At 38.3% G+C, this 240,994-nt stretch overlaps 29 protein-coding genes, 1 long non-coding RNA gene and 1 pseudogene across 48 annotated transcripts; 11 read left to right on the forward strand and 20 right to left on the reverse strand.

Annotated features, from left to right (window-relative positions):
• The first annotated feature begins 25,428 nt into the window (after window positions 1–25,428).
• Window positions 25,429–29,921, forward strand: LOC131663583 (putative mediator of RNA polymerase II transcription subunit 12). The gene is made up of 5 exons (XM_058934055.1): window positions 25,429–25,479; window positions 25,910–25,986; window positions 26,079–28,303; window positions 28,409–28,763; window positions 28,833–29,921. The coding sequence occupies exons 1-5, from the start codon at window positions 25,455–25,457 to the stop codon at window positions 29,919–29,921; spliced, it is 3,771 nt and encodes a 1,256-aa protein (XP_058790038.1). The 5' UTR covers window positions 25,429–25,454.
• A 1,815-nt stretch (window positions 29,922–31,736) lies between these two features.
• LOC131663487 (breast cancer type 1 susceptibility protein-like) lies at window positions 31,737–38,238 on the forward strand. Its single transcript, XM_058933934.1, has 7 exons — window positions 31,737–31,918; window positions 32,418–32,638; window positions 32,814–36,235; window positions 36,320–36,390; window positions 36,643–37,246; window positions 37,315–37,426; window positions 37,490–38,238. Exons 1-7 carry the CDS (start codon window positions 31,830–31,832, stop codon window positions 37,684–37,686), a joined length of 4,716 nt encoding a protein of 1,571 aa, XP_058789917.1. The 5' UTR covers window positions 31,737–31,829; the 3' UTR covers window positions 37,687–38,238.
• A 13,009-nt stretch (window positions 38,239–51,247) lies between these two features.
• LOC131663436 (uncharacterized) lies at window positions 51,248–60,704 on the forward strand. The gene is made up of 3 exons (XR_009301854.1): window positions 51,248–51,348; window positions 58,290–58,469; window positions 60,569–60,704. It is a non-coding gene; the product is annotated as an uncharacterized LOC131663436 (long non-coding RNA).
• Window positions 60,705–67,258: 6,554 nt separating this feature from the next.
• On the forward strand, window positions 67,259–71,721 carry LOC131663536 (uncharacterized). The gene is made up of 6 exons (XM_058933999.1): window positions 67,259–67,408; window positions 68,744–68,853; window positions 69,206–69,349; window positions 69,414–69,479; window positions 69,547–69,630; window positions 69,743–71,721. Exons 3-6 carry the CDS (start codon window positions 69,206–69,208, stop codon window positions 70,322–70,324), a joined length of 876 nt encoding a protein of 291 aa, XP_058789982.1. The 5' UTR covers window positions 67,259–67,408; window positions 68,744–68,853; the 3' UTR covers window positions 70,325–71,721.
• A 4,736-nt stretch (window positions 71,722–76,457) lies between these two features.
• LOC131663501 (ornithine decarboxylase 2-like) lies at window positions 76,458–82,489 on the forward strand. The gene is made up of 8 exons (XM_058933950.1): window positions 76,458–76,941; window positions 77,222–77,298; window positions 77,369–77,541; window positions 78,060–78,360; window positions 80,705–80,944; window positions 81,787–82,001; window positions 82,135–82,251; window positions 82,330–82,489. Exons 1-8 carry the CDS (start codon window positions 76,734–76,736, stop codon window positions 82,340–82,342), a joined length of 1,344 nt encoding a protein of 447 aa, XP_058789933.1. The 5' UTR covers window positions 76,458–76,733; the 3' UTR covers window positions 82,343–82,489.
• A 45-nt stretch (window positions 82,490–82,534) lies between these two features.
• LOC131663502 (lipase member H-B-like) lies at window positions 82,535–84,818 on the reverse strand. The gene is made up of 7 exons (XM_058933952.1): window positions 84,690–84,818; window positions 84,317–84,383; window positions 83,899–84,047; window positions 83,471–83,713; window positions 83,033–83,236; window positions 82,806–82,968; window positions 82,535–82,629 (listed from the first exon to the last, which is right to left on the reverse strand). The coding sequence occupies exons 1-7, from the start codon at window positions 84,799–84,801 to the stop codon at window positions 82,554–82,556; spliced, it is 1,014 nt and encodes a 337-aa protein (XP_058789935.1). The 5' UTR covers window positions 84,802–84,818; the 3' UTR covers window positions 82,535–82,553.
• Window positions 84,819–88,360: 3,542 nt separating this feature from the next.
• On the reverse strand, window positions 88,361–92,403 carry LOC131663483 (dipeptidase 1-like). 2 transcript variants are annotated; one of them, XM_058933921.1, is made up of 11 exons: window positions 92,005–92,127; window positions 91,606–91,726; window positions 91,367–91,529; window positions 90,845–91,128; window positions 90,273–90,330; window positions 89,859–90,035; window positions 89,697–89,787; window positions 89,438–89,513; window positions 88,938–89,088; window positions 88,617–88,732; window positions 88,361–88,554 (listed from the first exon to the last, which is right to left on the reverse strand). In XM_058933921.1, the coding sequence occupies exons 2-11, from the start codon at window positions 91,719–91,721 to the stop codon at window positions 88,533–88,535; spliced, it is 1,254 nt and encodes a 417-aa protein (XP_058789904.1). In that variant the 5' UTR covers window positions 91,722–91,726; window positions 92,005–92,127; the 3' UTR covers window positions 88,361–88,532. The 2 variants fall into 2 exon arrangements, with proteins under 2 accessions (XP_058789904.1, XP_058789903.1); XM_058933920.1 differs by lacking the exon at window positions 92,005–92,127 and adding an exon at window positions 92,282–92,403 and having other exon boundaries at window positions 88,362–88,554.
• Window positions 92,285–95,539, forward strand: LOC131663484 (homologous-pairing protein 2 homolog). 4 transcript variants are annotated; one of them, XM_058933925.1, is made up of 4 exons: window positions 92,328–92,458; window positions 92,922–93,050; window positions 94,410–94,571; window positions 94,646–95,538. In XM_058933925.1, exons 2-4 carry the CDS (start codon window positions 93,048–93,050, stop codon window positions 95,087–95,089), a joined length of 609 nt encoding a protein of 202 aa, XP_058789908.1. In that variant the 5' UTR covers window positions 92,328–92,458; window positions 92,922–93,047; the 3' UTR covers window positions 95,090–95,538. The 4 variants fall into 4 exon arrangements, with proteins under 4 accessions (XP_058789907.1, XP_058789909.1, XP_058789908.1 ...); XM_058933924.1 differs by lacking the exon at window positions 92,922–93,050 and having other exon boundaries at window positions 92,285–92,432; window positions 94,646–95,539; XM_058933926.1 differs by lacking the exon at window positions 92,922–93,050 and having other exon boundaries at window positions 92,325–92,458; window positions 94,646–95,537.
• A 4,192-nt stretch (window positions 95,540–99,731) lies between these two features.
• Window positions 99,732–102,715, forward strand: LOC131663584 (ATP synthase subunit delta, mitochondrial-like). Of its 4 annotated transcripts, XM_058934058.1 has the most exons (6): window positions 100,176–100,294; window positions 100,392–100,565; window positions 100,689–100,846; window positions 101,627–101,751; window positions 101,821–102,018; window positions 102,396–102,715. In XM_058934058.1, the coding sequence occupies exons 4-6, from the start codon at window positions 101,632–101,634 to the stop codon at window positions 102,561–102,563; spliced, it is 486 nt and encodes a 161-aa protein (XP_058790041.1). In that variant the 5' UTR covers window positions 100,176–100,294; window positions 100,392–100,565; window positions 100,689–100,846; window positions 101,627–101,631; the 3' UTR covers window positions 102,564–102,715. The 4 variants fall into 4 exon arrangements, with proteins under 4 accessions (XP_058790039.1, XP_058790041.1, XP_058790042.1 ...); XM_058934056.1 differs by lacking the exons at window positions 101,627–101,751; window positions 101,821–102,018; window positions 102,396–102,715 and adding an exon at window positions 99,732–100,112 and having other exon boundaries at window positions 100,241–100,294; window positions 100,684–101,344; XM_058934059.1 differs by lacking the exons at window positions 100,176–100,294; window positions 100,392–100,565 and having other exon boundaries at window positions 100,825–100,946.
• Window positions 102,716–102,755: 40 nt separating this feature from the next.
• LOC131663658 (zinc finger protein GLI1-like) lies at window positions 102,756–107,207 on the reverse strand. 3 transcript variants are annotated; one of them, XM_058934173.1, is made up of 6 exons: window positions 107,117–107,207; window positions 106,902–107,032; window positions 106,091–106,314; window positions 105,468–105,750; window positions 105,049–105,235; window positions 102,758–104,982 (listed from the first exon to the last, which is right to left on the reverse strand). In XM_058934173.1, the coding sequence occupies exons 1-6, from the start codon at window positions 107,126–107,128 to the stop codon at window positions 103,453–103,455; spliced, it is 2,367 nt and encodes a 788-aa protein (XP_058790156.1). In that variant the 5' UTR covers window positions 107,129–107,207; the 3' UTR covers window positions 102,758–103,452. The 3 variants fall into 3 exon arrangements, with proteins under 3 accessions (XP_058790157.1, XP_058790156.1, XP_058790155.1); XM_058934174.1 differs by lacking the exons at window positions 106,902–107,032; window positions 107,117–107,207 and adding an exon at window positions 106,403–106,414 and having other exon boundaries at window positions 102,756–104,982; XM_058934172.1 differs by having other exon boundaries at window positions 106,902–107,196.
• A 296-nt stretch (window positions 107,208–107,503) lies between these two features.
• Window positions 107,504–112,257, reverse strand: LOC131663479 (probable serine/threonine-protein kinase nek3). Of its 3 annotated transcripts, none has more exons than XM_058933915.1 (6): window positions 112,042–112,257; window positions 111,458–111,550; window positions 108,621–111,362; window positions 108,395–108,538; window positions 108,219–108,327; window positions 107,504–108,143 (listed from the first exon to the last, which is right to left on the reverse strand). In XM_058933915.1, exons 1-6 carry the CDS (start codon window positions 112,064–112,066, stop codon window positions 108,047–108,049), a joined length of 3,210 nt encoding a protein of 1,069 aa, XP_058789898.1. In that variant the 5' UTR covers window positions 112,067–112,257; the 3' UTR covers window positions 107,504–108,046. The 3 variants fall into 3 exon arrangements, with proteins under 3 accessions (XP_058789898.1, XP_058789897.1, XP_058789895.1); XM_058933914.1 differs by having other exon boundaries at window positions 108,219–108,324; window positions 108,621–111,374; XM_058933912.1 differs by having other exon boundaries at window positions 108,621–111,374.
• Window positions 112,258–118,696: 6,439 nt separating this feature from the next.
• On the reverse strand, window positions 118,697–120,700 carry LOC131663545 (glutamate receptor ionotropic, kainate 2-like; annotated as a pseudogene).
• A 35-nt stretch (window positions 120,701–120,735) lies between these two features.
• Window positions 120,736–128,617, reverse strand: LOC131663586 (glutamate receptor ionotropic, kainate 1-like). The gene is made up of 3 exons (XM_058934060.1): window positions 128,570–128,617; window positions 120,921–121,115; window positions 120,736–120,846 (listed from the first exon to the last, which is right to left on the reverse strand). The coding sequence occupies exons 1-3, from the start codon at window positions 128,615–128,617 to the stop codon at window positions 120,736–120,738; spliced, it is 354 nt and encodes a 117-aa protein (XP_058790043.1).
• A 164-nt stretch (window positions 128,618–128,781) lies between these two features.
• Window positions 128,782–132,716, reverse strand: LOC131663544 (glutamate receptor ionotropic, kainate 1-like). Its single transcript, XM_058934010.1, has 7 exons — window positions 132,503–132,716; window positions 131,736–131,954; window positions 131,395–131,519; window positions 131,119–131,322; window positions 129,880–130,333; window positions 129,658–129,799; window positions 128,782–129,255 (listed from the first exon to the last, which is right to left on the reverse strand). The coding sequence occupies exons 3-7, from the start codon at window positions 131,438–131,440 to the stop codon at window positions 128,911–128,913; spliced, it is 1,191 nt and encodes a 396-aa protein (XP_058789993.1). The 5' UTR covers window positions 131,441–131,519; window positions 131,736–131,954; window positions 132,503–132,716; the 3' UTR covers window positions 128,782–128,910.
• A 2,157-nt stretch (window positions 132,717–134,873) lies between these two features.
• On the reverse strand, window positions 134,874–138,545 carry LOC131663587 (glutamate receptor ionotropic, kainate 2-like). The gene is made up of 11 exons (XM_058934062.1): window positions 138,507–138,545; window positions 138,083–138,397; window positions 137,328–137,522; window positions 137,031–137,258; window positions 136,204–136,562; window positions 136,089–136,121; window positions 135,860–136,025; window positions 135,494–135,734; window positions 135,320–135,429; window positions 135,089–135,235; window positions 134,874–135,017 (listed from the first exon to the last, which is right to left on the reverse strand). Exons 1-11 carry the CDS (start codon window positions 138,543–138,545, stop codon window positions 134,874–134,876), a joined length of 1,977 nt encoding a protein of 658 aa, XP_058790045.1.
• Window positions 138,546–141,176: 2,631 nt separating this feature from the next.
• LOC131663531 (glutamate receptor ionotropic, kainate 3-like) lies at window positions 141,177–145,854 on the reverse strand. Its single transcript, XM_058933991.1, has 15 exons — window positions 145,786–145,854; window positions 145,520–145,723; window positions 144,966–145,189; window positions 144,737–144,897; window positions 144,525–144,666; window positions 144,138–144,452; window positions 143,873–144,067; window positions 143,585–143,803; window positions 143,165–143,526; window positions 143,060–143,092; window positions 142,831–142,996; window positions 142,305–142,533; window positions 142,018–142,130; window positions 141,790–141,942; window positions 141,177–141,707 (listed from the first exon to the last, which is right to left on the reverse strand). Exons 2-15 carry the CDS (start codon window positions 145,650–145,652, stop codon window positions 141,570–141,572), a joined length of 2,583 nt encoding a protein of 860 aa, XP_058789974.1. The 5' UTR covers window positions 145,653–145,723; window positions 145,786–145,854; the 3' UTR covers window positions 141,177–141,569.
• A 1,271-nt stretch (window positions 145,855–147,125) lies between these two features.
• LOC131663555 (uncharacterized) lies at window positions 147,126–155,167 on the reverse strand. 2 transcript variants are annotated; one of them, XM_058934022.1, is made up of 6 exons: window positions 154,989–155,167; window positions 150,086–150,118; window positions 149,829–149,994; window positions 149,571–149,682; window positions 149,384–149,493; window positions 147,126–149,316 (listed from the first exon to the last, which is right to left on the reverse strand). In XM_058934022.1, the coding sequence occupies exons 3-6, from the start codon at window positions 149,973–149,975 to the stop codon at window positions 149,206–149,208; spliced, it is 480 nt and encodes a 159-aa protein (XP_058790005.1). In that variant the 5' UTR covers window positions 149,976–149,994; window positions 150,086–150,118; window positions 154,989–155,167; the 3' UTR covers window positions 147,126–149,205. The 2 variants fall into 2 exon arrangements, with proteins under 2 accessions (XP_058790005.1, XP_058790004.1); XM_058934021.1 differs by having other exon boundaries at window positions 149,571–149,718.
• Window positions 155,168–155,865: 698 nt separating this feature from the next.
• Window positions 155,866–157,501, forward strand: LOC131663564 (uncharacterized). Its single transcript, XM_058934034.1, has 3 exons — window positions 155,866–155,966; window positions 156,341–156,508; window positions 156,599–157,501. Exons 2-3 carry the CDS (start codon window positions 156,346–156,348, stop codon window positions 156,664–156,666), a joined length of 231 nt encoding a protein of 76 aa, XP_058790017.1. The 5' UTR covers window positions 155,866–155,966; window positions 156,341–156,345; the 3' UTR covers window positions 156,667–157,501.
• A 130-nt stretch (window positions 157,502–157,631) lies between these two features.
• Window positions 157,632–164,758, reverse strand: LOC131663653 (bromodomain adjacent to zinc finger domain protein 1A). Of its 3 annotated transcripts, none has more exons than XM_058934167.1 (14): window positions 164,086–164,757; window positions 163,753–163,891; window positions 163,454–163,668; window positions 163,161–163,377; window positions 162,845–163,074; window positions 162,080–162,753; window positions 161,509–162,006; window positions 160,980–161,443; window positions 160,140–160,910; window positions 159,857–160,065; window positions 159,616–159,785; window positions 159,254–159,370; window positions 158,595–158,952; window positions 157,632–158,027 (listed from the first exon to the last, which is right to left on the reverse strand). In XM_058934167.1, exons 1-14 carry the CDS (start codon window positions 164,196–164,198, stop codon window positions 157,841–157,843), a joined length of 4,362 nt encoding a protein of 1,453 aa, XP_058790150.1. In that variant the 5' UTR covers window positions 164,199–164,757; the 3' UTR covers window positions 157,632–157,840. The 3 variants fall into 3 exon arrangements, with proteins under 3 accessions (XP_058790150.1, XP_058790147.1, XP_058790149.1); XM_058934164.1 differs by having other exon boundaries at window positions 157,632–158,015; window positions 164,086–164,755; XM_058934166.1 differs by lacking the exon at window positions 159,254–159,370 and having other exon boundaries at window positions 164,086–164,758.
• A 3,573-nt stretch (window positions 164,759–168,331) lies between these two features.
• LOC131663643 (probable DNA-directed RNA polymerase III subunit RPC6) lies at window positions 168,332–170,620 on the reverse strand. The gene is made up of 5 exons (XM_058934146.1): window positions 170,475–170,620; window positions 170,245–170,402; window positions 169,564–170,182; window positions 169,335–169,496; window positions 168,332–169,263 (listed from the first exon to the last, which is right to left on the reverse strand). Exons 2-5 carry the CDS (start codon window positions 170,301–170,303, stop codon window positions 169,186–169,188), a joined length of 918 nt encoding a protein of 305 aa, XP_058790129.1. The 5' UTR covers window positions 170,304–170,402; window positions 170,475–170,620; the 3' UTR covers window positions 168,332–169,185.
• Window positions 170,621–170,893: 273 nt separating this feature from the next.
• LOC131663644 (uncharacterized) lies at window positions 170,894–171,618 on the forward strand. The gene is made up of 2 exons (XM_058934147.1): window positions 170,894–171,152; window positions 171,245–171,618. Exons 1-2 carry the CDS (start codon window positions 171,069–171,071, stop codon window positions 171,608–171,610), a joined length of 450 nt encoding a protein of 149 aa, XP_058790130.1. The 5' UTR covers window positions 170,894–171,068; the 3' UTR covers window positions 171,611–171,618.
• Window positions 171,619–171,767: 149 nt separating this feature from the next.
• LOC131663642 (26S proteasome regulatory subunit 4) lies at window positions 171,768–173,604 on the reverse strand. The gene is made up of 4 exons (XM_058934145.1): window positions 173,524–173,604; window positions 172,374–173,322; window positions 172,065–172,300; window positions 171,768–171,986 (listed from the first exon to the last, which is right to left on the reverse strand). Exons 1-4 carry the CDS (start codon window positions 173,524–173,526, stop codon window positions 171,852–171,854), a joined length of 1,323 nt encoding a protein of 440 aa, XP_058790128.1. The 5' UTR covers window positions 173,527–173,604; the 3' UTR covers window positions 171,768–171,851.
• Window positions 173,605–174,176: 572 nt separating this feature from the next.
• On the reverse strand, window positions 174,177–177,756 carry LOC131663610 (dihydrolipoyllysine-residue succinyltransferase component of 2-oxoglutarate dehydrogenase complex, mitochondrial). Its single transcript, XM_058934093.1, has 9 exons — window positions 177,512–177,756; window positions 177,048–177,072; window positions 176,898–176,949; window positions 176,740–176,810; window positions 176,540–176,667; window positions 176,136–176,462; window positions 175,883–176,058; window positions 175,358–175,808; window positions 174,177–175,276 (listed from the first exon to the last, which is right to left on the reverse strand). Exons 1-9 carry the CDS (start codon window positions 177,584–177,586, stop codon window positions 175,142–175,144), a joined length of 1,440 nt encoding a protein of 479 aa, XP_058790076.1. The 5' UTR covers window positions 177,587–177,756; the 3' UTR covers window positions 174,177–175,141.
• A 217-nt stretch (window positions 177,757–177,973) lies between these two features.
• Window positions 177,974–189,519, reverse strand: LOC131663609 (protein patched). Its single transcript, XM_058934092.1, has 10 exons — window positions 188,643–189,519; window positions 185,760–185,952; window positions 184,043–184,232; window positions 183,868–183,937; window positions 183,672–183,769; window positions 182,525–183,146; window positions 180,663–182,453; window positions 180,063–180,569; window positions 179,829–179,952; window positions 177,974–179,730 (listed from the first exon to the last, which is right to left on the reverse strand). Exons 1-10 carry the CDS (start codon window positions 188,883–188,885, stop codon window positions 179,576–179,578), a joined length of 3,993 nt encoding a protein of 1,330 aa, XP_058790075.1. The 5' UTR covers window positions 188,886–189,519; the 3' UTR covers window positions 177,974–179,575.
• Window positions 189,520–190,906: 1,387 nt separating this feature from the next.
• Window positions 190,907–192,902, reverse strand: LOC131663612 (ejaculatory bulb-specific protein 3-like). Its single transcript, XM_058934095.1, has 2 exons — window positions 192,545–192,902; window positions 190,907–191,349 (listed from the first exon to the last, which is right to left on the reverse strand). Exons 1-2 carry the CDS (start codon window positions 192,750–192,752, stop codon window positions 191,096–191,098), a joined length of 462 nt encoding a protein of 153 aa, XP_058790078.1. The 5' UTR covers window positions 192,753–192,902; the 3' UTR covers window positions 190,907–191,095.
• Window positions 192,852–198,430, reverse strand: LOC131663588 (protein sneaky). Its single transcript, XM_058934063.1, has 6 exons — window positions 198,164–198,430; window positions 197,596–198,107; window positions 197,297–197,548; window positions 196,456–196,643; window positions 195,868–196,394; window positions 192,852–193,514 (listed from the first exon to the last, which is right to left on the reverse strand). Exons 1-6 carry the CDS (start codon window positions 198,428–198,430, stop codon window positions 192,852–192,854), a joined length of 2,409 nt encoding a protein of 802 aa, XP_058790046.1.
• On the forward strand, window positions 193,685–195,073 carry LOC131663611 (uncharacterized). Its single transcript, XM_058934094.1, has 4 exons — window positions 193,685–194,182; window positions 194,287–194,448; window positions 194,516–194,674; window positions 194,780–195,073. The coding sequence occupies exons 1-4, from the start codon at window positions 194,117–194,119 to the stop codon at window positions 194,924–194,926; spliced, it is 534 nt and encodes a 177-aa protein (XP_058790077.1). The 5' UTR covers window positions 193,685–194,116; the 3' UTR covers window positions 194,927–195,073.
• A 49-nt stretch (window positions 198,431–198,479) lies between the features above and the next one.
• On the reverse strand, window positions 198,480–207,576 carry LOC131663589 (transcriptional adapter 2B). The gene is made up of 10 exons (XM_058934064.1): window positions 207,375–207,576; window positions 207,144–207,241; window positions 206,789–206,848; window positions 206,558–206,699; window positions 206,030–206,480; window positions 205,725–205,950; window positions 205,225–205,274; window positions 204,561–204,955; window positions 199,487–199,672; window positions 198,480–198,881 (listed from the first exon to the last, which is right to left on the reverse strand). Exons 1-10 carry the CDS (start codon window positions 207,379–207,381, stop codon window positions 198,685–198,687), a joined length of 1,812 nt encoding a protein of 603 aa, XP_058790047.1. The 5' UTR covers window positions 207,382–207,576; the 3' UTR covers window positions 198,480–198,684.
• A 2,598-nt stretch (window positions 207,577–210,174) lies between these two features.
• Window positions 210,175–214,439, reverse strand: LOC131663511 (probable Dol-P-Man:Man(7)GlcNAc(2)-PP-Dol alpha-1,6-mannosyltransferase). 2 transcript variants are annotated; one of them, XM_058933961.1, is made up of 9 exons: window positions 214,147–214,439; window positions 213,876–213,932; window positions 213,637–213,769; window positions 213,401–213,574; window positions 213,181–213,334; window positions 212,964–213,108; window positions 212,646–212,872; window positions 212,315–212,563; window positions 210,175–212,245 (listed from the first exon to the last, which is right to left on the reverse strand). In XM_058933961.1, exons 1-9 carry the CDS (start codon window positions 214,270–214,272, stop codon window positions 210,529–210,531), a joined length of 2,982 nt encoding a protein of 993 aa, XP_058789944.1. In that variant the 5' UTR covers window positions 214,273–214,439; the 3' UTR covers window positions 210,175–210,528. The 2 variants fall into 2 exon arrangements, with proteins under 2 accessions (XP_058789944.1, XP_058789945.1); XM_058933962.1 differs by lacking the exon at window positions 213,876–213,932.
• A 1,951-nt stretch (window positions 214,440–216,390) lies between these two features.
• LOC131663432 (AF4/FMR2 family member lilli) lies at window positions 216,391–226,627 on the reverse strand. 4 transcript variants are annotated; one of them, XM_058933837.1, is made up of 10 exons: window positions 226,485–226,627; window positions 225,826–225,932; window positions 222,238–222,387; window positions 221,499–221,936; window positions 220,610–220,869; window positions 218,873–220,235; window positions 218,637–218,798; window positions 218,236–218,414; window positions 217,899–218,076; window positions 216,393–217,328 (listed from the first exon to the last, which is right to left on the reverse strand). In XM_058933837.1, the coding sequence occupies exons 2-10, from the start codon at window positions 225,868–225,870 to the stop codon at window positions 217,041–217,043; spliced, it is 3,063 nt and encodes a 1,020-aa protein (XP_058789820.1). In that variant the 5' UTR covers window positions 225,871–225,932; window positions 226,485–226,627; the 3' UTR covers window positions 216,393–217,040. The 4 variants fall into 4 exon arrangements, with proteins under 4 accessions (XP_058789818.1, XP_058789819.1, XP_058789820.1 ...); XM_058933835.1 differs by lacking the exons at window positions 225,826–225,932; window positions 226,485–226,627 and adding an exon at window positions 224,288–224,693 and having other exon boundaries at window positions 216,391–217,328; window positions 218,236–218,411; XM_058933836.1 differs by lacking the exons at window positions 225,826–225,932; window positions 226,485–226,627 and adding an exon at window positions 224,288–224,693 and having other exon boundaries at window positions 216,392–217,328; window positions 220,610–220,803.
• A 3,705-nt stretch (window positions 226,628–230,332) lies between these two features.
• Window positions 230,333–233,145, forward strand: LOC131663567 (neurexin-2-like). The gene is made up of 2 exons (XM_058934038.1): window positions 230,333–231,301; window positions 233,007–233,145. The coding sequence occupies exons 1-2, from the start codon at window positions 230,681–230,683 to the stop codon at window positions 233,136–233,138; spliced, it is 753 nt and encodes a 250-aa protein (XP_058790021.1). The 5' UTR covers window positions 230,333–230,680; the 3' UTR covers window positions 233,139–233,145.
• The last annotated feature ends 7,849 nt before the right edge of the window (window positions 233,146–240,994 follow it).

The raw sequence follows: 240,994 nt of genomic DNA on the forward strand, positions 1-240,994 counted from the left end.
ACGAAAAAAAAAAGAAATTTAGGATATAAGTAAATTATAAACGACAACCAAACCTAAAAAATGCAACTACGAATGTATTACTTTCATCACCGAGCAAACAGAGCAAGAAAAGGGACTTTTCCTAGACATTTGTCCTTTGTGAGATCTAGTTAATAAAAAATAAGAAAAATGAATCTTTTTGACTACAATTTATTCTTTTCTTTCCCCTATGCGAATGAAATGAAAACACTAAAGTCGCTGCTATTTGCAACATTAAAGTAGTAAAACATTAACTCCAAAGTAATATTGTTTGTTTGCATTCGCGGCAAAAATAATTATCGAGTATCTCATCTGCGATCGCGCACAGCAATAAAGTAATAAAGTATCATCACAACAATGTCAAGAGCCCGAGCCTTAGCGTCCACATTAAACAGAAGCTCTTCGAAGTAATAAAGAAGTCAGAGCGCGCTTTTTAATTAAAACTTACGAACCCCCTTTGCTTCTAACCCACTTTTTGTACTTGCGCAGTAGCCAACCTGTGCGCAAAAACTTTCATATCGCTATGATTTATCCACGTAGAGAGAAACTCGGTGACCCGTTGCGCTGCCTCTTGTGCTGCTGTTGCTGTGCTCGCGGAACTCAAAATGCCCGTTTGGTTACACACACACACACACACACACACACACACACACACACACACACACACACACACACACACACACACACAGAGGTCCTACACAATTCGCGTGGTCACTTTTTATTCCAGGAAGCTCTTTCAAATTACGCACAACCGAAAATTGGCCACGCGCACCTTTTTTTATTGATCAATTTACTAGAAAGCCATATCCGTTTTTTCACAGGTCACCAATCGTTATCAAACGTTTCGCGAAATAACGGATGAAAAAAAATTTGATGCTAAGCCCGATAGCATGCTGGAAAATTCAGTTGACTCGCGATAGCTTGCAGTTATGAAACACCCGTACAATAACGCGAAGAACAGATATTTTAAGCAACAACATCCGTTTTCTCACGTGGATCCCTTTCCGTTTAAAACTGGAGTGTTACTACTCGACACTTACGCGTGTTTTACCAAGGAAACGCGTGTTGACGCAATTGTGTCCTTTCATTCATTTTTTGCGCGCGCTGTATAAAATTCAAAACTTCCGAACATTTCCTTACGACGACTATATATCACCAAGTCTATCATGAAAATTACAGTTGATGAATACTGTCGCATTATATAATCTATAGAAAAGTAAAACAAAATGAGTATTAAGTAGATATGTTGGTGGTTGTGAAAGCCGTCGTGGACCTTCGGGAATTCATCTTCGACAATGCACACAACGGAAGCCATTCACGTGCAATTAAAAAGTAATCACATCGTAATTTACGGAGGAAGAAAAATCGAAATATTTCATAAGGAGGTTGGAGCGTTTGCTATTATTAATCACAAGAATAAAATGAGCGGTAATTCTATATTTCGGTTATGTCACTGCGACAGTGTAGTTCATTGCCCTGAATCGATCGTGATTCCGAGAAAAGGCAAACATTTTAGAAAACAAATAAAAACAAACAAAGCGCTTTCACTTGTCGCGAAATTGCACCATCTGTTGGCCGATCGCATATACGCATTAGTCATCAAAGTGGCTCTCTCTGAACATTGCAATAGAACGTGCGCGCCAAGTAAGTATCAATCGTACGTCATGAAAAATTTCCAACCTACTTGTGTACACTTACGCGTCTAGGTAATGTGTTCCCGAAAACAACTTGCAACATCGCCCGCGTAAGCTATACGCGTCACCTTACATTTCTCAACTGGCAAGTCTAATTGCCAACTTTTAATACCAGCGGCTGGGCAGCAAGCCTTAATACCAAGCTGTAAACATCCAATAAAAATCGGACATTCATTTGGGTTGATTGAATTTCTTTTTTCGCGCGCTCACATTTCGAAATAGCGCGCCGTGCATTCAATCTCTTCGACACTTTTTATTTTGCTGCCGCGTTAGTTTTTCAAAGCGCCGCGCGTTTGCTTTTCAAACTACGCGTCAAACTGATGTTTCTTTTTAGAGCACTTCTAAAAGTAGAGGACATAAATCTGCGTGGAGTTCGAACAGAAATACTTGTCTCCTCACATCTCAATACATTAAAATAACTTTCGCAGCGCACAATGTGCAATGTGACATTTGTTTGCCGCTAGTTGCGTCTCTTTGACCGAATTAATGTAGTAAACTGCACGCGCAAATCGAACGGCTGACTCCGCAAACGCCGCGTCCGTCAATTTCACTCGGCAATCAAAATAATTGATGAAAGCGAGTCGCGCGACGTGTATACGCATTATCACACATCTCCATATCGATGGAACAATACCGCGCGGCCGTCCAACAGAACTTGCATGACATTAAAGCGCTGCATCCCCCCCCCCCCCCACCCAGCAATCCATTTCTGCCACCGGTCATCGCACAACAGATAATTATCGAAAAGGTGTCACGAGCGAACATATAAAAAGTGACGGTCGTCGATAGCGCAAGTGTCCTCATTTCCCAACGGTCCCCTTTCGCCATCGCCGTCGTCGCGCTTCGCATATCCTAATAACGTTCGAATTGGTCCAATTCAAATGGCCGTGCTACTCCGCTGAACGCCGAGCAGGTAGCAGGCCTATATCTGACAGCCGGGCATAATGCACGTACAACATATAGCCTATCCTACTTTCTTTCGGTGCTCGCTCGCGCGCGCGAGACGTTTGGGTGGGGACAGCTAGGAGGCCCCGCACAGGAGCGCGAGAAGCAGGGAAAGAAAAGTCTCAGCGGCGACGGACATGCTAAACGCTCGGCCAGTAAGTCCCAGCCGATCGTCGCGATCGTGACGAAGAATAATATCTCTCTGCGAGCACGGGCCGTCCGGGCCCCTCAAACTTAATCTGGTCTTTTTTATCTTTCGTTCGCTATCTCTTCGACTATTTTGTTTTTGTTTATCTTTATCGGGATTCTTCGAGGGGACAGGAGAATACAGTTGGTTTTATTCTTTTCCTTTTTTTTAATTTGGTGCGAGGGATAAGTGTGTGAGGTTTGATCCTTCAAGTGCTGGAAACTACACGTCTTTGAAGGTGAGTACAAGCTATTCTATTATTATGCGGGCTGCGCGGCTATTTGAATTTTCGCGCCGCATATATCGATGCATCGAGCAGCGCGTGAATTTAAACCTCGATGAACGGCTGCAATTTTCTTTTTTCTTTTCGTGTTTTTAGAGATTATTTTAAGGAGTGAGATTGCATCATTCAATAAATTAAATGAATATCGATGTTTGAATTGGTGCTCGAGGGCAAAAAGTTTCTATCGCAATGAAATTACATAGGAGTAGATTACAAAAATGGTCATGTCCACTTTTTCGAGCACACGCTATGATCCAGGTATATCTAGTTTTACAAGTATTCACAGTACTTAAATCTAAATGACACCAAACCTGAAACAATACATCAATGATGTAACTTTAGAGATCGAATAAATCCTATGGGATACACATCGGTTTCTTCTTATCGGCGTCACACTTGCCTTTAATTTTCAAACGAGTATATCTTAATTTCAACTACAATAATATTTCGTTTAAAATGATTTCATGAATGCTTTTTATTAACGTTAAAAAAAATATCATCCGAACAGGTAGTGTACAGAAGGGCGGCGCTCTATAAAACAGATTTCATTTGAACGCCGGGAAGTATTAAACGGTCCAACTCGATCAAATTACGAAAGAGTCGTTTTCCATTAGACTACAGAAAACGAAAATGAAAGAAGTGAATCGAGAAGAGCTGTTAAATTTTAAAGAGCTACGTTCTGGACAACTATAAGTATTCATCGCGAGGAGGCCAACTAACCTCTTTTTCATTCGCTGCGCGCGTTCGGTTTCCATGTAACAGAAATGTTCCAATTTAAGAAAAAAAAATAACAGGTAGATCCGGCATTCAGCGAAAGTAAAATTGAAAAAGCGCAGTCCTGGTCTTGTTCATCGAAAGCGAGAATAACGTAACAAGCGTCAAAAGCGTCCGAGCTTGAAAATCGTAGGTGGATCTCTTACGCAGATCGTGGCTATTGTTCTTGAAAAGCAAAAGTGTTAACTACCGCGGCGTGTCGTGATTTTCGGCTCGAAACCGTAGCAGCAAAAAAACATTCAAATGCCTAGGCTGCCGCGGTATAGTGTTTCTCAGATCATCTCTCAGCTGAAGGTTCAGAAAGCGTGAAGCCACGTCGTGTCCGAGGATGTTTCCATTTCGTGAAAACCGACGAGTTTACAAAACTAGGATAACGATCGTGAAATCTCCCCCCCCCCCCCCCCCACCTCCCCTTGTGACTCGTGTAAGACCTTCTATTTCGAGGTCAATCAGTTTCGGCGACGAGTCGCGCGCGCGCGCGCGAATGCATTTATAATAATCGGGTATAGAGAGTTTTGTAAGACATTATCGTAAATTATACGAAGAGGACGAGACGAGGAAGGAAAAAGCCGGAAGCAGACGGCGTAACTTACACGCGCGCTGGAAGCGATCTAGGTTGCAGTAGACGGCGCGAATGAGCCCGTTACACTCTGCACTTGCGGCGTCCGCACTGCTCAGCAGCTGCTACCTACTAGCTTTTGCTATTCTTGTCTTCGCACGCGGTCACTTCACCGAGGTCACGCGAATTTCGATGTCCAAACTTTCGATCGTACATTTTCACGGCGACCTTACTGGACGCCGCGCTTCATCATTCGGAAAAATATTTTACTTGTATCCTCATCGGATATAGGGTTGCGACGTACCGCCAAGTTCGCCTTGCAAGAATCCCACGAGGTTACATTCAATCTACCGCCCTATACCTCCGGCAACAAGAGAGAGAAAGAGAGAGAAAGAGAGAGAGAGAGCAAGCATTCTTGATTTTACGACTGAAAATTCACCGTAAAACGTCGTATTCTTTTCAACTCGATGTAAAATCTTTTAAGACTTATTTGTATAATGAAATCAAAACTTGATTTTGCAAATGACAAGAAAGCGTACAAAAACGTCAAGAGTATGCTCTGATCACCCATAAATATTCATCCTTCTCTTAATACCATGCAACAATAACATTGCTGGTGCGCACTTTACGATTGCACGTGAAGTACCTCTATACCCCGTATTTCCATCATTCTTGAAAAAAAGAAAATCTAGGCGTACGTTGTACGCCAAATAATATAATCGACGGGTGGATATCGGGCAGACGGATAGTTACGAGAATTCTTTTTTTTTGTGCCCTGCGCGTCTTGGAGTGAGAGTTTCCTTTTTATATGCGAACGTGTTTTATTGCTAGCCTGGAATTCCGAATCGGATCTCGCGAAGATTCAGAGTTTTTAACGTCTTCCTTTTTATTTTCCCTGGTGTTCGTGACACCTTTAAACTGCGCGCATTTTCCGCTGAAATTCCGCTATTCAGCAAGAAGAACGTGCGGGCGATCTACGTAGATATATGGGAATAGAGTACAATATTCGTCGGCGCAACTGCATTTGAATCGTACGCTGCGGCTACGAACGAAAGTTACGAAAGGGAGAAAGAAGTTAGGAAGAGGAATATCGCTAGCTTTGCTTTTTTGTTTTTGGAATACCCGCGAGTAGCGCAACAATGGAACGCCGAAGCATGCATAGATATTTAAGATGAACGCGGGTGCGTGGAGGAACGTTGCAGAAACGTACAACACACAACGGGGAGAGAAAGTGGCGCGACCTACTTTTTTTATTAATTCAATTTTTTTCCTTCTTTTCACCGTCTTCTCGTTTATTTAAAAACACGCGATTAATTAAGTTCTCAAATTGAGAGAACGAATCGCTTTGCTTTTCCTTATTTATAAGAACGCAATGCCGCGCGACAATTAGCATAATTACAAGGCAGCGGTAATGTAATGCAACGTCTATTGTAACCCATCTATAACATCAAACTAAGAACTTCGGTCTAACTCTAAGACTCGGTTGTAATAGATTTTTTAATCCTAGAGTGAATCTAGATTATCAATCAGACCGTGGACAATTGTGAAAATTATGCTTGTTTGTACGCTGCATTCGATTTGACGGGCAATTTTGCGAAATCTGTGATCAAAAACGCAACTGTCACGTTGTGATTATGATCTTTTCAAAATTGAATTTTCATTTGCGACAAATGAAGCGAGATATAGACGATAAATTTCTAGAGATTTACAATTGAAATATGAGTGGTTCCGTTACCACAACATCCTGAGCAATTTTTTTATCGATAATCAATTGCGAAAGTAAAACGTGAAAGAGTCCAGGGAAATTACTCCTTAAAAAAAAAAAAAAGAAAACCACCCACCGCAAGATAAGAAAAAAAAAACACGACGACAACTAAGAAAAAAAAGAGGCGCACCAAATAAAGTATACAAAACAAGTTTTATGCGGATTTCTCTTTTACGCGAGCGAGCTGCTTCGTTTGTTCGATATACCGATAAAGAGTAGTTGTAGCACTTCTCGACTAATCACGTTATTTTCGAGGCTTCATTGTTTCGTATGGATCTTTGCAATTAATGCATACGCGCGCGAATTACATCATGTTAGCCGCGCGCAGAACAAAAGAAGTACCGCGGCAATGGTTTCTATAGGAAATATATGTACGAGCGAATTCGTTAAGCGCGAGTGGCGAGATTATTATGAAAGTGCATTAAATATTTATTAGCCGTGATGAACGTGAAACGGTAAAAACGAAGCTTTTCGTTGCAACTTCGTGCAGTGAGTAGTTTTTTAACCGACAAGCCGCCGATACATTCACATAAATGGCTTTTATTAAGGGAAAGAATAAAGCAAGATCCATTTCTCTCTCTCTCTCTCTCTTTCTCTTTCCGTTCCAAGCAATCATTCATTGTTCGACTGTCAGGCGCGAATCGTGTTTGCGCGCAATTATGAAAGCTCGTCACCCTTATGTTTCTTCAAAGTTTGAAAAATTTCAGCGTGATAAATTATTACCCTTTATTACTTAAGCACCCGTGCTAAGCAATGATTCATTGAACAACTATCGTACTTCTGATTCTTGATTGAATTCAAATTATCGGCAAGTATATTTTTTTCATAACGTTCGAACAAATAAATTTTATATCCGTAATGTATTAAAAATATCAGTAGTATTATACACACAATTGGACCACACTTACACGGTTGCAATAAAAGCGTATTTTCTCCCTGGGTCAGCAACTAGCAGAAAAATAATCGCATCCTCTGTAAGCCCGAACTAAATGAGTTTGGAAGTTCGAAAATTTTGCGCGCACGCCAATAAAATTCTGATGTTAATGAAACGAAAATGAAGTTCTTAATTGACACACACATGCATACACACACAGAAGCTAAGTTTTCACGGGCTCACACGAATTTGAACTGCAATAATTAGCGGTCGAATATTAGCATCGTAGTATTTGCTGAATGCGATATTGTGTTATAACCATCGTACAATCCCGTCTAGCGGTTGAGCTTGAATATCTTCGGGAAAATTAAATCCTGCTTGAGAAAGCGACATTTTGCATATATACTTTTCCCAAAGAAATTAGTTCCGTCGAAAACGTTTACTTCCACGGCATGTGCACTGGGCTGAAGATATTTTTCATTTATTTTTATTGAAAAAGCAAATGTAGCATACATAGATGTTCTCATGAAATCTCTGTATATTTATATTTTTCTTTTTCGTCAAATCCTAATCTTTCAAAAATTCCATGATTGAAAACATACTCAGTTAGGTGTATAAAATGAATATAAACTAATAAATGTGAAACATTTGAAACAACTTTGCTAGGAAATCCGTTCGTTGCTTTATGCTTTACCTCTTTTCATTATCATCCATTTATAATCTTCTATTCCGATATGAATATTTTAGGATTGAAAAAAGTCATATAACTGACGAAATGGTTATATAAATTCCGTAATATTCACGAGGTCGAATACAAATACAATGTGAAAAATAAATGCAACCATAGCAATACGTTATATGGAAAAAACCATTGCGTCGGTCGTATTGCAATATTTCAAAGTTAAAAAAAAAGAAAGTGCACTCACACGTGAGTATCTGTAAGCTATATAAATCGCAGTCGTGCTGTTCCAAATTTTGACGTATATTCCAGTATTTTAATCTTGATCATACGGCTTTCGTATATCGTTTTTCAACATATATTGTTTCCGAAGACTTTTAATTAACGTACGCCTCTGCACACTTCCAAACCGTTCATTAAAACAAATTCCAATAAACCAATTCCACTAGAGTAATTTGCGATTTCAACACGTACCTTCTCTTTGTCTCTTGGATATTTACTTTCGATACGACGTAGGCCCTTCATTTCCTACTTCTCCTTTTCAACTAACTGCATTTTAACAAGGCTTCTGTTCAGAAGCAAAATCCTATAGTTATAATAGAGTAGAGACAATATGTATATCCAACACTTGCCTTAATCTCACTCTGGATGCAGAGAAATATAATGAACAGTAAATAAGCTGTTTGCGTAAAAAGACTATTATTTCGCTCGCTTTTGGCGTTGAACGCCTTTTTCTGAATGCGCCAGGCAAATGGGAAGTTCCGCATGAATGTAAAATCCGTATCGGAACAAGCGAATTAATTGGCAAGCACGTCAATTACAAATAGTCTTCAAATATTGATCGGTACAAAGCAGCAGCCAGTAGTACTCGTGTATTGAGTAATTTATTTTCAAAGCTTAATTAGCTATTTCAATAGGAAAATCATTGTTTAATTAATTTAATTATCGTTGGATTTTGATCAGCTTGTAATGAACGTTATTATGATTAAAATTAAATGGTTATATCAATCTTTAATTAATTTTCACCATTAGATGTGTAGTATAAAAAATTGCATTAATTTTATTTACTAATTATAAAAAGCGCGAAACTTGCAATTATCACGTTTACTCAATGTCATGCTGTTTTCGTAAAAATAGCTAATTATTAAGCGGCGGTACAGTAAGCGACGAGCAATCAAACTGCCGATGAACTCTGAAGAAAAGAACGAAAATCCTTAATCGTTTCCATTCATCGAGAATTTTCTTGGCTACGTGTCCACAGGAATTACCACGGAACGAGTGGCTACCTACACGTGTTAAACGAAATGGAAAATGTTCACTACGCGTCTCAATTGCTGTCGAAAGAAAGAAAGAAAAAAAAACACGGCTACGCGGTGAAAAACTCACGGCATACTAGACTTTTTCTTTTCTTTCTCTCCCTCTTCTGCTCATTAAGAAATATACGTAAATAGTCTTGTTCTCCGCTGGTGCGTTACGCCTGTTGCAAAGAACTAGAGCAGCTTGCGGTTTGCAAACGAGTACTACAGCAGGCTCTGCGGCTTCCTCTCTTGCGGAGTGTATGTATACTCGCGCTTTCGAATTTTCATGCCCCGAGTGCACGCGCGCGATACAGAGAGAGAGAGAGGGAGAGAGAGAGAGAGAGAGAGAGAGAGAGAGAGAGGAGAAATACGTAGAACGAGCGTTCGATAATTAGTCCCAGTGCGAAGGAAAATAATCGCACGCGGAAAATCAATAAATGTTCTTGCGGTTGTGCAGCTTTCCTCTTTCTTTTGGCTGTTATGCGAGACGAGCATTATCGACGATAGGATTTTCGCTGTGCAAGAGATTTTTGAGAGCTTATGCTGACACTGTGATTATAACCAAGTTGATCCTTGCTTTATTTTGTTGGCATTCCCTGTCATGAATAATTCAAACTATTCGTAGCGATCTAATCGGAAATCAATAATCATCGGCACTCCGAAATCTTTTCACTTGAAGAATTTGTGCAAATTGTGTGCTGAATACATATTGGAATGAATAATCTTGGGAAAAAAACGCTTCCGCCAGTTTGATTGAAAAGCTCGAAAAACAGCAAACTTTTAACTATCAGAGTGAGGAGGGAGATTACAACTGTTACACGCGAAACTAATCACTCAGCTTTCATGGGCTGCTTAATAAAGTGAGAAGCTAGAACCGACGTGGGCGGCGTCAGCATCGAACGAGATGGAATTACAGCCTCTCACCGCGCCTCGTGTAATTTATTGACGAGGAAAAGCAGCTTATCTCGGGCAAGCGCGAATTATGCAAAAGACAAATAGAAAGCACAAGCGAGACACAATCATGCGCGAATATTAATCAGGCGGTATCGTACAGCCGTCGGCGTGATACAAATTAAATTTAACAACGACTTTAGACGTTTGAGTATTTATGCGCCTCCGTGGACACCGGATCTGGTAAACAGTAATTAACAGGACGAACTGTGTGGCGAAGCTAGCGTCTAGTGTACTTAACACGCGAGCGCCAATCGCCAAAGGCCAAACGTTAAAACAAGAGAACAACTGTGATGTCCTCGATTACAAAATTAATCCATCACTGCTGCCATTCTTGCCGCTAACTTGCCAATCGCTCTGCACGATAATGCCAAATTGGCTTTCACGGAATTCCAATGGCCGATGAAAAGTACTCTTATTTACTCGATGAATTTTAGGTATTTTCGAAACATTCGTGTTGACGTTGTGAAATTTAGTATGACTATACACTTTACTTCCTTTTGCGCGAAGTCGTCAAAGTCGAAGTATTTCTTTTCTTAATATCCTATATTTTTTTATTCTTTCAATTTCAAGCCCGTGAAATTACGATCGTGTATGAAACGAGCTTTTATTCGTCACAGCAACTGCAATCACGTGGTACTTCTTTTGCACGAAGTAGTAGTTGTTATAGATATTTGGTGCGTGGAAATGGATGCGAAACCCGGTGAACAATAGATGATTTCTCGAGCTGCGCAAAGCTCAACAATCTGAAGCTAATCGCAGTGCTTGCACACGCACGTGTATGTACATCCTCCCTCTCGCTCGAGGGTTTACCGAACCACTACTTTACAGTTCTCTCTCTCTCTCTCTCTCTCTCTCTCTCTCTCTCTCTCTCTCTCTCTCTCTCTCTCTCTCTCGTTGGTCGAAAATACGAAAGCTCACTCGCAAATGGGTTGAACAAGTCGAGTGTTTTTCAATGTATATTTAGTTTTAAAACTGCCTCCGAAATAAATTACTTTCCATTAACGAAGCTCTTGCTGCCAAGTTTTAATGCACGTTAGTATGTCTATTGCGATTAAATTGACGTTCGTCTTACATATTTTGACGTATTACTGTCGCACGAGAATGTACTTTCTGATAATCTGCAAGACTTTTTTTTCTCCTTGCGTTGATTATGTGAAATGACCGGTAGAGTGAAAGTACAATAAAGTCATTGAAAAAGAAAAGGAATAATCGAGCTCATTTTTTCTTCAAACGCAATCGCAGCTGTAATTTTGGTTCCAATAAATGGATATGCGTGTTCTTATTGCTTTCCAATAAATTAAAATTCCTGAAGCTCGTTACGTGTGCGACAGCAATTATTTCAGTCCGATTACATGATAACCGCACTTTATATAAGAGCGTATGAAAGAAAAGGAAGCAAATAATCACTAAATTATAGGCGAATAATAAAATCTCACCTCATCTCTCTCAGAGTGAAACGACACATGCCGCGAGCCGTTGAAATAATTGTAGCGTCGCGCGAGTGAAATACCTGTGCGCGTCAAAATCGGTCTAAGAACGCGGCGACCAGCTGTCGCGTAGCTTTCCCGCATCGCGCGACCAGAATGACGATACAACGAGCAGCATTATGCGGCCCCTTATTAATATTTGTCTCGCTTGAGTCACTAGGTCGACCGGATATATATATATATAAAGCTGCGTACGCAGTGGCAACAACCGACTGCAATTCTTTTTCACCGTCTTTTCGTTTGCACTTGCTCGTGGAATTCCACTTATTAGCGGTAGCTCGCGCGCTCCGCGCGTGCTCGAGAGAAAGAGAAAGGTTTTTGGCGTTGATGATGACAAATGGCGCGGCTTATTTTACTTCGCTTGTGCAATATAGAGCGATCCACTCTCGAGCGCGGCTCGCGCTGATTTTGAAGCACGAGTAAAAACTCGCAAATCAACTGGAAAGCAATTGATCCGAGTATAATTTTTCTTTGCCGCTCGACACAATGGTGCACAGTGAGAGGAGTAGCGCGCAAAGTTCACTGGTCTACATCAAGCTCAAGGTTATAATTATCCTTTAAAAACGTGCGATGCAGTGGCGTATCAAGATGTAAACCTTTCACGTCGAAAAAAATAGGCTCGCGATAGAAGATACCGCGGCGCGATAACAAAAGAAAGAAGTTAACGGATTTCCTATACCGTATGTTCAATTAATTGCGAATAATTAATTGCGAATTAAACGTGCGAGCTCGGTATGAGCTATCTGCGTATTAAAAGATCCCTGCAGATAAGTCAAACAATAACTAACGTGTTTGAATCGAATAATTGGCTTATTGGGAAATCAAAGATGAAGTTGGAATCGTTAGAACGATTTCGCGTCAGCGTGATCAATTGATCGGTATACGTGCATTCGCGTTCGCATCGTTGAAGATAATTTGAAAGGGAGCGATAACCAGCAGATGCTCGGGCAAATCGCAACGCATCTTCATTTGTAAACCAACGTAAATTACAATTAAAAGCTGATGGATGACCGTTCATGACACTCGCAACCTGCCGTTCACACTCGCGCGTGTAAAAGTCAGAGCTTTGCAAGAGACTATAATATTATGTGCCACCAACGACGCGCTCGCGTGAACACGTTAATGAAAATTGGCTCTTCGTGGGCGGGGAGTACGTATGAAAAATTTCGGCACGCAAGCGGTATCGTTGTCGTTGAGCTGTGTCGCTGCGCGATTGCATGACTATGCGCGCGAAGCGAGAGAGAATAATGTACAATACCTCCGCGCGTAAACAGAAATGAAAGGGCAGCCGCGATCTACGGGGATCACGCCTCGGAGAGAGAAAAAGAATGGGATATATTTTCGCAACAGCCTTTTGCCATGAAAAATACGTATGGGACTCTCCTAGTGCCGCGGCGCTGGAAAAGTAGGCCAAAGCAGGAAGGAAGAATAAGAAGCTGCTTACAGCCAACGATGGCGACAGTGGCGACGTTCCCCGGGAATACTAATGGCCCAGACGAAACTTATGAGCGCCGTGCGAACGCACGCGGGAAATTAGTGTTTCACCAGACTTAGCGTAATGTATTCCAGGCGTATCACTCGGCTCTTCTTTTTCTCCTCTCGCTGTTGTAGTAATAAAATTCCGCGACGTGTTTTACTTCCTTACCGTGCGTGCGCTGTTGGCTTACTAGGATGTAAGTGAAAATGAATTGTAATGAACTTATAATTAAAACCTGGTGAAAACTCGTAAATTAATCCCTCCCAACCTCTTTTCGCTATTTGTCGTTATCTTAAGCGAAACATTTATTATATGGACATCCGAGGAATCGTTGGTAATCAAGTCTTCGCGTGGCTCTTAGAAATCGTTTTTGTGTGAAAAAAAGTGTGCTGAAAAAAAGTGTGTCTGTTTTCCCAGAGTGATGCCGACAAACGTGACTTCGTGTTTACACGCGCACGCATGCAAATGACGAGAAACATGCGTACGTACACAGGCATATGCATATGTAATCGTGAGGTGCAAAAAATTCTTGATGAAAGTTGAAATAGTTCCGACGAACTAGAAATGACTCACTTGGCTGATCATTTAATCTTGTGGATATAGAAAACTAGTTCGATTACGGGCATGGGCTTTATTACTGTAAACGGCCGCAGTTATGCAGTTTCTCTTTTGCAGTTGAAAGTCCGCGAGAGGTCTAAATTTCAACCTGTTTTCGCGATGCGGAAGAACATAATTTGCCATTCAAAATGAAAAAAGTCAGAATTTTACGTTTTACCGTCGTATGCTCATAGTACATTGTCCAAGTTACTTTATGCCTGGACGATCTTTGAAGAATATAACGAATAGTAAGAGACTCATTTTCATGAACGCTCATCTAAAGATTGATGAAAATCAAGAAAGAAGTGCGAGCAAGCATCTCGGAAAGATATATTTTCTAGTTAAAATAACAATAATTCCATTATTGCATGTAAAAACAAAAAGAAAAACACAAAAAGAAGTCGTTTCCTCTCCGCCTATTTCCCAGACATCGCTACTATCTACTTGTTACATCTCGCCTGGCGACATGAATTATGACATGCAAAAAAATAAATAAAACAGAGAGAGGGAGCGAGTAGAGGGAAAAAAATAGCATAGCTGAAATTTGTCATCAACGAAAGTGAAACTGCCCGGAGTTCCTTTTTTTTCTTCTTTCTATCTCATGTACTTCCGCTGAAATGTCGTTAAAAATTTTATGCCTTATAACACAACTCTTTCTTTGTTTTTTTTTCAACTTTTTCAGGAAACATGTGAATTTTAATTCTGCGCGGCTTTGTCGAAAGTAGCCACGCGACCAGTTAGGAAAGTTCCAACAAGTTTTTTAGCAATTTTTGCAAACGATCACACGCCAGTCTGTAGTAATAAATATACAAAGTAAGAAGCAGGTTCGCTAGTATTTTCAAGAAACTGGCATCTAGCCATCCGCGTCATATTATCGTCCACGTTTGTTATAGCCCAAATTACGTAAACCTTGATTGTATCCAAAAGCACACGAACAGCGAAGGTTGCAACTCGCTCGTCAATCGGTCAAACACGCGCGTAAACACGCGTACATATCCGGGTGGTCAGTGCTACCGAAAAGCGTAGCCCACTTGGCAAAACTATAGTGACAGCCGGCGCGCGTGTCGAACGTGTAAGTCGATCGAAAACTTTCGTGTGGCCTAGCTCACGCGTCGCTCGCCGTTGGTGCACTTTCTCGGCACATAGACACCCGCACCGCCGAAGTAGGCTATCGTCCTAATTGTTCTCTTTCACGGTTCATCTAAAGAACGGCCGTGTCAAATGGCCAATGACGGCCTAGTTGTCGGATCAGCATCTGATGCGCCGGCGACGATTGGCCTTGTAGCGCGTCAATAAAAAATCGATTAGAAATCAGAGCGCCGCGAGGATACGAAAGCCAATTATCCATCCGATCGCTCGTGATACATACAAGATAAACAAACGTACGCGAATCTCACCGAGGCGGTAGATTACAACACGTGACAGGTACATCTTCGAAGTAGCAAAAAGTCTCCGCCTCGCTCTCCGTCATGGCACTTTGGCCCTGGCACTGGAAGAGAGATAACATCGCGCATTCACGAAAATCGTGGCAATTTCGGCTTGGTGCTCCTGTGTGGCAGTCGTTAGAGAGATTATTTGCCTGCCGGCTCAAGTGCGCGCGAGCGCGATGTCGTTCATAGTTATACGCTTGGCGCGCGGCATTTTCCAATGTAAATTTCCATCGTACTCTCTCTCTCTCTCTCTCTTGTCGCGGTGAGACTTTTTGATAATGCGCTTTGGCAACGTCACCTTGAAGGATTTGCCCCAGAGCGCGGTAAATCGCGGCATTTTGTGGATGCTCTTGATGGCGCATAAAATTTGATCTTTTTACGACACGTTGAAAACTTTGCAAAATCACGTTGCAAGCAAGTTCGGTTGAATATATACAGTTGAATTATCTCTGCGTATACTACCTCGATCGAATAATTCATCATAATCATTCACTGCTGCTGCCCCTGTATTAATGATACGAGTGTATATCTATACATCGCATCGCATCGAATCGACAGAGCTGCTGTCGAGATAGCGAATGAATCAGAGTGTGTACATCACCTTTCCATTCATGCGTATACCTCTGGAAAAAATTCTGTTCCATTGCATCATGATTTATAACTTCCCGGTTTTTATCCAATCTCTCTCTTTCTCTCTCTCTCTCTCTCGTACTCTCAGCTTCGTATAGAGAATAGACTTCAGCTCTAAGGGATTGCAAGAAAAGCCAACCAGTGATTTTGAACGAGGAGTCAGCTCGCAAATAGTAGCGTATGTTATTACATAAATAATGCTTTTCTGCCTAGACAGATATAATCAGAGATGGATATAATCGCGCTCGCGTAGATTCACCATGAATCAGAAAAAGGTACGACCTAATTTACGATCGCGCGTCTGTTGGTTTCTTGGCGAAGCTGAAAAGTGCAGGATTCCTTGTTTCTCATCGTGGACTCCGTGTGGAAATTACAAGTGAAATTTCGAAATTTTTGCTTAACCTATTCCCTCCCTCTTTTGTTTTTCATTAACACGCGCAACCGTTATTAAGTCCGTCATTATTAAAGCGTTTGTCTTCGCTGCTGTTCCCAGTTCACTACTTACATCAAAATTGAGAGCTACAACTGTACTGCTGCTAGGCGCGCATAAGAGAAACACGGCTCGTTTAAGTGAACGCCTCTTATAAATCATTCCCGGCTCTACTAGCGCCTTTATTTCACGAGCAGCTTTTATCTCCTCGTTCGTCTCGCAAACCCTCCGGCGAGCTGCTTTATGCAGTCGTCGACGATGCATTGTATAAGCGCTCTTTTTTCCGAAAAAACGAAGCGACTCGCTGGTTCGTAAGAGGAGTAACATGTACAGTAGGCGAAATTGCGCGCGATCGTTCCCCATCCGTTACGCACCGCGGTTACATCGGGCAGCTAGCAGCGCACGATATCAATAACTTAAGGAAATTCCATTTCAGGCAATGCGTTGCTTATGCAACATTTCGGTTTTCAATCTTAGGGAGTTTCACCCATGGACATCCACAGTTTCGAGTGCCCGCGCGGGAAATCGAAATGGTTGTTGCGGTTAACGTGCGAGCTTGCCAAAACGAGAAACCGTTCCTCGGCCCTCGCTTTAGCAAGATATGCAGGACGTGTGGTTTCCCGAGCGTATATACCGACGAATACCCCTTTCGGAACGTATGAGATCGAGATTGTTTATCGACACCTTAGTGGAAAATCGACACAACGAATGGTTCTTCGCTCTACTCCCGCCTAACAGAAAATCCAGACCGGATTCCACATGGCAAGTTGAAAGTGAAGAAAAAGCATTTCAACGTTTTTCAAAATAAAATAAAAAAAAGGTGTTTTCTTTTGTGCGCTGCGCGCCGCCGGTACGAGTTAATTTCGAATTCAAATTGTTCCCAATGCAAATTGCGAGCTCCACTTTGCGAAAAAGCGGGCGCGCAAGGTGGAAAAGTACGAGCTCTCAATTGTACGTACGTATCACTTTATGCCGGGTGCGAGTGTATACGAAATTCGTTTGGCGAAATGCGCATGCTATTTAAGTCGGCCGACGCGTCACGAAAATATTCTAAACACGCGCATGCATAGTCAATCAGGTGTACAGCTACTATACCGCGAAAATCAAGTTAACCGGTATTGCTACCCTTTGCAGTACGAGACAAAATGCATGTGTATCCTTTCTTTCCCTCTCCATTCAGAATGAAAAACACATCTCGCGTTGCTGGCAAGATGCGTGATTAGAAACTGCAACTTGCGTGTGCGCGCGCTTAGCGCAAATGAGCGGGAAATTTGTACTATCTCTCTCTCTCTCTCTCTCTCTCTCTCTCTCTCTCTCTCTCTCTCTCTCTCTCTCTCTCTCTCTCTCTCTCTCGTTGTGTGAAAGTCCATCGAGATTCCATCAAACTGGAGCACCCACAACAGAGATTTTCCGCAGACAGAGCAGCTCTCGGACTGTAAAAAAGCGCTTGTTCACTTTTTCCTCTACGCACAGGTGGGCGATACGTGCGTGCAAGGACACTGCACTCGCTCGAGTGAAATGTCTCGAAAAAGTGTGCGCCACCGTAGCGTTTTTATATGGTCGAGGATTTGTCGAGTGATCATGAAGAATATCTAGGATACTCTCTAGTGCTCAGCGCACTCAATGCTTTCAAAGTTTTAGAATCTTCGGAGAATGTAGTGTCGGTCGTCTCCTCGAGATATCGATTGATATCGTCCTTCTCTTTTTTATTATTCTTTACATCGGACAATTGTCGTTTTGCATCGACATCGAATGAAAGAGTCGCATGGAGGAGAAAAATTGACAGCGTTGAGCAGAATGTAAAAACGGTTAAATCTATACTGTCACACTTGCTATACGGTAGTGTCGGTTGGACGTTTCACCTTTCCATTATTGAAGATCGTTAAACATTCTTTCTTTTATACCACGTTTTTTTTATATTTGACAGTTCATTTGATAGATTAAACAATCACATCAATTATTTCATTACGATCGGCAATGTTCAATTTGTACTGATGTCAGTCATTAGTATTTGGAATCATAATTAAACAAAGAGTGCGAACGTAAATGATCGATTGGAAAGCCTCGTAAATTATTTAACTGCGATAAAAAAAAACTATGAACTAAATCGTACGCAAAGTGTCATATAAAGTACAACTATTCATCTAACAAAGATTTTGTATGGATTTCATAAAACCAATGAGAATAGTGTCGAATCGTAGGCTGTAATCAAAATTTAATCTCCAAGCAAAGCTTCATGCTAAGCATCAAATCACGCTCACGAGCGCGCAATAGATGTAATCAAGATCCTTTTCCTCGGCGCCATCATGATACACGCATGAAGAGGCGTTGGTATGGCACGAAACCTCTGCGTGTGCCGTACAGGCGCGGCTGATGAATTACGAAACGACGCGCGCCGGATTTCGCTTTATATGCCTACATCCTATTATATTTGCCACGTGTGCGCGTCGAATTGGCGGTCTCTCTCTCTCTCTCTCTCTCTCTCTCTCTCCTACAATAATAATCCCGCCTCGGCGGGATGGTGCCCCCGGAAAGGGATATCGCGGTGTCAGCTCCATCTGCACATCCGTGCGCGGGGGCGATTGCGAAAATGTTCATGCCGCCGCACAGTGTTAACGTTAGCAGACTAGCGCACGCGAAATGATAATGAGTCGCCGGCATATAGCGAGTTTGACTTCGCGTCAGCCGAAGCGCGAGGCTTTCACGAGCTATCGATCTGCATCCCTGATTAACGAGATTTCGCGCACGTACACGCTTACCGACAGGCTTGACTCTATAGGCAAAAAGACGACTGTTGTGCCTGCGTAGAATGATTCATTATCTAACCGAGAAGCGAGCGCGTCCTTGAACGCTGCTGCTCCGAAAGAGAAAATATTCAACAAGAATTGAGTATTCTCTTTGTACTTCGGTAGGCCATGACGTAGGATTGAAAATTAGATTGACGCACTATATGAGGTTTGTCCCAAAAGTATGGAGCCTACCTTCGCATTTAATAATAGGTTTTTAATAATAATAATCTTCATATTTCCAAGTCAAAACTTCTGAGCGACCTCTGTGGGGCATGGGCCTCACTGAACTCATGAGAATCTTGCACATAGTTGTATAAACGATATAGATGTGACACGACTTCGTGAAAATGAAATTTTTTGTAGCGTCATTGGATTCTCATCACTGGTGTGCACAGTTAGCGACTAGACGTATTAGTTCGTGAACGGTGTGCGTTTATTTATAGTGTGTTTTTTGCCTTTGTCGCATTTTGTTATTCGAAAAAATGACGCAAAAATCAGATCAATGAATTTGCATAAAAATTTGTATGTACTCAAGAAGATTATTACTGGTGATGAGTCATGGGGTTACGGCTATAGTTCAGAAACTAACCGACAGTCTTCACACTGGAGACATTCGGAATGGCCAAAATCAAAACAAGCACGTCAAAGTCGAAGCACGGCGAAGACAATGTTAACTGTTTTCTTTGATTATGAAGGTGTTGTGCACCGCTAATATGCTTAGAGAGGTCAAATGATCACTAAAGAATACTACATTGAAGTATTGAAAAGATTGCATGACACAGTCAGAAGAAAACGGCCACAGCTTTGGTCAAGCGGTGATTGGCTGCTTCACCACGACAATGCACCAGCAATATTTTACAAAGCACCAAGTCGTGCAGCTTCGCCAGCCTCCGTACAGCCCCAACGTAGCTCCCTGTGATTTTTGGCTCTTTCCCAGATTAAAAATGCTGCTTAAAGGACACCAGATTAATGACAAAGAGACGGTTGAAACGAATGCGACGAATGCACTAAAGGCAATTCCGAAAACTGACTTCGAGAACTGCTTCAGGAAGTGGAAACACCGTTGGGAACGTGTTATTCAATCAAATGGGGACTATTTTGAAGGATATCACTCACCGGATGATGAAGAATAACACCAATGGGGAGATATAAAAGTAAGCTCGATACTTTTGGGACAAACCTCGTATACGTGGGCGCACTGCTGTCTGATTATCATACGGAAGCGAAAGACGACATCGTCGCTGATCGTACGGCAGTCAAAGGAGTCGTCCAATACTTTTCGTCGATGGAAGAAAAAAGTATAAGTGAAATATGCAACGTCACCCTACCTTTGAAGGAATCCCAAAAGAAACAATAAAACAACATAAAAGAATTTATTTCTGCGCAGGCGTGAGCGACAAGGATTGAACTTGCAAATGGTATACGAAGGCGAGGCTGGCTGGCAGCTTAGCGCACACTAGTTTGCACATACTTTAGATTTTGAAAGCAGAGTTCAGCGAGAGTTGACAATGAAAATGAACTTTGCGAATGGGAGCGTCTGGCAGGTAACAGTGGCTTTGAATTTTAATGCTGTAAGATGCTTATCGCCGTGCCGCCGGAGTGTGAGACAAGTTCACGATTAAAGTCTTATAAAAGTTCTATGCAGCTTTACTTTCGCTACGTTGAATTTAATTAAGATGCCTTGCCACATGTGAAAACTGAAATTCGTTTTCTTCACTCCTTAATCAAACCGAAAGCGAGTTTCCCCTCTTTTCGACCAATCAGACAGGCTTCTCGATCTTTTACCAAATTGACCCCTCTTGCTTTTCGAGCGAAAGCGCCAGGTTCTTAAACTGGAAAACTTACAGGAATTGAGATTCTTTGCCGCGCGTGCATACGACTTTTATTTTTATATGCCGAGTAGCTCACATTTGAAAGTATAATTTTTTTATTTGAAACTAACGAGTAAAACTATTGCTAGCTAATGAACCCCCTGGAGAGCGAAAGAGGTACGCGCGCGAATAACATTACTTACGGAAGACAACGTGACGTGGTGAGTGATATACTTACATAAATTTATGATGACACTTATTTATAATTTGCGAGAGAGTGACATATCAGTTGCGGAAGATAGGTTTTGAATTATAATGAAATGGAAAAATGTTTCCCGATCCTAATGCATGAACAAGAAGTAAAGAGAGGAAAACCCGATTACATGAGAACGACGGATTTCGGATAATCGAACGCTGATTAAATAGCGCCACGACAATCTGGAGCACTCGCGCGTATCCGAGAGGAAGGGTACAACGCTACGAATTCTCTCTATTTCTCGCTCTCTTGGATATTTTCCAACAAGCACGGAGGAATTGCCAGAGATTCGAATGCCCTTTTTTTTTATCAAATTATCAAGGCAAACGTAGGATAAATTTTCTGCCTAACGTTTTGTGACATTCGTATCAAGATTCAAACGTTTAAGCCGTCTGGTCGAAGAAAAATATTTCAATTAACCTTTTATCTCTGTTAGTTTCACAAGAGCAAGTAAAATTATAATGAATTGATCAAACCATACACTTTCGTGTACTATTAACATTAGCAAGTAAACGTCCTCGGAACTAAGTATCACGTAAATGATACCCATCGAGCAATAATCGTGGGTTTTCGAGCTTCATCTATAAATAGACTCAATCATTCTCAATTTCACTTGTTTCCCACTAAAAGAAACCAACGGAATTGATAAGTTAAATAAATTTGCTTATCGCGACTTGTGCTTAATGTGAGCAATTAATTCGCGTGTGGAATGGAACCGCGCTTCAAGTATACATTCCGTGTAACACCTAATTACATAGAAAATCCCGTGGTTTCTCTGACGCGTATTATTCTAGGCGCGTCGGCGGTGACAGACAGAAAGATGCCAAGGGTCTATGTGTGCGTGCATCTATCATGCACGTGCTGTTACGCGCCGCATGCTCGAGCAATTAACGACCTTTATTTCCAGCTGGCTTCTCTTACTCTTAAGTGGAGCACTTTCACTGACGACGATGTGCGCGCTCGATTTACAACGAATTCATTAATCGACCGGAATACCTTTTTCTTTCTTTTTTTCGAGTGCGTACGCTTCTACCCATCCCATCGCATTAAGGGATTTTAACGACGAGCTCATATTGTTGGCAAATAAACGACGCATTCACGATGGTTGATTTGTACTTTATCGGATTTTTTTTTTCTTCTTTTTTAATGCCATCGACGCGATCGTTCCTCGTGCGTCAAAATCACAAAGTGTATCCATATTAAGGAAGTGAAAGTGTATGAAAAAAAAAACAAAATACGTATACATGTTATCTTATTATGCTCATACCAATCATCGTCCCTCATTAGCGCTACAAAATTTTTTCGCGTAAATATTGACGGTATCGTCGTTCAGGTCGGATAATTTTACGTTCTCGCGGAAAAAAAAAACATTTTCTCTTCGAAATTGAGTTTTCACTGCCATATTGAGTTGAGTCGATAATTTTCCAAGATGACTCGTTACTCGGTCATCGCTCAACTCACTCCACTTCCCTCGACATTAACTATCTCGTTAAATCTCGCTAAACGATCGAGCACTCGGAAGAGTGTGTGCAGCATGCATCGTGGCAACGGCGAGACGAGCGCAGCTATTGTTCGTGAAAGAAAAAATCCACATTCGCAATTATATGTATCTTGCATTATGGATCGCACTTCCGCGCAAAGTCACTCAGTCACGTGGCGGCGTTTTCTCTTTTTTATTCCAAGACCTTAATTTAATATTGCAAGCGCACGGCGAGTCGGCGATCATTAAAGCGAGAGCTGAAAATATGAATGATTACCGCAAGCTGCCCCTGAAGGCGGAACTATCGCTGCGAGAACATCGCGGCCGAGAAAGAAGATTTAGTAAGAAAGTATAGAGGATATATGAAACCCCCAAATACTTGAGATATATAGGCAAACTTTGAAAATCAGACGCAAAGAATTATGGCCTGCAATAAGATACCACGCACGCGTACTTGCCAGGGTACAACGCAGGTTGTAAACAAACTTGCGAAGGCGTCGAAATTATTTTTCAACATTATACGCGTATTTTTCATACCGTTGCGCTTCGAAGACGCTCGTTAAAAAAGCGAAAATTAATCGTGTTCGACGCAGCCGCAATCGAAAGAAAATTGAAAAAGCTCCGTCGAGCAAATGCAAAGAGGCATTCGGCGTGGTCGCGCATTGAGAAACGACGCCGCAGGTGGAATTGCGTCATGCGCGCCACGCGACATTCGCCGACTGTGTATACCGCACCGCGGCGCCGCTTCTACGCGTAAACCGCTAACGACTTTTTTTGCTTTTATCTGCAATGCGAGATGCAGCTCGCGCAAATGGCCCTATTTATTTACTCAGAAAATAACCCGATTTTCCTCGCAGCGGAAGGTCGAATCGATCCTTTCGAAGTCGGTAATGTTCCGAGCAAACAATCAACCGCCTGTTTACACCGAGCAAACGCAATTAAAACTATCACGAGCGCGGGCTCTAAAACTGCGGCCGAAGTCAGCGAGGAGAGGCAAGAAAGAGAACTCTCGTAGTATTAGAAAACTGAATCAGAAAATTTCATTGCGTCCCACGAGTAAAATCCACGATTAAAATGCACTATTACGAGAGTCCTTTGGGCGTTTTGTTTATCTTCCTCGGTCGAGCGTTAACCTTTCCTCGCGTATAATTGCAGTTATAACTTGTACTGTCGGCGACATTCTCCCGACTCGCGCGGTGAGTTTAATGGAATCTCAGCGTTCCCTGAAGCTCAAAAGCCTTTATACGCGCTGCCGCTGCATTGTTCATTGTTCATCGTCGATTCTTTTAGAAATCGCGCTTTTAATTTGCGCTCTCGTTACGGCGCCTTTTCACTCGACAGAGCCGCTCCATGTGAAGATTCGGAAATGAACGGCTTCGCTAAATGAAATTGCCGGCAATTAGAGAGAAAGAGAGAAAGATGATGCGCGCACGCAAGTTCGACGATGGAGCATTATGCAAGATGAGCCGATTGTTAGCTTACTCCCCTCGACGAGCATCGCGGAGCCGTCGCGGCGCGCGTGAAAGTTTCAAGCTGCTCTGAATAATTATCAGCGCTACTTGCTTCAATGATCGGCTTTTTAACTTGGTTTCACACGGATGTTGAGTTTGAATTCGTGTTATGGCCACGAAAACCAACTACGCGCAAGTCGGATCAGCGCAAGTGTTAAAGTCTTTGAATGTTATCGCATGCTCATTAATCAATTACACGTGCGAATGCCGATCGATTCCCGATAAATATGTGCGGCAAAATCGCAAAGAAAGCCAACCTGCGACCATAGATTTATCACGTGCCGTAATATGGAAAATGTGCGAAAATTCGAAAGTTGTGCCAATGCTCTCTCGCGCTACCTCGGTGCCACTAACATTCGAGACCAATAATTTTCTCACGCTTGTAAAAATCCTTTCCACGAGTTAGGTATACGCGTGCGCGCGCGGAAAAAAAACTCTCGATTGACCTCGCTGCCGTTGTCAAAGTTTTAGCGAAACAACTTGCCGACGGCGTTTAAACGTACTGTAAATCTCTCTCGTGCAGTTTGCCGCGTGCAATGTAATGTAAACGCAAGTTAAATTTACGCGCACATCTATTGGATTTTGAGCGAGGGAGAGGACATGGCTTATACACGCGTGCGTTGAAAGAATGAGAGAACTTGTCGTAGAGCTTGTAGAGCGTAACTTTGAAACTGATTAGTCGGCTCACTCCCAAAGGCATTCGCGCGGAGACAGAGAGAGAGAGAGAGAGAGAGAAAGAACTCGCTCACTGCTGCTATACGTCGAATGGGAAATTATACTCCTGTCGTAGTCGTAGTAGTCGACGAACGTTTCAACGGCATTCAGATGCCATTTTTACAATTTACATCTTAATGAAGTACATAGTTAAAGTTTGGTGAAAATAGCGAACTAACGAGGTTAAATTAATTTCGTTAATTAGGCGTGCCCCTCGTGTTCTTATAGACAAGTTATATGTGTAAACCCTCTTTAGTTTCACGTTAGTGCTACCAGCTTACGTAACGCAACGCAGTACATGCGCCAGATATTAATTTCGTAATTATCAAGTTTACGTTTACTTTAGATGTCAAAGCTACCTATGTGCATTTTTTTAAAATCAAGTTCGCGAATATTTCAAATATAGCGTAAATCTGGTTAACAATTTTTTTTTTTAATGAATGAGATAAATGCCAAGACTAATCATTCTTTTTCAATCGATATATCGGCATAAAGTGAATCCAAGCTCATTCGCACAAGCACGCGGAATTAGAAAGTATGCAGCAGAAGTAATACGAACAAGAATTGCTTTAGTATCCATATAAACGTATTGGAATTGCCATCGATACATGGCCATAGTAATCTACTAAAATGTTATTTTTTTTACAAGCAAGGAATGAGTGTACTCAAGGAGCATCTGTAAAATACGGTAGATGCGCGTGCCGACGAGTATACTATGCACGTAATCAGCTAATTCTTCTCTTATTATAACTTCGTCTCTTTTTATTTTCCAGGACACAACGTTAGCGCCCACAGTCCCATGAGCTGGCACGATGAACTTGGTAGCGACGTTATTTTGTAAGAACTTTCAACATTCCATCGAAGTATTCTCATTCTTTCCTTTTGAGATTGTACAGGAGGAGCCGTATTACGCGAGTGACTTTTTATGGCCATGTTGTGTAAAAAAGAAAAAAACTTTCGTGGTTTGCGATGTTAAGAATAAAGTAGTTTGGAGCGTGTAGGCTATAATTGGAGACATAATACCGCTTCGTTATTGTATTACACGTACAAGAAACACGACTTAAAAATTCGTTTGATTAAAACTTCTTTCTCGATCAGTCAATTGTCCTTAATCCTCATAATACCTCCACTAACCGCTATCACTTGTAATTAACCGCTCCAAGACCCCTACTAAGAAACAAAACAATTAGAGCGTGAAATATTGCTCTCCTAATAACATTATCGCAACCTGTCGCAACAACTCACATGAGACCCCAAAAACTTGCAGGTGCAGTGACGACATTGCTGTCGGTTCAGGCAATCACCGTATCGGTTGACCGTGCCGACGTACGCCCAGTCACACTCGTAAGTATTTATCGTTGCAAGTGCTATTAAACGCACATGCGAGGCATTATACGTGTGCCCAATTAATGATTTCATTTCGTTTCGGGTCGCAGCCTACAAATAATGGCGAATCGATGCTGATTAACGGTTGGCGTCCATTGACCAGCAGCTATGACAACATTGGCGTCAATGTGTCGCCCTCGAGTCAACTGGATCGCAGCTTTGCGCCACTCCACCCCGTACTTGGCAAACTTCAGGAGCATATGGCCGTATCCGAGAGATTGAAGCCACAAAAGTCACAGTTCGATTTTAATCCACCCAGTATCCTTGGAAGTTTTACCGTTTTCAGCGCTAAGCAGCGACTCGAGGGTACAGACCCAAAGACTCTATCTACCGAGAGAGAATATTCTTTCCTTGTACCACCACCGAGGGATGCCTTGAGATTTGAGTTGGAACCAACAAAGAAAACAGCAGCGCTGAGCGAGCCCTACGTGAGATCATCTCAGTTCATCCCGCAAGCTATCAAACCTGATCAGCGCACACCGACCTACTACATCAAACCAGCGAGTTTTTCAACCGCTGTTCACCCTTTCTCTCAAGCTCGTCCTTTCGTCAATCAATACAGCCTACAACAAGCTCTGCTGCCATCCAGACAGCCAGCCAAGCAATTCGAGAGCGTCAAAATTAACAACGAGAAGCCATTCTATCAGCAGCAACCTACCGCCGAAATCCCTAACAAAGCGGCCAACGAACAAAACTACGATCGATTTCAGCAGCACCAAGTATCGCCACAAGTAATCAATGGTAATTTCTACAATCAGATCAACCACCCAGCGCACTACAAGCAGTCGACTTTCGAGCGCGATCCTGGCTTCCTCGTGCACGAGAGCCACGAGGTCAGTTACGTCACCCCGTCGAGTGCTTTCAAGTTCCGACCGTCGTATCATTTTGACAATACCGTACCGCAAGAAGCCACGCCGCGCCCGGAATCCAACAAATTCACTGCGGCCCAGCAGCAGCAGAGCAGCGGTGCGAGTGCTCAACGTCCCGAGGGATTCAAGCAAGACAAGGGGCAGCGAGCGAATGCTTTCTACTTAACAGACTTCCAAAAGACGCGCTATACCTCGGACATCAACGAGGTCCTGCCGAAAACTAATCAGCCGGTCAAGTTTAATCAGGTGACTGCCACCTCAGCGCCGTATGTACCGAAGCTTGTCTATGTGAGACCGGAATTGCAACAGCAACAGCAATATCAGAGTTCAATCATACCGTTGAATATCAACCAACGTCCACCGGATGTTGAGTACGAGACTCCCGAAAGTGTTTCACTCAAACATTATAACGAGCAGCAATTCTTGTTGCAACAGCAACTTATACAGCAGGATAGGCAGAGATTAAGGGAGCAAGAGAAACGTAGGCAGCAGGAGCTGCAACGACAGCAGCAGGAAGAACTCTTGAAGAGGCAGCAAGAGATCAAGTTGTTGGAGCAGATGCAAAAGGAAAAGCAGCGTTTAGAGCACCAGCGTCTAGAGCAGCAGCGTCTAGAGCAGCAGCGTCTTGAGCAACAGCGTCTTGAACAGCAACAACAACAACGTCTCGAGCAGCAACAACAGCAGCGCCTGGAGCAACAGCGTCTTGAAAAACAACGCCTTGAACAGCAACGGTTGGAGCACCAACAGCAGCTGCACACAACCCAACCGGATATCGTGAAAGAACTTCCGCAAGTTCACTATGGTCAACCTTATTCTATGGAAAAGGACAGAGTTCCGATCGAACAGTACAAATATGTGCACCATCAACTACCACCGCAAGTGCCTTCGGAAGCACTATTCCACCCATCAAAAGAAATCACTCCGTTCAAACAAGTCACTGTTCAAAAGTTCGAGGAAGTGGTCACCCCAGGAGGTGCTCAGCCGACGACTCAAGAAGATTTCCAACCAGTGATACGCCCTTACCGCCCACAGAAGCCTATCAGGGATCAATACAGACGACGAAAACCAACGACAGTCGCATACGACACTGTGCCAACTGAAACGCCAGCAATCACTAGTCCTCAAACGCCACAGGATTTGACTGACGTACCCATACAGACAACCAGTCAATCCGAGATAACGACAGTACCGATGACCGAAAGAATTGTTCGTACACGACGACCTGGAGCTTCACTCAGACGACGAAGACCTTCGACCACCACCACTACTCCCGAGCCCAGCGTTTCTTCTCAGGAGTATGAGGAAGAATTAGTCAAGTATAATACTCCTGAGAATCAGGACTTTGAGAAAAAGAAACGCCCGAGACCAACGAGTCAAGAAAATACTTTCGATAAACGTCCTCTCAGGTAATTATAGAATTAATCAAATTTTCCGTTTTCTCGTTACTTCTTATCATGATGACGAACAGCATAGTACTAAATTTCGTTATTTAATTGAATTTCTATTTACAGAAAACGGCCCAATCAATCCGTCAAAGTGTACAACAAAGAACACGGCGAGTTCGATACGGTGCCAAAGAGAGTTGCAACAACGGAACAGCCATTTAGAGAAATTTCAGCGACAGATAATTACCCTGAACCGTTCTTGAAAGAATTATATTCATCCGAATACATTCCAACTTCGGAAAAAATAATAACCGTAGACAATCATCGGGAAGTCTCAACTGAAACCATTCCAATTGAATTTTACGAGACTACTATAGCATCGAACTTGGAGTACCAACCAACTCATGAAAATCGTCAAGAGCAGTTCACGCAGCAGAATGAGAATGAATCTTCTCTTGAACATTTGTTTACAAGAACGGAGGTAAAGGAATTTTCAAAATTATAAGTTAATATTTTTACGAACAATATAATAACTATTTACAAATTTCAGATGAACTATATTGAAACTACAACCGCTCCTCTGCAATCTACTTACCTGACGATACAAACCACAACCACAACGACTACGGAAGCTCCTACGACGACGACGACTAAAGCAACCATTGCCGTGCCAAAAGTAACTCAACGAACTCGAGCACGCTATGGCAATGCAACTCGGCCACGATTTAGCATAAAAGATTACAAGAGTAGAATGGAGTACAAAAACCGATTAGCTCAGTCTACATCGACGGAACCATCGACGGTAACCGTTGGAGCCAAAATTCGTGGCCACAAAAATCAACAAGCTCCTGCCGACCCGAATTTCAAAGAGCCCGCAGGACGGTACAAGTATATGTCGCGTTCGAGTTACCGAACGACCTTATCGACCACGCCAACGAGCCAACAAACCGACGATAATAGCTTCACGACCGAACGAGCGAATCGTTTCACCCCTAAGAAGAAGATAAATACCAGCCACTACTATAGAAGTCGAGTGACGACGTCAATGACCCCTAATAAATACGATCAAGAACATTCGGCTGCGCAAAGCACTGCCCGACCGGAGAACGTTTTTTCGTCGGCGATCCGTAAGAGGCCGACGCTGAAAAGTAGATTACCAGGAAAACCAGTGGCTACAGAAATGCAGTCAGCGGCGGAGACTGGCTCATTCGCCACTACGACGCTACCAGCCACCGATGCGGCCAACGAAATTGAAGCGCCCAAACAGGTTGAGCCGGAAAAGCCACAAGTCGACTTGAGCGATGTCACCATGGACGAGAGCGACGACAAAGCAAACGTTGAGCTACAACAACAGCAAACAGCTGCACCGATGACCACCGAAGCGTCTGCACCAAATCTCGCAGCCGATTCGACGACACCCTTTGATCTCAGACACGAGGAGGAACTATTTGCTAAAGCTTCGCAAAGCGTTGCCGACTTGACTAGCTCGGCTTCTGCGCTTTATAACAAACCTGGAATGTTCAAGGCTGTTTCGCCTTCTGGTGAGAATAGAGTTATATCGACTCATTTAAAAATTTCTACTGATGAGCCTACCCTTCCCATTGAAGCTTTCTTCCAGGAGCTTGCTAAGAAGAACTGAAACAGTCACTGTAAGTGACTTGCTCGGAATTATTCTCGATTTTTTCAACAGCTGTACGATATAGTATGAATTTGTCTTAATTTGACAAATTTTCAACTCTTTATATGGCATCGAACGTGTAACGTCGTATATATTTTATACTGTAACTATTATATGTATCAACCGAATTTTGTGATACTTTTACAAACAACTGGTTTTCATAGGGTTTGGAATTATTTATTACTAATAGCCATTAATGATTAATATTAGTTTGTGTCTTCCTTTGTAAAAGTATTATCAAAAAAATATATCAAACAACATTGTTCGTAAAATGTTCTTCACTACCAATGATAGAACAACTTATCCTACATCTAAAAAAATTTGACAACCATAATAGGCTAATAAAAGTTACCTATATGAGTTTTGTCAAATTCTACGTTGACAATGATGAAACTGATGGAAAAACCTTATATCTAAGGTACTATATGTAGATTAAAATAAGCAGAATTGAATGATATGATTAACGTAAAATTATGGTACAATGAGATCCCAATTGTAAATTCTCACATGGGCATGACTTTTTCATTACTTTAGAGTAGAATAACAACTATGTATCTTCTTGATTCTTACTAAGAAAAATAACAATAATAGTTACTTTTAACAATTCAAATCACTAATTTTGAAATTACTATTTATTTATTACGTCTAAAAAAAATTTTCGGAAATCATAATTAAAAAAGAATGTGATAACTCACCATGAATTATTTATTCAAAATATTTATTGTCGTTTTTAAATCAAGGAGAAGGGAAAAACTTATGTATATCAAACTTGTGCAATAACCGAATGTTTTTAATATCTGCATATAATTTGCATTGGATTTTGTAATAAAAAAAGGGATACAACTGATTATCGTGGAATGTAAATATATTATAGTCGATTTATTATATTAGCGTTACTCTACGATTCACCAAGTGTTTTCTTTAAAAATGTAGTTTATGTTTAAAGTCACACTGAACTATGCAAATCTGGTTATAATAAAATCCATGTGTTATATATTTATCATGGAAATGAGAAATGGCAATTTCATATGTACATTAAAATAAACTATTTTATGTTTAAATAGCGAATATAAATTGTAAGCTTTTATAATAGCTTTTGTATAAAACACAGTTTCTTTATGTAGTAATTTTAATGAAATACATTCAGTTTTATACTTCAATCATCATTATAGTTGAACTTATTTCTTTTTATTAGAATAGCCATCAAAATCATTGAAATTGGTTTTAAAAAATTTCAATAGACATAAAGGTTTTATTCATATTTTTCAAACACAAAAACTTTCTATTAACAATTTTTCCATTGTAACTGAAATTAACTACGCCAAATCAATTATACGCCGTCGAAAATTTCAAAAGATATACCTTAATATTTACTTATTGTACCAGAAATGTTTAGCAATTCGAACAGTTCTTTATCTCAACCCAACGCAATATTCATATATATATATATATATATATATATATATATACCTAGTATCCGGACAATTACTAATCGGCTCCAATTTTGGGAATTTAATATAGAAAGTACTTTTATTCAATCATAATGGATTGAAAGTTATGAAGTAATTCTCAATTTCATATTAAACTTTAATTTTCAGTATTTTTCTTTCAAAAATCAATATATATATATATAAATTATTTTTTGCTAAAATATTTGAATCAACCGCCCTTTATTTCAAACACCGGCATGATGTTATAGAAATTGAGGCTTGGGGGCTTGGCTCCGGAAGCCGAAATATTATTCATTGCGTGAAATCAACACAAAGAAATCTGCTTAGTATCGTGTAAACATGAGATTTTATCTCAAAATGTTTACAATTATTATTAGTGCTCTTGTGTTTATTTAAAGATTAACTTAACTATATAAATATGGACGAGTATGAAGTCTTAATATCGCGTATAGAAACAATATCAACAGCGATTCAAACAATAAAGGAAAGTTTGACATGTGGAATTTGGTGAGTTTAAGTATTTGTATTGTTTGTATCAGATCTTTTAATTACTATTCGTGATTCAGAACGTAGGTTAAGTTATGTTGAGATATTTGTTTTCAAAAAGATAATCTTTCTTATATGTACATATATACCACTAGCTATTGCTATTCAACAAGTTTCCTGGGCTGGTATAAACTTAAAAATTGAAAATGTATTTGTCATTAATGTTTCATTCAATTCTTGTGTATGATGTTTCATTCTTAATTCTATCCATAAAAATTAGATGTTAGCCTTTTGTTTTCATCAGCAACTCCCTCATTTTGACAAGCTTATGATTTTACAAGAATAATAAATTAGGTATTATACAAAAAACGATTTGTTGACTAATAGTATTTTATTCTATTTACATTGCTGAAACAGTTTTTATAATCACTTAGGTATTAATAAGCTAAATAAAATGTAAAAACATAACAGTGTACAATAATTAGTTTTGTGTTTTTTAAAATATAAAATATTTTTCCAGCTTAGAGTTGTTTAATATACCTGTAACTATAAAATGTGGACACAAATTTTGTCGTTTATGTATTTTAAAAGTCACAAACAATGAAAATTCTTCTTGTCCTTTTTGTAACACAAAGATTCACAAAAGGTCAATACCTAAACAAGGTAATCCTGTATTCCAAAGAAGTGTGGAAAAATTAGAAAATTTAATAAAAGCAATTGAGGTAGATTCTGGTATTGATGGTAAGTTAATAAAACTATTTTAAACGTGGTAAATTGATATTGAAATTAATTAATATCTTAACTTTTCATTTTAATCTATCAACTATTAATCTGTCATAAATGTGACATTTGTAATATAACTTATTAACTTGTTTTTTATATTTACTTCTTTAATTTTATGATTTTTTGGTTTCAGTATTATATTCATATAATAAAGCAAAGAATACAAAAGAAAGTCCAGTAGTATACAGTAAGATAAATACATCTAAACTTGAAGATATTGCATCAACTTCCAAAAGATCATCTTTAATATTTAATGAGACATCAACTGAAGCAAAAGTTGCCAATTTAGTTAAAAGTAGATTATCTTTAACAAAAGAGAAAGCTGACATTGAAAGTCCAAGTCAAAATTCTAAAGATGATTCTTTAGATAAAGATTATTTATCAAATAAATCAGATTTAAAACATGACAAAATTGTACAACCACAGAAAAAAGTAAAACGTTGGCTGGAAAATTATACATCTGAGGATATAATAAATGGATATAATAAATCTGACAGTATAATAAAAGATACTATTCGAGAACCAAATGAATCATTTGAAAAAAAATTAACTACTGATCAGGCTGGAACTCTTCCAGATCAAATTTACTGTAGTTCTCCAAATAATAAAATAAAAGAATATAATGCAAGCTCTGTACCTTTAAGCAAAGAAAGCTCAAAATTCAAAGAAACTGAGATAAGGATACAAGAAGCTGAAAAAATGATGAAGAAAAAGAAAATGAGTTTGAATGCTAAAGAAAATGATAATTTAAGGACACCTAGTTCTGTGCCTATCACATCGCAATTAGATACTTGTAATTGGCGTACCGTAAAACAAGTAGGACGAGAAATGCAAGTAAAAACTTTCAAAACTCTAAATGTTAGCGTTGAAAAGTATCCTCCTTCAGTGGCTGTAGATGATACAGTACTTTACAATTCTACAAATAATGATAGCAAAAGTATTTTACATGACTCTAAGACAAACAATACTTCTGCTGATAAAACTCCACCTCCAACAAATACATGCTATTCATTGAAATCTAAAAATGATAATCGATTAAAGAAAAGTTCTCAAATTATCATAGAAGAGTATAAACGGCGCTCTATGGACTCAACAGATTCTCCAAAACCAAACTGTATTACTGGTTTTGATGTGGATGAGAATCGACTTAATGAAATTATTGGGGTAGTGTCATCAACAAATGTTTCAAAGACATTAGAAAAATCTACGACTTTATCAACAGAATCTAACGAATCAGATTTGAATTTCTTAATAGAGCAATCAAGTCCATCAGAACACAAATTAAGTGAGCAGAAATTGTCAACTGATGCATCACCTAATTCTAATAACAACACTACAGCGATTTATTTACTAAACTCTTCCTCAAAGAAAAATCAGTTATCTCTAAAGAACTTGAAAAATAATATCAGTACAGAACAAGTTTCTGTGTCTGATAATTTAGGTAAAACAGATCATATAGATAAAGAATCTTCATTTGATAAGAGCAATAGTAATAAACAAGAAATATCATCAATCAAACCTTCTTTGTGTAATATCTTAGTTAAAAAAGGCTCATCTTCAATAGCAAGTGGTTGCCGCGTTATATTTCAAAAATTGGGTAAAATTTGTAAAAAGAGAAAAAATGTGCCTTTCCTTTATCTTGGTAGATTAGAAAATGAAAAATGTCTATTCGTTAATCGTAATTTATGCAAAAAATCCGGTATTGTAGTAAAAAGTAATATACCAGTTAGTATGAATTATAAAAGTTCACTCAATGATAAAAATATAACTAATTTAGAATTCTCTAATAAATCAGATATGAAATTAAGTTTATCACAGAACAATGTGCCATTAAAATCTCCAACCAAGCCTTCTACTATCAATAACTACAGTGAAGCAATGAACATAGATGAGAATTTAGATGTTCAGAAGACATGTCAATCAAATCAACAAATGGAAATTGATGAGATGTTGCCTACAGTCGAAATGGTTGTGAAAAATAAGAACAGTCTTAAAATAGAAAATTCTGCAAGTCCTATTGATTTAGAAAAAGTAGAAGATTTCTCACTAAAAATATCAAAAACAGAAAGAAACTTGGAAAATGAAGACTTTGAAAAAATATTACCACAAATTGATGAAACTATACCAAAGTCTCTTAGAAATATTGATGCAGGTGATATTTCAAAAAATTCTAAAACAGAGTTAGAAAAACCGGATTCCGTTTCCAAGTCTTCATCAAAAGTTGATAAAGTAGAGAATTTAATAAATTTTAACCAAAAGAAATTATCAAATAGTAAAGAAAGACTGGAAAATATTAATGTTAGTAAAGTACCAGAAGATTTAATTTCTATTAATGTAGATAGTACGGAAAAAAAATTTCATAGTACGAACAGAAGGCTAAAAATAGGCAAGGGAAAGCTCAATGAAACATGTCGAAAAAACACACAAAAAATAAATATATCTGATGTAGAAAGTTCTACCGAAAGTGAAGCTTCAGTTACATTTGGAACAGAAGGTGAAAAAATTGTTAAGGATAAGAAAGACAGATATTCTAGTGCCTTATATTTTTCTTTTAAAACTACTAGAAAAAAGAAAAGAACGCATTCAGAATCATCGGATGAAGATGTGAACCATATACTTAAAAAATGGGATCATAAACCAAAAATATCCTTTGATACTGAAAAAGAGCAAGCAATTAAAAGACAAAAAATATCCATAGATAGTGAAGAAATTATAAATAGAAATGCCTCTAAAGTAAAACGCAAATCAAGATACTCGTTTTCTTCTTCGTCTTCTGACTATGAAGGAGAAATATTTAAAGATAATGAACACGATCAAAATTCAACGGTTAATGGAATGGTATCGAAAATAAAACAAAATACAGAAGTTAACGGTAATAAATTAACAACTATACCTAGTTCATTGTTGTCATCAAATCTTTTTGAGTCTAATGGACGATCTATACTACCCATGCAATCGCTTAAAAAACAGTCTAATGAATTTACTGTTCAAAATACTTCGACTATGGATTCTAATAGCGAGAAAGAAAATATAAGTGAAGATTCGCTGGAAAATATCACAATAATTGATGCAAAGCAATCGAGTAAAAGAAAATCTGCTGCTTCGAAAAATGTAGATTATGATAATAGAGAAAATAACCAGTGTAATCAAACATCCCGCTTCAAGAAATTAATCAAACTCACAGAAGGAACTGCAGATGAAATTGAAAGCTCACAAAACGGAAAAACGTCCATTGTTCTTAAGAATATAGACAACGACGATAAAGAAAATAATAAACAAAAGCAAACAACTAACTTCAATAAATTAATGAAAAATCCAGAAGTTCATGTAGATGAAATTGAAAGTTCACAAAAAGACAATAATAAAACAGTTGATAATTTTGAATGTGAGTCAAATCCCTATTTCGTGCGTGAAAGTCTTTTAAATATTACACAAGAACAGATTGCCTGTAAGAATATTGAAAAAGATCTTTTTGGCATTGATTTGTCAAAAATACACGAAAATAGAAATGATGACCACTTGGACAATGCTAAGAGCTGTACTCCTTGTAGGAAGGTATTTTATATTAATCATTAACGCTTATCTTTCTTTACTTAAAATGTCATAGTTTTATTTTTTTTTTCCTATTGTAATTTTTAGTCGACAACTTTTGAAGAAAATGATGATTTTGACAGTGATAGCATTGCACCAACACCTGTTATAAAAAGACGGTACGTACAAACAATGACTATTTTTAATAATAATAATTTATATAGATCATTACGATATAAGTGTGAGAAAGAATTTTTTGATACAACGTGTGGAAAATTCGTTATTGAACGCATGTTTCAATAACATATTATTGAATAACATATAATAACATATTATATGGCCGAGTATGCGAAAAGTTCGTGCTTTCCGCAGGGAGTGTCGAAAAAAATATTTTTATTGATGTAAATGTAATATTAAGGTTGTGCTTTCAGACATACATTACGTTTTCCATCGCCAGAATCATCTCCTAAATCAGATATTCATGAATCTACTATGTTTTCACCTGTCAGAAAAATGTCTCTAATACCAGCAATTACGCCTATGAAAAATACGAACTCGTATCCCCTATGCCATAGCACACCAATGGTCAATATGGACAGTCCAGACAGTCCAGATAATATAACTCATCCTCAAATTGAAAATATAAGAATAGTTTACACTAGTTTGACTGTAGAAAATATACAATTATTGCAGACGTTTGCAAGCACATTTAATGTTCAATTAAAATCTAATTTTGACTTGGGGGTGACGCATGTAGTTGTAAAAGTCGATCCGTTGACTAAAATTGCTCCAAAAACTTTCAAATATATACAGGGTATTGCTTTCAAAAAATACGTCGTTAGCTTTGAATGGATAACTGATTGCCTTGCTAAGAATAAGTTGTTAGATGCCGATGATGAGAAATATGATGTGTTGGATCCGGATATTTTCAAATCTGGCTGCAGAAAATCTCGTCAAAGTACTCAAAAGTTATTCAAAAACTTTGTGTTCTGTTGTTTTGGGTTATTCATGAAAGTTCGTTTAGACGAATTTAAAGTTGGTATCATTTTTATCATTGTTCTTGTAATTTTCATCTTAAATAATTGTTTATTTAAATATTTTAGGAATTATTAACTTACACCGGTAGTATAGTTGTTTCATCAATCAAAGAATTTAATTTTCACAAAAATAAATTAAACATTATCATTATTGAAACCGAAGATTTTAATGATAAAGGTAAGTTAATAAATATTTAAATATCTCATGTAAATTTTATTAAAAATGAATTTAATTTCAAAGCTGTAGACATTTTGACTAAAGCCGATGCAGCAACAGTACATCTTGAATGGGTTGTTGATAGTTTGAGTCAATTTCAACTTTTATCGATCCATCCATATCTGTGTGGAAAATCACTTGAGAAAGCCAAAAGTTTAGGATTTCCTCCAGAACTTCTTGTAGAAGAAGATACTTCAGAGGAAGTCGAAGATGACAATTAATATGTTGATTATAAAATTCGACGGCATAAGGAGTTAATGATATTCTTACTAGTATGTAATTATTTGTATTTAATGTTTCTAAACTAATCCTTATTTACATGTTATTTATTACATAATGAAAGATATTGATAGATGCGATATTAATTCGTGTAAAATATTGTTCGTTTTTATTAGCTTGTCGAGAGATTCTATTGTTGAAAATATTTCCTAGTATTTCAAATTTATGTAAGTAGCAGGCAAACATTTTTTTCGTTTTTGACTTTGAACTGTATTCTTGAATATATAGTTTATAAGTCTTATATAGAAACCAACATCAACACTCGCTAATCCAATTTGTCATGTGACTTTAAAAAAAATCTAAGGCAAGATGCATTGCTACAGTTCAATCCTTCCAAATTGAAATTAATAAATTTTTGTCAAAATCTAGAATGTATATATGAAGCTCTACAACCTAATTAATTGCTTTTTATAGTTAGATTTAAAATGTCATGAAAATATGTTTAATCGTACGTTAATTTTCTATGAAATGATTCTATCAATAAAGACTTTGATAACCCAATTGTTGCATTTCTCGAGATTCGCACGTAAGTCAACTTTCAAAAACTGCTTATCCCGCATAAATTTACCGAATACAAGGCTTAGGAGAGAAGTTTCAGACGCGGCAACCTGCCAATTACATGAGTTTAACCTTTCCCAAATTAACCCAACGCTAGTTACATATAATTATCAACTCTGTCTATCGAACAGAACCGACGTAGTTGCCGAGTAAGTGAGCTTTCCGCAATGAGCTATCGAGCTGTTGGCACTAACATATGTAATCGGTCTTCTTAACTACTCTCAATAAAAGGCGCGCTATGCATTACTACTTTGAATTTTAGTATGAAATACGTAGCTTTTATTGGTTTCTTTCGTAAAAGCACTGACCTGTGACTTTACCAGTATGCGTATTTGACAATATAATTTGGAATATAAAGATATATTGTATGAGGTACTGTTGTATCTTGTCATTCATTAAAAGAACGGAAGCCATCGAGTCTTAAAAAGGCACGTCGTGTCTGTTGCAGTTAATTACTGCGTATAGGTATACCTAAAGCATTACTACCCTTTCACATTTAAGGGTTCATCTGTTGGTAAATATAGTTGTTGTTAAATGAGTATTATTACCTGTAATCCACTTAACGTATAGCCGTGAAAGCTCTAGTAGTCGTGTTCCACTGCTATCGGATATACACAATGGCTCGACCCACCTGAAAGCACTGTAAACCACTGAAACTCGTGAAAGTTAGATTACTAATCATTTTGAGTTCTAGCTCTCACTCTAACTATGGTAAATTTATTACATGTTATTTTAAGCCTCATTATTATATGAATAAGTTTTTGGATTTTTTGTTGAAACATTTGAATTTCCTCATGATAGTACGATAAAACTTTTATAACTGCATTTTCTACTTCTCGACTATGAAAGCTTGGAAAATATAATCATCGCTTTTAACGCGATAGAAGACAATTCCATTCGATTATGTTCGAAGAAAATGAAATTTCACGATCACATTAGCCGCAGTAACTTAATAGCTTTTTCCAAAAAGCAATTGTACTTTGAGTATTTCATTGTGCAGTTACGTTTATGTAACGGCCTTTTCATTGTGAAATCATGACACGGATGTAATAGCGTGCATTTTGCCCCAAGCTCGAAGTGGTTTCGCACGTTTTGTTACTTCGGCTTTAAGATCCCACTAAAGTTTCATAAAATTACGGAATCGGAAAAAAGGTGAGCGATAACTACTATCTCGGTAGACGCGGAATGGCGCAAAAAGAAAAGCCTTTCGCTATAAACGTAATGTTCGAGGAATATCACGCATACGCAAAGGACGAGGAAAAAAACGAGTGCCGCGTTAAATCCACACGGTGAAGTAGGGGTCACAAAAAAGGCGTGTCCGCGAAAGTGCCATAAAGCGCTCAATCCGGTTTTCCTTTTCATTTCTCTTCTTTTGCGAAGGACACAAAGAAGGGGAAAAATTCTCTATTGTATCCCTTTCCTCCGCTTAATTCTCTCTCACTTGAACACGCGGGCCGCGCGAACGTGACCAGCACAGGAACACCTGCATATACGTATAATTATGCTGGGCGACGGTGCAGCGGCCTCGGTGGCGCCGGGTTGCCGCGCGCGTCGTGAGAGGGCCACGCCTTTGAGCTTGTAGCCAGGCCTGCAGCCTGCGAAGCTAGAACCGATTGAAAGACATACAAGTGCGCGGGCCATCGAGCGACCAAGATGGATGGCTTGTCGTCCGCGGACTGAGATAAAACGCTCGCGGATAATGAAAAGCACAAAAGGAACCGCGTGGCATAATAACGGTTCATAGCTGAGGCAGAGACGTGAGAAAAAGCACGTGCCGCGGTGAGGATTCTACGGGATTTTAACCGCGCGCGTTATATCGATTCCAACGTGTCAGTTCCTTCTGCGTCCTGTACGCTTCTATTTCGTGGGTCTATTATTAACTCCGGGCATCGTTTTGTTGCGGATGTCATGGAAAAAGCTGCCACGTCGACAAAAGGATTGTACTATTTTTTCGTTTGGTACGAGGGAAACTGTCGAAGATCACGACAAAGAGGATTAACCGAACGTTGTTTTCGCGGAAAAAAGAGAATGAAATGGTATTAATGGTGCAACGCGCTTTCGTTTGTACTTGGAAATAGTGGAGCCAGAATGAATGGTAATGCGCTCGAATGAATGAGTGCTCATTTGGACGTTTTCACTTGTTGCGACTAATTTAATTTGCACTTTGATAAAGACAGGAGTCTCAACTACTGTGTCCTACTTTCGTTTTAAGAAAAATTAGAAACCCTCGCCTCGTTGCCGCTAGCTCGAATTGTTTACATTAATTTGAGAAAGAGAGAGAGAGAGAGAGAGAGAGAGAGAGAGAGAGAGAGAGAGAGAGGTAGGAAACAAAAGCACATTGCCGTTAAAGTAAGTCGCTAAGTTTCAGCAAATTTTCTTCCTTTTCTTTCACATTTTTTCTAAACTTTTCAATATATCTTTTTTTCCTCTCCCTTTTGTACACGCGCTAAATGTTTTAGTAAGACCAAGGTTTTATGGCGCGCGTGTACTTGATAAGAAAAGCAGAGCTATTTCATTGTGCAACTTTGACTCCCCCACCGACGCTATAGCATAATGTCGTTTCACGCGAAATTTGTTAAAATGCACAGTCGCTCACAGCGTAAAACTTATATATATATAAAGCATATGGGTCTTCCTTTTTTATTAAAAAAAAAAGAAAGCACGTGCGCTTCTCTTTTCACGGAGATTTTCATTTGTTCGAGCCTCCAGCTTTTGTAAGCATAATAACAAGAAACTAAATTTTCTCGATCCCTTTGAGCTTTTTTTTACTTGAAGACTAATATTATCAATATTCAGATAGTCCTCAAAGACTGGGCCTCTGTCTATGCGACGATCTTTTTTCGATTTTTCTTTTTATACTGAACTGTCCAGGAATAATAATGACTGTCAATTTGCATATCATTTATTCGCGCTCACGCGAGGAAGTTAATTAAGGCTCGATATTCCTCGATAAACGTGTACAGCCAATTTGCTATTGTATTATTTATTTACAAATTACTTTAAAAAGATTATACAGTATATCAGCGACACATAAATGTAATAATATTACATAATTACTATATACCTGTTCATAAATACGCTGTAAACACTGTGTGTGTGCTTGTGCGCGCACGCGTATGTGGTGAACAGACTTTACAGAAGAGTTTTGTGGTGCTGGTAATACAGACCGCAACTCGTAGCTCTCGTTTAACTGTCGAAATCCGACTTTTTCAACTTCTTTGAAAACTCGAATTTTTACCTGGAAAGTTCAGAAAGTAGAAATTCTTAAGAAAGTCCAAGGAACCATTCCGTTGAATAAGTATTGTCGCCTAGGCATAAATTCATTTTATTTTTTTAGATAAAGAAAGAAAAAGGTTGTTCATAACTGAATTGAGGTCGAAAACAATACTTTTACAGTTGTTTAAACAAGTAAAAAGGATATAAAATGCATAAAGTTAGATGTCCTCTAAATATACCTATAATGTCCTTTTCACTGATTCAATCTTGCAAGTAATTTAACAATTATGTCCCACAAACGGAAACTTTGAATTTCCATTTTCATAGCTTTAGTTTCCCGGAAATAAGCTTGCGCTACATTTCCACTGTCTGAAAGCACAACATAAGGACCGAGATTAAAATGTTCACTACCTACTGTATAAGTCCCTTTTTTTAACCGATTAAAATAACAGAAAATATTTCCAAGAAAAAGAATATTTTCACAGTTACTCGGCTATTAGATACGTTAATACATTAAATAAGTATTATACTTCGTTTTTCTGCTTCTTTTATGATCGTAAAGATTGTTCCAACATACAACTGGACCACAAAAAAAAACATTACACGTTTTGAGAAAAAATCACACGCTCACATGTACGTCGAAGAAGCAAAGGAAGCTGATTGCATTCTCAAACTTTCAAAAAATATTCTACAGGCAGTACGCCGTCAACGTCACCACAACAAATAGAGAAATGTTTATTTCTCTCTCTCTCTCTCTCTCTCTCTCTCTCTCTCTCTCTCTCTCTCTCTCTCTCTCTCTCTCTCTCTCTCTCTCTCTCTTCTCTCTCTAGCAAGCTGAACGTATGAGAAAAGAAAAGTTTACTGCCAGACAGAGCCTTTACAGTATCTCTTACTTCAAAGTACACAGAGCGTGCAGCAGCTAGTTGTCCGTGCGCCACTGCAAATAAAACTATATTTACACAGCAGTTGCTCTTTTTTTTTCTTCTCTTCATCCGTAAAACTATTACGCACCTGCGACGATAAAGTTTTTTTAGTTTGGTCTACATAGCGTCGATGCGTTTATTCATTTTATCTGCACTGAGCTTTCGCTTGAAAACAAATTCAATTATAACTTTGTAAATTTTGATCATGCGACGAGACAAATTAAGGATCAAAGATAATCTGCAGAAGCCCCTTTTCTCCGCGAATCGCATTATAATTTTGTTATATTAGCACCTACATTATCTTTAAATTTTTAGCTCATATTCGCATCACTTAAGCTTATTACCCTTTGCGCAAGTTTGATTTAACATGTTGTAAATTAAGAATTCCGTTAGAATCTCTGAAATAATCAGTTTGAGAGAGTGAAGCAGTTTGAACATTTGCGAAAGTTTCAAAATGTAGAAATCGACATTTCATTTCCGACTACATCAGCAGACCTCCAACACAAAAATAACTTTTTAGCGAGTCTGTCGAACTCCCTTTTTACCTTTTTCCAGGGGCCATTCTTTACATTCACTAATAAGAGTACAAAAATGGATATCCAATAAAAAGTATAATAGAAAAACTCATTGTTGTTCGGAGTATAGTTGTCTTTAATAACAATGCGTCTTTGCCCCCTTCCCCCACTTCTCTCTCTCCCACTCTCTTATCGAATCAATCTCCAGCGTCGAAACAATTACACGCAAGTGGATGTGCAACAAACAACAACAGCAATAAGCAAAAGATATAACATTCATGTACCTTGAAACTTTAGATTTACAGGTTTATGCGTGTATCGTATTATTTGTTAGGATAAAAAAGGAGAGGGATAAAAAAAGCCGCGGAGACAAGACGGTAGATCACGCGAGTTAATTTCTACGCCTGAGTTTCTATATGCGCAGACATCCCTCCCTCTCTGGCGCGCTTCAACCACCGTCGAGCGCTTGCCGCGTGCGCACACCCTTATTCAGCGAGTAACGGCGCCAAGGTATCAGTAGGCGGTTGGCTTCCAACCGAGTCACTGTACCCACTTGAAACGTTGCTTCGCGCGATCGAGGGCGTGTTTGAATTTTACTCTTCGCATTCTACATTGTTTTAGTGTGAAAAGAAGGGTAAGCTCGCGAGGGCCGAGCGTCGGCGACAAGTTGCAAAGAAGAACAAGCGAGTCAAGAAGCAGTTATCAAGCGCAGCACTGATTTCCAGAGCGATCGTCTTCCTTCAGTTTTAAATGCGGTAACCGACACTTGGTCGCAGTGCCTGTTTTTTTTTTGTTCCGCCTCCGTCTGCCACCGCCGGATAATCGATAGCAAATTAGTCTCGCGCATACCGCGTGTTTAATTAGTGCGCTCTCCCGTTCATCATGCATGTACAAGAGTGGCTAGGTACTGCGTGCCGGTGGCGCGCCACGGCCACTCCCTGGCCCCTCTACCAACTCTCTTGACAACGCTTTCGCGTACGAAGTCCTTTGCTTCGATTGAATTCTTTTTTTCTTTCGCGTAGACGACGAGTTACGAAAGCAATGGGAATTCAAGATATCGTGCCCCAACAGCAAAATAAAAGTGTCGAAGAGCCAAGTTACCGGGGATAACATTGCTAATGTAGCGAGCGGGAGATTTATATCGAATTCAAGGACTTTCTTGCTCAAGGCAAATCAAGTTATTTGTTTCACTCTCGCGACGAGGCGGCATTGCGTCGTTAACATAGGATTCATCCGACAATAAAAGATTTGAGAGCTTCTTTGAGCATTTATTTACCACGTCGAAGACGACAACAAGCATAAACAGTTTGTCACCAGAGTATCCGGTAGAATAATCAGACAGAGAAAGGATGGCGTCGTATACCGATTTGTGGACACATCTCAGTATTTCCCTTCTCATTACGTTATCAGTATGCTATAAGATGTTGTCACAGTGTCGCGAATTCTTTGATAATCTTTTCCTTCGTATGTGTATATTCGACATTATCTCTTTCGCTTATTTGATATGGCTACATAAAAAAACCAAGAGGAATACATTTATCTGATGGAACTTTCTTGGAATGCCATAACGTTCAAACTCAAACGTTATTACTTAATAAAAACTTTTCATTTTCAATTCTTTTCCGAACCTGCTGTCCTATGCTCTTATTCAATTTTACCCCCCAAAAAAAAGTAGTTCACGCGTTTGCGGCTATATTGAACTTGTGCTTGGTTAAACGTGAATTTAATCAAATTTTTATGATACAGAAAAAAACTTATTGGTTGGTGCATATATTCTTTGATGTAGCTTGCGTGAAAATTAAGCACTCTATACATATACACTCGATATTGATTCGTTAGCGTCGGGCCATGTCCCTTCTCTCTCTCTCTCTCTCTCTCTCTCTCTCTCTCTCTCTCTCTCTCTCTCTCTCTCTCTCTCTCTCTCTCTCTCTCTCTCTCTCTCTCTCTCTCTATCTCCGTCTTTCTTTCTCTTGGTCAACAAACTTCATATAAACTATATAAGCAAAGTATCGACAAATACTCGAACCCGCCGTTCTCTCTCTCTTTCTCTATCTGTCTATCTCTTTGTCTGAACCTCACGAGGTAGAATTCATTGGATTCTCTGTTTCTGTCAAGGTATTTTACAATTAGGGAATAAAAATATAAGAAATTATACAGCGCATGTGAAAATGAGGCAGTAAATCGTTATCTCATATTTATGAGCGCGAGCGTGCGATGGCAAACGACCCAGTGGAGGGATTAAAATTCATGAGAACTCTCTCTTAAATTTATTACTTTTAAAAGAAGATCATCTTTCTTTTACCTTGAGAAAGAAAAAGAAAAGACAATATCAATGTAGATGGTCGATTCCATTATTGACAATCCCATCAGTTAATTTTCCTCTGTTCTTACTATACCTACTACGACTATCACTCTGCCTGACTTGGACGGATATTTTCTGAACGGATTCCAGGACCCTAACGTTCTACTTACGAACAAGCTTCTATATACGTATACCCTCGACTGACTCGCTGAATTACCAGGTGAAATGACCGTTCTCTTATCTCAGCTTCAACCTGAGAAGTCTTTTTGGCATATAAATATACATCAAAAGAAAATTTTAGGCTCACGAAAAAGGTTTCCTGGTGCAATTTGCAAGCCACCTTTTTATTTATCTTAGAGTTTCCAGAAGTAGACGACAGCTCAGCTCGAAAAGGAGCACGTCTTTATTTCCTTTCGAAGCCCTTGTTCGAGATGCAGTTCGCACAGAGAAGTCACTGAAACTTTAAATGGGTATGAGTGCAGTGTTCACCGTCGGTGAAAACGTTCGGGAATAATTTATTCGCGGGAGCCGCGCGCTGTGAGAAACTGTCCATCTACGTATACGTAGACACATATATATACATACATATGCGCAATCGATTCCGCGGTCAGCCCGAAAAATGTCCCTGTCTCCCGTGTGGCTATCCTCCCGTGCTCTCGGTGATCCTATATACCTACGTATCGCGTGTGCGCACGAATGCGTATGGGACGTGTATCGAGACACGTAAACTCGCTCCAATTTACGAGAATTTTATGCTAATTCCGCGTGGAGATTCGCGCATTTAACGATACGCCAGGCTCTCCCGTCACCTTGCGCGAAAATCCCTCGACGGAAGTGCAAATTCAATGAACACGCGCAGAAATTATCGCAAGCGCGTCTAATGGTCCTTTCCTCTCGGATGCTAGGTGAGGAAGGGAGGAGAGAAGCCAAGGGAGCCAAGGAGAAAGTTTGCTCTCTCTCTCTTTCTCTCTCTCTCTCTCACGTCTGCGCCACCGACGCCGCCAGTATAACCAAAGTGCCACGCCTTTGTATCGCTCCTCGCTGCAGCAGACGTCCGCACGCGCGTGCATTCACTTAGACATATCCCAGTGAATAAAAGCTCCTGTTAATCCGAATCCGCGCGGCCGCAGTTTTCTAATGGGCGCTCCAGCTGTCGAGGACGGTTAGCAAGCTTGCTCGAGAAAAATTTTACGGCGATTTGGTCAATAAAACTCGGCGTGATAGGACGAAGTTCGTTATGGCTTGTCCGACGAGCGACGTGATAAATGCTCTAATCAAAAGCGCGCGACGCTGTGTAATAGCGATAGGGAGCCGCCGCTGACGCGCTAGTCCTGGTAGATGGCCGTTTGCATTGTTCAACCGAGCATCTTAATACTGCTAGTTTGAGACGGAAGCGATCGGGACTTGGTCATTATGCGCCTGTAGCCTCTGTGAATTCCGTGCATAACCAAGCAATCCGCAAGGATTACGGGAATCCTACTTGCGGCCACTACAACTGCAGATCGATTGATCATCCGGCAAACTTGCGGCGCGAGCGTTGTGAATCTATTAGGCGTATATACTTTGCGTTGGATTCGTCATTCGCGCGACGCGCTTTGATCAACAAGAAGTAAGGCTGGGAGGTAAAGATCTTTTAAGAGAGAGTTTTTTCACTTTTATTACGAAGACTCATCATTGCCAATTGAACTTGCCTACTGTTGAAAGCTTGTCTTTTTAAAGAGCCAGAGTTACGTTAAGATAAATGAAAAGATGGTGAAGTGTAATTTCGTTAATACGTGCAAGATATTTGATTATATTCAAAATGTAGAATGAAAAGTCTCTTCATGTTTTTTAGAGATAGTAGAGTGCTTTTAGTTTTAAGCATCTAATTAAACTTGGTTATTGGTCAAATGAGAGTTTTTGATAATTTATTAAATTTGATGAGCTTACGAAAAGCTTGCGATTCCTTTCATAGACGCCATCGTACTTTTTCAAATTGACTTTCAAAATTCATTTTTTTTTTAATCAATTAAATTTTCATTCCAGCTTACTGGAATATTTCTTCGGTGGTTCGGATTCCACCTTAAACTGTAGTTTCAGGCATATAACATTTTTTCCTGTACCATTTTAAAAAATCGAGACTGTGCGTAACTGCAACGTTCCACACGAACGTAGTTCTTGAAGTCACAATAACAATAACAATAACAATTACGTTTCAATAAATATCCAAATAGAATAAGCTACCTATGCTTCTTAAAATCTTTTGTCGAATTTTCTGTCTTTGCTGATGGAAAAAGAGAAAATCCAACTTTTTATTACAAGTTTTCTTCATTAGTTTTCACGTCAACAACTATCCTCTAATTTTTAGAAAGAGTATAGAAAAAACAGAATATCTATTTAGAATATTTTACGCGGCTTAAATAACACATGAGATCCAAATTATATGGCTGTGTACGTAGGTTTACAAATAGCTACATAAGATTCGCAATTCTCGAGCTGACGAGTTCGTGCCACAGAATTTATTATAACGCATTCATATATTAATGTACTTATTCATAATATTCTCAATAACATTATCAAGTTTTTCTTCTAATTATGAAAAAAATTTTTTCTTGTCATAATTTTAAGATATTCATTTATTTTTGCTACATTTTTACACAATGTATAAAAAGCAATTGCCGTCTTGGTAGTCAAAATTAATAAAAGTTATATAAGTTTTCTGTGCTTACATAACATTCAATGTTGACTTCGCAATAACAGAGTTGCTGATATACTTTTTTTATAGATAGTAGAGCAGTCGAAAATGTTTAATATTAGTCTTAGCCTTTCGAGTATAAAAACTTACTACTAAAAAATAATTTTATGAAAAACTCTTTTGTGTTTAATTTAATAATAAAAGCTTTATTAAAAGTTCTTATATTACATACACAATGTAGTGAGGACGACAAAAATAGAAGTGTGCTCAACTATTTTTATGAAACAATATTTTTTATGGAAAATCAATAAAATTCCTGAGTGTGTATGATAATAACAAAACTCAATCGCGAAATCAATATTGCGCACCTCGTGCTTCGAATGCTCTCAGCAGATGAAGCAGGACGAATTTTATTCACAGCAAGATATTTTTATTAAGTCTTCGCTCTCATGACGCGACTTTCCACGGTTCGAAATTCAATTTGGAATTGCGATTGAAAAAAATTTACATTAAAAATGCTATTCTCTATGAAAATGGAATCAATTTGAAAATAAAACTAAATTTTTGTACAGATAATTTGGCTCTCTTCTGGCCATTCATCACCCGACGTAATCGCAATTTCGTCTCTTCATAGTAATAGACTTAATTATGAAAAATAACAGAAGCCAATGACAATATCAGTCATTTATAAAGTTACATAAAAATGTCGTGGATAGACGTTCTTGCTAAGCAAACTTTCTCTTTCTCCTTCATGCTCAGGAGACGATAAAACGCCGAGGAACGAATTAATCCGTTGAAGCATCCCGAGTAAAAATATTAGTGTGGCGTGCAAGAGAGATGCTGCACTTATCTAGAGAAGACCTCGTGCGGCAAAATATAGCATCGAGGAAAGGTAGGTTTCGCGGTGCACATGAGGTTCTCGCAGCTCGCTGGGCAACCTCATTAGTGACTTTATTATACATTAATCTAACGACGAGCGCTATTTCTCAAGTTGTATAATATATAGAGCATATAATAAAAATTCGTTGCATTCAACTTTTGCTGTGATCAGTTCTTTATAGCAAAAAGAATGTCATTGTGTAAAACTATTTTGTGATTTTTTCTTCCTCGAGGAGAAAGTATTGTTTCGGAGGTTCTTAAAAATGTTCTCTTTTTTGCTCTATTTTTATAATTTTTCAATTTTTGGTTTTTTGGTTTTGCATCTAATTTTAATAATCGCAAGCGCGCAAAGCTTCAATTCTGAAGAAAATGAAGTCGAAAATGTATGCTTTAAATAAACATAACATTTTTAATTTCTCTTCGCGTCTTTCCTTTCGCTAAAGCATCTGCGATTCAGATATTAGTTACTGTCACTCATAGGTTTCGGACATAAACTTTACTGTTAGAGATGCGCCATTCAAAGAACCTTATAACAGAGAAATAAACGAGATTTACAGCATCTACGGAACCATAAATCACTTGTAAAATGAATACCTCAGATATGACCTAGCCAGTCGTCCTGAAATTGATCGTTAATTATATAGTGTCAGTTGCATCATCGAAAAGAATATTATCAAATTGAAAATGATAGAGGTTACGAAAAAGTGACCGAAACGTCATCTATGTCTCGTATGCCATTTTCTATTCACAAATAAAACATCAATTTTCTGCATAAAACTAAATCAAAAATCAAGTTATGAAATTTTCGATATGAATGACATACGTGATTTTTTTTACACTTTCTTAATTTTTTGAAATTAATAAATATTGGACATTTATATCAACTATTTATTATTATACTTGAATGATTTATAGAAACAATATGTAAAAACAAATCATTTAAATTATTTTAAAATTTACGAGTTTGTCATAACAATTTATTAATACGATAACACCGTATATTAAATATTTGTTGACTTTAACCTTTTCAGGACGAGAATTTTTACGTTGAAATTGGACTTCTTTTACACGATATTTGTACATAAAATCGAAGAATCTGTCACGTCAAGTGCCCGACAAATTTGGTAATCGAAATTTCGATCAGTCCCGTCTGGGACAGAAAGTCTCATGTTAAAAATTGTATTTGTGGAATTAACAGTGCATCCCTAAGTAATTGGATGCGCTGAATACGTGCGCGCAATAAAAGATAATAAAAAATGTTCAGAAGACATCTCTGGCCTCGAAAATTGCATTTCAAACTTAAATTCGCTGTTTTCTCTCCGAAATGATATCCGTACGTTTTTTTGTGCGTTGGTTACAGGAAAATAGTAACGTTTATTATGAATGTCATTTGTAAAAAGTATTTCAATTATCATTCTCAACATTACTCAGGGTCAACAGCGTGGATGTAGCGAAGATTTGATTCCTTTGGATAGCTTGATTTTTATTAATCCCCTTGCCTCTCACCTCAAAATATTTGACTTTAATGTTTCATTTGTTATGCACAATACTATTATTTTATTATTTCGTATTTAGCGCATCACATCACGGGCGTATACCAATTTACATGTCGAATGCCGAGTACAAATTTGACCTTGAAATCACTACTTCAAGGTCAAATATGCTACCTAATATTGTTACACTATATTTTCTATATTCAAAACATATTATCCGCAAAATCACTCAAAAATATTATGATACTTCAGTGGTTGAAATATCGATCAGTTCCGTCCTTAAAAGATTAAATTAATGAAAAGTTCAAATTCCAAGTATAAATTATGCAGTCGATTAATTGCCAATGAATTATTATAAAAATGGAAATAACTTTTGCCAAAAAAAACTTAATTTTTAATTGATTTACTTCTATTTAAACGAATAAATATATGGAGAAGAAACGCAAAGATGTGCATCATTGTAATCTCCGAGAAAGCTAATCAATTAGATTTATAACTGTATATACTGTATGTATGAATTATGCATGTTTAATCGTTAGACTACAGGGTTGAGCAATTCTGTCAAAAAGCTTCCAGTAGTTGACAGAATTGCCCAACCCTGTTAGGCTATAATATGGCGCGTCACCTGGACTTTATGTTTACCTCAAAGGCTCGAAACACCTTACCTCACTCGATATGACACACGAGAATTGAGTGTGGCGCCCTCGCGAGGACCTCTAAAATAGCTAGTTACAGCGTTATGCTATAACTTTAACCCAGAATTTGAAGTGGATGAAAAGTCAATTGAGCTTCGGGGGTGATTCCATATATATGCGTAGCGAAAACTACACCTCCATTTAAAAATTTTTTTGAATTTGATACGTATTGGGTTTGGGTATGATATATATCTTTTGCGTTTGTTTCGGTTAATTTGCAGGTGACACAACGTGATGCTGTGAAAGAGGCTGGACGACGAAAAGCACACGTCCGCATAGTACAGAACAATGCCCGTCGGCGGTCGCGTCGCCGGCAAAGGAGGTGGCGTTTACAGCTCTTCGCACAATGGTATAGAAAAACTCACTGTACATACTTTTTCTCTACATTTTCTCTCTCTCTCTCTCTCTCTCTCTCTCTTTCTCTTTCTCTCCCTACTATTCCACCATCTGTGCCCTACACTTATACCGCATACCTTTCGCGCTTTAGATGTTTCTCTTTCTCTTATTCTCTGCATATTCGTGTATATGTGTCTATGTATATGTATATTCAAATTATTTTTTATCGAACCTTTGATGTGTCACGTATGCACGGCAGTTTGAACACGTATCTCGAGTCAGTGAGCGAGCTTGCGACCTGTTTCGATGGCTATGAGCTTTTCGAAGGCCTGGCAAAACCCACCTTGTCATGTGCCAGACAAAAACAAACAAAAGAAAGAAAAAAACACGGATTCTTTATTCGATTTTTTTAACGCTATAGCTTGACGCGCTCGCTGAATTCGTTCTCACGCGTATATGATACTTTTGAATCGAATTTCTCGGGGAGTTTTGAAATACTCATTCAATGAACAAATGTAAACGCAAACTGCTTTACGAACTGCTATCTATTTTTGCCGACTTCAAAAAGGAAGAGACTGCATTTGACCTGAATTTTTTATTTTACTTTTTTTCATGATTGTTCCATAAACTGCTTCATATCCTCGGAGCGATTGATCCAATGGGTGTAGACTCATTCGAAAGAGTGTGATCCCTTCTACTATTGATTCGATCAAAGTATAACTTTGCAAGTAATTGCAAGAATGTTCGAAGTCGACTTTCTATTCAATGAATTAAATATTTTTCTACGAATCACCAGCGCTTTGCCTATTGGCACCAAAAATTTGAAAATTGAACGTGACGCTGCATCAGCTAACGAAATAAATGATAACGGCTTAACGCGCGAGGAGATTGTTAATCAGTAAACTGCCGAGCGTAAGCGTCATGACACTGTGTGCAGCGCAGCGAATGTTTTGGAAGAATCGATGTTATAGAATTGAATGGCATGAATTTATTAGCATCAAGCATATTAATTCTTGTTAACGAGAAAGTAAGGTATTGTATACCGATGTGTACGCTCGTACGTCGAACGTCGGATGGTCTGATGGAAACGAATGACGCAGCAAGTGTTTGGCGGTGAAAACCGGAGAGCGAGATAGTTCAACAGCACTTCACCGATACGATCAGGCATTTCCCGTGAGCGAATGTTCGTTTTTTTTCTTTTTCGTCCATTAGCGCGATCATTTAATTTACGCGCTGCGCCACGCGTGAGTGCAACTCGTTCGTACGCGAACCGTTTGTTATAGTTGCGCGCGCTAGTGTAAGAGAGCCTCGGAACAATATGCTTTCATAATAAGCTCAATTTATTTTCATTGCACGTGCGTTCGCGCGCACAGTGGACAGACGCGAGTACACTCGGTTAAAATTTAAATGGATTAACGTCAGAATGAAGCGCTTCCTCGGCGTAGCCAAGAGAATAAGGGAGTGTGAGAGAATTCAGTCTAGGGCGCGAAATAATATAGTTAAGCATAAATGTTGTCCTTGAAATGCTGCACTTTCGTTTAAATTCTCGATGACAATGAGAGCGCACCAAGACAAATTGCATGCTTTTGTTTGCTTTCAAATTACATCCTGTAAACCATTCGTGTTTCGTTGAGATTTATATGTGATCAACACGCCAAATGAATTGTTTGGAATTTATTATTATTGCTTCTTTTCTTTGTTTTTATTTTATTGAAATGGATTTCAGTGAATAAAGCTTCGGTTTATCGACGTGCAATCGAACAAAATTACATCGCTGTAGATCCTGGTAACTTAATCGAGCACTGTACCGTGTCACGGACATAGTGGAATGTCCGAAAAGTAAAATTAAATATAAAAACTGCCAATATTGGTGTTTACAATTAATACACATGTATTCGCAACAAATTTTTATTAGAATATAAGTGAAGCGTCATAAGATTTGACGAGTTCACAATTTAGCAACTGATCGAACTCAGAAAATTAAGTAGGTCGTCAAATCACCGAGTTTGACGTTACCTTGACTTGTTAGTCCAATAGAATTAGGCCAAGAAAAGTTGAATCAAGGATGTGAGGGCCAAGTTTGATTTTATTGTTGCAATTGGTCCAGAATATCATCTTAATTAATATTTTAATGGTGCACAAGCGACTACCCTTGAGCTATTTATACAATGTTTATAGTAAAAAAAATGCGAAAATTGGTCATTTTTTTCATTACTTTATGTCGTTTTACTCGTGAAATATCAATTAATGACAAATATTCACAGAAACTAAGTTGTAGAGCGGAAAATTTGTTATAGAATCCCATGGTTCAAAATTGCAAAATTTAAAATTCTGCGGCCGCAGTAGTTGCATAAAAAAAGTAACCGAAAAATTGATATTTTTGGAATGCGTAATTCGAATTGAAAATATAAACGGATCTTATTGGAAAAAACTGTTTAAAAATTTCCATATTTGACTAATCGATTGCAAGTCGACGTACGTAAAAACAGCACCCCTGAAGCAAAATCGGAGCGGAAGGAACGATTCACCCCAAAAGAAGAAAAATTAATTGGCGAGTTCAAATTCGTCGGGCACTCTTTATCTCTACTTATCTTCTTCTAACCAACCATTTGGCGTTTTTGTTTAATTAATATAACAAATCTTAAAGAACTGGAATATCGAATTATTTTTATGCTATTTTCATTAATTAACGAATCATGATTATTAACATAATTTTTTTATTCTTTTTAGTAATAATTTATACTGGTTTTAGAAATAAGTTAACTAATGAAGAATAGAAAACAATAAGCATTTAGTTAAGGTGAGAAAAATGTCGTGTCAGTTTACCAGGTGTAGACAGTTACCCGCAGAATTTTACATTGGTTTTTGCAAAATTTGTCTACGAGTGAGACTCCATTTGATCATTGGTGGCATCTTCCTTACAGTTTTTAATTTATTATCGAATTTTCCGTTGTAGTTTTGATATAGAACATTTTGATTCTGCATGAATGGTAAGTAAATCATTTTTCACTAACTTTAAAATGAGCATATAATTTATTACAACAAAGTATTATTTTGATTTTTATAAAAATACTCGAACAAATGATAAGAGTCGCTCACTGAACTGACGTTATATTTAATTTAATTATTTGTCACACAAAAAATCTAATTTCTTTTGTAGAGTCTTCAAGTTGTACATTATTTGTGTAATTCGTAAATTTTCATAAATTTTGTGTTTTTTTTACGGTGAAACTACGGTGTAACCATAACTGAAAAAGAACACTACCAAATAAGAAAAGTTAAATTTTTACATTATATAAATAATCTGCTAAGCGATTATAATACATTATATATTGCCCTTTGAATGGCTGATGATAAACGTTTGCTCCTAGGTCAAGAGATGATATTTGTCACTTTAAACGAACCACAGTTTCGTTAAGCCCGGCATGTTTTGCAAGCCTGCTGAGTGAAGGGTGAGCATTTACTCGTGCGTACCAGATGGGCGGACTACGTGCATTGTTTTCATTTTTTAAATCAATTGAATTTAATATGGATGGTAGTTGCTTAGAGATATTTGTTATCAAATATATCCTGAAAACTTTGCGGATAAGATATCTGGTGAAGCCTGCAGTTGTTCTATACGATTTCATACGTTAGTGCATTTAGCTTTAGGCCAAAAATTAGTTCTTTAGATTTTACGCTAAACGAAGATAAATTTTTTAACTGAAATCATAAACGACTTAAATAATATATTAATAATGACTGGTTATAAAGATTTTGTACAAATACATCAAAAATTTGTAAATCATCTGGAAACTGAAAAAAAAGAGTGCCAACAACGAAACTGTGGTTACTTTATTATAATTTGGTTACTTTAGTTGAACAATTTATTGAAGTTGAGCGATCTGGAAACTGGAAATTACACTTTGGTATCTTGTCATTATTCCACACAAAGGGACATTTTAGATACGCTGAATCAGTACAAATTTCCTTACGAGACATAAAGATTGACAGAAAATGAGTGAAATCGGGTATGAAAATTTTGTCACAGAAGGGTATTTCACAATTAGAAGATCAGACAAGCACTATTGCGGAATCTGGTAGAATATGGCGATTGAGCAAATCTTGATGAGCTGTATGAAGACAAAGGGCGGTTTAACTCGCGGATGGGGTGTGAGTGATGCCCTACTAGCAAGATGGGTTCTAAGTATGCCATCTCTAACTGCTCTTACTGAAGTTATCCAATCATTTTATAATGTTTCACTTGCCTCATTGAAGCAACGTATTGATGCTTGTCCGCGTAGTAACGAACGTGACTTTTGTGATTTGAATAAATTAATTCAATTTTTTTCAACATGTAATCCACATCTAATATCAGAAAATATTACATGTTTAAACAGAAAATAATACATGAAAAAGTTTACCTCTTAAAATCGAGTAAAGGCATGAAGTCGAAGAGAAGTTGGATGACTCCAATGGTTTTGAAAAAGAAAAATTAAAATATTTATTAAGATTCATCCATACGTTTATTAGGTGCGACACTACCTCCGCTTTTTATAATCAGAGGAAGAAAAAAATAATTAAATTGAAGCGTTATTCAATAAAGCTTCAGTATTTAATAAAAAGTAATCCAGCAAAGTAGATATAAAAAAAAGTAGGTTTTTCGATTATTTCAACAATGTACTCTAAACAACTAAAAAAATTGAATTTGAATAAATTACGATACCGGTTGTTTAGAAAGAAAAGGCTGTTTAATTATCTTCCTTGCGACTAACAGAAGTTGCAGCTATTCAGTATTTGTACCGTGTATTTTATCAAATCCAACAATAGTTTGAAAACAATCTCAACTCCGCACACTAGGGTTAGACCGTTAACGAAGAGAAGTTACAGCCAGTATATGGTTCAACTGAATTAGTACCGAAAAACTTTTTAAGACATCAGTTGTCGATGCAAAACAATATGTAATAAAAGATGTCCTTGCGTAAAATAAGGTTTGAAATGTTCCAATTATTGCGGGAGCTGTCACGGACAAAACTACAATAATATTTATACTGTTGAAGACGTAGAAGTACAAGACGGCGATAAAGACGTAAATGTTATCGATGAAAGTGACGAATTACCATTGAATAATAGTGAGAATGAAGTTAATAATGATGCTGGTAATGATGGTAGTGGCGATGAGAGTGAGGGTGGCAATGATACTGATAATGCTGCTTATGATTATGATAATTCAGCGTGAGCAAACGAAAATAGCGGAGATTCGGATACCGGATTATTAGTCTTTAGTGTGCGAGAATTGAATAATGTAATTGAATAATGTATTTTTAGTGCGAATTGATTCTGTTTTTAAGTAAATAACTTAAATTAAATAACTAAATAAATTGTAAGATAAAATGATTTGTAGCTTGATATTGTTAAGTAACTACATACTTTTCTTTTGTTTAAAACAGTAATATCAATGTTATGAACAATAGTCAAAAAATTAAGTTAATAATCGTGATTCATTAATTAATGAAAATAGAACAAAAGTAATAATTCGATTAGCCTTAGATTATTGCAAAAAAAGTTTATCACATTTTCATAGTCTTAATAAATATTAAGATTACTCAACAACTAGGATCCGTCTATATTATTGTTAATCCGAGTTACGCATTCCAAAAATATCAATTTTTCCGTTACTTTTTTTTTACTATTGCGGCCGCGCAATTTGAACCATGGGATTCTATAGCAAATTTCCCACTCTAAAACCTTGTTTCTATGAATATTTGTCATTTAATTGATATTACCAATTTTTGCATTTTTTTACTATAAACATTTACTATATAAATAGCTCAAGGGTAATTGCTTATATACCATTAAAATATTAATTAAGATGACATTTTGGACCGATTGCAACAATAAAATCAAACTTGGCTCTCACATTTACCTTTCATGCTAATTCTAATGTCGGCAGGCGAGTTGCGATGTGCGACGTGCGACGGCCAAACGACTGATTTGAGTTAATATAACGTCATAATATCTTAACTTTTGTGATTCAATTGTCACTTGTTAGCTATTATTATTGAATAAAGGAATTATGATTTGAACTACCGAAAATCGATAAGTTGATGCGTACTTCATGCTCGTCATCGATAAGGTAGCAATAAAACAACGAAACTACACAACAGCTAGGTAAGGCTTAACGCCATATCGAATAGAGGCGTAGAGGGTGTTCAGTTGAAGAATAAAATAATAAACAGTGAACGATGAGTCAAGACTCAACATGAAAATAAAAATTTATGTATAATTGCAATATGTGTAGTGTTAGTAGTTGTAATTCTATGTTAATTATGTAAATAAGGCAATGGTCGTATAAATATTGTATGGCTTGATGTTAGAACAGTAAAAATCCATGTTTCATCCGTGACAAGGGTATGCTTCGAATTGAAAGAAAGGAAAGGAAAGAAATCTATCCTCCCGGCGATAGTAATCGAAAGCAGTTTGTAATAAATGGCACTGATTTATTTCAGACAAAAGATCTGAAAAGAGACGAAGGCGGCGCGATTGTTGATGAAACGCAGGGGGTCGGGGAACGCAAAAAGCTTTGAAAGTTCTTTCCCTCCGTGAAAATTTCTTTGGCCGCAGCGGCATTGGATCGCTGAAAGTAACCGGTCAAATTAAAAGGAATGATAACGGATAACAATAAGTGTCACGCGGGTGCGAAAAATAAGAGGCCTTTGAGTGGAGAAAAGGATAAGGAATGTCGATAATTCGCGAATAAGCTGAAGCCGTTTGTTTGCTGCAATCTGATGTATACGCGCGCGCGCTTCCAGACACATACATACGAGTAAAGAGAAAGGAAACCGTTCGATCGATATAAGAAATATAAGAGTTTGACCGAGACATGGCGGTGCTTGTAATCCACATAACAGTTTTTTCTCGTTATGACACTTGGGTTCCAGTTTCTATATATTATTTATCGGTAATCCTCCCAAGGAACGATCGTCGGCGACCATTAAGTTCCCGACTGTTAACGCTCATTGAGAGCTCTGTAACTGCGCGCAACGGCGAGCAGTTCTGCAGCGTGAAATCCCTCCGCGACTCACACTCGCACGCAGCCTCTGTAACTTTAACCAACTACCATCGTGGACCGCAAGAGGTTTGAGAATTTAACAGGTGGGAAATTTATATTGTATGCTTTGCTTTGCTGCTTCTATTTCACAGCTGGATTATCATGACTATAGAGTATAGTTTCACTCTGCGTGCTTCGCTGCATGTATTCGGCGCGGGCAGCACGGTTGTTGGATGAAATTTTTGGACGCACAGTTGCGTGCTCGCCATTGTGCGCTGCAGATACGTAGCACTGATCCTTTCATCGTCAAAAATGCACGTAAATCTTGTTATTGCTTTGTAGCATTCAAAATATTGTTTGATCGATGGCAATTGGAGAACTACAGAGGAATTCGTTTGAAGTACCGAAAGTGCACTTTTCTGGCGGCGTGTGCTATTTGAACGGACGTATCCCAAGATTATTTGAAAAGTTGGTTTCGGATCAGAGGAGAACAACGGTTACAGTGAAAATATCCGGTTCCCATTTTTTGCGAAACAAAATGCTATCGGCAGCTTTCCGTGAACATTCCGTAACAATACTGCACACGCTGCAACGAGCAAGATGCATTACTATTTCGTTTCCATGAAGCAACCCACGCGATACCGAGACATGAAAACCGCGGTGGCATTCACTGAACATACGATTTGAACGCGCGCAAGCAAGTTTACATTGCTCGAGCTTTTGCCGCGACGCAACTAAACTTGATACACTGCAGCAGCGCAGCGTCTCGGGAGTGGGCAATTGTCGAGAGACGAGCGCTAGAAGATCGATAGAACCTGACGCCGGCTGGACTGGTCCTATCGCGCCGGCGACTTCCGCAACTCCCTTCGTCAAGCGCCTTTTTCTCCTTCTCGCGCGCAGTTTCGCGATTTATGGAAGACGACATTTCGCGAGCGAGCGAAAGCTGCGGGGGCCGCTAACGCAACCGCTGTAGCGCGCCAATGAAACGAGGCGAAACGATTGCTCGTCCAACTCGAGTCGTGCCTGGAACTTGTAATAACGACGGGTCACACTCGCGCCAGGCTGTTTTTCTCGTACCAATATGTTCGTTTTCGAAGCGCGCAGTTCGCGGGTTTTTGCATCGTTAACGCGGACGCGCGATTCCCCGCGCGAGTACGCGTGCCGGTCGTAAAAAGCGAATAATAGCTTTTCTCTAGGTCGAGTAAAGCTCTATTGGTCGCGCGTGGGGTTCGGAAACTCTCTCGCGTGCACGGCGCGCATTCGTTTGATTTTGCGACGCGGTAAAATGCCACGCGCCCGGGCGTTGGCTTTTTTTTACGGCAAGAGAGAGAGAGTAATCGGGAGAAATTTTAACGTCCGCGTTATCGGATATCTATGCGGATGGAATTTCACCCAAATCGTAAAAAGCTTTTGAGCGTTAAGTGCCGAGGATGGCGAAAGAAAGGGTGAAAGAAAACAAAATAAAAATAAAATCGCAGTCGAATATTTTGTCGAGTCAAACGATTTAAAAACGTAAAAAGTCACGCGTGCAGCGAGTTTTATACACGCGGCCGATGCGAGCGATAACGCAAATAAGAGTTCCTGTACAACGTTCTATTAGAGAGAAAAATATTGGTCGGAAAAGTAGCGTATAAGCTCTATAAACTCCGTAACTGCAGTTAGCGGGAGAATAGATTTAATACGTACCTGACCGTAAATAACCATTCCAAAGCTGGTGCAGCAGCTGCTCTCGGTTTTTCTTTTTTTTTTTATGCGCCAAGTAAAACCGTGCGATTACAAAAGCAGAGCTTGCGCTATCGAATACGCACACGCCTGATTCACGTAGACGTAGCGTACATTCAATAATAATGGAAATCTTTGAAAAAAGTTTACCATCTTTGCGAAACTCAAAGCTACGACATTTCTTTAACATGATACACGAGTAATAATTTAAACTGCTTTGTTCTTACACTTTATAATTTTAAGCGTCCAATAATGTAGGACTAGAGAGGACAGACAAATCAATTCACGTTTTTCAGATGCTCGTGAAAAATATTAGGCTCCCTGAAATGACATAGACCTCGAGTTTTCTTCACCACTCAGCACAAATGCACAGTGTATATATTTTTTCTGCTTATTACAGCAGCCATATTGTTCGAAGAATACTTGAATTCAAGTCCCGTTCCTAAAAATCTAATCCTGTTGAATAATTGTGTGTTCGTAGGACGCGGGTCAAGCGGGGTGAACGAGACGATAATCTGGACGAGCGTTGGCATGGGTATAACGATCACGCTGCTGATAACGATCGCCTTGTGTTATATCGCCCGTGAGAAGTGTAAGAAGCGCCACGAGCCGTTCAGATGACGAATGTACCCACCGCCGCGCTGGACGCTGCGTTACAATCCACCGACGGGTATCGTCGTCAGCCCAACGCTCTCCTCATCGGGCAGACCTCGTGCCTACTATCTCACCATTTGAGAATTCGTCGCCGATAATCTCCCCGTCTACCTGCTGCCGATCACTGTCATTCGGATTTTGTAGCGCGTCGATCGCGCGGAATTGTTAATTGGCAGGTGCGCGACGTTGCAACTTTGTGCCGCTTGTATCGGGGGTCATGGAACGCTTTGCACGTCGATTAAAAGGATCGCGCGTCGTCTCGAGGCTACGTTCTACCTACGTAGGCTCATTGACGCTGAGTTTCGACGCTGATTATATTGTAACTGGAATGGCCACTTGTCCGTTTTTATACTGCTGCAACATTTGCCAAATTCTACCTCTCATTATGATTTCATCGGTGACTCGTTAAATCAAGTACATTATTACAATATGGAGTCGTTCTAATTTCGTAGCAAGCGCTTTTTGAAAATTTATCTGAAAAAATATATGTATATCGCGATTTATATTCGGATAGGCTGAAAGCCGCAGCATTTTAAACCTAACTCGCGTTGTTTGCGCACGACCTTCGTACAAAAATCAAAGCGAAAGACCGTGCTCTCGAAGGAAAGAAAAAGGAAACGAAACGATGTCGCACCACTCGCGTTTGTTCCGTATGAAAGGACAACTCAAATTCATGTGCTGCGCATGAGTCTCGCATGGTAAGTGCACGCGTGTACGTACAGCGTGAAAGCCGAGAAGAATGGAAAAGAGCGTGTCGCGTTGGCGACGTCGAGTGACACGCGGCGGGACAACAGAAAAAGCAACAACACCGACACCGAAATGAGAGAAGGTGGGGATGGGGGGAGGGGTGAGCAAAAAGAAGAAGCCGAAGGAAGGTGCAAAGCTTTTCCTCCTGAAAGTAAGCGGCAAAAATTCTCGGGAAAGAGAGAGAGAGAGATAGAGAGAGGGAGAGAGAGAGAGCACGGGAGCGCGCCAACTGCAACCTCTCCAGCTTTATGTCGACCGTACACAAGATAAATTTTAACATGCATCGCACGAGCGTAACTCGCAGACGCCCGCAGGGCATCGGGGCAGCTCTTTACCGGAATGCCAACGTCGTGCACCTTCGCTCGCGAGCACCCGACAATGATTTTCTTTCCTTTTTCCCGAGCTGTACGCACCACGGCTGTCGGATTCATAACTAGCAGGATGCTGTCCAACGAGATGTCAAGAAACTTCGTACGCTAGCTGTCACCGAGAATTGCAGTTCGCGCGAGATCAAATTTATTTCCACTTTATCGATTTACAGCTGAGCCGTGCGAGCGAGAACATTGCATAGCGACGCTCTCAACAAGTTGGAATGTAGCTCAAAGACCGGGCGGCTAAAAGACAAGGTGAAAATATTGAAATAAAGAGCACGAGAGGAATGAAAATTAATGGAAGATACCAGGTCTTGGAAGAGAAGAGGTGTAGCTGTTTGGAAAGAGAAAAAGAACTCCAAAGTTTTTAAGTTCCTTCTTTTCATGCACTCTTACTCTCTCTCTCTATCTCTCTCTCTCTCTCGCTCTCTCTCGCTCTCTCTCTCTCTCTCTCTCTCTCTCTCTCTCTCTCTCTCTCTCTCTCTGTCTCTCTGCCTTTGCCTCTCCTAAAACGCTTGCTCCAATTAGCAGTTACCCCCCGTTAAGAATATTACTGGCAGAGTACTTTTTTCTCTTTATTGTAGAGGTATGTTTGATCACAGAAACGAAAAATCTACTGATTTTATAAGTTCAGGTGTAATACAACTAAAGTTTAATCAATCTTAATCAAATCATTACCAACGAGAAATTGTCTTTGTTGACTAGATTTTACTATTGGAAGATTTGCATTTTTATAAGATTGGTTGGTAATACTCGTAGTTAGTCAATACGTGAGGTGTAAATATACATATTCATGTGTTTATTTCTATGAACATAAAAATCAAACTTTATCAATTCTTTAATATCTGCTAGATAACAAAATAATAAATTAAGTGACATTACAAATATGCATACATAAGTATAAAAAACAAATATTAATAACGTAATAATAATAAATGCACGTGCATAAATACAATAAAATAAACTAGGCCTCATCGGCCCTTGGATGTGTAAATAATTAAAACTATGCTTTAAACTTTTTACAATCTTTTTAATAGATTTAATGAATATTTGATGAGTTTTTAAGGCGCTGTTACATGTTGAACATTTATATATGCAAAAGAAATAGGTAGATGATATAAAGAAATGGTCGATTTTGAATGTTAATTATATGAAGGTGGGTCACATTTATACGTTAATTTGGATACCAATGTTACTGGTAGTATATGAATAATAATTAACAAAATAATAACCGATGGGCTAAACTGTCATAAAAAAATGATATCCCACATTGCAAACTAGCCAGCCGTTATTACTAGTGCTTTTATCTCGCGCGAGACAGCGCGTCTGACACTTTTTGTACTCTTCACGGCAAATTTTTAACGAATGCCCTATATGAAAAAGAGTAGACGTTCGAATCTGAGAGCTTCCATCATTACATACGCCATCGTATTTCATGTATATCTACAGTTTGGTTACTTATAGCCCACCGAGGATAAAACAACGTGCTATACTCTATCTTTGATTCAAGCTATAAATCTGTGTACGCCAGTTTCCAAATAAATCAGCTTTGACACGAGCTAAGTAGTTTCTACTTGCAACACAGCTAACTTTGTATGTCGAATGTAATAGTGAGCGATCGATTGGCTTTCGACTGTATCGCGATTTTTACATTGCCCATCGAAAACTTTGGTTTCGTGAAAATATCGTCGTTCCCATCGAACACTATAACAAGTTCATGTTTATTTGATCTCTATCGATCACAGAGCAAACGCGAGCACAATCGTTGAAATTTTAAATACTCATTTGCGAAGATAAAATCCCCTCGATCGCAACGAGAGCTTCTAAAGGTACGCATTTGTATGCGGTATTTACTTAGAAAGCACCAGTCTGTTAATCAAACAGTCAGAAACGGATGAAGTACAGGCTCGGCTTGCCTCTCGAGAAAGCTCGTTTTTCGTTAAGCGTAAAAATATGGGGGCGATGTGAAATGAAAATCAGTATATAATTGGCTGAACGCTTGAAAAAGAAATTTGAAATAACGTGCAGTAGGCTGAGAGAAATATACGAGCAAATAGCGCACGAGCGAATAACGGTTGACACGACGAAAAAATGATGGTGAATTCATCTTCTTGTTTGCACTCGATGGAGCAGACACTTTGTATGTTGATTCGTCTGAAAAGAGAGGTAACACGAGGGAACTGCCATTGTCGAGAGAAATAGCCTGAGCTCGAACGACGAGTTGAAAAAGCGTACATCAATATAGGATGCAGCGCTATTCTGTCGTTTATGCATAAATTAAGATAAAGTATCGACAAGTAAAGCTCAACGAAATTTGTTGGCGAAAGGAAGTAAAAGGTGTGCGAGTAATAAGTAACTTACGGTCAAATATTATATTGGATGGATGTTCTCGAAGGCATGTCATATTTTTGTTTTACAGTACAGAATAATTAAAAGCTTCGTAACTTACGACATTCGCACCTTCACCTTCATCGTAAGTATTTATTATCAAATATTATATGTATCCAAGTTAATAATTGAAGGAACAGCAAATGTTTGCAGCGGTACGGAATATTACTCTCGTAATTTTAAAGTGAATTTCGATGAGTGCACCTGTCGCCAGTATTATACACGAATAACCAATATATTCTAAAACTTTGTGCCGACTTAGTAGTTTGAAATTTTTATTTTTATGAATAATACTTTATCGTAGATTAGTCGAGGAATATAATAAATAATTGAACGAAAATGATTTGGTAAAAGAGATGAAGATACATCAAGTTGCCTATTTGTACAATTATAAAAGGTTAGTGGTTGACGAAATGGCTTACGTCTACAGTATGGATTTAGTGTTATAGATCATTATTGTTTACAAAAAAATGGATGATTACGACACTTCAAAAATTTTTATTTGACAATATTGTCTCATTACTAATTACTAGATATCCAATCAAAATAAATTAAACTTTCAAATTCACACGTCAAATGTGCGAACAACGGACGAGATGTTTCCGTGATGAAAACGAAAATAGTTGATACGAAAGATCTTTCGATTGTTTTAGTTGAGTTTTGCTACTTTTACGAAAGTAAATTTATTACTTTGTGAAGTAAACATTATATACATTGATTTCCTTCACTATTAGCAAAGTATTTGCTTTTAGTGGACGTAAAACATCTTAAATATATCAAAATAAAACAAAATACACATGAAATAAAAATATAAATGTTAAATATTTAAATACTCTGCAAAAAGTATTAATGAGATGTCTAAACTTAAGAGATTACAAGAGGAAACAAGCGACGTATAAAACATAATTATTAATGTATTTGATTGTTACACGTTAGTTGGTGTTGAATTACGAATGACGATATAAAAAATATAAAAACTATGAACGATATTTGACTAAATTTAATTGATTCAAGTACGTTGAGTGAAAAATATCGGTTTTGTTATTCTACAGATAGTATATTTGGGTGCAGTAATTTTATTGATATTGAGTCATCCTTGCGAGGAAGTACATATTCCATTTATTTTATCTCAACTTTTGATTCCTGTCCTGCGACATGTAGCATTATTAAAAAAAATCAAGTATCTAAGAATCTATCGGTATTCCTACCAAGCTATCTTTATAAATCAATTTATAAACAATATGATTTTCAATGGAAAAATAAAATAATATCAAAATTAGTTTTGTCGTGTTTTCTATGTTTACAGCGAATCCCTGCTGCGTCTGTATATTGGTTTAACTGTAACTTATTCGATACTGATTTTGTCAAGCTAATAAAACAAGAAAACTATAAAGCTCGTTTCGAACTTATACAAAGATTAATCTTCTATTTGCAGTTTTCGACTATTTCCATGATGAATCTTAAGTAGATTGAATGTTCGTAATAACATTTTCTTTTGTTTTTGAGTCATCTTCGTTAAATCCGTATTTTATTATTAAAAGTTTTGAACGACAGTTCAAACTGCTCAAGTTGCTGCATGCTAAAACCGAGGAAGTTTTACTCTTAATCCACGCATTCAGTCAATGAAAGCCCCAATTATAAATGAATGCCATGGAAAACGAAGTGAGCTGAGTTTTATTTGGATTTTTACTTGCCAAGTGCATATTATAAAATGATGCGTTATAACTGTAGTGGCACATTGACTACAAAGAGCAGTAAGTTTTACGTTCTTCTTTTCTCCTGTCGGCCACATGATTGGTGTTTATTTGTAATGAAAAAATTAGAATAGTAGCTGGAAAAACAAAGAACGTCCTAGATCGAATTACCTACATACTTCGATTCGCAGTCACGTGTGGTGGTACGTGGTACAATCAATTTGACGTGACCAAGCTTCCACGGAAAGTGTCGATATTTCTCTTTGGCTGCATTGGCGGAAACGTACGTCATGTTTTCCAGTACGTAAAATTTTCGTTGCACGCGCCTTTTGAAGTGATAAGAAACTAATACGGTAGGTCGGAAAAGATGGCGATCATTTATCTAGAAGCTAGCTTGTCCACGTCACGCTTGAGAGGCGTCGTTATTTGCGAGAAGAGTTGCTATTGGAAAACGTCGATATTTGCGCCAGGGATTTTACGACGCTGTGTAGCACACTGTCATTCGTATTTGTCGTGCTGCATTTCAAAGAGTGAAAGGCGATGCATTCGAAGAAAATCTCGACAAAGTCGAAGTGGAAAACGTCTGTAGAGGTCCCTTTGGAACAGATGCCGCTCTACAGTATTGTCGATTCCGCACACTCGGGCATCGTTTAAATATTTTTCACGCGATAATGTAGCTTTATTCTCGAGAATCTTTCGTACTGCTCCTCTAAGGTGAATACTTTACATTGGCGTTCTGCTGTCCTCGATAAAACTCAACTAATTTTCATTGCTATCGTTGCCATAAACAGTACAAGACAAAACACCAATCACATTCGAATTTGAAATTCGACAAAATACAACGAATAACCACGGTCTCGGGCGCACCACTGCAGGTCCGCTTACACCACTTCACACGTGCTTACACCATTCGCGCTCGCAGCCTGCTGACGCAACTCGCGAGTGACTTTCGTTTCGCCTCCGCGATATCAATTTAATCAATTTATTAAATATATAATCTAGTATTTATAGTCACCCACGAAACCGTAACCTTAATTATAATTTGCTTGGCAATATCCCACTAAATATGTATATATTATTTACGACTGATTCTGTCCACCTATAGTTAATTTATAATACACTATTGTGACGCCCTTGCGGCTTTGCCTAATTACTCTCTTACCGCCTCAGCTGGTAGCACTTCCTAGCCTCGTCACCAGCCGCGGAAACAGTTGTTGAAGCTACTTAGGCCTGGCATAACAGTGACGAGCCTGGAGCCTGCAGCGAGCGCAATCCACGTGTACCCCCGTATCTGGTCGCCTGACCTTTTAGACTATCTTGGACGAACAGAATCAATTGGCGACGGTTACGTAGTAGCGCGTAGCGTATTTTCCATATTGAAATCAGCGCCAACAAAGCAACATAGCATACGATTTGACAACAATGTTCTACCGGCATAAATTTTGGCAACACAGATTATATATATGGGTAATTCTAGGCTATTTCGATTGACTTGTAACCCTTAGATTACGGATTTTTTTTTAATTTGGCACAATTGTTGTACACATAAAACTGAGATTTTTCCCAAATTTTGGAGACGATACATTAATTATATCAAAAGTTATTAACAATTAAAGAAAAATGATAAAAAATTTTCAAACAGCTATATTTTAAAAACTAATAAAGATATCGAAGTCGGATTTTTTTCAAAATACTTATAATGCCTTAAAATTTCGAAATAATTACAACAATAAACAATAAAAATTTTTTTTCGAAAGTTATTAACTTTTTGTTTAAACAATTGCTAATATCTCAAAAAGTATATTTTTTTTTTGAAAAATTCTTGCTCCTACGTATTCCTGAGGATTTTTGCTATCGAAATCAATCATAAAATTCAAGGGCCCGACATATCGGAAAGCGTAGCCCTAATCAAAAGAAGATGCCTCAGTGTACGTCGCAACGACAGCAGGACGTCTTCGTGGTCTTACGCTGAGGCGTCTTCTTTTGATTAGGGCTACGCTTTCCGATATGTCGGGCCCTTGAATTTTATGATTGATTTCGATAGCAAAAATCCTCAGGAATACGTAGGAGCAAGAATTTTTCAAAAAAAAAATATACTTTTTGAGATATTAGCAATTGTTTAAACAAAAAGTTAATAACTTTCGAAAAAAAATTTTTATTGTTTATTGTTGTAATTATTTCGAAAGTTCAAGGTATTATAAGTAATTTGGGAAAACTCCGATTCGGTATCTTTATTAGTTTTTTAGATTAAAGCTAAAGTACCTTTCGACCGTGAGTCCGCTGGAGCGCTACCGCAGCCTTACGCCGAGGCGTCTTCTTTTGATTAGGGCTACGCTTTCCGATATGTCGGGCCCTTGAATTTTATGATTGATTTCGATAGCAAAAATCCTCAGGAATACGTAGGAGCAAGAATTTTTCAAAAAAAAAATATACTTTTTGAGATATTAGCAATTGTTTAAACAAAAAGTTAATAACTTTCGAAAAAAAATTTTTATTGTTTATTGTTGTAATTATTTCGAAATTTTAAGGCATTATAAGTATTTTGAAAAAAATCCGACTTCGATATCTTTATTAGTTTTTAAAATATAGCTGTTTGAAAATTTTTTATCATTTTTCTTTAATTGTTAATAACTTTTGATATAATTAATGTATCGTCTCCAAAATTTGGGAAAAATCTCAGTTTTATGTGTACAACAATTGTGCCAAATTAAAAAAAAATCCGTAATCTAAGGGTTACAAGTCAATCGAAATAGCCTAGAATTACCCATATTGCTATAGTGAAGACATGTTTGCTTATATTAGTGCCTTGGGTGCCTTGTTGGCCTGTCAACGTCGCTCTAGTGAGAATTACGGAAGTTTAACGCAAAATCTAAAAAACTACGGAAGTTCGGAGATTTAGCTTTTTCTCTAAAGTAAATTTATAAATATTTTAAGATTTTTATTATATAATAAGTCTTTCATATACTTGAAAAACATTATAATTCTTTAAATATTAAATTGATTCAGTTGTTTGTCATTTAACCTCAAACTTAAAATAAAGTTTGCAAACTAAATATAACAATAAAAATTAATGAAATTAACTTAATTTTGTAATTACTTTTTGAATATACTTTCTTCACTATTTATATTTACTTATTCAGTAAAGAAAAACAATATTTAAAAATATGAAACATAACAGAAGTTTATCATTTGAAAAGTTTAGACCCATTATAACTTTGGTAAAAATTTCTTTAACTTATTTACATTTCTTATTATTTCTTACAGATGAGCATTACTGCTTATATAGAATCACTTACAAAAATTGATGAAACCAAAAGTGTAAACAATGTTGCTTGGTCCAGAGTGACAAAAGAAAAAGTAAAATCTAAACCACATTTACAGGGAAAAGGAGAGTTACCATTTCAATTTGTAAGCATTTCTTTTTCTATTTGGTTAATGAAAGTAGTCAGATAGTTAAATTAAATAACTTTAGGAATTGGAACAAACTGATCAAAGTAATTCTTGCCAAAAAGATAAAAAATATTCGGAAGAAAAGAAGGTAATACTTTATAATTATGATCAAATTTTTGAAAATATCTTTAAATATCTTGTTTTTTGTTTTCCAGGCACATTTTTATGAAAAACATCACAACACCAAAATCATACATAATGAATATAGATTTGCTGATATAATCCCCAGAGTAAGAGAGGTAATAAAAATATCAAGTTGTATCTATGTAATACGAATATATTTTCTACTTAACTATTATTATTTTATTGTGATTTTTCATTTCATCAAATTATTTGAACTTTTTATCCAAGGTTGGTGGAGGTTACAACACATTTAGTAACCAAGCTATTGAAAGACGCTTCAGAGAAAACCAATCAAAACACGCATCAGCAGAAGAAAGTGATTTGAGTTCAACATATGTAACAGCAACCTCAAAATCAATAGAGAGTTCATACGACACTACGGTAGAGACTCTTGGCTCATTACAACTATCCAGTAATGAATCCAAACATGAGGTTTCAAGTAATGAAAATGAACAATACAAAGTGGATGCTACAATGGCAAGATCATTACATACACAGAACAATAAGTCTTTAGATATTGATACGTGTACTGATATATCATTAAATAGACACAATGTATCACTAGAAAGAGAAAATGAGGAAGAAAATTGGGATGATGATGCAAGTGATGAGCGAATGTATAAAGGGCGTATCACTCGATTTTTTCAAAGTACAGAAGATGAAGATGTATTTGAACATCCATTAAAGGAACAAATCAAAAAAGATCTTGAATGGCAGAATTACCAGTTACAAAGAAAAGGGATTAAAATTATTCAAACTCCAAGACAATACTATCTAGATTTAGATGATGATGATTTCAAGTTTGAATGAAGAAAGTGCATGATATAAGTATATTTTAAATATTATCTTCTTTTATCAGAGTCAGATCCACAAAGATTTATTCTGAGAGATAGTCTATCTTTGTTGATCTAATATAAAAGAAAGTAAGCAGTTTACTGAAACATTTCGCTTTAAAACTAAATTTTATTTTGTTGGATTCTCTTTATTATTTCAAACGCAAAATATATTTCTAGATTTTAAAGCAAATTTGGAACATGTAGTTCAAAGTAGGTTTACATAAATAATGAATTTTATTAATAATACAATTTTCATTAGTCAAAACACGTAGAAAGTATGTGTGTTGCCTTCATTATTAATTTGAACTTGACTATATTAGATATTAAATTTTTACTGTGTTTTCCACAGTAGGAAGAAAAATAGTGTAATGTTTTAATCAATGCAAATTTTAATTCCTTATTGAAAGCTATTAAAGTACCAAATTTTATTGCTGAATTTTGTGCAATATCAATGAGAACAATTTCTCAAATTCAATTGTGAATTAAACAAAAATAGCAAAAGATATTTCAAAGTATTAGTAAATTAAAAGTTAAAAATATCAACAGAGTGAAAGTACAATACATATTTTGTCTACAAAATATTAGATTTTACAAAGGAATAAAGATATGCTGAATTAATATTTAGAAATATCCTAGTAGTTTAAAAATATCAAAATCGTGAAGAAACAAGACTTATTCAACTTGAAAATAATTTGTACTTTTTGAACAGAAATAGGTGAAATTATTAATAGCATCACATATTCAATAATCAAAAGTAGTGGTAATTATTTTAATAGATAATTGATTGTAATAACTTTTGTTAATGTTGAATAAATTAATCATTTTTTAATTTTATCGTAGTATAAGATAATGAAAAAATAATAAAAACAGAATAAAAGAAAATTGCAAAATCTAAACTATTTCTAAAGTTTTCACACAAAATCTTACTAATAACGTTTATAATCGCTGATTAATTTTACATTTAATGTAACACTATTAATTTTTACATTGAATGTTTTTTTACATGAACTATGTACTTTAAAAATGTTTTTATCCTAAGATGTGTCAAATTTTGATTATCCTACAATAGATTATCTTCATAGTCTGTCTATCGTAAGTGATATTTTTACCAATATTTTCGTTATTCATATAAAATAGTTCAACACTGACATTATTTCATTAAAATAGCTGTGATACAAAAATATATTGATCTCTTACATACCATTGAAAAATAGTACGAATATAAATAGGTATTAAAGCATGTATAATATTATTTTATCGATTGAAATGATATTTTATAACGTAATCAATGGCGATGAATTTGCAATAAAAATTGCAATTTTTTATACCTTGAAAAAACGATATTTGTAATTAATATTAATAAAAATGGTATTAAACAGTTATATTATTGCATTACTTTTATATAATAAACTTTCCTTCGAGACAAAATAAAAATAAAGTCTACGATTGATCTATTAGAAATCATATAACTAATTACCAATGGTATCCACGCAAAAACACAAAGGTATTTTGCTCGTAACAAAACCCGCACCGATCAGCTCGTTTTAGTTTACGATGTCGCGCGCCGTTTGTCGGTGCATCCGATTAAACTATTTTTTGCGTGCTCATCAAAAGAGGCACGGCTACTTCCTTGCCATTGTGCTTTTTTTTTTTTTGTTGTTTCGTCTCCTCAATCCGTAACGGATGAAATCGCGCGCGTGGGTGCATCTTTGACTCCACGTGCCGCGAGTTGTGTACCTCATTTAGATGCCTACAGCCCATGTGTAGCGAGACTTGATTGCGGCAGCAGAAGTATACGTAGGAAAATCTGCGAGTAGCTGATACATTATAATTGCTCGTATCTATATGATGAGATTGCGCAAGCCCATTGCGTAGCGTTCAGGAAGTATGTACAGATTTGGTTTTGTGGTATAGTTCACATAACCGTTTTGTACTGTAATTGTTGTCATTAAATATATTGTAGCCTATTTTTTCTTTACAGTCGTTATACGTTCTAACATGGCTTTTCCATGTAACTATTTAAAAGTCACATTAATTGGATAATTTTTTTATTGCTCTTCTAAGCTATTGAGATGCATTATTCACATCATTTCGCAATCCATAAATTGATAGATAAATAAAAGAAACTTTAAAATAATAACAGAATTGAATGTATTCGTCGCAAATTGCCAAGGGATTTCGGGAATAACCAAATATTTTCAGTCGACTGAACATTCAACATACTAAGATAATCAATATCATTTTTAAATCGATAAAAGGTCGAGCAAATGATAATTAAAGCTTGAAATTTGGAATGACTTTCAGATAGTTAAATATTTAATGAACTGGATGTGTACTTTGAGTTTCTTAAATTAACAAAAGTTGAATGTTATTTTAAAAAGAAGATTCACAGCGAATCATAATTAAAATTCGAAATTTTGATTGGCTTTTTGATATTGAAAAAAGCAGTGAAGTGTATAAGCATTTGCAGTATCACGGTTCGTCTGACACATTAAAAAAATAATTATTTCTGGAAAAAAAGAACGAGTGCGTCAATCGTTATCCGTCGCTTAGCAGTTTATCGCTCAACCGACTATCGTCGAACTAGTGCGTGATTTGCCAACGAAAAAGTTTACCTATATCTTGGTTAACAATACTCATTCAAATTACCCCTTTCATTTTTCCACCTGTACATCTTTGAAGTAGAAAGAAAGAAAAAGAAAGAAAGAAAGAAAAATAAAGAGAGTGAAAGAGACAAGGTCCCCCACAAAGATCGGAGCGTTTAGTTCCACATGTCATTACTTACGAGTGAAAAGATATCGCAAAGTGCTATCAGCATTTCCGCCGTGTGTGTGCGTACAAATGCACGCAGGTGATTTTCCTTGATTATTTACGGGAGGGGAGGGGGCAGACTATTATTACAAAGCACTGTCGAATCATATATTTGAGAGCGCAAATACTTTACCTTCTGCGAGCGAGCTTACGCGGACGATTTGAGTTTTCGCACATCCCTGCGTTTAAGACTGCGGTAGCCGGCTCAATCACTGCTCCATATATAAGGGCTGCGCGCCGGTAGATATGCTGCGACCGCTCAAAATTGATAAATGCTCTCGTTAATAATTCCCTTTGTAGGCTATACTCCTACGCAGGCTCCGTGTGGAGGCATACGCGTGTCTTCGGGTGCACGTCGGTGGTTTCCTCTGATGAATCTTAACTAGGAGACGTCCGCGCGAAGGATAATGCTCGCGATCGTGACAATTCGCTATCGACTCGCTCTCTCGAGCGTATATTTAAGAAAACTCTCGCATCACGGCTGGCGTGCTCTGTCGGAGAGGGAGGAAGAGCCGTTGCACTCGGCTTTATTAAGGCCGCCGTGATTGATTTTCTCGCAGCGATAAAGTTAAGCTTGCTACGGCGCCGCTTTGTATCTATACGAAAGCGCACGATACTCCCGCGGAATCGGCGTCAGCCCGTTCGTCATCGTGGGCTACAGGATTTCCATGATTTCCATTTATTCCGATGATTAACAGGCTTGAAGGTTTCAAAGAGAAAACTGGAAAATTTTCGAAATACTACTTGCTTGTTTGTTTCGTGTTTGTTGATGCATACGATGATAATTTGTATCAACAATTGACTGCAACGTTGCACGTTTCATTATCTCAATATCGCACTGGGCAATAACTGATTTTGAAACTGGATGAATTGTTGCTTTCTCTGTATCACGCGGCCATACATGTATGTACTTCAATCCAATGATAAAACATTATTGCGATTGGGATTTTCTGATCAGGTGCGGTTGGCTTTTCGAGAAATCATCTGTCACTGCTGACCAATATTGATAGTGCTGTGTATGCTTATACGTCATATAATAAATTAACTGATTGAATGAAATTATGCTTATAATATTGCGAATCCAATGTTATACTCCCATGTGGCCAATTACACTAGTAGCATTAGCTACTATTAGGATGATTTTATACATATTCACTGTTTGTACATATTGCACGTACTTGAGAGAAAATGCAATTCACCTTTGGTTCTCGAATATAATAAATAGCGGTTAAATAGAATTTTATGAAATATTTGCAACACCGGTAAGAATTTTGCCTAAAATCTTTTAGAAGTTTCTGTAATTCTTATTTTCAATTATTCAAACTATATAATTTTCGGCGCGAAAAATTCTCGTGTAAAGTTCGTGTAATGTATGAGGAAAAACCTTTCTATAAAAAATAAATTGACTTTTATGACGGCTCCTCATTAATTCAATTTTTGAACGATTGGTTTTTGATCGCTACTCAATAATAATGCAGACTCTCATCACCTATGATAAAGCAGTTATAAAACTTTCGACATGTGAAATATGCATGATTTTTTAAGTTTGCATAACTTTTTGTTAAAGATCTTTGAAGCGTACGTCGTTCGTTTCGAGAAGAATTTCAAAAACTAACTTGCCCGTATTTTTTGAGAAATGAAATATACTAATCTGTATAATTTTGACGTGTATTATTACTTTTATTTGGATTATTATCATAATAGTTGAATATATTAATAAATTATTATAAAATCCGACATGCTCAGCAACATGTATAAAATATAAAAGTTTTCCTATCACACGCAGAAATGGTATATTATGAAAATAGTTGAACATACATATAATTAATAATACAATGGCATTAATGTTAAGTCCTTACAATGCCAAAAAATCAAGAAGCATTCAAATGTCCTGTATTATTACATAATCCTTCATTCAACTAACATCCCAGATTTATTATTATTTTGATTCTGTTCGATACTATCTATAAATCGCACGTCATATCACGCGTTTGTTTAACGTGACAATAAAATGATCATGCGATTAATAGACGTTTCAAATTCGTTGGATTGATTTATTTATTATTCGTCGAACTATTTGAATCTTTCGTGATAATAAAATATTCTCTTGACTGAATTTATTTAAATTCAAGTTTAATATGACTGCGTTGAGGGCGCACCGAAAATGAGCATTAAAAGTAATTATAGGGTTGAAAGAACAAAGAAAAAAGAAAAAGAGATATAAAGTAGGCGAAGTATTCAAATTTGCGTTTATGATACTGATATGACAGGACAATGCATTGAAAATGTTATATGTTTCAGTTGTACATTAATTATGAGAGTTATTTTTCAACAACGGTTATCAATAATGATTAGAACCTAATACGTTATAAGATAAAACCTGGGAACCCCGCGTTTTGAAAAATTAGAAATAATACCTCACAATGCTCCAAAGCAGTTATACGCTTTATTTGCGGCCAAGAGTCTTCCTTTGTAAGTTTAGCATCTGAGATTTTCTGTAAAGTGGTGTCGATTACAATTAGTTAAAAGCTTTTTTATTTTATGCAAAATTAATCGAAAATATAAAAAGTCGATATCAGTTGAAAATATACGTTAAAATCATCAAACATACATTATAAATCATATTATATACGATTCATTGATACTTGCTATTTTACATAATCATATAAAATTATAATGGCTGCTCCAAATAAGCATTAAATAACCAGATGTTTCCAGAGTTGATGAATATGCAAAGAAATATGGCGTGCATGGTTTCAAAGGATATCACAATGTTGACGTAATATTAGGTATCACTGCCAATAAATGAAAAATCTATTCACCTCTAATAGATTCGCTTGTTGTAATTCTCAATGACAAATTTCTATGGCTGCAATAAATTTGGCCAGCAAAAAATTATTGATGAACGAGAAATTAATATTGAGCAGGGAATAGGGTGATTTATGTTTTCACTGTAAATGTACGGAACAGGGATGGAGAGCAAACATCCATTTGTCTTACAAAACAGAAATCTATAGAAATTTCGTCAATGTCATCGACGAATAATGATGAAACAATAAAGAACGCAAGAATTATAGCAGCGCGTAATTACATATCAATGGAAAAGCAATGGAGCGCTCGCACTGCCCATTTGATCCACGATACCCCACTCTGCTACGCTTCCGCCTTGCGGGGAGTCTCCTCGGAGCGGCGTAAAAATAAAAAATTACGCGCCTTATCATCGTGCCACGCGTCGTGGGTGAGACAGACGAAGATAACAATAGTCGAGGCGCAACAAGACTATAAAACCGTAGCGCAGCATTCGCGCACTCTGCAGAAGTTGAAGCCTGACCGTGTGTACCGGTCGACCGTACGAGCTCAGTTTTTCGTGACGTTATTTTAAAAATTTTTTTTCATTTTCCGACGCTTGCGAAGCACTCGTACGAAAATTCTACCCTACAAAGTTTTGATAATTAAACTGTTCGGTCGACGTCGACGACGGGTCGAACGGTAACGAATCGACGATATCTTTCGTTTTAACGAGGAGTCGAAAATATTGCAAGAGACACGACCACGACAAGCACCGAATCATCATGACACTCTCATTGTTCCCGTCGAGATTCCCGAGCGACTTCGATGAAGTTCGTATCTTCGACGACAAACTCGACGATCTCGAAATCATGAGGAAGATCATTGCACTGGAGAATCTCGAGGATCCTTTCCACTTGTTCGACGTTGCGGATCTTGTTAGCAAGCACAAAACTTGGATCGAGAGAATACCTCGGGTCGTCCCTCATTATGGTGCGCTCTTTCTCTCTATTATGGAATTTTATTATTGATTTAACGAAAAGAATTTCACGTGCGGTTTCGCTTTGTCGAGTCATTGTTCTCTATTGTGCTACCTGTGGCTGCGGAAGTTCTCAAGATGTTGATCTAAAAAAAAGTTCGATCTTTAACAGCGCGCAAAAGCAACTCGCCAATGAATTTAGCAATTGATTTTGTCAGAACGCGAGCGAAGCAAACTTCATCGTTTGAATGTTACAAATTAAACTTTACTCAATGACGTACGTTCGATTTTCAGCTGTGAAATGCAACCCCAATCCAACTGTCATTAAAACTCTGGCTGCTCTGGGCGCTAGCTTTGATTGCGCGTCGAAGGTGAACGATTATTTTTAAATATCGAAATATTTATTACTTTGTCGTAAAAAAGCAAACAATTTCGTTGCAGCAAGAGATCGTCAACGTGATGGCATATGGAGTGCCGGCCAACAAGATTATCTTTGCCAATCCAGTAAAAACTCCGTCTCAGATTCTGTACGCCAGAAAAATTGGAGTTGCTAGGATGACGGTCGACAGTATGTGGGAACTGAGAAAAATTAAAGAACTATATCCGGAAGCCAAGTGCGTATTTAATTATGTTTTAATATCTTTTGATTCGCGTGAAACTCTAAAAATGCTATTACCAATTGATTATTACAAAGTTTCAATAGAAGTTCGATCTTTTAATTCTGCATTCGAAGAAAAAGATGTTATTTTAATTATATAATCAATATATTATCTCGACTTTCCTGTTAGATATCATTGACGCTGCATTTTCAAAAACAGTGTCATGCATGTCTGTGGCGAATTATCATTTCGATGGCTTAGCCACGGAAAAAACGACTTGAAATAACTGTATTCATCGTGAGAATGGCCGTCTTGTAATAACAACGCGATAAGGAAAGTCGTTGCCGTCACCGACAACTGTTGCTTTCGGAAATTCTCTTAATTTTCCAATCTATATTATCTTCGCAATGAGGCTCTTTTACAAATAACACGACTGATCTTATGACACGCACGTTGGTTTTGAATGATTACGACGCCACTGGTCATCTTCGAATTGAAAGTTGTATCAAGATCCACGTTTCCCTTGATTCCAGAATAATCATCCGTTTCCGGAACGACGCAGCCGTGTCGGACGTCTACCTCGGCACCAAATTTGGTTGCGATCCGGGCGAGGAGGCAGTACGCCTGATCCGCGGCTGCCGCGACCTCGGCCTCGAGCTTCACGGTTTCAGCTTCCACGTGGGCAGCCCGTGCGGCGAGGTGACTGCACTTAGCCGCGGCATTGGCATCTGCAAATATCTCATCGACGTGGCCCACTCGTACGGCCTGTACGACGTGCAACTAATCGACATCGGCGGCGGGATACCCGGCGACAGCGAGTTTCTCATCGACGAGGTATGGTCGTACTTTTCTCGGCTTCGCAGAAGCTTCGTGTTCAAGGATTTGCTATTCGAGTACAAGCATCTGATATTCTGGCTTAACGACTATTACCGCACCAATTGGAATTACCGCAAGGTCAAGAAGATCACCACCACCACTTGGAAGCACACTTGGGCCCTGCCCTGGTGATCCATCGCGACTCGTTGTTTTGCTGCTATTGCATTGTGTGTTTGTGGTATGTCCGAGGTTGTACGCTTCGATTTTTAGTCCACCGTTTGTTTCGTTTGTTCTCTTTACAGTGTGCTTACCGGTCTCCAACCGCTCATAGAGATATATTAGTGTGCTTTTGTTTGTCGGCAGGAATGTTAAAGACCCTGGCGCTCCGCCAGCATTCGCACTGTATAAGGATAGGCCGCGAGCTCTTTTGTATAGCGAGAAAATATAGTCACTGTTTGTCAGTTCAACAATATATTGCATAATGTTAATGTTGCTTGATAGTGTAGCCGTATCGTAGAGTGACCATTTCCGCAGATTCGACGCAGAAATCATTTATGCGGTATTTCATCATTTATTCGAATTTTCGTAATTTTCGTACTGTGATTTCAAATTATACCATGACAAGCGAGCAATTAGACTTATAAAAATCATGACAACATACATTTGAAAATTATTCGAATTTACTGAATTATCGATATCTTGGATTAATGTAATAATAGAATTTACTTCGCTAATAAAAAAAGTAAACAAAATCTTCTTGAATATTTTCAACTTTTTACAATTCACATAGAAAAATTAAATTAAGAATATCGATACACGTACTTAAGAACATTAATATAGTTTTAAATAGTCATTGATCATTGATTAATTGCTAACAATTTTACCTTAAAAATATGACAATACCGTTTCTTCATAAAGAAACTCGTGGTGACAGATACATTAGTTGATATCAAATAAAGGTAAGATATTTTAACTTTATATAAATACAACTTTTTAATTCTTTCTAATTCGAAATAAGTAATACAATGTTATACTGAAAGTTGATATTTAATAGGGCCGGGTCAGAATCGTGAAGGTACCGAGTTTACACAATTTGATGCTACATGAATTTATAAATTTCATTTTCTTAACATAATGCTTTTTTAATTGCACAAGAAACAGAAAATAATATTTATTAGAGAAAAAAGGTTACAATTAAACATCTAAATTTTTTACAAAAAATTTGATTGACAAATAATATTTCATTTTTTAAGAAAATAATATTTTATTTTCCGTATTCAATAGGTAAGTATTATGTTTAATAAACAAAAGTTTTTAATCGATCTAGAATCAAATCGTGTAGAATCGATATGTACACGAAATAAGCCCGACCTTCACAATTAATAGCATGAATGAATTTTTAAATTTGCTGCTTCTTAATATAGTAATGCTTCTGACAATACAGTCGATTGTATAAATGTACAAATCGAAAATCTTTTTTCAAATCTTATACAAATAATATCTAACTCTATTAAATTTAAAATATTACGAAAAAAAATTGTAGTCTTTTCGCAGAAACCTTGAAATAAAAACCATTATTGCCAAATGCTGGAAATAATAATTAATTACTCTAGTTAACATTGAATAGTAGCGAATGGCTTTTTTGGTGCTTGGCTTTGAATGTATTTGTATTAATTATCTATTGGCAAATAACACATCGCGGCTATTGCTTACATCACAAAAACCAAAACTTGATCAAACATTTGAAAATTAACACATAGTTGCATATTAAAACGGCGATACATACATAATCAATTAAGTGGATTGCGATTATAACGCCATCGGGACTTGCTTAATCGTGACTAATGCGGAAATCATGCATTCAAATATAATACCTAGATATCCAATTTTGGACATACGCTCAATCATTTGATTCGCCTGCTATACAGATATGTGTAAGATCATTAATGAACGCGCGATCAGAGTAGCGGTAATTACGTATAACACAGCGTTTATAAATTAGATTACGTATCTCTTTCTGGTCGATTGATCCAACAATTAAGTAATAGCATATAATCTATGGGAATTGCGTATGGTACACGCAATGATCACAATTGAACTTTTGACAATAGCTGCGCGGCATCTCAACTGTGCAGTGACGTTATAGCACGCACCGTGCGTCGAGGTAGATATATATATATATATATATATATATATATATATATATATATATATATATATATATATAGCTCGATCGCGGCCTTGTTACCGATCCGTTATTTAATACATTGTGCCTGTCTGTTGCGCGCAACGTAACAGATTCGCGACACATTACACATGTCGCTACACGTGTCGATATACAATCTACATCGGTTGAAATTAGTTCGCAGACGTTATCAACGAAGCTCTGCGGGATATTGATCCGTCAATTCGTGTGATCAGTGAGCCTGGCCAGTATTACGTGTGCTCAGCATTCAAGGCTGTTGCCTTCTTGCACGGCAAGAGGATCGTCGTTGATAAAGGCTGCAAGAAGCGCATGTACTACGTGAACGACGGCGTGAACGGATCGTTCTGGGACGAACTCGTTATGATGAAGGCCAGATTGCCGAAAGTTCTGAACAAGGTGAGAGTCTGCATTATCGATCACGCACTTTTGCTTATTTTTCCTCGATGTCACGATGCTGCAACAATTCACAAGTGACCCTTTATCGGCCATTTACTTGCTGAATTGTTTTCTGGCTGTTTATTCGTGGAAGGTATGACTAGTGTAAAGATTTATAATTTTGAATATTCACGCGCACAAGCGCGACGTTAAAATTTCTCTGGCCAAAGGGAAATATGATATTGACGCGTCAGATAATTGGAGTTTGCGTATTGAATATACTGGATTACATAGATCCGATGGCAAGCTCAATTACTGGAATAAAGCGATGAGATTTGAACAATTACTGGGAGAGCATTGATCGTACAGTATAGCGCGCACGAATTGGACTAGAAGTAGAGCGCATTGGCAATCAGCGAACTCGATACGAACTTTGATCGCTTGTTTGAATGCAATTGGCAATCGCATATATCAATACATATGCGCCTCTACAATTTTGGAATCTTGCCATCGACATTCATTGAACCCATACATAGTTGATATTTGATTTTTTTTTTTTCAATGATTTATATACAATCTAATAGATTGGAACGCATTGGCAGTAAGTTCGACGTTCAATTTAGTGCAATGCGACGAATTTTTCTGGGAAGCGTTCGGAGTCTCTTAAATTCCGATTTATTGGATTTTCCGTTTGCAAAGTTCGAGCATCGAAGCTCAAAAGTAACTAATTGTAAGTGTACGCGAAAGAAAATAATTCGTCGTTGCGAAGAGCAATATAACGCGAAGAAAGTAGTGTCAATAAAGCGCAATCGAAGAGAGCGAGGAAGAAAACGTAGAAGCTCGGATTACGAATGGATTTGCAGCCACACGCGGAGAACGAGAAGAAGCACTTATCGACTCTTTGGGGACCAACGTGCGACTCGTACGACTGCATCGCCAAGGATGTTATGCTGCCGGAACTTGAAATCGGCGACTGGCTTTACTGGAAGGACATGGGCGCGTACACTACCTGCCTCTCTACCAACTTTAATGGCTTTACGCCTCCCGTAGTCTATCCGATAATGAGGAGGAGCGCATGGTAATCAGTTTTTAACGAGTACTCTCAGACTAGATAAATAAAAAACTCTTGTCGAGTGTCATTCGCTGGCTCCTTTTCCATTCAATCTTGTCGATTCAATACAATTCATTTCCTGTTGATTATTTAACACCAGGAACTCATTTCTTGCCGAGATTCACAAAGATGATGACAAACCAGTAGTATTAACGCAAATCGATGAAAATGGTAATCTCAACTATGGTAGCCGCGGTGACAAGTGTGATAGTAATTCGTAAGTCTCGTAATTTTCTTGCACTCCTGTTGCACATGCGCATGAGTAATGATGCCAATTTACGATTTCATTCAACAGAAATTACGTGTAGACACGCTTCCAAAAGTGTCTTTTACAAACTCTGATGGCCATTGTATTGCCATACTGCTGATGGAATAAATGGCTCGTTCAAATGCTACACATCGGATTTGCAAACATGGTATTATCAGAAATACTATTTATATTTTTGATCTTACTGTTATCTTACAATTTGATTAATAAATATTGATTTTTAATTATTTATCGTCGCATATTGCCTACTACTAATTTCTTCTAACTCCGTCCAGTCCTCTCCCGAAAGGATATTTATCATTTGTTAAAAAGTAGTAATTTCCTGACCTGGAATAAAATTAACGTTAGTTAATTATTAATATTTCATCGTTAAATTTGTTATATCGTTGTTGTTGTCTTCAATAACATCCTTTTTTTAATTGTTGTATAGCAGAAGGAAATGATTTTCATTCACACTCAAAGAAAAAGAATTTCACAATTTTTGAAAAATGTTATCAACTTACGAAACGTTTTTTGTCATAGCGTAGCCAAAATAAACTATTTCGTTATTGCTACAGCCACCTAGCCGGAATGATTTGTACGAGTTACATCGTACGGCCGGAAAAGCTGTATTGTTTACAACGGACTCCGCGTAAAAACGCCAGGATCTCCAATGGCTGCAGAGACCTGTTCGTGTTGAATTGATATTTAATCGAAATTAACATACGTATAGATATGATTTTGAATATACCTCTCGGTGAAAGTGGTACTCCAAAAAGCTGGCATCCCGGCTGCGGTCTACTTCCACCGTTTGCGAAAAAGTCAAGACTTCCGGTGGGAGGATATGCTCCGTAAAATCCACCATCCGTGTGAATTATATCCACGAGTTGACCACTTTTTTCGTTTATATGGTCGGTATTGAATTGATAGAACAAAGGATTCGCTGGGTCAAGGCCTACAACGACAATTTTCATTGAAATCTTTCCAAATGAGCACCCATTTTAACTGAATGTTGAATGAAGGCTTTGCTATCAAAAAGTGTTATTTAAATTTTCATCGTTATGCGGGTACTCTAACGATAAAATGAAGAATTAACAAAACAGTGAAGTTAAAATTAAATAAATCATACTTCAACAAAACGACCACAAATAACATATTTATATTTTAACTATTTTAATTTTAATCATACCTGTAACTCTGGATATTGTGAAATTAAGATATTGCCCCATGAAACCCGCTATGTGAGCTCCTAATGAATGGCCTACGACGTGTAAACTGTCATTCTTCATTCCAGCTTTCACCAAGTCAAGAATCGTATCTGAAGTATATCTTGCAATATCTTTGGTGCGTGTCGCTACAGAGATGTAATTTCCAAATGCAAAGGAACTCCAATCTAATACGATAATATTGTCTGATCCTCTTTGCAAATACGCTGATTGTTAACATACATGAGAATCACAAGGGATTCAAGTTTTAGTATAAGATAAATTAAATATTGCAAGAGTAGTCGTATAATTATTTTCATATTATGTTTGACGATGAGCTTTATAAAAAATAATTGCTGCAAGTTGAACGCGATAACTATTTCTTGAAGATTAATTAGATAAATAAATATACCTGATACTACAGTTTGAATACTTTCATTTAACGGATGTTCTTCATATCCATGAATGTAAAGGACTGATGGTTTGCTTATGTTCATGTATTTCATTAGTTCCCTTGACTGCTCAAATGTATAATTGTATGATGAAGTTGCATTTGAAGATCTATTGATTACAAATTTATAATTTGCAAATTCATGATCCACGAAAAAAATCAACCGAATATACGAATATTTATTATTTATAAAATGATTTAATTAAAAACAATGGATTTAATTTAAAAAATCTACTATAAAAATAGTGCTAAAACTATACTAGTCTAGCCTTCTTTTTTGATAAAATGATAGTGATCAAGTTGATTGTTTCGTCATTGGTAAGAAATTATCTCTATTATAATAAGTAATTAATTATTTCTTTATGTTTTCGATACCAACCCATTATAATACATCATTTTAAGCTCCTGCATTGCATTTGGAATCCTCTCGGCGCTTCCGGAAATACCTATGATTAAAATACAATGTATATAAAACTTTTAATTGGAATATATACGGCAAACTTAAGAAAAATGGATATGGATAAAGCTGAAAATATGAAATAATGCTGACAACTTTCAATTTTCATTCGTGATTGTTATATTAAAAAGAATCAAATAACAATATCTGCGTCAGTGTTTTTGCCGTTTTACAAATTAACTTGTTCAATCAATAGTTATTGCAACAAAAAATAAAAATATTTTGTAAAATGAATTCAAACAAAATTTCGTAAATAAGTAACGTAAAGTATATACGTAAAATAGCGATACAATACCAGCAGAAAAATTCATGCTTGAAAGGTTGAATAATAAACCTTTGACACATATTGAGTACAACACAACAAATGTATAAAAGTACAAGCAAATTGTCAACTTTCGCGTACACATAGTTCACAAACTTTTTCTTTTACAAACGCAAAACAAAAGGATCGACTACTATTCGATACGACGTAACCTATTTGATTGAGAGTATTATGTGACATTGACGACTATGTTTGTCGCTGAAAAAGAGACTTTTGCTCCCACCACAGAATAGTATTCGGCCATCTCTTACATTACGCTTCGGAAATTGGTCTTCTGTACAGGTAAAATCTTATTTATAGATTTCTATTCGGAATTCGCATTCATCGTGTATTATTATGAATTTCACACGAATGTATTACATTTTTCATTAAAATACTTTTCTGAATAGAAAAATTTAACAATAAATGCATACAAATATCCGTATAAAGTCAGTGTAAATTATCTCTTAAAACATGAAGCTAAACAGCAGCCGTTCAGTCAACTTTTTGATCACAATGTCCAGCAATTACAAATCCTTCAAATCTGATTCGATTTGAACAGAGTATATATCACAAAATTACCCTCTGTGCTCTTTATCTTATGTAGAATATATAAACAGATGTATACTCTATAGATTAGTGACTTCCGGCAGATTTTTACCGATAATTGACGAATTTAATCTAATTACGCGAAAGACGTTTTAATGAATCACTATAATGTCTACGAAAAAATATTATAACTCCATATCATTTGATTTTATGTTTTCGAGTTGAAGGAGTACACAGCCATTGATTTATTATTTGAAATAGCATTATAAAACGGCTACAGTTTTCTTGTTGGATAATATCAAATCGGACTCATATCGTGCATACAAACTTTTGACTATTGAAAAAAATTGATCAGACCTATTAACTATTAAAAATTGATTAAAAAACGTGATAGTAGGAAACTGGTATTACTAAACAATTGTAAATTAATTTTTTTATTTACAAAAGTTAGTTTTTAGATTTGATCACATTAAAATATAGATTGTTCTAATATTGTAGATATATAGTGCTCATCAAAATGATAAACTATGTTACTTTTTAATGAAATCAAACATTAAGCAATTATATTATAAAGTCAAGCAATTGAGGAAGTTCGAGAATGTAAGTTCGAATAGCGACCCCGAAAGCTTAAGTAGCTTTCTAAACTACACTTCTTCTTTCTTCTTCTTGAACTTTTGTAGAAGTTTGAATATTCAATTAAAGTAAACTAAAATATATCACATTAAAATGAAAATGCATGATAGGATGGTTGTTTCACTCCTATACTTTTATAAAAATGTTCAACTCATTAACAATAATTGTTTTCTAATTTATCGATTTTTGACAATAATTATAATCTTATAAAATCCATCTCGAATAGCACTTTGATACAATGAAAAATTGTTTATTTTTAATATTCATAAATACAATTTATGGCATTCATAAATAAGCATTTAAACAATAACGAGTTTCATTTTTTCATGGTTAAAGTTTTTATTAAACACGATATTATTACCAAGAACTGCTATTAATTTTCAATGTTATTGCTGTCGTACAAGTAGATTAATATATATTCATTTTTAATCTTCAATCTTTAAATATCTTTATCAATTTCTTCTGAATTCATTCAGCTTTGTCCCATAAGGATACCTGTTATTTGTTAAAAAATCGTAGTTTTATGATCGAAAATAAAATTAACGTGTATTTATTATAAATATGTACTTTAGAGCATCATTTTTTTTAATTTTTTGCTTAGCCTATGGAAATAATTTTCATTCAGACTGGAAAAAAACCTTCAAAATTTTTGAAAAATGTATCAACTTAAAACACGTTTCTCGTTATATCCAAAATAAACTATTTCGTTATTGTTATACCCACTTTACCGAAATGATTGGTATGTGTTTCACCGGCTGGAAAAACTGTATTGTTTACAACTGGTTCAGCATAAAAATGCTAGCCTCTCCTATGGATGCAAAAATGTATCATTTATGTGTCTGTGTAAAACCTTTGAAATTTTAAGTAAAAACTATTTCCAACGATGTAAGAAACACACTGAAAAGTTGACATCCCGACTGGTAGTAACAACCTTCGCGAAAAAAGCAACACTTCCAGTTAAAAAAGACATTTCATATAAAAGCCTCCATCTATATGAAGTACATTCACTAGTTGATTACTTTTCTCGTTTATGTTGTCGGCATTGAATTGATAAAAGAAGAATACGTTCGGTCAAGGCCTGTAACGACAATTATAATTGAAATCCTTCAAGCATGTCAGATAAGCTATAAAATAATCACGAATGAATCTTGAATGACAACTGTTGCAATAGTTTTATTATCAAAATGTGCGATATGCATTATGTTCTTGATACAGTTACTGTAATAATAAAATGAATAAAGAATTATAAAAATATAATATAGTAAAACTAACATGATTAGAATTTTAACATTTTATTTAAAAAAACAGATAATACAATTTAATTTTAATTATATCTGTAACTTTGGAAATTGTGAAATATAAGATATTTCGCCATGTAACCAGCTATATGAGCGCCGCAGGAACAGCTTACAACGTGCAGACTGTCATTCTTCATTTCTGCTTTTGTCCAGTAAAGAATCATATTTGCTGTAATATATCTTGAAATATCTGTGACACACGTGCTACAGAGATATAATTCCAAAAGCAAATGCATTCCTATTCAATACGATAATATTGATTGTTCCTATTTGTAGATAAGATAATTAATAAAAAATAAAGAAGATTAATAATTTAATTAGATTTTGCGAAACCCTATTAGCATTTAAAAATAAAATTGACAGTAGAACAGCCTACTTATGTCAATCACACCAACCTTTCGTAATCTATCATTTTCAACTTCTCCCTACAGCATTTGAAATACTTTTTAATGCTTCCAAAAGTATTTCTTTTTCCCGAAGACTACGCGATATATTTAGAAGATTTTATTTGAATATATAGGTTTTATTTATAAAAAAAAGAACTGAAAATTAAAAAATTATTGCAGTAAAAGCCTAAAATTTTAATTGTCCAATTTTTTCAGAATTCAGAATTTAATTTAAAAATTTTTTCAATCGTGAAACTTACATGTTAAAGAAACACAAAATTAACCTGTAAAAATTATTAGCGCCAAACTCATACAATTTAAAAAAACTATATATCAGTATGAAATATTTTCCTGAGTGGTAGAAATATTTTAAAAGTAAATTCAAAATTTTATAATAAGCGACATAAAATATTTACAAAGTAATGACACATTACCAACAAAAAAATTGTTGCTGGAAAGGTTGATAGATAAAGTTTGATTGACAAATAGTGTATACAAAACAAGAAACGTGTAAGAACACAACAAAATTATTCATTTTTGCGTATCTATATCTTAACTATCTACTATTCGATTCGACTATTTAATTCTGTATATGTGATATGAACCAGTTTGATAGTCACTGAAAAACTTTCGCTCTTGCAATAGAGGCTGATATTCGAACATTTTAGATGTGTACATACGTCGATAAAAAGGTTGTTTTTTATCCAAATAAAACAGTTTATGATACAGAAATTTTAGTCATCGTGATTTTAGGCATTGTGCTGTAATTTTATTATGGCACATTTGACATATTTAAATAATTTGGAACTGATTCTGCAATACTATAATTAATTTCTTTTTTATTGTAACATTTATTATACATAAGTCGATGAAAAAGCAACTAATAATTTGGTGTAATTTTATCATATCCCATACCTGTGTTTATATTTTATTTAATATTTTTTTAATTACATCAAATATTCTTAAAATTCTTATTTATTCAAATATGTCCACCTAAAAAGAAGTTTGTTTTTAAAATACCTGAAGGTAGAAATTTATAAAAAAGAAATACTGACTCTCTTGCCGTTTGACATATTCCAGGTGTGAGTTTTTCCCTTTCTTGGGCAATCTTCATTTCCTCAACATTTATAATGTCTTCGTAAGGCGATTCTAATTTCAAAGAATCACGAATCTGAAAACCATAATTATTTTACATTGGTTTCCTATAAATTAATTATACATTTATAAATATCCTCCTGTCTAATAATGAAGAAGAATGATTCAAAATATTTAATGTTCTTTTTTCATAAATAGTGAAAATCTTGCTTTTACAGACTGTATTATTTTTAAATTGTATATATTAACTAAAAATCTAATTGTAAGTACTCTACACTTACTTGTTCCACTTTTTTCAAGACTCTAATGAGATTTCTTCCTGCAAGTTTTTCCAAATCGTCTCTGTTCCAGTCTGGCTCACCTTTTTTACTATCATAAAGCCGATCGAACAGCGCAGGATATTTTGAGACATCCTCAAGACCTTCAGGAGTACTACAAAATAATTATAAATGTACAAAAAATATCAATTTATAAAATTAAGTTAAAGCTGAATCAATATTGTGAATACTTAAATGATGTAATCTATAAAGAAAAATATTTTTGAAATGATAATTAGCTTGTTATAAAATAAATGTTTAAAAAACTTATGAATTATTCGTTTGTATTAGATCTGAAGTCTACCTATTAATATCACAATATTCGTGAAAAATCAACACTTCCAGTTAAAAAAGACATTTCATAAAAACCTCTATCTATATGAAGTACATTCACAAGTTAAAAATTTACTAATTTATATTAATTAGATTAAATAGATTAAATTTTTCACGTTTAATTTTTTTACCTAGGCACTCCGTTATAGTCTGCACCAATTCCAACATGATCCACGCCAATCAATTTTGTAATATAATTTATATGATCTGAAAGTATATTAATTTATATGATTATCTTTTTTATTAACTATAAATTTATCATTCTATTGCATTAAAACTGTATTGAAAAATGAGAAAGTTTGAAACAGCCGACATAATAATCGTAATATCCAAGCGTAGTACAATATTGAACTGAAAGTAGAAATAACTATAATTAATATTGATTTTTACCAACGACATCGTCTAACGTGGAATTTCTCGATTTGTTACAATTCACAAATCCATTGTAAAAATTAACCATTACAATTCCGTTATTGGATTTCTGCAAGTAAAATAATTTATCCAAATACACCTGTAATAAAATAATTATTAAAATAATTGAGTTAAACTTACTACTTGTCGCAGAACGTCATCTGGAACATTTCTGTGATGATTACAGAGAGCAAACACCGATGAGTGAGAAAAAATAACTGGAGATTTGGTCACAGCAAGTACATCACACATCACATTGTGTGACACATGTGACAAATCAATTAACATACCCAGTCGATTCATCTCCCAAACAATTAACTGTGTAAAATGTTTAGTATCATTTTATAGTTATGGTACGAAATCATGTTAACACAATTTACTATTTAAATGTACCATGCATCGATTAATTATATAATATTTAAAAGTTATTTCAAATATAAAAAAAATCTTACGAAAACTATAGCAGTATATAGCAATAAGTATGAAAATTTTAATCTTTGATAAAGTAAACGATTACAATTAATTCTGTAAAATTATAAAAATGTTACTATTGACCTTTCCAAAGTCAGTCAAATTATTCACAGGCTTATTAATTGTAGGTGATCCATCTGCCCTGAAAAAATATGATGAGAAATTAGTGAATCTTAAATGAAATCAGAATAACAGTAAAAATACAATAATTCATTGTTAAGCTTAAAACATAGTAAAAATTATTTTCGGTTTTTCAATGTCGGCGAAAAACTTTCACATTTGCCTTAAATTTTAGCTATACAAATTTCTAAGTATATTATGCAACATAAATGTGCCACATACCTAATTTTGAAATACATATAGTAATCTTTAAACACTGATTTTACATGAACGCAAACGTAACGAGCTGTAAGAAGTTTTTTGTGCTATGTTTATAAGAATATAATCTTCAAAGTTTAGCATTTTACTTAACAAGTGTGCACACACGCGCGCATGTGTGCATGTCACGGATATTTGAATATTTATAAAAATTAAATAACTCAACTTAACAAAAATGCACTTGATAAAAAAGTTCAATGTACACGTTGATTACTTCATACTTATAATGAATGATCTTGTTAAATTTAGATTTTAATATTAGATTGTCAAATTATTACCATGGTGTGTTGCAAGTATGGGTCAACGTAATATAACGTACTCCAAGCTCATAGTAGAGCCGTAAAATAGCCAAGCTAGAATCTAATGAATGTCCACCTTCAACACCAATCATGGAACCAATTTTTCCTTTCCTCCAAACTTTTTCAATATTATCTGCTTCAGTCACAAATTCGAGCTCATCAGAATATTTCTGCACCAATCTTTTGATAACGTCGATCTGTCTTAATGTTAACTGCACTGCATCTTTGTACTGAGAATTACAGCTGACATATGCTGACCAAAACTGTAAATGTAATGATAAAGAAGTATAATGACACTTAACTCAATTAAGTTGAGGCTTTAATATTATAAATATACTAGCACAATGAAAAAATGATCAATAGTTCGATACTATAAGCTATTGGTTTTTGCTTTTTTTGTAAATGTTCTCAATGAAATGAATTAGTATTGTATAAATAATAAAAATTTTTAAATACTACCGTTATAAACTTTTGAATGAATGATTTTATTATTATATATACCTGCGCTCCTACTTTGCCAGCTCTCAATCGCGGTAGGTCGGTCATACATTCTTTACAGGCGTCTTTTCCCCAAATACGGTCATTAGTCAAATTTCTTTTAAAATCAAATTCTTTGAGGTCATTATTTGTTATTTCATAGATAGTAAATGGTAGATCGTTATGCCTATCAAGAAATATAAATATATCGGTCTAACAATGAAAGACTATTGCATAGATAATTGATAATTTCAATCACTTACCCATCTATCAAAGGAGCGAATTTGAGAGCATCGCTGCCTTTTGTGAAATCACTCACGGGAACTCCTAACGATATCCCAAGATATGTTGATACAATTGCGATAATAATAATATACATGATGTCTGTTGAGAGAAGAAAATAAGTTTATTTTTACTAAATTCTTAAAATATTGTTGATGTGATACTAGCCTGCGTAACGATTAACGCTTGATTACATACGATGAAATTAAAAATACTGGTGTTTATCAATTAAACTACAAAGTATTATCACCATAAATTTGTTTTTCAAATCCATTACAAAAGTGCTTTATTTTATAAAAATAAAACATTTAATTTATTTATAATTATTAATAAATTAATTTATATGTAAATGTTAGAAGCAAAAGCTTTATCAAACTTACATAGTCACAACTTAACAAGTGTCATGTTTGCCATTGTTAATAGTTTATATTTTGTTTGGAAATTAACAAAAATTTAATTTATATTATTTGTGGAAACGGCATTAATGAAAAATTTTAAATACATTTACAAATGTCTCGGAAAAAGACTGGAGAGGTGCGTAGGTAAGTTCTATATTAATGTAAACATAATAAATGTACTACGAGAATCTTAAGAAATGGATTATATGTACTATATTTATTGTTGGGCTTTACAGTTAAAGAAAAAAAAATAACATACCACGTTGCTCTCTCTTTCATCCGTTATAAAGGCAGTTCACTCTGGAAGTTACGATAGTATACTGACAGTAAAAGCCAAGACGAACGCAAATAAAGATAAAGAACTCTAAACTGAAGCAATATATATGTCCAGGAGAACTACACATGGGATTGTAATTTCCATCCACGTGTTTCATTGGTACAAAGGAATTAAGGCAAAATGAACGCGGTATTAGTCATAGATAAGAGCAGGTTTTAATAAATGTTGTCACATTTTAATATTATCAGTATGACAAATAGATAATATCATTACGTAATCTTTATGTACAATTTTATCCTAAAGCAGATTTATTATGCAGCTCTTATCTTAATAATTTGTCAATTCAAATGATCCTTTACATTCAATTATACCAAACATTTCATTCAAAAATTCACGCTTTTTAATTAAAAAATTTTTTCATCAAATAATGATTAAAATATATCATTGAATTCTTTTTTGAATTAAGCTCTACAGATGAATTTTTCAATGTATTTATAGTTTTAGGGCAATAATTATAATAATTATTCATACAGTTTGTTTAGTAAATAGTTGTATTAATTTTTTTAATAATATTACAGTCAAATTATCAAGCTTTTTTTAAGTTTCGCTATTTTATTTATAGAGACAATGACTATTTCTGATGGACACCAATAGATAGAAAAAATCAATCTATTTTGAAACATTAACGAAATATCATACTATCATATCACATCTGTAGAGGGCACTTTATCCAGCAAACAGGTTATATATGGTACGACGTGACGTATCTCTATGTATATATACGTATTATGCAAGCATATTTACAATCAAATTTACAATAAACATTAAACAAACATTAACAATAAAATTTACAATCATTCAAACAATCCTGTGTTTGAATGTTTTGGTATTGATAGTTTTGATTATTATTTATTGTTTGTAAATTTTACTAATTGAGAGATTTAGAGATTTGGAGTACAACATTTCAATATAATAAACGTTAAGATTATTATATGTTAAACATATATATGCTTGTGTGTCAGCGCTGACGATTTTTTTTATGGAAAAGATATTGTTTGTTCGTTTGGAATACCTTGACGTAAGTTACAATGATTTAAGGATGAGAACTTTGAGTATTTTAAATAATAAAAAAGTATCTGTATAATCTTTATTTAATTTATTTTAAAATAAGATTTCTCTTCAGAATATGCCGTTGAAAATCATTGTCGTTTTTGTTAAATAGGTTATAAGTTTCGAGACAAATCATGACAGTTTCAAATAAATAAGTACAAGTGGTTGTTTTCAAGACAATATTCGAATAACGATAATTGTACTTATTTTTTGATTTTCTAACACCAAACGTCGCTGATATTACTTCTCATTGTTTTGGTATAAAAGACTGAACATAACTTTACCATTGAAGCCCTTAACATTGTTTATTACTGATCAGACAACTATTATTCCAACTGCAAGATTTTGTCGTAGTTCTCCTATATATTTTAAAGAATTATTTCCAACATGAGGTGTACTAAATTGGTTTATTTAGTTATTTTATTGTGCAGTTGAATATGCATTTAAATTTATTTTGACTTCAGTTATATAAGTTCTATTACAAATAATAAGTCCAAAATATGCGATAATAATTTCATAAAATCTACTGGAATTCTTTAATAGAGTTTTTATAGATCATTTATATTAATATCATGATAACAAGATCCGTCTTCATATGCAAGTCCTTTGAATTCAATTGAAATTCATGTTAATGTGTGATTTCTAATTTTTAAAGTGTAAATCAAATCAATATTTTTTAAAGCTTTATCAATGTACCTCTAAAACCTGGATGTTGAAAATTTAATTATATGACATACATCTCTAAATCGACAAAATATTTTATCATTTATTAATCATAATTAGAGTTAACAATTTCTAACGAAATACTTGATTCTTTCATATGTCAATCACTCAATTATTGCAATTGTCAAACATATTTGATAAAAATCTTTTATCTGCATATAAATATTTTCTAAGAACCTCTAATATAATTCTATTTTCAATTAAATTACAAAAACTAATTTATTATTTTTAAATAAAGTATTTTGTTTTCAGATAAAAAAATTTATTTTGTTTTCAGAAAATCATGACATCAGAAGCTGTTTACAACTTTCTAAAAATTCAAAATAGGCCTTATAGTGCAAATGATGTATCAGCTGCTTTGGATAAAGAAAAACATTCTAAAAGTGCTGTGCAAAAGGCATTAGACAAACTTGTAGATAATGAAAAAATTTTTGTCAAGGTAAAAAAAAACTTGTTGAAATGGATTTATCTACTATGTAGCATAAAAACTAATCAATATTTTTAATTGTACAGGTAAATGGTAAACAGAAAGTGTACTGTATTGCTAGTGAAGGCAAGCAAAATTTGGATGAATTGAAAAAAATTGAAAGAGAGTTACAGGCACATTCAAATGAACAATTAAAAAAGTTACCAGAGTTACAGAAAGAAGTTGGATCTCAAGAAGCTCTTCTGAATTCTCTTAAATGTGGCATGAGCTTTGAAGAAGCAGAAAAAGAATTGCATCGATTACAAGAAAGCAACCAAAAATTATCACAAAAATTAGATGAATTAATGGAATCTTCAGGAACTGAAAATTTAGGTGAAGTTAAGAAAAAAGCTGAAAGTAATCTAAATCTTTACACTCGTGAGTACAACAAAAGAAAAAGAATTTGTAATGAAATACTTGATTGTATCTTAGAAAATTATCCAGGAAGTAAAAAACAATTGTATTCAGAAATCGGAATTACTGAAGTATGATAGTTTTTCAATTGTCGCAATTTAAATTGAATGCCATAATATATAACAAACAAGTTTTCAGTAACTAAACTGTTAACTAGAATGATTTAAATAATTTTATTTCATTTTTTTTATTCCTTCTCGATTATTTATAATCTGTCATACATAATCAGACAATAAGTAAATTTGGTTACAGTTTAGATATAGATTACATGAGTTAACACAGCGGTTCTATTGAGCACTCTATCCTAGTTTTAATTGATGCATTTAAATTATAATATATCGACTAAAAATAATTAAAAGTATGAAGAGGTATATTTTTATCATATTACATTTCACACCGCGATAATGAAGAGGTGTTACAATTTACAAAATATTATAGTATTTATTTTTTATAAAGAAATATATTTCAATTTATATGCTACTGTGTAGCAAACATTATTTAAAAAAATAAATATATTAAAGAAATAAGTACTGAATGCTTTGTGTTTTGATTTTTTCACATTCCTACTTATAGTGATATTGATGGTTCATTCTTGAAAAAGTTTTATGCAAAATGATGTATCATTATTGATTTAAAATAATAATTAAATTGCATAAGTATTCATTAAGTATATTAGTAAAAACAATTTATATTATTAAGTCATAAACGTCTTTATCAATGCAATAGATAATTTCAATAGATGACATGCTTCCATATGAATGTTACCTATGCAATTATGCAATATGCAATTATGCCAGCAAAATTGGATTTTACTTTTGGGGATTAAATAGCCCAATCAATAACTATCGATCAGTCGATTTAGTACTGTCGATCTATCGATTATATGTGTGTGTGTGTCCATCTGTCATTTGTCAATTAATATATTAGGGGATGATTCTAATACACGTACATAGACACACATACTGCCACATGATGGTAACTATGGAAACTACCTTTCTGCCAATGAGATCATAAATAAAATGCGTTCACTTGGCAGACCATCACTTTTTATATAGGGAAAAAAAAATATTATATTTAAATTAATATTTATTGTGATACGCACTTACATATTTCTTAATCAAAAGTCATCGAAAACAAAAATGTATTAAGTTTTACTTCATATCTCAACTAATGAATTATTTATTGGCTTGCATACATTGTGATGTGTGACTTCTGGTCTGCAAATGTGCCCAAATTCTATAGATTGATTTAAAAAACTAAATATTAACTTTGAAACATGATTCAATTTTTCCTGAATCACTGATGGCAGAATAATAAATATATTATTCTCAATTATTCATATTATTGTCAATTCTAAGTAAAATAATACTTCTTACTTTTTATTCATTGAACGGTTCGTAAAATTTCATATCACGGAGTTGACGTAAACTTTAATTGATATTCATAGATTTCAGACGAAAATAGGCGTTGATGTAGCCTTAGGGTGGACCTTTCAGTACCACAGGTGTCTGATAATTGCCGTCTTAATAAGTATGAACGTCATTTAATCATACCTGAAACATTACTTTTTTTTTAATTTCAACAATTATAGCATGTAAATAATCCTTATTCAATGTCAGTTCTAATCGCAAATAATATAAAATAAGCGCATAAATTCTCTAAGCGCGTGACACCAAAAGGTTGAAAATAATCTCTGGTAGCAGCATACACTGCAGTATCTTTGTCTAATTTAATTAATTACGTGCAAAATATGTCATATATTTTCCGAAGGTTTCGAGTTGTAATTTATAGAAGGCAAACGAGATTTTCTTATGCGATAATCATCTCTCTCGTGAACAATTTCCACAATTTCGTACTCTGAAACGAAAAGTGAAATATTATCTCTTTTTAAAAATATGTATGCTGAACAAAATAAGGATGGGCAGTTTAACAAACTTATTAGAAAAAGTAAATATTTCTTGTTTTGTTTTGTTTTGATAAATTGTAGTTATTTGGTTATTTTTAGTTATTATACACTGATTTATTAAGTTATCGCATTATATACGTTTAGTTGCACTTGGAGCATGAACGAACCTTGTCGTCTGACAAATACTCTTGAATCTGTAAAAGAACTCTTTATTAATGGACCGTTAATAACGTCTATTTTCACACAGTGAACGAAAAGAATTTGTTTGAGACTAATCATTAGAAGAATATTTTTCAAGCAGTTCAGAAGCATAGCCGAATATACAATGATATAGTGCATATTGAAGATATACATTTTATTGAAAGAAGTTCAATACGAATTACAATCGTTTAAAATTGTTATGAGGCGCCTGGTAATCACTGATATTAGAATTCGATTAACTTAAATTTTGGTTTACTTATCACGCCGTTCCTTCAACGTCATACTTTTTGGCATTATGGCTTTTTGAACAGTTAAACACTTGTGTATGTAGTAATTATCTCCAAGGCATACATGCGTGATTATAATTCGTGAAAATATATTGGATTTGTTCATCCAGAATTTCGGATCACATTGACATGCTACTTAATAATTGTTAAATGTAACAGTTTTGATAATGAAACAGATTTAATGATGATATAGTTTGAATTATATTTTTTTAAATATATTTGTTGAAATTTTTTTTTTGATCTTGTATTATAATACATCATAGTTGATTAAAATTTCTCTGATTATATATGTCTAATTATTTTATATACAACTTATAGTTGAATTATTTGAGTGTCACAAGCACATCGTAATTCGTATTGATCTTTCTAATGCTTTCATACTTTGTACTTCGTGCAAAGAAAGTGAGAAATAATAGATAATTTAGTATGCTTAGCTTGTCGCAACGAATCAATCTTTTACCAATATTGATTAAAAAAAAAACTATTTAATTTATTTTACTTTCCTGGAGCTAAATTGAGGCTACTCAAACAGAAACCCTATCGCAAAATAATCTTCAATAATATAACTCAATACATTTTCTTTGACTCGGAAAAAAATTATTTACCGACTCTCGGGGATATAGTCTTATTAAGCCAATTAAAATAGAATAAATATATGCCTTGGAGTAGTAAAATTAAAACAAATATGTATTTTAGAAAAGTTAAGCTTCATTTCATATTTTTCTTTCATTTTAATTTATTTTACTCAGAGTCGCATAATTATTGCTTGATGTTTTTACGATTTGGAATTTTGAAGTATTCTCACGAATTCAAATGTACTGTGTCATTTCTTCTTACTCATAGAAAATCGTATTTGGCACCGAATAATTTTTGATAAGGAAAAAATCAATCTAAAATCAGAAAGCTAGATATTTACGAGCTAAAATAGAATTAAAAGCGTAATGATTCATACCAGTAAATTAGGCCATCTATCAAAAGGTTCAGTAGCTTGGAATAACTTATGCAATAATATCAGTTTGATTTGTTCAGTTCGTTATATACAGGGTGTCCAAAAAGTAACGAATCAAGGAAATAACTTTCCAGGTAGCAAAGCTTTTGCGAAGGTCAAGGTCGTTTTAGGACTAACTTTCGACGAGGAGCTTAACCTCAAGGTCATTTAGCTTCATCAAGGTATGGCTCCACGCCGTTGTCCCTGGGTGACGCTAAATGTAATAATAAAATTGGTGTCAAAAGTAGTGGTTTCCATTTAAAAAAAAAGTTGACCTCCAAATGACCTTGACATTGAGGTTGAAGGTCAAATCCAAGGTCACCATCGAATTCCTCGTCGAAAGTTAGTCCTAAAACAACCTTGAGCTTCGCAAAAGCTTTGCTACCTGGAAAGTTATTTCCTTGATTCGTTACTTTTTGGACGCCCTGTATGTTATTTTACATAAAATTTAATTAAAATGCAGACAGTGATGTAGCAAACAAACAAACGAAAAAGTCAGGTAAATTTTCCGAAAGAAATCTGGTCGAAGGACTGAAATGTTTCGCTCTGCACACTGGTCTCCACGGCCTTAAATATACGCAGGATAAAACTTTATACAAAATTGAGCGTATCTTTTGGGCGTTACTTTGTCTTATAGGACTTTGTTTTTGCTCAAACATCATAATCCAATTGTATGCCCAGTTTCAAGTGAGTATTCCAATTGAAAACAATTTTTCTTGTATTTTGCTTGAGCACACCTGAAAGAGATTTTCCACGAAGGCAGAGTATACCGTTATTAACATAGCCAAAGTTAATCACGCTATCGACGAAGTTCCTTTTCCGAGTGTTACTTTCTGTTCTGACACTATCGTCGATTGGAATAAGGCAATTCAAGCTGTAGATAATTTAACGCATTCTAAAGTAATTCACAAAAATAACACTTCCGCGCTTATAAAGATCCTGAAAGAAATTTCGAAATTACGATTCTTACATCTAAATGAATTAAAGATTGACATTGATCAGTCAACTCTGCACTCTCTTAAAGGTAATAATATTGAAAATACGATGAATATCATTCAGTACTTATGATATTTGACAAATCGATAATTAATGTTTTGTAGATGTAGATTTGACTTATTTATTATACAAAGCAATGCCGAGCTGTGAGCAGCTTTTTTTCAATTGTTCATGGAGTTATCAGAAAATAAGTTGCTGTGATTTGTTCGAAACCCAAAAGACCGTCTTTGGATTTTGTTATTCTTTTAATTCTCTAACTTCTATAAGCCATAAATACAAGAGTGATGAAGATTTATTCAACTCTCATAATTATGGCATCCGCGGAGGCTTAGAATTTTCAGCGAGATATGATAATATTTCTTATTCACCAGACGCCAAAGGTATAAAAATGCTTTGATATTATACTTGTTATATATAGCTGGAGTGTATATATCAACTGTTCTTTCAAGAAAGAGACACTGCTCTTTTGATGATATCTCCTCCGAATATGCATCCATCAAAAGCTCGTAAAATTAGATTAAGAAGAAAATACAATGTGAATATACAGTTTATGTGTGTAACCGCTTCTTCTGAAGTAATTCAACAAGAGAATTCCAAAGACAAGTTCGTGTGTAAATACGAAAATAATACATATAATTATAAAGCATGTTTAGATTCGTGCGAAAAGACACAGCTTATTAATATGTGTGAGTGTAATCCAACTTTCTTGTATCCAATCAACGGTTTGTATTATTCGAGTATTAAGATGTTGTGGTTTAAATATCCCCTAATGGCTATTTAAACCCACTCTATTAACGATCTTTTAATACATCGATATCTTAATGTAAGTCATATTTGCACCAACATTTAGCTAGTCATCGCGAATGTAAAATTGAAGACCTTACGTGCCTGACAAAGAAAACTGGTAAGCGAACGTTTTGGAATCACGCGGATATATATTAACAATTGAATAATTAACAATTAAGGCGTAAAATTCTTTATTCTTTTTACTAAATACGAAGATAAACAGGTCAACTCGTGTGTTTGTTTAAAAGACTGCAAGTACTGCTATTACGATGACGAACCAACAAGACTTGACTTTGATGAAAATGTCATTTCCATAGATGTACATTACGATAGCCCAACAGGAATGCTTTATAGAAAAGAATTGGTTGCTTCAGATTTAGATTTACTAGGTAATTAGCGAAGAATAATTCATCAACTACAACGATTCTACTTGATGATACGCATTTCAATATTTTTTCTACAATTGAATTTGAATATATATTGTGTCAAATTATACTCTTTTTCCAGTGCAGTTCGGTGGTATCTTTGGCTTGTTTCTTGGTGGTTCATTGATAACCGTAATAGAATTCATATATTACTGTTTTGTTGGTACTATCGTCTCTATTTTTCAAATTTTCATTAAATTGAAAAATAAAAACAAAATGGCATTCAACAATACGACTTGATCAAGGTGATGCATGCGACATTCTTAGACTGGCAATTCTCATCTAATGATGATTAAATATATATTGTGTTTAAATATAAATGCTATTGAAAATGATCTACTACAGGTAACCAACCGAATGTCGTATCATGATACTACGAAATTGTCTATTAATGAAATCATTTGCTCTTGTTATCAATTAGGTTATAGTTATTTACAAATATTCGCTTACAACTTCTGTCAAATGTGACAATATAGCTTAGTGATTGTCTTATATTAAAATTAATGTAATTATATTTGTATAACTTTTCACTAGATTACTATTAACTAATAGTATACTCGAAGTGATGCATTTCTTAATTACATCACGTATATTTATGTATATACTACATACAATAAAAGTGAATTATAGACAAAAATTATTATAGCGTAAATTGAATTTTTGAATTAACCGGAAAGAGCTGAAGCTCATAAATCTCAATCGAGTTGAGCGCCAATCACTTACGCATGCGCAGTCGTGAGTTACACTTTTCTGCTGGCTCCCCTTGGTCTTTTGACACCCTTGTAAAATAGTTATAATTAAATTCGTAAGTGAATAATTAATATATTTACATTGAAGTACGACAAATTCATTCTTATTCGTCATATTTTTCTGTGTACATTTAGTAATTTATACTAATTTTATAGAGCTCGTTGATTGTATCCAATAGTAGGGTTATCAAATTCATACATACCACTTGTGATGTAACATTATTCGTATATCGTAAATATATAAAATTAATAACTTCAGTTTATTAATGTTTTTAGTAAACATGGCCACTATTACCCGTTCGTTACGCCCATTGTTGAGGTGCGCTCGCACACAAAAGAGATTTTATGCTGATGCTCCTGCAGCAGATCAAATGAAATTTACATTTGCTGGTGCTAACCAGGTATAATGATACTATATAATTATTTCATTTTTTAAGTTATTATTTTATTTATGAACCATGTTGTTTTAGGTATTTTATGACCAAGCTGTCATTAAACAAGTAGATGTACCATCATTTTCTGGTTCTTTTGGTATCTTACCCAAACATGTTCCTACTCTTGCTGTTCTGAAACCTGGTGTTGTTACAGTTTATGAACAAAGTGGAGATACGAAAAAAATCTTTGTATCCTCGGGTACTGTTACAATCAATGAAGATTCTAGTGTGCAGGTGAGAAAACTTACATTTCTAGTTTATTGTTGATAGTTTATTTTCATGATAGATTATTTCTTGGAAGCTTATCTGAATTTCATTGTAAAATTACCTTGGTTTTTGATATTTTAATTTTTAAAATGCAATTAGTTACAATAATAATATAGAAAAAATTTCGTTCTTGTTAAATATAAATGTATATATAATGGCTTTTATTCAACTATTTGCTATGTAATCTCAAAATTAATTTATCTTATGTAAAATTAAACATTTTTATTTATTATAATCTAGTATAATACTCAGTGAGAATAGTAGGGTCATTTTTACCATGTAGTTTTTAACATAAATATTACTAGTCAAAAGTTAAATGTTAAAGGTACAATAAATCTTTTTAGGTTCTAGCAGAAGAAGCTCATCCTGTAGAAGCATTAGACAATTCTGCGGCAAAAGATCTTCTCAGCAAAGCACAGCAACAGTTATCATCTGCTTCTTCTGATAAAGACAAAGCAGAAGCTGCAATTGCAGTTGAAGTTGCTGAAGCTTTAGTGCAAGCTTCATCATAAATTTAATTTATACTAAAAAATTATAATTATACAAAATGTAAAAATAATGTTTTGTTGTATTTCATTTTTAGAAACTTTTAATGTAAAATAGATGTCATACAAAATACGACATTAAAAGGAAAAATCATAATAAAAGCTTAAATTAAAGAAAATGGGAAAGGATTTATTTAAACATATGGAAAATATAAAAGCCAGTATTTATTAGACATGTTAAAGCAAGTTATATTATGTCTGAACACTTTTCATATGTAAATCTAACATTTAGATTTAATAACGTTTATTAAAAATAGAAAATCATTCAGGCTGTTATATTGTATCAACAAACACGATTATAAACATGTATATAAGATAACTTTTTTTACAAACATTAAGTTTTTTTATGAAATTAGAATTGCACATTTCATTCAATGAAAAACTTTAAGCACTATATAGTGCCATATAACAAGTGAAAAAAATATATTTGATTTCTGTAAAAATGAAATCAAATCCTTAGCCTTTGGCACTTCATCACCGTAGATAAACAATTTAAATTAAGAGTTTTTCCAGTCAACATTTTTAAGACTAAGAATATTTGGTAAAACATCATATAGTTTAACTATTTACTTGATATAACAAGTATCATTATAATATAAAACACATTAATGATTATTTTTTCGCAAACAACAAATACTTCTATTAGTTGATTTAAATGTAGTTATTGCATAAATAAAAGTTACATTAATATTGCTTTATATATTAATGCTTAATATAATTAAAAAAAATAAAATATCCTGTAAAGGATTCAAAGCTCTCAGTTCTCTATGAAAACGAAGTTTTATACTTTTTTGCACACAATGTGCACTTAATATTTAGTGCAAAGTAACAATTCTGTTACAGACTAGTTTGTTCTTCACTGATTGCCTGCTATCTGACTCATTAATGAAGGTGAAATTAACATACTTGGTTTGTTTATAGAACTACTCTTACAGCATCCTGTACTATTGGCGCTTGTTTTTTTGCAACATGTATTGAATACTTCTTGCAATTCCCGTAAAGTTTTTATACAAATGACAACACAGCACGATCCGCAACTATTCTGGCTATCACAACAACATTTGCTTTTAAAAGATGAAACTATGTCTGTTACCTTTAATTGCTTTGATTCATTTTTCTTAATTTCTTGTATTTTCTCTTGATCTCTACTGGAAGTACCAGGACAGCTCTGACAGTTATTTCCTTCACTATCACATTTGCAATTAGAGCATCTGCATATTCCAGCATCAGCTGTAATTTCATGCAATATATTTCTTGATGGTTCAATTCTATCTGGTTGACCTTGTGAACAGTAACTCTTCTGATATTCGGCATAATTCATTATAATCTCAGCATTTCCATCAGTAAGGTTTTCTGTATCTACCAAATTAACTGTTTCTAGCACAGGTGGATTTTGAAGCCCATTTTTCAGTTCTAATGGATATGGTTCTGGTCCAAGTAAATTTACTAATGAGTGAACAGCTGTTGGTAAAGCATTTGTTTCTGTCCATGTAGACTCTGTTCGAATAGCTGGTATCGTTGCAGGAGCTACTATTTTTTCTGTTAATTCACTTGTTAATGAATTGATATCAATCCATGGCGATTGTCTTTCTTCTTCGGATGCTAATGCTAATTCTAAAGCGTGCGATTCATTACTAATTACTGAATCAGTTGCTATTGTATGTGACACATTTTGAATAGATGTTCCATTTCCAAGAGCTGTATTATTCTCCAAAGATATTTTACTAATATTATCTGCAATATTTAAGACTGGCGGTATCTGACTAGATAATGGATCATACAAAATAGTATTCTCACAATTATTCAATGTTGTATTCATTAAATTTATCATTGGTTTATCTAAATAGTTATCGGCTTTGGTCATTGAAATTGTTTGATTTTTTAAGTTATCTGTAAGATTAGCTTGCTGTGTATTTGAAGTACAAACATTTAAATGATCCAAAACAACATTTTGGCTTTGTAAAATCGAATCATTATTTTCATTAAGTATCTGATTAGTCTCATGGCAATTGTTTTGAATATTATTAAATAATTTTATATGATTATAGTCTAAATCAGTATCAAAACTATTCATAGAAGTATCATTATTTTTGTTCTGTTTAGTATTCGAATCATTATAAATACTTAAGGGGTTAGATTCTTGTTGATGTAAAATGTTAATTACTGAATTATCATTATTGTTGATAATATTCTGTACTTGAATATTTGTAATATTATCATTGGTTTGCATTGTAGGTGAGGATTCATAAGGAGAATAAAGTACTATTGCAACAGGAACTTCATGTAACACCGGCTCTAAATTATCATTTCCATTGTTTTCAGAAATAGTTTCTACCTTCCCATGACTTTCTTTTCCCCCGCTGTTTGAATTATCCTCATTTTTATTCTAAAAAAAAGACATTAATTTAAATTCAGCCACATCGTCGAAAAAAAAAAACTAAAATTTAATTACATCATCTGATGTTGAAGACGTTTTTTTATGAGTTTTTAAGTGACTTTTCAAGCTGTGAGGTGTGGTAAATGATCTTTTACAATGACCATGTGTGCAAATATACGGACGTTCACCAGTATGTGTTCTTTTATGAGTTTTCAAATGGTGAGAAGCAGTAAATGCTTTTCCACAACCTTTTTCTCTGCACCTTAAATTATAAGAGTTGTTAGAAAAAGAATTAAATAATGTGAATTGAAATATTACATACATAATCTATTTTTCAGAAATTGAAATTTATGTATGTGTGAATTCTAATCACGATGTCTGTACTTATTGTAACACAGTATTGCATTATAGTGCTTATTTAATCAGAATATTTTTTGAAATGTATAAGTTGAAATATTAATGAATGGTCGTGCGAAATACAGGTAAAAACATACTTGTATGGTCTTTCTTGAGTGTGAGTGCGTATATGTTTCTTGAGATCACTAAGTGTTGTAAAGAATTTTACACATCCTGTTTCTTCGCAGTTGAAAGTATTACCACTGTGAAGTCTTTGATGAGCTCTTAGTCTGTATAAGGTATTAAATGCTTTCTCGCACCCATTGTGATTACATTCAAATGGTTTAACTTTTGTGTGTACTCTAATGTGAATTTTTAAACTGTATGAAGTTAAAAATGCTTTTCCACAGCTTGGTTCTGAACATTTAAATCGATACTCCCCTGAAAATTGAGAGATATTCATATTATGCTATTCACTTTATTGTTATTACTAATTAATAAACGGAGTATTTTGAAATATAACTAACTTTGAACAAAAGTGTTTCAATCAAAATGGTGCAATGTGAGTTTTTATTATTCTATTCAATAATAAAATGGTGTTAGGGAAAAAAACATTCATTATGAGCAACTTACCAATAATGTTAGCCTTTGATTATGCATAATGGGAAAGATATATAGAAGTTAGTAAAAAAAAATTAGAATCAATCAGAAATTATTATATGGTGGCATTTACTACCAATAATTGATAAAAAAAGAATAAAAATATTACATTTTCACCAACCTTTATGTGTTTTCATATGTGTTCTTAAATTACCAACTGTACTGTAAGTACGTGAGCACCCATCATATTCACAATTATATCGACTGATGTGTTTTTGATTAGTATCTGGATCTGTAGATTCAATTGTAATTACAGCATGAGATGGATCTTCAGGCATAGAGTTATTGTTTCCTGGATGTATCCGCATGTAGATTTCATCAGAACTGATTGTATGGTGAATATATCTAAGAAATAAAAGTTTAATTTTTAATTATAATAATGAAATTATTCAACATATTGGATCATAGACAAGATATTAATGATTCAACGTACGAATGAGAATCAATATTAAATTAACTAAGTTGCACAGATTTAACTTTATAATGTACTTAATTGACTTATGGGTCTCTTTCATCAATTGTGTATTAGGTTATTGTTAGAATAAAAATATTTTTTTTTGTGTAATAGGTTTTGTAATATTTTATAATTGATATGAATATCTTAATGTAGCAGATTGATATATTGAAAATTAATTTTAATAAACTAATCTGATGACTATAAAAGTATTTGTAAACAATCATCTATTATAAATTAACGAAAACGATCTGTAAATTTGGTAGGTCTAATTTCAAATCTGGTAATGCCCTTATATGGGAAGGCCAAAAAAAACGTAAAGTATATGTATAAAGCTTTAAAATACGCATTACGAATCTGTAAAATGAAAAAGCAGCTTGTTTCTAGCACATGATTGGAGATGGAAAAAGACAAGCAGCATATCAATCGTGGTATTTAGCATTGCCAGAAAAAACAACGAATGTCGTCTTGTGTGTACCCTGTGTTTTCATCGTGTAGAGTCTCATTGTAGAGGGGATCTTCGTCAGAGTACTTTTCGTAGTCAAATTCGGCGGACTGGCCGTAGATTTTAACGAAACTGGGTAAATCGAGACTGTCATCGAGGCAATCCTGCAGGTCGTGAGTCACAAGTATGTTGTTGAAATTCTCCTCAATATCGTCGGCATTTTTAGGCTCTTCAAATTTTTCGCTTACCCACGTCGCCATACTCGTTTTCTGTTGCTGCTAGCTCTATATAGCGCTAGTTGACACTCCGTCCGTCTAACTCCGTCTGCTTCTGGAAAAAGATAGTCTACCACTACGTAAACCTTAAAGTTTCGTAAAGTTAAGTTTTTATCCTGATCATCATGGCTGCAATGATTCGCATGCGCAGATCGATTGGAGTTCCATTGAGTTCCAACTTCCAAATCCAATTCTAAAACCGATCCAAATCCAGTTCCAAAACTTCCAAATCCAACACGTGTATTTTTTGTTTATATCAGTCTCTTACTTCCTCAACTTCTTTGTTGACAGGAGCGGCGTACAAGAAATTTGAATAGGAATGATGTTCAAAGTATTTACAAAAATAGACAGACTTCAGTAAATATCTTTTTATTGCTATCACTTAACTATGTTTTAGTACATTGATGATTGTTGATTAGGTGACAAACTCAGAATGAATTGTGTAAATAGCACGTGCTCTCCTATATGATACAATTAAAAGTAAACATATTTAAAATAAAAATAACATTCATTACACCTATAGGACTAGTGCGTAACTTTATTACAATTTTTTCGTAAGAAAATTTTCTGTTTAACCGTGCTACGTCATAATAATTATCAAATAATATCTTTAAATGTTAAAAAAAAAATTCAATTTCGTTTCATTACTCATTAAATTTCATAGTTACGCACAACTTTTGATTTGTCTTTCGAATAAAAAATTAAGATATTGTTGTTTATAAGGTTATCAGCACAATTAAATTGTTTTTGAAAAAAAAAAGGTTACCTCAAACCGGTAATATCCCCATACAAAAGTCATTATTTGAAATAGTTTTAGAAGTACAATGGTGATTGTAAATAGATATTTGTATTTACATGCTTATCTTATCATTCGATAAATTAAAAAAGAAACTTATATCTTAGTTACGAGGTCTTAATGCGAGCTTTCATTTGCAGTTCAAATCGCCTATTCATACGCACTCCTTGCAAAGTACTTCTCGCATTTTCTCGCTTCTGTTGCCTGAAATTAAAAAATTCCATTATAAATTCAAATTTTACATTTTTTAAATAAGTTGTAAATAATAACCAAATTTACCTAGAATCAGCACTTGCAGTTTGCTTTTTAGAAACCAAATTAACAGCTTCATTCTTCCTCACTTTGAATCCAAATCTGTTGTATGCACCATTAGTGGACTCTGTCGCTACTAAGGTGTATTCATTAGGTTTATTGTTAAATATCATTAAGTGTGCTTACTTTCAATAAATATTTACCTTTTTTGGCACTTCCTGCATTTAAAATTATGTGCCTTTTTTCAACCCGCTTTTTTAAATCCACCAAAGACTCCATTTTTGCAAAATTCTTTTGATGGATTTCAGCAAAATTAGGAATTTTTCTACTAACTGGAGTTTTAGTTACTAAAAAAAGTAATGTAATTTTAGTAATACGTATTACTATTAGGTATTAAAAATTAAAAACTTTAATGAGTAATTCAATCACCTATTTTCTTATGTGAATCTGTGACGTTTTTCGATCGACTGAGACGATTAACTGAAGCAAGTTGAGCAGCATAATTGCTCTTAGATTTGTTAGAATCGGTTATAGAGCTTCTTTTGTTCAAAGGGGTACTTGCAGGTGTTTTATTGGCCAGTACCAACGAACTAATTCTACTTCTAACGGAAGAGAAAAGTGAAGTCTTTGTTTTGCCAACTGTTATCGGAGTTTTTCTCGGATGAGCAGGCGTTCCTATTCTATTTATGCTGGATGCTCGTACACTTTCTCTAGCAGGACTGGTAAAGTTGACCTTACGACTCTTTTTAGCCGATGATTCGGCATTTAAATCTAATTCAGCATCTTTTATTGTTCTCTTAAGACCAGGTGTTTTTGGTTCATTTATTTCATAAGTGTCATTTATCTTGGATTTATTTTTACCAGAGGAAGAAGATTTACTTACTTCAAATGTACCACTCCTGTTGCTCCTTTGTGAGGTATTTTTAGGAGACTTGCCAGTTTCAAATGTATCGTTCTTATCCAATTTCTTTAAAGATTTTGGTGACTTAGTATTGCTGGAATTTTTGTCAAATGTATTATTTTTTCGAGGAGTGTCTATATCAAAAACGTCACTCATGCGGATTAGAGAACTGTTGTCTAGAGATGGCTCAGATTCATCCTCAAGAAATGGTTGATTTCCTTTAATTGTAGACTGGTTTAATCTTTTGATGATTTTCGATTTTCCAAGAGGAGACTTAGTTACCTTACTCCTCTCTCTTGGTGTTGATGTATTTTTTGGTTTCAAATTAAAAAATTTATTACCTAAAATACCAGTTGGTGTACCGGCCTTGGAATCAGTACTTGCAGCAATAGACCTAGTCATACTTTTGGTATATCTGGCAGATTTGACAGGACTTGATTTTTTATTTTCTTCTATTTTTGGCGATTTTGGGCTTCTACCTGAAGAAACTCTCAATTTATGAGTTTCATGATCTACTGGCACCAGGGTTACACTCGGCTGATTTTCTTTGGCCCTCAAGTTATTATTTTTTAATTCTGGTGAGGACAATTTACTCATGACTACCTTTGGACTCATAGTTGTATTTTTCGATGTATTTTTGGTAGGACTTGATGTTCTGGATTGCTGTTTTGATGGAACTTTGTTGACATTTGAAACTGGAATACTTTTAGAAGCAGAAGTTACTTTTAGAGTTTTTTTTGCACTTGCTGGTGTTGCTGATTTTAAGGATTTCTGTGGTGATTTCTTTTTTAGAACAATTTTAGGCATCTTAGAGTTTGACAAAGAAGTGTTCTGCATTTTTTTAGAACTCGTGTTTAGTGAGGATCGAACAGATTTGGTTGGTGATTTCTTAGATTTGGATATCAATAATGATTTTTCAAATTTTGTTGGTGATGCAAGTTTTGCTGGTGTACTTTTTAAACTAATTTCAATTGATGAAGGAACTTTAGATAATTCTTGAGATGCAGCAACTGAAGTATTTTCAGATTTTGATGGAAATTTTTCAACTTTTGAAGGAGAGCTACTTTTAGATTTCATAGGTGAAGTTTTCTTCGTTGACTTTACTGGGGATTTCTTCGTTAAAACAATTTTTGGTGTGCCTTTAGGGATACAGGCAAATTTAGTTTTTGGTTTTGTTTTCATAGATACCGATGACAAAATAATTTTAGGTACACTTGTTAGACTAGATGATAACAACTCAAGTTTAGATTTAGCTGGTGATGTCATTTTTGGAGATTTTCCTGGACTTACAGAAGTATTAGCAGATTTGTTTAAAGATTTTGATGGCGATACAGTGATAGTCTCGTTGAAATTAATTAACCCTGAGGTATTATCAGTTACTGATAGAGATTCGTCTATAGTTGATTTGAGCGATTTTGAGGCTTTATCTGACTTTACTGAAGACTTTTTCTGTTTTGAAAGAGCAGATTTTTTTGATTTAGCCTTTGGAGTTTTCAGAACAATTTTTGGAGATTTAGAAAATGTTGGTCTTGGTTTAAATGGTGAAATAGTTTTCTTCTTACTAGATATAACATTTAATTTAGATTTTGAATTCATACTACTCTTATTAGTATTTTGTATAGATTCATTCCCATCATTCAAAGAGTTATTTTGATGTAATGAATTTTCTGAAGAGGTAGGCGAATCTACTATGGACAATTTTCTTGGTTTTATCAAAAACTTGACTGGATTTGGTGAGCGTGTTTTAGGAGATCCTAAATTAACAGGAGATTTTCTTGGAGTTTTCTTAGAACGATGTGGGGTAAATGAAACATTCAATGCAGGACTAGTTTTTGGTGTGACATTTTTGTCAGAAGAAATATTTTTTAAAGATCCTCTTTCAGGTGACTCCTCTGGTGTATTGGCTCCCTTAGATGATTTTGCTATTTTTCTCAATGATACTCCAGAACTTTCTTCATTATCGCTTATTAAATTGTAAGACACTCGCTTTTCAAGCTTTACATTATCAGATTCTTTCTTACTCAAAAGTGTTTGAGATTCTTTAGTTTGTGATTTGCTTCTTGTAATTTGCCTTTTAGCCCTTGGAGTCTTAGCATTTTTTTTTGGTTCCTCAATGGTCACAGACAAAGAAATGTCTTGAGACTCAGATGCTTTTACACCTCTTCTTGTTTTCTTTACTTTTGATGAAGTTTGATTGAGGATGCTTGTAGATGCAACACTTTCCTGTGAGCTGTATACTTCCATAAGATTCTCACTTTCATCTTCTGAAACTTTAGCATGACCTTTCATTCAATTAACCAAAATTAAAAATTAATTATGTTCAATTGAATTATTTATTCAAACACTATGAAAAAAATTAACTCACTTTTGTTTGCACGGTGACTTTTCTTTGTGATCTTTGAGGTATTTTTCAAACTGCTATCTATGGATGTCTCCATGACACTCTGTCTTATAGTACCTAAAATATTTATTTGCAAATATTGAGCAACAGAGAATAGTATAGTGTTTGTTAAACAGCTATAGCATACCGCATATAATATATTAAAAATCTACGCTGTAATTCAACAGGTTATTGATTGGCTATCGCTATGGACAGTATGTAACAGTAACAACATCAAGGCACAACATATAAACACGAGAGGCGCTGTGCCTTGAAAAAAATAATATATTTCGCCGTCGAATGAGGGCGATAAAAAGCTTCGATCATAATATTATAGATGAATTCATCATAATAATCAACAGATTATGTCACAAACCAAACATGAGTCGCATATATTTATTGCTTATCGCGAGAAAAAAAATCAAAATAATCTCGGCTTACAATAGTAATGTTTACGGTATTTTCATTTAAGGCGCCAAAACGTACGCCATGTTCGCTTTTGCCAGTTCTGCCCGCCCAAAACTACGTCGTCGAAAAACTTTTTCGTTGTAAAAATCCTTAGGATTTACCTCGTCTCGTCCTCCTCGGCGACATCCTTGGCTAATTGTTCGGCTTCTCGTTGCAGCAGCAGAGTACAGCTTTTTCTCTTTCGCGTAGGTGAAGAAATGCGAACGTTCTTAAAACGAGAATCAGGCAGCCGACGAACAAGTGCGAGTTTATGTGGCCGTCAAGCGGTTATGGAAACACAAGCGCGACAACTCGCCGACTCGATATACCGGCGTGCATGAAACACCCGGACATCGCCGGCAGCCGGTTTGAAATTTCACTGAAGTGGCGCTCGCATCGTTTCGTTTCTATATGTATCATATATATACGTGCACATATATGTTTGTTTTGTTTGTGCAATGCAATATATTATAGTATAACGGACAAGCATAGATAGTTTAATTTACTATTAGCTTTCAAAGAGCGTTATATGGTGCGAGTGTACCCATTACCGGCCATGACAATCTTATTTAAATCTTAATTCAATAATTATCTTGTATAATTATATATAACAAAAGTTATTCAACCTTCTACAGCAGACTATACATTTTGTTATTTCCATAAAAGAATATAAATTTAGAGTTGTTTATTTCATTACGAGCGCCTAGTGATTTACTGTCGATTTTTTATAGTTTTTACTTATAAAAAAACCCCAGACACTAAGCTTTGTTTGAAAAATGTTGCTGCAATATTATCTGTGAAACGTTGCAACCTTTTCACCATCAACTATGAAGAAAGTTTCAAAAACATTACAGCAACGTATACAAAAATTCGCCTTTGTTTAAAGTAAAAAATTGCCAAAACATTGTCGAAACAATTTCTTAAATTCTGTTTTGTTAGAGTAACCTTTAAACAAATACTACTATAGCATTTCATTAATTACAATCGACTATTAAAAATGTTGTGCTAATGAACACTACTACCGTGATTTTTCCCTAATGCCAAGCTAATCTTTCAGCTTTTGATATAAACATAGAAAACATTTCTACAATAAAATATTGACATGTCATTAAGCCATTTATAATAAAAATTTCACGAACAAAAAGCTTGTCATAGCATTAACAAAACCCGTTTAACACAATGTTTTGATTATTGAAATATTGTAGTATAGTAATGGTGTACGAAGGTTAAGCTCGTTAAAAAAGGAATTCGAGAAATTGTTTTGCCTCAAACAAAGGCGGACATTTTGTACGATGCAACGTTCTTGAAACTTTTTGCGGTTGCCGAAAAGGTTGCAGTGTTTCACATTATAACGATGTAGCAACATTTTAAAAACAAAGTTTATCAGCTGCGGTTACATTCATCAATAATAATTTTTCAATAACAGAAAATTACTGAAGTTTAGTAGCTATTAATTAATGTGTACCACTTCAAATATACTTAATAAAAACAATATAGTCTTGTTTTTCTATCTATCTATACATTAAATAACTTGTTGAGATAAACAGGGTATGCCGGAAATAAAAATTAGGTCATCTTAATTGGTAAATATAAGAAAATTCTACGATTTTATTTATTAATTTTAATAAAATATTAAATATGTACAATAATTATCAAATATTACTATACTTATTATTTTATACTATTTAACGTAGAGAGGTTAGAAAGCAATCCATTTTAGATTAAAAAATGTGTTTACGTTAATTATGGCAACTTACAAAATAATAGATAACCTTTATACTGCCGCGGATTGCAACACTCTGCTCCTGAAATTCTCAGCGTATAACATGTTTATTGTAGACGCAACGTGAAGCGATCCACCGACATTAAAAATGCTGAACAGCTCTGTTATGGCAACAATTAGAGCAAAATCTGTCATCGCTGATCTTACTCTGCTTTAAAATTATGAACAAATGGCATACCAATTACCAAAATTATACGCAGTAAACTTTTCATAAATGTCTTCACTATGATTGTGCTAGAATTTTTCTGGATCTGTATCTCTAACAGAATCGTTTGTTAGTAACGAATGAAAGATGGAAAAGGATTGAAAAACTATGGTTTGAAAGAAATTAAATATAGGATACCAAAAAATAAGGTAGCTGAAGTTATTGAAGTTATTGCTAACATTTTTAAATGCCGCTTAGATTAAACCTCATTATTAACAAAATGACTGTAAATAATTAAAAAAATACTTTTTTGAGAACCGGTTCAGTTCATGAGAAATCAGAAAAAAATTGATTCATGAGAACTAGTTCCAAAAACCTGTTACTGAAATATCTAAAAAAAGTTATTTCTTATAAATTTTCATAAATTAAATTTAAATTTATGAGAAATTATGAGAATTTATAAATAATTTATATAATTAATATATAAATTATTTTTTAATATATTCATAATTAAATAATATATTGTAAATAATTGTATTATTTAACTTAATTATTATATTTAAGTATAATTATATATATAAATTTATTTTGATGTATAACTATATTATTATATTTTAATATTATATATTATAAATATATTATATATTTATAATATTATATTATAATATAACCCAAATAACCTAACTTTTTACTCATATTATATTCTTTGATTTTTAGAATTTCTCAATTGATCCTACTAAGCAAAGAATGTTTTTTCGTAGTATCAATTTTCTGATATAAGAAATTCCCAACTTTATTAACCCTTAACTGCTATGTGGGGTAAATTTACCCCAGACAATTTTTAACAATAAATAAATTTTTTTTTTTTTTTCAACAATTTTTTTCAGCGTGTGTAACATTAAAAATTGTTAACCTGAATATTTTTTTTTGTAGTAAAAGGTTTGAAATATACTAGAAAAAATTTTCATAGCAAAATATCTAAAATTCTCTGATTTATTCGATGTTTTTCGGGCTGGGGTAGATTTTACCCCACCAAGCAGTTACGTGGCCAAAATGAGGTGTGCAAGTTAAGGGTTAAATACGTAGATTTCGCGAACTACACAACAAACTTAAAACCTAACATTTTTAATATTATAAAAATACGTAGATTATTTTGAACAACACAAAAAACCTATAAACTAACTTTTTTCAAATTTTAAATTCTCTGATTTCTGAATTTTGCCATTGATCCTACTCAGCAACTAATATTTTTCGTAGCATCAACTTGCATACATGTGTTATTGCATTATAATGGTTATGGCAAACTTAAATTTTTTAAATGTTCAGTTTGTCAAATAAATTTAGTATAGGAAATAAGCTTTCGAAAATCTTAAATATTTCAATTTAAAAACTATAACTGATTTTTATTCACTGATTTTATCATATATTTTAAATAATACTTTTTTTCTATAGGAACTTATTTAACAAATTATCTTTTTATAATTTCTTTTTTTGTTTCAATGTAATGAAATTGATACAAAATTGATGTAAACCTTTTAAATGTTGATGTGGATATTTTCTGATTAAATAATTTAACAGTAAATAACTATTAGAACAATACGAAAACAAACACTTATTTATAGAAATAAATATTTACTAAAAAGCATGTGAATTTGTCTGTGAGATTGTAATTTTTCTATAGAATATTATAATACAATATAAAAATGTTTAAAATATTAAAGAAACAAGTAGTGTATTAATAAAAATGTTACTATTGATATCTATTAAAATAGAGTTTACAATGTAATTCTTATGATGTACTGGTAGTACATACTTAAAATCTAATTAATAATAATAATAAAATAGTGTCTAAACTTTAAAATCGTTACAGTTTTTCATTAAAATAAAACGTGTAGCAATCAGAAAATCTAGTTTGGTACTTTCACAGCAGATATTTACCTGTTGGCGAACAACCGTCTCTGGTTAATACCACCTTATTTATTGGCGATTTGGAGTCAGTTCACTTCGCGTACGCATATGGCACCTACAGAGCTTTCAACCTCACAAATAATGAAGACACTTGTTAATGGAATCGCAGGGTTGTTGTAAATGTATATAAGTATATTCTTGAGATAATTATCATCAGCAATCAGTTCGATGCTTCCGAGCACTTATTTTTTACATCAATTCTGGTTAATCAATATTTGGTATGGAAATGTCTGAAAAAAATTTAAATCACTTGACTACGCCTTACTTTTTTGCTTAAGGTTTGATTTATTGTACAACAATCTCATTTTGTCCGCTGTCGTTTAATAAAAATTATCGTTGTTCAAGGTCCCACCATACACATTTATAGAAATAGGAGAAAACGCGGTTGGGCCTAAGCATCTTTATTAAGTGTCATATTACAACACTAAAAATATCTTTTATTTTTGTTGTTGTAAATGAAAATTTTCCATTGAAACAGATACAGCGCTTGTTCCGAAATTGGCCAATGGTAATCTAGGTATGAGCATTTATCCACAGTACGTTTTCGTCCAATTCTCCATTGTCAAGTCAAATCAAGTCTACAAATGTAAATTCGCAACAAGTTAATTGATCCTGTAATATGTAAAAAATTTACCTGACGAATAAGACTAGTATAATGACCGCAGTGATGATCATTACGCCACTACATTACTACGCCAGCTGCATAGTAGGCTTGTCCGCCATAAGCGATATGATAGTATCTGTGCAAAAAAAATGACAATGAAAAAAGCAAAGGTGTTGGATGGTTGTCGCTTCAAGGCCCGAATCTCGTATTCTTTAGATTAAATCGATCGGAATGCGGGTAACAGTGAAGTAAAATCAACAGCACGCAACAAGTCATTTATCGAACAGCACAATGTATTCCTGAACAGAATCGAGTTTGTTGGCGGCTTTGTACACGTGTACCGCTCGTATACTGCTTCTTCTCGATAGTGATGACGCGCAGAGTGATGTCTGTATACTCGTCGGCGGTGGTCAAGTGCGTGACGTCATAGTGCTGGTTGTTGGATAACAAGTTTATGTCGTACTCGGCAGTGCCTGCCCGAGCCGCGGACGCGATACAGTGATCACCGAGGCGAACTTCTCCTCGCGGTTGACGTTGCGACGCGCACTTCGGTCCACTTCGTTCTCCGCCACGCAGTAGCATCTACTTGATCTGTGTGGCCCGGAGTTGATCCGTTAGCGACGAGCTTCAACGGGCGCGATGCGAAACTCGACGACACGCTGATTGATCGCCGATCTCCGAAAGCGCTATTGACTTCTATATTGGAACACTTGACTGGACTCGTCGATCGTAAAACCGCCGCGACTCGAACGCTTCAAATCGTATTAGATAAGCTTATAAGCTTTACTTGCAAGTTGGAACGGTGACTTCTAATCGTGCACCATTAGTTTAAATGAGACGATTAACTGATGACTTAAGGTTCCAAATACGATAGCAGAGCCCAACTTATAGGACCTAAATCGACCTATAAGACCTATAGTACAATAGTAGATACCTGCAGAGGGTAGGTAGAGGACGAGGCGTTGGATCTAAAAGCGAGCCGGCTGTCACGAATGACGAGTGATTTTGATCCAGAACACCGGGTAGTCCAGGCTATATTGCTCCACGCACACGAAATCCATCGTCGATCCGATGTCCTTGATTTGCTCCTGCGATATGTGGGATATTTTTGGCGTCCTCTGCGCGCCGCGTCATGGAAAGCAATTAGCGATATTATTCGTCAATCGCGTCGAGTCACGTCATTATGAAATGACCATCCCGCGGAATAAGGCGCGTAGCTTCTTTAGCGCGCGCAGTCTCTGGCGACGGGACCACTGATGTAAACAAACAGTTGTGTTGTGCTCGCGCTCGACTTACTGTCGAGGCGGTGCATCCATGGCTCGATTAAGCGCACAGAGAAAGAGAGAGACCGCGTCCGATTTCCTGACCGAGCGCGCGATCGATCATCGGCCAACGACGGATCGGGGCCGCCAAGAGAATTAGCGAGCCAGCTGATCAGCCCAAGCGGGCGCACCCGATGCATCGGCCGACCGCATTGACACGCGGCCCCCGCTGCTTGCGCGTGCGCAACGCTCCAGCGCATGCGTTAGGCCCCGGTCCTATAGGTATAGGTACGTAGAGATCATGGAGACTATATACAGAAGTGTAATTAAAGTGCTGTGCTATAAAAATGCACGGTCACATTTCACATAGAAACACGTATCAATGGCATTCTTTTCAAGTTCCCATTAGCTATAATTTAAGCAAATCGCAACTACATATCCTATTCGGTATATTTATTTACGCGTACAGCAGGATCTTGAATATATATAAACAAAGGTAATATATACATTCACAGATAATTGAATACTTCATTTTATCAACAAAATAACAATATTATAAATGGAAAAAATAAGTAAAAAGACAACGCTCGAATGTTCACTCGTGTTATTTTTAATACATTTACAAATCGAAATATTGATTCATATGCGATCTATAATGTATCTGTTTTGATACAAAAATATTTTATAGAAAATTTGGAATATAAAAACTTAACAAATAGCAAGAGAAAAATAACAAACCTATACGAATACACTATTCAAGTTTGCGTGGTAATCATCAAATCGCAAGAGTAATTGTTCACTGGAGATTTATGTATTTTCAATACTGGTTTGATGGATTTCATCCCTTTGATGAACTTTATCTCCTCCGAGAAAGTTTTCTTAAAAGTGACCTATGAAAACATTGAATAATAGATGAATTCTTCAAATTCCAATCTTCTTTATTAGCTACGCTCACCTTATTTGATTTCGAAACAGAATAAACATTGATAGCAAACTCAAAAAACAAAACGACAAAGGATACGACGAATCCACCTCCTAATACGTAAAAAACACCAACCAATTAAGTCAAAGTCATGGGTGTAGGTAGACTTGAGCTACCGTCCTGCAAAATAAAAGACACCATGGAAAACAGTGAAGATGAATTACTCGAAAATACAGCTTACAGTGCAAACAGCGCCTTTCTCAGTCCACCACTTTTTGTACAAGTTCTTTACCACCGAGTTCTCATTGAGTTTGGATAGAACTTCATCGACTTTCAAAGCATACTTGAAATCTGCGAACAAACATATATGAGTAAATTCCAAAATAAAATGCACTCTTTGTATATAGATTCACGGTCTTTTCTCAGTCCTATGGCTTTCGAATATTTTTTTTCTTGCTGTTCAAGATCACAAACGAATGAAAAAACTTTTTATTAGGTAATTTTGATCAACGATTATTTTTTTCTCCTTGAAGGTCTCCATACGTATTATCATAGTGCCTTATTAGATACTTATTCAGTATTATTAGAAAGCTGAGTAATAAGTATTTAAAAATTATTCTTTTTGTGTCTATTTCCTAGTATACGATTTTTTTATAACGATCAAAAAAATATGCTCGTAGTGAAATTTACCATTATTCACGAGCATCGTTTATTTGTTTGACGGAAACAATGAGATGAAAATTATTAGAAAGCCCACAAGCTGCAAACAACTTCACAATTCTAGAATCGCAAAAAGTACATTTTATTTTGGAATTTATTCATATGCCAGGATTAGCTAATGTTTTCGCACGACATAAGTTTGATCACAGATAGCATTGCTCTTACTCGAGGCGTAACCGATGGCGTAAGTCTTTTGATCAATCAAGCCACCTGCTTGTTCAAGATTACATATCCTATGTTGCACGTATTCGATGGTAGGTGATTCCGTGAAGAAAGCATAATTGTTTTCTTCGCTTGCAGCCAATGCAATTCCTTGTTCGTTCGTATCTACCATCCACTTTTTCGACCATTCTGGATCCACCATATTCTCAAACATCGCCCTCTTATTAGGATTGGTCGAGCTCTAAGAACAAAATTTCTGAATGTGAACGCGGGGAAACACAAATCAACGACTATATATGACTGACTTTGAAATATGTAAAGGTGGCGCCGCCTTTTTTAGCACCATATTTGATTGTCGTTTGATTGTAGAGATCTCGAATATCTCGAACGATGACTTCAGGTTTTTCAATTGTCAGAAAAGCAGCCAAGTTGGCCGTGTACGTATTCGTGATGATCAAACAGAAGAACCACCTGTTGCATTTTCGAATGACTACTTTCTGTTCAACTACTTTTATATTAACAAAAGAAGATCGTTAATAAAAATGAACTAACCACCATCCTGCAAGACATCTCGTCGACATCCCTCTGGAAAATAGGCTTACATTAATCAGTTATTGAAAATACATCTAAAAGTATTGTTAAAGAAGTAGTAAAATGTGAAGGTACATCGGCGCATACTCGGTACCCTGCTGCAAAAGGGTGCCAATGGTGAACCAAAAAGCATTATCAATTTGAAATTGATTCTCCAGCTCTTTAGGTTCATCGATGCAAGGATATGGGTTTGACTAATCTGGTGGACTGATACGACCAAAAGTATAGAAAAGCACGGAGACTATTATCCATGTCAAAGCTAAATACATCCAGACGCGACTGCTAAACGGCATGAAGAACGAGTACCACTTTGGTTTGGCTTTCTGTGGCTTTTTGTAGAGAATGCTCATGCCTAAATTCATGAATGTCGTTGAAAATTGTATGCATCTGGCGCGATTTTCCGTGATCGCCATGTCCATTTCCTTTTGATAAACAACATTTCCATCGATATCATCAATAATGCAATGTAAAACGATCAGAATCACGTTACCATTAGAACTTACGTTTCTTATAAGTTGACCCATCATTCCGCTGCAAGTACACTGCTGGGTCTTTTCATTTTTCGTACGATTGCCGTTATCCGAGTCCGTTTGCACGAAAAACGTGTAGTTGAAAAATTATAAATAATTTTAAGAAAGTGAAAAATCAACTATATCAATTTATATCAACTCCTTGTCGAGGGTCTTGATAAGGTCGATAACGAAGCCCTCGTAACGAGCGTTCCCCGTCAAGCTTTTCGAATGATTGACTTTGTGTGCATATGGCGGATTCTGGAAATTCGCCATAAATTAGTAGGTGTTCGCATGATAGAGAAGAGTATCGTCGTGGAATAAAAAAAGCTCACTATGGTGATGAGAACTTTGAAGTGCTCCATGGCGACTTCATTGGCGAGATTCAACTCGTCGAAGCCTCGAAAGGAATTCCAGGTGCTAACCTTCGCCAAGCCCGTTTCATGAAGATTCAACAAGTCGAGTTTGAAATACCTTCGGACTCCATCTGAATCGAACATTAGCGGTCCTGTCAAACCGTTCAACTTGTTCTGCCGCAATGAACAAATATTCAAACACCATTAATCGAACGTATGGAACGATTGAGAGCACGTCCGAATAACCCAACCCAACCCAATCCAATAACCCAACCCAACCCAATAACCCAATAACCCAATTTTTCAATCTTTCATGATTTTTCACTTTCTTCGTAAAGTTTTCGTAATTTCATGATTTTTCAACTTTCGTTCAATTTTTCGAAATTTCGTGACTTTTCAACTTTTGGTCAATTTTTCGAAATTTCAAGATTTTTCACTTTTTTCAAATTATCTATAACCCAATTTTTCAATCATTCATGATTTTTCCCATTCTTCGTAAAGTTTTCGTAATTTCGTGATTTTTCAAATTTTGGTCAATTTTCGAAATTTCAAGATTTTTCACTTTCTTCAAATTATTTATAACCCAATGACCCAATGACCCAATAACCCAAATTTTCAATCTTTCATAATTTTTCACTCTCTTCGTAAAGTTTTCGTAATTTCATAATTTTTCAACTTAGTCAATTTTTCGAAATTTCAAGATTTTTCACTTTCTTCAAATTATTTATAACCCAATAACCTAATTTTTCACTTTCTTCGTAATGTTTTCGAAATTTAGTGATTTTTTACTTTCTTCGTAAAGTTTTCGTAATTTCATGATTTTTCAACTTTTGGTCAATTTTTCGAAATTTCGTGACTTTTCAACTTTTGATCAATTTTTCGAAATTTCAAGATTTTTCACTTTTTTCAAATTATCTATAACCCAATTTTTCAATTATTCATGATTTTTCCCATTCATCGTAAAGTTTTCGTAATTTGACGATTTTTCAACTTTTGATCAATTTTTCGAAATTTCACGATTTTTCACTTTTTTCAAATTATCTATAACCCAATTTTTCAATCATTCATGATTTTTCCCATTCTTCGTAAAGTTTTCGTAATTTCGTGATTTTTCAAATTTTGGTCAATTTTCGAAATTTCAAGATTTTTCACTTTCTTCAAATTATTTATAACCCAAACCAACCCCAATATTCAATCATTCATGATTTTTCACTATCTTCGTAAAGTTTTCGTAATTTCGTGATTTTTCAACTTTGTCAATTTTCGAAATTTCAAGATTTTTCACTTTCTTCAAATTATTTATAACCCAATGACCCAATGACCCAATAACCCAAATTTTCAATCTTTCATAATTTTTCACTCTCTTCGTAAAGTTTTCGTAATTTCGTGACTTTTCAACTTTTGGTCAATTTTTCGAAATTTCAAGATTTTTCACTTTCTTCAAATTATTTATAACCCAACCCAAATTTTCAATCTTTCAAAATTTTTCACTCTCTTCGTAAAGTTTTCGTAATTTGACGATTTTTCACTTCGTAAAGTTTTCGTAATTTCATAATTTTTCAACTTCAGGTCAATTATTCGAAATTTCGTGACTTTTCAACTTAGTCAATTTTTCGAAATTTCAAGATTTTTCACTTTCTTCAAATTATTTATAACCCAACCCAAATTTTCAATCCTTCATAATTTTTCACTCTCTTCGTAAAGTTTTCGTAATTTCATGATTTTTCAACTTTTGGTCAATTTTTCGAAATTTCAAGATTTTTCACTTTCTTCAAATTATATATAACCCAATGACCCAATAACCCAATGACCCAATGACCCAATAACCCAAATTTTCAATCTTTCATAATTTTTCACTCTCTTCGTAAAGTTTTCGTAATTTCATGATTTTTCAACTTTTGGTCAATTTTTCGAAATTTCAAGATTTTTCACTTTCTACAAATTATTTATAACCCAACCCAAATTTTCAATCTTTCAAAATTTTTCACTCTCTTCGTAAAGTTTTCGTAATTTGACGATTTTTCAACTTTTGGTCAATTTTTTGAAATTTCAAGATTTTTCACTTTCTTCAAATTATTTATAACCCAACCCAAATTTTCAATCCTTCATAATTTTTCACTCTCTTCGTAAAGTTTTCGTAATTTGACGATTTTTCACTTCGTAAAGTTTTCGTAATTTCATAATTTTTCAACTTCAGGTCAATTATTCGAAATTTCGTGACTTTTCAACTTAGTCAATTTTTCGAAATTTCAAGATTTTTCACTTTCTTCAAATTATTTATAACCCAACCCAATGACCCAACCCGAACCCGAACCCAAATTTTCAATCTTTCATAATTTTTCACTTTCTTCGTAGTTTTCGTAATTTCATGATTTTTCAACTTTCGTTCAATTTTTCGAAATTTCGTGACTTTTCAACTTTTGGTCAATTTTTCGAAATTTCAAGATTTTTCACTTTTTTCAAATTATCTATAACCCAATTTTTCAATCATTCATGATTTTTCCCATTCTTCGTAAAGTTTTCGTAATTTCGTGATTTTTCAAATTTTGGTCAATTTTCGAAATTTCGAGATTTTTCACTTTCTTCAAATTATTTATAACCCAATGACCCAATGACCCAATAACCCAAATTTTCAATCTTTCATAATTTTTCACTCTCTTCGTAAAGTTTTCGTAATTTCATGATTTTTCAACTTAGTCAATTTTTCGAAATTTCAAGATTTTTCACTTTCTTCAAATTATTTATAACCCAATAACCTAATTTTTCACTTTCTTCGTAATGTTTTCGAAATTTAGTGATTTTTTACTTTCTTCGTAAAGTTTTCGTAATTTCATGATTTTTCAACTTTTGGTCAATTTTTCGAAATTTCAAGATTTTTCACTTTTTTCAAATTATCTATAACCCAATTTTTCATGATTTTTCCCATTCTTCGTAAAGTTTTCGTAATTTGACGATTTTTCAACTTTTGATCAATTTTTCGAAATTTCACGATTTTTCACTTTCTTCAAATTATTTATAACCAATGACCCAATAACCCAAATTTTCAATCTCATAATTTTTCACTCTCTTCGTAAAGTTTTCGTAATTTCATGATTTTTCAACTTTGTCAATTTTCGAAATTTCAAGATTTTTCACTTTCTTCAAATTATTTATAACCCAAACCAACCCCAATATTCAATCATTCATGATTTTTCACTATCTTCGTAAAGTTTTCGTAATTTCGTGATTTTTCAACTTTGTCAATTTTCGAAATTTCAAGATTTTTCACTTTCTTCAAATTATTTATAACCCAATGACCCAATGACCCAATAACCCAAATTTTCAATCTTTCATAATTTTTCACTCTCTTCGTAAAGTTTTCGTAATTTCGTGACTTTTCAACTTTTGGTCAATTTTTCGAAATTTCAAGATTTTTCACTTTCTTCAAATTATTTATAACCCAACCCAAATTTTCAATCTTTCAAAATTTTTCACTCTCTTCGTAAAGTTTTCGTAATTTGACGATTTTTCACTTCGTAAAGTTTTCGTAATTTCATAATTTTTCAACTTCAGGTCAATTATTCGAAATTTCGTGACTTTTCAACTTAGTCAATTTTTCGAAATTTCAAGATTTTTCACTTTCTTCAAATTATTTATAACCCAACCCAAATTTTCAATCCTTCATAATTTTTCACTCTCTTCGTAAAGTTTTCGTAATTTCATGATTTTTCAACTTTTGGTCAATTTTTCGAAATTTCAAGATTTTTCACTTTCTTCAAATTATTTATAACCCAATGACCCAATAACCCAATGACCCAATGACCCAATAACCCAAATTTTCAATCTTTCATAATTTTTCACTCTCTTCGTAAAGTTTTCGTAATTTCATGATTTTTCAACTTTTGGTCAATTTTTCGAAATTTCAAGATTTTTCACTTTCTACAAATTATTTATAACCCAACCCAAATTTTCAATCTTACAAAATTTTTCACTCTCTTCGTAAAGTTTTCGTAATTTGACGATTTTTCAACTTTTGGTCAATTTTTTGAAATTTCAAGATTTTTCACTTTCTTCAAATTATTTATAACCCAATGACCCAATGACCCAATAACCCAATGACCCAATAACCCAACCCAAATTTTCAATATTTCATAATTTTTCACTCTCTTCGTAAAGTTTTCGTAATTTCGTGACTTTTCAACTTTGTCAATTTTTCGAAATTTCGTGACTTTTCAACTTAGTCAATTTTTCGAAATTTCAAGATTTTTCACTTTCTTCAAATTATTTATAACCCAACCCAAATTTTCAATCCTTCATAATTTTTCACTCTCTTCGTAAAGTTTTCGTAATTTCATGATTTTTCAACTTTTGGTCAATTTTTCGAAATTTCAAGATTTTTCACTTTCTTCAAATTATTTATAACCCAATGACCCAATAACCCAATGACCCAATGACCCAATAACCCAAATTTTCAATCTTTCATAATTTTTCACTCTCTTCGTAAAGTTTTCGTAATTTCATGATTTTTCAACTTTTGGTCAATTTTTCGAAATTTCAAGATTTTTCACTTTCTACAAATTATTTATAACCCAACCCAAATTTTCAATCTTTCAAAATTTTTCACTCTCTTCGTAAAGTTTTCGTAATTTGACGATTTTTCAACTTTTGGTCAATTTTTTGAAATTTCAAGATTTTTCACTTTCTTCAAATTATTTATAACCCAACCCAAATTTTCAATCCTTCATAATTTTTCACTCTCTTCGTAAAGTTTTCGTAATTTGACGATTTTTCACTTCGTAAAGTTTTCGTAATTTCATAATTTTTCAACTTCAGGTCAATTATTCGAAATTTCGTGACTTTTCAACTTAGTCAATTTTTCGAAACTTCAAGATTTTTCACTTTCTTCAAATTATTTATAACCCAACCCAATGACCCAACCCGAACCCGAACCCAAATTTTCAATCTTTCATAATTTTTCACTTTCTTCGTAGTTTTCGTAATTTCATGATTTTTCAACTTTCGTTCAATTTTTCGAAATTTCGTGACTTTTCAACTTTTGATCAATTTTTCGAAATTTCAAGATTTTTCACTTTTTTCAAATTATCTATAACCCAATTTTTCAATTATTCATGATTTTTCCCATTCATCGTAAAGTTTTCGTAATTTGACGATTTTTCAACTTTTGATCAATTTTTCGAAATTTCACGATTTTTCACTTTTTTCAAATTATCTATAACCCAATTTTTCAATCATTCATGATTTTTCCCATTCTTCGTAAAGTTTTCGTAATTTCGTGATTTTTCAAATTTTGGTCAATTTTCGAAATTTCAAGATTTTTCACTTTCTTCAAATTATTTATAACCCAAACCAACCCCAATATTCAATCATTCATGATTTTTCACTATCTTCGTAAAGTTTTCGTAATTTCGTGATTTTTCAACTTTGTCAATTTTCGAAATTTCAAGATTTTTCACTTTCTTCAAATTATTTATAACCCAATGACCCAATGACCCAATAACCCAAATTTTCAATCTTTCATAATTTTTCACTCTCTTCGTAAAGTTTTCGTAATTTCGTGACTTTTCAACTTTTGGTCAATTTTTCGAAATTTCAAGATTTTTCACTTTCTTCAAATTATTTATAACCCAACCCAAATTTTCAATCTTTCAAAATTTTTCACTCTCTTCGTAAAGTTTTCGTAATTTGACGATTTTTCACTTCGTAAAGTTTTCGTAATTTCATAATTTTTCAACTTCAGGTCAATTATTCGAAATTTCGTGACTTTTCAACTTAGTCAATTTTTCGAAATTTCAAGATTTTTCACTTTCTTCAAATTATTTATAACCCAATTTTTCATGATTTTTCCCATTCTTCGTAAAGTTTTCGTAATTTGACGATTTTTCAACTTTTGATCAATTTTTCGAAATTTCACGATTTTTCACTTTCTTCAAATTATTTATAACCAATGACCCAATAACCCAAATTTTCAATCTCATAATTTTTCACTCTCTTCGTAAAGTTTTCGTAATTTCATGATTTTTCAACTTTGTCAATTTTCGAAATTTCAAGATTTTTCACTTTCTTCAAATTATTTATAACCCAAACCAACCCCAATATTCAATCATTCATGATTTTTCACTATCTTCGTAAAGTTTTCGTAATTTCGTGATTTTTCAACTTTGTCAATTTTCGAAATTTCAAGATTTTTCACTTTCTTCAAATTATTTATAACCCAATGACCCAATGACCCAATAACCCAAATTTTCAATCTTTCATAATTTTTCACTCTCTTCGTAAAGTTTTCGTAATTTCGTGACTTTTCAACTTTTGGTCAATTTTTCGAAATTTCAAGATTTTTCACTTTCTTCAAATTATTTATAACCCAACCCAAATTTTCAATCTTTCAAAATTTTTCACTCTCTTCGTAAAGTTTTCGTAATTTGACGATTTTTCACTTCGTAAAGTTTTCGTAATTTCATAATTTTTCAACTTCAGGTCAATTATTCGAAATTTCGTGACTTTTCAACTTAGTCAATTTTTCGAAATTTCAAGATTTTTCACTTTCTTCAAATTATTTATAACCCAACCCAAATTTTCAATCCTTCATAATTTTTCACTCTCTTCGTAAAGTTTTCGTAATTTCATGATTTTTCAACTTTTGGTCAATTTTTCGAAATTTCAAGATTTTTCACTTTCTTCAAATTATTTATAACCCAATGACCCAATAACCCAATGACCCAATGACCCAATAACCCAAATTTTCAATCTTTCATAATTTTTCACTCTCTTCGTAAAGTTTTCGTAATTTCATGATTTTTCAACTTTTGGTCAATTTTTCGAAATTTCAAGATTTTTCACTTTCTACAAATTATTTATAACCCAACCCAAATTTTCAATCTTTCAAAATTTTTCACTCTCTTCGTAAAGTTTTCGTAATTTGACGATTTTTCAACTTTTGGTCAATTTTTTGAAATTTCAAGATTTTTCACTTTCTTCAAATTATTTATAACCCAATGACCCAATGACCCAATGACCCAATAACCCAATGACCCAATAACCCAACCCAAATTTTCAATATTTCATAATTTTTCACTCTCTTCGTAAAGTTTTCGTAATTTCGTGACTTTTCAACTTTGTCAATTTTTCGAAATTTCGTGACTTTTCAACTTTTGGTCAATTTGGATATTGAAATTCCGTCAAATTTATCAAAATAATAAAAAATTTTTAAATTTCGACAATTTGATGAAGAAAGTGAAAAATTATGAAATTTCGACAAATTGGGTTATTGGGTTGGGTTATGACAAAATAAAATAAAATAACGTAAATAATAAAATAAAATAAAATCTTGACATTTCGACAAATTCACGAAAAACGTTAACAATCTTGAAATTTCGAAAAATATACGAAAAAAGTGAAAAATCTTGAAAGTTTAATAAAATGTACTAGTTTTGTAAGTGATCATTTTCTGAAGGTATAGGAATTTTAAAGAAATTAGATGTACAAGTCGATTTACCTCCAACATATTATTATTTCTAGAACTTGGACAAATGAAATCGATTCTTTTATAGTTTTAAAAGAAAAAAAAATAAATAAAATTATAAATTAGTTAATTTCGTGGAAAACTCGTATACATATATTGAATTATTTACTGAAGCAGCTGTATTTAATGGATTGTTCAAGGATGAATTGTAATTCATCGTTCTAACAAGAAAAAATATAATGTTCTAGGTAAACACGTTTAAAAAATATATGTTACATGCATAATTTTAATTATTGTAACAAAATTTACATATATTTTCTTTTAATCTAGGAGCCATAAAGAATTATAAAACACAAAAGACAATGATATTTTGTTTAAATAGTATAGAAAAAATAAACTTCTAAATAAGCTTCTGAACTAAATAAATTGCTCGTGGCAAATGGTGTGAAGATTTTATTGGTTTATGATCAAATGAAAATTCCTTGTATGGACCTTTTAATATTGTCGCTCTTAACGAAGTTTTTGTATATACTTACTTACCGATAACATGTAATTTCTTAAGCTAATTCCATGTACCCAAGGACGAGAGCGGTGGACATGCTTAGGTAATTTAGCATCACCACCGCGCACCGGCTTGGCGTAAATGAAGTCTTTGTAGCCTTGAGCGAACAATGCTACAGCGTCGAACATCAAAGCATCCTCGACTCGTAGTTTGTCCACCGACTCTATTCCGAAGTCATACAAATGAGTACCCACGAAGCTCGAGACGAATGGATTATCTGGATCGACTAATCGCAGACCGCTGATTTTTGCCCCAGTGTACCTGAATGGCCATGATTCTATTACCTGAAAATTCTGTAAAAATACTCGTATGAGCGATGGTTATGTTGATATTTCACAACCATCCAATCATTTAGCTTCACGTGTACTTGGAAAACTGACAAAAATTTAAAAGAAGTTGATATTGAATTATATTGTTATATGTGAGGTCGTCGTTACTAATAGAATGCGAAGAACAGAAGACAGAAGCGTTTCTGTGTATATTGTTCATTAAGTCCCTTGTCTTTCAGTAAAGTCATTATCTTTCGTTCATGTCGTTAGAGCAAGAGTTAATTAAAGTTCAATCTTTTCAAATAATATTGGTCTTTTTTTACGTATGGAGTTTGAAAGGTTCACACAATATTTTCTTTTTCTCGCTAACAAGTAACAATCAAAGAATCAGAAACAATAAATTGCATTTTCGCAAATGGAACGTACCAAAGATGTAACGATATATCTGTATGCATCGGACATCAAACCCACTTCTTGCGCTTGTCTCATGACATTGAAAAGGATATCATAGTCACAGTCCAGAAGGAAGCTTTTGTGCCCGGAAAATTTTGCAGCCAATAGTGGCTCACTGCATTCACACGGCATTATTTTACAGTAGCGAGCAGAAGCTTTTCGGCATTCCATCTTATTTCATTCTTTTTCATTCACCTAAAATTTGGTCCGCTGCCTAATTTGAAAGCTCGAATGTCGTGGGTGTACGGAGGACGCATCGGATAGACTTTCAGGACGTCCTGGAGAGCTATCAGGCCGTCCGTGTCCTCGTACAATATCGAGAAAGACTCCCACTTCATCCTCTTGATCATCTGCGCGTATACCTGGCCGACAAAAAGGATAGACGACTGATTTTCGGAGATGATTCTGAAACAGGAGAAGCGAGTGGTCACGGCGGCGAGCGCGTTCGTGTCCGGGTAGAGATTGATCGGTTTCACGGGACCGGGCGTCGACCTGCTCTCGCGCCTGATGACAATGTGCGGTACGTCGTGCAGCGCGCACAGCCCTTGCGTGTAGATTGATGCGATGCGCTCGTGGGGTCCTATCACGGAGGACAAGCCGAGCCCCTCGGCCCCCGACATAGAACCATTGGTGTCTGCCATTTGACCAACTGCGCAACAAATGCAAAATGTATTAATGATCCATTTGAGGATTAGTAATATAGTATAATTGGCTTGTGTTCGCTTAATTTTTTCAATATATATTGCCTTTATATTCAAATTCTATGTACAAATCTATATTATTTTTTTTATTGTGGGCAATCGTTGTAATATAAAACGGTTAGTTTCCCTTCCCTGCATAAATTGACAAATAAAGAAGTTTCACTAGGTTCAAGAACATCTCATTTTGTAACAACAGTAAAAATACTCTGTGCGAGAACATGAAATTTTCGTCTTTTATCTCAAATTTTTTATTCATCAAGATTATGAAATCTAATTGTTAGGGACATCGAGAAACCTAATATTCTCTGCCAACAGACAAGCGGAAGTGCAGAAAAGTTCACGAACAAATGTTCGCACAATCGGATGAGTGCCAAATTCCGTAGTGGTTCAAGGTTGTCTTATTGATCTGTCAGTTGAGGAAATTAATTAACAGGACTCATTAATTACTTATCACGAGAAGACCAGATAGTTTCTCGATTTTATAACCAGTTTATACGTGAAATTGAATTTTTTTTATCTAAATAAAGATATTCAATGCTATTTTCTAGTTCGATTTTATTATTTGTTGCTTTACGTATAGATGTGAGTAAACGTAGGGTCGTTTGAATTGCTCGTGTCCGTTGAATGACAATTAATTGATTATCGACTGATGACTTTTCAATTCAAAGCAGTTTCAGCTGCATCGAGTATCTTTTTTAAATATCCACATATTTTAAAAGTAGTTCGAACAAACACTTTTTGTAGATGTAAATCAAGTCGTCGCCAACTTGAACGGCCTTCGCCTCGATTGCAACCCGATGATAGAGGCTCAAGTCGACGCCGTCGTCAGTTTTGTGGATGACCTCGCAAATCTCATAGTCGTACGTGCACTCGTTGATCGGGTTCACTGCCAGCAAGAACGAGCGACGCATAAACGCATCCTCATTGAAGAAGCCACCTGCGCCCCATTTGTTCAAATAATTCGTTTCCTTTATTTAATATATATATAACGTCATGCAGTTTGGCTTACCTAGCACAGCTGTTGGCAAGGCCGCGCTACAGAGCGTGTACAACATTTACAAAATTGACGCGTGTAGGGCGTATCGCATCCACATCGTGATTCTGTATTCTGCGAATGGTGCCGCGATGTTTCACCTGCAATCATGCTGCTTTAGCGTTCGACGTATAGACGTATTCCGGACGCGCGCGAGGCATGCTATATTTGACGCAACGTAAGCGAGTGTGCGGAGAATCGTTTGCAGTTCGTTTCAGCGAAAGTTATTATCGGAAAATCCACATTAAACTAAATTGCAATTAAGCCAGTCAATTTTTAGTTGTGTTTTTATTGCTTTACTTTTCGGGAAGTCACACCTATTCGGATCTGCTACGGTGCGCCTCGTTTGACAATTAGCCGCTGAAATATTTACACATCCAAATCCAGCGCCCGTATTTTGAATATACGGATGCAATGCCAACAGCTGCTCTGTTCTCGCCTCGAGGGATATCGTTGCAGCTGAAGTTAAGGTCACTCTCGTATCATTTCACTTATTATATTTCACAACATTATTTAAATAGCTTATAGTCAGTTTTCTGTAAACAAAAAATGTTTTAAAAATGGTACGTTATTGTCTACTGTAGGTAGTGGAATTCTTTTAAGTATAAAGAGTCTAACAAAATTTACAATATAAATATTATACGTTGTACAACAATGCACACACTAGTGTAACCTGAATTATGCTGATTCATAAAAAATGACACTTTCCATTCACAAAAAGGGTAGTAAATCAACTGAATTTGTGAGTTGAATCAAACCTTCGATCAAAATAATAATTGTCTACGTATGGAGAGGCTCTGACAAAAGTATTATCAGTTTGACTGAAACTTTGGGAAAACGCATACTTATAAAATTATATAAAAAGCTGCAGTCAAGCTATATAATATTCGGTTTTCTCAAAGTTAGACTATTTTCGTCAGATTTATCTTATTATTAAGTTAAGTTTGTTGTTTGAATGGTTCCCCACCCTTTTCAGAAAAGTTATTTTTTGTTTGATAATACAAACATTCGATATTCCTTGGTCTACAAGTTAACTCCACTATAGGATAATCATAAACATCGACTAAAAAACACGAAGCCTTACGATGCACGCTCTCGGTTACTTGCGCAGACCCCTAAGGAAATTCGATGGTTCGGTCGTGAAAGGTTCTCCTAGTAGGTGACTGCATTCCTGCGAGTAAATATTCACAGAACTAAGCGTGTATACACCGATCGCCGCGAGTGAATTGTGCCATTCGCTGTGGCAGAAGAAACGAATCTAACGCTAAGTGGCTGGAGGAGGCGTCGAACGCGGCCAATCGCGCGCACTCCGGCAAACGTCTATCTAGCCACGCGGTACAACAAGCCCCAAACGTATAGCCTGCTACGAAGTTGTTGCTGTATACCTATTTATAGATCATGCGGTGCGCGAGTATGTGCAATCGCGTTTTATATATCGCGGACGCATCGACGTCACACGCCTGGAATTGAACGTCCTCCATTCGCCAACTTTACTCGTGAACGGTTTGCAAATTTGTCGTCGATAAACGATGGGACTGAACAAATCCTTTCCGTGTACTTGTCTGGCTGGATCGTTGCTTTTACCAACCTGTCGAATTCAGGATTGGGACGTAGTACCTCTAGTAGATTACTTCGCGTGATATCCCATCGTTCAATATTTCCTATATTTCTTTACTACAGAATTATAGTTTAACCTAATCGATGTATAGAACTTGCATATGGCTTCGAATTGACGCATGGATGTGCCATGGTAAAAGTGTGACACTCCTTTATATTATTATCGTAGAATAGGTTTACCACTTGCTACTTTTTAAAAATATGTCTGAGTAATTATAAGTTCAATCGGTTGCATGTATTTGATAAATAAATATTACGAATCTTCCATTCGCATAGTTACTTTTTAATTTCAACTGTTAATTATAGACGTCAAGGACTCATCTATCGGTGCGACGTTGTTGCCATATTATCCTTGATATCAAGTTTTCGTTATTCTTATTGGTCTCCACATTACGACAAAGATCAGGGGTTCGTTTTGGTTCATCTTCGCCTAAACGTCATTATGAAAATTACTATTATAAATATAATGAGGCATGTAGACGTATTGTTCCGATTCACGAGTCGCGGGAGAATTATCAGGTAATCTATAGTGTTAATTAAGCACACGCCTTCTTGAAAGACGAAGGAAAATCTGATGCTAAAGATATTTCTTGCACGGACTTTTCAAACGACCCTCGTATACGAGTATACTGACATTCAGCAGCTGAGAATATGTTGTTTCACAATGTTTATATCTGAAATGTAAAACTTATTACTACAATAAGACGACGTTTACCTATGCAATCGTTTTTTATAATAATTTATGGTTTTCTAAAAAATAAGGATATATTTCAAATTTATATATATTATATATATACGTGGGTGTGTATATACATATAATCAAATAACTTCCATAACACTGTATTTAAAATCGTATATTGCTAATCATAAATTTTGTATTTTTGGATTTTTGACATATTCAGTTGATCCTATTGAACAAGAATTTTTCGTAACAAGAACAGAATTCAATTTTCCACATTACACGGTGGATTGATTTACTTTTTTATGCGTTAGAGAAATAAGAGCTGAGCGTGTCTTTGCACGCTTAATCAGTGTAAAATGTATAATGTCAATGCATCGAAAGAAATATGTAAAATATTAAATGGAGAATAATTGAGTTGGTTTTTACAAATTTTATAATATAGTTTCAAATTTTATAATTTTTTTTATAAAACAATTACTTGAACAATAATTCTGTCAATATTGATATTTTATTACGTTACACGTCGATTTCGAGGACAAAATTATATTTTGAAACAGAAAAACAACTAAAGGAATTTACCTTATCTTGAAAACAAGTTAGCATTTAATATTTTGAATAGATGTGTGAAACTTGTACACTCTTCAACACGGGAAAGACATATTTTTCAGCTATCTTCACGTTTCATTATCGAAGATTCTGCCAGAGGTTTGAACTAACGCAAATACGGTTTTGAAAATAAAAGAATTAATTCAATTAACATGTATGTACATATCACTTTGAAAGATTATAGCGTGTAAAATTACAGTGTTCTGATCTTTCGATTTTATATATTTTGTGTATGATGATTAAATTTTTCTTCGTCACAATTTTTGCAATATCTGTTATTTTAAAGTTTATTAGCTCATTCGTATCCTTATTCTTTAAGTGTGAAAACTGTAATTACAAGGCCGGCAATATCCAGATGTATCAAAAAACAATCGTGTAAGACAGTTTAAAAAAGCTCATTTCAATTGGTCTAGTTTTGCAATTAAAAAATGAGCGAATGGTCAATGGAGATTTGTCAACTATTTGATTGTTTATGTAATTAAATGTAAGTTTTATGTACTATATTATACACGAATCTTTACGAAACACATTTAACATCTCTCATGAAGATTCAAACTTGTGTAGACATAGTACAATTACACGAACGATCTGTCAAATTTGTTTCTGTGGATCTCTGCTTCAATAATACTGTTTTAATTGGCTTCGATCGCGTTATATTCTTCATTTCGATTTTAACCGTGTCGAATAAATCAAGCTGCAATAAAGAGAAACAGCTGTTAGCCATAATCAATTCGGAATCGGCTTTTTTCCCAATTCTATACTCACCTGATTCGCTTTCGAGATCGATCGAATACTCCGAAATGATACACAGATTGTTACTATAGTAGATAACAGAAGACCAACTACTAATACAACGAAAACACCCCTCAATTGTTCTTCAGTCATCGATTCTGGGCTATTGGACTCGGGTTTCTAGAAGCAATTACATAAAACGTGTGTCGATATATTTCAATATGCTTTTGTTTGAAACTCATATGGTTCAAAGTTGGACCTTACACCGCAAAGATTGCCCCGCTCATCCCACCATTTATGCCTGAGTCCTGCTAATATAGAACTTTCTTCGAGAAGAGATATCGCTTCGTTTATCTTTTGATGAGCTGTAAAGTCTATCACGCTTTCATAAGATTATTATTCTACGACAAATATTGGACAATCGTTTCAGCTATTTACTTTTTAAGTAGGCGATGGCGTATGACTTTTGGTCAATGAGTTGACCAACTTCTTCAAGTTCACAATAATGTTTTATAGTGTACTGTATGGTCGAAGATTCCATGAAAAAAGCATATTTCGTAATATTACTTCGGACAAGTTCGACACCTTCTTCGTTTTCTTTGAACGTGTACATTTTTTTCCATTCTTCATCCAGCATCATTTGACGGTATAACCTTTGATGGTCTGGATTGCTGGAACTCTGAAAAATAACCAGAATAGAGTCAAACGAAGTCTTATTAATTAATCGACAAGCGCAATGGCATGAACGTTAATATTTTAACTGATTGGAATAACTGTGTTGTTAAAAAAATCCAATGTACTTACTTCGAAATATTTAATCGTGGACCCGTTGAGTTTAGCGCCGTATTTTATTTCCGTTTGGTCGAGTAGGTCTTTGTAGCTGTCTACTAGTCTTACAGGAGTTTGATCGAATAGTGATGCAGCTAAATTGGCAGTGTATGCATTAGAGATGATTAAACAGAAGAAATACCTGAAAACAGTTTCAAATCGTATGTTCTAACTACGAGCAATTACATGTAAAAACTGTACTAACCAAGTACCGGCTAAAACTCTTGTTGACAATCCTCTGAAAAATAGGTAATTAGCGTCGATTAAACAACCTTTAAACGTTCAAGATTAAAAAGCCAAAATAAGTTATGTCAACTTGCATTGGTGCGATTTCCGAACCCTGTTGCAAGATAGCTCCCACAGTGAACCACACGGCATTGTTGAATGTAAATTGGTTCTGCAATTCGTTAGGTTCTTCAATGCAGGGATAAGGATTTGTCCATTCGGCTGGGCAAAGACGGCCAAGGGCGAAAAATAAGATCGACATCACAATGGTGCTCAATGCTATACACAGCCAAACTTGATAGTGGAAAGGCGCGAGAAAGGAAAATAGAGTGACTACTTTCTGAGGTTTCTTCACTAACAGGCTTATGCCCAAATTCATGAAGGGCGTTGAAAACTGCACGCACTTCGCTCGGTTTTCCGTCATCGTCAAATCCGATATTGCCATATCAACTTCCTATTTGTGAAAACCAGGAAGTAAAGTAAATATGTAGTATGTTTTCTTTCCACATAGGCCCATCATTTTCACATCGTCCGATTGATTACGAAGATACTTGTTAACTTGTTAACCCTTGCGTGCTTTCAAATCGTACTAGAAATAGTTGCTTTAATTGTAAATACAAAATAATTTGCAAAGAACGTTAAAACAGTGGAAAAGGTTGAAGGAACATTCTTGAAATATAAATGTTAAAAATGTTAATTATGTTCGTTAAACAACGTTGATTTTTGATAAATCATTCGAACAATCTGACATCCAACGTGAATGAAAAAAATAGACATGGGATTCAACTTATCGATACAGGGAAAATGGTTTGTTTTGGACAAATCCAATGGACTCTCGCTCGGCATTTATTTATAAAAAATGTATGAAAAACGAGAGCCCAAAAGCTACTTGGGAATTTAAAAGATGCTTGAAATTGCTCACTCCATTAAAAACTCTTCCTGTTACGCCGTCGCAACTAATGCAGCTTGTGTAATTGCTGAGCTTTTCCCATTTGCAATTGCCATTATTCGTATTCGAATGCATGATCAACGTGTAATCGAAGTCCAATGCCTTGGACAATTCTTTTATTATATCAACAACCAATCCTTCGTAACGCTCGTTCCCCGCCATGCTCCTCGAATGTTTCACTACCATCGCGTAAGGTGGATTCTAATTTAAAACGCATGAGCTAGAGTGAAATTTTTGTGATTGCATATTTATCGTATAAAATTTGTTTACATTCGTAATGAGGACTTTGTAGTGAGGCTTTTCGCGCGACTCTTCGTATCTGAAATCGACGAAATAATTTTCAAAATTCCATTCGCAGTGTTTCTTGAGACCCGTCTCGTGGAGAGTCATCAAATCGAGTTTGAAACGTCGTCGAGCACCATCGCCGTCTATAGCTATTGAGCCCGTCAGACCCATAATTTCCGTCTAAAGTGAAATTTATCATTCGTCAAATCCTCCATGTAAACTTGATTCTATTTTGCTTTCAATGTTCACAGTAAACAATTTTACTTGAATCGAGTAATAGAAGTTATTTTTAAAATATTGCCATAATAAAGCGCTTATCATTCATCCGTATTCGTACTTGAAAATTTGTGACTTGAATAGATAAACAAATTGCTTATGAGAAATAAGCAGCTACATCGAGTCAATACATTGAATGATTTAGAATCTTACTCAAAATAAATAAGAGTAGACTCAATCGCATAATATAATCCAAGAAAACTAACAAGTAAATCAAGTGTAAACGAGTACAATAAAAATAAAAGTAAATGTTTTACTGTGCAACAATGATAAATAATTTTTATGCTTTTTATGGTTTTTAATTTTAATGCTTTTTATGATGGAAAAAATTTTTAATTGAAAAGAAAGCAATTTGAATGACTTTCCATTAACTTATGTGTTTTATTTACTCAATTGTAAAAGCTTTAATAATTGTTTTTTTTTTTTTCAATTAAAAATAATTGTTTATTTGAAAATCCACTTACATATAACAAGTAATTTCTCAAACTGAGACCTTCCTTCCAGGGATAGAATTCTTTATCGAAATCCTTGGAAAATGTAGCACTGAATAACTGTCCATTCTTATAACTAAGATCTTTGTAAGCATGTGCAAACATCATCACCGCGTCGAATATTAAGGCATCATCGAGTCGAAACTGTTCAACAGACTCGATCTTAAATACATCCAAATAATCGTTCAGGAAATCGCGGACAAATGGATTGGTGAAATCTATTAGTTGGAAACCTTTTATGTTAACGCCAGAATACTGGTACTGGCGCCAGTCGATCGCGTGCAGATCCTGACAAGAGAAAGAGAGAGAGAGAGAGGCAAAGCAATAAACAAAGCAACGAAAATTAAAAAAGAGGATCACATGATAATCGGGAGCTGATTTCGCTTGAGTTACTTACCAGTGTTGTGATGACATATCTGTAATCGCCTGTCATCATGCCAACTTCTTGTAGTTGCGTCAGCACGTTGTCCAAAATATCAAATCCGCAGTCGATGAGAAAGCTTTTGTGCTGCAAGCTCTTGGCTTTCAATAACGGCTCGCTGTGCCATATGAAACTTTGGTTACGTACGCATCGCAATGTGCACGATGTACTAACTGGATCGAAACGACTACCTGTAATTTGATCCATGACCAGCCAACTTGATTCCGTAAACGCTGTGCGTGTACCGATACATCGCCAGTATATTGCGAAGAGCTATGAAGTTATTTGTGTCTTCGTACAGTATTGAGAAAGTCTGCCATCCCATTTTCTTTATCAAATCCAGAAACACCTGTCGTGCATATGCAAAAGAGATATCAAGAGGCGCAGGTCGACCGGGCATTGCACGATATCGAGTTGTCAAAAAAGTCAAAAGCACAAAAGCGATTTTTTTTTTGCTTTGTCATTGTGATAGTCAGTAGCGTGATTGAGTTGTGCTTTACACATGTGTCGTTATTAATTAGGTATCGCGACATGCCGGGAGTAGATTGAAAACGTGGACGCACGTTGTTGACAGTTTCGGTGTCCGGATAAAGATTGATGGTCTGAGAGGCGCTGTGCTCCCGCTCGTTTTCGCGTCTGATGACGATCTGGGGTAGATTGTAGAGCTCGCAAAGACCTTGCACGTAGAGCGACGATATGGACTCGTGAGGCCCGATCACGAAAGACAAACCCTTCTCGTTCTTTATGATCGAAGTATCGTCCTTGTGATCCATCCCTGCTAGCTTTGCAACTGCGAGTGGATAATATTTTGATTTATTGCTCATTGTTAGTATGTAATGAATTCATATGACCTTAAAAATTCAACGATATTTCCGAAAATGAACGAGTAATGTCGTAAGTTGAATCAGGCAAAAATCGAAAGTGCAATTATGAAGTATCAATGCCAACGAACAATTTTGTCGAATGACGGGTATTTCATTGTCGTCCTGCGCAGTCATCGTAGAGAATTCAACCTGGTGAAAGAGACGCTTGTTGATATTCGAGTCGGTAGGACAAATTTTCTCGCAGATCTTGTGGTCGTACGTGCACTTGTTAACCGTATGAACAGCCAGTGAAAATGCTTGTCGCGTCAATTCGCTCTCGTCGAGAAATGCCCCTGGGTCGGTTAAAACGCTGAATGAACTTTGATTTACAGTGGCTACGAGAGACATTCGGACATTACCTATCACAGGCTTTGGCAACAACTCTTGTACGTCGTGACTTTCCTCCAGGCATTCCGAGTGTAAGACTAAGACAACTACTAGGTAGAGACTTATCATTGTACCTCCATTCCACAACTGTGAATACTATAAATTGTAAATTGCAGTTAATTCTCTTATAGTGCACCATTTTTTTATATTTCAAATATCAATTCTAATGAAAGAAAAAAAAAAAGAAAAAATTAAAGAACTGCGAGGATTGTTGCCTTTATTTGTCACCGATAAAATATTATTGTTTTGCCACAACGTTCATGAACAACATTCTCCGACAATTGCTATAATGTTAAATGATTATTGTTCGCTGTTACCGCATATCATCGAGTGAAAACGCATGACGTTTGGTCGCGAGCGCCGACAGCGAAACGCCGACTGACGAGTAAAACTTTAAACCGAAAGCTATTTTATTTTTAGATTATAAATGCCAATGGCTCATCTTTCAGTGAAAGAGTCGCGCGCATACGTGTTTTGCAGTAGTTCGTCCGAATTTTTCCATCGCGAAAAATCGCAACGAATGCGTTACGAACTTGCGCAAGCACTTCAGCAGCAAAGTATTTACTTCGGACAACTTGGCAAGGATATTGCTTATGCGCTGTCGGCTATAGGTCTGTTTATTTATTTTGAGATTGATAACAGCGCGGCAGCAGTAGTCAGTGAAACGCGAAGTGACGCGAGTGCACACTGCACGGGGAAAAAGATGAGCGTGATCCGAACTTGCCTGATTCCTGTAAACGCCAAGCCGTTCCGCGATCGAATGCCAAACGATTCAAGGAAAACAATGTACTCGCGTGGTGGGAGGATTCAACGATTAGCGTGAGCCATCGTTTGATGAACTCTCACGAGACAACTGGAATGGCAAAAGCACACAGCACTGAAAAGATTTTTTTCTCTTGATGTATATATATTTTCTTCTCCGTCGTCGTCGTCGCGTCTTTTCCAAGCTTGAACGACGATGCTTGCGACACTCTCGACAAGCTTTTTCTGGTACGAAAGAGGGGAATATTGAGGGGATTGACCTGTTTGTGTAATAGCTTTTGGGACAAAAATTTGAAATTCATCTTTTACAAAATTTTTACAATCTACGAAATCGAAATAAAGAGTAATCCGTACAATTATTTTGAAGTCACGCTTTTTGATATAACTTTCGTAGATCCTAGAAGCAGTTATATAGCATTGTTTATCAGAAGAAAATTACGAAATATATAATCTTCCGTTGTCGTCTTTTTCTCGTGTGGAAGGTGGTTACTCGTGTTATTACCAATAAAAAATCCTCGAATAAAATATACCACCGATAAGACATAATGCATACATAATATTTTTGTTAAGAAAATTTTTCATGTAAATGTGATATTATTTTGAAATGTTTTTATTCTTTTTGTTTTGTACACGATCAATGGTATAATATGCCTTATATGATAGGAGATACAAAACCTTGAGAAAAAAAGATTTATCAGAAATGCTAATGTAATCGTAATGTATCTATAAAAGGAAATTTTACACGTACTTGATGTTTTGACTATCATCAATTTGTGGTAAATTTCAGTAGAAGAACAATTCGAGCTATGCTCGGTTTTTCGAACGTACATTGCATTTGTCGTCGTTAAGTACGAGCATCTGACTAAAGTATACACGAACCGTTCTCACTTGATATGTACGCAGTGACACGTTTCAGAAATATTTATTGTTATTCCTTATACAAGCAGTTCTGTTAATTCGCAAAACCCACGAGTAAAAGCGAAAACCGCGGAAAATAATGACAATGGAAACTGCGTTGAAGAGACTCCTAGGCACGCGTCGTGACTGCCAAGTTATTCAAGGTGCCGTCGATAGAGCTGGTCTTCAAAGAGATCTGCTTACTTAACTCTGGTTTCAATGGGGTCGTTATTCTCAATTCCATTCGAGCGATTGTCCAAAAGCCAAGCTGCAAAATGTGAAGCGAGCGTTCGCTAGGCAGTGTCCGGGAATCGCCGTGAATCACGGCAAAAATTTCAAATTTCACGTACCTCGGACGTCTTGGAAATGGAGCGAATACTGTGCGCGAACTCGTAGATCGTGTATACGAATGACAACGCGAGGCCCACTCCCAACACATAAAAAATACCTTTCATCTGCTCGAGCGTGAGGCGTGTGTACTCGACGGTCTCCGTTTTTTTGCTCTGAAACAGTCATACATCGCGTAAATCGATTTACGATGCTCGCGAGCATTGCTTCGGCGATAAACAAACACAAACTTCGCCGCAAACTGCGCCCTTCATGTTCCACCACTTGTCTTTTAGGTCTTTGATTTCCAGCGACTCCTGAAGTAGGGACATCACGTAATTCAACTCCTTGTGCTTCGTGAAATCTATAAAAATGACAAACTTTTTCACAAGCAATTTGGATGTGTTCCTGTCCAAGGCAAAAATACACTTTCGAAAATAGAGACGGTGTTTGTCGCTGTTTAAGCATTGAAAAATAAAATAGTCGAGAGAGGGTATCGTAATCTATTTTTTTTTTGTTTGATGTAATTTTAACGTACTTTGGGCATAAGCAATAGCATATGCCTTCTGATCGAGGAGTTTGCCTGTTTGTTGAAGTTCGCAGTTGCGTTTTATTTCATATTCTATAGATGCAGATTCCATGAAATAAGCGTAATTTATGTCTTTTCTTTTGGCGAACTCAACGCCCTGATTATTATCTTTGACTACGTACTCGTTCCAATCAGGATCCATCATTTGATCATAGAGTTGTCGATACTTTTTTGAGCTCTTCGTGTATCCGATGGAAAGAATACAATTTTTTGATACATTATTAAGAAATGAGTGGCGCTTTCGTAAAAAGGCATAAGTCGCTTATTATCTTTTATCCAGTTCAAAGAATTACTGTTGAAAGTTAAGTTTATAACGATAAAATATTTTATTACGAAAACTAAATCCGACGGATATTTGAATGCAAAATTATGATCGTTCGAAAAATGTAGAAGTAAAGGTATCTCTTTATTTTCGAAAATGGGACTTATACCATTTTGATTGAGCGCAAGGAAATACGAGTAGATAAAAAATTACTTTGAAATATTGCAATGTAGATCCACCCTCCTTAGCCCCGTATTTTATTTCCGTTTGTCCTATCAAGTCATCAACGCTTTTCACAAGTACGACGGGTTTTTCTATTGTGAGAAAAGCAACCAAGTTGGCAATGTACGTATTAACGATGATCAAGCAAAAGAACCACCTGCAAGAATTCCAGCAACAAGTCGGCAGAGAGTTTTACCAGAGAGAAAAAAGATCAACTAACCACCAGCCAGCTAAAATCCTGGGAGCGAGACCTCTAAAGACGAAAAGAAAGAAAAAAAAACAATAATAAATAAGTCGAGGTTTGAGTGTGAAAACGCAAACGCACATGGGCATGATTTCAGAGCCTTGCTGCATTTTGGAGCCCATGACGAACCACAAAGCATTGCCAATAGTAAACTGATTGTGAAGCTCGGCAGGCTCGTCGATACAGGGAAATGGATTTATCCATTCGCCTGGGCAGAGACGGCCTAAGATGTAAAAGAACGCGCCCATGACGTAGAAGGTCAAGGCGATGCACAGCCAGACCAGGTGGTGGAAAGGCGCGAAAAACGAGTACCAAGTGGCCTCGGCCTTCTGCGGCTTCTTGAACAGTATGCTGATGCCCAGGCTCATGAAGGCCGTGGAAAATTGCACGCACTTCTGGCGATCCTCCGTGATTGTCAGGTCCGTGATCGCCAAGTCCACTTCCTGCGCAAATGTAATATAACGCGCGTAAAAGACAAAGTCTGGGAAGAGGATGTCTCACGTTTTTCAAAATGTTGTTCATGATGCCGGTGCACTGGCACACGCCAGTCTTGTCCTCTCTCTTGCAATTGCCATTGTTCCTATCCTTCTGCACGTAGAACGTATAGTCGAAGCTCATCCGTCCGCTCAGTTTCTTGATCAGGTCAATGACGAAGCCCTCATAGCGATCGTTGCCCTCCAGTGTATTCGTGTGATTCTTTTCGAAGGCGTAAGGAGGCGTCTGCAACGTTGACAATTCGCGCGGTCAGTCGCGTCGCGACGATAGCGGCGGCGCAGATCACACGCGTACCAGCGTGATCAGAACTCTGTAATGCTCTCTGGTCCGAGTCTTTACAAGGTAGAGCTCGCTGAAGCCATCCTCGGAGTTCCATTCGCCGACTCTCGCGAGGCCCGACTGATGGAGATTGATCACGCTCAACTTGAAGCGACGTCGCACCCCGTCACCGTCTATCATCACTGGCCCCGTCAGTCCCATTACTTCGGTCTGCAACAGTTTCGCAACGTTACTGACCGATGCGGCGATGCGCCCTCAACGCTCGGTGATCTTTACTGACTGCCAGCATGTAATTTCTCAGACTGACGCCGTCCTTCCACGGCGTCTCTTGGTCGTAAGCGCGGGGCAGCAGAGCGCCGCGCTGCGCGTGCTCGTACTGGTAACTGAAGTCCTTGTAAGCCTGGGCGAACAGAGCGACCGCGTCGAACATCACGGCGTCCTGGACGCGCAGCTTGTTCACGTGGTCGATGCCCAGCTCGTCCAGGTGCTTGCTCACGAAATCGCTCACGAACGGATTGTCCACGTCGACTAGTTGCAGCCCAGTTATGTTGACGCCGGAGTAGCGGTACGGATGGAGATTTAACGCGTGCAGATCCTGAAAGAGTCGGCCAACAACGCGGATTTCCATGCTGCTCGACGCTCCCTTCGACGGCTGCCACGCGCTTACCAGGGTTGTCACAACGTATCTGAAGGATTCCGTCATCAGTCCTACTTGCTGCGCCTGCTTCAGCACGTCACCTAGTATGCGGAAGCCGCAGTCAATGAGGAAGGATTTCTGCTTCGTAGCCTTGACTTTCAGGAGTGTTTCGCTGAAATACGCGTGCCAACTTTCAGCCAACGTACGAAAGCCAACGGACAAAGTGGCGACGGCGCGCGTACCTGAAAGTCGTCCGGTCGGAGCCCAACTTGTAGGCGTAAATCTTGTGGCTTTTTATCGGGTACATTTTCAGCAGGTTGTCCAGTGCCAGCAGGTTTTCAGTTCTCTCGTACAGTATGGAAAAATCCGTCCAGTTCAACTTTCTAATCATCTCGACGTACACCTTTCAAAAGTACGAAGCGAACGTGAAAAAAGGCTGTCGAATAGCTTGTAAGAAGCGCGACAATCTACCTTTGCAAGGGTCTCGGTGTCCGGGTAAAAATTCAACGACTGATGGAAATCGTGTTCGAAATCCAATTCTCGCCTGATGATCGCGTGAGGAATGTCGTGGATCTCGCAAACTCCTTGGACGTAGAGCGAGGGAATGCGAGCGTGCGGCCCCATCACGACTGCCAGACCGTCGCACTCACCTCCGCTGAAATCGTCTTCGTTACTGACACACGCTAGCTCTCCAACTGTCAAATCAATCGGTAAACTATCAATCGACGAGTGCTTGCGACGAAGGGACCAACTGCTAAACGCTAACGTTCCAAGGCTTTCTTCGTTGCAGTTATTCCAATGCTTTTATGCGCTCACGGAGCCCCGTAATACCTTCTTTTTGCGCTCGCCCAAGCCTTCAGAATTAAATTCAAAGTGCACGAGACGAAAATTCAATAGATAAGATGCTTTTGCGCGCATCCGAATACCGAGTACCGCAAGGTGCAACATCTTAACTTCACCGCGATCTCTCGATTAGAGCAATGTTGAAGAAAAGTTGTATAAGGTGTGGATATGCCTCAACGAACATTGTTTGTAAAGATCAATCAAGTCGTCGGCAGCTTCAACGGCAATCGCACTAAACTCGACTTGGTGGAAGAGGAGCTGGTTGATGCCGACCGGTGTCGGGTGCATTGTCTCGCAAATTTCTCGATCGTACATGCACCTGTTCACCGTGTGCACTGCCAGAGAAAATGCTCGCCTCAGCGATGAATTACTGCCGAAGTACGCGCCTGCAATCATCAAATGACCGTTAGGTTGTCGTTTCTAATCGACTCGACTAGACTGTGATTACCTATCACGGGCTTCGGAACAAACTGCCTGTAATTGTTGCTTTCCTCCAGACATTTCACGTGCAAAACGAAGGCCAGCACCAGACACGGGACGATCATTCCGATCCCATAGTATACCGGATACGAGTAGTGCCAATGTACATCTGCAATCTGAAATAAGTCGCACATTGCTGAGACTAATTCCCGAAGAATATATGTTAGCATTTGCTTCGTCAATTTTACCAAAGGGCGCCTGGCAAGATACTCCGACTATTTGGCACTGGAAATTTGTCGCGATCGATCGAAGCGAGAGCGCCGCACGTTACATCCGGTAGCGCGGGCTGCCTTTACGACTCGCGCGGAGTAAATGCCGACCCGAAGACCAAACGCCAAAACGAAAACTATTTTATTTTTAGATCATGTAAAAGCCTATCGTTGCTGCTCTTGTTGACGGAGTTACGAGTCGAGCCTTGCCACGGGGGGCACGGCAAGTCTGGATTTGCACGAGCGACGTAGCAATAACGATGCGCGTTGTCGTTCCAATCACGCTCATCTCTTTACGAGCTTGCGAATCTCGAAAAGTTTGGCAAACGAGGGAGGGGGAGAAGCAAGGTTTATTTGGCTTGATGACTTTATGAGCTTGGATTGCGCGCGCGTACACGTGCAATGTTTTGTCAGATAAACACGGGAATGGCTCTTGATCTATTTTCTTATTGATTATTTATGCGAGAATTTTGTGAGCTTTCGTTGGAACTTCGCGAAACTTCGACGTGTTAAAGCGTAGATTATCTATGCAGTTAAGGGAATAACTTCTGTCGAACGAATCTTGTGTCGGAAATGAAAAGGCGGTTGCCTCTGTTGTAATGTAATTCATTAGCAATAAGAACACTAAATGAACACTGAAGCATTTATTCGACTGCCGAAAACGTAATCAATACAAACATTGCGCACTCACCAGAACAACAAATTATCTTTGCGAACTTGTAGCTAGGTTGACTCAGGCACTCAGCTCGACTGTATTTCGACGCGAGCTTTGACGAGAAGAATTTTTTTTAAGCGCAAGCTGCGTGTATTTTTTCCTCCGCTCGCGCGTCCCTCCTTTCGACCTCGCCGTAGAGATTTTATTCTTTCTTTTGCAATACGAACTGTTACGAACTGAGTTGCCGGTACAAGTTCGGGCGTCGCAAATACAATTAAAACCATTTTTTTGTTTTCTTTTTGTTAAGCATTTTTTTCATGCACATTATCACGCTAACTTTCAAAGATATTTACGAATGCATACGCACTGGAAATAAGAAAAATAATTAATTTCAACTGAAGAATCACATTATTATCACAACTATATAGTGCTTTATTATACGAAAGCTCAAAAGTTTTACGATATTACTTTATTGACAATCAATGAATATTCTCTACAACTTTATAAAGCTTAAGCATTTATCTACAGGATTATACATCAATTTCTTTCAATAGCTAAATAATACAATACTGCAATCCGTTACATTTTCAGAAAGACAATCATTAAAGTCAAATTCTCAATATAGATATTACATAACTTATAACTATGAATGTAACGACAGCTATATTATAATATATAATGAATAGAATGTACATTATCAAAATTCTATTTTGTTTATATCAATGTGATTTATGTGAATTTTAAATCTTCAATAAAAATAAATAATTCTATCTTACAAAATGACAATCATGCATCTAATGATCGCTGTGTCTTATTTATACTTCTATTCTTGTCAATCTCGTATTTTGAAGCTAAGAATATTAAAATTTTTAATAGTGCATATATTTGTTCAAATTTATAACTTTTCCATTATTCAATCACGTACATTATAGCATAAATTAATTTGTACAAATTTATGGTTTGTTTTCTCTTTTTACTATTGCTAACGTTGTTTAGCTCGCTTTCTGTTGCATGTTTGTATGTTATTTAATACACTGATTTAACCTTTTACATGCTAACTTTGAGATTCTAGTAGTATATGCAATTTGAAATATACTAAAACTATCACTATTCATCTACGAGTAAAAATTGAATTTGCACTTGTTATTTCACAAAAAATCGATTAAAGCTTACTCGAAATTGGTGGCTTTGTGATTGCCTCGTGCAAAACGCTCGCTAACATGTTTCAAATGTGACGAGCTTAAAGCACCTCGCAAATAACAATATTTGTGAGGTGCTTTCTCTTGCAACCGAATTTTAAGACGGCGATATTAATTTCAATATCGCAGATAGGAATCGATTTGTACCGATAATTCCAGCATAATTGATGAAACACGGCCTCTTATTTTCCTAAAATGATTTATTAACTGTATAGTTCCATGCTTACAGATTATCATCCATACGTTATTCATAAATTGAATGTACTAGTGAATATAAATCTCCTATTCATAAATGTATAATACAAATGTTTCAAATAATAATGAAATTCAAAATGTCGTGCGTTTTTTTAGGCAATAATGATAATTATAATGCTGTATATCATCGGCGAATCAACATTTTTTTAAATATAGGATTCAAATAATTAAATACGTATCAGATTTTGAAAAATTACTCATGTAATGATTATTACGATTGAAGGCATGGTTAATCTTTTTGCAAACTTTATTTTAAACATCTAACCGGATACGAAACGTCTTTTCGGTTATTTATAATATTAACTCAAGTTTAAATTTTTCACAAGTATATAATGATAGTTGAATAAAAAAATTAAGCACAATTCTAGTAAGAAAAATATCTATTTATGTTGGTGCGTTTTCATTCAATTCTGAGTAGTTTTCAGAAATAAATTGACTATAACTACAAATCCTTTTGAGTAATATAACTTTATTCAGAAATGTGACGTTTCGGAATTTCATTACATTTGTGAAAAGACTATCATTTGTTGTCAAACTATGTAAAATTTGAATTGTAATGTTTAACATACTTTTTTGCATACTTAATAAGTGAAAATTAATTACATTTGCGAAACATTGCATTTTTGAATAAGTTATTATTGGTTAAAAAGATCTGAAATAGTAGGAAACTTTTTTCTAGAGAACTTTTATCTTTTAATAAAACAATAGTATATTAGCTAACTAATGCGGGAAAGTAGACTGTTGTCTCGTGTGACGTTTACGCTCGAGTTAAGTGATGCTGGAAAGGCAGATGAGATAAGAATCTCTTTCTCGAACATGTTAGGTGTAGTTATTTTTTCAAAACAACGCGTGGAAAGCACGAATTTAAATCCAGATTTTTCGCCGAGTCTCCGACAAAATCGTACTTTCTGCAAGTGCGTATTAAAAAACTATGTTCCTCAAAAGTCGAACGAAATATCTCTTTAAGAACTAAACTACAGTAAGGCATTTTTTTTCGAATAATGACGAAAATAACTTTCAAGCATATGAACTTTCTTGATTGTGCACGTGAAACTTGTTATGATCGTTATTTAAAGATTCTGCAGCAGACGAATTGGTGTTAACACGATGCCCAGTAGAACGAGACTGAAGGCGAGTACAGCTCCTGGATGTGACCTTTTGGTTGTGTTCAAAATGGAATTCTGCAAAGATCGTGAACAAAAAATCAAATCTAATGTTTCTCGATCTGAAAATTAAACTTGCACTTACAAAACAAGAAGCAGCGGGGTCGTACCACCATTTAGTATACAGATCCGTAATAATGAGTTTGTCCAGTTCGTCGCATACTTCCTTGTTGGCCATTTTTCTCTCTGGGGCATCTACATTAAATACCTTTTTTTGCTATGTGTCAGGTCATAATAATAATTGTTGCGTTTTTCTTTTTTCATTGACTCACTGTTCCCGCAAGCGATAACGTAGGCTTTCGGATCGATGAGGTAAATTTTAGGATCAGACTGCTCAGTGATTTCATCCTTCTTTGATTTGTGAATCCCTGGCAATTGAAGTTTCTGAAAATAAAATTGAAACTGCGGATGATCCAGGCCCTGTTTGAACACAAAATGTTTCAAATAATTTCTAGATTTAATGCCCATTTGCAATTGAGCAGTAATAATATGTTTATAGATGGTAATTGCAAATATCAATACATCTTCACCTCCAGATAGTTGAAGACACATTCGCATTTTTCATCATTAAAATTATCGCCATCGCCGTTGCATATATCTTCCATATTTTTCACGTCTTCGAAAAAATTATTCAGCGTCTGAAATATAATCGCCTGAGAAAGGTAGTTTGTCGCCATAAATAGGAAAAACAGCCATCTAAATTATTGGAAAAAGTACATTTCCGTTCGAATGAGTTCAAAACTGAATACAGAAAGCAAAAATTCTTTTTATTACAAAATGAACTCACAAAAATCCTGTTATTAATGTTGACGATGAGTTGCTGCAATAAAGGTACATTCTTATCAGTCACATGGCACAGAATAAAATTATTCGGTTTAAATGTTTAGCGATTATATTTTATTTAATTTAAGATATTCGCATTTACTTGTCCGATGTTAATTCTGATGTATTGGAGTCATTCCGTAGATTTTTCATCTAATAAGTCTGTAGAATCCATGATTTTTATATAATTAATGTTTACTAAAAATCTATAATAATTGATAAACTTTAATAATGGCCAAATTGTAAGTATTCATTGCAAAAGAATGATGATAATGCATCTGGTCTGAAATTCACGCGACGCGGTCTGTAGTGACAGACGAATGCGACTGCAGCATAACCAACGATGGTCTCGGAATAGAAATCTCTTATTTTTCATCTTTAGATACAAGCAGATACTGCTGCTGTGGCGCTTATTTTGGAGTCAAGGGGCACAAGTTATGGGATTTTAAAACGCGTTATCTTACATTCAAATGTAATTCCTGAATAGACGAAGTGATTCATTTTTCTTCCTAATTTCCTAATTTTTGAATGTAACGTATGATTATTTGTTATTTGTACGCGTGAAAAAAAAGATTCACTTCGATAGCAACGATTTCATAAAAAAAAAAATTACCTACAACAATCTTTAATTTGACGCTCACGTCAATATATATATTATCTTTACCAACTGATACATTTTCAATTTAAAATTATAGTAGGAGTTAGTTACATTTTAGCTGAAGCATTAGTACAAACAAAACTTATTCCATGGTAAAATTTCATTCAAATTTATTCAAGTAGAATAGCTTGTAGCTATCGAGATAATATTTAGATATTTCAATTTAGCGACAATCTTATCAGCGAACATTTAAAATTATACTTGACTTTACTTTACATGGGTATTATAGGTATCTGTCTGAGACGCCGATAAACCAATAAGCAGGCGTGAATATTTGAAATTATATTAGTAATGCATATGAAAAAGCTTAGACTATTCAAACATCGCAATGTTTGCGTACTTGTTTGCGCAAATATCTAACTGTATCTTTATATATAGATAAAAATTACATTGAACGTTGCAAAAAATCTAGTAAACGTCCACCTGAGTGTTTTATAATATTGAACGACCAGTGTCACATTGAAAATGATAATAATTTACCCTCGATATCAATATCAATTGGCCGGCCACAAAAACCGGAAAACCATTCCATTGTTACTCGATCTAATTCCATCTTTAAAATATTCAAGAGCAATTCCAACTTGCTACATTAATGATACTAGCCGTTTAGATTTTAAGATATAGCAATGAGTGTTTAATAATAGTAAAATTGCTGAAATACGTGCTTGTACTAAAAGAATAACATTAAAACAACTCGTCCGTACTGATATCTGGGTATAATAGCGAAAATTATGCTTGCGATCGGTATACCAGCTCTCAGTTAAGAGAGCTACTGCCATCTACTGAAACTAAACTAAATTAATCTGCAAAAATGGCGTCTTAGTCAGATGTGCAAGGCGGGAGGTCTTATCCGAATTACCCCAGGTACCCCCGCTCTTATTATTTACTACAGCTGATTGACTTTAATGCATCAGATCAAACTTTATAATAACATTAGTAACGAGTATCTATTATCTAAACAATGAGCAGATGGAATTTAAAAAAATTACTTTTCGCGTATTAATTAATTCGGGAAGCATGCGCACTGCTTTGGCGTTTGGACGGGAGCCAGTAGTTATAGGTCGAGACAGTTTTTTATTTTTAGTTGCTTAAATAATCAAATTATTCATGATTTTATTATGGGTGCCATTAGTTCGTCTTATGAACTAACGATTGGTTTACGTATAAATTTTTTTTAACAATTTTTTCTAGGTTTTACCGGAACTTTGGTTTGGGTGCTAAGATCAGCACCCAAGACTTATTTTATTAATTTCAAAGGAGTTCCAGTGGACGAACTAACAAACGGCAAGAGAAAAGTTGTTGCTATCTTGACGAAATATCTAACGGTATGATTAGTTCATCGATTATTTAAAAAAAATTGATTCTGGGTGCTAACTTTTAAGATCTGCGAAAATTGCGAGGTCTGAGGCCCTCGCCACATATGCGCATATGCGCGCGTTCGAGAGCGTACAAACGCGTACAAATCGCTAAAAATTTTGACAGTACCAACAACAGAAAGTTACTACTATTCCTCGCATGCCCCAAACGAACACACTTATTCCCGGAACAAACGTATCATAACCTTCAATAATATAGCGTTATGATACGTTCATGGAGATGGTAGAGATGCGGACGGATACGGACGCGAATCGCAATTCTAGTAACATCACTAAAAATATCTAGTTCGATTATTTAGTACCAACACTAACAGTAGTGAGCAAAAGTGACTGTTGTTTAAATAGGCCAAACAACCTATAGCTCTCAATCATAGGGTTTCATGACAAAAAATAGTACAGGTAACGACTAGTGCTATCGTATATAATAAAGCAACAATTACGGTATAAATATGAAAGTTGTAGGTAATTGGATAACGAAGAGAGTGAGCCATCGCGTGACTTTATAACATTATTGGAAGCCGAGAAAATGTGGAAAAACGATGAAATTTTCATTTTTTTTATAAAATTTATTCTCCGTCGGTTTTTAACTTGGAGAGCCGAGATTTGGAACTATAGTAGCTGGGTATGAATACTTGCAAGTGCGCGAAACCCTGATTCTGTGCAACATTTTTTTTCCGCGCAATTATCTTTTAAACAATTTAAGGCAAAAAATTCGGACAAGTCTCTACTAAAATCGGACAGTTTAATTTTCATTTTGAAAACAGTTTCGAAAACTATACATTTTTCGCTTCAAAATGTATATTCTGAATTAGTAAAAAAAGTATTGTAAAATGCCTTTCAAAAACGCAGAATTTCAACATTTTCGGCCGAGCGCATCGGAATAGTCGAGTGGTGGGGGGACCGTCAGCGAAGGAGAACGGCGCATATATAGTAATACAAAATATTATTTTATTCACAATTAATAAAATATTATTTTATTCACAATTAATAAAATATTATTTTATTCACAATTAATAAAATATTATTTTATTCACAACTTATTTTAACTCGGAAAATTCTGAAAAAAATTGAGAGTACTCCTTGGTAAATTTTAAGACTCTTTTGTTATTATGAATTTTTTTATTGAGTCAATAGTTTTTGAGTAAAAAATTAATCAATTTTATTCCTAGTATACATTTTTTTCAAATTAGTTTCACAAAATTTTAAAAAATTTCAGACTTGAATAATTGAAACAATTATTTTTTTTTGCTACCCTCGCTAAAAGTCGATTTTCCTGATCGCGACGCGATAGGACTTTAGGCGAGAGAGTTAATTTTCGAATTCGTGGAAAATCGAAAAATCGAAATTTCCAAATTCGCTGTAAAAAAATCTGAAAAAATTTGAGAGTATTTCTTGACTAATTTTAAGACATTTTTGTTCTTAGAAATTTTTCACTAAACTTGATAGTTTTGGAGGAAAAAATTCGTCAAGTTTAAAAAAAAAATTTTTCCTTTCGAACGCCCTTTTGAATTTCGGAAAAAATCCAACGGCATTTGAAAGAAAAGACATCTATAACACCGATAACAGTGTTTCCAATGGTGTGTGCAAAGTTTTTCCATTTCAAAATATACTTTTTTTAGAAAAAAAAAAACGCGAAAACTTTGTGAATTTTCCGAAAAACCGGCCTATAACGTTTCTGGCTTATAATTTAGGTAAATTTTGTCAACGGCATTCGAAAGAGGAGGTCAAAATCTACAAGATATGATGCTTGATAAATTTTTCATACGGTTTTTTCATTAAAAGATATGAGGATGAAAGTTAAGAAAAAATTTGTGTTATTTGGGAAGAAAAGGGTTAAGTCATAAAAAAATACCTATTGCTTGGCTTAAAAACTGTAGCGCCGAACGTACCACATTTAATGATCGCCTATCTAACCTTTACATTATTGCAGTCTATAAGATGGCAAATGATAGAGAATTGATAGACTTTCAACTACAATTAGTGGAATTAGGCCTTAATTTTATGGAAGTACTTGAATATATGAGAAGAAGAAGAAAATAAATATAAATGATATGTATTAATCATCCCAAAAACTTTTTTTACATTAGCATACTCATCAATAAGCAATATTCATGAAAATTTGAAAAGTAAATTGTAGACCTGACATTTGAACATTAAATGTGGTACACCTGTGGCGTTCCCACGGTTCGACCATCCCCATCGAGATGGCATCGGCTAGCCACGAGCGGCAAGAAATACGCTCGCTGAACATATAAGTCCGCATAGCGACTCGCGCACTTCGAGCGTATGAGGCAGATGTTACCGGCCGTCAAGCCTCACTGACGAGTCCAGCCGGTAACATCGGGACGAAACGCTTTCTTCCTTACCGACCGCCGAGTGTGAGCCTGGCTAGCTCACACTGCGACCAACCTTTTCTCGAGACTCCTCGTACGCATTCAAGCATGCGCGAACGACGCGCATACAGCCAAACACCCAACGTGGATTGAATCGCGACCCCCCCAGTTAGGTTGGTATGAGACTATGAGTGCTACTTCAGTCCGTAACGGTGGTTTTCAGATCGGCCATAGTATAACGCTCGTTCTTAAATTATATAATTAAAACCTAAAATCAAATAATCATGCATCTAAATTCATTGTTCGGCAAACAATTAATTTTAAACCTAAAAACAAATTAGTAACGTTTTAGCTTTTTATCGTATCTTAAAACGAATTTTCATTTTTGAATTTTCCCGCGGTTTCTTCGTTCAATGCAACGACGGAATTCTCATACCAACCTAACTGGGGGGGGTCGCGATTCAATCCACGTTGGGTGTACCTATGGGACCGGGGCCTTACCTTCGCGCTCGCCTGTCTTCGAACAACTCCGCAATTCTGTCCGCAACGCGCTGATGCCAATGCGCTTCGCCCGACCGCGTCTACGTGCAACGCGACAAACCTGTTGTTCGCGTGCTTCCTCCACGTCAACGGCTTCTTTCTCATGCGCGTTATTCGTTTCCCGATGCTTGCAAGCTCGCGGAGACAGCTGACACTGAGTCGATCGCCTGATAGACTCAACAATAGGGACTATTTAGCACTTCGACAAGATTGAAAAGCACGCGCCAAGGCAATGAACGTACATTACAGGTCGACTTGAGATTCCAAGATGTATGGCGATACCTGGTTCGATAGCAAGAAAATAAATGCCCGGCCAACAATATAAGCAATGACAAATCTAATCATATTTCATTTCATCATTACAGTTATCAAAAGTAACATCCGCGCTCATTATTAACAAACCGACGAATATAGTATAAGTTACTTGGCAATCGAATATGAAAAGATACAATACACCACTTAGATCATTACAATTTATTGAATCGTATTGTTTTTGGAAGGATGAATAGATATGTCAATAGAAGCTTGTAAAACACAGTTGAGGATTAATTTACAACTCGCTCGCCGAAATTTCCAAACTCTTCATTTTTTTCTACGTTATATTTTAAAAGCCCGTCATAGAAAAAAATGTTGAGGATACGTTGGCAAATTATTAATTAAACTGACAAAGTTATGTTCCAATCATACTCAGTCTCCCTTCAATTTTTATTGTCAATGCGAAAAATGAGCAAATACAGCCTATTTTATTCGGCAATTTCAAAATTTGTTCGAAAATTCACATTACCGATCGAGTCGTTATATAAGAGCAAAAATGACGTCGAACACTTGCGCATGACAACTGCCCCTTCTGGCCCTCTTGTAGCAGCAGATCGTCAGCCAGTCAGAACCTCAAATATTCATATTTTACGGAAAAATTCTTAATTTACCAGAATAATATTGGTAAGAGCTTATTTTCGCTTATTTTATTAATATTCTAAGTAAAGTTGAATAATTACTTTCGAATTTCGACAGCATCATCAAGTTATTTTGTTAGCAAAAATGCGAAAGTCAATTTCATTGATTTGTGTTCATTAACATATTTCTTAATATTGGCAAATTTATTATAAATATCATTTAATGCTTCGACGTTCCTGAAAACCAGAGTATAATAACTTTGTAATTTAATCTTTTTAATAATATTGATAAAAACTGAATATATTTTAACAATGAAAGTAGTTTACAAAAAATAACCTTTGTAATACAGATTTATGTAATCCATAATAGCCAATACTTACTGAGATTCATTTTTGTTCTGATAAATATTTTCTTTGCAGCAAATATGGCTGAGGAAATTTCCAGGCCCATGAAATACCCATACACTTTGTCTGCAAAGATTGCTCAATTCCCATTCAAATATTACTATGACAACAGCTGGGTATTCAAGTATAGTGCCTTTGCATTTATTCTCTGTATTCCAATCTTCTACAAAATTCAGAAGATGTGTAAGTACCTCAAACCTAATATGCACCTTTTTTCTCAGATTTAACCTAAATTGCATAAAAATGTATTCATGTTTATATTTTAAATTACAGCCTATAGCCCTGAAAATGTTAAGAAATGGCAAGAGACCCGTAGGAAGGAATTCAGTGGTGAACACTAATATATACCACATTCAAGTTTAGCGTAATATCAATAAATCATACTTCTTTGATTAAATGGTAAAATGTAATTATTTCTGTTCAAGGAACAATAAATAATGTCTCTAAATTGTTAAAGGACAAACTCATGTATTTTATTTTGAAGGTGTTTATTACCAAATTAATTGTATAAAACGTACATCCATTACAAATGATTTTCAATTGTGCTGTACAAGATAATGCTTAAGATCCAAGTGTATTTTTTTTTTTCATTAAAATTTGGGTAGGTCCAGCCCAAGATTCTTTTTCGATTGACATGGAAGTGTTTCACATCTCATACTCTGACACAATTAAGTACTGTTATTACATTAGTCTAATGCAAATTTAAAATTATGCAAATCCAGTATAAAAGTTTCCATGAATCAAACCTGGATTGTTTATTTTTAAATAAGATAAAATCTAAAATTTCTAGTCTAAATGAGCTTACAGTTTTGAATCTTGTGAGGCATAGATCGTGAAGAGATTAAAAATGCTCATAAGACAGGTGTAATATTTAGTTTTCAATTACTCTAAGATGTAAATACATAGTTAAATCAATAAATAATAATTTATGAACCAAGTGGATTATATAACAATATTGTAGAACAATAAATTGTAGAAGTGCTAAATTGGATACTCAAACTGAAACATTCTGAATCAAATGTCCCACACACTGGTTCTTATGTGATTGCAATTATTAGCTGAGAAGTTTAAATTTTAATCAATAATACTAATCTCAGCTAGGTCTACGAAGGAATAGACAAATATAACTCGTGTGCAAAAAAACTTGAAAAAAAAAAAAAAATAAAAAAGAGATTATCTAAGGATAAAAAAAGCGTTTTGATACCGACTACATCAGTTGTCAATAATTAATAATCTCTACCGATCAGTCATGCTCTTACACTTTTCAACATTTCACGAGCTTTCTAAATTTGTTCAAACTAAGAAAATATTTTATTTTACTGCACAACGGAGACTCCATGAGTCTCGTCTTCACAAACACATATTTATTTCTTCTACTAGCGATTTGCTTGTAAAGTTCACTGAAATACACGTACGGTTTGTAATAAAAAGAAAAGAAGAATTGATTTTTTAATTCTGATTCCGATGGAAGGCAAGTCGTTGTAAATTATATCATAATCGAAGCCGAATTTTTTTCTAGCTGTCATCTTCTGAATCATCCTCGTTATCGTCGCTGTGCTCTACACCATTTTGGCCATTTTCCTGAAGCTTTTGCATTTTAGCCTGTGGCTGCCGAATAGCGTCTTCATCGTAATTGAGGTTCAGCTCTTTACACCGCTTCTCGAAGAATTTCTGTAGCCTCATGCCGGCTCTATAAACGTAACTAATTAGGTGACGGTAAAAACATCCTTTTGCTTAGCGTCTTTAGCGCGTTCGGAAGCCAAAGATTATGATGTCCGTAATAAACAATCTTATCAGATATAGTACCAATGCCCATTTATCTGCCCATTATGCACATATATGCCGATTTTAGTTAATGAATGGATGATTATTTCGATGATTTTTCAATTTTGTATCATGCACGATCATTTGAAAATAATGGGGATGCCAAGTTATGATAGTGAACGCCAACTTTCTTTCATATCGTGTGTTTTTAAATTTGATGATATTTTACATTTATTTCATTAACAAATTTTAATTTAGTATTTCAGCAAACTTTCAATTAAAATTCAAGTAATAAAGTAATTTCCAGTTATAATTCGTTATAATGGAAATTACTTTATTAATAAACTTTAATAAATAAATAAGTCCAAATAAATAAGTATTTGTCGTTCATTTTCAAGCTCGTATCCAACAACGATGATCAGCGCAATTAGATTTCGAACACCGCCTTCAGATCGTCTCTGGCGTCCGAACTCAATGATAAGCAAGTATTAATAACAATACTTACTTGTAAACTTCACTGTGCTCAGTATTATATGTTTGAAAATTATCAAAAATCAGTAAACAATCGCTGAAAAATTCCTGGACGGTGCCATATTTGCCGTCTTCAAGTTTGCTCTTAATCGTGCCAAAGTCCATCGGTTGAGAAATGTAATCGTAATAATCAGGGACCTCGTCCTTGAGAACGGGCGACATGAAAGGCCAAGAATCTCGATGACGTTTTATTTCGCCCAGTAGTGCTAGAAGTGTTGGTTTAGAACCTTTTATCGAGTGTCTTAGCTCTTCCTCGTATTCAATTTCGGCTGCTCTTTTCGCTGACCGCCTTGTATTTCTTGAATGTTCGATTTCATCGGACAAACTGCTGTCTGTAATTTAAATTTTTACTTTAATATACACATATATAGAGTAGAAAACATTGACAGAAATCGGATTTTTAAAATATCTTGTGTATGGGTGGATAAATATACAAATAATATTTACAAATGAGAAAATATAAAAATGATAGGCATGATTACAAAAAATTAAGCGGCATTTAATTATGTTAATTTCTAGTCTATTTTTCTAGATTAAGTGCAATGATTAATAAAAAAATAAGCGCAATTAAAAATAATGTGTTAGCGAAAATTGTTTCACATGTAAAACACGAATGGAATCGATAATACAGACCGTCCCAGTCTTTCGAGTCTTTTGTAAGTAGGCTCTTGGCAAAGCCGTGGATGCGGGAGCGTGCCATAGCTGCGCAGCTTCGCTCTGACTCCCTATCCCTTTCGCGACTTCTCAATGCTATTATAAAAACATACCCAAAAACTAAGCCTTTCTTGCTCCACTTACTTAACTCTATCATTTTTTAATAATTTTATTTTTAATTGTTGGTAAACTAAACTTGATACACAAAATGCATAAACGTTTCTACGAATAAGCCCTTTGCCTAACTTTTTTTTTTATGGACGTTATTTAAAGTGATTGCAAATCAAGTTTAGTAGGTTTTCAAATTTCCTTTACAAGAATACGGGAAGGTGGTATATTACCTGGCCTCGAATTATTTTTCCTTGCTTTACAAGAATAACACGTCCAACGACCTCGCGGTGGTCTTGCCAGTGGAGGATCAAGACAGTCGGTGTGATAACACTTTGAACAGTTATCGCATTCTACAAGTTTACCATCGTGATCACATACTGAACAAACTTGGTTGTTTGATCTGAAATAAATTCACAAATTTAGTAAGTATTTTGATAAGCTTTCCAGAACTTTATGATATATAGAACTTACATTTCATGCTCACTGTCATTTTCATCTGCTGCCTCCTCTTCTTCGTCTTCACTTTCCGCCACTCGTTTTGCACGAGCATGCCTTGTTTCTTTTGTAAGGACTTCTTCTTCTACATCGTCCTCGAATTTCCTCCTTTTCTTTGCTTTCTCTTTTGGCTTGGTTTCTCGTGGCTTACACGATTGACAGAACCAATCACCTTCTGGTACGTACTAAAAGTAAGAATTGAAGAAATTTTATATTTGAAAAAAATTTTAATTTGAAATTTGTCGTAGTGTCAACTTACATTAAGTTTTGGTTTCAGGCAATACAAATGATGACCTTTATTGCAACCATCACAAAGTAACATATTTTCAGCATCTCTACGCCTCCTGCAAATTCTGCACTGTGCATTGGACGCACTCCTACTCCAAGCAATACTATTTTCTAAGGTATTCAAATGTACAAAGAGCTGGGACCAGCTAGTAGATGCCATGAGGGATTGCTCCCACCTATCCCTAGCCTCTTCATTCGACGTCTTTTTGTCTTTTTCGTCGAGACCAAGTGGTTTTTTCAGGTACTTAGGTTCGACGGCATGAGACACTTGCAAAATAGCACATGCCATCTGTTTGATTGTGGTTTGTTGCATTGAATCTGGACTCGATTCATTGCTCTCTGGTGGGCCAAGATACTTGCCTGGATCACGATAAACTTTTGTATTCGAGTTAGCTATGTCCGAGTCAGGTGTTCCAGCTCTGCTATTCGACTTTGTTTCGATTTTGATTTTATCTATTATTCCATTACCAGCTGCATCCACTGGAGTCTCGTTCAAGCCAAACACTAACTTATCACATTGCTTGTCGTACTTGCGATTGTTTATTGCGTTCCTCCAAGCCTCGCGATCGCGTACTTTTAACGAACCCAAACAACCGACTTTTAGTTTATCTTCTAAATCTAACACGAAATCGCGTAGGTTTATCTCTAATATGTCGCTGATCGGCATATCAGGAGGATACGTTGTATGATTGCTGTCGGCTTTTTTCTTCGACTTGGATGTATCTTTTGGCGGATCATTGAACTGTGTAAAAATGTAATTACGTTAATCAAAATGAATGCTAAGAAGTAAGTTGTTTTTACAAATACTTACGAGTTCGGAATTGAATCTATATTTTGGGCATTCGTTTATTGCTGCTACTATACTTTCCCTTTCATTAATAAGATTATGCTTAAGTTCCGATTCTCGGACTCCTCTCTCACTTAGTGAAGATATTAGGTTATCTAATTCTTCTACAGTGCTATAAAAGCTCCATTTAGAGCCGACTCTATTTACATGAACTGGGCAGTCTTTGTTGCCAGTGCAAGCCATTAAACTCTTGCGCATGTCCTTTTTAATGTCTTTGCGAGGAGATTTAACGCCGTTTTTTTCAGTGAAAATTTTTTGCTTCGTTTGTTTAATTTTTTTGAATGTATTCTCTTTATCACTGGTTTCATCCTCGAACTTGCCTTTCAGATAATTGTTTAAAGTATCACTGTCTGTTAATTCTGGCATGTATGGCGTACCTTCTGGAAGACACGTTCCTGGCCAAGGATCAAAATTTTCGACAAAAATACCTAAAAATGAATATAATAATTAATAAAAAAATTCTAGAAATAAAGATGAATAAATATTCATTTACCTGGTATAGATAATAATCGCCAATATTTTCTATGTGCTCTGTCATAACCCAAAAGAACCATCATTTGGTCATCTTTTGATGCTTGTTGTAATTCCTTCAATTTAATTTCATACTCTTCTTTTCTCTTTTCCTCTTTGCAATTATTCCTTGTGATCTTCTTGAGTTCTGGTTCTTCAACTTCTTCAACTTTGCCCTCTTTTTCTTTTTCCTTTTCCTTCTCTTTCTCTTTTAACTTTTCCTTTTCTTCTTTTTCTCTCTTTTGTTCAGCAATAATAAAAGATTTCAATTCTTTTTTCGCATGAAACAGCTTTTCATACCTTTCATCTATGATATCACGAATAGACGCGAATGTCAATAACTGATTAATCAAACATATGATAACGGTCATTCGTTCTTCTATGTCAAATTCACATATATTGCGATGACTCAGAGCTCGTAAAATTTTAGGCTGCTCTATTCTGAGTAACAAAGCTGGATCATCATGATTTGTGTAGCCACCTAAATAAGTAAAATAAAATTATTTAGTATTATGGTCACTAATAAATAAGCAAATATGTATAATTTTTATTACCTCTTTGAGAATATCTCCATTTAGAAGCTGCTTCACTAATACGACCGCCGGAGCTTAAAAGGTGCTGCCTCAAAATTTCACTCATTGTGTAATAGTCTAATGCAAGCTCTGATAACTGACATCCTTGATGAGTTTGACACCAGGTTGATGCCATTGTTGCTAATTTAACCGCTTCTGCCATAGAAGAGATTCTCTGGTTCTCAACATTTTCACCACCTTCTTCGGTGGAATCGGCGTGAATTTCATCTTCCTCTTCAGCCTGATATTTAAAAATATTAGCGAGAAGCAGTTGAACAAGATCGTTAAAAGCCCCAGTGACTTCTTTGTCTGTCATGGCTTTTTGCAATACATCTAATGTAACGCCATTAGAAAAATAAGTTTTAACTTCGATTTCATCATAGAAAAAGTCAAGAAACTCCAAAATCATTGCAAAGTCACCGAATTTATCATTTAATAAATCACTAGTGAATGGAGTGGCTTCTGGAAGTGGTTTTAGATCTTCACACTCTAAATCTTCTCGTGGTTTATTCCACATCCTAACGTAAGCTGCCAATGCTGCTTGTTTTAATTTTTCTTCTTTTTTACGTTCTCGCTTTTCTTCGCGTTCTTCTTTCTTTTTTGCTTTCTCTTCTAAAGCTTTTGCTTTTAATTCCTCTTTGAATTTACCATTCATTCTGTAAAATCAACATTTTATTTAAATAATTGGAAACCATAATGAATTAACAATAAATCAATTGATAATTTTAATTATTGAAAATTAAGTACCTTGGTTTTCTATACTTTTTCATAACAACACCAGAATCATTAACCTTTTTAAGAGGATCAGGTTTATCAAAAGTTCTCATCTTCGTTGGATCTGAAACAAGGAACTTATCCATAAATTCTTGCTTCTGTTTTACAACCTTCCTTGGTTTTGATGTAAAATCAGGTAGAGGCCCAGCAAACAATGAATCAAAACGTGTTTTATTGATACCATATTTCTGCAAAATACTTTCCTAAAATGAAATATGAATTATAAAAAATTATGATATTTAAACAAATATAAGAATAAGTGAAAATATAATAAGGAAATAACTGATACCTTCACAACCCATATTCCAGTGGTGCTTTGTTCGCACAGCATCCTTAGGAAAATTTTATTTCGTTCTCTGCTGTACTGTTGTTTTTTTCTGCGAATTTGCGATGCTTCGACAATCATCAATTGACTGACATCTGAATCACCACTGTCAAGCTGTTCAACCTCATAACGAAATAATCTTGCTGGTGGATAATACTGTCTATCTTGTTGATGTAGGCTTCTATAATAAAAAAAAATAAAAATAATAATATTCCTTTGTTTTTAATTTTAATAAAAAAATAATAAAAACAACTTACTTGCTATTATCTGCATTGTAAGCTTGTATTTGTTGTTCAGTAGGCTCTATAACTTGAAGAACATGACACTCGCACCAAGAATCTTCTGTAAAACTAGCTTCAACCATTTCTCCAATGAAATATCTTTCCCTGGCATATTGATATACATCCTCAATCATCTCTCCCAATGAAGTTCTGGATGTTTTACTTGCTAGATAAAGTATTGGGATTCTTAGCTAAAAAATAAAATTAAAATAGATACATAATCAATCAGCTGTATAATGTTTTTATGTAGACAAATAAAAACTGATGCAACAAACCTCCATTGGAAACTCTTTAAGACTCTCCTTAGCATGCTCCTCACATTGTAAAGCTTCCTCATAGGTCATACCCGACTTGCCAGTAATGCTGCAGGACCATACCATGGAGTTGCAGAGAATGATTCTCTCGCAGAACTCACTATAAGGATGATGATAAATAAAACATGCGAAAGTCACGACGATGCCGAAAAGGGAAAACTGCTAAATCGCAGTAACATGTAAAAGGCTTGAAGCTCGTCACGATTAGTGCGAGTCACAAGCAGGCACGCTTAACGCGCGTAACACTGTACTAGCAGCAAGCTGCCGAAGCACGAGACGCTAGCATATACTCACTTGTAATCCTTGAAGATTTCGTTGGTCACGGCGCAATGGAATACCTCGTCGTCGTCGCGAAAGTCCGATGAGACGTGTAACCTTTGAAAGGGTTTCTTTCTGAGTAACGGCATCTTTGACCGCGAGCTATCCGGCTTGACACTGCGAGCGAGAGACTCGACTCGCGCTCGCGAGACAGAGAGAGAGAACGTGCGCCCTCGACGAGGTCGTCACGCGGAAATCAATCGGCGCGCACGATAGGATGGTAGTACGCTCACATACACAGACACACACTGCGCGTTTCTTTTGGCAACAGAGAGCAAGCGGCTGATCTGACCTGTCTGTTTGTCGCCGGATGACGACAACAACGAAAAAGAGAGACTCGACGACGACAAAACGCCTTCTTCACGTCGATCACACTTGATATGATGCTCATCCGCGAGAAACGCGCGCTTTCACATATACACACCACCTGCCACTAAAGTATACTGCAGCGGAGAGGTAGGTAGGCATCGAAAACTGCGAGAGCGAGAAAGAGACAGACAATAAGAGAGAAAGAGAGAGCGCGCGCGCGCACGACGTTACGTACGTACGTTCGCTGTGCTCTCACTACAGCGGACTGAAAAACGACGAGAGATGAGGTGCTACTATAGTCCGTGCCATGCGCGCAATGCGCACAACGGAAATTGACAGCCAGTTGGTTCGTCTCGTTTCTCCCGCGTTCGCCGACACAGACTTATCCACATTTGCGCCAAATTTTGAACGCCGCTTATCGTATCGGTTCTTTCTTTTTTCAACTCTTATACTTCAATGGCAGGCGGTTGACTGCATTTAGCAATATATCATTTGCAAACTATCATTTCTATTTCGTTAGTAATGGTGAAAAGATGGTCAAGTATTGCGAAAATTATTGCAGTTCGTATTGCACTATGCACAATTTTTAACGGAAATGGGTTCATCATGAAGAAGTGCCGCCATTCGGTTATTCTACCAACTTTTGGGAGCACTTCATATCACATATGCAAAAGAACCAAATTGAGAACAGATCGTAGAATGCTATTTACGCTGAAATAAAGAAATAAACAAGCGATTAAAGTTATTTCATGTTTATTTTTTAAATCTTTGAAACACTTTCAATCGGCTGAAACCACTGGCGAGTTGCGTTTGCGAAATTATATACACACTAAAGTCAAGAGATTGAAGCGAAAGCTGTTTAGCATTGTACGCGCGTTTTTTTTCTCCACATTGGTAGTATCTCAGGGAACGAAATCCTTTGAAAATTTTAATTACATTGAACGTATAGCAATTGCATGTATGTACGTATAACAATATATACGTATGCATTGAACAATAATATACATAAAGTTATTTTTATTTTCTCAAAACTAATCATTCAAACAAAAAACTGATTTCAAATTCATTCTTTGCAAGTATTTGCAAGCCCACCCCATTAAAATAGGTAATTGTACCGTTCCAGAGATATGCGCAGACATTAATAATTAAAAAACAAAATTATATAGAAATTATGTTTGGAAGTCTTTTCAATATTAAATGCTATACAAGGCCTGTAAAATCCTATATACACAATGTTTTATGTGCGCAAATAATTTGAAAAAAAATTATAATTCTTACGTCACTACAATATAGCAGTGTTTCGAAATGCAAAAATTTCACTGACAAAAAATATATTGTTGATTCAGACCATTCACTTAATGGAGAGCGTGATTACCATACCCATGGAGCAAAATTCCTAATTTAACTAAAATCCCTAAAGTATAGGACGTATATATCAATCCAGTCGGTTAATTATGGCCAAGATTGTTTAAGTTTATATAATTGTACGCTCCCGATGGTGCTTAAGTTTGACTCTAGCAGTAGCTTTTGAGACATTATATTTCACTACAAGAGAATGCAGCATAATATACGTTTACCTGCAATTTTTCATTGTCATAAGAACTTAATATATTTTTTTTATTTACTACATATTTTTAGCTGAAAAGTAGAAAGTTGAGTCCCTTATCCAAAATAAAAATGTAAATTTGAAATAAATTCGCTAGTAAATTCATTTACTAGCGAAAATCTTTGATTAAATATATGAATATGAAATTTTCTGATTGCCGTGTCTAAATTTTACGTTATTGTTAAAAAATTAACAGCAAACATATTTCACCAATAAGACAATTTTACCCCAAAATAAATTATTTTTATATTTCATAGATAAAGAAACTTTCTTCTTTATTTTACATATAATGTTTTCAGATCTGTATAAAGGCCTCTTTTTATTTCAGTTTTCAAATTTCCCACAACATTCTAGTTTTACATGTGAAAACCTGTTTTTGTCTTTCAGTAAATAGACATTTCGTCGTTTTCTTTTTCTTCGCGCTAAGTTATCATTCTTCTACTAAATATCTACCCTTTTTTATATCGGGCACACATATTTGGCTAATCAGCAGTCATCGCGATATCCACAAATGGAAATAGCTTTTTTGTATATATTTGACAGTTCATATAACTGGCGGAACACTTCAGATATTGAACTTGCAGTACTTTGTCCTGTTTCATCAATATAATTAATTTAATGCTATATAGCTTTTTGTCAACATCATAAATTTTATCACTAGATATACATATATGCAATTACTTTCGAAGTTTGCGTGAATTTTACTGTTTTAACATATTCTGATTGTGAATTGAAAACAGATATACTTGTATAGTTTATTTATTTTTTATAGTATATATCATTTCTTAAATTATTATTCCAAATACTCATTTGTCTATTTGTTAGTATTTTCCAAAAGATCGTAGCAACGATTATCATTTATTTTTGTTTATGAAGCAAATAAACTAGTCACCTCATTTATTCTTCTCAACTATCATAATTAATGCTATATATTCAACAATAGTGTATACAAAATAAAACAAATAACTTCAATTTCCTGAACTGTATAAAAATAAAAATTATTGAAAAGAAGTCGATGCATAAATAGCCCATCCAATATTCTACTGAAGTTTATTTTAATCATTAATTTAAATATTTGTGTAGTATACTTCAAAACTGTCAGGTGTTCTTTTAATTGTCTTATCGAAATATGTAAACAAAGATTCATAGAAAAAGTAGAAAAGACACACCAATTAAACCACTAAGAATTTTCGCAGATAAACCCTCACGGAGAGACGTCACAAAAATACGACTTTGTCATCTCATAATTTTTAATGAAAGATACACATAAAAACTGTTTACTAATGACTTATAAGCAGAAAAATTACAAAAATAAAAATTTTTCATTAAAGCAAAAACAAAGCTACCTTTCCGAAGGAGCTTTGTTTGCCACTATAGGCATATATGTTACATATATATTACTAGACATTTGAGTTACTTGTAAATCAAGAAAATAAAGTACGACATTTTTGAAATCACGTCATGTTTAACTCAATTTATGAATAATATTTTCCCCAAATCCAGTTCTTTAAAAAGTGTGAAATATAATTGAATTGTAAATGAATATATTTTATTATTAGTTAAACTTTCGCATTGTACTCTTTGGCAATGCAATATTCCCGTCAAGAAAATGCTTGATACATATGTGCAATAATGTGAACCAATACGAAAATGCAATAGGAATATTTTATGAATATCCCGTCTAGAAAATGCAAGTTGTAACATTAAGTTCAGAGAAAGAATGAGACGGCAACATAACAATACGTCCCAAAATCTTCATACTAATGAGAATACGATAATTACTGAAAAAATAGACGATGTTTAAAGTAAAATTTCTTCTGCGACGTCATATCTTTATCCGCTTGTTTTATCAAATCATGTTAATAAGAGAATTCAGACTTATTCTGTTACTCCTTTCGTTAATTTACAAAATGCTGATTTTAATTTACGGAGTATCAATTCCATTAATTACAGAATTTATATTCAGTAATAGATGGCCAACTGGATACGTAAATCAAAAATATGTTGTAGAAAACATTATCTGAAGTGTACAAGTGTATGTAAACATTATGACTCAACACAATATGATAATTTCAAATGCTGCGTAGCAACATCATACAGAAGTATTAGATAAAAATATCTCAGTGTAATCAAATCAATTAATTTTCAATGATTATATTAAGCATTATGTTGGTTCATAAGAATAAGAACCAGATATATATTAAAACATAAAAAAAACAAACTATATGCACTTAAATAATTGTTTGATAAATTTATTTTAACATAGATTTTAATTACATGATTTTATATCTGTTTTATGTAGACTTGTAATGTATAATATATTGTTTAATGAATATAATTATTATAAATCATTCATGTACATACATCATATTTCTGTTATTGTACACCTGCAATGCTCTATTACTGTAATTAATAAATAATTAATAACAATGAATTTAAACATTGTAATTAATTAATTTAACAATGAACTTTAAAACAATAATTAGTAACTGTATATTAACAAAATTAAAAAAAATATTATGTTATAAATATTGAAATTTAATGATTTTATTTGGCTTATTAGAGCTCAATAATTATCATATTCATCTTAATCTTGTCGAGTTACCCTACTTTATATCTAAAACAATTTTTACGTAGTTATTTATAAGTCTCTCAATATGAATATATTCTTTGTATGCGCAAGCATTAAGAACGTGACTCACAATCAGAGTTTTCGGATATTAACAGTCGATACTCACGGCTGCATAAATATGCAAAACAAGCTTTATTTATTAAAAAATTGGTAATATTAAAAATAAATGAAACCTGTTTGCATATTTTTTTGGTAAAATATAAGTTTTCATGTGTGTGTGTGTGTGTGTGTATGTGTGCGCGTGCGCGCGCGCGTGTGTGTATAACGTTCATTACTTCTTATTTTTTAAAAATATGTTCATGTAATAATCACATTTGGAAATATTCCTAATTAAATATTAATAAATGTTTCTATTAAATTCTACCTAAGCTTAGTTATATAAATCAACTTATATATACAGATTATACATATATATAGAATGCGTTTGAAAAATCTTATTTTGATATAAAATTTTAATTGATACTGTTGAGCGACATCATGAAATTAAATGATATCAAAATTATTCTAAATTATTCCTGATAAGCATCTATTATACGTTAAGCCAATCAGTTATATAATGACATTTAGTTGGTGTTACATCACCAAAATCACAGCAGTTTTTTCTTATCTAAAAAATGAAAATTTATGATTAGTATTATTAAATAAATATAACAATAATTGAAAATCAAGTAAACATACAGGACAAACTCCACAAGGACTTTGTATAAGACCTGGAGGATCTAATAAAGGTTTAATTGCTCTATACAGAGTTCTTTTGTCACTAGTTATAGTTTTCTCTACTTTACCATCATAAATCAAAGTATCCAATATCATTTCTAGATCTGCTACAGATAATTTAACCTGTAAAATAGACATTTTAACAGCATATCAAAGGAGAGATTGAGCAAATAATTTTTTAATTACTCACTTTACTTATTCCTAAGTCGTTAATAAACATCCAAACATCATTTGATGAAGCATAAGAAGCATTTCTTTCTGCCATAGGTCCATTGACATATTTTTTTGGGCTATCTCGCCTTTGTTCTAAAAATCTGTAGCACTGTTGATTGAGAACTTCTACAAATTCAACTTCAAAATCCTGATCTTGATACCATGCACCACCAGTGACACTTGCATCAGGTTCAAGATTGTACAACATGTATACTTTTTTCCTGCTAGCAGCAACTGACTTGACAGCTTTAATCAACTTCTTTGTATCAAGACTTTTCAGAATTTTTGTCAGTTGAGTAGGTGCCAAATTTGACTTAAATCTTATATCTTTTACCCAAATTCCTTTATTTCCAGCTTCTTCTATAATAGTATACACAACTTTCTCCTCGTTATCTGCACCTTTTGCTGCTCTTGCACTTGCTGGATCTTTTAATTTATAGAATAAAGTATCTCCTTGTTTATAGAGATTAATCAAGTGCAGTGTTAATAATTTATTGATAGCTTGAGCTCTTTCAGTTGTTGGTAAATTTGGTATTTCTGCAGAGATATCTTTGTCACTGATGCCTTTGGGCTTTGTTTGAGCCATAGTGAGTATTCTGTAAATAAAACAATTAATTTACCTGTACTTCCATTGTTTTCAAGTAATTTTTTTGCTTACTTCTGAGCCACAGAATCAAGTTCTTCCACTTGACCTGCATTTTCTAAAGTTGAAGTCATTCTTTATAGAAAATTCTCCTTACTTTAACACAATTAAAGTAATGTACTTCTAATATTTATTTATATTTACTACTATCCAATGTTCATGTTACTGTTACACTACAACATTTTTGAACTATAACGATTCAATTAATAGTGCACTGTCTTTATTGAATATAATTGATGATGTACCTGTAGAAAACTTAACCAGAGATTAAAATTAAACTTAACCAGTAAAGCCCATGCGTACATTAACTATTATCTGTTTTCATATCCGAATGACGGAGACGAATACTATACTACGCAGCCATGTGCTTCCATTCGCTGTAATCACGCCAGTAAGGCTGGATCTACAATGGGGTACAAAACACAATGTTAACATGTGGTGACGGTCACATAACCTTCTTTCAATTTTTCATGCAAGTGTTGCCTTAAAGAATGAGAAAATAAGTTTTTTTATAGAAGAAAATATTATTAGTACTTACTTTGAAAAATAAATAATCCTAAACAAACATCTGCTCCTCCGCACAGTAAATATTTTAAGGCAACAGTTTAGGGTAAAAAAAATTCTTTTCTCATTCTTTAAGGCAACACTTGCATGAAAAATTGAAAGAAGGTTATGTGACCATCACCACATGTTAACATGATGTTTTGCACGCTATTGTAGATCCAGGGTAAGAGAGAAAGATAGAGTTAGAGAAATCAGCTGTGAATGTGAATTGGTTTCGTGTTTGATCAGATATTCAGAATACGTAATTAATTGAGTTTGAAAATAAATATATTTTAATGGAGAATTCTTGTGATCATCACGATGAAGATAAATTCCTAGCATCAAAAACATGGAATAAAATAATTGATTCAGCTTCAAAGGTAAAAAAGTCATACCTATATTTTTGCTAAATTTTGTAATAAATCAAATTATTAATTAAAATAAAATTTCATTATATATAATTATATTTCAGATAGGATATAGAGAAGGTATTGAAGATGGTTCTTCCACAGTTTTTCAAGATGGTTTTGACAGAGGTTATAGAGATGGTTTTAAAACAGCATTTCTCTTAGGCACTTACAAAGGTATTTCTGATCAATTAACAAAAAAATTGAAACATCCAGAAGAAATAGAAAATATTTTATCAGATACCAAAAAAAGTGTATGCTACTTGTGCGAAACACAAAGTTCTGCAGATAAATCTTCAGAGTCGATTGTTGAAGTTGAGAACTGTCAAAGTGAACATTACAATAAAATCTCAAAAATCTTGCAAGACTATTTTGATCCTATATTAAAAGTAAATAGTATTAATCCTAGTATGTTAAATGTGCATACTTGATTTTATAATAAAACAATGATATTAAAAAGTTATTTCATTTTTTTCTTACAAATTTATGCTTTTTTAAAACTGCAATTTAAATTAATATTCTTGATTTTAACTTAAATATTACTCCAAGATAAGTAAAGGATTAATATCAAATTAAAAACAAGTTGTCTATCACTTTTTATTTTTTCAATTATACTCATTAGAAACATTGCAAAACAATAATTTGCGAATAAAAAATTTTTACGCAATTCTTTTATAAATATAAACCTTCTGGGGAACCTTCCTTTTTCCTATACAACACACTTTCCTTAGATTTCTTGAAGTCTTCACAAGTAACTTTCATACGACGTTCTCTCAACGCCATAAGACCAGCTTCAGTACATATTGCCTGAAAATTTAAAACATAAATGTGTTATAATTTAGTTCCTATTCTAATAATAAACATTTCAATTTCAAAGTAGATTACCTTGATATCAGCACCAGACAAATCATCTTTTGCCATAATCAGTTCATTAAGATTTACATCGGGGGCGAGAGTCATCCTGCTTGTATGTATAGTAAAGATTCTCTTCTTTGTCTTCTCATCAGGTAATGGAAACTCTATTTTTCTGTCAATACGACCAGGTCTGATCAATGCTGGATCAAGAGTTTCAATCCTATTTGTTGCCATAACTACTTTGACATCTCCTCTGCTGTCAAATCCTATAAAAATGATAAGAAGTTCAATCTTTGAATTGAATAAAACTTCAGCAATAGATATTGTTAATAAATATACCATCAAGTTGATTCAAAAGCTCAAGCATAGTTCTTTGAATTTCCCTTTCACCTCCACTGTTGCTGTCATATCGCTTGGTACCAACAGCATCAATTTCATCAATAAAGACAATGGATGGAGCATGCTCTTCTGCAACTCTAAATAATTCTCTGACAAGCTTAGGACCATCACCTAGATACTTTTGAATGAGCTCTGATCCTACTACACGAAGGAAAGTGGCAGATGTTTGATTAGCTACAGCCTTAGCCAATAAAGTCTTTCCTGTGCCAGGAGGTCCATACAAAATGACACCCTTAGGTGGTTTGATACCCATTTCTTCATAGTACTCTGGATGAGTCATAGGAAGTTCAACAGACTCTTTGATTTCTTGAATTTGAACATCTAATCCTCCAATATCAGCATAAGTTTCCTGAGGAGCTTTTTCCAGCTTCATCACAGTAACCATGGGATCTGTATCATCACCCAAAACTCCAACCACGGCATGTACTTTGTGATTCAACAGTACTGAGCATCCTGGCTCCAATTGATCTTTGTCAACAAAGGACAGGATGGAAACATAATGCTCTGAACCGACAGAGGTGGATACAATAGCATGATTATCATCAATGATTTCTTCTAGAGTTCCCACAGACATTGGAGTTCCTCTCAAATCATCAACTTTAGATCTTTCCTCTTCGTTCTTCTCTTCCTGGGGCTTAAGACGCTCTTGATTTCTGATGAATTCCTCCTCCATGAGAAGATAATCCTTGATACGTTCCAATTTCAGAAGCTTCAGTCTGCATCTTGTGTGTGGTGTTACCTGAGGTAGTTTCAAAGCTGCATCTGGCCCCTTAGTACGACGCTTTTTCTTTCCTACTCTAGTTGGTACAGGTGGCTCGTATTTTTTTTTCTTGTCCTTATCATCCTTTTTATCTCCACCTGCTCCACCAGGGCCTGACTGATTTTGACCCTATATAATCAGTATTAAAAATATGTAATTATGAACAAAGATTTATTTTGATTGAGAAGCACATAGGTTAAGTTTTATTTAAGGTCAATAACAGTTGATACTCGACCGAAATTTAATTGATTTATCATTGAAATTGTTAATTAGAATATAATTTATTCGAAATATTTGTTAACAAATATCATTAAACAATATTTAACTCACCATTATAATAAGACTGACAAGCTTTACAATGGAAATCACAAAGTCATCAGTGGAACACAACCGCCATCTTATATCCACGATCTATTTGGATTCGATACAGTGGTATATATACACCTATGTTGATTGACACTCAAAATATATATAGCATGAAATTAATTATTCAATGTGTTTATAAGTACAAAATGTACTTTTTGTTTATGACATTTTGTAGTTTACAAGTTTATAAAGATATCAAAACATACGAACATTCGAAAAATAAATATCCTGGATTTGTAAAATACAAATCCAAAAACCGTAACTATTTACAGAATTATCATTTAGAGTCGACCTGCTATTATTTTTCAACTCTAGTTTTAAATTTTTGACCACCATGAAATTTTCAGACAAAGAAATATATTCGTCTTAATTTTTGAGAATTTATTCATCATATGAAAAACATTTTTTTCATTTTTAATGAAGATACGTATATTCTTTTAATTAAATGTTTCATAATAGTCCAGAATTTGAAAATATAATCGAAAAACAAACCAGCTTCCTATGAGCTTACAAGTTTTTTCACAATTCACTTCTATATATATCTTTCATTCACTCAATCACAAAATATTTAAGTTATTACCAAAATAATAAAAAATTGTATTTTCAATCGAGAAAAACTTTTATTATTTCCAAATACAACCATCTATGATACAATTTTGTAAAATAATTAGGTATAACCGGTCTTCGCTTATTTTGAACACCTCGCAGTGCGTTGTTGAATTATTGTTATTAATTAAAAAAAAATGTTTATTATTTGATTTTATTTTTAACTTTTATTAAGGAATCGTTTGTTTTATTTTAAATACGTACGTAATTTTTAATTTATTTAGTTTTATTTATATTCAAAAATGATACAACAATCACTTGTTTCAAGCGATTAAATGAAGTGCTTACAGACTGATCATTAAATTGTCGTATTATTTACAGTACGTATTTTAAGGAACGTGTTTGTTAAAATTTAAGTAGTCCTTTTTTGTTGTAAGCGCAGTGTTTGACTCCTATAGAACATATAAATTTTAAGAAGAAAAAAGTAAATTACAAATGATTACTAAGACATTTTTTAAATCAACATGTTTATGAAAATAATTACAAGTCGAGTAGATTCATAAAATTAATGATATATTTTCTTGATTTTATTTTATTATTATTTTAAATAATATTGTATCTATCATTAATTAAAAACTTTTATCTTTGAAATAAGTAACTAAGTTAAAATTCATGTATTCAGATGTGATTACAAAAGTTAAGTAAAATTAATGACTGGGATACAAGAAAATATATCATTATAACTTGATTTTATTTAAGTCAAATAAAATACTGCAAATAAGAGAAATAATCTATTAACATCGTTTTTATGTATTCAACAGAAACACATATTTTACTTTCGTTGAATCACAGTTGGGTGGTTTTAAAAAAACGTAAACGTCAAAGGTAACAGGAGCACAACTCTTGCATCATAAGTAATAAATTAAAATATGACATGAAACTGTACAAGTGTGTGATTCATGGGAAAGAAGAGAGGCGCTCTAAGCGAATCGATAGCTGACTTTATTTCCGGAAATCGTTTTTTCTTTATTTCTTTTTAGAGACCAGCTAAAATAATTCTAGGATCTTCCACTGCATCCTTGATTTTTCTCAAGAACATCACAGCCTCGCGACCGTCAATTAATCGGTGATCGTATGTCAAAGCAATATACATCATTGGCCGAATAACAACCTGAAATCAATCAAAAATCGTACATTTTCGTAAAGACGAATCACAAAAAAATGTTATTTTTGAGCAGTAAAACTGTCATACCTGTCCCTTGACAGCAATGGGTCTATCGAAAACACCGTGCATTCCAAGAATAGCACTCTGAGGAGGATTAATGATGGGAGTACCCATCAGAGATCCGAAAACTCCACCGTTGCTTATCGTGAAGGTACCACCATCCATATCTTCAATCGAGATCTTACCTTTCCTAGCCTTGTCTCCAAGCGCAGCCAGAGCGATTTCAATTTCGGCAAAATTCTTATTTTCGACGCTTCTAAGCACAGGCACGACTAGACCTTTTGGTGTTGCGACGGCTACACTAATATCGACGTAATCCCTATAAACTATCTCACTGCCGTCAATCACAGCATTAACAACCGGCTGATCTTTCAAAGCGTAAGCCGATGCCGCGATGAATGGACTCATAAAACCTAACTTAAGTCCATACTTTTTGGTGAAGGCCTCTTGGTTTGATTTACGGAATTCCATGAGTGCACTGAAACATTGAAAAACGAACATTTAAGTTTTCTGGAAAAACTTATCTTTTCTAAATATTTGTGCACCACAAACCTCATGTCAATTTCGTTAAATGTTGTCAGCATGGCATTAGTATTTTGAGCATCCTTTAAACGCTCCGCGATACGCAATCGCATTCTGTTCATTTTCACTCTTTGTTCAGTTCTTGTCCCGATAATTTCACGAGAATAATCTTGTGGAGGCAGTTGAACTTTGGCACCTTCCAAGGACTGAAATAATGAAATAAACATATTGTTGTAATTAAAACCAAAAAATACATTATCTTTTTAATATATTCAATTATCACCTGTGCATGTTTGATAGCTGCAACTGGCATTGATGCCTTGGGAGCTTGGGGTGGAGGAGGTCTTGCAGCAGGAGGTGAAGGTGGTGGTGGAACAGCAGCTTGGGGTGGTGGAACAGCAGCAACAACTGGTGTTGGTGATGGTGGTGATGGGGGGGCAGCTTTAACTGGTTCTGGCTCTTTTGGTGCTTCTGCTTTCGTTGAAGTTGTACCACCAGTAGCACCTACTTCAATAGTACACAATTTGGCTCCAGCCTGCACAGTAGTACCATCTTCAATATGTACAGCCCTAATTACACCAGAGGCAGGAGATGGCACTGGAACCGATGTCTAAAAATAATGGCATATTGTTATCATCTTGACAGCCAAATGTTTGTCAAAAAGTTCTCATAGAATATGAAGCATACTTTATCTGTTTCGATTTCACATAAAACTTCATCTTCTTTGACTTGGTCGCCAACCTTTTTTTCCCACCTTACATCACCTTCGCTCACACTCTCTGCAAATGGTGGCACTACAACATCTTTAGATTCCCCTGCAAATGATCCAAATAATAAATGAAAATATTCATACTACTATCACAACAATTATCAGTGCTGTGCCTTACATAATGATGATGTTGTTTGTAAATATCTAGAGTGAGCATTCCAAAGTTGAAACTCATGGGGTTTGATGTGACTGCAAAAAAATGAAACACATACCGTAACAAAACATGTCGTCACATATGTACACACACGAAGCGAGAAAACCGAAAAGAAAACTCACTGCTTAACAACTTTATCCAAAATCTTTTGTGCTTGCACACTCGTTCTAAATCCTGCAAAACATAGCCGTCATAATCAGGCGATTAGTTTATCAAAGTATGTTGACATCTACAAGTGCTCACGCGTATGAGAACAAGAATGTTTAGCTCACCTCTCTGATAATAAGTACGGGCCCCCTGTAAAAGTCAAGAGCATAACAAATTATCAAGGTATCAGTCGTCATTATCGTGTAGCAATAAGTCAGAGAGGAGACAAAAAAAATTGACAGCTAACGTTCGGTGTTCGATGTGTATGTGCCCGAAATAACTAGCAGAAAGTTTTGTGCGCGATAGGTCACGTGCATGTTGCGCTAAGGGCCCCTTTTCTGTTCTCGAGCTGTTGAACCGAAAAAGCTACACCTTGCGACAGATTGTAATTTTTCTGTCTGACACGACTTTTGAGAGAGGGATTATGTAACACGGTTCGTCGTAGTCTAAGGGTGTAAATCAGTGAATGTACACGAGCCGATATTTATTTTTTCGGACATCCAGTACAACACGAAAATATCAGAGAATGGATGACTCGTCGTGACCTGGCGACGGGTGTCTAGGTGCGATTATCTTGGGAGTCACTTACCTTGGAGTGCAGCAAGGTTACACGTTTAAGAGCGCGCGGGACGAGCCTCGTGGAATTGGATAGTAATCCGGCCATCCTTCCGCCCGTCGTTCTTTCTCGTCACCAGGGTATACACACAGCACTCACCCGTATACCATCGGCCGTACACTGTTCTCGCTCGCTTTCGCTATCTTTCTCTCTCCCACTGAATATGGAGCAGCGGGGTGGGGTATATACGACTTACGGCCACAGCTTGCGCTCTCCTCGCTTCGCTTGACTCGTGCAAATATACCGTTTTTCTCGACTATAGGTTAGTTCGTAGTATATGTCGGTCTCGCTCCAACGCCTTGGGTGGTATTACAGTGGAACGCACTTGGTATGAGTTAATGCACGAATGTCTTCAATTGTGATGAACGATCGGGTAATGTCAATTTTCGTGGAAAAAGGTAAGAATGACTAAACTGCTATTAATAAATTGTTCGTTACATTTATTACAACGTCATTGTTTATTATGTACAATATAAAAAAACGAGGCCGCGCGACAACGTTATACAAAAATTAAGTTTGGCGCATTTAACTATTTTTCTTGTTTCGTTGTAAATTTATAGCACTTATTAAGTTAATACAAGGGAATAATTGACTATTTTTCCCATCATGCTTACATTGCAATCAACGCAAGAGTTTCTCTCTATACAAAGTCTGGAACGACTTTAAATGATTAGTCTTATCATATAGGACTTCTTTTTTTCCCGTTTAAATAACACAATTACAAGCTAAGCGTTGTATACAAAAAATGACTTGATGTTATTTCAGGTTTTCATATCAAAATGACAATTGAATAGTGGATTTTTTCCATTAAACGCAGTTTGTTTTCCTATCTCGAGAAAAATGAAAAATTTTACATCTTACCATGAGTATCATAATATATATAACTCTATATGTATAAAATATATTACATTACATATTTATACAGCTTTTAGGCGTCGATTGCTCATTTCTTCACCTATACAATAGTAAAATTTCAGTTAAATTAATCGTCGACTTCGCAAATATTTATTTTGTTATAGTGCAATATAAATAATTAAAAACTTTTTACAAATCGCACGAAAACAATGCGAAAAATATATGACATTACAGAGTTTATCAAGTTGATTTCTTTTTAAATACTCTAGTGGTATTTAGATGACAGGTCGTTTGAATCACGAGAAGAGGCAAAGTTTCTATCTCGTAATTCACAGGATAACTCTAAAATAAATAATAAATTACTCAAAATTCAAAATCGTACACTCACACAATACATATTACAGTTTAATGCTGTTGGAAAATAATAAAATAAATATGGTGCTCAAACTCTTGATGATCAATTTTAGAATGCGTAGAATCTCTACCGCAGTGTCGTTCGTCTTAGAGATTTTTTAAAGCTCACACTGCCATTGGTAACAAATTGAACTAGTCTCGCACCACTCATTCGCGATTCGCGATAAAACAAAATTATTTACAGTAATTGAGTCAATCTCAATGACAAAAAAATGCTTTCAGACATTTAATAGCTTCGTTCCGCAAAAGTCGGGTGAAATGTGCACACGTTTTTACGAAAAGAAAGGAAAAAAAATATATTGAGGAACTTACATTTGGCCGGTTTTTTTCTAGTCTCTCGTTCCAAGATTAATCTCGGATAATCATAATAATATTACGCTCAAGTGAAATATTAATTCTTAGTCATGTAATACTTTTCGTCGTTCAACTAGAAGTGTCCGTATAGCGTATAAAATTTTTAGAACGCAAAAAAGTCATTCGAGTCTCCCTCACTCGTTTTTACACTTAATATATTGCAACGAATTTAGTTTTTTTCAAGCTCTCAATAGAGAAAATCTATTTCTCTTTCACTCTTTGAATGCCAACAGATAAGTACATATAACGCGCTAAAACTATGACAACGCGCTCGGACGAGGAAGACTCAAATAATAAGTAATAATAAAAGTAATAATAATAATAATAGTAATAGTAATCATAAAACGTGTCAGTCGCAAGTTCTCATTTAAGATCAAAGAGTAAGTAAATATTCCACGCAGAAAAGTTCAGAAATTAACGCGTGCTGGTCTTATTCTTGTTATAGCTGGTGTCAGAGTCCGGCTCGGAGCTCGAACCTGATGACTCGGCCGTGTTCACTAATGTCGTGCACCTCGAGCTTCGAGACCTATTGCTCGACGAGTGTCGACATTTATCGCTGCGACTGCTTCCTGTAACATCAATGATACGCAAGCCATCAACAACCCAGTCTCTTAATAATTGTAAAGAAGCAAAAAACCAAAAATCAAACCAAAAAGATAATACTCACGAGATAGCGGGGTGTGAACCTCGATCTTGGCAGTAACGGTTGCGGTGACTTTAGTAGTGATGTGTGATGGCGGTGGTACTGGCGATGTTCGACTAGAGCCGCTCGAATCTGATCCGCTACAATTCTGTTAGTAGGCAAGGGAAAAAAGAAAAACAGAACGCACATTAGTCATGTCAACACGCTAAAGTATCACGGAACTTCCTAAAATAGCAAAAACACGGAAGCTCTACAAACCTGATTAGCGCACGTCGACGTTTCGACCTTAACTTCCGGCTGTACTATGATACAAGATTCTTGCTGGCTACACCAAGAATTTGGTTCTTCGATAATCGTTGTAAGTCCACCGGAAGAAGGTTCACTGTGTACCGGGGACTCGTAGATACGATGCTGCAGCCGTTTGGGCGGGGCCGGGGGCTTAGAAGATGAGCGCCTTCGAGGAATGGGCGAGGCTGGCGGCGTGGGAGTGGAAATGCGATCCGGATGTTCGTTCGGTATTACTTCCGCAGCCGGACCGATTAGTGACAGTAGAATGGGGAAGAAGAAAAGTCCGTTGACAAGGCTCACGCCTATGAGGCTGACGAGGACCAAGACGAAGTGACGAACGATGAACTCGAATTCGGAGAACCCGAGCATCATCGCTGCCAAAAGTGTCGTCGCCGCTCCGTGGATCAATGGAGCACACATGTGCTCCAATGCCAGTCGTACTCGACGATCGCGACTGCCAACACTCGTTATGAAACTCTGTAAAATAATAACAATAAGAAATGGTCAGTAAAGTTCAAATAGAAAAGTTTTTTTCCTAGAAATTATAAATAGACAAGAAATCATATTTACCAAACAGATGTGCACGGTAAAACGCACAGCAATTCCAATGCTGAGGACCAATAATACAGCCGTGACGGCGCTAAGCTTGATCCCCGAGAGACCCATAATTCCCACGAGCTGCAGAATAGCACCAGTCAGTGCAACCCCAACGAAAATCGCCGCCCAAAAGTTGAGCAAAAGAATGCCAACAACGAAGACGCATGCGCCGAGAGCAGCTAATAGAGCGATCCCGAGGCAACTCCTCAGATCCATATATTGTTCCCAGAACACGAAGGGAATACCCGAGGGGAAATTAGGCAATCCCCTTTCCTCGAATTTCCGGCAAACGGCACGCACACTAGCGATAAGCTGAGTGATGTCAGCGGTATTGCTGAGTTTGTATAGGTAGAACGGCATCTGTGCGTACTCGATGGGTGAACTTTTGGGAATCTTCAACTCGAATTCCTTCGTGTAAGTCCACGAGATTGGCTCCGGTCGTAAGTTCGCCAGCGAAGCGCCGTAAGCTAATGCGTCATTGGCTACCCACGCACTTAAATAGTTATAAAACGCGTGTGGATTGATTATGCCCTCGGAGTTGACAAGTCTCACTTGAGTTACGAGTGACTTGTCGACTGGGTTATCAACGTCGCCGGTTTGCACGAGAAGCTTGTAGGCTAGTACAGCCTCGTCGGTGGCGTTCATGTGCCAACCTTCGGAGGTGATGCAGTTGTTTGTAAAATCTCTGTCGAATGCTCGTTGTAAATTGATCAGCCAGTTGCGGAAAAGGCCAAGCCAGAATTCGGACAAACCACCGTTGTCATTCTTTACAACGTTCTTCACTCTGACAAAAGCATCGTGATAATCATAGAGTAGCCTCTGGTGATTCGGGTAATCAAAATCACGACCAGTCACGGCGAACATGTTGTAGAAACCAAAATGTCGACTTTGAGCCGCAAGGAAGGCATGTTCGTCCGAGTGAGCTGGCACGAGATCGGCAAGCTCGAGACCATCGTCAATTCGCATTGCCTCGTACGCACTACCGATGAATATCACGATTAGGATCAACACGCCGAAGGTTTTCGTTGGCGACGAGGTGATGAATGGTGCGTAGTATTTTGACACAAGTCGAGTGAGCGAAAACGATAAGCAGTCGTCCTGCGAACAACCCGTCAAACTTGAATTCTCCGCTGATTCCGTCCAGTTCTCACTTTGTTGTTGCTGCTGTTGCTGCTGCTGCACTAATTTGGATTTCTTCGTTAGCACTTGCTGCTCAGCGGTGTGTCTTGGTTTCGAAACACTGCGCTTTGGTTCAGCAAGAGCCGGCAGACAGCAACAGAAAATATCCGAGCGCCCCGAGCGTCTTCGACGTAAATCAAGACTGATCATAGCTGGAAAAACCAGCAATGTAGCAGCGAGATTAAACAATAATAAAATTCCAGCTTGAAGGCAGAAAACGCGCATCGCTGGAATTGGAATCATCGCGGCGGCGAAGAAAGTAGCGACGTTGCACAGACTAGTCAATAGAATCGACAGACCGGTTCGTTTCAATACCACACCGGTCTGGAGATTACTCGGCACTTCGTTTACCGATAATTCGGCGTAGGTGTGCGTCAGCAGGAACATGTCTTGCACAGCCAAGCCTAAGCTAAGGAATGGCACTATCTGTGTACTCGCCGCATTGAAGGGAATACCCAGCAAAGTACAAAAGCCCAGACCTGCTGCTAAACTAGCAACTGCAAGCATCACTCCTGCCATCGCTACTCCAGACTGCGAACGCACCAGATCTTTACAACGATAGTGAGCGAAGCCAGCGTATGCAACCTGAAAAAATTTGTCTGTGTTAGGAATTACTCGTGCAAACAATAACCTGAAACTAATAGTTAAAAACTTACCATAAGCACGCAGCCAATGACCACCTTGAGAACATCGAGCTTACTGTACGCACCGAGAACGTCGTTCATCGTGGTCGTACTGAAAGCGTAAAGATCGTATCTCACTGGTTCGCTGTTGTTTTGCGCGGCCTTGAGTGCCTTTGTAAAGGAACGCTGCCACTTGTCGAGCACATAAGCAGCTTTTTCCGTGGACCAGCCGACATTGTGAACTTTGTAGTTCAACGAGTAGAAATCGTAAAGCTCGCGTTCGCCCATCAGTTGAATGACAGTTTGAAGCGCAGCTGCGCTAGTAAGATAACCGCTCTTGTTGCGCTTGGCACCGCCGACCAGCAGCTCTTCAGGCCAGTGCATGTATTTGGCGGCGAAACCGTAACAACCACCCGTTAATTCTTGTCCGATGTCTGGTGGGTATGCGGAATTTTTGTTTGGTGCTGTTTCCGGGCACTCGGGATCTTGAGGGTTGAGGCACGGCTTGCTCTGGTAGCCGTTTGTTATGCCTGCGCGCTTCATGAAATCCTCGAGCGTTGCGTATGGGAAGGTGAAATTTAACTTCTTGATCTTTTCGACCATCTTCATTGGATTAAGGTTTGTCCATTTTACTGGTGGGTCTTTTTCTAAACCGCTGTGACACAAATACATTTTGCTCGGTTAATTTTATTTTTAAGGAATTTACTTAAAGAAACTTAGTTGCCCGTCATCAGTGCACCGTAAATTAGCCTAACGGAAAACATTTTAATTTCAACTTTAAATAATTTGAAACTGTAATGACTCATCTCGATCCAAAGCTCAAATGTAATATTAAATTCATTCTAGGCCGAGCAAAAACAATGTATTTTGATCGTATAACCCCAATGACAAAGACTCCAGTATAAAAAAACACGCAGCTTCACAAACATTGATAATAAAAACATCAATTTGCTAACTATCGCCAGATAAACCAAACTACAAGAAACTCGAGATGATCAAATTTCAAGAGTCACCCGGTCCATTAACCCTCTCATTTCAAAAAAAGTATGTATGCCCCCGTGCGTCCATTAGAATCGAATTCCCTTCTAATTGCCTATACCGCAAAGTTGCGATCAGCAGCACGAGTGCAAGAGAGTATCAATTGCCCTCCATCAAAATCGGTATATCCAGTGACACTTACGGTATGCGAATGGGATCTTTTGGCCCGAGTAGCTGGCTACCCTCCCAGAAGCAATCGAGGGGTGTGATGATGGCACAAGGGGTCACGCTATCGAAAATCTGTCCAAAAAAGAGAAGAAATCGATGAATCATCTTGTTTCTCAACGCGCACGCAAAAAAAAAGTGAAAAAGGAGAACTTTTACGCGTGCTCGCATACCTGGTCGATGTAGTGTATCTCGAAGTTGGGCCCGGCCGGCGCATAGCACAAGTCATTGAGCCTCCAAATGCTGTAAAAAAGAAGCACCTTCATTAGTTATCATCTATCAAGGAGAAAAAGAAACGAAGGAATGTTTGAGGTCTCAATTGGTTGCGTAGAAAAAGAAGGAACTTACGTGTCGCCTAGTCGAACGTTCACCTGGGTAGCGATCTTAAGGACGGCGAGGTGTTCCTTGAGGGCGTTAGCATGTAGGATATTCGCGTCGTGGTCACGAGGAGTCTGTATGACCAACTGATGAGTGGACGTCGCTGGCTCGCCAAGGTTTTCGGTGGCGTACCTCAGCTCGCGCTCCAATCTGCCTCCCTCTGCGATGTATCAATTTTTCATTTAGACAAAAAAAATCGAAGCAACGAACGCATCTAGTTTATTTCCCTCGTTTTTGCCTTCTCTCGATGGATGAAAAAGGAAAAAAGAAGAGGAAGACGAAGAAGAAGCAGAGAGAGAGGAGAAAAAAAAACGAAATAACCGCTGAGAGAGAGAGAGAGAGAGCTCAGCTCAGGCGGTCCGTATCGTAGGACCACCAGAGTCGCGTGCGCGTCGAAGGTTCTCAACCCTTCCTTCTCTATCTCCGCCGGTCGGTCTGCTCACAGCGGGAAAAGCCGATTTATATTGACGTTCTACGCAAGGTATATAAGCCCACAGAGCGAGGTCAAGAATTCACGCTTTTCCAAGAAGATTATTTTCGGAAAAACTTCGATATATAGATACTCGCGCAGAGAGAGAAAGAGAGAGATGTAGTCTTAGAATGATAGAAAGAAGAGAGGAGAGGGGAGGGCATATACTGGCTTTGCCATGGCGCACGAGAGAACCGAGGCGGGCCACCCACAGCGACCATTCACCGGAACCGAGGCTCTCTCCGTCCAATCTCAGTGACGCTCAAATGTATATCTCTATTTTTTTTTTAAATAAAAGCAAGAGGCGTTTTGCCAAAAAAAGTCAAAATAGCGGCGGTCAATCAGTTGTCTTTGTTTGCGCGCAAGACAAATTTGTTTGACAAACATATCGCGCGCGTGTTTGAAAAGCAACGTTACGTCACGTGCAATCAACGTCGTCGTTCTCTCTTTCTCTCTTTCTCTCTCCCTTTCTCTCTCTCTCTCCCTCTCTCTCTCTCTCTCTCTCTCTCTCTCTCTCTCTCTCGCGTACGATTCGAATGAGAGCAAAGCAAATAGTCTCTTGTTGCTTTTTGCATTGAGATTCCGAAGGAGCGCGTGACCGCGATCTCTCTCTCTCTCTCTCTCGCTCTCTCGCTCTAAATATCCTAGCGAGACGTAGAAAGTGGAAAAAAAGTGGCGGAGCGCGCGTAAAGTCATCAGCTGGACCGAATTGCGCAAAGGAGAGAATTCGAGCGCGAGTGAAAGGGGCTGAGAGAGATTTCCGAGGAAGAAAAAAGGTGTGTGTCTCTGTGTGTGTGTGTGCGTGTGTATGCGCGCGCGCGCCCGCCAGTTAGTCGTGAGTTGAGCGTCACTGTGTTGCGAGAGCGATCGTCCGTCCATACGTCCAACGTCGGTGCAACAACAGCAGATTCCCGGTGGGTCTTTGGACTGCTTTGCTGCTGCTGCTGCTGCTGCAGGACGCTTTTCTGACTCTCTCGTCCCTCCCCGTCTTTTTTACTCCCCCCCCCTCTCTTTCGCTCCTTTTATTCTCTTTCTCCGTGCTCGCGCGCGCGAGCCACCGGCGGCGGCTAATGAAGATGTAAGCACTGCAGCTTGTGTTAGCCCGCATCGCCGGATTTCCTGAAAGTATACGCGCGTGTGCGGCGGCGGCTACGTCTGCGGCGGCGGCAGCGACGACGAAGAAGAGGAGAAGACAGACGAAGATAAGAGTGTGCTTACCCTGGACCCACAGTTGCTCGGCGCGACTGTGCACGCTGACAGATTTCAAGGCCACGCAAAAGGTCGCCAGTGCTACCACCGCGACGAAGAGGGTCTTGCCCGGGTGGCGCTGCAAGAAGCTGCCCAACTGCGATAACTCTTCTTGTAGCCTCGCTCGTATCCATACCACTGACCTCTGTCCCTCTGCTTTGCCCTGCAAACAAATACACAAGCGATCATGTTATGTTATTGTTGTTGTTGTTGCTGCTGCTGCTGTTGTTGCGTTTTGGCCTCTCGTTATCGAACGTGGTAACTTTAGCCGCGTCGCTCATGTATGGGTCCACGTGTATTGTAAACGTCCTTCCGTCTTACGCGCCCCTCCGCTCACGCGCGGGTTTTAGCCGACTCTCTCTCTCTCTCTCTCTGTCGCGGCTGCGGCTGCAAAACACTCGTGGCGCGCACGGAGAGCCGAGCCTTGTATGGACGGACACGTCTCTTTTTCAACGCGTACAATTAACCCCCAAAGGGAGCTTTGTTTACATGCTATGCCTCGATTCTTCTGTACGTACGCGCGCGTGTACCGTAACCAACGAGCGAGAGGAAAACTTCCATCGCGCACCAGCGGGACTGCATTTTCTGCATTCCCCGCGCATACCTTATAGGTATAGGCAAGAGGAGCTGGTTGCTGCTTTCCTTTTTCTCTCGCTCTCCGCGCTCGTCGTTATGGCCAAAGCCAGGTCGACTGGTCGAAGAGGGAATATCAAGTAAAACGAGGAAAGCAGCGCTAATGCAGTTTATATCGACAATTATACCCGGAACGCAAGCGGGAGAGACATCTCTATTATGACGTCGTTGTGTGCAGCCGTGCGATTGCTGCTCGTGATTATTAGCCCACTTGCGCCGCGACTTTTTCGCTTTCCTCTCGGCTGCAGATCCGTTTCGGCGTTTCTTGTTCTAAAATCGAATTTTCGAGTTATCTGGACGAATCCCATGGCTACCTGCCAATTATAGCCAGATCAAGGTGCGCGAGTTTTCGATCGACCCATTCAAGAAAATCGGCACATTGATCGATTGCACTTATAAAAGAAAACATGCGAACAAGCCAGCCTAGACACTACTAAATTAGCGCCGAAGATGCGCGAAAAGGGTTCGCCGCTGCAATATAGTTATAAAACGAACGGAAGGACTAACTAGAATGTTCCAGAAGGCAAGCAATAAATGTAGCGACTTAATGAGCGCGCCGGCTTAATAAAAATTCGCACATCATGAATATACGAGTCGTTTGTTACCTCCGCTGTATTAATTATGGCAACAACAAAAAAACTCATGGTAATTAAGCCGAAAAGAAGCTTTGATTGTGAGGCGAACGATTGTTATTCGATGAACCAGGCAAACGATTCAATCGTCGGCATAAATAAATTGCAATTGTTCATTTACGAAGGAGCGCAGCAGCGTCAAACCGAGCGTTTCATGCACGTCATCGGAGCGGTAATTAAATCATAACGACACGACTAATGAGAGATACAAAGAATGCCAGCAGCTATTGTTTTTGCATGCCGACAAAAGTAAGTGATTACGAAGAAGGGAGCAAACAAAATGGGACTATAAAACGGTCGGGTTGATAAGGTAGGTATCTCGGATGCCGCTGTGACGTTGATGACTCTATTGAAGCGCCGCGCCAGAGAGCCAGAGAGCCAGAGAGCCAGAGAGCCAGAGAGCCAGAGAGCGAGCGAGATCCTTGATTGAGATCTCTCCTCTTCTCTCTACCTTACTATATAGTTATTTCAAGCATGTACTTTCTCAAACGCGCTGCGGAGCGTTATATTACGCTTTCCGCTAGCGCCTTTTATGCTTAATTGCCATTGCTTTTCTCGACACTTTGTTGCGCGATACGATCGCCGCTCCGATTCGTTGTTCAACTATTTGTTTACTTGCAAATCGTGGAACGTTGCAAATTGTTGAACGTTCAGCGCCGACGCCAAAAATAGAGAAACGTTCTCCAACCTTGCAGCAACGAAACGAAAGAGAGATAATGAGCGGCGCTCATTAAAAATCAATCAAGCTGGTTCTCTCTCTGGGCATACTTATGGCAATCTCCTTCCAATTAACCCCCTTCGGGCAAATCAAAAATATTCCCAGAGCTCTCTGGCATTATAGATTGAAGAGGGATGCTGCATACTCGGTATATACCGGCGATCTCTTTTGACCAATCATCATCATGGTACATTGCAAAGCCAGCAATTGAATACGGCGCGGAAGAGGAACGGCCGAGCCAAAGAAAAACCGACGCTCGTTCGTCGTCGTCGTCGTCGTCATCGACGTCAGGTCTTCTCTGATGGGCGACCTCCCATGCACGTAGAAAAGGTGTCCGCAACTGTAGCTCACGTCCCGAGAAAGAAAAGCAGGTAGACCAATGGGATAGATAGTAGTCTGGCGTTGGGCGTGGAAGCAGAGTCTTCAAAAGCGCGTGCACGGCATTGCACCCCGCGGCTTTTTCCAAGCATTTTCCATCGCTCAGGAGTGCGGCTTCGGGCGGACTGCTGCCGCTGCTGCTACCGGCGCTGGTGCTCCCCTCGAAAACGTTCAAAGCGCACGTACTTTCTGTCTCGCTCTCCTGCGCGGGCTTCTCTACTCCAAAGCTGCGGCTATTTATTATTAGCTCGCTCTCTCTCTCTCTCTCTCTCTCTCTCTCTCTCTCTCTCTCACTCACTCACTCGTGGCGGCGGCCTTTAATCTCACATACCCACGCACACGCACGCGATATATAAAGCGTCGAGCGGGTGGAAAACGTGGTCTGCGTATGCAGCAGGCACGAATGCACGTGTGCTAATAAAACGCGTGTGTGAGCCGAGAGCGGTGACAGCGACGTTTGGTGAGGAGGGCAACTATCGATTAACAAATTACCTTTTCAAGCTGATCGAGAGCGATAGTAGCGTCAGTCCAGCTGGGCCTGACGTACAGATCCGACTCATGCCTCTTGTCGTCCAGCCGCTGCTTGCCGATCTTGTTGCTGCTAGTGTTATTGTTGTTGTTGTTGTTGTTGTTGTTGTTGTTGCCGCTGCTGCTGCTACTGCTAGCCTCCTGGCGTTGTTGCTGCGAGGAGGGGCGTCCCGCTAGGATCCCTGAAGGGCCGGACGCAGCGACCATGGTCCCTCGTGCATTTGCCCGGTTGCCGATAACTTGCTTTCCGCTCAGCTGGTCCGACGAGAAAAGAGGCTCGGGCACAAGTCTCTTGCTCGATCTTCGTATCCGTAGCGAACACACACACGCGAACACGCACTATCCAGCACGCACTCACTCTCGACAGCTCCTCGAAGAAAACGACCTTCTCGCTCGGCAGCGAGTCTCTGCACTGACTGGCGCTCCGCGAGGGCGGCGCTGCACGGCCATGCCCGCTGCTCTCTCTCTCTCCCGTTTTCTTGATCATCCCCACTCCCGGTCGCGCTCGCGAGAGAGAGACAGAGAGAGCAGTGCCGTCCTTTCGTTCTGTCTTTTTAGATAGGATGGGGCCCCGCTAAGGTAAACTTTGTCGGGGACAACACTGCGCCGAGAGGCCCGGTGCGCGTGAACGTTGCTAGGATACTTGGCTCGCAGGCTCGCAGGGACCACACGCGCGATCACCCCACCATGTGCCACCGCTATATCTCTTCATTCTCGTTCCTGCGAGCCGAGGCCCCGAAAACATACCGCATTGCTGCATGCATGCAAGAAAACAAAGACGCCATGCAGATAAGAGCCGATGCTGTTGCTTCGCTGCGAGCGCGGACCAATTAACCTGGATTATCCAGTTAAACGCCGAGCGTTTTCACTCTGCCCCCCCCCCCCCCCTCCTGGTCCATTCGACAACGCGTACCTGTGGCAGGAAAATGCCTCTCTCATTTCGGCCCGTTAATGAAAAGTTGTTATTTAATAATTACACGCTGCTCGAAGCAGCCGACCGCCGGCGGTATTTTTATTTCGGTAGAATTTTTGAGAGCATTCGACACTCGGCGGCTACCTAAGTATTACGACGGGCTTTGCATTCACAATTACGTGTAATTGCGCTTGTCCAACAGAAAGAGAGAGAGAGAGAATTCCCGACGGAGAGATCGAGACGTGATGTTTATTCCTTGGCGGCAGCGCATTGTTGGTTTTGGTTTTTAAAGGGAAACTTTCGGCGGGACCTCGTAAATTCAAGGACCCGTCGCAGCCGTGAAAAGCCTCGGGGATCGCGCGTGTTTCTCCGGGCGAAGGGAGTAGAGCGCTGCGCGCGCGCGCGCTCGAGAGAGACCACCCAGAGCGACAGTTTAGTGCTCCTTCTCTCTCTCGCCCGCGAGCGATTTCACGCGTGAAAATAGAAAAGAAAAGGCTCTCGGAGGGGGAGAGAGAGAGAGAGAGAGAGAGAGAGAGAGAGAGAGAGAGAGAGAGAGAGAGAGAGAGAGAGAGAGAGAGAGAGAGAGAGAGAGAGAGAGATTGACAGCGCCGGCTATTCGCGCCGTTCGGAAAAATGGACGCGAAGAGCCGCGGCTGGGTGGTCGGCGCGTAAGCGAGCAGTCCTATGCAATTTCATCGCGCGCCCGTATCCGATTGCCTCGCGCGCGCGCGCTCCTCTTTTCGATCTCTCGTCAAGGACGCCCGTTTCGGGTGGCTAATAGCGGAGCGCGACGCTTGGACTAGGCCACCCACGTGACGTGCCGGCGACCACCCGCGTCGCGCTTAGCGCGCGCTCTTTTCAAATTAATCCGGCAGAGCTGCCGCCGTTGTCCTGCAATTATTGATTGCCGCGGAGAACGTCTGCTCGCGAGAGCGTGTCGTGTCCGGCTCGCGCTGGGTGGTCTTCGTCGCGAAATCTCTCTCTCTCTCTCGCTCTCTAGCTAGCTGGGTGGTCCGACCGCTCGGCGCCTTCGAGCCTCGCTCCGCTCCTATATGCTTTTGCATACGCGCGCAGTCGCGGCGTAGCTCGTTTTCGACACAAAAGCTCATTAGTCAAGGTTTTTCTAATATACGAGATATGGGCGCACGTAGAACTAGTGTGAGCAGCGGACGTTTGAGAGAGCGCGACGCGTAGTGGTAGCCGCGAGAGAGTGAGAGACCACCCAGCGCGAGTTCCATGCCTGCTGCTGGCTTTGGCCTCGCACTGGCCCATAAACAGTCGGGACCACCCAAGTTGTGTCGGCAGCTCTCGCTCTCGCGCTCTCTCTCTCTCTCTCTCTCTCTCGCGCGCTTATATTTATTTACCGTGGCTATTTAGAGAGAGAGAGAGAGAGAATGATTCAACTGCGTGCGACGTGCTTTCAATTTTCCTCTGTGTATTTCAGCTTTACAGGCGTTAGAGCATCCGCGTGCTTTGCACAAAAATAAAAGGCCGCCTACGCGCCTCATATCATATTCTGCTCGTCCTGCGCCGAAGAAGCGATCGTCGTCTCGGTTGCTTCGCCTTCGCTGTTCCGCTGTTGCTGCTGCTGCTTCAAGTAACGACGACGGTAATCGCCAGTCGGGTCGTACTTCTTCTCCAGCATGGCCCAGTCCTCGGGTCTACGGTCTATCAGGTGGTGCGACATTCTGTCGGAGAAACGCTTCTGGGCCTCGCTGCAACCGCCGCAGTTCGTGGCCAACGCGTCCGGCAGATTTCCTTCGAAAATAAATCCGAGGATGGTTACGTCAGTGGTTGCGTGCACAAGTTTCTTTTGTTTTTTTTGTTTCGATCGGTCGAGAGTCCGTAATGAGATTATGTAATTGAAACGGGGGAGGGAGAAAAGTTTTTTCTCGTTCGTTGATTGAGAGACGTGATTTTCAAATAAAATCTCATTAGTTTCGCATAACTTCCTCTTCAAGGGAGACTTCCTAGAAGGAGCGCACGCGTGCGCGCGCGTGCGCGCTTACGAAAAATCGTTAGCTTTTAATTAAAATTCTCGCCGCTGTGTGCATCATAGGATGAAGGATGAGCGGGGGCAAATCGATCTGTCTAATTCGTATTCCGTGATTCGACGCGATTTATTTTTCGCCGACGAATAATTTATCCCTCCAGCGAAATTTCTATCCGCCGTAACGTACAATGTCTTTTGTTGGAGAGAGAGAGAGAGAGAGAGAGAAAGAGAAAGAGAGAGGGAGAGCTACGAGGTGATGTATCGACTGGTATTTTTTATCTTTTTCAATTTTGTCGATATATACCGAACGCGAAGGTGGGCTGTCTTTAATGTTCGCGAATTTTTTCTTCTACTTTTGAAAGCTGCGAGAAGAAATGAATTATGCTTGAAAAATGCTGATTGATCACGATATCTACCTCGAGAACGACTGCAAAGTATTACTGTTTCGAGTAGCGCGTTGACAGGATATCTAATTTATAACACTGCCAGAGATTGATAAAAGTTATCAAAGGAGCCGATTTCAATTTTTTCAGATCCTGCCGTCCCCCGGTAACCGATTACGAATTTTCGTAAAAGCGTATTAACAAAGCAAGAAGAAACGGTGCCTCGTACTTTCGATTCGTAATAAAGGAAACGTAAAAAGATTTTTTCTTCTTCGCGTCTCTCTTTTTATTTCGACGATCACAGGGGCTTTTATAGCGTATAATCCTTTACTTTACGATAGCGAATCCTTTTATGAAAGGGGCAATAATCTTGAAAATTTTATTGCAGTAAAAAGCCTATAAAATTGTAGTACCACGTGTATCAAGCGGCCGACCCTATAAAACTAATTGGAGCCCCATATATGTATATTTCGCCAGAAGGCGACGGGAAAAAAGAAAGAGCGAGATAGATAGATCGAGAGAGAGAGAGAGAGAGAGAGAGAGAGCGAGAGAGAGAGAGAGCAAGAAATACACGTACTTCTCATTTCAGCAGCATCGGCGGTACAGGCATTCCTCTCGAGCAGGCAGCCGACGTAGCTTTTGAGCAGCCTCTGATTATTGATGACCGCCTCGACATCGAGATTGTCATACTTGGTGGTGTAAAGCCGCTTGGCGCCCTCCTGGCCGAGGACCGCGGCGAGGAAGCAGCCGAGGCAGCCAAGTAGCAAAGCTCGCGCGCGCTTCATCGCGTCCGCACGGCCCCTTTGTTCTGAGCCGCCGCCGCGGCTCGGGTGCCGGCTTTATTAGCCGCGCGTCGCGTGTCGCGTCCGGCTAACGAGCGCGCGTCACTCGTCGCCGTCGGTCGCCTCGCCGGGCGACGACGAGCTGTCCGCGTCGTACTCGCACGCCAGGCAGCGCCGAGCCACGTCGCGCCAGCAGTCCCGGCAGTACACCGCCGCGCAGTCGCGCGCGGCGCAGCGCTCGTGCGCCCGGGCCGGCCCGGCCCGCCAGGCCTCGACCTCGCCGCACACCACGCACCGCGCCCGCGCGCACTCGAAGCGCGCCAGCCAGCCGAGCCACCCGGGGAACCGCAGCCGCAGCTTCAGCGCGGACGCGAGCTCGAACTCGGCGCCGAGGTGGCGCGCCCGCGCGCGCTCGGCGACGCGCGCGCGCGCGAACTTCAGGAAGCCTAGTCGACGGCGCAGCGTCTCGTTGTACAGGTAGAGCACTCGGCGCTTCTCGCGCTTGCGGTAGAAGAAGCCCGCGATCGTGCGGCGCGAGCGCTCGCTGTAGGCCTGCAGCAGGACCGTCAGCCAGATCGCCGCGTACGTGCCGTAGATCTTGGCGAGGACGTGGCGCGGCAGGTGGCTCGCGCGCGGCAGGCAGGCCTCGTTCGTCACCAGCCTCTTGATGCGGCGCTTCGCGTTGAAGCCGCGGATCAGGCTGCGGATCAGGCTGGCTACGAAGCCTCGCCCGGCCACTTCCACGGACATGTCGTGGTGACCTTGCTGAAATCCAAACCGCAGGATTTCGAGCTCGGTCAATTTTTTCATTTTTCAGATCTACCGTGTTTTTCGTTCGCCACCGAACGCTCCCAAGGCTATTCGACTCGACAACCTAAGATTTTCACGTTTTTACGAAATCAGTGTAAATAAAGTTATTTCTCCCATTGAATTTGTTCCTTTTGCACATGGTTTAACCTACTTTTATCTTTGAATAAAAACTGTATTAAATGAACTAGAAAAAATATTGACTTGCGAATGATCGACGGCTTCGACGATATCGGCTGCGCTGCATGTCAAGTACTGTCTTCTTAAACGTAGTTGATTTCGTAACCCTATAACGAATGTATTCATTCGAGATATATCTTTGAGATGAAGTTAATTATTCGCCAAGTAATTGCCGCGCTAACGAGCATTACCAGCCATTGCACGAGAATTATTTGAATGAGTATTCATTATGAACTCACTGTATTATCAAAGTAATTCTAATTATAACGCGATTCACATGGAGATTATAGTTTCCGCTGAAAAAGTACGAATACGCTAGCGATCGGAGCGAGCTACTCAGTTTTAATCCACAGGTTAATCGAGCGAACTTCAAGTCCACTATGAGTCTGTCTACCATCGGTCACGTCTTACTTGCTTTAGTTTTAATTAATACGACGGATCAATCAGTATGTACCGGTTACGCCGGGAGTTTTCTACTTTAACTAGCCATATTATACACATTTAGGAGAGAATTTTACATTTTACATTTTAATCATTTGTCTTTGCGAAGTATGCGATAGTGATAAAATTCGAAGATGTCGACGTGACTTACGTCAATGGGGAGTTCGTCGATGAAAATACTTTCGATATATCCGTGAACTACATCAACGCGACGTACAGCACTTTGCGATGCAAAGCAGACGTTCTGAAAAAATTTCCCGAAGACACCCGAGTAAGTGTTCCCCGAGCTAATGCTCCGATCTATTCATCGGCATGCACTTTCATCTATTCTATCACAGATTATAGCAAAATTATACGGCTATGCTTTTGGAAATTACCGGGTACCTATGGGTCTCAACGTCAACACTTCGACTTGTGATTTGAAGACAAAAACTATGTTTATGGCTCCTTTCATAACTGCTATCGGAGGTGACTTGGATAAATGCGGACCGGACGTGGTACGTTAATGCGCTAACAGGGTAATAGGTACACGAAAAAGTACCTTCTATGATAAATTCACATTTTTATTTTCAATCTATCGTCAATGTGAAACTTATTTTTAGGGTGAATATGGAAATGAAAGTTTCATCCCGATCAACTTTTCTAAGCTTCCAAGCGTATTCCCAGCAAATAAATATCTCATCGACGTCGAAGTAAGCAATAATGACCTAAAAATTGTACAAGCACAATTCTTCATCAATTTACTTTAGAAAACTACTGTGAAAATAATACAACTATGAAAATGTATGAATTATACCTTCTCTCCATTGTTCTTATTTTATTATAATCTGTATATGTAAGAAAATTAATAATAAACAAAAAATAATTCTCCCGTTCTAACGAAGAAATATTTTACATCCTTGAAAAAAAATTGTTTTAATTTTCAGTATTTGTATTCTCTTTCTTTTCGAATTCAATTTGCTCTTTGTTAAAAATATTAGCATGTACAATTGCTAACTAGTGTCAAGCAATAGGAAATGAATTTTCAAAGATGATAGAATCGTGGATGCTGTTGAAGACGAGCGTCCATCAATTAATTTCCTTCGTTCTACAATATATATTATAATATTGAAGCTCAAGTTCGGAGGCGAGTCTGGGAGAAAGTTTTAAGCATTGATATCTTCAAATCTGGGAAATTCCGAAAATCCTATTCTACTTTTCGCATACAGTGATTTTCTAAATAAAATATCTTTTGATGTTTAAACGATTAGCGACAGCTTTCTTTTTAATTAATTAAACGTTGATCGATGAGTCAGTAAGTTATTACGAAAAAATGAGTTAGATTTTGACGACGAATTCGAATTGTCAAGAATAAAGATGAACTTTTGTTTGAAAACTGTATCTTCCCCACCGAGAAAACCACCCAGAAAACTAAGAAGAAAAAAAAAGCCAAATTTCTCTAACAGTTTTGTTGGAAGTCTTTTGAAAGTCCCAACCTAATTTTGAGTCACGATACGACGGCTGTGAATCGTTAGAATTCTAAGAATTTAGAATAAGAAATTTCTCGGATAGATCCTAAAAGTGATGACTTGCTCGGCGTAAGCATCGCTTTCCGATGATCTCGCTGTCTCTTCGACTGGTTAAAAAAAAAAAAACTGAAAGAAACTGCATCCGCGATATGCGTAAATCGCACAGAAGCAGTCTCATTCACCTGAGTAATATCAATCCGCGCGTGTCGCTTGACCACGTCCAGAACTTCAAACAACAATCTGTCCAACAAAATGAAGGTCGAGGCGGTGATAGCTTCGAGAATGAGTTTAGCCGACTGGCCGATCAAATGTCTCTTCTCGGCCTTGCTCTGCGTCAAGCTGTACGGATCGATCAACACTCTCTTCTCGAGTTTTTTCAACGGCAGCAGCGTCAAGCTGCCGCGCGCCTTTCTCCTCGCGTCGATTCGCTTGAAGTACGGCGTGATGTAGACATTATCGAACTCGATCTCCCGCAAGTAGTTGCGATGGTACTTGGAGGCGTCGACGACGATTTTCACGAAGACGAGCGACAGGCAGCGCTTGATCGCGGCGACGAGGCCGCCGAAGAGGCGCTTGCGCGCCTCGAAGTCGCGGAGCACGTCGTTGGCGACGCGCGCCGCGTCGCTCGCGCCCGTCGCCAGCCGCCGCGCCTCGAACTTGAACTCGATCGTCGCATCGTTCAGACTCGCGTTCAGTCTGGCCCTCGTCTCTGTCGTAGGGACAAGCTCGCGTACATTGACTTTCGCGCGCGGCTCCTTTCGCGCGGGTACCTTTCAGAGCTACGTAGCCTTCGCCGATGCCGACGTCGATGTGGCCGTCTGGCTCGCATATGTTGCCGCCGCCGAGTGCCCGCGCCATGTCGCAGACAAATGTGAGCTTCATAGGCCAGCAGAGCATCCAACCGGCGACCCATGTCACTGTCTCGTAGCACCTGTCATAGGCGTCTCCAAACATTTTCCTAAACCGTAGGAATTCAAAAATATGCTGCTGCTTGGACGCGTGAGAGAAAAGCGCGCTTTTCCAAAGAAAATTTGCCCTTTCAGCTGGATTTCAATCATTAGTACGCCGCCGCGGCGTTCCGAGACATTGCGAGGAGCAAGGCTTTTGAATGCGAGATTCGACACGCGTGCTTATGACGCTGTTGTGTGCGCGTGTGCGTGTGCGCGCGCGCGCGCGCGCGACCGCTTTTCAACTTTACTGCGGCGACAGTCCGACGAATTTTATTCCTGCCTTTGATGGTCTCTTTCGCGTGTAGAGTCGATGAGTGTACTGGGAATTGGTGTGCTACCGTAATACACAAGTGTGTTAGAGGACTTCAAAGGATATTCAACGCAAAGTATACATACGCATTCGGAAAAAAATAAGTTCTCAGCTTTGTTCTATGTTTTCGGTATTTTTCTAGCGGAACACATTGTTCTTGGAATGAGAATTTTTTTCGTTTTTTCTTTCGATAAAAAATTACTGCTCCTATCGAATCTAGAAGAATGCAGCTGCGATTTCATTGCGAAACGTCGGGAACGAATGTTTACGAGTGGCGTATCAAAGGTGTTCTCCTCGAGTCGACCAGCGCGACCAGCGCGACCAGCGAAATGGCAGGCTGCACCGAGTTACCTGCATCTGCCGGATCCGCGTTGAAGCTGCGCCTCGCATCTCTTGGAGATCTTACGCCGGTAGCCGTCCTCGTAGCGCCGGGCGTCCGCGATTTGCTCTCGTTTCGTCCTCGCGGCCGAGGTCTCGTTGCCGATCTCGGCGCTGCCCTCCTCGTAATCCGGAAACAGCGGGCCGTCCTCGGCCTCGATCTCCTCCGCGAGCGGCTCCATGAGCTCGCTTATCGAGCCTATCGCCTCCTTTATCTCGGCCTCCCTGTCCCGCATGTCCTTCATCGCCTGCGCGTGTGAAGCGCACGTTGCGGATTCACGGCGGAACGCGGCGCGGTGTCGGAGAGCGATCGGAGCCGCGAGCCCGGCTCGACGCGGGGACAATCGTTCGAGAGCGCTCGCAGGCTGTGCGCCGTGTCGGCCGTGAGAATAGCCCGAAAAGTCGATAAGACAAAAGCGGACGAGGAGAGAAACGACAAATAGCGCCGGTCATTTTTCAGAAAGCCGTCGACTTGGGTGGTCCGGCCCGCGTTGGCCGCGTACAGCAGTGTCGCCTTCGCCCCGGCCCCCGCGCGCCCGCACGAGATAATCACCGCGTAATGATATACCTGATGAAAGGGCCGGAGCATCAAATCATACTTAGTTTTGGACAAATTGTAGGTGAGCTGAGCGGTGCAGCCGAAACTGCGCATCACCTCCTTGGCGTTGAAGCTCAGGTTGGAGATCGGCCCGGCAACGACGTATCCCAGGGCGAGCGCCTTCAACGCTCCCCGGCCGGCTCGGCCGAACAGCCCGGGGATCGTCAGCAGGCACACGCACCGGAACTGCGCGTCCGATTAGAGTGGGCCCATTTCCTGTCCGCGCGCGCTTGCGGCCTTACTTGGAGCGAGGTCGCGCAGCCGAGAGCCAGCAGCAAGTCGAGCGTGGCGCCGGTCAGTCGGCCGGCGAATGCGTCCAGCTGCAAGTCGGCGATGATCAGGGCGTAGACGAGCAGGCCGAGAACGAGTCCGAGCAAGAGCCTGAGAGCCGTGCGCGACTTTCGGTGGCTGCCCTCGCTCGGATCGAAGCAGATCCGATACAGCCTCGGGCATTTCCTCAGGTAGTACTTGAGAAGCCTCTCGTGGTTGCGCTCGAGCAGATGCCGCATGTTTAACCTTCGCGAGCCCGTGCCCGTGGAGAAAACAATTGAGCGAGGATTTGTTTTTTCAACTCGGCAATAGCTCTTTATTATCCATCTATTCTTTTTTTATATTTTATTATCATTATTTTATCTTGCGTACGTCGGACAAACATTGCTATTGTTGGATTTTTTTTTTTTTTTTTGTTTTTTTTCAAGGAGTAACAAAAACGTGCAAATTTTTTTCTGGATTAGCATGACAGTTAAAGAACGAGACGCTCAGTTTAGACTTGAACGCCCAGAGCTCTGGCTTCCTTGGCGTACTTGGTTCTGTAGACATTCTGCGGGTCGAATTTGGCGAGCACCTGGTTCCATACGTCGGGTTTCTTCGAGGACAAGTGGGTGATCACCTTCCTGGCGTTCACCCTCTGCTTCTCGGTGCACTTCTCGCAGTTGGTCGTCAGTGCGTCGGGGAGGAGAGCTGCGTAAATAGAAATTTGCCACTTTTCTTTGAGCTGCTCCTTTCAGGGCTTTCAAATTCATCCCGAAGAGTCTGCGAACGCGCAACCGATATTTTCGCCGCCCCGATCGTTAATGCAGCAAATTGTCGAGTTTGAAAAGTGCTCCAAGCATATCCTTACTAAATGCTTTAGAAATGTGAAAAAATTGCATTTTTTTTAATGCGGCCGCATTCGAAAACGTCATTCTTTTTTCTCGAGTGCTGCCTTTTTGCTAATAAAAATTGAGTACCGCGGATGTTGGGCAATTCGACAAACGTTGAGCCAACACTAGGTGAAAGTGCGGAAAAGTAAAAAAGTAAACTGAAAACTTGGTTCCAGAGTGATTTCGACCTGAGCCGGAGATCCACTTGAAAACGAACAAACATTCGGCCACTCGAAGAAGAAAGAGAGAAGTCGGGGAACCGGTAACTGCTAATTACCAATTCACACTACAGATATGTTTGCGGAGCGAACGGGTTAATATTGCAGCTAATAACTTGGGCCTCTCAACGTTCTCGCCTCTCGAGCGCCTCGCGAGCAGAGAAAAGGAAAAGGCGCGCGACGATGCCGATCGCTGCGTACTAACCCTTGAGCGTCCGGGCGTCGGCGGTGCAAGTCTGGTCGTGGAGCAGACAGTTGAGGTAGGGCTTGAGAAGGCGCTCGTTCCTGAGCACGTTGTCCACGTCGATGTGGTCGAATCTGTCGGTGTACTTCTGCTCAGCGGCGCACGCGGCGACCAGGCACAGCAGCAAGGCGAGAGCGGTCTTCATGGCTGCGAGTGACAATAAAAACGAGCCCGCGTTCATTTCTCCTCTCTTTCCCGAGCGAGCCTCTCGTCGGCTTTGCAATAGTGAAAGGAACGCGCGTGTGCAGTCGCTCTTTGCAATTTGCGCGCGCGGCTTCTTTATTATTATTATTATTATTCTGCTTTTCGCGGCCGGGGTTGTTGCACGGACACCCGAGGACGCCGCTACTTTCGAAAGAAATGATGATTTGGCGAGTTATAGGACGCGTTACGACGGTTCTGCGGCAATCGCGCGCCGCCTTTAATTGCGTATTTTGCATTGATTTATCGTCGGTCCGCCAGTGGAGCTCGCTGGAAAATCTACGTGCAGTTATTCAAAACCACGAGAAATCGTCGTTGCTTTCGTGAAAATCATTATCAGAGTTTACGTCTCGCTTTGACATTTTTCCCGAGCTGAACGTCGATAATAGACGAAGAATGCAACGAGCGTTTCAACGTTATCGGTTTCCTCGTTCAACTGCGCGCGAACGTTCGAACCGACGACGAGCACTGGCGGATGGGAAAGCTCATTTGCATCGTAAGAAATTCGCCAAAAGGCGTGTCTTCTTTTGCAAAAGCTTATTATTAGCAATGCGCGCGTAACGGTGCTAATGCTATGAAGATTACATAGTCTCCGCGTTATTCAAACTCGCCACGTCGCTCTATTTGCAGGCTCAAGGTAAGTCAGCGTTTCGCGTGCGAGCGCAACTTCATTCCTCGTTTTCCCCGTGGGTTCCGAGCGAACGCGTCAAGTCGCTCGTGCTCGTTTGACTTTGATCTGGCTTGGATCGGACGGGACAGGCCGACGTACGCGCGCTCGACATCGAAATCCGGCAGGAAAGAACGAAGCGACGCGCAGCCGTTTTACCATTGCGACAAGAAGGAAGAGGTCGCGCTGACGAAACGTCAGCTCGGCCTGTGCACCGGCCACCGCGAGAGAAGCGAGCCAGCGGAGGCACCAAGTGGTAGCCGGCGCACGGTAGCTCGCCGAGTGTAAACAAAAGTGAGAGAAGGAGACGATCACTCACCTGAGTATAAGTCGTACAATCAGGTGCAACTGCCCGAGTGGAGGCGACGAGGTGTGCTTATATACGTTCTTGCCGTGACGTCTTGTTACGCAAAAAAGCCCGGAGGCACCTCGGCCGGCACAAGGTGGGAGTCTCTTTCTCGTTCTCGCGCGTCTCCGCGCACCACTATCATCACTCTATCTTCGTTCTTCTCGCCTTTTCTTTTTCGGACGGCCAGACTGGGCTCGCGAGTTTTGCGGAAAGTTTGCCGGCTGAAACTAGCGTGTCGGTGACCTAGTTTCGGATGAGGTTTTCAACTGTCATTCGATGACTAGCGTTTTCTTCTCCCCCGCCCTTTTTTCTTCGCGATTTTGCACGACGGCAAACGATGCGCCCGTAGGTTTTTGCGAACCGATCAAACGGTTCCTCGCGAGCAAAACAAACGATGGCGTCGTGGAACAGGAATAATTCGCCCGTTGGGTTTTTCCACCCTTTTCGACGCTCCGCGAAACAAGTTAGCCTGTAGATACGCGCGGATTGCGTCAATGGATCCGGGCCGGTTTGTGACCTCTTCCTCGCGCAAAGCTTTTTTTTACCCGAAAACAACCAAGAAGAGTTCGTTCAACTAACGACTCTCGATTTTCTCTTCTGTTCCTGTCGCGCTGACTAATACATCCAAAATCATTTCCAGTTTGGTGGTTCAGCCACGTCGATTTCGGCGTCTAGTCGGGCATTTTTCCGTAACACATAAAATTCAAGCTCTCTCGTCATCCTTCATTCGCAGTGAAATACACTTTGGTAAAAAAAGAAAAAAGAAGCGGATGGGTGCAGATTCTAAATGTGTTTACGCGCTTGCTCTTGTGAATTATGAAAGAAAACATGGAACTAATAAGTTTTTCACATAGTCCTTGGCTTCGCGCGCTCGCACAATGTGAATCATCCGCAATTAACGTCGCGCGTTGACCATTTGAAGAACTGAACTTTGAACATGATGAAAAACAGACGAAAAGAAAAAAAGATGGAAGCCCATTATCCATCCGTTGTATGACGCGCCATTTGTTCATGACGATTGCGCGGACAATTGAATCGATGAGAAAACAAAACACACGCACTAGGCATTGATATTTTCTAACAAAGATGTATTGTTGAGGTTGTTTTATATTAACGCGGACGATTAAAAGCAGCAGAAAGAAATTATCAGATCCACGTATACGGAGCTATTTATCGCTCGTAACGTCGATCGGCGACCGAGTTTTTTCTCCAACATTCTTTGTACAATATCTATTCCAGAAAATCCTTGTTTTTCCTCCTTTGTAAATCGAGATGTTTTTGAATTTCAGTCACAAAAAAAACCGTCCTGCTTCCTATATCATCCATCACGCCGAACTCTTCGCGAGGGGACTTGTAAATATGCTTATTCGAAGTACTCTCGCGAGAGAAATCATTAAATACATCATAACACGTGTTAACGTTTGCGTATTCCAAACTACTACGCGGCGATAAAACGAAAACTTACATACGTATTTTGAAAACGCGTACATCGGGATGGATGTACATCGTCAACAGAGGGAAAAGAACATTTTAGTTTTGCTTTTGCTCGCTTGCGCAAAAGTTGTGACCGCGCGCACCACACGTGATAAACATAAATTTCGTATTTTTTCGTTGCTTTATCATCGTGCTCACTCGCACTTAATCGGGTCCAGGCCGTCTGGATTTCATTACTCGTGATTTTTTTTTCTCTCTTCTTAGACGCGGCCTTAATGCAGTTTTCGAGGTTTGTCGAATTTTTCATTGCGATCGACTGTCAGTCGGACGTCATGATCTCAACTCATTCGTATTCACACTACGTCTGCTTACAAACTTTTTTTCCTTTTATTCGTTTCGAAAATATCAACAGGCTGGTTTTCTCGATGCATCGGTTGTGATGCTTTGCAATTATGTTTACGGTACAAAGGCAAAGTTGTCTAACGCGCGGAGTGAAATCATAATGCCGAGTGTCCGCATTATGTAGTTTTTTTCGTGCCAGCGTTAATCATAAAAGACAGTAGAAGGAATTAAATAGATGCGTTATTGAGAAACGAATGCATAATTAAGTCAGTGGTATGAGCAAGCAAGCTTTTTACTTCATCGTTTGATAAATTTCGAAGACAATAAAGTTATCACAATATTACGTTGTTCTTGGAAAAAAACGCATCTCCTTCACGATCGTTGCACTTGACAACAGTGGACTGACCGTAGATTAATCTATCATGAGTACGTGCTGTACGAAGAACTGACCTCACGAATTATTACGAATTATTACACGAGCCAACTTGATAAAGAAATAAAAACCAAATGCCAGACTCGTATATCAAGGTAGACGTATTAAGTCGATATTCTTGTATGTTTTTTGGCGAAGATTATGCATTGGTAGGATCTACAGTCGAACAAAAAGCAATATCCTTGGCCTTCTTGAAAAATCATTTGCATTTCGCTAATAGATTCGCTATCGTTATTTAAAAGTGCAGTTGCGTAATGCCAAAAAATATAGATGAGCTTACGGATTCTTGTTTCAGTTTTCGCATCATTCTCCTTTCTTCTTTTTTTCTAGCTGTATTAATGGACAAGGAAAATAAAGGATAAGACAAAAAATGAATGTTAGAGACAAGACGTGGTTTTCAGTTTTAAGAAAACATTTTTTTGTATTTTCTGTATTTATATAATTAGAGTTGGCAATTGCTTTTTTGTTTACTTATTTAAATCTATTTACAGGATGAGGAAATATAAATTACATATCAATGCTTTTTCATTTTTCCATTTTTTTATTTTTTTGGCAGGCGTTTTCTTCATTTAGTTTAGATCGAGTTTTTTTATACATTAACAAATAACCTTTTTTCCTCTTACTTGTTTAAACCACATTTATAAAAAGTAGAAAATTTCAAATCAAATTTCTCAGTTTAATAATTTATTTCTTCATTATTAAAAATAAATTAAAACGAGAGTTTTTATTTAATTTCCAAATCAAATATAAATTCCACGTTAACATTGACATACACAGAAACCCTTCCATACATTGCTTTATCACACAGCATAAATCGGTCTTAAAAGAATACTATCATTTACAGAATGACTTTTAATATGTTTCTCATATTTACACATAGTAATATACTACACACAATTGAGAATTATTATATCATAATGAGGCAACAACGTGACAAAATTAAGAGCACGATATTTTTGTGCCTTCTTTTTATATAAGAAAACTGTACTTTCCCAGTGTTTGTTTATTATGCTCTGATTCTTCGATAAATAATTAGAAGCAAATACACAGCAATAAAAATATATTGCAAAGAAACAAACGTTTCGCGCGCGCAAGCATCTGTAGCATTCAATACTCACTACAAATGATCAAAGTTATGTATCATTCGGATACAAACTATTTACATCGTTTTTCTTAAAATTAAGATATTCTCTTTTCTTGAACCGTAAAGCTATTAAAATTAATTCCTTTTTTTTGTGGTTTTAGGTAATTACCTCTATCTTTTACATTTATACACGCTTTTAAACAACTGAATGAAACTTTTGAACAAGTTTCGCATTACACAATCTACGAGTTTGTAGATTGATTAAATATTTACAGAAAATTGATGAAATGTACCTTAGGCCAAGAAGGTAAAATAAATAATAAAATGCGACAAGTTTTGCTTAAATGTGGTCGTAAAAGTGCTGCGAATGTACGGTTAGTATATGATTTGAAAATTGATTAATTGGCGGCGATCCATCCACTAGATAGCAAATAATTTAGAATTTTACTTTCTGGTTCTGACTGAGGAACTATGTTGGATTTTTTGTTACTATTTGCATATTCCTGCAACAACAAGATAAAGCACTTAATATGACGATTGATCGAAATCGACGTGTCAACTGAATAAATAAAAATATATTTACTTGAAGTAAAAGAGTTTTTTGCGTAATGTATTGAGTTGGTTTCAAATCTAATTGAAGGCATAGTAGTTTTTCTTGTGAAGAAAGAAGATGTGCCGAAGCTTCGGATTCTATATCTCTGGTATCGTTGTCCACTTGATTTCCCGATTTTCCTGAATTCCAAGAATTGTTGCCTCTGTCGCTCGTCGAATTCGAATGGATCGAGTATTGATTTGAATTGCTATCCTGTTCCCAGTGACTGGTTGGAGTCATCATCCGAGTGGTGGCTGAAGAGTTGCTGGCTGAGTCGGCTTTTACAGTGGATTTTCGGTCGATGGAAGAGTAACTTTTTTCTTCGTCTCTGTTGTTGCAAATATAACCATGAAAAATGAATAATTTTTCTTATAAGATATTGAAAACGATCGACAAAAAAAATTGTATTTTTTTTATTCAGAAATTACGAACATTACCATGTACAGTCGATTTCGTGACCATTTCTTACTAAAAGCGAATTTTCACATGCAAAAATTGGGTGATTTAAAAAAAATAATAATATCACGTGATAAAAATTAATTGCAGAAAAAAATATGGCAACAGGAGTGAACGAGTTGATCTAAGTGAGTGACTCACCTTCTTCTTGAGGCTTGGCGATGCATTGCTTTGGATGACCCACTGCTGCCCTAAGTGAAATGCAAACTGATACAATCTGTTCAGAAATGCCTGGCAACACGCACCATAAATAAGAGTATTAGTTGATGAGAAAAGCAGCGACAAAGCTTTTCATTTTGTTGCTCACTTCATAGAGCTATTCACAAATTATCTCTCAATATCTTTTGATTGTTGCGTATATTGCCAGTTTAAGATGTTCATTAAGATAGTGTTATTTGAAATAATGGTCAACATGAAAGACTATAAACCATAGGCTATGAAAAAAGACTCGAACCATGGATGTGAAATATTCAGTAAAAAATAAACAAATGTAAGCAAAAGTACAATTGAAACATGCAACAACCATTGCCACTTAAATACCCAAGAAATGAAATGAAAAATAAATTTTCAGCTTCGTAACTTAATCATGAGATATGATTGCATTTATGATTAGCATTCTACGTTGAGTGAGTGCAACTTACAGATTTGCGTTCGGACCAATGATCAACCGCGTCCGCTTGTCCTTGGGCCATCACCTGTTCAAAGTGGGTACATTCTTCATGCCTCGTCACACCATTCTCGCGGTAGCGGTATAGTTCAGAGAGCCGTAACCGAAGTTCTCGTTCTTTTTCGAGACTTGCCAAAAATTGCTCATACTCCTGTGCTGTGTAAAATTGAGCAAAAGATCGCATACGGTCTCTGAAGTCTCTGTAATGTCACATTTAACGATAAAAAATTTTCCTCTTTTTCTTAAATTTAAAATTATTTTAACATTTGAAACCCTTACTTTTCTTCTTTGGTTTGCTTTTTTTTGCTGCTTTCCTTCTTTTCTTTTTGAGATGCGAAAAATTGAGCTACCAGTTGATAATCTCTTAAAACCCGTTTTCTCCTGGCTCTTTCTCTCAAATGACTTGTGTACATATCAACTTGTGCGAGTTTCAGTGCAATATCCAAATCATCATCTTCAGCAGGATTCAGAAACAGTGAAGAAACAAGAGATTCTGCTTCATGATTGTAATCTCTTTCAAAATCATCTCTCTGTGGCATGTACCCAAGTTGAGTAGCTTCGTCAGTTGTGATGTCTAATGGAGGTAAGCGTGACGTCAAGTCTGGAGAAAGTGGGCCATGGTCTGAATTAGTTGCATCTGTGAGATTTGGGGTATAGGTCTCAGTAGAAGGCCATGTGAATTTTCCAATATTTCCATCCAAGTACCTGGCAACATACTCTTCTTTTGCTTCTGTAATGTTTAATTTTACATTATTATCTATTAAAAATGTACATAAAATAGTAATGTGAAATTATAGAAACTATTACCTTCAGGAGTTCTAGTTTCAATGTGCTTACTGATGTCTTCCCAGTTACCATAGCCAAATTGTTCAATAGCATCCAGAAGTCTGAGATGTTCTCTGGCAGTCCAGTTACCTCTGCCAGTAAATATGCTGATGGTCCCAGAGTCCTTAATAAAATTAAAATTAAAATTAATGTGTTGAAATTGAAATTAACCAATAAATGTAGACATTTGTAATTGTTAAACTATTTTCTTACCATAAATTGATAGGAGTGATCATTTTTGTGTGGTCCAATTTCAGCTCCAGCAGAAAAGCACTAGTAAAATAAATGCAATCATTAAAAATAATTTAAAATAAACAAAATTTATTGAAAAAAAAAATTGAATTTTCAATTTTTGTCGAATTTGTTTAACAAAAATTAATTTGAAAATCGAATAGAATAATCAAAGCGGCGCTAAACCATCACATACTGCGCCAGTTTAGATCGCCCCCGCAAGTATGTATATCTACATTTTGGGCGCGAAAAGTAGAGAGAGACGGGAAAGCCGGCTTGAACGAGCGCGGTTGCAATGCCTCTACTGCGTCTATAAGCACATCTGTCTCTGTCTTACCTGCAGGCAGAGGTCGAAGTCTGAGCATTCGACGCATTTAATCCGCAGACCCTGAATATCCTCCTGGCAGTAGGTGCAGGTGTACTTAGCGTAAAGATCTGGAATAAAAAATCGATTGAGCGTCCCATAATGCACGTATAAAGACAAGCTCGATTGGTGCTTGAGCAAAAAAAAATGTAAAAATCAAATTACAACTCGTCCTCGCTTGGAGTCGGAGTTGATTCCACCTACCCGCCATCTTTAGCCCGTAGTGTTCTTCTCGAACGATCTCGAGCCTCGTTGACGTCACAGCATACCGCAGTTCCTCTGGACACTTTAAGGTCCCAGTATCGTAGCCAAGGATTCCATGACCTCAGGAGACGCCTTGTCGGTGTGTTTAGCGTCTCACCTCTTCGTCCTTAGCCGCCGCCCCAATATGCCTTTTCCAGCCTTTTCGCGGGGGGCTGTCTCGGAATATGCGTTATTCAGTATATATATGTTTACACCCAGACCTAGGGATCTTTTCTTCGATTATTCGATTTGGTCGTCTTAACTGCGCACGCTCGACAATGCATACCAACCGAGGTGGCGCTGCTGTCAGGGGCGGTTTTCGCGCCGATTGCACTTCACACCATGAAATTTCGTGAAGTTTTCATCGAATAAGCGCCAACTACTTGAGATGTTTAATCGTCGCGTATTTTCTATGTTATTCTGCTACTGCTATTATTGGCACTATACGTCTATACTTATTGTATCCACTAATGCGCTTTTCCCCATCAGTTGTTAAGTCACTCCACCTTTTTCCTTCAGTGTTGCCAACGTACTTTTATTTACGTCTGCGACCCCGATGACTACAAATTTAACACGTTTACGGTTGATAACAATAATTAAAATATTATAAGTTATTTTAATTCTTTGTAATCATAATATATCAAAAATTTAATTTGTGTTTATAATATATCTAATAAAATTCAACTATAATAAGAGATTTAACGTTACTTACATATATAATTATTTAATTCATGGGCTATCATAGCTTAGCTATGAATATAAATATAGAGTTGCAATACATGTTCTATATTGAATTAATATATAATCATCATTAGCTTAAAAAGAAAAAATAATGAGGTATATTGTATTTAGACATAAATACAACACTTATTTTGTGTTTGGGCTTTGATATTCTATATCTTAATCTAAAATCGTCTCTTTGTATATATAGACATATGTAAGGTGGTAGGCTTTTCTAAAATCTACACCGCCCACATTCGCACTTCATGTTCAACCCTTTTCTTATTTTATTATATTTTTCTGCTTCAAAGCCAAGCGGCAGTTATTGCTTCGAAGCACTGAGTCCTTCGGCGGCCTCGAAATCTCGGATTTGTAGATAAATACTGCCCTTTAAAGGAAGGGAAGGCTGCCACACTGAATTAAACTTGTACATTGATCTGTAATGAAAAAAAAATTCACGTCAAAAACAAAATCTCCTTTTTTGAAGTTGGCAAAAAAATAAACAGATCGTCACAGGCAAGAAAATTATAAAAATATATTTTAAATGGCAATAATATGTTTAATAACTATGTTGTATAATCAGCCTGATAATTTTTTGTGATATAGAAAAAATAATGAAAAAAAAAACGATATTTATATTTCGAATATGTCTAATCCAATCCATAAAAAATATAGTATAGCAATTTTAACTTTTGTTTGTGAGGAACACTTAAGGTTTCTTCAACTGTTTTGCATTCTCATCATAATTTGAAGAACTTGGAAAATATTAAAAGATTTAAAAATATATTAGGCTTTGTCAACATAATACGTGCCTCCGTTGTTACAATTTCTTAATTTTTACTTTTTCACACAATTAGGCAAAAGCTGCAGTTGGTACATTTTTTAAAGCGTCTTCTACATTCTTTTCATAAACTGCTTTTTCAAAATGTTGAAGGTATATATGTGAAAGAAACTATTTTCGTTGTCCACTTTTGTAGCTGCGATTCATTTTTAATTCAAAACTAAATACCGATACTATTATTGCTACGAACTAATTAAATATCATAATTATTTTTTAGGAATTCTAAATTCTACAAACTGCTAATTTCTTAAATATATCATGCAGAAAATTCTCTAAAATTTTCATTTTTTCAAAGATCGCCCGTATGGAAAATCCTATGAAATTCTCATATACAGCTGAGTTTTCCAAGCACCCGCATTATCCACGGTATCGGAAATATTTTTATCAGCACTTAAGAAAGACTAAATAAAGAAATATTTTTATTAACATGTAAATAATAAACTTCATTCAAAAGAATGTATCTTTCAAAAGAATACCGCATACACCTAAATTTTTGAGTATGTATATAGATTTTGGCTTCGGCGTTAAAATTTAATTATACTTTTATTTAAATTTAAAAATACACGTGTCATTTGTCTACAATTTGTTTTGCAAATTTCACGAAGTACAGATATATACATCTTCTTCAGTTTGACACGGCGAAGCAGAAAAATACATGTGATATGGTATCATTTTTAATCAAATTTAATTATCCATTTAAAACGGTAAACAATTTCACGTTTCATCAAATTTTTCTTTGTAAATTTTGAGAATTTTGCATATGTATTTTAATTCAGATAACAACGAATCTAATTTACTCTGGGAAGAAAAGACACTTTCATCATAATTATGGCTTATTCAAACAGACAACTTTTAGTGAGAAACCAGCATGGCTAAAGAAATTTAAAGTGAAACAAGCTGCTATGCAGGTACCTCGAAATATACTATTAGCAATAATAAGAGTCGTTCTACTAAACTAGTATATTTTTACAGAAAGATGATGAAATACCAGTTTTTTTGAAAAAGGGCGTTCCAGATAAAATTTTATACAATTTGACTTTAGGAATGCATATCATTGGCTTAATTTGGACTTTCAAAGTTATTGAGAGTTTGGATCATCCTCCTAAAGAAAACTAAGATGTCATAAGTTTTTGCGATATATATATAAATTTTATTTAACAAATTATCTTTGTAATACAAAAAATACACTTTGAAGGCACATAAAACTTTTGTCCCAGGTTCATTTGTTGTGATGTGTTAAAATATGTTGCACTGGTTGCAATAACTAAATTTGAACTTTGAAAGCATTCTTCCTATCACAGTGTTTATATTTAAAGTTATAATTAAAACTTTACATTAAAATCTTTCAATATAAAAATCTACTTTTTATAAACATTCACCTGTACATTCATCTTTCTAGCAATAGCAAACACACATTTGAAAAACATTATTTATATCAAGTCTTATATACTTTTATAATAATAACTGCAGCTACAAATAAATCATACTTTTCGTTTAGTCTTTTACATAATCAACTTATTACTTTATAACAAGTAACTCTTTTACGTTTCTTTTTCAAAGTTCAAATTTCAAATATTTATTTGTCTTTGATTTCTTCTGTGATTTTTGCTGTTTATTCACATCTTCATCACTCAAAGATTTATTCATTTTTATCTTTCTACTTTGAATAAAATTTTTCAAAGCCTTGTTAAATTGCATAAGTGTTTCAGAAATAGGCTTGTCCATGTATGATCTCTCAATGTTATCTATATCTTCAGTTATTGAATCTTCATCGGTAACTAATTCTTCTTCAAGCTCCCTAAACAGCTCCAAAATTCCTTTCAAACTCTCTTTTGGATCTTTATAAATATTATCTTCAACATTTGCTGTCATCTTTTTATTATCAGTTTTATTGTCATCTATAGACTGTGTTTCATTTTCTATCCATGTATTTAAAGCTTGAGCATCATCAGAAACCAAATCATTTTCAAACTCTTTAAATAATTTAATTATACTACCAATAGTTTCTTGTACATTTACTAGTTCATTCTTCCGGTCCTGTTTCTCTTCTGTAAAGTCTGACTCTTGGAAAGAACTCTTTTGCTCATACTTAAATTTTTTAGATTTATTTAGTTTAACTTTAGTTGTGGCTTCTACTTTAAAATCTTCTTCTTGATTTTCATCACTTACAGGCTCTTCAGTTTTTGTTCTACTCTCTTCTCTCTTTTCTTGAATAAGTTTTTTCACTACATCTTTTATCCGATTAGTTTTAATTTTATTTTTTATTGTGTCTCGATTGAACTTGATATCATTTTCAATTTTTTTTTGTTCTAAATTTAATATTTTTTTAATTTTAATATTATCTGAAACTTCATTATTTTTCAAAACTTTCTTCACTATGTTTTTCAAATTAGCAGATTTTTTATTCTTTTTAAAACTATCTACTTCTAAATTGGATTCTGAAGTGTCTTCAACATCATTTATTTTGAACTCTTCATTTGGTTTAAAATTTTTTTGACTTAAAAGATTTTGCGATATGATTGTTTTTTTTGATGCATCCATAACTATTTTTTTGACTTTGGTATGTTGAAAAGATTGTGGATCATGAATTTTAGCTTTTAATATACTGTTTGAATTACTTGGTTCCACTTGATCAAATTTATTCTCTATGCCTTTTTTTAAAATTGGCTTCATTTTTGGTTCACTTTTTATTTCCGTTGACTCCTGTTTGTCCTCACTACTATTATAATCAATATTCTTTTTCTTTAATGTTTTTGAAAGAATTTTCAGCTCATTTTCTTCAAAGAATTGATAATCTGTTTGAATATTTTCTTGTTCATTATTTTCTCCAGAATCGTTTTCTACAATTACAGCCTGCTCAAAATTTTCTGTTTGTCCTTCATATAACTCTTCAGTTTTCTCAGAATCCACAAGTAAATTATTATTCATTATTTCTGAGTTGTTTATAATAACACTGATTTCATCTTTTTTTATTTTCATTTTTTCATCTATAAAAAATTGACTTTTAACTGTGTCTCGTGGTGGATTGTATTTTATATTTTGTTTCCTTTTTAAAATAAATATTGATGGCCTGGTTTTTATTTTGATAGGTGGGAACATTGAGTGATAATTGAGTTCTACATTTGAGTAAGCCTCTATTGAATCTAATATATCATGAGTTTCTAAATATGGCTTAAGGTGTGATGAATATTTACTTTTGGCTTCTACTAATAAGTGTGTAAATTTTAACATCTCTGGATCATCGATTGTGATATTTTCATCTTTCGAGTAACTGTAAAAAAAGTTTAAGGTTAAATCTTTATCAATAAATTTCAGTGAAGCTTTATTTAATTCTACTAACATCCATGAAGCATTGGTTTGAGTGAACCTTGAAACTCCAGTCTGAGCTGTTAAAACATCAATGTGAACATGGATTGGTACTGGGGAATCTCTTTCAAGTCTATGTAGTCTTGCAATCGCCATGCCACCAGGATAATTTTGTTTAGCCAAGCATAATAGAAACATTGAAAATATTGTATTACAAATTATATGTCCAAGAACACCTAATGCTAATAAACCATGCCACGTCGATTTTTCGCGGTTTTCCCAGCTGAAACAATATTTATTTAAAAAAATTAAAGTAGAGTATGAATGAGTTTAATAAAAAATTTGAGAATAAAATAAATACTTACATACGATGACAAACCACAGCAGCACTTACATTCAGTAAGGGAAAAACATACATAATAAATCTTAGCTCTTTATGAGGTAAAAATGAAAAAAAGAAAACAAATGCTACACCAGGTACAGTCAAAACTCGTACTCTAGAATCCAATAACATTCCAAATGGTACAAGAAGATAAGAGAGCGCTAAACCTCTTGGTAACGCTGAATAAAAGTACCACAAAAATGGTGATGTCTAAACACAGTACATAAGGATAAATACCATTTAAATAGATTTGTGTCATTAAGAAAAGGCTTCTGATGTGTGATTTGAAGAAAAAGGATACACCCCATTCACTGCTTCTGTTGAGTATGGTGTTGAAATAAAAAACTTCTCCTTCTGGCCATAAAATTCTCCTCCAAAAATAAGAATCAACAATAATTGTTAAACTTAGTAAAAATATTCCAGTAGGTAGTACAATTTTTAATACTCTGGAAAATAAATAATATTATTCTTACATGTTTTAAATCAATGACTTTTGCATTCAAGCATGATAAAATTACCCAGCTAAAGTAATTTTCTTGTAAGCAATATCATAAAGTAAAAATAAACCCAGTAGTATAGCGATTTCTATCCTGAATATAATTACTGCGGCTCCAGATGACATAATAAAAAGAACATGTTTTTGTCTCAGCCATGCATACAGAGCAAGTAGAACTGAAAATAAATCAAATTATTAACAGTTTTAAATGAAGTATCTTCCTAGTTAAATAAAATGTTTACCTAGTGGCATAACCATAATATTTGGCAATGGTCGGCTGAGATAATACATGAAATGGTATTGTGTCACAGTAATAATGAGGAACCATCTTGTTAATTTAGCACCAAAAATTGATTGAAGGGCTCTTTTATACAGTATGAATGTAGCTAAAACAGTCGAGCCTAAAACAGCTCTAACTGAAAAAATAAGTTTTTTTTAATTCTTCGAAATAATAATGCCTTGAAATTTGAAAACTTACCAATGTATTGGGCAAAGAATTTATTAAGTTCCCAATATTTGACAGCAGCAACAGCTGGTGAAGCAATGCCTGATATTACTATTGGTCCTAGAAATGTTCTTGGCACAACACCAGGAAACTCATGATGGTCATACTGAAATGAGAGAATAACGAAAAAGAAAATAGTTGAGAACTCTTTCACCATGAGCATACTACACATCAATGTAAACACACACGCACGCACACACATATATACGTACATATATAGAGGCACAATAGTCCGACACCAAAATAAAGCCCCGACAATTATAGATATTCTATTTATAAAGAAATGTGTATGAATTAAAAGTTTATTATTAGTTTTCTAGTGTGTGCACAGTAACTAATCAAATAATGTTGACATGTTGTCACGTGTTTTTGTACAGCATATTTAGCATTTCGCGCGGACGTCAAAAAGGGTTTGGCCGGAAAATTAGCAAAAATCCTGTGTATTAAATTAAGCCAGCATACACTCGCACACGAGAACTTTACCTCGTTTAAATTAGAGCCGTGGTACAAAAGGTCGTGTATGGCTTGGAGATTGAAACTTTCTTCAACTTTCGTAAACGGACAGTATATCAAGTGAAACCCGGCGATTATTAATAATAACTGTTCCATCTTGAATGAACTCAATAAACAATTCAATCGATACAAACTGTCGCTGTCGTAGTTGTGCTAAACAGACACGCGTAAAATTCACGCCATTAGTGTGGAATTTTCTCTTTTGGAAAAAATAATGCGTTTAGAAAAAGAATAGAGATACTTTAGAGCCAAAACCACACACATCAGCAGCACGTCGTCGTCTGCTAGCGGAGCAGCAGCTGTCTGCGGGATATTTTCTGACGCGCGCACTTCCCACTACATTGTTGCCAAATTGAAGAAAGCTGGAACCAGTGGAAACGTCATAGCTGGGAAACGTCAAACTTCGTTTAAAAAATATCGTGAGATTATAGTTGCTTTATAATTAATAAAAAAAATTATCCCATTTAACAATAATGCAATGATTTCTAGGGAACCTGAGAAAATTTTTTCCAGCGGCAACGCTGCGTGAGAAGCACTACTACATAAACAATATTCAAGATTAATCTTTTTTGCGAAGTTTTCATCTTTAAGTTTCATAGAATTATCACAACTTTTTTGTGTACAATCAGATTAGTCGATCGAAACTTTAAACGACATGACAAATTTATTTATCTTTATCAAGCGAACGTGAATATTCATACACGCAAATAATAGCAATGAATAATCTATCCTGAAAAATATTTACGTTAATGAGAGTTTATTAATGTTTATAGCTTTTATTGTTTTATTTTTATATTTTTCAAAAATTATTCTACAAAAATTGTATAAGACAAATAAATTTTTAAGAAATTAAACCATCTAAGTGCTAATTGCGCGGACTTTCAATGGTTTCAAATTGGAAATAGAAAAAATTAATATTTACCTTTTAATTTTACAGAAATTTTACGCGATATAACAGATAATCAAAATCTAAAGTTTCAATAGAGCCCAATGTGTAAGAAGCACTACGACCGAATAAAATTGAAACTCTAAGATCTTTGTTTTGGTTAAATAGTAGAAAATGCTATCATAGATCAGATTAGCAACTGTCGATTTGCTGATCAAAAGCCAATTTTGCTAATTGTGATAGCAATTTTCGAATACGAGAGTCGCTTGGTAAATTCCTTTGATTGAACTGCCATCGGATATCAGAACATCAAATTAGGCGACAGATCAGTATATTTAGCTACTTGTAATTTGACGATGTATCGAAATAAGTATTGGGCAATGGTCTTTTACGACTCATAGTATGTGTAAGAGAATCTAAAGAAGCTAAGATAGTATTGACATCAGTACCTTAGAATACTACTGCATGAAATATGATAAGCTCATTAGCTTTATTACTCATTATTTCATTAAGTAGTATAAATTTTGTACGAAAAACAAAGAAAAATTACCGAGCATCAGAAGTGATTTCATATTAAAAATGTATGCACAAGCCCTTTTGGTTGCACTTCGTAATGGTGTCATTCCAGTAAAATCTTCCACAATGTTTAGACTGGCATTTGTAAATACTAAAACACACACAAACACACATGTATGTATAATTTTTATAGAATTATGATAATTCACCTAGTTGTGAATTTTTGTATAATAAAAAGCTTTCTTCGGTCCAATTCCGAGTATTAACGTAAGCGTTCAAGTGTTTCAGCATTATCCGAATCAAATACATTCTTCCAAAATCAAATAACTACTTAACGTAGTGAAGATTATTTGTTAACTTGAAACACATCAATGGATACTCGCCTTGTGACAAATGTTTCTGCAATGTTTTTATCTTTTAACAATCATTTTTGCAAACAGTAATGCATTTTTTGCATAATGATTCAGGAGAAAACAGGAGAGGACCGATTGATAACTAGTATCTTCTACATATAACTTACATCGTTTTTGCCTTTAATGAAATTAGAAAATAAATTTCAAGTTTCATTTTATAAAAGTAACGAAATAGCTGCAATCTCCAGCTAATTTATTTGGATCTGATTTCATACCTGCACGTACCTGTACCGCTATCGTTTTTCTGGAAAAAACTAGGAAAAAATGTAGGCAACATTCATGTAAAAAGAATTTTGCGCGATCGCTCCTAAAAACATTTCTTGTTCAGTCTTTCAATCTATTTATTTCTCTTTTTACTAAGCGCAAAACATGTTCGAAATCAGATAGAGGACAAGTATTCAAAAATACCAATCATGGATGAAGCAATTGTTTATTTGTAAATGATAAATATGTCATTATGATTCTACGGTATAAATGCTGTAAAATCAATGATTAGACAATGCAAAAAAAAGGAACACACGCCCGAATCTGTCAAATCGACGAGTCGCCGTATGTATATATATATGTATGTTTATATATCAATTCCACCTCTATAAATTTATTAAGATCACAGACTTGGTCAGGACAAGAAACAGAGCTGCTCGTACAAACGGAAAATTTTATTCGTTTATCATTTTTTTTCTTTTTTATTGATTCATTCGTCGTTCATTTATTTCATCACTTTTTCGTATACAAATTCGCGTACATAATTAAAAACAGTCGAGCTTTGCGTGTTGGTCACTTTTCTAACTATGTTGTTCTAATGAAAAATATATATCATTTTGTTTGTGTTGGTCTAGTATTACACATCAGTCTAGCACGAGATAAATATATAGAAAGAGAAAGAGAGAGAGAGAGAGAGGGAGAGAGAAAAAATCACAAAGCAAATATACCTGGCAATCGGATGCCGAGTTTTAGTTGCGAAAATCGGGATAAGAGTGCAGAGAGCGTATGCGTGTGCGTGGGAACGCGCGCATGGGGAACACGAAAGAGAGCAGCTGGGAGAAGAATTAGCGCTTGGGTCTTGGCTTGGGCTTGTTGTGCTGCATGGTCTCGCACTTGGGTACGTGGCGCTCGGCAGCCCCTTGATTGAATTTGCGCGAGCAGTGAGGACACTGCACGTAGTCGCTGGTGTCGGACGGCGGCGGCGGTGGCAAGTCGCTCAGCTTACCGCCGGCCGCTACGTGGGCCTGCATCTGCTTCGCCGAGCGTATCGCGTTTATGAAGTCCTCGTGCTTGCGGCGCCAGTTGGATTTTTGCGGCTCCGCTTTGCTCACCACTGCTACCGCTACCTTGCCCTGCAATCCCATAGTCGCGGGCATTGAACAAACGATCGCCGTTTGAAAGCGCGCGATCACCGACGACAGTCTCCAAATTCGTTTGCGCGGCTTGCTTACGTTAGGATTCGAGTCGGGGTCACGCCAAAGATACCACTTGTACTAATTTACGCGTGGGAACCTCGTCAGATATTGAAAGCCGAACGTCCATCTTGACGACTTTACCGCGCGATTCGTTGCACGAGCATAATCCGCTTTGACGGAAAAAAAGATCTAAATGCTTCGCCGGTACATGCTATTTCGGTAGACGTCGTAATTGCGATCCTTCGGGTCGGCTATTCAAATATTTTCCAGCCAAATCCTCCGTCGTTCATCGAGTCGCGAAACAAAACTGTAGCTCCGAAATCAGCGTTGGGAGTCATAATTGTCAGCCGCGAAATCCCTAAAGGGACTCGCGAATGCATTCGCGGCGCTCTCGGCAGAAAAGGAAGGGACATTATTGAATTTTAATTCGCGCTAGCTAGCGAGAGTAGGTTGCTATTCGTCGTTCGTTTTCTTTCTCTGTCGTTAATGGCGAGTGTCGAGCTTTACCTGCTTTTTGTTGGGCTTTTGTACGAAAGACTCGAGCTCGGTGCCTTTCACTCGATGACCCACGGCGTCGAACTGCTTTCGCTTCTTTTGTGCGGTTTTGGCACAGATCTGCTCGTGCTTGGCTACGCGCTCCGGCTGGAAGCGTCGAGCGCAGATCTTGCAGGTGATCAGCGAATCGCTGCGACGAGGAAAGAAAGCGTCATCGCTTTGATCACCAAGAGGACTTACGCGCCGAGCTGCGCCACGGCAAGGAGGCACATGGGTGCGGAGCCAAGCCGAGCTCGACGCCGTCGGAGCAGCGGGGGGAAAAAACAAATCATTAAAAGCGCGACATTACTCGGCGTTGGCGCTGCCATTGGACGGTGCAGTTGTCCTGATCGCCGGCGTCGGGGCCTTCGTCTTAGCGGTAGCGACGGTGCCACGGCTTCCTTGGCTACGGGTCGCACCCACACTCGAAGTCGACGATGATGTCCTCGGCGCTGGTGTTATCGGCACTCGTGATGCAATCGGCAGCTTCTTAACAGTTTTCAAAACCATGGCGATGAGTTATTTTTTTTTTTTTTGTTGGCAGGATTGGTTGTAAAGACACTCGTTAATTTTTGCGTATTTCTATAGTTTTCTTTTGCGCGTGTGCGCGCGTGTATGCACGCGCGCGTGTATTCGTGAATGCGGCGCTTTGGTCGCTTTTTGTTTCGCTCCGAGATACGCTTTTCTTTTTTCTTTCGGGGTTATATTTACCTCGTCGCTCTGCAGCGAATCCAAGGGGATACTGGATTTTCGCTGAGTGGCCGGATGATCGGCGGTTTCGGTAGGAACAGTGCTGGCCACGTCACCGTTGGAACCAGCGAAACGACCGAGAAGTTTCATACTGGTTGCCTTCACCACCGATCCACTTCTCGGCTGCAAAAGAGCATAAGCAAATTCGTCATTGAATTGAATTGATCGGACAAGCGGCAATCCGCGTGCGGTCATACCTCGGTGTGTTCAGGGCTTTTGGACGATGGATAAGGCGGCACGTTCTTCACGAGCGACGCAGTGTCGGTCGCCCTGGCCAGTGGGTCCGACTTTTTCGAGCTCGTCACCGGCGCCTCGGCCTTCGTCACACTGCCAACATAGCAATCGAATTTAGCGCTTACCTCCGGCGAACTCGGGCGATCGGATCGCCGCGAGCTGCAACCCGACGCATCGTCATTCTCGTGGCTCTTCTTCGACTGCGACATAATCTTCTTCTTGCACGCCGGCAGATTGGTGATCACGGGAACCCTCGCTAGCTCGATCGAATCCCTCGCCTGGAGAATCTTCTTGCCGTTCGCCTTGGCATCCCGGCCGTACTTCGGTGGCTTCGCAGTCCGGATGGTCCAAGCGCTGGTGCTACGCTCGAAGCCTCTCAGGATTCGACGAGCGCCGGTGTCCGACGAAGCGGAGCCTCTGCGACAAGCTCGCCGAGACGACGATTGTTTGCCGTCGGCTGCCGGTTCGTCGTCGATGGCGTCGAAGTGACGAAGCACCGACTCGACGGAATTGTGCCTCGAAACTCGCTGGCGTTGATAGAGCAGCTCGAACATCATGCGCTTCTGCTCGAAGGACGCGCGCCGAACGCAATTGACGTCTTCGGCCGAGAGCTTTGACGTCGGGCAGACTCGCGAGTGGTCCCGCTGCTGCTCCGCGGCTCGGTTCGCGACGGCAGTCTGTTGGTAGTCGCTCGGACTCTCGGCGTCGGCGTCGGCGTCGGCGTCGTCTCGGGCTTGCTCGCTCTCGACTTGCTTGGCAAACGCCTCGTTGCTCTCGGCTGCCTTTAGCGCTTCGACGAAGTTGGCGTTGAGCAGGTCGAGGGGCTCGTGCGACTTGGACTCCGCGGGTTCGACGCCCCTCGTCATCTCCAGCAGTTTGTTCTCGATCGATTTGGCTACCGGTATGAACCTGGGTGTGGTCGCCGCTCCTGCAGCCGCCGTCCCTGCAGCCGCCGACCCCGCCACCGCCGCCGACGGCTTGACGAGTATCGTCTGATTTTCGATCTTGGTCACGATGCTCTTTACGCGGCCCATCTTGCTCTTGCTCCTCATCTGCTGCAGCTTGCTGTGCTTCCTGATGATCTCGCATATGAGCGAGGTCGATTTCAAGGTGTTCCACGGCGGTGGGAAGCATCGCTCGCTGATTTCGCAGCAGCGCTCGTCCGGCGGCTGCGCACTCTTCTTGCGAATCGGCTTAGCCGCGCTCTCCTTCGGCTTGCGCGCCACCAGCGAGCTCTTGCGTCGCATGACCAAGCGGCTGCGATTCGTCGGAGCTTTGCACACCTTCAGGCTCGCGCTCTGAGTAGTCTTCATCAGCGTCGACGCCCTGAACCAGACCTTCCGGTTAGTCGCTTGGCTTTACTTCGGCTCGCACGACAATCGCTACACAGTATATCGGCCTACTTGTTATTGTTATTGATGATTCGAATCTGCCTGGATCAATCTGCGCCGAATGCTTTGTACACACGCGTTAATTGCTGCGATGATGATTTCGTTTTTAAGCACACATGAGAATGACGATGCGCACACGCGCACGCACGCGTACACATACACAGAGCTAGTTTTGTTTGCGGCGATGGATTAATTGGGTCACTTGTTACACATTGGCTATTGAACATAGGCAATTATTTACAAGCTCGCTGGCGCGCGCGCGAACGACCGACGAGTTTTTGACACACGCACGCAGCGCTCGTCACTCACCTGGGAATCGTCGTCTTCTTGGCGGCGCCGATCGCCGGGTTGCCGCTGCTCTTGGCATTTTTCAGCGAGGATTTGCGCGAGCCGACGTCGCGCTGCGTCGCGTCCTCGGGGAATTCGCCGTCGACGTCGACGTCGACGGCGGCGGCGGCGGCGGCGCCGCTCAACTGGCGACGTCGCCTCTCGATGTCACCCGGCTGAAATTTCGCCAGTATGCGGTTGCGCTGCAGTGCCTCGTTATCGATCACTTCGTCGATGTTTATCTGCTCGTCGGGTTTCACAGGGACAATTAAAAGAGGAAAGAGATAACGCTCGAAATGCCAAAGGTTTGCGATAGTTTTCGAGCGTCGGTTGCGAAGAGCACATATTTTTACGCGTAAAGCACGGGGAACTGACGCGACGATGCGCATGAATATTAATGATGGAATCGATTTGATTTGACATTTGTCTGCCATTGGACAATGTAGCGCTCCGCCTATTTTCATTGAATTTTCATTGGGAATGAAAGGACGCGTTCCACGGTGTCAGTATAGACGTAAATAGGCGATTTGCGTAAGCGGCACAATTCAAGCGTCGTTTTCTGGCTACGAGCTCGCGTCGTCCGAGGAGTTTCATCGGCGCGAGTAACGAAAAGTCACTGGAGCTAGGTACCGAACATCGAGTAGAGCCCTCGGGGGCATTGCAACTTCGACAAACGTTTCGTCACCGTTTCCGCAGAAGCAGGAAAAAAAAACACGGGAGAAACGCAAGAAAGGAAGAATAAAAATAATGAGTGACTACGCCGAGAGCTTGCTGCCTAGGCCAGTCGTACGAGCAGCGCAGGCATTTCGAAATTCCGGTTGGAAACACGCAGGCGGGCGTTGTAGCAGTTTACGGCGGAGCTGGAAACTACCTCGTAGTGATAACCGTTGTTGGTTGCGTGTCCGTTGACCTGCCTAATCGATTCGCCGCGGGACGAGTTCTCCTGCTGTCGGCCAAAGTTCTGCGGCACGCTGACGCCCCGGCCGCCGCCGTTGCTGTTCACGTCGGCCTTTATCACGCGCCTCGCCGTCGTCGACGCGACGATCGAATTTAACTTTCGGTTCGCCATGCTATTGTTATTGCTGTTGTTGTTGTTGTTGTTGTTGTTGCTGCTGCTGCTGCTGCTGCTGATGCTGCCGCTGCCGCTGTTGCTGCTGCCACCACCGCCACCGGTCGTGGGTTTAGCGTGGCTCGTTTTGCTGATCGCCGAGTTTTTCTTACTGCTTCTCAGAGGCTCCAATGGATAGCTCTTGTCGATGCCTTTCACGCCGTTCTGCTGTCGTCTGTCGTCGGCGAACGACTGTTTCACCTGCAACTCGGAAGGAATCAGTCGTGCGTCGGGGCTCGCAATGAGCGATCTCTGCCTGCTCTCGGAGACTGAACAAATAGCCGCGGCGCTCCTTCGTCTAACTTTGGGCGTTTGGAAGAGTGGAGAGAGAGAGAGAATGCGAAAAGTTAGGAAAAAAATAAAAAGTCGGGAGCACCTTCGCACGTAGCACTGGAAATAACTTGGGCCGCGTGGAGTCGGGCCGAAAGGACAACGGGCACGGAAAATACGATCGCCGTAATAATATCGGCAGCGTCGAAGCTGCGAACAGAACGAGACTCACTTTGGCTGGATTGGCGGCGACACTGTGATCGGAGCCATTGGAACCGGCGCTGCCTCTCTGCGCGACCTGATGCGCGCGTTGCTGCTGCTGGTCGTAAAGCCGCAGCAGCTTCTGCTCCTTCTCCTGCAGCTGCCTCTTCTGGAACCGCGCCTGCAACGCCATCAATCGCGTGCTCTCGTCATTGGCGCCTCGGCTCGGCTTGGCGGCCGCCTCGCGCGACATATTCGGGATTCACCCGACAACTGCGCCGCGCCGATGCATGCACCTGCCGCGGCGCGGCCGGCCTACACGCCGTATCATCGATTTTCAGCCGCGGCTCGCTGTTTAACCTACATACGCGCGCAACCCGTTGCGCTCGCAGGCTCGCCGACGACGACGCCGCCGCCGCCGCCGCCGCCGCCACCGCGAGGTTACTAAACTCTCTCTCTCGCTCGCGCGTACCTTCGCACAGCGACGACACCAAGATTTTTTTCTATTTATTTGGCTGTATCTCTGGAAGAAAATTGAACGGCCTCGGCGTCCATTCGCAAGCGTACAGCGCGCGACATTGATTCGCCCGCGTGATTCGCGTGTCGAGCGTGGCGGGCGATCATTAATTGACGCTCCACTTGTTTGCGCAAGGAAGTGCTTTCGAGCTGTGCGCGAGACGCCGCTTCGTTTCCGCGCGCACGCCTCTCGAGGAGAGTAATAATCTGTTTGATCGCGGCGCGATATATTCCCCCTCTCCCCGTTTTCTCTCTTTCTCTTGGCTTCTTTTTTTTTTTCTTATTCCTTTTTCCAGGAACACAAAAGTGGAGTGAGGCTGGCTGTGGCGGCTATCGAGAGCGCGAGCGCGTGATTTACGGCCAATCCCAAAGTGGATATCGGCGGTCAGATAGGCCGCGAAGGCTCGCGGCGCTCGCGCAATTAATCCCCCTCGCCCAGCATACGTTACGTCTTGTCGGCGAGCGCGCGCGGAATTAATCGTTCGGCTTGCGAAATTGCGCGAGAGGCGCGCGTCGACGAAAAGCGAAGTCGACGAGGCTCGCGTGGGAGGACATGCCAGGCCGCGGTGATGCGACGGAGAAAATCGACTTTTCGGCGCGCGAGTCGGTTTCTTTGTTTCTTCGCGTGTCCACTGAATCATTTATGCTCCAAGGTCAACTGCCAAAGATGGCCATGTGTGTCACTACCGCGATGCGAGGCTTTTTTCCTCGCTTCTTACGCTTGTTTTCTTTCTCGCTTTGGTGCATTTCATCGCAGACGGGTTTATTGTTTGGTTGGTCGTTTCGCTCGCTGCACGGGAGAACGTTTGTTAAAATTGCAACTGGATCGCCTTTGTTGGTAATTGATTTTGGACTAGCGATCGTCCAGCAATGACAAAATCACGCCGTTAATAGAATAACATGCGGATAATCGAGAACTAGTTTAAATGCGCAAAGCTCTCTGCCAAAAACAAAAAACAAAGAAGGTTCGTTATGGCAAAATTTGAACGAATTCTTTGGTAACGTATAAGTAGGTATTACAGTAAAATTCTATTTATGTCCGATTCCATTGTTATCTAAAAATATACTATAATGAGTTTCAATGCTATGAGTAAAGCTCCAATGTAGAAATAAATTTTATACCTTTCCTAGATAAATTACAGCACTCCAATTTCAAACAATTCAAAGATACAGTATGTCATGAAGTAAGTTAATTTATAGAGAACATTACACAAATTAGCGCAAGAAAAAATGAAAGTCACCATTTTTTACTTATACAACACGAAGGTTTGTTTGACGCGTGGGAAGTCCTTTAATACGAAGAAAGATGCAGTCAGATGAATAGAAACAAATATATGAATCATTATTCTCATTGGAAACGCAATGATTCACAATTTCGTGCGTATCTAAATAAAGACCTAATAACAGACAATTAAGGCAGCTTACAGTATAGATATTCGCAGCTGAGAATCTAATAGAGCGTGACACGCATACACGGCAGGCTAATTAGGTCGTCGCAATGTACGCACACGATAGAGAGAGAGAGAGAGAGAGAGAGAGAGAGAGTACATACAAATGGTATTTACCAGCATCTCAATACTATTGGGCACCTTGGCCGCGGCGTATCGCTCGACCCATGCCTTCTCGTGAAAGGACACGCCGCTGCCTCGAGCAGGAGGTCGCTCGAAACGAGGTCGCGTCACCATTGCGTCGCCCAATTCGCCCAGCTCTTACCAAATATCACGCTGCCGGCTCTTATCATCGCGGAGTGACGTCTAGCGGGCGGCAGCCTTGCTTCCGCCAACGTTTTGCGCGCCGCAGAGGTCACAGTCAAGGCCGGCGCGGACACGTGTTTAACTCGCCAATCAATCGACCGGCCGTGCTCTTTCGATTTTTACGCGCGGTAGAACAGAAGACGACACCGCGCGAGCCGCGCAATTTCCGAGGCGACGTCAACGAGGAAAATTCACGGGAGCATCGGCGCCAGCTGTGCCGCTGCAACTGCGCCAGCCCCCGCTGCCGCGAAACCGATCGCTCGCGGGCTTTCGTTTTTCTCGGGCCACGCATGCGCTCGCCCAAATGCCCAGGGGCTGCGCGATTGCACCTACCTACGTAACACCTGCGGAACCAAGTATCTACGCTACCTTTCAGCCCGGCGTTTCACTTGTTACCCTCGCTCTTTCCGTTTGTTTTTCCTGTGTACACAACCGGCGACGATTCGAGAATATCATCTATCGACCGGTCTAACGGGCGCCGAATCGATAATTTCGTCCAACGCGTGTGCATCGTTCCTCTCTTTTTTTATGTGTTTGCTCGTTCAACTTATTTTAATCATTTGGATTTCGAGGCTCGAGAATTGCGCCCGCGACGGTGTAATACCTTCGAAAGTTTGTTCGTGTCCTTACGCGCGATTAAAGATTGATCCTCGACCCTGCAGTATAACGAAATTCCATTACGTCCGCAACAATCGCTCGAAAATACGGGTAAATTGTCGAGGCGCGTTCGAAGCCAGAGCCTACTCGATCGAGCGCGCGCATCGCTCCAGTTTCCAAAAAAATTGTCTATCAGCCGAAAAAACAAGGAGAGAAAAAGGAGCACGCTTCGATCTACATAAAATCGAGGCCAATCTAATTGCGAGTGACGACCGCGAAGGAAAAAAGAACGCAAGTCGATCCATCATTGAAGTTACGTAACGCGTACGGGATCGATCGATCGAGCGCACATAAATCTTATGCAAGTTGGGCGTACGCGCAAGAGATGTCCGCTCATCTGCGTGGGCTCACCGCGCGCGCGTCCTTGTCAATGACTCTCGTATGTGTGCGCTGAGCCGTTGTTAACGAGGCGGCGGCGGCGGCGGCGGCGGCACGCGCGTCTTAAATAATTGAGGCGCGGATCGGATGGAGCCGACGCGCATCCGGGTCGTATCGTCGTGCACGCGGACAGCCGCGAAAAGAGGAGCGAGCCAGGCGCATCTCGCGGCGCCGATTAATCTCGCGAGGCGAGGAAAGAAAGCCGAGGCGCGCACGGGCGGAAGCGACGCCGCCGGTCGCGCTTGGCAGGCCATGCGAGCACGGCGCTCGCTACGTGCTCTTCCTTTCCTTTCTCGTCGGCACGCGGATCTTACCTGGAGCAGTTGGAGGCGCGACGACGTCTGCGGCGCCGCTGCCATTGCGTTCACGGGCTGGTCTTCGCTCTCTACCTGCCGTGCGGGTGCTTGCGGGCAAACGCTTCCTGAAAACAGAACAGACGCGCTCGATCATGCTCGGCGGCTTTTGCCAATCGGGGCTCGGGTCCCGCGCTGTTTTGGAAAGCTAATCCATGCAGATACGCGAACGTCGGTATTGGGTTTTCAGTCTCGATCGGCCGTCCCGACGAACGGTACGGGATTGAAAATTAATTCGACAACTTTGACGATTTGCCGCCGGACAATCCGACGATGAACGCTCGTGGCAGCGAATTCGTTCCTGCGCCGCTCGCCGAGATTTCAATCGCAAAGGAGAGACAAATTGTTTTGCTGTGGCGCGACGCGAGGCTGGAATGCCCACGCGCGTTCGCCTAATTAATGTTTATGGCCGGGTGAAAAGTCAGTTTTAATCAAAACACATTGCGGCACTTGTGTCTTGCTCGTCGCGCGTATCAGCGACCGACCAGACGTTCTCGCGAGAACTGCGAATGAGTCACGTTAGTGTCGTGACGCAAGCAGCATTTCGCTCGCTCGCACTCTTTCTCTCTCTCTCTCTCTCTCTCCCTTTGCTACCGTAAAGAAACGTTTACCATACTCACGAGACTGACTAAGTAGAGAAGATCGTCAAACGAACATTGCAAAAACCGCACAGACCAGTCTTTCGCCGCTGAGGACCGGCGTTGTACTGACTCAATCTGGCTCTTTCTCGCTGTCTCGTTCTTGTTCCCCTGCTTCTCTCTCTCTCTCTCTCTCTCTCTCTCTCTCTCTCTCTCTCTCTCTCTCTCGCCGTCGTCTTGCCCGAGAAGAGCTATATTATACAGCGCTGTTGTTATTGCTGCCGTGAGGGGAGAGGATCGTTGGCGCCTACGCGCGCTTTCTTTCGCTCGTCGCCGACTGGAAAATATGTCGCGTCGTAATACTTGCGCCGCGCGGTCGCCCCGTCCGACCCATTTGCCCAAACGCAACGGCCGAACAATCGGTCGTTAAATTATGCCGCACGTGCGCCCACGCGTTTCGGTCGAAAACGCTTGGGACTACCGCGTCGATATTCGCGCGAACGTCGAGGCGCGCAAAGCAACGAGTCGATTTTGAAGGTTCAGCCCGAGCTGGACGCACGCGAATTGCAGCTTGCGCCGAGTGCCGCTGCCTTTCGATAAAATTCCCAAAGTCTCGCCGTTTTCGGATCAACAGGGGCTGATTTACGGGATAACAATCGCTGCATTGTGATCACTCGGTTCGGTTAGCGCTACGCCTAAAGCGGCGCCCTTTTATACGTGGCACTCTCTGAAAAATGCCTCGGAGATTATATCGCGCGATTATCGGCCTGAATGAAGTGGCCACGTTGCTTCTCGCTATAATGCAATCGTTATCAGAAAATAAGGTGGTAAACTAATAATGTTATCGGTGTAAATGATGGCGTGGATTCGTAAATCAAGTCTATTCGTAAAGAATACTTTTGTACATAATCAAGTGACACAATAGCACGGATAACATTCCAGTGAGTTTTCCATTATTAAATCGCTGTTCAATTGGTTCTCTGTAAACTTAATAGTGCGAGATATAAAACCGTTGAATAAGTTCAATATATTAGACTGTGCGAGGAATAATTCATGGCACTGTAATTAGAATCGAAAATCAATCTTTCACGATTGATGTTAATTATGTATGTAGTCGCCTGTGATATATGTGAATATTTTTTTCAAATTTTGCGTTACGTAAACGGATTCGCTTACATTATGCACGGCAATCATTTGTGATACAGCGCAGTCTTGATGCTCCACCGACTCGTTCAGTTCAATTGAAGTTTATAATGCCGTTCTGATCGACCAACCCGAAGGAACGTTTTGTCACGTAGAATTCAGCGAATGATCTCTCAAACATCCCGCAGAAACGACGCGATAAAAACTTGGACGCAGCGAGCAACGTAACGATCCATGATGTCGAGTACTGCTAGCAGCTCACTACGGCACTCGGAAAGTGGGTGCCGCTCAAGCAAAAGTCTGTCGCTGCCAAGGAGCCTTCTACTCCCTCGAGGATCGAAATAATGTATTTTCGAGCGAGTCACGTAAGCGCCGCGTGTAACAAGTTGTGTCAATCTCCTCGAAGCGCGCTTCTCGACGTTTTTTTTTTCAATTTTACCCCTTTGACGACACGCGCCTCGATCACTCGTTTGCCTCGAAAACTCGATTTCCAGATGGATGATATCGCGCGGCGGAGAAAAAACGAGGAGGACGCGAGTCGCGGTACCTCGTTCCATTTGGCGTTCGGGAACGCGAATTTCCGAGGCACGGTATGGCCGAAACGTCGGTAGTACGGAACGTTTTACGATGCCAGTTCGAACAAGGTTCAAAACAACAAGACAAATCACAAAAAGAAGTCGAAGTGCTCGACGCGCGTCTCGCGCGAGTAGAGGGTGCGCTCTGTTTTTCTTGGCCAACGGAGACTCTCGAACAAATTTACTTCCCCCTGTCGGTCCCACGAGGAAAAGAGAAAAAAGAGACGCCGACGACGACCCATCGCGCGTCTATTTGCGACTCTAAAATTAGTTCGGAATAACGAATGCGAACGTCGCGACACCGAATATTTAGGCGAAGCCGTGCAATTAAAGCCCTGAGCGATAATCCGCTTTGGTCGCAGCGGAGCGGAGGGACTGCAGTGGCGAGTGTAGTAGCGCTAACGACTCCCGCAACGCGCCTCGATTATCCGCTACGGAAATCACTGCGGTCGAGGTAGGAGCCGCACGGCCTGGCGTGTATCCCATTGCCAGAGCAAAACGAGAGCGCAGGTCGCTGCTTCGCCGATCATCGCGTCGCGCGCGGCCAGCGTTCAGCGACTGCCGGCCGTCCGTCGGCAGGTGGCGCTCGCGAGATCGTCCCCGTGTCTCGCGCGCGCGTCTGACCGCAATCCGCCTACTCCACTTGCCGGGATGCCGGTAGAAAGCGCGGCTTTCCGTTCTTTCCTCCCCGTCGATTTCGAGCGTCGAATCCGAGCCCCTCGCCCGTTCGCCGAGGCGCCAGCGAATCGAGTAGCCGCACGCGGGGTCGGCGCGGCCGGGATTAACGCGGCGGCTCGCCGCGGACGCGCGACCGCTCCCCGAATGACAGATGAGCCGGCGACGCGGATAATTTGGCCCCGGCGGGTGTGCACGGCTCTGACCACTCGACCGCGTCTCCCTTGCTTAGGCGCGCGGCCGAGCGCAACGATGGACGAGCGCGCCGGCGAAGCGGCCAACGAGCGAGAGGAGACACGGATGATCCTCGCTCGTGGAAAGCTCTCGGCTCTGGCGAGCCGGCCGCGGCGAGTCGATCGAGAAACAAGCCAAAAGCGAAGGCCCCGATCGCGCGTGGGATCGGTCACGACCGTGGAGAGCAGGCCCTTGTTGGCTCGCAGCGGCGTGACGATGCCCATCGCGACCGCGCAAATTCTCCATCCGGAAAAGCCACCGTCGCATGTAGCGCGGAAAAGACTCTTCGGAGCGGGTCGCGGGCGCGAGGGCCTTCGAGTCCAAAAGGAAAAGGCCCACTCGACTGACCGATGACATTTTCGCGCTCGGCTCGATCGTGGTCGTCTCACGCGTGTCCGCTTGTGCACACGGACAGCCGGTCAACTTCTTAACCCGCTTTCGTCTTCCGAACTTTGCAGCTGCCGCGGCAGAGACGCGGCGAGGACTTTGGGAAGAGAAAATTACAACCGAGGCCTTTTCAAATTAAAAACAACAGCGTGGCCGAAAATGCAATCTGTCCGCAAGCTCCGTTTCTGCGCTCGCGGGCAGAGGCGCTTCGGCGGGGGCAAAGTCCGGCATTGAATCTCGACCAAGAATCGCCTTCGTCCGCGAAACGCAGAACGGCCGAGCGGCATGTAAACGCGTTAATTATCGGCGAGCGAGAAAAATCGATGGAGGAAAGAAAGAGGAGAGCGCCGAGCGAGACGAAGGCTTTCAAGCAGATATCCGCAGTGCACCTTCGGCATCTGGGTCGCGGAGAGCGAGCGCGAGAGCGACACAAGCGGCTCTCGAGCGTTGTTGTGTTGCGCGCAAGCTCTCGCTTGCGCCGAAAAACCAGCCCCCCAACGGCCGAACGGGAAAGGTCCCGAACACTCGCCAACGGCGCCGCGAGTCCCCAAACTCCTCCTCCCCGACCAATTATTTCGGGCGATCGCGGAACAATCGTCGATGGCCGAGAGCGAGAGTCCGCGACCTGGTTATCGATTGCCTCGAGAGAGCTGGAGCGAGAGACGCAGCGCTCGCGCGTAAGGGGCTCGAAAATTCTTGCATTGTGCATCGATGATTCGCCTTTCGAAAAGGAGAGCAGCGCTGCGCGAGAGAGGCTGGCCGCGCGCGCCGCGGGGACGGGGCGGCGGGCCGCGGCGCGCTTGCGCAAGCTCCGGCCGCCCGCTCGGCGGCGGCGGCGGCGGCGGCGGCCGCGGGGCAGACGCGCGCCAGCTCAGTCCGCGGGCGGAGGTGGTCGCTGAGGGGCACTGTCACAGCACGAGTGAGTGCGCGCGCGCGTGCGTGCGCGACGATGAGTGCAAGCGCTGCCGCGAGCTCCACGTCCCGTCCGAAGCAGTGCGAGCTCGGGCGCCGCTAAGGCCGCCGATCGGCATCCGTCCGGGGCGCGCAGCCGGGCGACAGCGCAGCGCGCGCCCGCCGCGGGCGCCGAGCGAGGGGAGCGGAGCGCGGATATGGGGCGTCGGGCAGCAGCGCTGCCGCGCATCGATCGCCAGCGAGCAGCGACGCGCCGCCAGCGAGGTTAGGCCTGTGGCGCGGCCCCCGCCGTCGCAGCCCCGAGCGAGCAGGATGAGCGGCGCGCGGCCGCTGGCGCGGCTGCTGGCGCCGCTGCTGGCGCCGCTGCTGGCGCTGCTGCTGAGCGGCGCCGAGAGCTTCGTGCTCGACGCCTCGCCGGGCTCCTACGCGCACTTCCCCAAGTGGAACGCCGACGCGCTCAACGGCAGCCTCGAGTTCGAGTTCAAGACCGAGCAGGGCAACGGCCTGCTGCTCTACACCGACGACGGCGGCACCTACGACTTCTTCGAGCTGAAGCTGGTGGAGGGCTCGCTGCGTCTCCGCTACAACCTCGGCGGCGGCGCGCAGATCCTCACCGTGGGCCGCGACCTCGGCGACGGCCACTGGCACAAGGTGCTGCTGGCGCGCCGCCGCGAGAACACCACGCTCAGCGTGGACGGCCTGGCGGCCAGCTCGGCCTCGCGCGGCCGGGAGTTCGACTTCGGCAAGCTCGCCGGCAACTCGGACGTCTACGTCGGCGGCATGCCCAGCTGGTACAACAGCAAGCTCACGCTGCTGGCGTTGCCGAGCGTCATATTCGAGCCCCGCTTCAGGGGTCTCATCCGCAACCTGGTCTACGCCGACGGCGAGCGCCTCGCGCCTAGGAGGCAGGAGATCAACAATCGGCAGCTGAAGGTAAGCTCGGGCGCGCTTACCGACCGAGCCCCCGCACCGATGGCCGAGCACCGTGCGATCAATTAGTCGGAGCCGCGACGCGGACACACGTGCTTCTCTCGCTCGGCCGCGGTTCGACGAACTCGGCGAGGTGCACCGCGCCGGCGGCCGCGCGACCATCTCCGCGCGTGCTGCTCCTCGCCGGGGCAAGCGAGATAAGCCGCTCGTCCGCTATCGCCCGCGCGCATATTTCGGCTGCACGCTAGACAGCTGTACTTTCTAATGAGCCGCTTGTTCTTCCTTAAAAGCGCCCGTCTCGTGCGACCCGGTAGTTACACTGCGCGACCAACACCGCCGCCGGATGAGCGATAAGAGCTTCTGAGCTTCGTTTGTTTGTCTGTTTTTCTTTTTGTTTCCGTTCCGGAGTCAATGCGGGGGCTTGCGCTCGCCTTCATTTTCGAAATGGACGCGGCTGGATTTCGGCTTTGCGGCCGATGCAGATTAGAAGCTTGTTCGGCGAGGGATCCGTTCGATGATATCGCCCGCGCGTCAAACATTGCAGAGGCGAATCGAAAAACTCGCGAAAGGTGATTCGACGCGACGCGTTCGCGGTAATATTTGCCGCGGGCGTCCGCGAATCGCCCGTTCACCCGTGCGAATGCAATTCCATAAACTCCTCTCTATCCGACCAAAAAACGTTTGTCCTCCTCCCGCGTTAGACTGCAATGTTTGCGCGAGCTGGGAGGGGGGGGGGGTGTCGACTTGATAAAAACTGATGAAAAGAGAGATAGAGAGGAAACTTTAGTGAACACCTGGCACTCGTCAATTAGTAATGCCCATCGCAGCGTTATTTTATTTCCGCGCTCGCGCGAACGAAATTTCGCTCGGCGCGCGAAATCCATCGGAAAAGGGATTCTTTGATTGGAGCTCTACGCCTTTTTTTCTTTTTGCGCCCGCGTTGCTATGCAATACGCATAAATGCATGCCGCAGTACGGGGGGGGGGGGAGGGCACGAATCGATTGAATTTGAAATTGGCCTCGCAGCGAGAGATGGCCGCCCTCAAAACAGGTTAATAGAGGTGATTTACTTTGTGTACGGAGTGTGTGTGTGTGTGTGTCTTTTAGTAGAGAGATGTATCGATCAGTGCAGCGTTTAAATAAGTAACGAGAATGGAATAAGCGGACCCTTCTATACACACATTGTATTCACTGCATCGATCGATGCAAACTTCCATACACGATCTTTTTTTTTTGCCACCTCTCGCTTTTTAAAAAAAGTATTCCTCGCGAACGCGTGAAAACAGAAAACACGCAACTCGGCATGAGAGAGAGAGAGAGAGAGAGAGTCTCTTATGAATTATTTGTTGGCGCGATGAATTATTCATCGGCGTAGCCGCAAAACTCTTGATGGCAGAGAGACGCGCCGCTCTGAATTGACTTTTAATCTTCGTCGCCTATGACTCCATGAAAATCGATGTATTTCCTTCTGTTTGCGAGTATTTTTCTTTGCTTCCGAGCGCGCGTGGGATACACGCAGAAACTAGATTTATAGCCGCTGCTCTCGCTTATACACGAGCTTTCGGTATCTGGGACGTATGTACATCTCGCTCTCTCTCTCTCTCTCTCTCTCTCTCTCTCTCCCTCGCATTTATCTTCGGCTTCGATTTGCTCTTTCGTAGCCGGCAAGAAGGTGGCACTAATTCAGCGCTTTTCTCTGTGTTCGCAGTGCGGAGGCCTGCCGTGCGTGGAGAGCACGAGCTCGCGGAAGCAAGCCAGGGTGAGTATCCCAACTCGCCGTGCACGCACTCGATCGAGAAACAATCCGGGCTCGAGACGCGCGATGCGCGCGACGTTGTAGGTGTTCTCTTTGTCTTGCCTTCTCGATCGACTTACACGCCTCGCTGGGTCCGATCGCCGCGTTGATATCGAGCCAGCCCGCTGCTCGATATTAACGCCAGTCGGAGAGTGCCTACCCCGGAAGCCAAGCGGATCGCCGACGAATCGCGAGCCCTTTCGCGGAAACGGCGCGTCGTTGCTGGCTGAAAAACGCCCACGCGACTGCCGCTCGAGTCCCAGAAAACGCTTCCTGAAAACACCCAACCCCGCTGCAATCAATCTTCCGAGCTACTTTACCATTCGTTCGGCCCTCCGTAAGCTGCTTGTTCCGACAAAAAGATAAAAGAAAAAAGCACGAGTCCGAGTGCTGCCGCCTCCAAGTGGCGCAGCGAGCCGCGGAAAAATTCAGATGGGGCTGTTTTCGGGGCAAGCGCGCGTATCACCGATCGCAATCAGAGCACAATGCAAAATTCAAACAATGGCCGCGCGTAGCGGCGCATTACCGCATAGGAAGCGCGTCGGCGGCGCGGTCGCGGGGATCGCCGCTGTTTTTCGGAAAACTCGGCGCGCCGGGAGAACACAGCCGGCAATCATCGTTCGCTGGATGTTTTACGACTGCGCGCGACAATCCATTAGATCCCGGGCGAAACTGCGACAAGTGCGTGTATAGAGTTCGCGCATACGCGGCACCAGTCGTAAATCGCAACTGCTATAAATGCCATTACTCGGACAGATGCAACTCGCCCGCTGCAGCTCGCGATTAACAGCCGTCCAGCGATATTTTATTCTCGCGCGATCGACTGACCGCTCGATTGTGCGCGCGGCCCTCTCCAAACGACCTTACTCTGCCGACTCAACTTTTCATATACGTACGAGGGGCTTTCAATAATCGAACGGCTGATTTTCAAAGGACATTGCGGAGCTTTCAAACGCTCATTTACTTTGTTGAGCGCTTTGAAAAACAAAAGGCTTTTGAAACGCGAAAACCGCAGCGAGTTTCTCTCAATTATGTCGATATATTTTTTGTAATTATTGTACTTGGTTTTTTTTTTCGAAAAAGCTTTTGAGTGAACATTTCAGCGAAACGAAATCCAGTGAAAGATAACCGCTCTCTTTTTACGACGTCAAAAGATCAGATTTTTTTTCCTCGTTGCTGTTTGACGGCGGTGTGCTTTTAAAAATGTGCCATACACAAAAGCTGACCCTTCAACGAAAAATAAAAGAGTACGCGAGATGACAAGGCTGAAGCAGTAATGTCATTTGATGAAGCATTTAAAACGAAAAATAACGAGAAAACCTGCTTTTGTCGCTGTACAACGCTCTATTTTTATGAAAATAAAAACGACTTGAAATCATCGTCGTCGTCATTCTTCACGTTTACTCAAGGAAATGAGGCTCGTCGTACCATTGAAAAAAGCGTCACGGAATAAGCGACCGCATTGTAAGACGGCGATGATGAAAAAGAAAGCTGTATGGCTGTGTGTGTGTGTATTTACTCGGCACACAGTTCACGCGAAAAGTTGGCGTAAAGTACCGCAGTACGCCGTGGGCCCGAAAAACTTTTAATAAAAGTCTGGCTCTTTATTATTTTCAATATCTCCGCGGCGAACTAGTTCCTTTCATCTTTCGTCCAGCGAACGAGAATACAACGAACGATGCGTATTCACGAACGAGCGCGATATGTAACTAATGACCCATAAGGCGGGCGGAGGAATGGGCGATTCGAGCGTAAAAAAGAGGAAAGTGCTTGCCGGCGAGAAAGAGAAAAATTAGCATTCCATCGCGGTGTCGTCGACCCCGCTCGATGTACACGGTGGCGCTCGCGAGGTCGGCATATATCAAGAGCGGCGGATAGTTGTCGAGGGTAGGGCGTCGAAATTTAAAATCTTATTAACCCAACCCCACCCAACCCGGCGATCGATCGCAACGGAGTTGCCTTACACGCTCGCTCGAAAATATATAACTTGCATCTAGCTTCTCGTCTGCGTGTCAAAGGCCGCGGTAATTAACATTGCTCTCTGGAGTTCCAGTCAATTCCAATCAATGACTGGGATGGATATTCTCGCCCCTGCCCCCATCGGCGATCCGTTGCCTTTCAAACGTAGCCATGACGTTTTGGAATTGCTCTTTGCGACGAGTTTTGTTTTGATATAGACGTAGTTACATATAGACTATAGACGGCGACGGGGCAACCGAGTTTATTACGGCCCGTCGCGCACCTATCGCGCTCCGCTGGTAATTGCTTTTTCGACCTTATACTTGGCAGCGAAGATATCCCGAGGTTCGCTCCACTGGAAAACTCAATAAAAGCCTTTTCGCCGAAATTCGGCTGGCCTGCCGATAGTCGTCTCGCTCGGAGCGCGAATTAACGTTTCTCTAGTATCGAATCGATTCAAAGTGAACGGGCTCCCTTATTAGTCCAGTGTGATTCCAACAATCAGAAATCGCTCCCTTCTCTCTCTCTCTCTCTCTCTCTCTCTCTCTCTCTCTCTCTCTCTCTCTCTCTCTCTCTCTCTCTCTCTCTCTCTCGGTAAAAAGCCCTCATTTTCTCCGCCCTAATTCCTATTTACCCGTCGCTCAAGCTCCCCGTGGAATTTTCTGGAAAAGATCAGGCCGCTCGTAAATATTGAATCACAGCTTCGCCAGCGCCGCCGAAGACAAAGGCAAGACCGTCGAGTCAAGCCCCGCCGCTCCGTTCGCCCTCGACGAACTTCGGAAAGCGTCTTTTGAGGCGCTTCGCCGCCGAGGTAATTTGCATGAAGCCCGCGCTGGCTGGCGCGCGGGGCGCCAACCGAACTGACGTTCCCATTGTTACGCTCGCGCGAGCACGATTTTTCCAACGGCAGAGGGGCCCCGCTTCTCCGACCATCAAAGGCGCACGCTCGCGCGAGTCCTACGTCCATTTCGCAGCCGACCGCCGCGCGGCTCTCGGGGGCTCTCTAATTAGCCCGCACTTTGACGCGGTATCGGCGATTGACCGACGCGAGCTTCAACCTCGTTATCGACGCGATACGCTACCCGCTCCTACGCTTTTTTCCCCCCGCGGCATTGCTCCCTCAAAGTGCGCTCGCGTCCAATTCTAATATACCTTACAACCCCCTCGAGGGAGCCTAACGTCTTCCTCCTTTTGGTCTCGATATTTTGGCTTTGACGCGAATATTTTTCACTTTCCACGCCCTCGGGCGTCTCATACACCGCCACAAGCGAAATTCGAATTACCCAACACACACAGAGGCAGAGAGAGATTTTCCTTTTGCCTTCTCCGCGGAGCAAAAACTGTTTAGGCCAAATGTACGTCGCGCAATTTTTATCAGCGAGACGCATTTTCACTTTTTCATTTTCGCGCGCGTTCGATGCTCTCATTAAAGCTCTGCTAACGCGTCAACCGAAAAGAATGTTCGCAGCGTGGTTTTTGCTTGGAACGTTGTTTGGATTAATTTCAAGAGGTATTAATTTTCCGAGAGTACGAATGTTACTTTCGTCCGACGGAAAATCGACTGCAGCTTTAAATTTTTGCTCGTGGATCCCGCTTGGAAAACGTAAGCACTCTCTGTCTCTCTTTCTCCTGAAAAAAAAGTACAGCTCGCGAGACCTGCTTACCCGGCGGCTTAGCAATCAATGTAAACGTGTCAGTGTGCGATGTACATCTCCAGATGAAGAAGACACGATTGAGAAGAAGGGCCTTTCTGTTAAAAGATCGCCAGCCTCATCTGATTATCGATAATGGGGTCAGAGCCTCACCGTCGTTGCTGCTGCTGTTGCTGCCGCCGCCGCCGCCGCCGCCGCCGCCGCCGCCGCCGCCGCTTGCACTTCGCAATCCGTTTAAATCCCCTTCGTGGACAATCCGTTTAAGAGAAGCTCTCATATTCGATTGGCGCGATCGATGTTGCATTCGACCGGCTAAGGAACTCAGCCTTCACGAGCGCAAAAGAGTTTCACGAAACATAATTGCTTCTGTCCCGTGCGAATTGCTTCATCTTTTTGTCATCGACGCCAATGAAATTTCAGATAGAAAGCGCAAAAAGCTCTGTCGCACTGTCGAAAAAATTATCCGCGCCCCCTCTCGCGCACTCCGTGAATCACGAGGATCGGCATTCCCGCGAAACTACGCCGAACATGGCGTGGATTACATTCCGCCGACGATGTACCTACGTTACTTTTCGCTATGCGGCGATCGCATCTACACGCGTATGCGTGCGACCGCGGTGATGCTACCGAGCGAAGTCGTAATTTTTTCATCGACGCGTATCCTCATTAGCGGCTCAAAATTCGTAAAATTCATAAAATGAAAAAGAAAAAAATAACAACAGACGTTTTCGAACACGGCCGCATCGACAACAGAGCTTTGACGCGTTAGCCGCGCATACATCTTCTTCTTCTACCGGGAAACCAATCGACATAGTTGGCGAGAATCCTGGCTAACCGCGTCGTCGTCGTCGTCCTGTACTAGAGTGTGTCTGCCCACCTCGTCCCCACCGAAGTTTTCCATCGATCGGAAAATAGTTGGCTGTCGTCCGTCGCAGGCGCCGTGTCACCTCTCTTCTCAAATTACGTCTTCCTTCGCATCATCGAAGCTCCCTTAATTGAGAGGCGCCTGGCCACTTGAATTGGAAAACTTTTCCTTTTTTCCGCGCCAATAAACTATTCATATCTCTCACTCTCTTTCGCCGCGCCAGAACATTCATTCCCATGCAAATGCAGTCTCCTGGTAACGACTCTTGCTCTCCAGAAAATAATGGGGAAGCCCGCGACGTTTCGTTTGTCCACGAGAGAAAGGCACTAATAACATGCAAATCATGCCTGCTAGCCGCGAGCAGGCGCGCGTGCGTTGGCGAGCTCGTGAACGTCCGTCTAATTATTTCCCACGGCATTGTCGTAAACATCTGCGCCTGGTCGAAAAAATTAATTGCAACTGGGTCGCCTCCTCCACCCCTACCCGCTAAAGTTCATTATGCACTCGCGTGTTCAGCGCTCTCCTCTTTCCCAAATAAAACAGCCAGAAGCCGGAAAACGAGCACACGACGAAACCGACGCAGAAGAACAAAGCTAAAGGTCACTTCCGTTCGCGTGGACTTTCGGGCGTCGGGCCTCGGTTTCCCATAAATTGGAGGCTTTGACACGTTGCAGCGGGGCGCGGTCCCTCGACGAAATCGGCGATCGATCGTTCGCGGAGGGACGCGGCTCGGGGCCGGAGCACGTGTGGTGCGAGTCGAGTCGTCGTTCGATCGGTGGGATCGAAGCAGTCTCCCGATGGCTCTCGGTGCACGCGCGAAAGCTCGACGCACGCAGCGGAGACGTGGCAACGCCGCCAGCTCTCTCCCTCCGTCGGTCGATCAATATGGGGTTGCGCGGGTGTGGCGCGCGCGCAGCTGACCTTGAGAGCGATATCGCCTCCCTCTCCGCTCTCGCTCGGCGCCCCGACGAAGGCAGCTTTTATCGTCGCTCGGCTTCGCGCGCCTTTCCCGACGCAGCCGCGCGGATCGACGGGCGTAGCAGCGGGCATGCACCCCGCTCGTCGTCGCGGCGGCTCGGTAACGTCATCTCGATCGCCCCGGCCAATTCGACGAGCAACGAACGCCTCGCGCGCAACTTTCGCGACGCGCAGACAATCAGTCGAAATTACGTCGCGCATCTCCCCCCCCCCCCCTCCTCCGGCACAGGGCTAACTCGATTTACGGCAGCCGAGAGGAAGAAAAAAAAACGAAACGAAAAGGTTCCCTCGGCGAGCTAAATGAAATGGAAGTAATTTTCCTGGAGCATCGTAAAAAAGGAAAGTTGGCCATTATTATCGATCGCGCCTCCCTGCTCCACGCGGTCGCACGCACACGCACACGCACACGAGATTAAGCGATTAAAGCGAGAGGCAGGCGCATTGCTCGCGACATTTGCGTTGCAAACTCGACGCCCATGGCGCACGAGGCTGTCCAGAGTAATGATGCATGCCGCTGTCAGAAGCATGCAGCTTACAGCAGCCTCGTTTGTGTTAGGCACGATCGTTTATCAAATCGTTTGCGCCTCTGAGTCTCTCTCTCTCTCTCTCTCTCTCTCTCTCTCTCTCTCTCTCTGTCTCTCTTCTGCAGCTGCTGCTGTGCATGCTTTGCGAGGCTGTGCAGTGGCGAGTGTCGCGGAAAACCCAATGACGTTCATCCGGACGTCGCGAGAGAAGTGAAATTAGGACCGATGCTTCGCGAGCCCATCGCCAAAGTCATTCCATCCGGCGCGCGTAACTATTATTGCCACGCGTCCCCGCAAAATTCAACGTACGAGTGGATTTGCCGCGTTCAATATTGATGGCTTCCTGCCACACGTAAAACTTATAATTAATACAACCGAACGCCAACTGCGAATTTCATTTTCTCTAATTACAATGCATTTTCGGCTCGTCGAACCGAATAAAAAGTGTGGATTTGCAAGCAAGTATCGTGATTTTCCGGCTCGCCGAAGAGAGAACAAACTACAATTGACACGTTGAAAGAGCAAAGAAAAATTAATGAATAAATGAAAAAAATTGAAAACGAAATACAAACACAGGAGAGAGCCCCATCTTCGTGTAAATACTTCACTGCGAAATAAATCGCGCAGCCGACCTAACAACTTATTCGCGCGAAACTAGCTTCTCTCGCGAAAAGGAAGAAAAATCCGGTATCCGTCTCGAGAGGAGCCGCGGCTCCGGAGCGATCCCCACCGACATTAGCATTTATGCAAGCTCTCCTCTCTCGCGGAAATACATACATCAAGATACCCGAGAGGAATATATCCTTCTCTCTGCCCGCGAATATTTATCTTGCCGGCTGAAATGCACAGACGCACTCGCCTCAAGATTAAGGCTGCGGGCGTGCGATTATCAACTTTGGAAAATTCTCTTGGTCTCTCTCGCTTTGATCTATCGGCGCCTTGCAACTTGAGACGCCGCGCGCTGGAGAGAGAGAGAGAGAGAGAGGCAGAGTTTCCTGGCGCGGGAGACGGATTGGATTTGCAAGTTGTTGACCTACTTCGGTGCAGTCGCGAGTATCTGTTTTGTCGGTAAGCTCGCACGAGCGTTTCCGAAGAGGCGCATACAATTAGAAAAAAATTGGCGCGAGAGGTGGGCCCGATCGAGTGAGCGAGCGCAGGACAAAGATCCTCTTGAAAAACGAACTTAATTACTCAGCGGTGGATAGCGTCCAACTCAATTCTCTACGTTTACGCCTCGAACCTTATCAGCGAGCTCATCCGTTCTTGTCTCTCGAGCTCGCTTCCTCTTCTTCTCCGAGAGCGTGAGAGAGAGAGAGAGAGAGAACAATGACTTCGTCGTGAAAAGAAGAAGACACAAAAGCGGCGACGTCTTACGGCAAACAACAGCCCTTTTTCCGACAAAAGCGAGAAAATAGCTTTCGCGCTAATCATTGGAAACCGCGCGGGCGCCATTAGTCATTTAGCTTCTATTTATATCGCGTCTGTCGCAAGCCACCTCTCTTTCGATGTCGGGGGCGCGCCGACCCTCGCGTGGAGAGCGAGGCGCGCGATCCTGATAATTGGCGGCTGTTTTTCGTGCTCGCGAGGACACTTGACGCTTTTTCCTCCCTTCTTCTTTCCCTTCGTTCTCGAGCGGCCTCCAAGTTTTTCGCGGCTATTGTCGCGCGGCCGAGTAAGCGCCGACTAGTCAGAACGAGCGAATCCTCGGTCGACTTTAATCTTCTTACACGTGTCCACTCTATGTGTAATTAATATTTATGAGAGATGTGTAGAACAGTCGGTGCGCGATTAAATTAATCGGCTTTGCCTGGCACGTTTCTCTCTCTCTCTCTCTCGCTCTCCCTCTCTTATCCCGTCGCGTGTCGGGAGTTAAAGTCATTAGCGCCGCAGTCAAACAACGCTTTCTGATTACGGGGAATCTAA

Source organism: Phymastichus coffea, unplaced genomic scaffold (assembly GCF_024137745.1).
Source record: "Phymastichus coffea isolate CEN01 unplaced genomic scaffold, Cenicafe_Pcof_1.1 PCOF00036, whole genome shotgun sequence".
Taxonomy (NCBI): Eukaryota; Metazoa; Arthropoda; class Insecta; order Hymenoptera; family Eulophidae; genus Phymastichus; species Phymastichus coffea.

Coding starts and splice junctions, on each gene's coding strand:
- LOC131663583 (XM_058934055.1), top strand. CDS start 25,455: ATGAACTTGGTAGCGACGTTATTTT. Junction 25,480..25,909: donor CTTGGTAGCGACGTTATTTT/GTAAGAACTTTC, acceptor AAAAACTTGCAG/GTGCAGTGACGACATTGCTG. Junction 28,304..28,408: donor TTCGATAAACGTCCTCTCAG/GTAATTATAGAA, acceptor TTCTATTTACAG/AAAACGGCCCAATCAATCCG.
- LOC131663487 (XM_058933934.1), top strand. CDS start 31,830: ATGGACGAGTATGAAGTCTTAATATCGCGTATAGAAACAATATCAACA. Junction 31,919..32,417: donor AGTTTGACATGTGGAATTTG/GTGAGTTTAAGT, acceptor ATATTTTTCCAG/CTTAGAGTTGTTTAATATAC. Junction 37,247..37,314: donor TTCGTTTAGACGAATTTAAA/GTTGGTATCATT, acceptor TAAATATTTTAG/GAATTATTAACTTACACCGG.
- LOC131663536 (XM_058933999.1), top strand. CDS start 69,206: ATGAGCATTACTGCTTATATAGAATCACTTACAAAAATTGATGAAACC. Junction 69,350..69,413: donor GAGAGTTACCATTTCAATTT/GTAAGCATTTCT, acceptor AAATAACTTTAG/GAATTGGAACAAACTGATCA. Junction 69,480..69,546: donor AATATTCGGAAGAAAAGAAG/GTAATACTTTAT, acceptor TTTGTTTTCCAG/GCACATTTTTATGAAAAACA.
- LOC131663501 (XM_058933950.1), top strand. CDS start 76,734: ATGACACTCTCATTGTTCCCGTCGAGATTCCCGAGCGACTTCGATGAA. Junction 77,542..78,059: donor GAACTATATCCGGAAGCCAA/GTGCGTATTTAA, acceptor CCTTGATTCCAG/AATAATCATCCGTTTCCGGA. Junction 82,002..82,134: donor ATAATGAGGAGGAGCGCATG/GTAATCAGTTTT, acceptor ATTTAACACCAG/GAACTCATTTCTTGCCGAGA.
- LOC131663502 (XM_058933952.1), bottom strand. CDS start 84,801: ATGTGTACGCGAAAGTTGACAATTTGCTTGTACTTTTATACATTTGTT. Junction 84,048..84,316: donor AAAATGATGTATTATAATGG/GTTGGTATCGAA, acceptor TGTAATCAATAG/ATCTTCAAATGCAACTTCAT. Junction 83,714..83,898: donor TATTCAAACTGTAGTATCAG/GTATATTTATTT, acceptor GTTAACAATCAG/CGTATTTGCAAAGAGGATCA.
- LOC131663483 (XM_058933921.1), bottom strand. CDS start 91,721: ATGTATATTATTATTATCGCAATTGTATCAACATATCTTGGGATATCG. Junction 89,788..89,858: donor ATGACGTTCTGCGACAAGTA/GTAAGTTTAACT, acceptor TTTTACTTGCAG/AAATCCAATAACGGAATTGT. Junction 89,089..89,437: donor GACTATAACGGAGTGCCTAG/GTAAAAAAATTA, acceptor ATTATTTTGTAG/TACTCCTGAAGGTCTTGAGG.
- LOC131663484 (XM_058933923.1), top strand. CDS start 93,339: ATGGAAAAGATATTGTTTGTTCGTTTGGAATACCTTGAC. Junction 93,378..94,409: donor TTCGTTTGGAATACCTTGAC/GTAAGTTACAAT, acceptor TTTTGTTTTCAG/AAAATCATGACATCAGAAGC. Junction 94,572..94,645: donor ATGAAAAAATTTTTGTCAAG/GTAAAAAAAAAC, acceptor TTAATTGTACAG/GTAAATGGTAAACAGAAAGT.
- LOC131663584 (XM_058934056.1), top strand. CDS start 99,860: ATGATATCTCCTCCGAATATGCATCCATCAAAAGCTCGTAAAATTAGA. Junction 100,113..100,240: donor TTTCTTGTATCCAATCAACG/GTTTGTATTATT, acceptor ACCAACATTTAG/CTAGTCATCGCGAATGTAAA. Junction 100,566..100,683: donor TTCAGATTTAGATTTACTAG/GTAATTAGCGAA, acceptor CTCTTTTTCCAG/TGCAGTTCGGTGGTATCTTT.
- LOC131663658 (XM_058934172.1), bottom strand. CDS start 107,128: ATGGCGACGTGGGTAAGCGAAAAATTTGAAGAGCCTAAAAATGCCGAC. Junction 106,315..106,901: donor CTACACGATGAAAACACAGG/GTACACACAAGA, acceptor TTTATTTCTTAG/ATATATTCACCATACAATCA. Junction 105,751..106,090: donor ACATATGAAAACACATAAAG/GTTGGTGAAAAT, acceptor CTCAATTTTCAG/GGGAGTATCGATTTAAATGT.
- LOC131663479 (XM_058933912.1), bottom strand. CDS start 112,066: ATGTCGCCGAGGAGGACGAGACGAG. Junction 108,539..108,620: donor AGATTCACATAAGAAAATAG/GTGATTGAATTA, acceptor TACTTTTTTTAG/TAACTAAAACTCCAGTTAGT. Junction 108,328..108,394: donor TGCAGGAAGTGCCAAAAAAG/GTAAATATTTAT, acceptor AATACACCTTAG/TAGCGACAGAGTCCACTAAT.
- LOC131663586 (XM_058934060.1), bottom strand. CDS start 128,617: ATGAATTACAATTCATCCTTGAACAATCCATTAAATACAGCTGCTTCA. Junction 121,116..128,569: donor CATTAAATACAGCTGCTTCA/GTAAATAATTCA, acceptor TCATTGCGGCAG/AACAAGTTGAACGGTTTGAC. Junction 120,847..120,920: donor TCAAAGTTCTCATCACCATA/GTGAGCTTTTTT, acceptor GCGAATTTCCAG/AATCCGCCATATGCACACAA.
- LOC131663544 (XM_058934010.1), bottom strand. CDS start 131,440: ATGTTGTACACGCTCTGTAGCGCGGCCTTGCCAACAGCTGTGCTAG. Junction 129,800..129,879: donor GGCAGCGGACCAAATTTTAG/GTGAATGAAAAA, acceptor GTGTGAATGCAG/TGAGCCACTATTGGCTGCAA. Junction 129,256..129,657: donor GATATATCGTTACATCTTTG/GTACGTTCCATT, acceptor GTATTTTTACAG/AATTTTCAGGTAATAGAATC.
- LOC131663587 (XM_058934062.1), bottom strand. CDS start 138,545: ATGATGACAGGCGATTACAGATATGTCATCACAACACTG. Junction 137,523..138,082: donor TGAGAAATTACTTGTTATAT/GTAAGTGGATTT, acceptor ATTTCACTTTAG/ACGGAAATTATGGGTCTGAC. Junction 135,735..135,859: donor CCACGATTAAATATTTCGAA/GTAAGTACATTG, acceptor GTTATTTTTCAG/AGTTCCAGCAATCCAGACCA.
- LOC131663531 (XM_058933991.1), bottom strand. CDS start 145,652: ATGTACGATCGAGAAATTTGCGAGACAATGCACCCGACACCGGTCGGC. Junction 143,804..143,872: donor ACAGAGTTCTGATCACGCTG/GTACGCGTGTGA, acceptor TCAACGTTGCAG/ACGCCTCCTTACGCCTTCGA. Junction 141,943..142,017: donor AGGGCGCAGTTTGCGGCGAA/GTTTGTGTTTGT, acceptor TGACTGTTTCAG/AGCAAAAAAACGGAGACCGT.
- LOC131663555 (XM_058934021.1), bottom strand. CDS start 149,975: ATGGCGACAAACTACCTTTCTCAGGCGATTATATTTCAGACGCTGAAT. Junction 149,719..149,828: donor GTGTCTTCAACTATCTGGAG/GTGAAGATGTAT, acceptor GTGTTCAAACAG/GGCCTGGATCATCCGCAGTT. Junction 149,494..149,570: donor CGTTATCGCTTGCGGGAACA/GTGAGTCAATGA, acceptor TATTTAATGTAG/ATGCCCCAGAGAGAAAAATG.
- LOC131663564 (XM_058934034.1), top strand. CDS start 156,346: ATGGCTGAGGAAATTTCCAGGCCCATGAAATACCCATACACTTTGTCT. Junction 156,509..156,598: donor CTACAAAATTCAGAAGATGT/GTAAGTACCTCA, acceptor TTTAAATTACAG/CCTATAGCCCTGAAAATGTT.
- LOC131663653 (XM_058934167.1), bottom strand. CDS start 164,198: ATGCCGTTACTCAGAAAGAAACCCTTTCAAAGGTTACACGTCTCATCG. Junction 163,075..163,160: donor CTGGAATATGGGTTGTGAAG/GTATCAGTTATT, acceptor ATTTCATTTTAG/GAAAGTATTTTGCAGAAATA. Junction 162,007..162,079: donor ATGGAGATATTCTCAAAGAG/GTAATAAAAATT, acceptor TTACTTATTTAG/GTGGCTACACAAATCATGAT.
- LOC131663643 (XM_058934146.1), bottom strand. CDS start 170,303: ATGACTTCAACTTTAGAAAATGCAGGTCAAGTGGAAGAACTTGATTCT. Junction 170,183..170,244: donor CTTGATTCTGTGGCTCAGAA/GTAAGCAAAAAA, acceptor TTTTATTTACAG/AATACTCACTATGGCTCAAA. Junction 169,497..169,563: donor ACGACTTAGGAATAAGTAAA/GTGAGTAATTAA, acceptor TCTATTTTACAG/GTTAAATTATCTGTAGCAGA.
- LOC131663644 (XM_058934147.1), top strand. CDS start 171,069: ATGGAGAATTCTTGTGATCATCACGATGAAGATAAATTCCTAGCATCA. Junction 171,153..171,244: donor TAATTGATTCAGCTTCAAAG/GTAAAAAAGTCA, acceptor ATTATATTTCAG/ATAGGATATAGAGAAGGTAT.
- LOC131663642 (XM_058934145.1), bottom strand. Junction 172,301..172,373: donor GCTTTTGAATCAACTTGATG/GTATATTTATTA, acceptor TCATTTTTATAG/GATTTGACAGCAGAGGAGAT. Junction 171,987..172,064: donor TGTCTGGTGCTGATATCAAG/GTAATCTACTTT, acceptor TTAAATTTTCAG/GCAATATGTACTGAAGCTGG.
- LOC131663610 (XM_058934093.1), bottom strand. CDS start 177,586: ATGGCCGGATTACTATCCAATTCCACGAGGCTCGTCCCGCGCGCTCTT. Junction 176,811..176,897: donor TTGGATAAAGTTGTTAAGCA/GTGAGTTTTCTT, acceptor ATTTTTTTGCAG/TCACATCAAACCCCATGAGT. Junction 176,463..176,539: donor GTGAAATCGAAACAGATAAA/GTATGCTTCATA, acceptor CATTATTTTTAG/ACATCGGTTCCAGTGCCATC.
- LOC131663609 (XM_058934092.1), bottom strand. CDS start 188,885: ATGGTCGCTGCGTCCGGCCCTTCAGGGATCCTAGCGGGACGCCCCTCC. Junction 185,953..188,642: donor CTCTCGATCAGCTTGAAAAG/GTAATTTGTTAA, acceptor ATTTGTTTGCAG/GGCAAAGCAGAGGGACAGAG. Junction 183,147..183,671: donor AAAGATCCCATTCGCATACC/GTAAGTGTCACT, acceptor TTTGTGTCACAG/CGGTTTAGAAAAAGACCCAC.
- LOC131663612 (XM_058934095.1), bottom strand. CDS start 192,752: ATGAAGCGCGCGCGAGCTTTGCTACTTGGCTGCCTCGGCTGCTTCCTC. Junction 191,350..192,544: donor CGATGCTGCTGAAATGAGAA/GTACGTGTATTT, acceptor TTATTTTCGAAG/GAAATCTGCCGGACGCGTTG.
- LOC131663611 (XM_058934094.1), top strand. CDS start 194,117: ATGAGTCTGTCTACCATCGGTCACGTCTTACTTGCTTTAGTTTTAATT. Junction 194,183..194,286: donor TTAATACGACGGATCAATCA/GTATGTACCGGT, acceptor GTCTTTGCGAAG/TATGCGATAGTGATAAAATT. Junction 194,449..194,515: donor AATTTCCCGAAGACACCCGA/GTAAGTGTTCCC, acceptor ATTCTATCACAG/ATTATAGCAAAATTATACGG.
- LOC131663588 (XM_058934063.1), bottom strand. CDS start 198,430: ATGCGGCATCTGCTCGAGCGCAACCACGAGAGGCTTCTCAAGTACTAC. Junction 197,549..197,595: donor CCGCGTTCCGCCGTGAATCC/GCAACGTGCGCT, acceptor CATGCGGGACAG/GGAGGCCGAGATAAAGGAGG. Junction 193,515..195,867: donor CGCGGATTGATATTACTCAG/GTGAATGAGACT, acceptor TTTGGATTTCAG/CAAGGTCACCACGACATGTC.
- LOC131663589 (XM_058934064.1), bottom strand. Junction 206,700..206,788: donor ATCACTCCTATCAATTTATG/GTAAGAAAATAG, acceptor AATTTTATTAAG/GACTCTGGGACCATCAGCAT. Junction 199,673..204,560: donor TCGATCAATCGTCATATTAA/GTGCTTTATCTT, acceptor TGTCACTCGCAG/CCATGAAGACCGCTCTCGCC.
- LOC131663511 (XM_058933961.1), bottom strand. CDS start 214,272: ATGGAACAGTTATTATTAATAATCGCCGGGTTTCACTTGATATACTGT. Junction 213,335..213,400: donor TATTATGGTTATGCCACTAG/GTAAACATTTTA, acceptor ATTTATTTTCAG/TTCTACTTGCTCTGTATGCA. Junction 212,564..212,645: donor GCTGTGGTTTGTCATCGTAT/GTAAGTATTTAT, acceptor ATATTGTTTCAG/CTGGGAAAACCGCGAAAAAT.
- LOC131663432 (XM_058933834.1), bottom strand. CDS start 224,407: ATGGTGACGCGACCTCGTTTCGAGCGACCTCCTGCTCGAGGCAGCGGC. Junction 220,236..220,609: donor AAGAAGACGACGATTCCCAG/GTGAGTGACGAG, acceptor GGTCTGGTTCAG/GGCGTCGACGCTGATGAAGA. Junction 218,077..218,235: donor AATGGCAGCGCCAACGCCGA/GTAATGTCGCGC, acceptor TCCTCGTCGCAG/CGATTCGCTGATCACCTGCA.
- LOC131663567 (XM_058934038.1), top strand. CDS start 230,681: ATGAGCGGCGCGCGGCCGCTGGCGCGGCTGCTGGCGCCGCTGCTGGCG. Junction 231,302..233,006: donor TCAACAATCGGCAGCTGAAG/GTAAGCTCGGGC, acceptor CTGTGTTCGCAG/TGCGGAGGCCTGCCGTGCGT.